Source organism: Python bivittatus, unplaced genomic scaffold, assembly GCF_059951505.1.
Source record: "Python bivittatus isolate LINGU-HERP-01145 unplaced genomic scaffold, Pbiv_v1 ctg000120_np1212, whole genome shotgun sequence".
Taxonomy (NCBI): domain Eukaryota; kingdom Metazoa; phylum Chordata; class Lepidosauria; order Squamata; family Pythonidae; genus Python; species Python bivittatus.
Genome location: NW_028277037.1, coordinates 3,566,200 through 3,811,283, shown reverse-complemented (window position 1 = coordinate 3,811,283; position 245,084 = coordinate 3,566,200). Strand labels below are relative to the sequence as shown.

The following is a 245,084-nucleotide window of genomic DNA, read 5'->3' as shown; positions in this document are numbered from 1 at the left end:
AGTGCACCTATTGTGGCTGTAATCAAGTCCATCCACCTTCCTGCTGGCTGTCCTCCTCTTCCTTTTCCTTCTACCTTTCCTACTATTATAGACTTCTCAAGAGAGCTAGGTCTTCACATTAATATGTCCAAAATATGATAATTTGAGCCCAGTCATTCGTGTCTTAGGATTCTGAATGGATTTGCTCTATGACCCATTTGTTTTGTTTTCTTGGCTGTCGATGGTATTCTCTGGAATCTTCTCCAATACCTACATTCAAATGCTTCAATAGTCTTTCTATCCTACTTCTTCAAAGTTCAACTTTCGCTTCCATAGATTATCATAGGGAAAACCATTGGCTGCATGATTTGATCTTTGTAGGTATAGATACATCGTGGCACTGAGTATCTTTTCTATTACTATCCTACCAAGTGCAAGTCTGTGGTGTATTTATTGGCTGCTGGCTCCTTTATTGTTGATAGTGAAAGGCAGAAGCTATCCAGCATTTCAGTATCTTCATTGGCAGTTCTAAGGCTGGTTGTTACCTGTCATGCATTACTTTGGCCTTCCTTGTATTTAATCTTAGTCTCATTTTTACACTGTGATCCTTGACTTTCATTACTACAACTTAAGATCATTACACTATTTATATTAACTATATTGGATTTCCTTTTGGATGGAAAACAGTGTTCAGCAGGGATGATTGTGAGATAGTTATAAACTATCAGTACATAGTTATGGACCTGCTTTGTTTGTTTCTTTTGGACTATCAAGACTGAGGCTATTGTCCTCATGGCAACCTTACTGAGCAAGCAAACAATTTCTTGAGTCAAGCTCATGATTTTTACTACATTCTTTGTGCAGTTTTCTCCTAAAGTAACACCATTTGAAATTCTTCCCCAGAAATAGCACCATTTAAAAGAGACCCTCCCAGTCATCTAATGCCAAGAACTTCATAATAGAATCCTGATGAATGAGAAAAATCTATATACGGAAGCAAAGGCTTCTATATATACAGTATGCATGGAACCAGAAAAGGGTATGATATGGTCTGCCAAGAATACCCATACCCCAGGCATTAGTCCATGGAAAAAAAAAAAAGACAAAATGGAAATTTTAATGCAATGACAAAAATTAGTTATTTATAACCTTCCCTTCCTTCAAGGCCTCAAAGCATTATACATAGCACCTCCTCCTCCTATTTCTCCCCACAACAACCACCCTAGGAGGTAGGTGTAGCTGAGAAAGAGTGATTGGGCCCAATGGCCTTTCATGGCTAAGGGGGATGAATCTGGGTCTCCCCTGCTTCTAGTCCAGCACCTTCACCACTACATCACACTGGCCCTTCATTAGAAAGATTTGCTGCAGGAGCCTCATCGCAACGAAGAGGCACTCTAAGTTGGATCTGTTGTACTTGCAATAAGTTTTGTGCCTCTCCATGGATTGTTCATGTATTTCTAACTGGTTAAGACACACTTGCACAATTTGTGACTTGCTGTTTTGTTTGCTGGAGAAGAACCCATAGAAGATACATTCATCTAAAACCTACCAGAAAATACAGCGAATACTATTTATTGGGTATAGCGCCAATATCAGTAAGATAAAATCAAAGCCCACCTAATGCATGATCCAATGGAGAATGCAATTTCATTAAATCTGGCTTGTAAGACCAATTATAATTGCAAGTACGTGTGATATCTTTAGGGGAAGCATGAAGTTGTCTGTTATCTAGCTACTTAAGTAGCTATTTAAAAATATTAATGCTGCCCCTCAAACCCATGTCCCCCTAGGGCAGTTTACACTCAGTAGCTAATGCAGAACTGATTGTTTCTGCATTTTTAATGCTTCTCTGGCCTCTAGATACTGGTGCTGAGATCAGAAGAGCATTTGCAATATAGCTTGAATTTAGTCCAAAAGAAAAATTAGGATGACTATCAGTGAATGTTGAGACAAGGCCAACATGTTAAAAAGGAGTCCCTGCAACACTCTTGAATTTTTGAAAGCAGTTTTTGTTTACTTTCTCCTAGAGAATCTTTGGGATAAGCCATATCTGGCCAGAAAGCTAATATTCTTTTGATAAATTCAGTAGACGGGATCTATTTACTCTTTCATACAAATGGAAATCTCCTGTGAGAGATTCTGGGGAGGCTGGCAGAGGAAAGGAAGAAGACACAGGCATAAAGAGTCAAGAGACAGAGCGGACTACTTGGTTGCTCATCTTATCTCATATGTGGCAACTCAGTCCAGGTGGAGAGAAATCTGGGAAGAAGCATTTCAAAATATTCAAAGAGATTCCATTTTAATTAATGTGCTATAAAAGAAGTAGGAAAACTCCAATCCTAGTTTCCAAGATTTGGTATTTACCCCAGACCCAGTATTAAAAATATCTTACTTGAAATCTTAAGGTTCTTACTTCCTTGATCTTACCCAAAAAGGGGGAAGTGGACGCCTCTCTCTGATATTAAATAGCAGCTTTTGGAGCTGGTATATCATGACTTCAGCAGGGAAGGAAAGAGCTAAATCTTCTTTGTGGAACTCCCAGCTGTATTTAATGTCATGTATAGTTTTGATTTGAGGCAGAAAGGAGTTTACGGTGAGAAAGAATGGTGAGTAAATTCAAAGCATGCATGTTTGTACATAGACAAAATCAGTAACAATGGGTCATATTAGTGGATGGAAGTACTATCATATACTATTAAACACTACAATTAAGATGCTAAAAATATGCCTATACGTGGGATTGCAATGTATGTAAACCCTTTTCTTAACTATGGTGCAACCATTCGACTAATGCATTTAAAAAAAGAAAATTCATATTTCAGAGGCATGGCCTATGACAAAGTAGAATCCTTTGCATTATTCCTAGTGGCTCATTTAGACTTAATTTCCAATGTTTATTTCCTGTGTTTGTGTATGTGTGAGTTCTGTTGAAAGGTACACGCTGTACAAATTATTATAATGATTGCACTGGAAGTTCAGGGTTATTTTTTGTTGTTGTTGTTTAGGAAAGACCGCAGAACCAGCATTGCTATTCATAATATCGGATCTGAGATCCCAGGACTTTCAATCTGAGTAATATTGAACCAAAAGCTAAATGGAACAAACCATTCATTGAGAGCCAAAGTCCTGAATGTGCAGAGCAGCTAATTTTATATACTTCCTTCCTTCTCTTAAAAACTTAACAAGAAAAGAGAAAGAGAAAATGTTCCTGGAAAAATGCTTCATGTTATGATCAACAAAGTTAGGGAAAGCCTCCAGAACATGGCTTCTGGAATTCTTTCCAGATCTTTTATCAGTTAGTGGCCAGAGGATACATCTATATCTTTTTTCTGTATAATGAGATGAAGTATTGCATTTCTGCTTTCCCTTGCATTGTGTCTGCCTGTCTTCGCATGTAAACATGCATTAGGAAGTATGAGATAGGCTGCACATGCTTTGCTCTGGATTATGTGCCTGGGAGTTACCATTCTGGAGTCACCAGCGTTCCAAGTCACCCCTGTCCCCTGGGGGTGCATTGGAGACATTCTTCATGGTATTTTTTTCTGCATTTGCAGCTGAATCTGGCCCATTTTTTACTTCAGTCTTTCTTTTGCCAGCTTTTCTCCCCTCCCCACATCAAATTTGGTCCTGTTCTATTCAGTTTCTGGAGAATGATTGTGCTGATAGATAACCAGAGAGATGGACCAAGTCCCAACTCCCTTTCTATCATTTTTTCCCAACATTTCACTTGGTTGAAAAGACTGCAGAGTAGAACCTGGAGGGCTGAAACAAAATATATAATATACATCAGTAGTAATAGACTGGTACTTGATTCCTCAGTGCATGATTAACTCTAACTGAATAATAACGAATATGGCACTGAGATGAAGCTCCATTAATTTAGATTCATGGAGATGAACCAAACACACCATCCTGTTAGTTGTAGTCCAACACAGCCAGGGAACAAGACCTGACTATTATGGCTGAAGATAGAGAGGTCATTTATGGCTCTTACCTCCAGGATTCTGATGGAGAACATGCATTGGACAACCTTATTTGAGGCCACACAACAATTCTGGAGAGTCAAAGACCAAGGGTATGGGATCTGTATCACATATGCGAACAGAATCAGGACCTTGTGCTTTTTCTATGGTCTGAGAATTGTCTTGGTTTGGGTTTTTTTTAAAGCCTACAAGATTTTGCATACTTCCCATTACAAAATGGCAGAAAAGTGCATCATTCTTTTTGGCCAGAAACTCCAGAGACATATGGGAATAAACCAACTGAAGAAACTCATAAGTGACTAGATCAAGGGTGTCCACGCATGGGAGTAAAAAAAAAAAAAATTCAAGTTATCAGCCGCAACCACATGATCAAGTCCTGCCCCTTTTTTACATGCATTTTGCGCCGTTAAGGATTATGGAGGTATAAACATAATGAAAAATCAGCATGGCTACTGCCTGAACATGCATTTGTAATGGCAGTATCTTTGGGGACGTAAAGAGAATTGGGGGGGCCTGTACAGCAGCAAAGTTGATTATAATACAGAGACTTTTGAACAGGAACGTGTGGGTTTTTTTATTGTTGTCTGCAAAGCTCAGAACACAAAAGGCTATTAGGTTTCCTCCCACATCCACTCTGAAGTGTGACAATGAAAGAAATCACAGTGTGTTGCTTCGCATAGCGTTCATAAGCTTGGCTAAGCATTGACAGAGTCGATTCTAACTGAAATTTCCAGCACACAACTGAAAAATTAACACTCCAGTCCATCTCAAATGCATTTTTTACCCTGTCAGTTCTTGGTGCTGTTACTCTGTACGTTCAGTTCTTTGGACGTGCTTGATTTATGCCCGATAAATATTGCCTATCCCAACTTGGTGACTTCCAGATGGCTGGGGATTCTGTGAATTGTCATCTCCAGGCACCAGGTTGGGGAAACATTGCCTATATGCACCACCTCCCTAATCCTAACCGAAAGGCAGTTTATGCATTTGCATGGACCAAACCCTTAATTTACGTGGATTTTTAAATCAATCTCATTTGAAAATGGAAGGGTGAAAAATGTCTTGGCCCCCTCATTTTGTGTGTGTGTGTGTGTGTGTGTGTGTGTGTGTGTGGGTTTAAAAAAAAAACTTATATTTTTGGACTTACTTTGCTTGTGAGACAAAATTCTTGCTCCCCCTTTTTTTTAGTTTTTGGAAGGAGGATAAAGTTCAAACGTTTTGTTAAATGTATGCATTTATGCAATTTTATTTGGTTAATTAGTTTGATGCAATAACTCTCTGTCTTGGTCTCTCTCCCTCTAAAAGAAACACTGCAGTATTTTCATAGTATTGTAGAATTGGAGATATCCACAAGGATCATGCAGTCCAACCCTTTGCAATGTGCTACAAAACCATTTAAAGTATCCTTGAGAATCTCAAATCAAAGTTATGTTCCACTGCTCTGTGCATCTTACCACCGTGATGTTTTTTTTTTCCTGGTATTAAATGAAACCTAGGCAACTGCAATTTATGCCCATTATTTCTGACCTAATTATCGTAGCCATGGAAAATAGTTACTGATCATCTTCCTGATGGAACTCTTGCATGTACCTGAACATGGTTATTATGTCTCCCTTCACTCTTTTCTCCTGACTGAACATCCTAAATTCCTTCAAGCTGTCATAATGCATGTCCTCATGTCCCTCTATCATCTTTGCCACCTTCCTCTGAACTGGTTCTAACCTGTCGATATCCTTTTGGAAATCTTGTGCCCAGAATCACACACAGGACTCAGGACACAGCACAGAGTACTGGGGAACAAGGACTTCATGCATTGTTGATACAAGGTATCTTTTAATGCAGCCCAGAACTGTTTTGGCCCTTGTGACAACTGTCTCACATTGCTGGCTCATGTTCAGCTTGAAACCAATGACCACACCCAGTCTTGTTCCTTTCAACCCAGGCTTCCAGCCTGTGCAGGTTTGAGTATATTAATGATACACAAGGATTAGATTGTTAGATAATACTGAGATGAGCTCAGTTCCTGGTGATATGTTTGGATAATTATCATTTTGATCTGACTTTAATAATAGTTAAGAGCTTTTCCAAGGACAGTCCCATTCTTTTGATCTTAGCCATCCACCTAGTAGAAGACACAATTATATTATGTGGTGTGTCATGAGTTCAACATGGCAGTGATGATACAAATTACTAATTGAGAAGATCTGCATGGAGACCTCATGATACAGGACATCACTGTCTATGGGGTGTACACCCACCCCCAATTTCCCATCCATCCATCTTTTCTATTGTCTTCCCTTTCTTCTATTTCTTTCAGCCTTGTCAAACTTCCAACAATATTTTAGTCTAATTCATAGAGATTGTGGGTACTATTATAAAGCACTTTTGAACCCCACTTTCTTCCAAACCAAACTAAACTAAACTCTAGGTGCAAAGCTCACCACAAATGAAACCAATTTATGGAGGCAGTATTAATTATTAAGTCACTAAGCATCAAAACACCATGGCCTGCACCCCACAAGGATCCAGCCTACTTGGAAGAGAAGTGTTAATTGGTAATTAATCATCAGTTGTACTTTCTTCATTTCCTTTCCTTCTGAGCTTGTGGGTTACAGTTCATCCCCACCTTGCTCTCGCAGCATGTATGATCCCCATCAGTCCTGCATCTGTTACCAGTTTTAGTTTTTGAGTTTCCATAATTTTGATAGCACTATATTTGCTGCCAAAGGCCAAAGTTTCCATATTATGAGGGATAACATTTTTTTGCGGGGGGAGGAATCAGGGCCACCTTTAACATTTCGGAAGGTGGCTGAGAGGTACAAAGTGGGCAGTCCACATCACATTTATGAAAGCTTGAGGAAAAGATTTTGGCACTGTGAAATGCCTATTTTATTGCTGGTGCTACCATTTTTATCTGTTTTCCAGCTCCAACTGTTAGGGAACTGCTGATGGTTTTCAGCAATAATTGTCAGAAAAAGCCCTGAGAAGTGAAAAGGAGACTCAGGAGCCACATGAAGGATCCTCCTTCCTGGGCTAAACCATGGTTTATTTAACCATGGTTTGCTGAGCAAGCCACTGGGATCTAGTTTACATGTTATCCTGTTATAAATCACAGTTAACATATAGAGACTGGGTTTACACTAAATCAGAATTAAGCCAATCACATTATGGCTTAATGTGATGCATGAACTTAGCTTAGAAGGTGAAGTAATTCTTGCTCTGGACTTTTTTACTTCAGTTTGGAGAGCCACAAAGTTCACAAATCATGATTATTTTTAAACACTGTTGAAGCGACACTTGGCTGTGTTCACACCTCACACTGTCATCATTGGCATAGCTCGGTTTATGGCTTTAATTTTTGCAATTTTGCATGACTGTAACTTTCAAATGCTACATTTTATTGATCTGTTTTATCTGACTCCGCTTTGGGATTACTTTTAACGAAAAGCACGTTAAAATGGTTATAGAGAAATATAACTAAAAGGCCACATTGTTACTTCTCTGACTTTAGTTTAATAGCTGTGCAAATCCAGCCCCTGCAGATTTCAAACCTTGGCTTATGGGCTTATTAAGTGAACCCAATCAATGGTTAAGAGCTAAGCATTTGGTAACATGGGCATAAAACACGTGTCATCATATACTGATAAGCAGAAAGGGTCTTCAGCAGTGCAAAAAGAACACTCCCTTGTGGATATTTCATTTTGCTAAAATGAATGTTATTGTGGCTCATATCTCCCCAATGATCCCTGATGTTCCCTTGTGTATGAAGGAAACATGGTAATGCATATATTTATTGACAGTGCTCTCTGACAGTAGGATAATGTGGATGAATGATGTTAAGAAAGAAAATCTCGTGTTCTGAATAAGCCACCATATAATTATGGCCAGGCATAGTTTACTTATCCACCTGTTGTTCCTTTGATAACTCAGCTTCCTTAGAGTAAAGGTTCACAAGGTAACTGTTGTAAAAGACAGTAAACTTCAATGGAGGGAAATAAACTTTTTTGATTTGCTGGCTTGGTATAGTTTACAACTTGTTTTTCTCTGAACACATGGTGGTTTAATCACAAGAGTGAAAACAAAAAAGGACTGTGATTTAAGAGACATATATTGTATATATTCTACGATCATATGCATGGTATAGTATGCGCAGTTATTTCGATATGAGTCCCAATGAATTCAGTGGGGCTAATTAATATAGAACAAATCAATGGATCATCAAACAAATCAACCCAGTGCTCTCACTCGAGGCACAAATGACCAGGCTCAAATTATCCTACTTCGGACACATGATGCGAAGACCCAGCTCTCTGGAGAAGGCTCTAATGCTGGGGAAGGTGGAAGGAAAGAGAAGAGGAAGGCGACCACCAGCAAGGTGGAGGGACAGTTACAGTGGCAATGGGTGCACCATTGGAAGACCTGAAAGATCAGGTTAGGGACAGATCATCATGGAAAAATATCTACCTATGTAGTCATTAAGAACTGACACTGATGTGATGATACATAATCAGTCAATCAGTTAATATAGAGACATAAATATGATTGCACCATTATAGTGCCTTCAACTGAAAACCTTTTCCTTGTTTTCTGGGAAGCTTGTTATAAAACAAGGAACATTAAATTGATATAAAAGAGTATAAGAATTTCAGGATGAAGGTGTGCTGAGTTCCTCAGAAATAACGTGGAGCTGAATGTACATCTAGATACTATTTACCACCAGGTGCCAAATCTCACCAGGCAAACCTCTAGCCAGCTGCCATATTTTTAGGCAAGGCTTTAAAATGTCCTCTCTCACACGTCCTTTAGGCAGGAACAACTTTAACAAATAAATAATTATGTACACCCCTTCTTTTGAATAGGAGTTCAAAGCAACGTATCCAGTGCTTTCAGCTCCTATGTTCCCCCACCAGAAGAACCTTATGTGATAGGTTGGGCTGAGTGAAAGTTACTGGCCTAAAGTCCCCCAGGTATAATAAAAAAATTCTGGATGGGGCAAAGCATTAGGAGAGATAGGATATCCTCAGGCATACTTATGGATATCTAAATTGTAGCAAAACTAAGGATGAATCTTGTGACAACTTAAGAACTTCACCCATTTATTGCAATGCATAGGATTTTACCTCAAGACTGGAATTCAGCTTCTCTCTCAAAAACACAAAATCATGCCATCCATTGGCAGGTGAGTATTTACTCACCTTGTAGAAACCGAAAAAATTAAATATTGAGTTTCTACACATGCCAAGAATGGAAACAATTCTGTTACATTTTTTTAGAATTCAAGATAACCCTGTTCGTTGTTTTTTTCTTATTTCTAAGAAGCAGACATTATGCTCTGCCCTTGGAATTATATTCAAACTGTGACTTGAATCAAAATTCACTCCTTCCAAGTTTGCCGATTCTGATTTGGCACCTTCACACTGGAGCTTTCCTTAACATTTTACAAAGCGTACTTTAAGATGGTGGCTTTAAGGTCAGGAACCAAGGAACATGGGTGGCTCAGGTTTGAAAGAAAGCAAACCTTTTTAAAAATTGTCCTCTTGTGTTTCAATTGGAGTCTTTAAAAGTCAAGTACCACAGCTTTGGAGGCTGAAGCTGTGATTAATTAAAAAAAAAAATTGATGCTGGCCGCAGCCAAAATCTTTGTCAAGTTAATTATCCAACTGCTTCTGTAGTCCAGAAAAGAACTATTCTCCTTCCTCACAAGCTCCTTGATTCATTTCCTAGTTACGCTGTCAGCAGAAACACACATTCTGCCATGTAATTGGTTCCAAAGAGGTCTTGAACACCGAATGTTGCCATCTTCACTGCAAGTCTGCCTGGGTGCCAGTTCAGGGCCTCACCTGTCCCAGTCCCACGTTCTCCAGCTTGACTGAAGATGTGTTGCACCCCGCAACTAGGACTGCCCTACAGAACAGGGCAACATTTCAGCAAAAGGTGAGGGTAAGTTGTAGGGCTGTGCAACACTGGAGATTCAAAGGAAAAATAGGACACTCGTGCACGACCCACCAGTTAGCAGCTTCGTATTTTCCCAGGATCGCATGGCTGCCTTCAGAGCTGCAGCACAATCCTGGGGACAAAATGGTTGGGTTTAAGGAGTTGATGAAAAGTGTCCACGTGCATTCCAAACCACCTTTCCCCTTCGAATCGAAAGTGCTGCCCAGCCTAGTAAGTTGGCTGATGTAAAATGTCTATATTTTGTACTATGCCTAGCAACTAAGGGACCAAAGACTTAAGCAGTGATGCTGAATCTTGCAACACTTACCCACAAAGATTATCCCCAAAGATATTCAGGCCCGAATTGTTGCACATACTTTGCTGGACAATCCACTTCTTGGATTATCCGCTGACATAAAGAAAATGCAAAACAATGAGTTAATATACAGCACATGCTCATCCTTGGTCGGGTTTTCTTTTTCCCCCTAACCTTACAAAGCTTGCCAATTTTGCTGTCCTAACTTAATAATCCTATAGTCTTTCCTTGGACTGCAAGGTTTATGATGCTTAATTAAAACGCCTGCTCTCCTCTTTGCTGTTGAACAACATTATGGCTCTTGTGAGATAATAAAAGCCCAAGCCAAGTTAATTTCAGCTCGGATAGAAGGGGGAAAAAACCACCATCAACTGCTTGCCAAGCACGGAGGGGAAGCAAATGAGGAGATAACGGAAATTAGAATTTTAAATTTGGTTGGGAGGGTTATTAATCACAATACAGAGAAGCTACAGTTGTGCTTCAACAAGGAGAGTGATCACTTCACAAACAAGTGAATTGCTTTCCTGGTGTAGCCTTCCCTTGATAATGCCTCTTAGTTTCGTATCACGCCGGTGATTTATTATGGCTTTCCACCGCGGAACATCGGTGATGGTGTGTCCAATTGGAAGCAGGTGGAGCAGAACTATACTGGCCTTATCAGCCATTAGACTGAAAAATGGGTGGCATGCCATGCTCTGTCTCCAAGCCACTGTTACCACTGTTTCTTTGTAGGACAAGCATTAGGTCTAGAACAGTATTTCTCAACCCTGGCATGGCTGGCTGGGGAATTCTGGGATTTGAAGTCCACCCGTCTTAAAGTTGCCAAGGCTGAAAAACACTGATCTAGAAATATCACCACGTACCAGTGGCAACTATAAATCTATCAAATTGAAATACCTGTTTTGAAGAAGTGCTATTTCTTTGGTGTGTGTTTGACCTCTCCTTGTGTTGCCATGTAATTTTGCCTCTTGCTAAACAGGGGGATATGGTAAAAGATAGTCAAGATGGCAACCGTAACAGTGCGATGGAAGCTCCACCCATTTTTATGAGCTAAGAAGGCTGTGGCAAGCAATCTCTGCATTGTTGCCTAGAAGCCAATATAGAAATATGGATGCATCAATGAAGCTACCGGGAACTGAGTTTCTTTTTGAAAAACATCCTACTAATGATAGCAGAAAACTCCTGGAACTTGCTTAAGGCAAAACAAAGAAGTCCCTAAGCCAGCTATTTATATGGCTGCAGAAAATCTTGCAGCACCATTGTCCATCCCTGGCTGTAAAGCTACATAGTGACAAATTCAGGAGCTAACACTTTGCTCCTCACTCCCAGTAGCCAAATTTCTTGCCCATCTTTGGATCAGTCATTCTCATTCAGACCTAGAGGAACTACCTACTTTCTACCAACCTGTGTTGGACCAGTGTGATGGAGTGGATCCATAACATCATGATGGATATTTGGACATAAGGTCATGATGGAAGCCCCACTTCTTTTGCCAGCATAAAAAGAGGTAGGCTTCCATCATGACATCACACCCAGCACCTTGCAAATGTTGACCCCCAACCTCACCCCAGAAATCCCTGGATGTAAATTTGTATGAGTGGCCAATCAAACAATCAGTTCAGCTGCAGTCATCTAATACAGGGAGCAAGGAGGGTTTTATCTGTATCATAAAGTCTTAGATTAGGGTTTATACCAGTTGGGTTGGAATAGCTTAGATGTCTGATAAAGACCAGGCTGCTTTCAATGACCATTTGTTGCTATCTCCCAGCTGTCCGATGGATTTGCATATCATGGGCTGCCCATCTGCTTACAACTTGTGATGCTCCTAAAAAGTGGGCAGAGCTTTGATCACACCATTGTCCAGCCCTGGCAGTAAAACTGCATAGTGACAAATTCAAGAGCTAACACTTTGCTCCTCAGTCCCAGTACCCAAATTTCTTGCCCAACTTTGGCTCCGTCATTCTCTTTCAGGCCTAGAAGAAAAATGTCTTTCTACCAACCTGCGTTGGACCAGTGTGACAGAGTGGGTCCGTAACCTTCAATGAAGAGGTTTTCATCCTGCAGTGAACTGATTTATTTATTTATGGGCTATGCTCCATTCAGCCTACAAAGCTTATGGGAAAATAAACATTTGGCCATCTTTATGATCTTACAAGACTTCTTGGGTTAGCTGCCAAAGACTGACACAGCTATCTCTTCTGGAAGCTTCCAATGAGCCTTACCATAGCACAACCTGTTGAATTTGCAAGCTGTTGCAAGCCACCACAATCTTCCACACTGGTCTCACCAAGTGGAGCTGGGAGGTTAGGGGTCCTAAGGGAGTCAGACCCCTAAGCCAAAAGAGAACAATAAGAGATGTGAGCTTGTGCATGCATTCTTCTCAATGCAGAGGCAATCAAGAGAAAAAGAACCTGATTTCAGACAGCGGAGAAACTGACATTTTGGCTGTCAGTAGTATAGCAATGCTAGGTTGCCTGAGGTGGGAGTCCTCAAAAGCAGTCTGTAGTTCATGTGAGGTCTTCTCTGGGTCTAGCAGGACTCAGTGTGTATGCTGGGGATAGGAGCAACTAAGAACAAGGCTGGAGTTGAAGCTGCTAACACCACAGTGCTCTTAGGTAGATCTGTGAGATGTAAGCACTTAGCAGAACTTGTAAGGACAGGTTATAATTTTGTGAAGCTGAAGAGGCACAGAGAAAAACAATCAAGGTGATTGAAGGAGTGAAGCAATGAGCAATGAAACCATGAGAAAATATTTGGCCATTTAGGACTTGGAACAACAGAAAGAACATGTAGAGATATATAAAATTAAGCTCAGTGCAGAGGAAGATAGATAGCAAAACAGTTCTAATATAGGGAAATAGAAGACAGGGAAAAATGACTTCAGGCAAGAGAGAAGAGGGAAAGAAAACATGTCATTAAGGATATCTATTGATTTATAACTCAATCATATCTGCATTATTTTTCTTTTCCCCTCATAAGCAAGGAATTAAGGTATATAAATCTCACCCTTGATCTGTCCAGAAGGTCTGAATTTATAGCAAAGCTGGTCTAGGAGATCTGGGCCTGCAAGACTCTGTTTGACCTTTAGATGGCAGCAAGGGGTCAGTTTTATATATCTCCTTGCTCCCCCTAGATGTTTACAGCTGTATAAGAAATTATGGTGTTTTTTTTTAACTGAAAGACTTTACGCCACTCTTTTTCCACCCAAAGCCCCCAGAATGACTTACTTATAAACAGTAGAAGATGGGCCATTCTTGCCAGCCAGCTAACAGTCCAAAGAAAATGACACAAAGAAGAAGAGATGGAGAGGAAAAATGAAAAAAAAAAAGCAGTAATGGAAATGATTTTTAAAAAATAAATAGTAATTCTTAGGGAGATGAGCTGTAAGGAGTTCAGGACAGCCTAATCAAGCTGCTTCCACCACATTCTGCTGTGGCATTTGGCAAAGTCCTGGAAATCCTGTATTTTTTTTCCCTGTAAGTTATATTCACAATTTCCACAGCATGCATGATAAATAAAACATAGTAATATACAGGCAGCCTGATGGGCAGGTCAGAGGCTGTGTATTTAAGCAAAAGGACTTGCTTTTTGGGGCTGTTTCATTCTCTACAATAGCTCAGCTGGATTTGCCAATCAACCCGGATTAAGCTCCGGGGCCCAGTTCACAATGACTGTAGTGACTCAGAAGGAACAGTCAGCCTCCATTGTGTCACTGATACACTGCACACAAGAGTGTTCTAGGGACTTTTTGTCCAAGTGTTAATGGATCCCAAAAGTTCTTAATGTTCATTGTTCTTTCAAACACAGTTTATGTTAGCATCAAATTGCCATTGGTGCAATGCCTGTAGTCCTTCCACTCAAGGCTAAGTGGAGGTACAAAACTGCCCTTTTGTCACCCTCTGTAGCAGGGATTTTGGGGGCTGTTCAGATGCCCTTGCAATATTCCCACCACCCTTCTCTCTGGCAAGTTTGTGTTACCTTCATATAGCTAGCTGTAGCCATTGCACAGCACATTAGAGATCTAAATTCCAAATGTGAAACAGAATATTTCCCAGTGATTACTGGTTATAAGGCCCTGGGGTAATACTGTGTTCCAAACATGGCAAATTCTTGACCAGAGCAGAAGAGGTGGAATAATCACAGGGGATGGCTATTCTTTTCTGCCACTAATCACCACTGTAACTGAGTCCCTCCACCTTGCTGCTGGTTGTCTCTTTCCTTCCACCTTCCCCAGCATTAGAGCCTTCTCCAGAGAGCTGGGTCTTCGCATCATGTGTCTGAAGTAGGATAATTTGAGCCTGGTCATTTGTGCCTCGAGTGAGAACTCTGGGTTGATTCGTTCAATGATCCATTTGTTTGTTTTCTTGGCTGTCCATGGTATTCTTAGGAAACTTCTCCAACACCAAAGTACAAAGGTGTCAATACTCTTCCTATCCTGCTTCTTCAAAGTCCAACTTTCGCTTCCATAGAGTGTCACAGGGATCACTATGGCTTCATGATTCTGGTCTTGATAGGTATAGACACCTCAGGGCATTTGAATATCTTTTCAAAGGCCTTCATGGCTGCTTTATCAAGTGTTAGTCTGCAGCATATTTCTTGACTGCTTGTTCCTTTACTGTTGATGGTTGATCCCAAAAGACAGAAGCTAAATCCCCTCAATTAGAGTTGGAGAACATCTATAGGAAAGATCTACTTTTCACCTGCTGAGGCTAAGCGAGCTTAAGAAATCCACTTATCACCATTTAGAGGAGAAAGTGGGACCTTGATTGATTGATTATGTGTCAGGTTCAGCCCAAAGAACTCCAAGAGGCAATGCAAATACAGTTCTTTTGTGTTTATTAGCTACAACCTCCAGACAGAAAATCTTCCCAGACTGAACCCCAGTTCCCAAGCCAGCCAGCCACACCGTGAATTCCTTAGGGAGGTGCCAGCCTCATCTTCTTGAACTTCCCATGCTCCTGCTGGTGGCTAAGAGCACGCTTATCTCCCTGAGCCTGGCCTTCATAAGTCCATTCCATCACATTATGTACCATCAAGTTGTTTTCCACTTCAAGTGACTACATTGATAGATTTTCTCCATGATGATCTATCCCTAATCTGGTCTTTCAGGTTTTACAATGGTGCCCCCATCACCACTGCATCTGAACCCATCCACCTTGCTGCTGGTCATCCCCTTCTTCTCTTTCCTTCCACCTTTCCCAGCATTAGAGCCTTCTCTAAAAAGCTGTGTCTTCACATAATGAGTCCGAAGTAGGATAATTTAAGCCTGATCATTTGTGCCTCAAGTGCAAACTCTGAGTGGATTTGTTCAATGATCCATTGGTTGGTTTTCTTGGCTACCCACGGTATTCTCAGGAGTCTTCTCCAAAACCAAAAAGTTCAAAGGCATGAATAGTCTTCCTATGCTGCTTCTTCAAGTCCAACTTTTCCTTCCATAGTATCACAGGGACCACCATTGCTTGCACTATTCTGATCGTTGTAGGTATGGACACATCACAGCATCTGAATATCTTTTCTAAAACCTTCACAAAACCTGTAGCAAGTGCAAGTCTGTGATGTATTTCTTGATTAAAAAAGATACTGAAAATAAAAGTCTCAGCATGATACACATGTATGGTATGTCTGCATTTGGAGTTCTATGTGCCAGGGGTGTCTGCAAAGTGGGGTCAAAAAAGTCAAGATGGCAGCCATAACCAAGCAATCAAAACCCTGCCCCCCCTTTTTTTTATGGGTGTTGCACTTGTGATGCAGATAAACAAGAGACAAGGCTTCAAACATGCAGAGGGTAAAGCTGTATAAAGCCAGGAGTTGATGCAGGAATTGCACAGAGACACTCTTTTGCTGTAATTACTCTATCTTAGCACCGGTGGGTGAAGGCATCATTTAATTAGTTAACTATTATAACCCATCCTATTTCAATAGTTCTTAGAGCAGGTTGTACTCAATAAAGCCAAATAAAAGACCCTCATTCACTCATACCAGTTACAATTTAATATGGCAGTGTTATTAACCTGGCATTATATTAATAGCCAAATTACTTTTAATAGCAGGCACAACAATATTATTTTTATTATCCGCTTCTGATTAATAACCCAGCGAAAGAATTCACCTTTAAAAAAGATTGGCTGACATCCACCAGAGGGCAGTGTTGCCTAACAACATAGAAGGTCTGTCTGAACTTGCTATAATACCATTCCTGCATAAAAAAGCTTGCAAAATCAGAAGAGCCGAACTTTCTCACACAGAAACTGAGATTACCAACATCAGTCACGCGAATTGCAACCAAAACTATAGGAAATGTGGAACATCTTGAAAATAATGAATCTGGAAGCTTTCAAGCTTTCTTACCTAGGTGTGAATATTTCAAATGTGTGCAATTCAATTCCTGGGAATTAACATTTTCCAGCTGATAAATCTCCGTTACAACTTAGTTCAGCTTTAAGATGTGCTTCTACTGTTTGCTCAGCTTCAGATTTGACCGGTGTTCTGACTGGACAAACCACCTGACTGTTTCTCCGCCTCCTTTAAGTTAATTTACAAGTAAAGTACAAAGATGGATTTTGCTGTTTCATAGCTGTGTGAGAGATGAGAGACTGGAGAATATGAATGACTAACAATGTCCATTAGCATTTGGCCATGCAGCCACCTGGAACCATGCTCAGCTTGATATCTACAACATGTCCACATGTGTCTACGATTATGTTATTCTTTTTGCTATTGTTATAACATGGACTATTCTTGCACTTGAAGGGTCTCTGTGGTGTTGTTAGAGCCACCGCCAGCTTCTTTGGGAATAACAAAGCAGTCCTGGGCATAAATCAAGAATTTCCAGCCAGAGGCTGGACTAGGACAGTCTGCCACAAAAGGCAAGCTTCAAACTGTGCTTCAGTGCATCCGAATGCAGAAAGGCAGAAGCTGCTCTTAGAGAAAGCATGATTATGTGTCTTGCTTAAGGAGGACCAGCCTTGGGCATATGTTTTTCTGAATTTGCATCTCTCTCTACATTTATTGAAGCATATGAGGTCTCTTGGGGTGAGGGGAGAGAGGGGGGAATCAAAATCTGTAAGATTTGGGCATAAGGTCATGATGGAAGCCCCATATTCAAAAGTGGTAGGCTTCCATCATGACATCATGCCCAGCATCTTGCAGATGTTGATCCCCAACCTCACCCCAGAAATCCCTGGATGTAAATTTGTATGAGTGGCCAATCATACAACAGTTCAGCTGCAGTCATCTAATACAGGGAGCAAGGAGGGTTTTATCTGTATCATAAAGTCTTAGATTAGGGTTTATACCAGTTGGGTTGGAATAGCTTAGAGGCCTGATAAAGACCTGGCTGCTTTCAATGACCGTTTGTTGCTATCTCCCAGCTGTCCGATGGATTTGCATATCATGGGCTGCCCATCTGCTTGCAACTTGTGACCCACCTAAAAAGTAGGAAGAGCTTTGACCACACCTTTGTGGCTGCCATCTTGATTTTTTTGACCATACCCTATGGACATCCCAGGAGTGCCATGCAAAACAAGTGGGTCCTGCAACTAAATGTAACAAATGCAAAGAAGAAGGAAGAAGAGGAGACCGTAATCCATCTAGTCTGGTTTTGTCTATCACAAGTAGCTGCAGTTTTCTGAGATTTCAGGTAGCCTGAGCAATTCTTACTGATACCTGGTAATATACCTGAAATCTTTTAAATACAAAGTGTGGGCTGCCCTAGTGAGATACAGCCCACCCTTGCTGAATATTTGAGCTGATTAAACTAAAAAGTGTTTATTTTGAACTTATATGAAAACACAGTGTGTTGGGCTCTGTCCTAATGTATTCACATTATCCCATAGAAAACACATATTTTACATAATCTTAGACTCAAATCTCAAATAATTATCTGTATTGGGAGGCAGAAGTATTATCTTATATTCCCTGAAATGAAGATGTGAAGACATTAGCACGAGTTGCCAATGGCTATAGCCCCCACCCCCTTTCTAGAATGCTTGGATGCCTTTCAGAGTAGCCTGAAGATCAGCTCTTGCTGTTTGCCTGGTGAATTTAACCCTTTTTAAACTGCTGAAAGAGATGTTTTGTTTTCTTTCTTCACTGCAGATCAGCTTCTTCTCTTCCCCTTCCCCTTCTGTTCCTCTCTTTTTCCTTTTTCAGTGGAAAGGAACTACTTCTTCCCCTTAATCCATTTTGATTCTATTTTTCCCCCCCCCAGTTTTTGCTGAGAAAAAGGAGGGAAATGTTTATGTCTACCTATGCATTTCTATGTTTCAGAATAGTTTATCTATGAGACAGTGGTTGACCTATGTTGATCGAGATCAATTAATTTTACAACAAGGGTAACTGGTTCTGTGGACAACTGATAGTAATTAGTGATCACTGCATCTTTTCTCTGTCTTCCCCCCAATTTTTGGAGTGTGTATGGGTGTGTATATAAACACACACCTATGCACACATACACAAGTTCGTCAGATGCAGCACTGGACCGCAGATGTGAATGTCACCCCAGAGAATGTACCCCATCCATGGGGAAGGGAGGACTCAAAAAAGTCAAGATGTCAGTCACACAAGACCTTTTCAGGTCAGTTACACAACCCTTAGTTTAGGTTAATCTAAAACTAGCTTAGACTTAACAGATCAAGAGATCCCTAACCGTAAATAACCACTACTGGAATTCTTAGGCAGGTAAGAGGGTTAGGAATAGGAGATGATGATTGGGCAGCACACGATATTTAAGGAATCTGTGGGCAAAATTTGATAGTAGTTAACTGGCTTTTCAGACCATGGAAGAGTATGTTAATTGCTGGAAAGTTGCTTACTACTCAGGCCAGTGGGGAAAAAAGCTATTTTTCCGGAGTTCACACAGTGTGCTTAATTATGTTCCTTTAACACTGGCTGATTAAATGAATCACTACTGGCCAGGTCTGCACATGCCAAACTTTAAATCATGGCTTGCCAACCACACTCTAAACCAAATCCAAGCAAATGACCTTGTCAGCGTGATGGGTGAGCTGCATTGCAGTTGTTGTTCTTTGGTGATTACAATATCCTGAACCATAACAAAACTGTTGCAATTGACCATAGTTAATCTGAGCCAGGAATTATTAGTACTGAAGCAAGATGAATAATGTGCATTTCAGGAAGGGAGTTCTATTTGCAATTTCAAGTCTGCACATATCTTTCTGACTTATGGCGGCTGTTTCTTGCATGATGCTCGGGAGCCCCAACTAGCCAACTATACCATAGCCTAAGACGTTGTGTAAATCCAGCCCGTGTGGTTATGCTTCTGATACAGAGCATGGTGGGAAACCCAAAAAGCAGGTGGGAGTTAACCGTGGGTAAAACATAATGTGCGAACCCAGCTGCCGTGTACAATCAAGAATCAAGTATAATAGGTTAGCTATTCAATTACTCAGTTCAGAACCACTTGTCTTCAGCTTCGCTATCTTGAATCTCTGAGGTAGGGACCATCCCCGCCTGCCTATCCACCGATTGTGAAAGGGGAAAAAGAGAGAAGAAAAAAAAACTAAGACCAAAACCAAGCGAACCCTTCGAGCCTGAGAACGGCCCAGCTGCTCCTTCGCGCAGTTTGGGGGCAGTTCATCTTCATCCCTGCCGCCTAATCGCGCATTCTTTAAAAGGCGCTTGCGGCGGGGGTCTTGGCCGACCGACCCCGTCCCGGCCGATCAGCCCTGCCTGCGAGGGGCCAGCGAGGGGCCAGCGAGGCGCGAGCGCAGGCCGGGTCTCCCCCGTGCGCACCGCTGCAGGCCGGCGCCGGCTTCTTGGCAAAGTCCCTACTGCGGGCTGGGTTGTCGCATTGTTGCCCCGCGGCTCCGCGCCCGGCTTGCCAAGCTCGCTGCCGCGGCCCAGCTGCTTCTCCCGCGGCCTGCCGCCCTCCCGGCTGCGCCTCGATTTGCAGGAAGGAAGGAAGGAAGGAAGGAAGGAAGGGCGCGCGGGGGGCTGGAGGTTTGCAAAGCGCCCCGACCGACGCTGGTGCAATGCGAATCTGTCGCGGGCCACTCCGAAAGAGCAGTCGAGGGGCGCGACGCTGGGGAAGGCGGCCGGGCGCCCTCGCTTTGTGACGGGATGGGATGGGATGGGATGGATGGGATGGGGGACCGGAAGAAAAAGTCTCCGCCCTCCTATTACCATAACAACTAACCACCACCGAATGCATCCCTGGCATGCCATTTAGTGAACTGGAGCTGCGGCAGCTGGAGAGCAGGGGGAGTCTCCCGCCGCGCCTCTCACTTTCTCTCCTGCACACACGCACACGCACACACAGGCAGCTCGGCGCGCTTTCCCGGGAAAGTTCACTCCTGCTGCAAAGAGGACCCACCTCTTTGAGGGGGAGCGCGCGCCCTTCTTGCGGTCTCCCAGGCGAAGCCGCGTCGGGGCCGGAGGGCGACGCTTCGGCCGCGGCGAATTCTCTCGCTCCGCGCGGGGGCAGGGAGGGGGTCCTCTTTTTTCCCCCTCCTTCTCCCCTCTCCTCTGCGCCTGAAGCCCCGCGGAGGACGGCTCTGCTTCTCCCCCGCCCGCCTTGCGCCCGAGTAAGCGAAGAGGAGAGGGGATGGCGTGAAAAGCAGAAGCGCTACAGGAGGGGAAGGGAAGCCGAAAAGAAGAAGGAGCCCAGAAAGGAAGCGGGGCCGGACGGGCAGGCGGGAGCCCTCCAAGTTTAGCGGGAGAGCAGCTCCGAGCGCGGCGGCGACCAGGAAGTCGGGGCGCCGCCGCCGCCGCCGCCGCCGAGGGCAAAGAGGAAGCAGCGCCCGAAGAGAAAGCAAAAGCCACCCGCCTCCTCGCCGTCGCTGCTCTCCCGGCTGGCGCCCGCCTCGCCGGCGGCTCCCTCCGCTCCGCTCCGCTCCGTTCCGCCGCTGCCATGGCCCAGGAGAACGGCGAGGAGCGCAGCTCGTCCTGGAAGAAGCAAGCCGACGACATCAGCCAGATCTTCGAGTTCAAGGAGACGCTGGGAACGTAAGTCGAGCCGCGTCCCTCCATCGCCCGGGCCGGCCAGCTTGGGTACCAGCGGGCGGGCGGGCCAGGCTGGAGCCGGGCGCTGCGCCTGGGGAGGAAGGCGGCGGCGGCGGCGGCGGCGTCCTGCGCCTGGGGGCTCCCCGCCGGGGCCAAGTTGGCGCGAGCGGCGGGAGTTGGAGGGCGTTTCTGCTCGGACGGAGCGCATGGGCAGGCGGGCGCTGAAAGATCGCCTCCTGCCGTCCCGCCGGGGAAGGAGACCCCCGACCCCTGACAATGGCAGCGGCGGAATCCCCTGCCTTCTCTTCTGGAGAAGGAGGGTGGCCGTCCTTTCCCCAATTCTCGGAGGACCCCTTGCCGACTTGGGAACTGCTCTGCTCTGACTTAGGTCTGGAGCAGAGATCCGCCTTCCAAAGGGAATGTCACCGAGGTCCCTCTTGGGTGAGGCCAATGGAGGAGGCATCTGAGAGGGTTCACCGCTACCAGTGGTGTACTGACCTGCCTCTAGTCCTGGGCTTGCACCTGCTTGAAGTAGCCCTATAGGGCCCAACAGCCTTTGATTCCACCACCCAGGTGTTTAGGTTGAGTTTTTGAGCTTGGAAGCTGTGACTGTTCATCTTCTCTCATCTTTTGTAAAATGTGATGGTGTGTTCTTGGAGTTCCTCTGGGACAATGTGAGCCGGTTTGTGTACACAAATATCTAAATGTTGTTTTCCATTTGGGATGGGGGGTGTGCTTGGAAGATGCCCTGACACATCAGTTTGGTTAACTGTATTCTGGTTTTTTTAGACCTGGAGTGTATGCCTTGGACAGGTGGGCAGAATGTGCTACATTGTGTTGGTGCATGTGGACTTGATACCATGCTGGTTTGTAACCACATTACTCCTGTGTAAGAAGGAGTGTGACATTGGTGACTCAGAGGCACTGAGCAGCGCATTTGGAAATGGTCACATGAAAGTTAATATGGCTATTCAAGAAGGTGCATAGCTGCTATTCCCTCCAGATGGGGACCCCCTTGTGAAACAGTGCTGCTTAACTATGCCGTATTTCTGTCTGGACAAGATTCTTGAACCCACTGCTAGGGGAAAATGCAGACTGGCTAATACAAATCAGGGGTGTCAGATGTCCGTATTTATAGAACTGGAATTTAAAAGGACGGGGTAAATACAGATTGTCTCCTATGCTTTCTCCTAAAGCTGACAGCAGAGTCTATTCATAGAGAGAAGAGCCGAAATAATCAGAGTGGATTGGATCTCTTTTATCCACTGTACTTAACTGTTGTTGCTAGAGTATTTCTCCCTCCCTCTTTATTTATAGTGCTTGGATATAAAGATTAGCAAAATGGATGCTTGTTTGCTGCTTCATTTGAATCATCACCCTCAAGTAGTTTAAAGGGGTAAGGTGTGATAGGAATCTGGAATGAAGTTTAGCAGATAAAAATATTCTATGTACAGAAGGCTGTGCATTGATGAAAAGTCAACTTACAAACTCCTATGTTGGTTTTAAAATGTATGCCCATTGGAGTATGATGTGGCACTTTCCATGCACTGTCTCTTTAGGTGACCTTCCCCAACACAATACTCTCCACAGGCCTTGGATTTCATCTCCCATAATCCCCAGGCCATGCTGGCTAGAGGATCAAGGGATTGAAATTTACCATCTCAGGGGAATATCAGGTTAGGAAAACTTGTTCCTAATAATAAAGGTCATGATGGTGATGCTCCCTTGGAGCTTTTCAGAATCTATTGAGATTTCTATTGTCATAACATTCATCTCTGATTTACTGGCTACTCAGAGATTTAACACCAAGGTGTTTGCTGTCTGAATGGACTGGTAGTTGGAAAGCTGGTGTAGGCAGAATAGCAAAGCCAACATTTCAGCTAATTGAATTAGATGTGGGTATCTTTTTAAATTATTAATATTTCTGGTGCAATTCTGTTTACTCTCTCCTGTACTATTAAGAGCTTGTGAAATAGGAACAAGTTTTTTCTTGTTGTCATGGCTATTCAATACTTCATTGGAAGTTAGGAAGGCTGAAGAGCCTGCGCTGATTATACAGGCATGCCTGTTCTCTGCAGCTTCTGTAATAAAAATGCTGCCTCTGAGTAGGTCCGTAAAGCGATCCATCCCGGATGAATTGGGACGGCGAAGGTAATCCAAAGAGCGCTGGATCTGGGGAAATAGTCCTTGCTTTTGTTATTGATGACAATGACTCTCAGCAAGGCCTCAAAGACCAGTGCCCCCTTGGGTGCCCCCGGGTGGTGACAAGTGCTTTGCAGTAGTTTGTGCCAAAGAAAACAGGTCAACCTAGAAAACCTGCTTTTGTGATTAACTCTTATACATTCATGCTGTACTTTATGATCTGCGGCCAAAAGGCAAGAGTTGCCAATGACAAGGTTTTGCATTCTTAGCAGTATATTTTTATACAACGGTTGGCTTTTGTTGTTATGGGTGAAAGCAAGGACTGAAAAAAAAACCCGCAGTGTAGAATGAGGATGCCCCTATTAAGGCAATTTCTGTTTTAAATCATGTTGAGTCTTCCAACCTTGGCTCATCTCATAATCTGGATTCAGTAGGATTATGAGATAGGACCTAAGTAGTATTTAGATCAGAAATCACCTAGGAATCCTGAGCTAATAGGCTACCCTGGGAGTCAAAAGAAGAAGGCATTGCTTTCATAATGATCCAAAAAAAACCCTACATCAGTGGCTGGGGCCTTTGTTGTTAACATCTCATCTCTCTCTTTCCCTTGAAAACCTGCTTGAGATTTCTGAATGGAATCCCATGAAACCCCATACAGAATGTCAATTAAGCCTAATTATTTTCTTTAGATTTTTAAAAAATTATTGATCTATAGAGAGTAACTTATGTCATACTTAGAATTGCAAATTAAAAAGTTCCACATATTCATTCAGGGTCTCCCTTTGTTATTTCCATGAAGGCTGTCAAATTACTTTTTGGGTCAAATCAGTGCGTTTTCATTCATGTGGCACAAACTACTGACTTTGGACTCCAGTGCCTTTCAATCAGGTGAGCATCCGTGCTGGAAGAAATCAGCCTTTCATTTTATTCATCCCTGTCCTCAGGAGCATAGGTGATGCTTAAATACATTGAAATGGTTGGGTTACAGTAGAAACGTTGACCCTTTCTGGATGGCTCAGTAAAAGATCAGGTGATGATCTGAGCTGGTGCTTTCAACTGAGAGTGTTGGTACCAGTAGACCTCCTTTAAGCTAGGCACGCTACATTTCACAAGGCAGGCTCTTACCTGATTGACTGGAACTGCTGTGATGGGTGGGTGTGGGTGGAAGGAATGATCCACAAGGGAACAAGCAGGAATGAAAGTCACGTTTCTGCATGCACCACGGGTTGAAAATTGGTTCTAATTCCGTTTAGTAGGAAACCTGAGTGACGTATACTGACAAAGAGGCATACATAGGTTTGTAACTTTAGTTTCCTCACTTACTTATTTGAGAGCGAGTGTTTTTGAACTTTTGGGCTACCCTTACAACCAGGACTGGTCCTGAAATCTGGTGACATAAAGATTCTGAATGCAGAATTCCAGGGATATTTTGCTCTTTTTTTTATTGTCTTTATCTTTTAAACTTTTAAAAAAGGATTGAAGAATGTACTTTTTTTTTTTTTTAATTAACTACAGTTAAGGTTTCTAAGAATAGCTGACAGCTTCGTTTGGGTTTTGGTAATCCTTAGCATGACGTAACTAGGAGTTTTTGGATTGCCATGGTAATTCTGTAAAACTTTAGGAAAAAGTTGCCACAATACTGTGAGCAACAGGGAGTTGTGTTCTCCACTGTTGTGCGTTAGTGGATACTGCTAATTCAGAGATTTTTGTGGTTGAAAATGTGCTTCCATTTGTGATTTGTTTCATACATGCTAGAATGTAGAAGGGCTGAAGGGCTGAATCCATATTTTGCCTAATTTACAACATTTTATTTTTAGAAGATAGGTCCTTGAGAGAAACAAGATAATATTTATATTTTTGGATGCAAATATTTACATTTCTAGGTGTTTAAGATCATTATGGCTGTAAAGGAAATGATAGGGTTGGGGGAAGAAAGGCATCATTTTGATCCCGGGTTTTCCAGTGTAGTAAAATTCATTACACGGAAAAAAAGAAATAGAAAGGGGAAAAAAAGTGTTTTTGAAATAAAATTTAAAAAAAACCTTGGAAATAACTTGCATATCTGAGGCTATGATTGCTCTATTAATTTATTCAAGTCTTAAACAGTAAGAACTAAAATGGTTCCATGAAGTCTAAGAGGATGTCAGAATAGCTGACAGTCGCAGTTAGAGAACTATCATTCCATCAGCAACTGGAAGTCTTGTGTAACTAAGAAAACAAAAAGAGACATACACATAGTCAGGAAATCCCAGGTAGTTAATGAAATATTTTTTTTAAAAAAGAGAAGAACTTTCAGGAGCGTATGGCAAAGAGCTTTAAGACAAATCAGAACAAAAATTGAAACAGGAAACTGACACAGGAGGCAGTTGGACCATTGTATGACAGGGACATTTTAAGAGATACTAGACAGCCCTGTGACTTGTTGGGTCATCCTTTAACAGAAAGGTAGTGCAGTGTGATATGACCAGGATGAACATAAAATTTTAGGCTGACCGTATTTTTTTTACCCCAGTGCTGGATGGTCCCTTGATCATCTAAGTATATATCATAAATAGAAAAAATAATTGTAGTGGCAAACAAACTTCAAGAATAAGTCAATATTTACTTACCTAAACAGATAAACAGAATGACCACAGGTGGGCAAAAAAAGCAGCAGGAGTGGGAGCAACTTCTGTCATCCTGCCAGCTTCCCCATTGACTTTGCTTGTGGGAAGCTGGCAGGGAGTGTCGGAAATCGTGATCACGTGACTGTGGGGACGCTGCAATGGCCACAACTTTGTGAATAAAACCGGTCTGAACATCATGGAAATTTCAGTTCCACAGGAGTAATGGTTCTGGATTTTTTACGTATTCTTTCAGTTAGCGGATTTTAGGTACCTTGAGTCAAAAATTGTTGCTGTATAATGCACCATTTGGGCTAACTTGAGGGTATAAACAGAAACAGATAAACACAATGAGAGTTTTAGTAGTATATAGATTCAAGAAAGGTAAAGAAATGGCACAGGAGCTGAATTCATTCTTTATTTTTATTTTCATGGCTGAGGATACAGAACAGATGCCCATGGATGAGCTGGCTTTTTCAGGAGATGTATCAGATGAACTGAGAGAAATAAATGAAGTTATAAGCCTAACCGACAAAAAAAAAAAAAAAAGTCCAGATGGTATCCATCTGACAGTTCTTAAAGAATTAAGAAGTGAAATTGCTGACAAAAATTTACAACTTCTGTTTGAGGTTTGCATTTGTTCCTGGGGACTGTAAAAATAAACGTTATAGCTCTGATCTTTGAAAGGGGATCATGGAAAGATGCTGGAAATTATAGGCTTGGTGGAATAAAATTCATTTTTACAGTATTAGTAAAAAGAAAACCATCAAACGTAGATGACCACCTACTGAAAAGGAACCAGCAATGCAGTCCATACTATTTTGAGGGTGTCAATAAGATTGGAGTGATCTACCAGACTCTGTCTACTTGGATGTAGCCCCTCACCAGAAACTTTCATGAACTGGAAACTGGCGAAAGAACAGGAAATAGAATAGGAATAGATGGAAAATTTGGAAATATTCAAAGAAGGGTCAAAACCGTGAAAGGATTCGTGGTGTTATGGTGGATTACTCAGCGAAAATGTCAGTCAAATGATGTTTGGTATTGTTAGAACGGGATTGAAAACTGAACTGCTAATATAATATTTGCCTTAACTGAAACTATGGTAAGACCACACTTGTGTACAGTTCTGGTTACCACACTCTCAGAAGGACATGATAGAGTCTGAAGGGGATTGGAGTTTTTACCACTATACACGGTATGATGTATCAATTTAATCTCAACCCCTTCAATATAATCTAGAAAGTCTTTGATTAATAGTAGTAGTATTTTTATTTATGGTCATTGATCCGTTGGATATATTATATGCAAATACAACCAAAGTGACATTAAAAAAAACTTTAAAATAACACTAAAATAAAAAAATAGCCTATTCTCTAGCAGCGAAGAGGAAAATTACATTAACCTATTAATATAGTGTAAAATGATTAATTTGGGATGTACCAGTGGTCACTTCTGGACCTCAAATGTGGACATTGTTTATAGTTATCATTTTGGATCTGTAGTAGCAGCATAATTAGCAATCTGGTACAGAGATTTGGTGTGTACTCTGCTATACTTTGATGGCTAGAAAACAGCATTTGACAACAGAAGTGTAATATTGGCGCAATGAGATATACCCCTCATCTTCTCTCCAGGATTGTTTTTCCAAAAGAAGCGCAATTAAAACAGTTTGGAAATTGCTACAGTATAAGAAGACATGGCCTCTGTCTTCTTTTGCATGAGAGCCACAAGGGCAAAAATATTCAAGAAAGGGATTCCTACAATATCTACCATGAACGTCAGCTGAAAGTAATATGTTGAGTCTGGCTGGGGGGATTCTCTCTGATATCTAGCTGGGGTTTTTCAGACTGGGTTCCACAAGGACCAGGATGAAGGGGGGAAATTCTCTATGTACAAGACTTAATGGAGAGAGTTTTTTTCCCCTTAGTTCCTACAGACAAGTGTTTTTCTCCTTAGTCACTAAGATACAGTGGAAAGCATGGGGCTTGTCAGCTGACAGTCAAAAGCCCCACCTCTCTCTATCAGGGGTTCCAGGAATGAATGAATGAATGAATGTGTGTGTGTGTGTGTGTTGAACACATTGCACACACTGAAAAAAGTTTGAAAGCCCTTGTCTAGACTTTGCCAAGGACTAGCAACAATGGGGCGGATTGGTACTGCACAGATACCACAACAGCTTAAGATGCGTTGGACCTACGTTAATCATTTGCCATCTTTGATTAATATGATGCCCTTTTAAGGGAGTGTAATACCTTCTATGAGTTACCATCATCTGTGAATTATTTTTATGCTCAATTCTTGATGAATCTTCAAAGTAGATTAAGAGGAATTTTGAAGGATTTAAAGAGTTCCAAGCTGACTCATCAGGTTAAGAACCAAGGTTTCCTCAGCTAGTTTTTAAAGACATTCAGAGAGCCTGGTTTATTGATTCCAAGTTTGATTTATGTTATTGAAGAGGTTCCTGCAATTTTAAATGATGTGGTTATGTCATTCTTCAAATACTGTTGTAGGGTTACATCCAGGCCACTTCAAGAAATCTCTCTTGAAAAACTCCAATCCACACTCAAGAGCATTCATGGAGAAGTTAGAAACAAAGATCAGATAGATAAGTAACTTTCATTGCAGATATGAATTAGCCCTAATAATGACAAAGATCACCTTTAAAAATCTACCTCAGTGTGTCTGTCTGTCTTTCTATGTGTATGTATGTATGTATGTATGTATGTGTGAACGAACACATGTAGCCACAGTGTTTGTTTCTCCTGTCCTTTCTCATCATTTTCTCAGGCTTGGCTGTTGATAGTTGTATTTACACGAGATTCTTATCTGGATCCATCATCCTTTCTTCCTGCCTTGACAGCTTCAGCCCTCACAATTTGTAAAATCTCATGAGCTTTCGAAGAAATGCTTGCCCCTGTCTGATTTAGAAGCAGGCTCAAATTTGTGACCAAGTCTTCTGGAGAATTTTTGAAGCTGGAACTAGATTCCCATCAGTAACCAAATCTCTAATTCTCAGAGGTTTTCTGTTGTCCCACGTCCTGGATTGACTGGATTTTTAAGTGTCTTTCAATCTCAGGTGAGCAGGAAATGGAAAAAGTACAAGTTACCACTTAAAAGACTTAATGGCTATCTACACACTCCTGCTAGGGAGTTATAGTGAAAGAGATCTGTGTTTGCAGTATTCAAATCTGAAGTGGGCAAAAGTGTTTCAGATCTGGGGCGAGCCCCCGTGCTGTATCTATCTGGCTGCTTCTTAAAGGAGCTGACGGGCTCCAGAAAATAATTCTTAATTCAGCAGGAACTATGGAGATGATGCCAAGGGGCACATGTATTGCTACTTTATTGCCATCTTCTTGACTCAAACCCTTATTTTCCTGAACCTGTGCAGCCACATGTGAACCCAGAAAAATATGCAGCTCTTTAAAGAGCTGCTGACAGGTACAGCAAGGGGTCACATGCTAGATCTGAAGCACCTTTGTCTGCTTTGGATCCGAATTCTGAATTAGAGGTGGATGCCCTCCTCTAATTACAAGTTGTCTGGGTGCATCTGTTTGGCAAACCTGGAAGACCAAGTGCTGGGCTACCTATCCAGTAAGCTACTTTGGATGCTTTTCAGGGTCCCACCTAAAGAAAGCCACCTCCATGGGCTCTGTGTTCTTGAAATCTGGATTCTGGACTCATTAAATGTGATCAAAACTTACTCTGTCTCTTTTTCCCCCTGCTTGATGCAGTGCTATTACGGCTCAGGGCCTATCGTATGCTAGCAGGGGTGCGTTAAACATTTTACTATCAAAAGATTTGATAGTGAAATGTTTTTACTGTGAGTTCAAATGGCACTGTTCTGAATTTGAAACAGCAGAAGTTTGCTGGAAGTTCTTATAGCATCTATTTCAAATCTAAAGTGCTTTTGCAATGGTGGGAAACCTTGTCCCTTTCACCTTCGCCTGTGCTCAGCCAATAAAAAGGAAACAAGCTTTACTTGGTTGGTAAGGATGTTCTGTTCAAATAAAATCATAATTGCAAAAAAGAAGCCCAGCTGATGGATTTTAAGCATCTTTCTTGCAGCCAATACATTTGTGAAAAGCGTGATGGTTTTTTTTAATGGCTGTAGAATGGATTATTTAGAGACATTACATTGTTATTCCTCAGTCATTCTGTTTATTAATTTATTTACATCCTGCTAGAAATCAGAGCCTCCCAGAAATTTATCACCCAATAGAGATGTTCAACTATGCATATAAGAACGCACACACAAAAACTATATAAAGTCAAATCAGTTATCTCCCTCATTTCAACCCTCAGATAGCACCACCCAGCATAAGGTAACATCAGCTTTCAAATGCCCTATGAAATATCTCTGTCTTGACCACCTTCTGAAATGAAGCCAGAGTTGAGTATGATCTCTGGTGGAGGCTATTACACAAGGTGGGGGACCCAAATGAGAAACTGCATCCTGAGGCCCCCATGGACCTTACCTCTTGCTGAGGGAGAACCTGGAGCATTCACATCCACGATGAGCATCCTAGATGGGCCAGTTCTATCCAGAGAAGGTGGTCCCACAAGTACCTAAGAGCCAAGCCATGTACAGTTTTGAAGGTCAAGATCAACTGTCTGAATTGTATGTAGAAGCTACTGGGAGCCAATGCAACCTGTGCAACGTGATCTTAGCATGGCTGTAACACTCTCAGCACATGGGCCACTGTATTTGGTACAAGTTGCAGCTTCTGAGTCGTCTTCAAAAGTTACCCAGGGGTCCAGGTACTAGAACCGGAGGTTACCCAATGAAATTGAATCCTGGAAGAACCAGGACAGACAAAAGGATTTTTTTTTTCACAATGCTTAATTAAACTTTGGGATTCACTACTACAAGATGCAGTGCTGGCCACCAGTATGGCTGACTTCAAAAAAAAAAAAAAAGATTGGACCAATTCATGGAGGTCATGGGGATCAATGGCTATTAGCCTTGATGGCAGTGTAACTGCCTCTGAAGGCCGTCTGCTGGAAGGTTAGCGGGATTCCTTGTGCAGTTGGCTGGCCACTGTGAGAACATATTGTTGGACTAGATGGGCCAGCAGTGCACTGTTTATGTTCTTAACCCCATGTAGAGCGCATTGTAGTGGCCTCTATGATGCCCCTGCTGGTAATTGGGTGGTGTCAAGCACACAGATCTCCCCATTTTCTTCCAATTCTTAGTTATGTACAAATAGATGGAATAAGTATGACTCATTTCCACAAAAGAAGGATGATAAAGAATACTTTATCAATACTATATTGATATTATATTGTTTGAGATGAAGAATAATATATACAAGATAAAGACTCCTTCAGGTTGAGCTAAAGTCCTTGAACCTACACAGGCACCTCCGTGGTACTTCCTTGGCAACTATATGGAAACATATACTGTAGTTTAACTTTGCCTTCTTCCTGGCTATTTTTTTTTTTACTTTGATCTCCAATTTAAGCATTCTGCAGTGGCCTCCTCCTAGACACCTATAAGCCAAGTCCAACTGTTTTGTTTTTCCCTCCCTCCCTCCCTCCTTCTGTCCTTCCTTTCTCCTTCCTCCTTCCTCTCCTTCCTTCCTTCCTTCCTTCCTTCCTTCCTTCCTTCCTTCCTTCCTTCCTTCCTTCCTTCCTTCCTTCCTTCCTTCCTTCCTTCCTAAAACAAGAAAATGCTTGCAAGTTTCAGCATTTTCTTTACTTATGGATATAATCTGTTCCACCTTCTTCCTTCAGGACGGCGCTGCAGAGCACCATATGTTAAAACATCTAGACATCAGAATAGTTTTTTCCCTTGTGGCATTGCTCTGTTAAATACTATATGACCTGATATGTACTGGACAGTGGCTTCTCCCTTTGGAAAAGTTATTTTACTGGGGCAGTGTTACTGTTACTATTTATTAATTTCCTGTTGCTATCCAAACGCACTGTTGATCTTGCTGTTCGTCACCGAAGACAAATTCCTTGTATATATTTTATACTTGGTCATTAAAGTATTTTGTATTTGTATTGTATTTGTATATCTGCTGTAATAATAGAGGGTCAAGTCATCACTTCACCAAATATTGGGGCTATTTTTCCTGCAAAAAAAAAAGAAAGAAAAGTTACAAATGCACACATATACAGTATACATACATATACACACACGTGCATACCAATAGTGTGGTGATCTTCAAGCGAGTTTAATGCTTATTAAAACATTTGCCTATTTTTCACTGCATATAAAGCCTTTCATTTCAACCATTAAAATATGGAGGGCTGAGACCAATTGACAGTGTATCACAGAAGATTTTCTTCCAAGCGTTATCTGTTTGACCAGGATTACGAATCAGTTCTTTTAATGCCTCCCAGTAATTTGTGATGTTTGTATCAACAAAATCTTGGGGTGGATTATCACTTTGTATACACAGAAATTGGAGTCCTGTCAAGTTCATTCAGACTTTGGTCACCTGCCACCTTTGGGTGCTGCACATATTTGGCTGATGTTTTAGAACACTCCTTTTGTGCTTTCTTTGGCATGTAGTTGCTCTAGAGCACAGATATTGTCTTAGTTAAGCATGGATACTTTGACTGTCATCTTTCCACTTAACAGCTTCTGTCAGGACAAGAAAACTTGAAAACAGGGAATTACCGATGCCAGAAAAGGAGGTAATATGTTAAAAATCAGGTAAAAGTCCAAAATCTTTTAGGTATACTCAACATAATAAAAAGCAATGTTTCTCAAATTAGGTCTTACAGTATATATTAGGATAACCAGAAAGATATAGAGAGATGTGTAGAGTCATCAAGGGGAGACCAAAACTGAAAGGAAAATTTCCTCCCCCAAATAGGTAATATATTTAAAGGGATCAAGTGACAAAAATAAACGGGAAAGGAAGTGTGTGTGTGTGTGTGTGTGTGTGTGCATGTTTATAAATATGATTTGACTGATCGATTGATTACATTCCATGAAGTCATCAACTCTTAGCGACCACATAGATAGATTTTCTCCATGACAATCTGCCCCTAGCCTGGTCCTTCAAGTCTTCCAATGGGTGCCCCCATCATCACTGCAACTATCCACCTTGCTGATGGTCATCCTCCTCTTCTCTTTTCTTCCACCTTTCCCAGCCTTGAACCCTTTTCCAGAGAGCTGGGTCTTTGCATCATGCATCCAAAGTAGGATAATTTGAACCTGGTCATTTGTGCCTCGAGTGAGATTTGTTCAGCAATCCATTTGCTTGTTATACATATGAGAAAGTTTGTAATACAATGTGTTGAATAACACAAGCAGTGGCTGGTGTGGGTCTTCCGGGCTGTGTGGCTGTGTTCTGGAAGTTTTGTTTCCTAACGTTTCGCCAGCACCTGTGACCAGCATCTTCAGAGTGCAGGAGCACAGACAGGAGCAGTTCTCTCTGTGCCCAGGGTGATGTGACCCTTCTGTGGGTATTTATAGAGATCTGGGGGGGGGGGAAGGGGGGGATTGGGTGTGTGTGGGGGGGGATGGGTTACTGAGTGGCTGCTTGTTTTGGTGTCAGAATCTGTGTGTATCTTCCTGGGGATTAGGCAGGGATTTTTCTTCTATTGAATTGTTAATGAGGGGCTGCTGGGGGTGATTAGCAAGTTCATTGTGTGAACTGTTCACACGTCCTGGTGGTTGAGCTGAGTCCGGAAGACCCACACCAGCCATGTGAAAGCCTTCGACAACACAAGCAGTGTTGAAATTGAAGAGAAGATGATGGTAGTAGAAAAAGAGAAGAAAGGCTAAGATTTAACAAAGGAGGGGAGATGCCATGGATTTAAGATAAACAAAAGTTAAATGTTCAGAACAGAAGTATTTTGTTCAGAACATTTTTCTTTTTCATTAATTGTTCTTTAAAAAAAGATACAAAAACACAAGCAAGCAAGAAAAAAAGAAAAAATAATGCAAGGATATAATATCAGTAAGTGGACAGAGAAATTGCAGAAGTTGTATGGTCAGTGCTCAGCATATCATTGATGAAGTATTAACAATAAAAAGCAGAATACATTGAGTTATTTTTAATAAAACGGAGGAATATTTTAAAGGTCTTTTTAAATCTCTGAGCTGAATGCCAGTATCTCCACTATGTATTATTTAGAGTGAAAGCACTTAACAGAAAAAAGAACAAGAGAAAAACATTATTTAATAAATACTTAGTTTCTAACTTCCCCTTTGTTAATGGCTTTCTGTCTTTGTTCAGAATATTGTCAGCATTTGAGGAGCAGGCAAATACCCTCCCCCAAGTTTAGACTAATCTTTGAGGGAACAGAGAACCATTTCAGAATTTTATTGTTGCTTTGTAAAATATCTTGGTTTCCTTCTGTGGATTCCTTTCTGATTTGGAGCAGAATTCTCCATGGGAACAATGTGATGTTGGGACATTTTTGGAAAATAAAAACTAGTTACTATCTTGGCAAAAATCAGTGGCCTGTAAAAATGACCCAGCTCTACTTATTTATAATTCATGTAAACCTTATGATGTTATAAGGAGCTTGCTTTGACCCTTACAGACTTAAAGAGTGAACTTCTTTGTTTATTTATTTAATATAATTTAGAGGCTGCTCAACTCCAGATGACTTACATCAAACAAGTAAGAACAATGGGAAAAAGAAGGAGATCATAAGTGTCCAGAAGGCAAACTCTGTATAATGGTAAAACTTCCCACAGGGGTTCAACCACCACCCTTCCCCACGGCCTGTGAGAACAGCCACACTTTCACTGACTTTCTGAACATCTTCAAGATGGAAGCTGTATGGCTCTCTAGGGGATGTTGTTCCCAAGGGCAAAGGCAGGCTTCATAGGTCCCAACAGAAGACACTGTTTCAACGAAGGAACCCAAATTGCACCTGCCCTGCCCAATCTCACCTGGTGGGCAGAAAAAAAATCAGAGATAGGTGGTCCCTCAAATAGCCAGGCCCTATGCCATGAAGCTCTTTATAGATGATAACCAGCACTTTGAATTGTTACTAGCAGTGTCACCTACTGAATTCAGTGATTAATGTTTATGATTACTTAATAGGAACATAATTTTGCGCTCAGTTTCTTAGAGTATGAAAACGAGGTTAAACTGAAATGCTGTTCCCAGAGAGCTTAAGCAAGTTAAGGTCAGAATCCCTATCAAGCCCCTAACGACGTTGCATAACCAAGGAAGCAAGGTTCTTATGGAGTTGCATCCATCAGGTATAATGCCAGGAAAAAATGGCTTAGGACATAACCTTTGGAAAGTAAATAAGCAAAACTACAGCCCTGATTTATTAGTGAATTCATTAAGGTGGGGTCTCTGTGAACGATCTGAAATTCTTTCTCCCAAATTGCTTAACTTAAAGGGATAATGGCTCTTTTACGAGCTAAGATTTAAAAGTCCCTCTGTTGTTCATTTCTCATTTTCTTTCATGTTCCTTTTTCTTTCTCAGCTTCTCTTTTAATTTTCCAGAGCAAGGAATTGTCTATACCAGTGTTTCTCAAACTTGGCCACTTTAAGATGTGTGGACTTCAACTCCCAGAATTCCCATGCTGACTGGGGAATTCTGGGAGTTGAAATCCACGCATCTTAAAGTGGCCAAGTTTGAGAAACACTGGTCTATATGATTCCATCATTATTATTACTGTTGCTATTACATGCTTGAGAAATTGATTTGTGCATCAGCAGTACAACAATTTGTAAATATATCTCCATGCTTTGGGTTTGAGTAACCAACATTTGCTTGACAATGTAGAGGGACTGTCATGGGGCATAGGTCTTCAGCCTAACTGAGCTAGCGTAAACTTCAAATATTTGTAATTCCTCCAATTTTCCTGGTTGCTCACTTGGTCACTTTTGAAAGTACAACATTGCATTTTGAGTTTTGTAACTTCTCGACAGAATATAGGAACGAAATAGTCCATATGTGTATGATATATCCTTGGAATTATTTAATTCCCTAAATATAAGCCAAACTTTAACCAGGGTCATTGCTGGGTTATTTTAGCAGTAAGGATATTTGATCTGACCTAGCGTGACAAGATGAAGATGTGGGATTTCTCCTACAATGAAGGCTACATTTGGCAGGTAGATTGCCTAAGCTATTCATCGGAAACCTTTTGCTTGATTAAAATAGTGTCTCCATAGAATGGGACTGTGGAGTTAAAAATTGTCTGATTGTCGTAGAAAAACAGCAGATGCTTTGTACTTTCTCAGGTACTGTCTACTGCAGGAGTTCATACTTCCTCTTAGAAACAAAGAATGGGTATTTTTTTCCTTCTGAATGAACAGCGAATGATTAAATTTGCATGTATTCCATGTGAATGGGTTGCACCATCTTATGCATGCTTATACTCCCAAATGCTGTCTTTGGTATTCAATGACTAAGAAAAAGTGTATGTAGGATTGAAGTATGAGATGCAGGTGAATCAGGTTTGTTATCCTTCTCTTACACCTGGGAATGTAGAAGCCATGTCCACATAGTGAAGGAGAACAGTCATGTTTTTTTTTCCCCAGTAGATCAAGGCAGGCAGTGTGATCTCATGGACCCTTGTACCTTCTTGGCCACATCCTTGGCATTTTCTAGGATCTGCAGCTTCTCGGGATCTGTATCTGCACCTACCATCAACTTAGCTTCTCTCCTCATCCCTCACATTTATCTTCTGAGGTTGCAATCCAGCAAAGATGTTGGCTTGCCTGGAAGAGAACATCACATAAGGGGATTCCTTTGGATTTCTACTGGCATTGTTCATGCTGTTGAAGCGAATGTTTTCCAGTTTCCATTTTGAAATGTAAAGATTACCTCTTTAGCATGAGGTAAAGAGGGGGCACTCAACCCCTTTCCCTCTGCATGAATCCAAATTAAAGTATCCTTGATAGATGTTGTCTCTACCTGGACACATCAGGTGAAAGAGAGCCCACCACCCTTCTGAGTAATAGACTTCACTTTTAACTGCCCTTCTTGTTAGAAATCTTTTTCTAATATCAACTGACTGTACATTCCTGTGAAATCCATTAGTTTGTGCCCTCCGTTCTTGTAAATAAAGTTACCGTAATATCAGAGGTCAGAAGGAGTCTGGTGGCACCTTTCCTGACTAACAAATGTTATTAAAAGGCATCAGCTTCTGTGAGTTGCAGCTGATTTTGGACTACCATAAATTAACACATCTCTCCTCCTGTAATGTCAGTGGTTGCTGGTTTGCTTTGCAACTTGCTGATTCCAATTTTTAATTAAAAGGATGTTTTAAAAGCAAGATGAAGGGAGGTCCACAGGCAATACTGGTACACGTATTCCTAAATCACTTTCCCTGTTCTGTTGTGATTTTTTGATCAATTGATGTTACAATTGGAGATCTGCCCATTTTTATTGCTGCATCTGTTAGGTATTCCTGTTGACGTTTGTTTTTAATTATAGCCCAGGGAAGGCAATGTTCCTGCGATGAATTCAGTGAGGTCGTGGATAGGAACCCATTCTTGTGCATATATTTATCTGTTTGCTTTTATAAACAGTTGTCTGGAATCGGGAAGAGACAGACACCTCTTCTTGGCAGCACAAGAGGATCGATGTTGGCTACTCTGGTAGCGATTTCTGTACATTATAGTTTTCTGCACAACAATCATTGGCCTAAACTGCTTTTGAAGTAATGCTCTAGTAATGAAAAGAAGAATGCCACTAGTATCATGGTATACACATTTTCCACTCATAAACCATGTTGTACCTTACTGTTTGGTCACAGTGTATTTTATATTTTGCTCTGCTATTTTCGCAGCCCTATCATGCCAAGAGAAATAAATGAAGTACCTTAAACATGTTCTTATTATGACTTAAACTTTTATGGACTAGAACCTGCTCGCACTGGGTGGTTGATTCTCCTAAGATCTCATTTTTAAGAATGTCAGGAGTCAGAAGTTTACGGCACCATTAGTTGAATAATTTTATCTGGAGTTTCCTATACAACGTTATCTCTTTTTTGCACACTCTTTTCTCTCTCTCTCTCTCTCTCTCTCTCAAAAGGGAAAGGAGTTTGTTGTTTCCTATGCAGGTTTCTCAGTATAATCTTTGATCTTTAGCTGTGGTTTCACAGGGAAAGAAAAGTTAATAGTGGCAATCATTCCACTTCCATGTGGGTTTTTTAATGAATACACACACATTTGTCAGGTAAGATAAAATTGATACCTTCAGTGAGATCTTACAAGGTCCAACAGAGATATCTGATAGTCTTCACATATCTACATCATGTGTACAAATATTTTAGCTACCCAAGATACTCTCCATGATATCACCCAGGATGTGGAATTCCCTTCCTTAAAAGGCCCGGATGCCTAATTTTTTGACAGCTTTCAAAATAATTATGAATGCATGACTATTCAGGAAGAGAAGAATAAGAATTGGTTATGACCTGCCAGAGGAGTCCATGGTGGGCATTTCTGCTGTTCTTCTTGATCAGGATTGTCTACATAGAGTACATTGGTAGGAAGGTAACAGGAAGATTATATATCTCCAGTTTCATCATCTGCCTTTCATTCCTGGTTATGCTTATTTCAAGGACAATCTTTCAGATTTTCTGTCAGGAGGCTGTATTCTGTTCCTGATCTTCTGCCAGAAATAATAGTTTTGCTAATCCTTTGTGAGCGAAGGTGCTGGATGACTATAAAAGAAGGTCAAAGCAATTGTGCTTCAAGTACTCAGTGACTGTTACATTTATTACTGACATACAACACAAAAACATTTCTTCTTCATGCTTTGACCTCCCCTGCATTGGAAGTATTGATGATGATGATCAAGTCTCTTAATTGGCACCAAGTTGGATTTTTGAAAGAAAATTGGATATCTAAATCACGCAACGCTGAAGGACAAAAGGTTCTCATTTTCTTTCTTGGTATCCAGACCGATTCATAGGGATCCACAGCAAAACAAGATGGAATCCAAAGAATGATATGTGTGCAGTGATGTCAACTCCACCCCTTTCCTACATGCATAGGATATTACAGTGCACATACGTACAAAAGTGACAGGGTTTGCATTACAAGGGCGCAAGCCTGGTTTCACCATGTTGCCTCCCCACCAGGTGCCACTGGGCACATGTTCTCACTTCTTGAGTTCATCTTGTTGCCCAGATGAAGAGACTAATAGTGGACAACTGCTCCTAAATTATAGTTTTCAGAAGCTTTTCAAAACATGATTTGAAACAGTGACTTGCACACCAGGTGGAAGCATCTGCCTGACCTAATCTGGGATTGGAAGTTAAGCAGGGTCAGGTATGGTTAGCATTTGGATGAGAGGCTGCCAGGAAACCCTGGAGCTGTAGACTAAATTGGGAAGTTGAAAAGAATCTCAGAAGAAGGCCAGTAGCGGCAAACCACTTCTGTATTGCTGCCAACCCAACTACATGGATGTGTCCAAAAAGCCACCAGGAGTTGAGCTTGGTTTGAAGGAGATTTTTTCTTTACCTCATTAAGTTACTGATTTTGATGACCATCTCCTCCTCCCCCTCCCCCCCTCCCCCTTCTCCTCATAGATTTATAGTTAGCTTTCCTCTAGGAACTGAAGGCATTGAACTTGACACTCTTCATTCCAGAACAACCCTGCAAGGAAAACCCTGAGCAAGAGTGCCTGGCACAAAGGTAACCAATGACCTTCCTTGGCTGAGGATAGACTTGGATTTAAGTCTTCTGCAGGTTGAATCCATAATTTTTAACTATCTCACTGCACTGGCTCAGAATATGGACAAGGAAATCCTATCTGCAAAAATCAAAAGGAAGAAATATGTAGAAGATTTAGGGAATAAGGGTTGTGATAAGACCTTGCAGCACTGAATCTGAGGTCAAAAAGGTGCTTTGGGGCATGGGGAGTGTTCTTATAGCATCTGTCTGCAATTCCTTAAAGCTCCTGTGTTTTTCTGGGAAAAGTTGGGTTTCGATTAAGGAGTGGCAGGGAGGTGCTCATTGTGCGTCCCGGTGTGCTTCAAAATACCTTTTTACCTTCAAATCTGGAGCATGGCACAGCCCTAGCTTGTAATGGCCAGCAGATGAGTGGATGTTTTTGAACACTGAATAAGAATTACTGTAATTCATATTTAAAACTAAGAGGCGTCAAAGGAGGAGGAAAAAAAGCAAGTGCATGTGTAAACTTGACTTAGCTGCAGAACAAACAGGAAATACAGATGCTGGATAGAAACCAGTATGAAAAGCTATTATTTTTTTAGCATGGAAATTGAGTACAGGTTACACTGGAAAGTAACTAAAACTTTACTGATTGCCTCATCTGATTGTCATTTCTCTCGACAAGATCAGGCCTGAACAGTTTGCCACTCAAGCCAAATGTAACCCATTGAGATGTTTCTCCAATCACTTCTTCATTTTTGCAACCTGAGTAAAGGGTCTATATATAAAAAAAAGCTCAATTACTGAGCCCTAGAAGATTCCTCAACTGCTGATCAGCGTGGCACACGTCGACCATTGTCGCTCAAACAATTATTCACATTGGCTCTTTACGAAACCAATTCAGAGCGCAGATAATACAAACACTCCATTCCTTTTCTATTGGGTGTCACCGTCGTAAAACCTGTCAATGTTAATCATCAGCAATCACCATCCAGTCATTTGCTTTCAGCAAAATTGCTCCTATAAGACTTGAGAGTACAGAATAATTGCATCCTTGCAAGGTGCCTTGTCTTTCCCCGGACTAATGAAGGTGCAGTTTGGTCCTGAATGAAAACTGGCTGGTGTATGGTGCCATTATTCACATGTTTACTTTTTTCAATTAATGCCAGGTTTTCAAGTGTTCTGCCTTCAGGAAATTCCTTCCAAACAGTCTGGTTCATCATGGGGCCTCTGGGTATGGCACCGATTTCTAGAGAACTCTATTGAAAGCACAGGAGTAGCCCAAAGACTTCCCTCAACTATTTCCCTGTGGTACCTCGTGCTGCAGGGAAGATCATTTTTAGCATTCTGCAAATAAAATTCAGTAATTCCTAGAACCTTCCTGTAGGGTGGATGAGTACCTGAGGTGTCCTCAAGAGGGTTAAAAAAGTCAAGATGGTGGCTACAATCATGCAGTTAACACATGTAAAACAGGGCAGGGCTTCAGTCCCATGGTTGTGGCTGCCATTTTGACCCTTTTGACCCCCCTCCCTCCAGACACCCCTCATGTGTACTGTTGTTCCTTTTCACAAGATGGAGGTAGGCTAACTCTGAGGGATAAAAGTGGCTACCTCAGGCCATTTGGCGAACTCATAGCAGGTACAAGCTTCGTGTTTAGCAATTCCTGTTGTGTTATCTACTCTGAAATATCTTTTTACTGAGTAAGCGTGTGAAATAGGAGACGGGCAACCTTAGCTTTAAGGAAGTTTGTCTGCCATTAAATAGAAACAGCCAGTTTCTGGTTACTATCTGTAAACAGCCCATGCAGTTTTTCTGAGAACGAAACAGAATGATTTGCCACTGCCTTCAGAGATAATTCTTGACTTTCTAGTTTAGTTTACAATAGTTTACAGTCCTGAGATCCCTTTGTGGTCTCCTATCCAATTACTAAACTGGTCTGCTGCTCAGTTTCTGAGCCAGTATTTACCAGTTCCTTCTTATTGAGCAGATTCAGTAAGTTTCGGGGGGAGTACTAGATGATGGTTTTTTGACAGAATAGAAAGTGTTGAATGTCAGTGCTTCAAAGAATGGGAATCTGATTTTAGAGTCAAAGCTGCGTTCAAAAACTGAAAAGTATTGGAAAGACATACATAGTATAATGCTGAAAATCTTGAAATTTAAATTTTAAATGAAACCACATAATTGGTGTTGTTTCAGGTATAATCTCAGAAAAAATCAACAAGAAACCTCATAATGTAATGAGATGCTGCTTACAGCAGTGAAAATAAATTTTGCTCAACACTGGAAGAACAACACAATTCCGACAAATCTGATTGGGAACCTAAACGGGAGAATATGCAGCAATGGTAAAACTAACAGTATATATACACAATAGAGGTTTAATGAAACTTAAGCAAGAATCAAGCACATCAAAAACTACTGGCACTCTTAAGCTGCATTTTCCAACATAGCATCCCCAGATCTGTTGGGTGTCTGCAAAAAAAATCACCACACAAATGATGGAAATGATATAATTCACATTATTTGTGCCATGATATCATACTGCGAGTGGCACCATAACTAGACACATTTGTTACTCAAGGTAGTTGGACTCTTGACTTCTATCTCTTTGAGAGAGAAATTATATACGTGAGTTAAAAATTAAGCTGTATTTGAGTCAGTGCGTGCTTACTGTTCCCTTCCTCTGTGCAACACAGGTCACTTTATGCAGAGACAATTTCAGATTTTTTTTAAAAGTGACATTTAAAATTTTTTTAGTAGTGGGTGATGAAGATAGAAGAAGTGTGAATGCAGCAAGAATGGTTCTGTGGGCCGTTATGAAACAATCCTGCTATAGCAACCGATTTGTTTCAGATCAGACCAACTGCAATTGTCTTCACTGTCTTTACTTGTTCTGCTCTGGGTGTGATATCACAATAGCCATTCCAAATGTTTGTGGCAACAGTGTGGAGTTTAACACTCCCCAATTATTTGCACAAGAAGCAACGTATCAGACAGAGTTTGATTTCTCCAAGAAATAATTCGATTCATCCTCTGCGTGCCGCTACAGGTAACCATTTCACCACTCCTTCAGTCAATCTGCATCACTGCCATGTATTTCTGTAGAACCTGACAAGGGCAATGCCAGCGTCACCCCAAAATGCAAAAAACGTGATGTAATACGTGGTTGAAATATTCTGTTTTAATTTCTTTAGAGTTATTTTAACATGGGTCTCTTGCACTGGGGAGCTGTGTTTTTTTTCCGAAACTCCAAATCTCTTTCTCTTCCTTTCGCCTTTTTTCTGCCTCAGATGTAAAAAATAACCCTTGCAATTTGCAAGAATTTTGCTACTGGAGCACATATTTTCTTGGCTCAGCGTTTCTGTCTTAGGAGCTGTGCACATGGATGCATCCGTTCCTTTCCACCGTTTGTACAGCATAACATTTATAGCTTTTTTCAACTTTTTTCTTTTTTCTAATATGCATAAACAACAATAAGTAACAATACGGTGAGGCCATAGTATTAAGGATTATGCTTAAAACAGAAACCTTTATTATGTAACAAATAATTCAAGTTTGCAGTTGTTTATCACTGCTACGCTCAGCTCTAGATGTAAAATGTAAGCACTTTATGCTTATCAACATTAATATTTTAGAAATCATAGTTAATATTGACATAACCTCTCTTTGTTTCTTTATCTTTAAAAGGTGAAATTATCTAAATCGCCAGAGTGTTAATCTTTAGTCAACATTATATAAATACCACTGTACCCAAATAATAAAATGTACTACTTGTGTTTTATAATAATACCATAAAACAATATATTTAAAAAAAACAATTCATGATATGTTGTATTTGTTCTTGGAAAAGAAAGAAAAGCTCATAGAAACTGGACTTCTGCATTTTATGTGGACAATAGACGGTTCCCTTCTGACTTGTTTCTCTACCATGTAAAGGATTCAAAATGTGAACAAGTTCCTAGCCTTTGTGATCTTTGGAAAATTATTGTTTTTAGTTGCCAGGAACTTTAGCTGTCTCACATCCTTTGCTTCAAAAGGAAATTAGAAGAGTCACTTTTGAACTTACACTGCTGTGCTTCTATATGATTTTTTAAAAATGTACAGTTGTGAGGCTCTGCAAACTGGCTCCAAGTTTTGACATAATAAGTTAGCACAGCTATGTTCACATCTAAGAAGCATTCTCTGATGGTCCCCAGAATTCCATAATGGAATGACCATTGGTGAGTGAACATGTAGATCTCTAGTCAACGTATGAATGTGTTGAACTCCAAATTCCTTCAGGACAGGAGAAGACCTCCATTCTTTTTTCCACCCTTGATGACTGTTGGTTTGAAGTACAAATTGGCTCTCTCAGTGTTGAAAAGCACCAGTTCAGTGATTAGATATCACAAACCATGTCCGTAAGACTTTACAAGGTTTTCCTTTCCATTGTTTGCAGATAGTGTTTGGGGTTTATTTTGCTTTGGCTGTTGAACCAGTGCAGGGTGGCAGCTACGATGCTGGATTAGGACCAGAGAAGTCCATCTTCGGCCATAGAAGGTCACTAGTTGGCTTTGGACCAGTTACTCTGTCTCTCAGCCCTCACAAAAGAGAGGCAAAATATGTATTTTATAGATAAACAAATGTGAAGTTGTTCATGTTTTAGTTTGGACCTCTCATCAGCTTTCAGGGTTACCAATTTCAGCAGCATTGTTGTGATGATAAAAGTGTAACAAACTAAACATACAGTATTAAAATATATATTGATACTATATGTTTTCCCCCTCCCTGACTCTTAAAAAAGGAAGGACTTTCAGATAGAATGCTAGAGGTGAAATAAAATAAAAATCTTACCCAACTTAAATAGGCTTTAACTTCTACCTCCTTGTAATGTGTTAATCACAGTGTGACTGGTATCTAAGATCTCTTGTTGCTCATTTCTTAGCCATGAAGTTGAAGAAACACTGTCTTCCTTCTAGTCCTGCAGATTCATATCTAGATATATTTCCTACCTTCCTTTTTGCTAAAGGCTTATTGCATATTAGCCAACCTTGGTGGATCTCCAAAAATTAAGCACAATTGTATCTGGTTAGTACTTGGATAGAGACCTCCAGCGGATCTCACGCCTATAGGCTAGACTGGTAAATTAAAAATCTAGAAGAAGGCAGTGACAAACTGCTTATGTATTGCTACAAAAATGCTGCCTGAACAAGTCCATGAAGTCAACAGGAGTTGAACTTGATTTGCAAGAATATTTATCTTTACTATGCTAACCATAAGTTGTTGATTTTGATATACTTCCTATTAGGTCATTAGTTTTATAGCCTTGCAGAGTCATGGAAACAAGATGGGTAGCTGGATAAATTGCTTAAATAAATACCTTTCATTATACATAACACTTTTCATTTTTGCTCTCTACAACTTTTCTGTGTGGTAAACTGACCTGAGCCTGAAGCAACTGGCCCGAAGTCAACTAGTGAGTTTTGTGGCTGAGGATAGACCTGAAATTAGGCCTTAAACTTTATTTTTTTTAATCTTATAGATATTTGAAAGTTGAACTCACAATACTGTATTGACATGACTTTCTTCATCTGAATCATGGATGTTACCATGTGGAAAGACCAATAGTGAATGTCTCCATGGAAATACCTGACTCGTTTGCAATATTAATCCTTTCAGTATTTATTTCTAGTTAAGCCTAACTATTAAACCATTTTGGATCTGACTGTTGTGTATAGAGAGGAGGTCTTCCTAAGGTTAATCTTTATGATTAGACATATTATATATTGAGATTTTATAGAACATCCTGAATCTGTTCTTCATCCCTTTGAGTGTGTTTTATTTCATGTCTGTGAATCTCTACTGTATTTAGCTTTCAGGATTAATGATCAAATATATTGGCAATAGAAAGGAAAAAAAGATGACGAAAGAAGATTCTGCTGCAAAATTTTGAAGACATTTGGTGAAGAAATGCTTTTAGATTTCACCCCCAAAGACAGCTAGGGAGCAAAGAAGCATTAACTGATACTCGGTTTGGAAGAGGTGCATGGATAACTTCCCCTAAAAGAGAAACCAATATGGAAAACAATGTTAGGAAAGGCATATGATACCATTCAGTATACATAATAGGTCATATTTTTGTTTTAGCTTGTCTTTGGCAGAGAGAGCACTAAGCAGTTTCCAGAATTTGCCAGTTATATACTTGCCAACAAAAAAGAACAGTTTTGCCTATTTTTGGTTGCAATAGCCCTAAATATCTGGTTTGAGAACACCCACAATTATTGTAGCAGATGAACATGTAACAGGAGGGGCCTAAATTACGAACTTTTGTTGCTTGGATTATTTTTCTGTTCCTTGTTGGAAAGTTCATGCAAAACCATGTTCCGTGTTTCAAGTTCCTTAAATGCAGCAGTTCCCTTTCAAACTGTTTGCAAATTACTCTTTCCACAGCAAAAGTCAGGAAGAACATTAGCATCCGGGCACTTCTTTAATTGCATATCCAACTAAATCCTGCCCTTTGCAGCATCCCATCTAAAACCGAGCAAATAGTCTTTGGATGAATAGCAGTCCAGCGATGCACCAGTGAAAAATGCAAGAGGAGGATGAAGTTCCTAGAAATAAGGTGAAAAATGGCACGAAAGTTAAGTAAAACAATCAGGGTTAAATCTCAAGAACGGAGCCCATGGAGGGCCCAGAGACATAAAAACAGACCCTTACCCCAAGAAGCGTACAAATTAAATGCAGCAATTGAGGGAGATGCCAAAAGGAAAAGGGATTTCTCACAAATAAGTTAAAGAATGCTGTCAACACGGGCATAACCAGCAAAAATTAATAGGTTTTCTAGTTAGTGGCCAAATGATAACTGTTTTTCTTTTGCATTTTTTCATCAGCTTGACAGTTTTGGGCCCTTCTTTCAGAGGCGTTTGAGATAAAACTGCTTTAGAATCTGGATCTGGATAGCTGTCAGAAGGCTGGAGATTAACTATTGATCATTGAATGAGATTTTTATGGGGAACTTGGTTTAAAGGAGCCTTTAAAAACTTGGGGTTGCCTTTTGCTGCTTTTATGCTTGATGATTTCTCTTTTTCTGCCTTTGGAGAACCTTTCACCCAGATCTCCTTTAGTGGACAAACAGCCTTTCCTCAGACCCTGAAGTGTTCCAGAGATGCAAAAAAAAAAGATATACATGGAGGAAAAGCCCTAAATACAATTTTCATTTTTGTTAATATGGGAGGCAAACTGCCTACAGGGATAAGACATGGTTATGTTAGCTGTATGTCCTCAGCTCATAGGTGTCCTCAGCTCAGGGGTGTCCACAGGACGGTCAAAAAAGTCAAGACGTCAGCCACACAGTGATCATGTAAAAAGGGGTAGGACTTTGATCTCATGGTTTTAACTGTCATCTTCACTTTTTTGACCTCTCCCCATGGACACACTTGCCTCAGCTTATTTCTTCCATTTATCCAGATTTTGTTATGTGCAGTCAATATTTTCTCTGCAGTAATCATGTTTATGGCCAGCCCCTGAAAATAGACAGACTATAGTTTTCCATCAGGGTTAATCAGTGTAATTTGACAAGCCCAAATATATGTGTCACTGAGGCTTACAGGATGTCTTCAGAAACACTCTGCATCTGCCTAGCACAGTGTTTCTCAAACTTGGTAAACTTAAGATGTGCGTACTTCAACTCCCAGAATTCCCCAGCCAGCATGAATTGAAGCCCACACGTCTTAAAATGGCTAAGGTTGAGAAACACTGATCTAGAGAGTAAACATTGGCTGGGGAATTCTGGGAGTTGAAGTACGCACATCTTAAGGTTGCCGAGTTTGAGAAACACTGGTCTAGCATGTATGCTACCGCTGTTTCCCCAGACATGATGGTATGGGGAATGCAGAGTTATTCTGAACAATTGCAGTTAAGTGCAGAAGTGCCACCAACTTGGTTGGCTTGCAAAACACACCTCCTAGCTGAGTTACAGTACATGGCAGCTTCAGGGAAGAGAAAACTTGAACAGAAAAAGAAAGATACATGGACTGCTGTCAAGAATGTAGCTGGAAAACAGCCAGCGAGAAATGGAGAAGCATGTCCTCTTCTTCCTGTAGCTGCTTGGCTTTAACTTTTCTTTTTCTGGAACCCCTTCTGCCTTTTAAAATGACCGAAAACTCTCATCCCTGCATAAGGTCTGGCCCCGGTTTGAAAGCATATGATACCACAACCTTGAGGATAAGATGAAGGGTAATGGGGCTACTACCTTGAATTCCAAGATTGAAAAAAAGGTATAATATGAATAGAATAGAATAGAATAGAATAGAATAGAATAGAATAGAATAGAATAGAATAGAATAGAATAGAATAGAATAGAATAGAATAGAATAGAATAGAATAGAATAGAATAGAATATGCCTGTAGGAAAAAAGGACAAAGGTCTCAAAACTCCTCTCTCAGAAGACCTCTGATTCTTCATAGCCTGGACCTGCATCCTCCTCTTTGAGTGGTGGCTTGGTCATTTTTGCTGTCACCGCCAGCATAACTTAGAATGCCACCTTCTACTCCTGTAGCTTCTAGCCCCGTAGGCATGTGGCAGAGGGAATAGCTTTAAGTAATCACATGAAAAACATTCAGTGGCAAAGGAGATCAAAAGGAAGAGCTGTTCAAATCACAGCTTGTGACTTGAAAGGATTTCTTCTTGAAAAATTATTAAAGAAAATGTAAGGTTTGGATCACAAGGTGACGTTGGCCCACTCTTAATTTCGAGACAATTTTGCTGTACAGAAGTTCCAGGTTGTATAACAGTTACTGAGCTCCTGTTGAGAAAATAAATACCAGAGATTAGCAATGCACAGAAAAATAAAGATTAAAATTCTAACATAGCTTTGGGCTAGATTACTTTATATTTATTCCTTAGAGAGAAACAGATCCCAAAAGTTTCCTGCTTGTTTCTCTGGATTCTGCCAGATCCTTGTAAATTTGAACCTTAAGTGAGAAGCTCAGGAGATCCATGTGACTTCCCTCCTAGACCCAAGACTTAGACACTGAGTGATGTCTGTGAGTTTCAGGGGGTTGCAGGCAGCATGCTCACTGTGGACTTCTTGGTGGTCTCTGAGCTTGCTTGCAGATGTTTCATTACCCAGCTAGGTTACATCATCAGTGCAAGGACATCACAGTTAGAGAACTCCACAGTTCAGCCCTGAGTTTCAGGCATTTTCTTTGATTGGAGATGCTCACCATCACACCAGTCTGTATTATAGAATGAGCTCCTTAGTTTGCAGTGGGTTAGAGAAAGAATATGTGGATAACGTGATTGCAGCTCTGGAAATCCAAAAGATATGGCAGTAATGAATGAAGCTCTCGCATATTCTCCCAGGAGACATCAAACTCTGTGGTGTGATATGGGAATATATTGCTTCTATTTGTGTTCTTGTTGGGGGAAAGGCACAGCTTGCCAAAGGAACTGTGAACAGCCCCCTCTCTCAGGAGGTCTATCTGCCTGTGAAGTGACCCTGTCACATTAAGGCGCTCAACATCCGTCAAGAAGAGAAAATCCAAGTCTAAACACATTCATTATGCTGACTTAGATGCTCAGAAGGCAAACGTGCTTTATTGCTTTGAACTACTTCCTCTCTGAATTACTGTACAAGACTGCGCTGCTACATTGTCCTCCTGATTTCTTATAGATCCAGGAAAAAGAGAACAATGTTGAGTCTTCTTGGGCCATGCATAGAGAATGCTCAAAATGCATTTTGTAGAATTGCTAATCAGGCTGAATCATACTGTGTTGCGTGCCTGGGTATTTGCAAATGTACAGGGATGTGTTCCTCTTGCAGACGTGACATTTCTTCAGAGTATGTATTGGTAGGGAAATTGGTAGGGAAAAAAAGGCTTTACGTTTCCAAAGACATAGGTTTTGTGATGTTTCTGCTCCCAACCTGCGCTAGCTTCTAGCTTCCTATATATTCAGGATGATTTCATGGAGAGGTTTATCCATTCCCTGACTGCATTTTTTTTCTTTAGGCTGAAGAGCACAAGAACGGTATCACATGTTTCTGCATACGCTGTGGCCAAATTCTCGTCTCAACTTTAATCCATTTATCTCCTTCTCTTCCTAACCATCCAAATAATACGTTCAAATGTTTATCAAGCCCAAGTGCTACAGTTCTCTAGAGGCCCCATTTCCTTATTTAAATAAACATAGCAGTTTCTGGTTCACGGAATAGAAGTACAGATGTTGTGTAAGCTAATAGCTGTCATGGTGCACTACTCATGGATAAACAGCTTGTGCAAATACTTTTGGGAAAGCACATGGAAATGCAGAGGAATAACTTAATCTTTCTATCTGCCTGATTTTTTTATGCAATAACTTTCCAAGTGCATGAAAACATTTTTCATGGGGGAAATAGCTGTGTTTAATATCATTTCTTAGGAGGGATGTATGTTTAGACCAGCTCTTAACTTTAGGCTTTTCAACATTCCATCAAAACCTAGTAATTATTAGCACAAGAGTAAGGAACATGCAACGCTTTCAGGTAATGCTAAAATGTATACAAAAAGCAAATGTAGTTGGCCTAGCCATAAAATATATTAAAATCCGTTCCTTCATTTGGCCAAATTAGAGAAGGCTACAGTTATAGATGCCTGTGAGGGAGGGAGGGAGGGAGGGAGGGAGTGATTTCACATTCATCACAATGCAAATTACATAATTTGTGTGTGATGACATCATGACATGTGATGTCCTCATGTGTTGTACTGGATGCCTGTGGTGGTAGACAATAAAAATGAGGCTCATCAAATGCCGTGATGAACTTTGACCTAGGCCAGTGATGGTGAACCTTTTGGGCTCAGCGAGTCAACAATTCAGAAAATGCCTAACTTGACTCTGCTGGTGTATCACCCCCCACCAAATAAAAGAGAAACAATTCTTTACATGTTCATTTATTTAAACAAAATGCAGTGCAATCATGCGTGGTGCTATGTATTATATAAAGAAACGTCAGATAATTACAAAAATGAAATATGAGTAAACCAAACTTAGTTTCTTTGTAACTCAAACAGGGAGAATAGTTGTCGGGTATTGGTGAACGTTGGTGCGTCACCCAAAATGTCGTGGTGTGTCACCTTTGACACGCGTGTCATAGGTTCGCCATCCATCACTGACCTAGGCCGTGGTATGAAGAAAGAGACAACAGTTGATTCCCCAAATTTTGAGTACATAAATCCAGCTGTTAGCTGAGCTGTCTATATAAACAGAGCATATTGGTTAGTCAGTTGTATATTGGAATTAAATATACAAAAGATGGAATTAATTTTAATAATGTGTTGATTTTTTTAATAAAAGCCAAGCAGAGTCAGATGTTCTTAGCATTTCCATCGGAAAATCCCATGCCTTTGAGTGAGACAGGGAAGTCAAAACAACGTCTTGGAAGAAAGCCGTCGAAAGGTAGATGTATGTAGCAGTTAGAAACCAGAATAAGGATCCTGCTTTTGGAGATCTGAAATCTCTTTTCTCCAGTGGCTATTTTTATTTTTCTTGAAGCGAAAGAGAAAGCAGAAGTAGCCATATTGGCTTTAAGAAGAAATCCAACATTCATATTAGGTCACAAAGTTGTGCAATTTTTAACTAATAGGTGGATGAATATGATGTTAGATGGATGGTACGGCTGCAATTATTAAGAAGTTGTCCTACGTGAAAGAGCGCAGTAAGAAAAGGTAGGGATACGTCCTGCATCATAGAAGTTTTAAGGATATTAAACTGTTAATTCATTTTAATGTCAGTCATTTTTGAGATTGTTCATTACATGAAAATGTGGGATAAATAACACAAAATAATCATGGGACATTTGGTGGCAAGGACAGGTTGAGGCTGAGGCAAGATTTGCAAACATTTCAGCATTAAAAATAATTCATCTGTATTTCAGACTTGGCTGAAAATCTGTGAGTAAAATCAATATATAGATGAAAACCTAGATTTAGGAGTAGACTCTGATGAAAATATGAGGTGGAGGAATGCCATTCCAGAGAAAATGGTGCCTTTTGGAGAACGTGCCCTTCAGAAATGGAATTTAGAAGGGAGGGAAAAAAGGAATTTTCAATTTATGGGGATGACATACTTTAACTTTACATTTAGCTAGACACAGAACTCATTATAGACTTGCTAATAATACATTCTGTTTATATTTCAGGGATCTCCAATACATATGGTGAACAATAAATCACAACTGATCAATTTTTATATTGTTGGGGTTACATTTTTGGAGAAGGGGAAAGCATTAAGGATTGGTTTCAGTTGAGGTAGGCAGTCCTAGATTGACAAGGAGGGAGTGCTCGTAGATTTCTTTTATCTATTATTACTTTGCGCATGTGCTGGGATGGGGTGGGGGGGAAAATCATCTTAAATTTGGATCATCATCTTTTTGGTAACCACATTCAACTAAGAGATTTTTATTTGTGCAACAGGATATAACCATGCATTCTCACCAACATATAAAAGCAGAAAAATCCTAAAATAAAATTTAAAACATTCCTCATTTTGGATTACTTTTATTTTTCTTACTTTCCTATGTCTCTTGCCAGCTTCCCAATTACCCACGGAAATTTTTAATGACCCTTCGAAGGAGAATGGTAGTAAATTCTATTTTTCCTCTGTGTGTGTTTCAGCTGGCATGAATAAGATATTCTTCTAATGTGATCACTTTCATATATATGAATGACAAGCATTTACATTAACTAGAGCTGTTTTCTTGGAGCTATATTTATGGTAGGGGTTGTTTAAAATCATATAAATGCAATGTAATCCTATGTGCTTTTAATCACAAATAAGTCCCACGGTTTGTTGGAGTTTATTCCCAGTATAGTGGGTTTAGGATTGTGGTGTGTTTTTCCATTGGTGCTCTAAACTTAAACTGCTTAATTAAAGATTAATTAATGAATCTTAATTAAGATTAAACTTAATATGCTTAAACTCAAACATTAGAGTGACCTAAAAAACTCAGTGTAACAAGTTACGTGAATTTTAACCTTGATTGCCTTCCAGGAATTAAATGACACCTTGGGTGAAATAATTCTTCATATTCAGTTTAAAGCTTACATATTCTTCAGTTGTAATGGGATTACAGTTTCTATTTCTGTCCCCACTTAACTTCAGTTAAACATTTATTTGATGTGATTTGGCCTATTTGTTGGCAGTAAGAGCCGAGTAAGACCTTTGGGATGAGGATAACAAGGACAGCATCCGTGATCTTCTTTGAAGTTGCAGTTCAAGTTGCTGTTATTAATCTGTTAGGCAGTTCCAGATATTTGTCCTTAGGGTGGCATGAAGATTGTCTCATTTTCCTACCAACATGCATGTGCTCCCCTTGGGGAAAATGTTGGACTTTTTTGCTCCAGCTAATGTGTGAGTTCTGACTGCAAATGGTACATCATATTTGGGCAAAGGAAAGTGAAGAAATTGCTGTGGACCTTGAATGGCATAGCTATTTTGTGGGTGTGGGCTTGGTAAGCATGTGCACGCATGAGCCTATGTGACCAGCTGTGTGCATTATTTGTACTAATTTTGAAACTTAGTATATCGCTATTGCTACTCCAGGATGGCATTGCTCATATTTTGGTTCACTGCAGCAGAATAATCTTTTCATGCATGTTATGCTGCTTGAATAATTATGTAGATTGAATATAATCTGGCGGTAGAAAGATTTCCATACTTTGTATAGTATTGTTGATTTTTCCATGCAGCAAAATTTTATCTCACTTGGAATGTGAGAACCTGTTGTCGTCATGGGGTGGGTTTTCTCATTTCTGGCCCTGAGGTTTGGGCAACAATAGCATCAAAAATGCTTTCTGTCTCAGTACAGTATTTTCTCTCATCCTCAGTCCAAATTTGGAACTGCCTGCTTCTTTTATTCCTTGTATCATATGAGACTTTCCAGAAACGATTAACCTGTGAGTCAGCCCACTATTTGGCAGAGCAATTTCTCCAAATTCTTGAGCAATGCAAGATTATTGAGTAGTTCCCATTATGTTATAGGAAATAATCCATGTATAAATTAGCCTCATCTTTCCTCGTTGTAGACAATCCAGCCAACCTTCAAACTTTGATTTCTAAACAAATAGATTTTGATCTCATTTTCCCAACAACCTCCTTGTGAGGTAAGATGAACTCTTGAGAAAGAAAAGAGCCAAGAAAGAACATTCAGTGTGGCTGGCAGGATCAGAGGTAGACTGATACAATAATATTGTTAAAAATGTGTTCCATGTTCTGATGTTGAGACATTGAAAAGATGTAGTCATGATGATGGTGATATCAGTTATTACTGCTTGAACTAATATAACATTTGCTCTTCCTTTGAAAGAATGTACACTAATTATATCTGCAAAAGGGGTCACCTGCAAAGACAAGCTCAGTTCAGCAGACCTGAAAGGTAACCATCAATATTGGCTCTGTCACAGTTCCTCTGATGCACCAATGAAAACTGTTTTCTTTTTTGTTTTAATATTTTTTATTAAAAGACAGAGATTTAAAAAATGACAGAAACATAGAAGAAAAAATAGAAAAAGAAAAAGATTACAAAAGGGTAAAAGAAAAAGTGAATAACAAAAAAATCAAGAAAAAGAAAGATATCTAAAGAAACAATTTCAGATCTTTGCAGCAGTTACAGACATAATTACCATCTCCACCCTCCCATATTGCATATCATAGTTCCTTTCCTCCCATAAACCAACCTTTTTAATCAATGAAAACTGTTTTCCACAGTAAGGAAGAGAGACAGAATATTCCACACACAAACACAAACACACACAGACACACACAACTGTGTTGTTAATAGACCATTTCAAAAGTCATTAAAATGTTTAAGCACTGAGATCCCCATATGTCTTCATTGTAGATCAGAAATCTCAGAAGAATTGAATTGGCCTAATGAAGGCTTTTTCCTACAGCACATTTTGAAATGGTTATTTTAACCAAAATGCTCACAGACATTTTTAATGCCATCTCACCATTTCTGGTTGGATAGATTGGCCATTATCTCAAGAGCCAGTTTGGTGCCTTCTAAAAACATGAATCTACCACTACTTCCATCACAAAGTTAATGGAAGATAGTTTCTCGATTCTATCGTATGATGTATATGAAGATCATCCTGACCAATGCAAATATCTTTTTATGAAAATGCTGTCCTTTTTTCCACTCTTACTATTCCGGCAATTATAAGCAACAGCAACAATGAGTTGAAGCCAGATAAGAGGAAGAACCGCCAGGGTTGCCTAGATTCTTTGACAATCTGCAGGAGTTTGACTGGGGCTCCTGGTGTGAGGAATCTCAGGTTACGCTCCATCAAAGGAAGCCCTTAGCACCTCTCCCATCTCACTTTCCTGGCCTGAGAAGGTTTCCCATCATCTGAAAATTCAGATTTTTAATACTTTTGGTGGCCTCAGCTCTTCAAGACTATAAGCAGCAGAAATCATGAGTGGAGCTAAAGAATTCGCTGGTTGAAGATCTAAACTGAACTTAGATAGAAGCTGGACCAGCCTGTAAGTTCTTCCACTCAGCTCTCAAAGGCCTGCCAGAGACAAACCCTACCCTGCTATTCATTTGTGGTATCTCTCCTTAGTGGTTTCTTGGAGATCCTTGGTCAGGGACAGGGAAATCTGCGAAGTGCCACAAATGTCTGCAGTGGGGAAATGGGCAACCCTTTCTCCTGAGTGTATTGCTGTGCATGTACAGGAGACCAGTTTTAATAACTGAGGTATTAAAACAGTTCCATCGTTACAAACTCTAGACCAGGGTTTCTCAACCTTGGCAGTTTGAAGAGGTGTGGACTTTAACTCCCAGAATTCCCTAGCCAGTATGGCTGGCTGGGGAATTCTGGGAATTGAAGTCCACACATCTTCAAGTTGCCAAGGATGAGAAGCACTGCTCTAGACCTTCTTGATAGGTAATCTTGAAAATCCATTATTGCTATAACAAAGGCCAATTGTGCTATTTTGGTCTTCACAACCTCCTGCAAATCACTGTAAGTTGTTTTGTTTAAATATGACAAAAAATGTCATATTTAATGTCATATTAGAAAATTAAAATTAATAGACAATTTCTAAAAAGAATAGTATCTATTAAAATAACAGCAATGATAATGTCCTTTCTAGAGGGCCTTATAAAATTACGGCTTTGGAAACTGCAGTCCTGTACTTATTTTAAAGCGCATATCTCACATTGTAATAGGAGGATTATAATGTAAAAATTTTATCCCTATTTTTTGTATAGGGTAAAGGTACCATATTTTCAGCTTTGTTCCTTCATCTTGTAGAGTCAAGTATACATTTGGTTCAAATCAAATCTTTATTACGGTCATAGAACAGCATATATACATTTGGTTAAAAATAAAAATTCATCTATGGGACTTATTTACATTTATGGTGGGAATGTGAAAAGGTAAAAAAAAAAATGGGAAAAGGTTTTTGTTGAGATTAATGAAATATTATCTATTCACTGGCAAATAAGTCCAAAACTTGCATTACTGTTAAATTTTGGAAACATGAAATTAGAATGGCAAAAGAAAGAGATGATAATAATTTTTGTTACTGCCTTAAGATTAATAATAGTTAAAAAATGGAAAGTGGAGTTTGAGTACGAGCTTGAAGATTGGTTTAAAGAAATATGGAATATTGCTATTAATGATAAATTGACATGTGAACTAAAATATAAAAAGGGTCTGGCAAAAAGGAATGATTTTGATGTTATATGGGGCGAATTTCTGGATTATGTTTTTGTTAAAGGGAAGGGAGTAAAACCAGATCAATGTATATCATCCTTTTGGAGAGGAGGGGTTATTAAAAATTATTAATAATAAAAATCCATGATAACAAAAAGTAAAGAGATAAGGAGGGTTATAAGTTCCATGGGTAATGGGTGCACATAGGTATTAAGTTATATGTGTTTTATTTTGGTTGTTTGAATTATTTTATGTTTTTGTTATTACTGGTTTTGTATTTTGTAATTTGTATTTTGAAATTAAAAAGTTCATCTATGAAATGTTGCATCATCATTATTCTTATTTGATGATCTAAGACCAAAACAACACGCATTAAAACATATACAGTTGTTAAAAAATTCTTAAATTACATAGATGCCAAACCCAATCAAAGCCGTGAGGAAGGCACTAGCCGATTCCCATTAGCTAAAGTCACAGATAAAAATTTCACCGCTGTCCTTGAGACAATTAAAAATTGGTAACTTAAAATGGAAGCAGTGATCTCCTCGTCATAAAGGAAATTAAACTTTCTAATAACTGCAGTTATGAATTCTGATCGTCATTCAACCTCAGAATTTAAACATGTAGAAATATGATTTTCACATGGGGGATTAAAATACTGTATTTTCCAGTTTGCCCTGATGGGTAGTGCACTGATTTGGGCCAAAGAAAAAAACCTCTTATGTGATGCATGTGTGAGCTTTAAAAAAATAACCAGGGAAAGTCCAGGAGGATGGGGTAATTCTACTATAATAAAGATGGGTGTTATTCTGTGTTTGTTAGAACATCCTGTCTGTTCCAGCAGTGTAAATATATTTATAGCGTATAGCTAACTTTTAAATAAAAATATAACTTCCATAACTTAGTCATGATTGCATGGTGTTGTTTTGTAAGCTGTGCAGGATTCAGCTACTTAGGAGTTGAGAACAGAGGAGAATCTCAGGAGGACTTGGTTTATTCTGATTGGCTAAGCCATCATGCAACACAGATATGCTTCAGTGAGAAGGATAATCTTTGAGTCCAGTAAATCCTCAAGAATGTTATTCCTGAGTAAAGGCACTTGAATAGTAATTGTGTGAAAACAACAACATGCACTTTTGTTACCCAGCTTCTTCATCTCTGCTCGTTAAATCCATGGGAAACAAACTGTGGTTTTCGGGGTGTTGTGCAGGCTGGTTTGAGAGATTGTATAGTGGGTGTACAACTCTTTCAATCTGTACTTGCTCTCTGCATCTTGAGCAGACACAAAGGTCCTCTTCATATGTGGATCCTACTTTCAGCACTCCCTTTGCTTCTTCAGAGATTTCTATAGTGGTGTATTGTTACAATACTGTAATTTACTCCAGGGAGTGTTGGCTCTTTCTTTGATCTTCTCCCTTAACTTTCTTTGTCAGGTTTGATCTTTCCAAATGGATTGCTTCTCATCAGGGTTCCATCACACCGAGCCTAGTGGCATGTTTATGCTTTCTTCTGATTGATGGGTGAATACTTGGGAAGTGTGGCGCTCTCCCATTATTACTAATTGTCTGTGGACCGGAGGACTCATCTTTCTGGCAATAATGGTGAAAGGGCTGCTTCATATGCTAAGAGCGAGCTAACACCTTGAATACAGAAGCAGAGGAAAGCAATTTTCAACGGTTTATTTTCTGTGTCCTTAGCAGGCTCTGTTTGTCTTCATGTTGTGAAAGCTTTGCCCGTTGATTTTTACACATCCAAGGACATGAGAGGAGGTCACCTTCTGGTCACTTGGAACATTCACAGTTCTTCAGTGCACGCATAAAACTCTTCATCCTTGAAAACAGTCAGAAGTAGAAATGAGATTGGACGTTAATGCAGCAGTGAAGCATACATGCAGAGTTTAAAATAGTTGCAAAAGATGGATTTTTCAAGTATCTATCAGACAAGCATAGGAAATAGCACATTAACTATTGTCTCCCCGCTGTTAGTCCAGCACCTTCACCACTACACCCCACTGATTCTCAGTTTATGTATATTATCTATAAAAAAAATGTGTCTAGTACACCGTTTGTTCATTCATTCATTCATTCATTCATTCATTCATTCATTCATTCATTCATAATTCATATTTCCAAAGTTGCCTAAATTTCTCAGCAACTCTGGGTGACATACAAATTGAAAACCAGAAAAATGGAACATCAGATCATGGAAAATGAAGGTGGTCAACCTGATGGAATAGACATTAAGAGCCCCTCACAACCTTCTCAGGCCCAAAGCCTGGGAAAAGAGTTAAGCCTTATCCCCCTCTGGGCCATTTGAATCACCGGGGGGGGGGGGTGCTGTTCCACAGGGCAAGTACTGTGACAGAGCAGGCATGTTTCCTAGGTCCCGTCAGATGATATTTTCTAATGGATGGGACTTGGCACATGCTGACTCTAATCTTGTAGAGCAGTGTTTCTCAACCTTGGCAGCTTGAAGATGTGTGGACTTCAAGTGAAGTCTTCAAGTGGAGTTGAAGTCCACACATCTTCAAGTTGCCAAGGTTGAGAAACACTGTTGTGGAGGAAGGCAGAAATAACATTGATGAAGAAACACAAGTACGTTAGCAAATAAAAAAAACAGTCAACAACACCTTAGCCCTGGGAAGGGCGGGAAGGTGAGAAAGAGACTCAAAAGCTGTATGGTATAAGTTGGGGGCAGAGGGAAATTTTGGCAGACTTTCAAGATCCTGTTATTATGCCCTACAATGATAGAGTTTCAGTTGTGGTGTCTGCTTCCTGACCTTGAAAAGCTGACAGATCTTATAGGATGGACAGAAACCACGAGAGAGGTGATCCCTCTGACAACTAGGTTCTATGCCTGTAGGGCTTTGTAGGTGATAACAACACCTTGAATTGTATAGCAACCAGTGCTGTTCACAAAGCAGAGGTGTTACATGGGCATGCCCATAAATGTTTGTGCTGCTGCATATAGACCACTGAAGCTTCTGAGTGGTTTTCAAGGATAGCCACTTGTAGAGTGCACTGCAGTAGTTCAAATGTGAGGACCCCAAGGCATGAGGGACCATGACAAAGGCTTCCTAGTCCAGGAACAAGCACAGTAATCTGTAGGCTTTCCTAGCTATAACTGCGATTTGCTTTTTAATGACAAGTTGAGAATTCAGGAAGAACTTCAAATTATGTATTAGTTCCATCTGGCGGAGTCAGCCCTGTTCAGAACTAGAGATAGAAAGTCCTGGAATCTATAAGATCCATGTACTCACAGACATTTGGTCTTGCTAGGGTTGAACTTAAGTCTATTCCTCCCCATCCAGATGCTCTAGCCTCCAAGCTTTGGAACCTGACCTTGATAACTTCACTCACAATAAAGCAGGGGTAATACATTTAGGAGAGAGCCAACTTGGTGTAGTGGTTAAGGCGTCAGGCTAGAAACTGGAACACTGGGAGTTCTATCCCACCTTAGGCATGAAGCCAGCTGGGTGACCTTGGGCCAGTCCCTCTTTCTCAGCCCTAGGAAGGAGGCAAGGGCAAACCCCTTCCAGAAATCCTTGCCAAGAAAACCGCAGTGAATTGTCCAGGCAGTTGCCAGGAGTCAAAAACTGACTTGAAGGCACAAAAAAAGAAAACATTTAGTGAATGATTCTCCCTTCTGGAGCTAGATCTTTGCCACAGCTTCATGAACCTAGTATAGGTGTTGAAAAGTATTCTTCAATTTTGCACACTGTTGACATAAAAGCATAACACCGAGAATCATCTGCTTGATCAGAAGTGGTTACCAAGGAGATGGAGTTGGCATTTCAGTTCTAGATTACAACTGTCCATATATCAGCTCCATTAACTGTTGTGTTTGAATCATTTAACCCTCATGGAAAGACAGACACAACTTAATTCTGTGTATATTTATTTGGAACTAGGTTTCCTTGAATTCAAGTGAGATTTATTCCTAAATCAGTCTTTGCAGCTTGCAATCCTAACTCTCCTACACTGAGGGAGAATTGGATAATTTTGATAACATGGAAATTGTGAATGAGTTTTGCCTCCTTGTTCACTGAACCAAAAAAGATACTTTTTGGAAAGCACAGTGTGCTTTGTTTAAAGTCTTCTAGATTCATCCTATAATCTTGCACAAGGAGCTCCTGTTCCTGAATTTAAAAAATGGCAAGTTAAACTAAAAATGCAGTTTATCTGTATTCCTAATTGTGTATTGTGGAAAGGCTTAACTGACTGACAATTCAGATGTTTATGATGATAGTATAAGGAAACAAAATGAAGAACAACCAATTGCCTATGTCATGACATCAGTTTTTTCTCATCCATGTTTTGGAATAAAACATGAAAGTGTTTATCTGAGAATTTGACCAATGATCTAGATAACTTTATTTCCAGAACAGAGTGTGTTTTGAAACTAAAGATTGTAGTTTCATAGAATAAAAGTAATGTTTATTTGATCATCATATGTATTAAGATCTTAATACGGAAGATCAGAGATAAAAAAGCATCGTAGTACTAGATTTACATTTATTTCAGAAACTTCCACACTAGGGTTACAAGTCTGGGTAGAAAAATAGTCTTTTTGGACTGATGTTGGATCCAGCTACCTGATTCCACATTGCTTGTAAATTAATACATTTTCATGGAATGTTATAAGATTGTGAGAGATGGAATTTCCACCACATTTGTTTCATGTTTCTTTAGTATTCCTAGAAGGATAATTGAAGACTTTGTAAAGCAGTGGCTCCAAAGCTAGGCCATAGAACTGTCAGCCAAAAAACATCCTATGCAAATATTTGAACCATGAATTCTTGATTTAATTTTATTGGTTCATTGCATTTATATCACGCTTTTTATCTCAGAGCCCAAGGTAGCTATCATGATGATCTGTTTTCATGATGGGCTGTAAGAATTCAGACTACTAACAGATGCAACCAAAATTTGATGTCTTTACTGTCTTCTAGTGGACAACCACTTTTTTGCAGCTCAGATATGATAGCATAATTTAATCTGAATCCTACAACAATAGCCTTGGAGACAAGTTTGCTTAGGAGAGTGTCTGCTTTAAAGTTGCCCACTAAGTACCATGCTTGAGTAGGGATGTCAGGACTGCTTCCAGAAAGTCCTCTGTAAGACTTAGTGTCTCTTGGGATCCAGGAGCATGGGAGACAGGATAATCATAGTCATCTGTCAAGAAAGAGCTTCAGGGAGCTCTTTTGTAGTGGTGGAGACAGCTGGAGTTAAGAAGCTGCTTGAACCTACCTCAGCCTAGGAAGCAGAGATGACTCAAGGTGCAAGAGAGGAGACAAAGTAAGTGGGTGAGGCTAAGAGTTGGTAAGAGCAGGACTGCTCCCAGTGAATAACTAAGCAATACTTGAGAGAAGACATGACAAGACCTAACAGCCACCCCCCCAAAAGACCCCCCAAACCCAACAGGAACAACTGCCCCTCTTTCACAGAAGAGATAAGCTGCTTCTTCCTTATGCTGAAAAAGTAGGATCAAACTTGGATCTTGCTGTCTTAAATTGCCCATACTATATATACTGTAGTTTCCTCATTTGAAAATAGAGTATCTGCTGGAATTCTTTCACTGTAATCTTCTTTCTAATCATCATTACTAATTTGAGCTCTGAGGTACTTGCTTTTTGGATTATGTGCTTCTAGTCTGGGTTTTTAGAACTAGAAGCAGTATTTGTTATGTGGCAGGTTGCAAATTCACAGTCTGTTTCTACTGTCCTTTTCCACTGCAAACATTGCCCAGTGTTTTTCATCATGTGATTCCAGAGCTGTGAACAGTCTTATAACTATCTCTTCTAGCCTTGCCTCTTGGATCTGAGCACTGGTTTAAGAATCTTGATGTGACCAGGCTGTTGCACCATCAATAGTTTTAGTAAACTCCTTTGGTTCTTTAACTCCCTCCCTATTGCTTTCCTGATTCCAGGGGTCTTGAATCTGGGTATCATGGGTCCTAACACCTTGACGTCTATATAGGCATTGTGTGGCCTCACACAAAACGTTGACTCTTAGCTTCGCTACCCTGAAGTGTGAAATTGACCTAGTGGCCTATAGGGTTTCTGTAAGGACAAGTGAAATGTATGTATGTATGTATGTAGAATCTTTTTCAAGTGCTTTATGAATGTTTCTTGTTCACCGCACTAAACCATTACGTGGCTTGTTTGGTTTTGGCTTGACAAGTTTTGTGAACCCACAGAATGGTTTTTAAGGCACAGTTGCTGGCCTAGAAAGCAAACCATGATTTTTTTAATAAGCCACACACGATGGCTTAGCATAAGGGAATCCAACTTTTGTAAAAGAAAGAGTCAGTGTTCATGATGAACATTAATCGAATAAGGAACATTGGTATACTGGTGTTCTGAAGAAGATGGAATTCTGTGATGGTCTAATGATCCCTGAAATTGTAAATTCGTGTCTGTGTTGTATCAGTTCAGACTCTAAAGGGAATCACATAACTGAATGCTTTAATTCAAAAATTTACTCCATGACCTGGATTAACAGATGTTTTTTCTGCAACCACCATATGATATTCCTATTTTGTGAGAGTCCTGGGATTGCAGCTGAGTACACATTTCATAAATGAATAAATAAATAAATAAACGATTCCAGGCAAAGATTGGGTTGACAGATTTCACGGCCACCATGTACTCTGAACCAAAGTTTGGGAATAGAATCCAAAGCACTGCACAGTTGAATCCTGGAATTAGGATAGCTAAAATGAACAATATTTGTTCACACATTACTTATTAAGACACAACTAAACAAACCATGGGCTAGTTTGTTATTTGAATTAATTCAGTTGGATTCTGCTACTCATCTTCCCCTGGAACGTGCATCCACATGAATGATCTGGTTATGGCACACCCAATGTACTAGCATGTCTTCATACATATCACCTACTCAGTCTAGAAAATAAACTCTCAAGAAATTTCATTTCGAAGTTTTTTAATGAATATCAGAGAGGCATTTCGCAAGGTCCAAAACCTTGAATAATTTGGAAGTGTGCACAGTCCATCTACAGATTGTCAGAGTGCAAACCTAAATGATATCTCTTTCAGTAAACCTAAGGTTGTGACCTAAGACTAGCGGTGTGCTGGTAAATGTTTAACAACTGCATCAGTTGAAAGTTAGGCATTGTAACTCAACTCTGCCCTCAGCTGGCTCACAGAATTCCAGAAAATTTAACCATCAGTTCTCTTGAGCTGGTACGAGCCAGCTTCAGCACATCACTGCCTAGGACATAGATCAGAATCCTTAGCAACATTTCCAAATCTGGCACCTTGTGGATATTTGGATATCACCAGCATAATTTACCAGCCACTCTCTGAATCATGGTATCTGGAAGACAACAGTTTGAAAAGGATGCTCAGCAATCTAAAGAGCTGCCTACTGAATGCGCAGACCCATGCGTTATTGGCTTAGTGGCCAATGGGAATCATGGGAAGAGTCCCTACGTTTCAAAATCATTGCAGAAAAGGGATTCTGTCTTGTCAGCCCAGCAGTCTTCTAGTCTGGCTTTACTTTACCTTTTTGACCTTAATGTTTCCTCCTTCTCCTCTCTGTCAGAGACTGTAACTGAGAACCGTCTCCATCTCATAGCTATTGGTTAATTGGAACATTATGTTGACAAACAGGATAAGTACAATCAAATCAAGTGACAAGATGTTCCATGTCTAAGCAGATCTGTACTTCGTTGAAGCCTTACAGGTGGCTGGGTTGAGCCCAGATGCAATTCTAGTGAGTTGAGAGTTTGGTCATAAATGATGTCCATCACTTCATGTAGCATTTCATAATGTTCAGAATTGCAGCTGTTGCCAAGTTACAGACTTGGTTCTATTCAAACAGAGTTACAGCTGTCAGTGGCAAGCAAGACCTGTGGCCTATTTCATGGTGTGCTATGATGCTATGCAATGCTACATCATCTGAGCTGGCAGTCCACATGGTCCTGTCAGGTGCTATATGACAAGACACATGCATATTCCATTCAGCATGATAAAAACTGGAGTGAAAGGTAATGGAAACAGATGTCATTTGTGCGCAGACACATAAACTGAGACCGTCACAGTCTCATTCTTTTTTCAAGGGAGTAGGAGCATTATCTAGGCAACTGAAAACAACAGAGAAAAGGAAAGATAAGGAAAGGAAAGATGTGCCTTCTCTTCCTAGAGTTGCTGAAACAGCTGCAGAAGATCTGAAATGATCAGATTTTGGAAGGGCAACTGGTATGTGTTCAGGGCCTCTTGGCAATGTTCAACATTTCTCCTCCCAGCTACTTTAAAAAAAAAAAAAAATCTGTTTCCTAGATTAGCTGAAGATCACTTCTCAGGGTTTTGATGTGTTGAGTTTGTAACCTGCTGTTGTTCAGCGATGCTCTAGGCATCACACATGGAACATGATTCAATTTAATCTCCTAATTGTCGCTTTGAGAAAGAAATTGTCTCGATTTATAGTACAGGGGAAGGCAACCTGTTCAACTCCAGATGTTGCTAAACTAGAACTCCTGATGTTCTTTGCCATCATTCTGTCATGCTTTCTAAGCATGCTGGGAGCTGTAGTTCAGAAAGGTCAAATTACTCAAGCAGAAATGCAGTGTGCATTATTTTTTAATAATATATAATCAGTTCCAGATGTTTTGACTCCAGGCATCTTCTGGAGGGAATAGTGCATTTATTTGTATATATAGCAAATACACATGGGCATAAAACAATCTACAATGTAGACAAATAGAAAAATAGAACTATTAATTATAAGTATGGAGTGTTTATAGAAAAAGAATCAGTTGGGTGTAGTGGTTAAGGCAGTGTTTTTCAAACTTGGCAACTTGGAGATGTGTGGACTTCAACTCCCAGAATTCCCCAGCCAGCATGGCTGGCTGGGGAATTCTGGGAGTTGAAGTCCACACATCTTCAAGGTGCCAAGTTTGAAAAACACTGGGTTAAGGCATGTGACTAGAAACCAGTGTGGTGTAGTGATGAAGGTGTTGGGCTGGCACTGGGGATGTCCAGTTTCTAGTTCACCCTCAGCCATGGAATCTCATTGGGTGACTTTGAGCCAGTCATTCTCTCTCAGCCCAACCTACATCACAAGGTTGTTGTGTGGAGAATGGGAGGAGGGAATGTTATATGAGAAAGATGTAGGAAAGATGAAAGACAAAGCTAAGAAATAAGAGGAAGTGTGGAGTTCATCCAGGTTCTAGTTCATCCTGAGTGACTTTGGGCCAGTCACCGTCTTTCAGCCCAATCTACTTCATACAGTTCTTCTGGAGGCAAATAGGAGATACAAAAGGCGGGATATAAATCAAATAAATAAATAAATAATTGAAAGTTCTTAACCCATAAAAAAAAAAGGGGTAAAATTACTGTGAAAATGAAGTGCTAAAACCGCAAAACTCTTAAAGGCCTGGGTGAAAGGGAAGACTTTAAGCCACTTCCTGTGCTGTAAGAAATAAGGCATGCTCTATTCAAGCTCTAAAGGCGATTTATTTTACAGAGCCTTGGGAAAAGTAGATTTTGCTGTTGGTGTTTGATGTACAGATTTGATACCTCTGTCACGGCACCTACAAATGCATGGGTGTAAGGCAGGTGACATCACATGGGTCATGACATTACATCATTTGTCCAATGAAATCCTGATGCTCCTGATGCCACCATGGCTTCTACTGCCTCCCTGGGGCAGAAGGTACTCCATTAAAGACCTAAGAGCATGGATGAGGCTATGCAGGAGTAGGTAGTCGTACGTGTAATTTGAGTCTAAAGTCTGTATGGTGGAATCATTCCATGATTAGGTGGAAGGAACAGGAAGGACGTATTGTTCCTCCCCACTACCTAACTGTACTCTCTCCTCGATGGATGTTAGCTCTTTGCTCTCCCAGTCAAGCATTGCATATTTATTATGAGAGGTATAAGAATGTAACTCACTTAGGGAGTCGGAATGCTGCCCAAAATCTCCTATAATGGATTGCTTAAGATTTTTAGCACCCTTCTGTATCTCAGGGCTCTTCCTGCATCATTTCTTAGATATATCATTGGGTTTTCTCTTACTCTTTCTTGTCTTAGCTTGGATGTCCTCTTTTCCTTCCCTCCCTCCCTCCCTTCCTTTCCTGTCATGCCCTCTTGGCAATGGCAAATAGGTGGTCGCTACAGAGACAGAGGCTGTAGCTCTGCACAGCAGTTACAAAAATTGACAATTAAAAATAACATCTAGGAGGCCTATTCATCATACTGCTCGAGATATCAGCCCAGGTTCCCCAAGAGGGGAGAAGTAAAATAAACATGAGAAACAAGATAAAAATAAAAGACTGACCAGTTGATAACAGGGCAGGAGTAAAAGTAGAGATAAGAATAAAGTAAAAGTGGGAAGGGGGTAATAAAATTGAATAAGGAACAAAAATAAAAATCAGCTTTTAAAGGGAGCTCTTGACAGTAGATCCTACTGTACCTCATTGCCATGTTAGTCCCTGAACCCAGGACTAGGTGGATAAACCTAGTAGATAACATAAATCTGCCAAGGGTAATCCAGGTTACTTCACAGCTTGGCAAAACTTGGACCCCATGTTCTAAGACTCAAACTACACTGGCAGGGGTATTCTTGAGGCATCAGAGGGTCCAGGGAGACAATACATGTGATGACATCAGACAGATGTCAAAACATAACTCTGGCACCAATGCTCAGATGTTGTCATTTTGAAGACTCAGCAGTGGGTCATATGGATGTCACTGTATACTGGGCCGGTCTCAATGTACTGAAAGAGAAGGACATTTCAGAAACCTAAGAGGAGGGTTGTGAAAACTGTACTAAAAGCAGAGTGAGAAAATGTGAAGTTAAGAGTGCATGGGGTTTATAAGCAGCGCACTGAAAGATTTGCTTTGGATGTTGTATTGCTGTCACAGAATATTCTGAGACAAAGAAAACGTTATTCATCTGCCATGGTTTTGTTTGGATGGATAATACAGAATCTCTCAAAATCCTTACAATTCAGTTTGAAGTGTTTACGCATATCATTTTTAGGTACGTTCATTACTCCAGGAAATACATTTTTAACACTTTTGAAGCGGAACCCAGAAGGCAGACAATTTGTGTTAGCCTTAAGTTATAATTCCAAAGCCTGTTGCCCTAAACAGTATTGTGTAGGTCCGGCAATGCTTGGTTGAGAGGGGCATTTTCATCCTGGTAGTATCAGAACTGGAGTTGTGTAAGCAGACCTTCAAAATATGCCGTGCACTTGCAAATGTTTTATATTCAAATGAATGTCCAAGGATGCATTTGCATCTGGTCTGAGCATACAGTTCCTGATCCAGCCGAAACAGGATAATATGGAAATATTTTGTTGTCAGGATGTGGTAGAAGGTAAGCAAAGAGCAAGATTGAAGGAGTTAACCATCATTTGTATAAGTTCTAAGAGCTGCGCGGGGGCCTTAATATGATATGATGAGAAATATATATATACACTGGTCAGAAGCCACTCAACTAGTTACATTGGGTAACTTGTAGGCTCCATGTCACTAGAATTAAATGTGCAGTACAGCCTCAGTGAAGTGATCCTCAGTGCAGTGGATTTTGGAGGCGGGAGACGAAATTCTCATTTGATATCTCACTGATATCAAAGTAGAGATGTTATGCAAATGAAATCAAATGATGCCATTTATATTGTCTGCAAAGGTGCCACTGTCGGTGACATACCTTCCAATTCACTGGACAATCAGAAATAACACCCGTACCCCAATCGTGTTAAACTGATGTTTCAGCATATTCCAGGTTGTTTTCACATACATGCTTAACCTGGGTAAATGAGTTGCCCCCTTTTTGTATTGTATAAATAATTATTGAAACATACTGCCTACCTTGAAAAATGGAACCAGCTATCTTATCATCGGAACCTAGATGTTGCGTCAGCTTTGAACAACACAGTAAAATACAACCCGCTCTACCTTAAAACTAAGTTCTGCAGGTTATGTGAATGGGTGTGATAGGTTTTCACCTGCCCTGGTTAAACATGTTATTTAAACTCAGGCTTATAGTCCCCTTTGTCAGCTGGAATTACAATAGGAATAATTTTTCAGAAATCAGTAGAGAAATTCAAAGGAAACCCCAATAACACCCAAATAATTTTCCCCTTTGAAGCCTACAATTTCAGCTTACTTAATAACATCTTAAATAAGCATGTTAATAAACACATAAAAATTTGGAGTGAGCAAGATGAGAACATGGTAGAATTAATGTAGCATATTTCTGAATAAAGGCATCCCTCTATCGTATGCCAATTTTATTTTTTATCTTTATAAAACTAACTTCTAGCCTTCTTGATTTTGCTTGTGGCTCCCAACAATTTTTTTGGCAATTGGAAAAGACTAATATGACTTTGGAACTATTTCAGAGGGATGGAGGTGTTAGTTTGCAGCCAAAACATTTTGGAAGTGATATAAGTCTCAGGGAGAGCTTTTGAGAGAAATATATTGCTCTGGAGAAGTACACTCCCTTAGAGTTTTCTCTCACTCTTTTGCCAGAATAATATAATTACATGATTCTTTCTTCCTAGGAACATCCTCCTCCCCAATGAACAGGGTTTATTTTCAAATTATTAAAAAACCAGAAGACAGGTCTCTGAGCTAGTGTGTTTTTTACCTTGTCAAAAATAGAGATACAATTCCCTGTCTGGAAATGGAATTTGGGATTACCTTTTGTTTTAATGTATTGCTTTAATGTATAGAAGGCAAATAGATTTCCAGCATCCTGATAGCATACTGCATAACAGCAAGTGAACATGAAAACGGGGGACATAACTCAGTAATTGCATTAATTCTCCCTTAGAGACTGATCAATAGTGTACATTGGCATTAAATGGAATGGCAATTGAAAATTGACCAAAATCCTGTCTGAGCTTTCTTCTGTGCATGGAGGTTCAAATCATTGCTCTGTTACGTGCTATGCTACTTCTGTAATCAAGGTCTGTCTTTGTGCCTGAATAATGTGCTCAGGAAGAAGGTCTGAAGAAGAGCTAAAACGTTCCAAATATGGCGGGCTGGTTGAAGACCAGCCCATCTCCGAGTTCCGATGATAAGATATCTGGCTCCATTTTGCAAGGTAGGCAGGATTATTTAGGGCCAAGTCTGGAAAAGATGAATGGAGGAGGAGGTGTTTCTAATGGAGGAAGACATGTGAATAAAGTCAGTTTCAGGCAGTGTAGCATCCTTATTTCCCACTGCCCAAGTAACCCACACTGGAGTCTTCCAACTGCCCACTTTGGCAGCAATATTGATGTTTTCCACAGATAACTGGAGACCCAGGAAAGGTTTTTCACCATTGCCAAGTCAAGAGTATTATGATGATTTGTAAATCCCAATGAATGTAGAGCCTGGTTTCATATATTGTGCTAAACCTTGGTTTATGTGCACCATGATTTGTTGAGTGAGTCAGAGTGGCTTAGTTCACACACAGTGCTGCCCTAACCATGATATACAGTCCCACGTGCCTAGGGTTTGCACATTGCTGTAGGAAAATCACAGTTTAGGGCATTGTAGAAACCTAGCAAGAATTTAATAGAAAAACTGATTGCTTTGCTAATTGTTTCACCATCACTTCTAGATCAAAAAGAGAAGTGATGAAGGCATTTTTTCCATCCCCAACTAGGTGTAGGGAGCCATGGAGATGATCAGAAGCTTTTAAGACAGAAACAGTTGCAGAAGCATGCATTAAGCCCAGGGAGATGGGAAAAGTATTAGAAAGACACTCAGACTGGCTCCCCCTTGACTTCCTTGGGTATAGGATGGGAAGGAAAAACCCAGACTTGCAAGATTCTGTTCCTATAGTTTAGGTCTAGTCTTCCTGTGTAGTCAGTTTCCTGATCTGGTCTACCTTGTAAAGCTGACACAAGGACTGGGAATTTGAACTAGCCCTGGAGTAGTCTTTTAACTGCAGTTTGGTTGAGAGCAAATAGAAGATTCACCCAGTAAGGAGATTTGTGCAGCACTCTGGATTTGAAAGCAAAAGATGCTTTGGAGTATGCAGTGACTCCATCATAGCACCCCCTGCAACTCCTTAAACCAAAGCATCATTTCCCAGCATTGGGATGGAGTTGGGAAGGGCAGCTTCAACATCCTAGGAAAAGACTCAGCTGCTTTAAGGAGCTGCAGAGTGGTGCTAGGTGAGCACATCTGTCTACTTTGAATCCAACACCCAGCCCTAATGTTTAGCTCCATGGTGTGGATAACCCGTTCTTAAAGTACAGTTTCCTGATGCTTAACAGTCTTCATGCCCTTTTTTGATTTTAAAAAAAAAATTCTTCTAATTAAAAACAAACAAACAACCAAATAAAGCACAAATCCCTGATCTGTAATACTTCCAAGAATGTTTCTGGGCCCCACATTTACCCCAAGGGGGCATTTAGGACTTGAAGTTGATTGTTTTGTTTGGCGGGGGTGGGGTTATCTACCCAGAAACAAACAATGGATAAGCAAAGGTGCTAGAGAGGGGGATGTAGGTTGATGGGAAGCCATTTTACCACTTTGCCTTCTGGGTATTTTGTGATTGCCCCCCCCCCCCGGCATTTGAGGAGAGTGCCCATAACTAGCTATCAAAATTCCAGATTGGCCCCCAAAGTTTAGGAAGTGACAATTTACCTTTTTTCATACCGGGGGGGGGGGGGACACGAAGCGTATTTAGCATCCCCTTTGGATCTGCAAGTATTGTGTTGTGCAGGATTGGACCAAAAGTTGAGAGTTGTGGGAAATTCTTTTGATAGCCCTACCATTACTTAAATCAGTGTTTCTCAACCTTGGCAACTTTAAGACCTGTGGACTTCAGCTCCCAGAATTCCCCAGCCAGCTTGCCTTAGACTATTTCCCGATCCCTCATTAGCTCCACAGTAATATTATCATCATCATTATTAATATTATTATCTTGTTCATGATGGTTGTTAATTGTGTAACTGAATATCCCTTCTTTTTAAAGTTTGTGTTTGGAAGAATCTTGCTCACAGGTTTCCCAAAAATCAGGCAGCGAATTAATAACCAATGTTTTACCAAAGCATGCAGTTCCTTGTGACATGGGGAAATGTACGAAAAGCAGAGAATGAATAAATTCTCTTTCCAATTGCAAGTAAGTGCTAGGTTTTCTTCCTCCATGTTAAATTAGGGGGATTTCTTACAAGAGGTCACCAACTGCAATTTGTCATGTTTCTCCAACAGATCAAGACGAGTTGGGCTGAATTATGTACTTAGCATACTTTACTTATCTGGTCATCTAGGTCAGAGTTTTATCTTCAGTTGCATAAAGGGTTTAGAGAGGCTTTCTCCATGGCTGTCTCACTATTTTTAGCTAATCTCCATGGCTCCACGGCTGCTTTGTTCACAGCTGATGTTGCTTATATTAATAAGGGGAGACTGCCATTGGGGACCTTGAGAATGTGTCTCAGAGATCTGTCTCTCACTGCCTGGGGATCCTTCTCCTTCCCTCTCCTCCACTTTGATGTGCTGGATTTCCTTTTTGGGCCTCTAATGGAAGTTAGAACTCCAAAGGCCGGGCTGCAGAAATCTCAGTCGCCACTAGATGCCAGCAGTGAGTAAGAGTTTTCCATGTGTCTTTGCACCCATTTACGAGCTATCTGGATTAAGGCAGATCAAGTATGGTAGCCCTACCTAGTGGCATTGTAGGGGAGTGCGTGACCCACAAGCTAGCTAATAACTTTAGGCATTGTCTAGATCAGTGTTTCTCAACCTTAGCTGTTTTAAGATGTGTGGACTTCAACTCCCAGAATTCTGGGAGATGGCTGGCTGGGGAATGGCTGGCTGGGGAATTCTGGGAGTTGGTCCACACATCTTAAAACTGCCAAGGTTGAGAAATGCTGGTCTAGCTAATCTTTTCCAAGGAAATTTGTTCCTCTCCAATCTATGTAGACTGCAGGTCCTGACTGTCCTACTCAATCCTTCCACCCCCAAACTCTGGGAGAACTGGAGTCACTAGGATAACACTGGCAGGGAAACTATAGGCAGAAACATAAGGTTCTTTTTTTTTAAAAAAAATATTTTTAGTGCTGCTTAATTCAGTTTTGCAGTTTCACTTTTGCTCACTGTTCCTGTTTTCTTATCCGCTTGCTGATTAACCATCACTACAGCTTCTAGGCCTCCTCTAACATTGTTTAGCTGTCTTAACTCCCCAAGTCCTTGTTTCATTGCATTTATGAAAATAAAAATCTTTATAACAGACACCTTGCTGCCACAATCAGTTACCAAAATCTCGTTCTATTCCCATGCTTTGCATAAGGCGTTTTTAGAAGAGCTGGAAAATCAGTTTAGCTTGGCTTGTATGCACTTCACAGGAACTAACAGTTATGTATCTCAAGACGGTGTTGGCCGGAGAAAGGGAATACTGGTGATGGATCAGCATATTGAACGAACAAAAGATAGCAATCATTAGTATGGTCTCCAGTGAAATTAAACCCCACTGCATTTAAAGTGCTTTATTCTTGAATAGAGGCATATAGGTTTCCCTAGTAAATTGCAATATTTCCAAGTTTATTCCATGGTCTCTCTTTTCAGGATAAGATTTGATCTGGAGCTGTTTCACTGTTGAAATAAGCACAGGATTAAGAAGCAGATGTTTGCCAATAAAGAAACTGGGGAGAACTGATGGAGGAGTGTGAGTCTAGGAACTGGGGACGTTGGGGTGGGGAAAATATAAAAAAAGTCAAGATGGTTGCCACCACTGTGCAATTGAAGTTTCGCCTGTGTGTGTTTGTGTGTGCACACGCGCATTGTATACGTGATGCACATAAAAAAAGAAGTAGGGCTTGGATTGGGTGGTTGCAGCTCTAAATACTCCTCCCTTGATGTTCTCTGTTTTCTCCTCTGGATATACCATTGACTATTTCTCCCATATCCATGTTTGTCTTGTTTCCGACCCTAGTTGGAAGAAATGAGAAAAAAACATTTGGATGCAGGATAGACCAAGGGGAAATTTTAAACGTGGGAAAAAGCTGCATATCTCTGGCTGGTGTTTTCTTCTGTAAGTTCACCCCCCTCCTCAATTAATATTAAGGTCCTACTTTGTTTGAAGGCCTTCTGTATATCTCATTACCATGTTCTTCTGCATTAGAAAGCCTCCTGTATGCAGTTGTTTTGCCTTTACCACAAGGTATTACAATAAATCATGCATCTTTCAGCATGTTCCCCCATAATGGATGTTCCATGGAAAGAAAACTACAGAAGAAATGTGGGAAAGTACAGGAATGTTGATAAATGGAAGATGCTTGTCCTCTAATTCCCCTTATAAAATTCTGCGAAAGAGGAAGTGTGATTGTGCAATAAAAACAAGGTTTTAATGTACTATGTATGACAGGAAATGCTCCAAGCCTTTAGAAATTTATTTGCAAAGTGTTATTTTTAGGGTTTCTTGGTGTGTATCTTTTGAATGCAAAACTTGCGTTGTTTTACAGTTGATTTCATTTCCTTTTTAATGAAACACCAAAAAATAGAGGCTTTATTCTAGTTTCTGTTTTGAATTAAACTGTCCACGTGTGTTTTGAAATAGTAAAAGAGAAGTTGAAATACAGGTTTTGCTTCATTAGAACAACCAGCATTGATTTTCCAAGGTTGTAACTAGATTGCTCGACGTCTTATTTGCACAGCACTTCAAACTGAACTTTTCTTGGTCTTCCCCTTTTTTAAATGGTAATTTTTATCCAGGCTGACTGTGATGGAGGGGAGTTATAGATACTGCTATACTAGATCAACTATCGTGGGTGAAAATGATCTCCACTGGGGGCAATGGGAGGCATAAAAATTAATTAATTAATTAATTAATTAAATAAATAAATAAATACCTAAATTCTATTAGGACCCCTTGATCCCTTCTATAGTATATGTTCATTCACCTCCAGAAAAATCTAGGTCTTCTCCAAAAATGTCCTTGCAAGTTATTTACATTTCTTCCTGTTTGGATAAGATTGGTAAAACAGGGCTTCTGTGACCGATATGTGATCAAAGTTCAGGGAGTCAAACCTCGCCCATTATATTATTCCATTATTGCTAAAAAGACTTATCCAGGGGCATCTACAGAGAGGCGGGTGGCTGATAGTGTCAAAAAAATGAAGATGGCACAAAAAATTGTGCGATGGAAACTGCTCCTTTTACTGCATCTCATATACAATGGAAGTTGCAGACGCCATCTTGATTTTTTTTAACCTCCCCTGTAGGCGGCCTTGGCTGTATCTGTTCAGCTTCTTCCAACCTAACTAGCGTTGGAAGAAACTGAACAGAAGAACATAGCCAAGGAAAAGGCAACATTTAAATACTTCCTCTCACTTTTATTATTGTTCATAAGCAAAAGGAAACATTCATAACATAGTATTTGGAACTGCAGCTCCTTTCCTCTTTTGAAGTGGGCAGGATTAATTTTGGGTTCATGAGGCTTTTGATGTTTCCAGAAAACAAGGGAGTTGCTTCTAATTGTTTCAGTTTGGGAGAGAGAGCTCTATATTCATAACTTCCTGTTCTAAATGAACTTGCAGAATTTCGAATTCTCTTGAGGCTAACATTATTTTAGGGTCTCTCTCTCTCACACACACACACATTCCCAGGCCATATTAATATTTATTTTTGTCCTTCCATAGGGAAGGCCTTGATGTGACAACTGATGAAAGTTGGTATATGGGAATGGTCTCTCCCATTCTGCATATACTGGTGTGCCTTATTTAAAGCTTTTTCATCTGAGTCCTTTTCAAATCTCCTTTCCCTTCAAATCAAACTTAGATTCCTGGTCCACAGCTGATTTGACAATGGCTTCTCCATGGCTGATTTTTCAAGGGCTTTTCATGCATCTCTGCTCCATCTTATTCGATCTTCAAAAATAGAAGATCGAATAAGAACTCCCATGTGTGGGAGTTTCTTTCCCCACCGGACATCCCAGAATATTTTGCTGACTCAACTTAAGCAATAAACGGTGCCCTTTCCCTGCTCCCAAATGGCACAGCACTCTGAACCCACCAAGATATTTCTGTAGTTCCTTCTCTTCCTGGCAGGAAGAATACGTGGATGATAACTTAAATAATGAACAGTTTGTTACCTTTCCATGACATCAAAATCAGCTGCTGGGATGAATACCTCACCCTGTCTAAGGGTAATGTCTTTGTTTCTCTATCACTTCAACATCAGTCTTTTCTTTCTGAAGAAGATGTTGGACATCCTCCAGATTACACATTTATTTATACTATATTTGCAGTATAGCTCACAGCTGCTATTTATTGTATGACCTTTGTATCCTAGCCTTTCTCTAAGGAGTTCATGGCTGCCCCAAACTCCTGTGGGTTGGTAGTCTGAGTGATGAAGTTGAGTCACTTTAGGGCTGAGTCAGGATCTACATTCAGGTCTGGTCCAGGTCTACAGTTACTCAGTTTTAATAACTTCCTGGGCTAGATTGCCCTCTACATGGGTCTGCCCACAGAGATAGTTCAAAACTTTCATTAAGAAGGGTTCCTTTTGATCATTGCAGGTTGTTTTATCTTTTCAGAACAATTCTACAAGATTGATGGCTGCTTTTTCACTTCCATACCAGTTCAAAGTGCTGGTGCTTAGTTCTTAAAATGCTGGGCAACTTGGGGTCTGAGTGTCATGGACTTACCAATGAACAGAAGCATTCTCTGATCTCCTGTACTCCCTGTACATGTCTATCGCATATTCTGAATCCAAGGGTTTTTTTTTTTTCTTAAAAAGCAATTTTGCAGGCAGGGTGTTCTCACGATACCATTTCAGCACAAGAGCATAGTTTTAAAAAAGAAAAGCATGGTGGATGCTAATCAGGTTTGTTTAAAAGAACAGCTGAAAACAAACTCTGACACTGATTGCTTGTTTTTTTAAGTAAAATATTTCAAAAGCCCTCTGTTAGATTTCAAAAGTGTTAAGTACCCTTTAAGACTTCTAAGCAAGTCTTCAGTGCCATTTCTTATGCAGGAATGGGGTCCAGGATGAAGTATTTCCTCTATTTCAGAGCTTGGAGAGGTTAAGATTTATGGTGAAGACATCTATTGACTTGATTCACTTCAACCTTGATAGGTAGCTGAGTAGGCCAATTCTGTACATTTCTTCCAGCCAAGAGAAAGACCTCTGGGAAAGTGAAGTCTTAAAAGAAAGAAATGCTGAAATCTTAATTTTCAGAAGCTTCTTTTGCGATGACTGTTTCATCACAACATGCAAGAGGAAAAATTAGACATATTATTTTGACATCTTTGGTAAGTGCAGCTAAGTCCAGGATCAGGTATGTAAACATAAAGTTGATTCTGGACCAAGTTTTTTTTCCTGGCAACTCTTGTAGCAAAGTTTATTCTTTTAAAAACAGACTCAGTACGTGGCATCCCTGAATTCTCAATCTGTTAAAGAGATGAATGTATACACATAAAGGCGCAATCAGTGAACTTATGAAATGTACAACAAATTTTGGTGTCATCGATCTCCTCAGATGACAGTAGGATCTTGTCTAGAATTTAATCTCTTGTCTTTCAAACTCCTTTAAGCACATTTAATTTTCTGTCACTAAGAAATGATTTGATGTTAAGGTTCTTTCAGGTTCAAACACAAATCAGCTGGAATGTCAGTGCTGGTGATGAAGATTTATATGTTTCCTATTTTTATATCACTCTTCTTCCTGAAAGAGTCCATAGTCATGAACCAAAAGGAATAATAAAAGCAGCATTCAGTGTAGGAATAACAATAGCAATCCATCCTAAAATCAGTCAGTAACAATGCAATTAAATTAAAGGTTATGAAGCTGGTTTGCAAATTGTCTGTGTCCTCTGAGAATTATTTCTGGATAACTAGATAAAGAAGGTTTTGTAAATCAGGAAAAAGGCCTCTTATCTGGTGAACACTATACAGAAAAAGATGAGCAGGAAGAATATAAGATGCTAGTAATTTTTGGTGAACAAGCTTTTTTTTGTTAACTTAGTTCCAAGACATTTTAATTCATTCTAGTTTCCCCTCTAGGCTTATATTATTCATCATTTGAAGGACCCAAAGAAGACTTTGGTTACTGATTTATTCATATAATATAGTAGAAACAAAAAATGAAATGCTTCACAGAAGATTAATAAAAACAGAACAGAGATAGCTTTTCTCAGTTTGATCAAAGAGAGAGTAAATGTAGTAAGAGCTGTTTAAAAACATTTCTTGAGTTTTATGATGTCAGTTATACATCTGGCTATGAACAAACATAAACACAATTTCAAAATAAACATTTCCTATGTAGATCTCAATCTTGAATGTATATTCCATTTATTTAGTTCCCAACAGGAGAACATTGTCAGAATTGGTACATTCATTAACACTACTCAAATTCAGGTCCCCCCCACCAATACACTCATTCAACAGGTCATGGCCATCTGTAGAAGGATCAAAGGGAGAAATGACTTCATTTGAGAGATGATGTCATGATATGCATGATGTCATTGTGGCTCATAACAAAAGTCCATTCAGCAGGTGATCCTTCAAAATAAGTGAAGGTTTCAGCATTTTCTAGCAATCCATAACATAAATGGTATGCCTAATTTAAGTAAATAATGTATATAAGCTACTACATTACCATATATGGGTCATTCTCTGCATCATAGGTAAATTATACTCTTTGGGGTAATGCTCTTTTCCCCCCAAAATAAAAATAGTGCAAAAACCCAATGTGAAAAAAATCATTGCCAGCTTTGGTATTTTGGGATATGGCGCTACAAAACTGATCTGAGGATATGTTCAGCAATTTTGGACACTCACAACACCCTTTCATAAACTTTTGCTAAGAGAGTAAAATCTTTGTGAAGAATAGCACAGTTTCAAAGAGAATGTGGGTGTTGGGAGGGTGTGATTTACTATCTTTAAAAAGTGTGCTATTAACCTCTAGCACAAGCCAGAGAAATTGCTCAAGCAACTTCTTCAGAATCTGAAGAATCTTAAATTCCAAGAGAAGTTCTTAATTTTGCAACACTCGTATTAGGGAGGCTAATGAGTCCAATTGAAAATTTTCAGAACATACTGTAGGCGCTCTCATAAAATCGTTGCTATGGGGCGGGAGAACTTGCCCACTTACAAAATGACTGCTCCGTTTTAGAGAAATAAACAGGAATCATTTATAGATCTATTTTATATAAGCTCATCTTTATGTAGGTAGTTTTGCATGTGTCACACAAATGCAGTTGGCTCTGAAGGTGTAGGACAGCCATTTAATGGAAAAATTATTACATTCATGTAAAATAGGTTTTGAGCATGCAAACTGAATATGCAGAGTGACCAAATACAGTTGAGGACAGAGTGTCATTACACCCTCTAACCATGAATTCTTGATAGGTATAGCTTGTCCTGCATTGTCAAAGATGGGTGAAAAGGAAGTGTGTTTTCCAAGGACTTAATGATCCTTCACAACAGTGTAGATTATGGATCAAGAGAGATAGAGGGTTTAGTTCCGTACTTCCATTCTTTATAAGGGGTCAACAGCATTTTATTTTGGAGACCAAAGTAATGCCACCATGCGACATTTCCCTTGATTTCCTACATCCCCTCAACTTCACTCAAGCAAAGAGAAGTTTCAGAGAAAGGCTCTTAGATATTGAATACCAGAAGGAGAGAGGCTTCATTCCAAAACCCATCCAAATATAGTTTAACCACCCCAGGTAGAAACCTGATAATTACATCAACTCACTGATCTCCTTTCAACAGAGGTTTTTCTTTAGGACCAGATACAATAGCTTGCCTTCAGCACTTTTCTATGGGAGATTTCGTTCCCACCGCTAGTTGAACCTGCTTTGAAAACTTTGTTGCAGTTGAAGACTGCTGCTGAAGACTACTTTTCAACCCTGGAGTTTTTCTGAGCAGCTTTAATTGTTTGTGCTGTGACTTGTTTTCCTCTGAAATTCCAGTGAAAGAGTAACTAAAGAGATCATAGGGGATCTTCTTGACACTTCTTATGTCTGTATCTTCTTTCATAATAACAATAGAAGACATTTGGTTTAACACAGGGAGTTAGTTAATGAGCCGTGGTGCAGAATGCAGTTAGTTACGTTTTAAAATGCTCTTAAAAAAGCCTTTTTTGTGGTTTCAGATCAGTTTGGGAATTCCTAATTGAAGAAATATTTCTATGCACAGTTATGGAAGATGAAACCCATATGATATTGATGGCCTTTTTTTCTGAGTAAATACTCATAGGGTCAAGTTGTATTATGATTTCTGTTTTTAGTTTCTGAACACCTGGGGGCAGAGAGTTCATCTGAACCACCCTGTCCTGCTTTCACTTCATCCTAGGTTGAGTCTGTCTTTCTGTCTTTCTGTCTGTCTGTCTTTATTTCTTTATTTCTTTCTTCTTTTTCATCCATTTAAGTCAATAGCTTGATAAATGGTGAATTAACTATTAAGGTAACTATTTTAGATTATTTGATTTCCCAGTACAATTTATTTCTCTGTTGTTACACTATAGACTTGGCATCTAGTTTCAGACTTCCCTTATAATTAATGTTATGCTTTATCCCCTTTTATCTAATTTTAACATTGAGTTTTAGTTTTTATTCTTAGTGTTAATAGAGTGCAACACTGCTTCGTTTTATTTATATTTAAATACATTATACCTCCATATTTTATTTAGCATTTATTGATGTGAGAGATTATGGGGAAGCTGGAAAAGAAATGGAAGGAGATATAAACAATCAAGAGATAGAGGGTGAGTCAGTTGACAGCTGATCTCATAAGTGGCTTCTTAGCTCAGGTGACAAGAAACCTGGGAAGAAGCATTTCAGATCTTTCAAGGGATAGGGAGCCAGGGAGATGAGGTTGCAGAAGGAACCTATCTCAATAAAGTGTAGCTCTAGTCCTCCTGTGGAATCTGCTTCCTGAAGGGCTGATACAGACTCCACCTTAATACACTAGCTGTAAATTCCTCTTGCAATTTTCAAGATCCGGTATTTACCCCAGACTAGCATTAAAGGTACCTTCCTGAAATCTCTGTCATTCTTGCTTTCTTGGGCTTATCCAGCTGTGTGTGGCCTGACTGGCTGGGAATTCTGGGAGTTCACATGTCTTAAATTTGCCAAGGTTGAGAAACACTGGTCTAGGCCATAGTTTTCTTGGTGGTAACACATGTTTGTGAAAGCTGGCTCAAGAATTAAAATGCATGTCTTTGAATTGTGGTGCTGGAGAAAATTGTTACGAGTGCCTTGAACAGTAAGAAGCAAAAATCACCCAATAGCAGTTGAAGTAAAACCAGACTGCCTGCCCAAAGCTCTAACAATATAATTATTTTGGACATATAATGAGAAGGCAAGAGACACTGAAGAATACAAGCAGGCTTGGAAAAATGGAAGGCAATAGAAAAAGAGGCTGATAGTATCTAACCAACTCATTTCTATCACTGATGACACGAATATGAGTGGACAAGAACTCGAAGAAGCTGTTCCAGTGAAATAATGTCTATCAGGAGTCAGAAATGGCTGAAGAACTGAATAGCACCACCGCTACATTGAATTAAGTCTATTCTGCTTTGCATGAAAACAGTTAATCCACTGGTTTATTTTAAGTATGAAATCATGCTGTGGATGGGGTCTTGCTCCTCTCCCCCAAATCCTGTTTACGACACGATAGATGGAAAAGGTAGAAGTATTTCTTAGAATATGCTCCTTTTAATCTGGAAAATATAGTGCATTCTGTATCAAGCATATTAAGAGTATCTCTCTTCAGTTCCTCGCTATCTGTAAAGAATAATTAAATATTGTTTCTTTCAGGCTCACAGACTTGCAAATACTGTTGTGCATTCTATCTAATTCTAGACTTGCCATAATAAAAATCTTCATAGCAAATGTTATTTGTCATCTGCTATATTAGAATGCAGATCTGGAATCACTGAGATTTAAGCCTTCTAGAATCTGTCCAAATTTGTTGTGAATTTATAGATATGTCCCCAACTAGGTATGTCTACAATTGGAACCTGGTCTGATTTCATTTGAGTCTCCTTGTGGCTCCGTCCCCTCAATTTCTGGTTCAAGTCTGTCTTCATTGGTAGCTCCTAGTTTCCCTGAACTTACAAGGCAACTTTGTATCAGCATAGAAGAAAGGTAAAATGTGGACTTTCTTCATGGCTTATTTGTCCAGCACTTGGCCTTGAGTGGGCCTTGCTGGAGGTGAAGCAACAGGTCTTTGATAATGATCTCCAGAGACATCTGAGCTTAAGCCAGTCCTTTTATGGGACAAGCTTACCTGGAAGACGTTTTTGCATGCTAGCTATTTGATGTTCTGCACTCTGTGTTCCTGGAAGGAAGATTAGTAACATACCTGTGCTATAGCATCTGCGCTGTTGTCCAAGCCATGGTAGATCAGAAAAGAAAACCCTCCTTTTAGCTGAAGGGTCTGCTACTTTCTCCTGAAAAGTTGTTATTTTTTGTTCAGTCACATTGCTGTTCATCTCAATATTACAATGACTTTGTTATGCCTTAATTGTATCCTAATGATGCTTAATTTCATTTGCTCATTCATATTTTTTCAAACCCTTTGTGGTCTCTGACTAAATTAAGAAATGAGCATTGGGTAGAATGATAATAATATGCAGCCGAGTTGGTTTGAAGTTTTTTTTTTTTTTTTAATTTTAAAAGATCGTGACAGGTGCTTACAAGGCTGAGGAACGTAATCTGAAAGCCCTTGGTAAATTTGCTTGTATTTGGAGAGAATGTTTGCTGTGAGCAAATAGCATCTGGATATTTCTCATACAATTCCACTTCTAAGTTTTAATATTTAACCCTGGGGCTGATTTTTAGGCCCTTTACACGTGAATCATTTTTAAGGCAGGAGTTACACATGTATGTAGCCAGAATGGAGATATGTACTCCAATGGAGGCTATAGAAAATAGGAGAACCAGTGTAGCATAGTGGTTAAAGCAGTGCTTCTCAACCTTGGCAACTTGAAGATGTGTGGACTTCAAGTCTTTCTCAACCCAACCTGTTTCGTTGGATAGTTGTAGGAAAAACTGAGAGCTTCCTACATACTTTACCTTAGGCTTCTGCTCTGTGCAAAAGTTCCCTTTGCTTAAATTAGAATCATGTTTTTGCGAGAATCTAGACACATTACGGAAACCTTGGAAATCATAAATGGAAAAGCCCATTAAGGTTTTTTTTTTCCACTGCTGCTTCTGTTCAGTATGATTCTCTGAAGAAAATTATTCATTTGAGCTATATCATCTGGGAAGATTTAAATCAGAAAGCTGCTTTGTACTTCCACTGGGATTGCTATAAATCTTCCCAGTTCATAAAATTTTCTTCCCTCTCCCCTCCCAGCATGACGTTCTCTCGTCTTGATGTGGTCGTCCACCCTCTGAAGACCCTGTTCGGTACTGTAATTAGTTTAGCAAAACATTTTAAACAGAAATATCCCCTTGGCAGCATTTTTTTTTTACTCAAAACAAATAGCAAACAGATTGGAATGGAAAATATTACGAAATAATCTCTCGCTTTCAGGTCCAGACATCAAACACCAAGTCTCAGCCTGCGGCTAAGATGTACATCTGTTCGGAACTGTATGACACTGAGGTTGTGAATAGAAATCCTGTGATGTTTAATTCTGGCAGCATCTACTCCTGCCGTACACTAGAAGTAAATTGCTCATACTTCATGGTGGAATTCACCACAGAGCAACACAAATGTGGCAGGAAAACCTCTTGTGGGCTTGGAGTTTTTCTACATGTTACTACTGCAGGTATCTTCTGATTATTTTTGCACACTTGGTTTTACAGTGTGGATGCAACAAACATATGTTTCATGTACCGGATAGGCACCTTGTTGGAAGATGAGTGGACTGTTTAATGCAGTGTTCCGCAGCCTTGGCAGCTTGAAGATGTGTGGACTTCAACTCCCAGAATTCCCCCAGCCAGCCATGCTGGCTGGGGAATTCTGGGAGTTGAAGTCCACACATCTTCAAGCTGCCAAGGTTGAGAAACACTGGTTTGGTGTATACTCAATGGCAAAACAAACCTTGTCACTCTATAAAAGCGCTCTGACAATCTGTCCTTCTCTAGAAGGTCTGTTTTCAGATCATATTCCATTTTTTCTCACCGTTGTATGAGAAACATCTATCATTATTGAGAAATTTCTCAGTACAGGAAACATGTCTACCTAATTAATAGCTTCCTGCTCTCTCTCTCTCCTGCATTATGTCCAAGGATTTATTTTCCCCTAATATACAAGTTGCCACTTGCAGTCTCAAAGTGGTGCAACCTAAGACGAGGTTTACCTTCTAAATTGATGCTTATAGTACTGGTAGAAAGTACGCTAAAGGCCTAATTAAATATTGCATGCAATAAGTGCACTGAATGCTGTGCCTGTGTTATCCTATTTCTGTTCTGAAAAACTTTCTGTTTTTTCTTAAATTTCTCCTCTCCTCTTTCTCTACTGTCAAAAACCAGATTGGCAGGGTCCATGGGTTAGAAATTCATATTATGTGGTTATGAAACTGTGTAACATATTCTATACACTAATAATAATTATGATCAGGCAAATATACATATCACAAAAGCTATGCATAAAGGATTCATCTTCCTCATGTGTATATTCTTAAATTCCCAGTGCTGGTTTTAGTTCTAATGGTTGGTTGGTTTGAAAACATTGAAAACCTTCCATGCATCTAGATGGATAAGAACCTTTTCAGCCCAATGTCCCATGCCAGTTGTCCAAAACAGTGTTTCTCAACCTCCGCAACTTTAAGATGTGTGGACTTCAACTCCCAGAGTTAACTTCCACACATCTTAAAGCTGATGAGGTTGAGAAACACTGGTCTAAAACAGTCATGAATAGAATCATGAAAGTATTGTCGAAGGCTTTCACGGCCGGCATACGATGGCTGGTGTGGGTCTTCCGGGCTGTGTGGCCGTGTTCTTGAAGTTCTGTTTCCTAATGTTTCGCCAGCACCTGTGACCGGCATCTTCAGAGTGCAGGAGCACAGACAGGAGCAGTTGTCAGGAGCAAAATGTAGCAGAGTGCAGGAGCACAGGCAGGATCACAGGCAGGAGCAAAATGTTCTACATGGAACATTTTGAAAAACGGGCTTTAGAAACCGCACCCATTACCCCAACAGTCTGGTTCCGATTTGTGGATGACACCTTCGCAATTTGGAGTCAGGATGAAGAAGACCTACAGAAGTTCCTGAACCACCTAAACAGCGTCCACCCTAATATACAATTCACCATGGAAAAAGAAGTGGACGGCCAACTTCCATTTCTAGACACAGTCATATGCAAACCAGACCTCAAATTAGGAGACAAAGTCTACAGAAAACCCACCCACACAGACCGGTACCTACACAAAAACTCCAACCACCACCCACGTCAGAAAAGAGGCATTATCAAAACCCTCATGGATCGTGCCAGTCGGATCTGCGAAACCCAATTCCTAAACTCTGAACTTAACCACCTTAATTGGATCCTACAAGCGAATGGCTACTCCAAGAATGGAATAAAAAGAGCCATCAAACCAAGAAAGCAACATGCGACTGAAGAAGAAAAACAGCCACCCACCAACAAAGTATTTCTGCCCTATATCAAAGGGGTCACAGACCGCATGGGAAAACTGATGGAAAAACACAATTTCCAAACAATCTTCAGACCCACCAGAAAAGTACAAGAAGTGCTAAAATCAGCAAAAGACAAAAGGGATCCCCTCACCGCCGCAGGAGTATACCGCATACCATGCAGTTGCGGGCAAGTATACATCGGGACCACAAAACGCAGCATCCATACCAGGATAAAAGAACACGAAAGACACTGCAGACTACATCAACCAGAAAAATCTGCAGTAGCTGAACGTGCTCTCAAGCACACTGGACACAAAATCCTATTTGAAAACACAGAGATACTGGACAACACCAACAGCCACTATACCAGGCGATACCGGGAAGCCATTGAGATTCACAAACACCAGCACAGTTTCAATAAAAAAGAGGAGAGTCTAAAAATCAACAAAACCTGGCTATCAATCCTGAAAAATACAGCCTGCAAAAGGTCAAGAACTCAGCTCAACCACCAGGACATGTGAACAGTTCACACAATGAACTTGCTAATCACCCCCAGCAGCCCCTCGTTAACAATTCAACAGAAGAAAAAACCCTGCCTAATCCCCAGGAAGATACACACAGATGCTGACACCAAAACAAGCAGCCACTCAGTAACCCAACCCCCCCCACACCCCCAATCCCCCCCTTCCAGATCTCCCCAGATCTCTATAAATACCCACAGAAGGGTCACATCACCCTGGGCACAGAGAGAACTGCTCCTGTCTGTGCTCCTGCACTCTGAAGATGCTGGTCACAGGTGCTGGCGAAACGTTAGGAAACAGAACTTCAAGAACACGGCCACACAGCCCGGAAGGCCCACACCAGCCATCAGAATCATGAAAACCCATTTGATCAAGTTTACCTGAATGACACACTCTGGTAGAAGATGGTCACATGTGTGCACGAACAGGAATCATTCCATTTTGTGTCAAGTGGGTTCAAAATACTTCATCAGTACTGGCCCTTTGCTTTCAAGGTTTCTCACTCAGTGTCTTACACTGATTGAATAATGAAGCATATGATTCAGCTTATCTAAAAATTAATTACAAAGTAGTTATCCATTTATTGGCTTGGACAACTTATTTTCCTGGCCAGAATAAAGTGCACTTAAACACTTAAACTCCTGCTAGCCTGCCTAATCTGCAGGAAACTCAAAACCTGTAAAACCCTTAAAACATTATTTTTTCCTTTTACTAGCACTTTTCCAGAATGTGTTAGGGGAGGATATTATGGCAGCTTGAAATATAATTTCTCTGGACTTTTTATTGCGGTTTTAATGTCAAAGAAGAAACCTATGTGCTCAGGGCCAAGAAAAAATATTTCAGATAAGGTGAAAGCTCGATAGATTAGACCTTGATAAAATGAATTTCATATGCAACAGAACTAATTCTGCTGCAATTTACATCATTTGTGTAATAATGTCATTAAGGAAATGACCTCATTGGCATAATAACACAGTCATGCAAATAATGTAAATTCATAATTTGTATTGATTCGTATCATTTGCATCCTGCGAACAATATCATTTGCGTTGCTGGAATGATGTATTTGATTTAACAGGTTTTCAGGAACAATGGATAATACTGTAAAGCTAATTAATCCATTAAAATGAGGTTTTACTATATGTGCACACCCTGTACATGTAGAGAGAGAAATTCAGGAGAAAAATGACTGGTCTCTTATCTTGGGCTCAGTTTAATTCTTCTGTACTTTGGGAATGGTGAGTTAAAGAGAAATATATAACTGGGCTGTAATTTAAAACATATTGGTTGGTAAGAGGTTTGTTGATGAGTTCTTGATTTACAACTTTATAAAAGAATTAGAAGTATATCTAGAAAGCATAAGCCACCGAGAGAGGGGGACGTTATTATTGTTCATAAATTATTATATAGTTGTAGTGTAATGACTTAAGGACTGAACATGCCAGTTCATTATTTAACAGGGAAAGAGCAGAATAGTACATTTCTGTAACGTTGAAGAAACTTGTTTTATTTCTTGATGGCATGAGTACCCTGCTTTCACTACGTTAATGGCACCAAGGCCACAGAAAGCAGTGTTAAAATGCATAAAGTACCTCTAAATGTTAATATAAAAAGTGTACCTAAAGTAAAATTATGCAGAAAATGCAAGCTCGTTTTCATTTTTTTCAAAACTTGCTAACATTAAAAAAGAATCAAATGACTACTGTAGGCCACAGGTCTTCCTTCACACTCATTTTCTGCACAAGCATCTAAGTGCTGCTTCACATTGTAACTGCTTAAAAAACACAGAACTTAAAGTTGATCAAAAGGTGTGATCATTAACATTGTGAGCTAAGACTTCCTGGGTTTCCTCTGGATCAGTGGGCAGAACTTGGTAGTGCTAAATGCTGATTGGTTCAGAACTGACCAATCCATAGTACTTCTTCCTTCTCTTCATAGGTTGCTTTTCATGCTACCTGAACAAGGTGAGAAGGAGTGCCCCCATAGCTAGCCACTGGCAGAGTTCTTTGGAAAAAGCTAAGGAAGCAAGTAAGAAGTGAGCATATGACCTCAGAGCCACTCCTCCTCTATGAATAATAAAATTTCATAGTGCTCCCCCTGCAATCTGACACATAAGTATTTCCACAATCCATCTATTTTTCTTCTGCAAACACAACCCAAACCCTTTGTGATTGTAAAGATGGGAAAGAAAGAAAATGCACAGAGTTTTTGACTGTCTACAACCAATCTTCGAAAATTGAGTTAGGATTAGAGATGGGTAGATTGTAAGCCCTCTGAAAGATCTCTTAGTCAGAGTTGGGAGAGTGAGTTAACTTCATGGAATGCATAAATACAGGCAAGGGACTTTCAGAGCTGTGGAATCTGAAACAATAACTTCACTAAATCTCATGTCAGAAGGAGCACCAGAAGCTGCAGGTTGCTGATTCCTGGAGCCACCTTGGTTTTGGATCCTCCTTAGATGTTACAACTCCTGCCATATTAACCTAGCAGAAGAGAGACAGAGTGTTAGAATGTTAAACTTGCATTCTATCCAGGTTTATCAAAAGAGGATTGTGGTGGTTAGTAGGATAGGAAAGTACAGTACTTAACACAACCACAGAGTTATGAAAATCCTTCAGTAATGGATACATTCAATCAAATCTGTTCACTATATGTTACCTATCTTAATATTTTTCATAATAGATTATTATCTTGGCAGCACAGATGTTGATTTAGACTGATACATTGTATGTGCATGATTAAAATATCTATATTTATCCTCAAGAACATATTTTTAATTTACATATCTTTGCATTTTTTTTCTTTCTGTTGTCAATTAAGATCTGTATGCTTGTTTAATAAAAATACAACTACATTACAAATTGGATGGGATAATATCTCAGTGCTGTTCCTTGTAATATATAATCCTGTTTCTTGCAGACTAAACAATTTCATTCTCCTGTACTGTACTGATTCTGTAGTTGTAAACAGATAATTACCATATTCTTCGGCCTTTTCACTTGTAGCAAAAGCATTACACTCACTGTCTGGCATATTAAACCAATCATGTCTGAAGACGAAGAGCCGCACCGGTTAAAATATGATCCAATATTTGAATTGCAGCCAAAGATGCATTTGTGTATTACATCAATTCCACTATAACTTTTTGGTATTTAACCTCATATGAATTCCCACTTGAGATTTACTAGGAACCACAGAACATCTGTACTGGAAATGAGATAGTTCAAAGCTTTAAGACATTATACCTCCAAGTATCCCAGTTATTTTCACTGGTAAATTTGTACAACTAAACATTTATTGTATTATAATGCACCATATCATTACATTATTTTGAAGTTTGTAGGATATCCGTGAAGATAAGCATGTAAACAGTCTGTATTTATTTTGTTTGCATTTTAAACGTCCAGAACCAAAAGCAAGGAAAAAAAGCAAACTACCAATAAACTTCTTAAATATAGCCAGACTTCTATTTTTGTGAGATGCATCATTTTAGATTGAGACCAGTTGTTTTGGATTGGTTAAAAATTCCTTTTCATGAGTAACTGTTTTCACCATTAAACTAGCCATTTTAAGTGTGCAAAAGTACAACCCATTCCCTGTTCCAAGTTAGCGCAATTGAGGTTGATATACAAATATTATTTAGATTTGAGAGTTTTATGTCCTTATTGTATTTAACAATTCCACCAACTTAATGCAAAATATGAAAATTTATTAAGGTTATTCCTCATGGTAGATAAAGATTGTCTCAGATATCTCTGTGATTCTGAACGTTGATTCCAAGGAGGTTTCATTATCTCCTGATGCTTTTGCTTTTCTTCAAAAACTGCCTGGATAAAAAAAAATCATTCTGAGACACTAATATATCCTTAGATGTGTTGCTTCATCAATATAAAAATATGATTTGTACTATGAAATAGGTTTTTGGCGTGATCCCCCCTCCCGTTTTTAGCAAAGTAGAAATACTCATGTCCTTTGAAAAGGTAAAGATGCTATTGAGTTAAGTACGATACACCCATGATTTTTTCTTGCAGACAATATGGAAACAATTTGCCACTGCCTTCTTCCATGAGATAGATAGATAGATAGATAGATAGATAGATAGATAGATAGATAGATAGATAGATAGATAGATAGATATTTACTTACTTGCTTGAGCACTCAGGTGAAGTTTTTTTCCCCCCAGATAATAAATGTTGGACTGCAGCTTCATGACACTATTGGTGTTTTAATTAAATCTTCAAATTAAAAGCAACACAACTGTATGCAGTAAACAGAACAGAATGATCAACTAATTTCTTGTAAAAGAATTCATGAAGTATGAACTATTTAGTTTAGGAAAGTCTCCTCCTCCTCCTCCTTTCCAAACATCCAAGAAGCCAGGGCCAAAAAACACTTTTTTCCAATTCTTTTTACAATTGGAACCCTATTAAAAGAATCAGCAAAGGTTCCTTTCGAAAAGCAAGGGTAATTTTATTCTAAGTGGCTGAGTCATCGACTTATCACCCCGCAACAGACACTTCATGAAGCCTGAATTAAATGAATCAATATCTAAATAAAAATATAGATAGTGAGATACCCTTTGTGAGGCAAAACGTTTCCAAACTTGTGGAGGAGAAAAAGCAGGAGTGCTTGGGTTTGACCCTTGTAAACCTAGTTTGAGCCGCACCCTTGAGGTCAGCTTTCATGAGCCTGAACTACAACAGTAGGAAATTGTGACTTTATAGCTGCAGGCAAGACTCTTTGGCTCCACTTGATCGTGTTTTCCTCCCGCTGCTACTTCCTCTGCTTGTGATAGTGTGAGATGGCCTACATTTCTGCTTGCGGATTTGACTTGAGCTCTTCCGAGAAGCCAGAGAGCTTTGCTACATAAACCTAAAATTAGACTGATAGCAATCCACACTTCTGTGTAGCTCCAAAGGCAGTCAGAAGGAGTTGGGTACCACCTTTTCTGATTAACAAATTTTATTAAAATTTGCAGAAGCTTTTGAGCAGTAGCTCCCTTCATCAGATGCATGGAGTGGCTAGACCAGATTTTCTCAACCCAGCAGCTTGAAGATGTGTGGACTTCAACTCCCAGAAGTCCTCAACCAGCATGCTGGCTGGGAAATTCTGCGAGTTGAAGTCCACACACCTTGAAGCTGCTGAGGGTGAGAAATACTGGGCTAGACTGATGTAGGATTTAAATTGGGATTGCGAGGGAGGGACACTCTAGAGCAGTGTTACTCAAACTTGCAACTTTAACATGTGTGGACCTCAACTCCCAGAATTCCCCAGCCAGCCAGGGAGTTGAAGTCCACACATCTTAAAGTTGCCAGGGTTGAGTAACACTGCTCTAGAGGGATACCGCCAGGACACTCTATTATAGATCTCAACATGACCATTTTGGAAAAACAAGACTAACAGCAACATTGAGCAAGAGGTGGCTGAATACATCCAAAGGTTTCAGGCTATCTCAAAAGGTCTCAACAAACACAATGGGTTTTTAACACATTACAAACTCAGAAAATGAATGACAAACTCAGGTATGAGGCTGCAAGGAGAAACAAATTATCTTAGTTAATGGATCTGCGTGTGTGTGTGTGTGTGTGTGTGAGAGAGAGAGAGTATATATATATATTCTAAACATATAATTTTGAGTTTGCAACAGTTATTCTGACTTTATTGGAAGTCCTCTGAAGCTTTCTGACCATTCCAAATTAATTTCAGGATTAAAAGAGAGCTATTTCAAATTAAGAGTTAGTTTGGTGTAGTGGTTAAGGCACCAGGTTAGAAACCAGAAGACCATGAGTTCTAGTCCCACCTTCAGCACAAAGCCAGCTGGATGACCTTGGGCCAGTCCCTCTTTCTCAACCCTAGGAAGGAGACAATTGCAAACCACTCCTGAAAAACCTTGCCAAGAGAAGTGTAGGGTCTAGTCCAGGCAGTCCCCAGAAGTGACTGACCAGAACACTGACTCGAAGGCACCCCCCCCCCCCAAAATTCAAGCTCAGTGGCAGAACAGTTGTTTTCCCTCTCAGAATGTCTGGACTGGTTGAAACAATGTTGAAACATTTCCAAAAAGATTGGAAGTTTTTGATCCTGAGATGTTCAGAATTGTATATGTATCTAACAAAACGTATTAATGGGCTTCTGCATGCTGTAAGTGGACTGGTGAATCTTGTTTGCCTCAAAGTTAGCCAGTAAACTTCCATGGTGGACTTGAACTGGGGTCTCTCCAGTTCCAGTCCAACAACTTAACTAAGGTACCACATTGGAATTAAGGTTTTACTGAATAGTCCTCTAGACATATGCCCTGGAGTTTAAAATAACTTTGTATCAGTACACTGCCTGTTTTCCCTTCCCACTTCTCCTTCATCAGATCTTCTGGGCTTTATTTCAAGTGGCGGCAACTTGATGCTCACCAGATTCGGACTTCAGCTCTCCCAAATACTCACAGTGGTTCAGGATGAAAGGTGCTGAAATTTGTCTGCTTATTAAACCCTCCAGGACTGGGATAGTGACCTAGAATTGGGGGCGAAAGCAGATGGATGTTCATCAGCAATCTTCACAGTATGTCTGTATCAAGGTGCTTAGACTGCACAACTGTCAACCCTTCAAAAGAGGCCAGGTCAAGAAACAGATATTCAGGGGTTCCAGGAAAAACATTTTATGGTTATAGGGTGTAATAACAGAATCTTGATTTTTTTCTCTGCCCCATCTTATACTAGGCAAGGTGGGGTTGTTTTTAGTTTTCTTCTTCCAACTTTCTACTTTCTCAGGACCAAGCTCCTGTAACAATGTATTCCTTCCTTCTCCAGGATCATCTCTACACTCCTTTACAAGAGCCAAGTTGGAATTTGCTGCTTCATAATACTTAACTTGGCCTTTCTGTCACTCAAACCTTGTGGACTCAGAACTAGAGAATCACTAGGGGTAGGGTTTGGATTATGTGGTCTTATAGTGAAGGTAATAAATACAGAATTTTAGGTTTTGACATCTGTTCTAATATCCCTTTACATATCATCAAATATTTGTGGGTACCATCATGTGATTACAGGTTCAGATTTGTGGGATCAGCCAAGGTCAACTAAGTGCTCCCACCTAGCCTTGCAAAGGGAATTTGAGAGAAAGATAAATTAGTATGCTGAAATAGCTTTGAAACGTTTACGCTGTTACTGTAGTTGCATTGTAAACCAGATTTCCTGGACAGAAATACAGTCATTTAAATCAGTAACAGTTCACTTCCTCATAAATACATACTTTACGTTCACTGTCAAAACCCATGATTTACAGCCTCGTTTCAGTATGGTCTGCTCCTTTTCCAACAGGCAGCTTCAGTGACAGATGAATGTAAAACAAGGAAATCATTTCAAATGAGAAAATCAGAAATAATTAGTCATGAATCTGTTTAGTCAGCAGTAAAGAATATTTTATACACAATCAGAAATGTAACATGTTGCATACTTAAGCCAGCCAACCTCAATTCATAATATGTATGAATATAATGTTGGTGTATGTTAAACCAACACACTTTTTTTCCCTCTGGGAGACTGTAATTTTATATAAACATAGCGCTCTATCAAAGATTGCAAAGGTGTCACTCGATGAAGATGCTCCTCTGAACCTTTGAAACAGATGCCAGAGTAAAGTGAAGGAGTGAAATATTTGCAGCAATAAAAGGAATAAAGATAAAAAATAATTAAAAAGTAATAAAAGCCGCCTTGAGTTATTTATAAAAATATGAAAGGCGGGATAAAAAAACCTAAAAAAAAAGTGCAAAGTGATGGAAAGTTTGAATATGTTTTGGGAATTAAACAGTATCTACATATAGAATCAATATATCAGCCAGCCAGTATATCAGGAGTCTGGGATCATATGTTGTCTGAAACCCAGAGATGGAAGTGCCCTCTTTCCTATATAATACAGCTTTCATCTTATTTTTAAGAGTGGTTCAAGATCATCTTGCCCTGACCAAACTCCCTTTGGTTTTAAAAAGTCAATGCCATACGGTCCGCATAAAACGTTTTTTGAACTCCTGGTAGCTGAAATACAGCTATGTTTTGGTGATTATTTAAGGAGGTCTGTCTGCTTCTTGTCAGGAAGACTTTCCTGAAAGCTGTTAATTCTTCTGCTGCTGGAGAGAAAGCAGTTAGCAGAAAACTTTGACTTAATGGTATTGTCTCTGCCTCCTTAGGTGTTTTCCTCCCAAATCTTAACCCTAAACTTAACGTACAGAGGTGTTCTCAACTTCTCTTAGCTTTCCTTCTGTGCCTGCGATATGGGGTTGAATGAAGTTGACTGACCTCTGAGTGTGTAAGCCATGGGTACCAATCCCTGTGCTTTTCTTAAATGCATTTTTGACAAGGGGCAATAAATGCATTGGCAGGAAATCTATAACCCCTTCATGATATTCATCTAGAACCTTTTCTCCTACGATTCCATTTGAATTGTAGAGTGGCCTTTTTCTATTTCCGGAACGGCCCCAATAGGTTTTATTATCACATCTGCTTTTCCTCTTGGGTTGATATCTTGTCTACTAATTATAATATTGCCAGCCATCGTTCACTACTTCTCTTTCATGTTGCCAAACTTTCAAAGCCTGTAACTTCTATGTAGAGCTTTTAGGTACCATAGCTGAACACTAGTATGGAGAGAACCAGGGGAACAGCAATAATTGTCCACTATAATACGTGTCCTTCTCCCAACATATGCATAAGTCAGCATAAAATAAAATAAGTCATTATTGTTAAATACCTTCTTTTCATCGGCTTAAGATTTCACTACAGTTTTTGGTTCCCTACAGACCTGGTAATATTTTTACCCTATTCTTCAGAAAACTCTGAATGCTTGACATGGTGTTTTCTGATCAAAATATTCAACAGATTTGTATCTTCTTAATTTCAAGCTGTGCTGCAGAATTGATGCCTCCTAATCAAGGAAGGAATGAGCTGGGTTATAGCCATAACATCTGGGTCATTCTAGATCACATTGTTTTTTGCTACTATTAAAAAAAATCTAGGTGAACAGGAACTATGCAGATTACATTCCCAAAGCTGCAATTATTACACAACTAAAATGAAATGCTTTAAATTCAACTGATGCCATGGGGATTTTGAATAGGCATGTATAGGGTTGTGGTTGTTGTTGTTACTATTATTATTATTATTATTAGCCTGAATCAATCTACCACAGGTCTCTTCATTGAAGGTCATTCATTCATTCATTCCTCACATTTATTTATGGACTGTAATCTATCACCTTGGTCCAATGTGAGTTGGTAGATAGATGTTTTTCAACTTCTCAAACTAATGCCGATAATGACTTTTTATATTTTTAATCCATACACCCTCCAGCGTTATTCTGAATGGGCGATTACAAATATGATTAATAAATAAATATATTAGTAGGAGTGACTGGCCCAAAGTCACCTCAGAAGCTTCTATACTTAAGTGACATCTGGAACCTGGTTCCCTCTTCACCACCTTCACCTCTTTCCAGGGTTCTGTTTTCCTTGTATAGGAAACATTTCAGACACTTGTTTGTCCAAATTACCATTCTTAGGAATTTGGGGAAAGATACAGCTTTTCAAGACTTAAAATGAATATATGGGTGAAATTAAATCTTGCCTTTTTCCTCTAGGAATGTAAAGTGGTGGGTTTCTTGAAATTATTGAGGAATGATTTTAAAAGCATTCTGTAATAGCATTAAATATGTTTCTGGACCTTTCCTGTTGAACAGTTGACTAGTTTAAAAAAAAAAAACCCTGATATTAAGGACAGAGTTCTTATTTTGATATGAAAATACTAAGCAGGTTTGGAATCATTTCAGAAGTGTTTCGTTCTCCCCCCTCCCCCCATTTCTACCGGAACTTCAGTGAGCATTGATTTTTGTTCATACTTTGTACATTGGAAGTTATTTTAGCATTAATTGCACGAGTGAGTTCATACTCATTCTATGCTTTTTGTATATTCTGTCACTGGATTTTCCCTGTTTTTTTTTCTCCTCTTCATTATTCACAAGTAAATTGTATGTCTAATTTTGCAAAAGTGAAGAGACATGGATTTCCTAATACTTTCGCTCTGATGCAAAATAAAGGCCCCTCCTTTCTATCGGTTGAGGTTATGGTTTGTTGTTGTTCTTTTTTTCAACTTTTAGAAAAAGAGTAAAACATATTTTCAGAAGGGGTAGGTATCCAGTGGCAACACACACTTATTAACCTTGTTTTCACTGAGTTGAGCATACCACTGCTTGAAGTGAAAATACTGAAGATAGAAAGATGACAAGTCTGTATGAGCATCAGAATGTCCTCCCTCTGCATCATATTAATTTCAGATGGATGTACCTTTGGACATGCAGTCCAATCTGATGGGCTGTCAGTTTGGTTTCCTTGGCAACAGTGCTGTCTTCTCTGCCCCACTTGAGCAACAACAGATTGAAAGAATAATTCCCATGAACCGCCATGGAGAAAATATGCAAAAGAGAAAATACACAAAGGAGTGAAACCTCATGAAAATTCAGTATAATTCCCCTCCAAATCCGGCTTTTAGAAAGCAAAATGCTTGCTCTTGTAACAACTGTGATATTCCTCAGAGGTTTATTAAGGGGTTTCAAAAGATGACTCATCATCAACCAAGATGGATTCTTTTCCGGTAACCAGCTGGAGAATGAAGGGTTAAATACCGAGCAAGTGCATTCTGAGCTCTTCCAAGATATCAGCTCATTCCAGAAGACCTCATTTGAACTTCAGGTATGAAACCCTCCCAGATGAAACAATCACAGAGGTGATCAAAAACAATGCATTTAATTATAGGCCGATGTATTTCCTATCACCCAAGAGTGTGCAAAACTATTTCCAGACATGTAACTAAGGCAGAAGTCTGACGTTGCTTTAGGATAACTTCCTTTGGAAGTTATTTTTGCACTGCGCAACCTTCCCCCATTGGATGCCTTCCAGATATGTTGGTCCAGCTGTGTCCTGTTGTTTCGGTACAAAGGGCAGAATTCTAGAAAGGGTGTTTGGAGCAGCTCCATTTGTCAGTAATAACAATAATTCCCAGCATTCTCAGTAAATAGCAACCGAGGGTTTTCTATCATTATAGTCCAAACATCTAAAGAGCAAAGGGCTGGCACAGAATCTCAGTTTCTTTCTTTCTAATATCCACAGCCATCCACTAATTTGGTAGGAACTTCCCCTTTAGAGTTGTATATCTTTGTACATGTACATAAATATACCCCAGTCTAAAATTTAAAACTTTACTCTGGAATATGATTGCCTATGTTTATAGTACATAATATTAATTTGGCTTCTATTGTATTACTGAGCTCTTGAAGGCTACAATACTTCCTCTTTCCACCCCCCAACTCCACTCCAGATTAGCTGTGCAGACTTCATGGCTTAAGTCTGAACGCCTTTGTTTCCTTCCCCGTTCCTCATATTATTTAACAAATTCCATTGTGGGAGATCCAGAATCCTTAAAAAACTGCCCATAATTTTGTGCACATTGGGCTGGTTCTAAGCAAAGATTTCTGATCAGTTTGTTAGTTCCAGCCTGAATTATTTTTATTCAGGATGTAACTGTGGGTGTGGCCTACTTTGAAATCCATTAGGCTTCAATATATCACACTGTTTCCTGAGGTTTCTCTATGCTCTTGCTCCTTGGATTTTGACCTCCCTTTTTCACCTGCCAGAGACCCAAACAAACATTTAGGGATGAAGAACATACCTCAGAAATCAATCTCCAGAACAAAGCTGTCCTCTCACACAATAAATAATGTCATTGGGGCAGACAGATGGTTGCTAAAGGATTGGAGGAAGGAGAAAATCTTGAGAAGACTGCTGTAGAAAACCAAGGAAAAACTGAAATAGAGGCGATGATTTTTTTCTTCAGGGTCAGAATTTTCAACCTTCATTTCAAAAAGGTCATGTATGGAGTCCAGGTCTAAAGTGGGCTAAAAGCAGAACCTTCAGCTCTGTTTAAAAGTAGTACTTGGAACAATGTCTTTTTGATAGCATCTTAGGTGATACAATCTATACAGGGAGTGTGCAGCTCTCATAGCTTTATTGAAAAATTAATTGTGGTGTGATAAATGTTGTGTAATATAAGCACTCAGCTTTGAACTATCAGTGTATTCGTTTCAGTCAGCAGCTGTTGTCACTTTCTCCTATCTCCCATTTCTCACAGGGCTTGCTTAGCAAAGTAGAAATCCACTGATCTTGGTGCTTGTCCTAAGTGTTCCAACAAGGATGCCTGGGAGTTTTGACACCCGTGATGAAGTACAGGCCTTCTGTTGCCATTTCAACAGATTGTTGATTTTATGCACACATGTAACCAACCATCTGTTGATTAGTATGGGGCAGCAGTGTCATAATCTAATCCTGGGTAGCAGTTTGAAGACTTCCTATCTTCATGGTACCCCTTCTACCTTGACCAGCTGGCCAAGAACAAGGGATACCCAGTATGACTAGGGCTCCCCAGACTTTGTAGAACAGAGGGCATACTTGGACCTTGGGAAGTTTGCCATGGGCACCACCACAAAATTGCTACACTGTGGGATCTCCATTTACACAGCCCATAACAAACACCCATTTTATGAAAAGAGAAACTGATGAAGCTACTTGACAACAGCCTGAACACAAAGCAGAGGTGATGTCTCAGCCCCAGAATATAAAGCCATGACTTTGGAATTTCACCCCCCCCCCCCCACTTATCCTCTACCTTCCACAAAATTTCCATCCATTTACTCATTTCTCATGCAGGAATAAGAGGTCGGGAATTTACTGTTTGTTTTTCTTTAATGATTTTTTAAATTAAAAAGTAACAGGCATTTGCATGCATTGGGGAAATATCTGTGGACACCACACTGTTGATCTTGGATAGTGGTTAGAGTGTTAGACTAGGATCCACTGGGCCATGAGAGCCAGTATATATAGTGGTTCAAGTATTGGAATGATACTGGGGAGATCAAAGTTCAAGTCATCCCTCAGCCATGGAAGATCCCTGGGTGACTTTGGACCAGTCACTCTCTTTCAGCCCAACCCACCTCACTGGGTTGTTATTATAGGGAAGAAAATTGGAGGAAGGAGTGTCATGTATTTGTTTTAAACCTATTTGTTTTAATTGTTTATATATAGGAGATGGGTGGCTATATAAATTTGAATTATAAATAAATAAATGTATGCCACCTTGAGCTACTGAAGGAAAGGGGGGATATAAATCTAAGAAAATTAAATAAACCAGTAAAACCAATAAGCTAAATGAACAGTGTAATGGGTGACCTTGAGGAAGGAATTCAACTTGTTTCCTATTTCACAGAGTTCTGTGAGACTAGAACTATATATATATGGCATTGAGCAACATGGAAAGTAGGCAGGGGTATGTGTGTGTGTGTATGACACAGTACTTTACACATCTGGCTGGTTGGTTGGTTGGTTGGTATGAATGATGTCTTGCTTTCCTCTAGGAGCACAAGGTAGCTGACGTGGGGAATCTAGCTACCCTTTATATCCATAACTGCAATACAACAGTGATAGGCTGGGTTGAGTGAGAGTGAATGGCTCATAGTCACCCAGGGATCATGGCAGATGGTGGGCTGAACCTGGCAGTTGGTGGCCTGAACCTGGTTATCTTCACTCCTAGTCCAGCATCCTACTACTATTTCACACTGGCTATCTTCCAACCCTCTTCCAAATAAGACAAGTGTAATTAATCATTTCCTCTTAAGATCTTATCAATCCAGAACATTAAACAATGTTCAAAGAACAGTATCTGTGGATATAATTTAAAATTGAATGTAAAGGTCTTATATCAATATAACAGCCTCTCTGAAAGTCTAACTTCAGGGATGATCCCAAACCTGGATGTGCTATAACTGAGTCTTGGTGATCTAGCTCTGAAATGTTGTCCTCTTAAACAAGAGCCATTCTTGGAAAAATGCATTTGTTTTGAAAAGTACCTTTGAACAATGCATTGGTTTTTATGTTTTATGGACATAAAATCAGGTGAAGCTTCAATTACACCATTATGGCTGCCATCTTGATTTTTTTTAACTGGAGCCTGCAGTCACCCCTATTTGCAGTACAGTTTTGCACACCTGCGCACTTTTGGATTTGGCTTCAAAATCTATAGTTTTGTTGTTTGTATCTTGCTCAAGCTTAGTGGAAAATGTTTGTGGACGTACAGTTGGCAAAGATTTGCTGGAAATATGAAGATTTAATAATCCTGTTTGGATGTGTGTTAGATAATCTGTATATTCCTTTTATGCTGCCACTGTTTCCCTGCTCCCCAGGAAGACAGGAAATGAACTTAAACTATAAATATTTGCCTGCTTCTGTGCTATGAGTGATCGTTTCTGTCCTCCAGATATTTGATAATCAAATTACAAAAGCAAGCAGTATTTATGGTGAGTGAACACTCTTGTCTTAGCATCTTGTTTTGAGCTCTATAGTAGATGGGTTCTATTTGTAGGTTTGCTTTCTTGAAGAATGATAAAAATGTTGCTGATCACTTCAAATTCTCATCATTTGCCCAATAATCTTTTAGTCTGGTAGAATCAATAAGGATAAATTGGTGCTGAATGGACATATCTGGGGCAAAGTTTGACTCCAGTTTTGGTCCGAGTTGAAGAGGGGCGAGCTGAAAAGATTTGCCGAATAACAGATTGTTAATTCTGGAGAAGCTGGAGGTGGTTCAGCAGATAACCACCAGGTTGATGCTAGTACTGGCATTCAGGCCCTATGGGGAATCATTAAAGGAGTTGGGCATCTTTAGCTCGCAGAAGAGAAGACTAACAGGAGATAGGATAGCAATCTACAAATACCTAAAATGCTGCCATGTGCAAGGAGGAACTGAACCATTCTCTGTTGAGAATGAGAGTAGACAAGGACAAACAGGTTGAAATGAAAAGAAACAAGATTGAGGATGAATGTAAGTGGGAATTTCAACAGTGGAACAGTCTCCCACAACACTGGCAGGCTCCATCTTTCTGGAAGTTTTCAAAGAGGGGTCACTGTTTTAGTAGGTTTATGCACTGAAGTTGGACTAGTCCAATGTTTCTCAAACTTGGCAACTTTAAGATGTGTGGACTTCAGCTGAGGAATTCTGGGAGTTGAGGTCCACACATCTTAAAGTTGCCAAGTTTGAGAAACACTCAACTAAATAGTCAATAAGGTCTCTTCCAACTTGTACATTCTGTGTTACCTTCTGTGATTCTAATCAAACATCTGGAGATTTTTTTTAATGAATGAACAAACAAATAATTTATTACAATCCAAGACCATCTCATAATAGTTAAAACAATCAAATGCAATCTCAAAGTGCAATCTAAAAATACCAAAAAATGTCTTGTTAACTGAGTGAATAATCTATTTTTGTTCTCAGGTCTGAATGTAGCAGATTAAGATTTTAATTTTATTTTTTTACTCTGGAAAGCACCAGTGCTGATTCAAATGTGGCAAACTGGCCCAGTGCATTCCAGTGCCTACCCACAGGTAGATAAAAAAAATCACAAAGGTGGTTGTGACCCCATGATTGAGATTCCTTGCCTTTGTTTAATGGAACATCTCCCAGATTAGCACAGCTAGAATTGCAATTTCTAGAAAGGAGGGAGTCAGTTATAAATGAAGACAGAAGTTATTTTCAACATTATTCAAAAGTCTGGGTCTCCTTGCCAGAGTGGGTGAAAGAGCAAAATGTTTTTAACTGCCAACGTTGCTTAGGTCCAGAACAGATGAGAAGGACAAAGTGTCATAATCACTGTCAGGTTCTTCTGAGCTCAGAACTCATGTGCAAAATGAGTCCTGTGGAAAAAAGTGAAAATGCTTCTTCTAAAAGTATATGAATCATGGATCTCTTGGTAGACAATCCAGATGGGCACCTCTGTCTTCTGTGCTGGATACATCATCCCCATCCAGCAAAAGTTTTGTGCCTTTTGAGATAGATAGATAGATAGATAGATAGATAGATAGATAGATAGATAGATAGATAGATAGATAGATATGGATGTAGACATAGATGTGGATATAGATGTAGATTAGATACAGATTGATTATATGCCACCAGGTCAATATCAACTCTTAGCGACCACACAGACAGATTTTCTCCATGACAATCTGTCCCTAACCTGGTCCTTCAGGTCTTGCAACAGTGCCCCCATCACCACTGCAGCTGAGTCTCTCCACCTTGCCACTGGTTATCCTCTTCTTCTCTTTCCTTCCATCTTTCCCAGCTTTAGAGCCTTTTCCAGAGAGCTGGGTCTTCACATAATGTGTCCGAAGTAGGACAATTTGAGCCTGGTCATTTGTGCTCCAATATTGTAGATATATTTAATGTAAATCCTTGCTTGTTGTTATCTCTCGCTCTCCTTGCTATTGCCTACCTTTTATCCTGTTTTTGCCAGTTAAATGTTGCCATATTTGCTGATGTTTAATAAATATCAAGCAATATTTTTGCTAGCTGACCTGAGTGGTTGTGGGTGCTTGCTCTGATCTGGACAGTGGGCTGGATGTAATCTAGACTGGAAATTATCTATCATGATTTTCCAACATTCTGAACATTACCAGAGACTCTGTGTACCAGCGGACTTGAAGTTCTGAAGCTTTTTCTTCTTGTATTCTTTTTTAAAAGATAGCAGAGGAGCAGCTATCAGTGACATTTATCTGTTAGTATTTTTCTAGAAGCAGCATATCACATTCTGAAGCTTTGAAGCCATAATTTGCTACTGAGGAGGGACAAATAGCCTGTTACCGTTTTTCTTAATGGCACCCCATTGTTATTATTTTTTTTCATCAGGCAGCTAGCAAGACTAGCACACTGAAGAGAGGGTTATGGCCAACTCATATGCTGATTTATTATATGAAAGGACATTTTGGCATGAGGAAGCATTCTAAAACACAACTGTCCACATGTAGTCTGGACCAGTTTCCTCCTGTGGAGAAATTCATATAATTTGAATCTGTTCCTTTCTTGCTATAGGATTACTGTGTCATCCTCTCATTTGCACGTTTCTAATATTCCTATCACCCTGGCAAGTACAATGTGAAAACTCGTCCCTAAATTACCGATGAAAGAACCCCCCCCCATTTCTTCCTTGTCTGTTCTTTTTAGACTTTGTTTGACAAAGGAATACTAGCAGAACCTGAAAACGTGGGTAACCCTTTAAAAGTTCAGGAATAGAAAAAAAGAAAAAACCCCACAACTGTTCATTTTCATTCAGTGACTGTACAGCCAATGGAACACACAGGTCACTTTACACCTTGTGGGAGATGACAACTAAACAGACATAACTACTACTTAAGAGCTGGCAACCCTCTTCAATTACTTTCCAACGTATAATTTTTTTTCAAAAATCAGGGCGATACAATACAGATAATTATAAACTGCTCTTACTCTAAATGTATATTTTTCCCTGGTTCACCCATCTAACTTCATTTAATCATTTCATTTAGGAATGCTCCTCACTTCTGAAGATTGTAAGGTAGCTTACCATCTTAATAAGTATTGGTGGCTGAAGATGTTTTTTCAGGTTGCAGGCTAGTAAACATTAAACCCAACATTTTAAATTGGGACCAAAATGGACAGATATAATGCAGTCCCTCCATCCAGTTCTGATTAATAATTGTGCAAGGCTGTTAAGAACCAACTGCAGTTTCTGAACTTAAAGAGAGCCTCCCATACAATAGATTTTAATTGCTGGATTGCAATTTTGCAAAAGTATAGGTAACTAGTTTTTCTAGTATGGTGGAGCCAAAGCTGAGAAAGTTGCTTGAACATACCATGCATGGGCTTGGTATAGAAATACCTTGACCTGCAAACATCATCCTTTAAGGATGACTTTAACTTATCTGTATCACTGCTAGCAAGCTTGTATTAAGACAGCCGGTTTGGTGTAGTGGTTAAGGCACCAGGCTAGAAACCAGGAGTCCGTGAGTTCTAGTCCTGCTTTGGGCACAAAGCCAGCTGGGTGACCTTGGGCCAGTCACTCTCTCTCAGCCCCAGGAAGCAGGCAATGGCAAAGCACTTCTGAAATCTTGCCAAGAAAACTGCAGGGACTTGTCCAGGCAGTTGCCAGGAGTCAACACTGACTCAAAAGCCACCCCCCACCCCAAAAAAACGTATAAAATGAAACAATTCTATAAATGTGAAAAATCCCTATTGTCTTGAATAACAGTGAAAGAAGGCTTGCAAAAATAATCATAGGGGAATATAATGTCGAACAGATAAGATATTTATATGCCAGTGGGAGAGTTTGTGTGATTTGTAATAAATAATGTTAGCAGCTAACTGACTCTGGCTGATCTTGAGAAAAGCTAAGCAGAGGTAAACCTGGTTAATATTTGGATGGGAGATATTAAATGCTAGGAAATCCCAGAACTTTAGGCTAGGCTGGGAAGTTGAAAAAACATCCGAGAAGAAAGTAAGGACAAATTACTTCCATGTTTATGCTAAGTTGATACTTGGATGTGTCCTTGAAGTCATCATGATTCAACTCAACTTGGAGGAGTGTGTGTGCATATGCATATGCATATACATGTATGTGTGCTCTTAAGGAAAAATATCAGTTTTTTAAATGTTCAATATTTCAGCTGTTCAGTATTTCAATACATCTATGTAAACAAAGGTCTATTGGAAGGAATTACAACCTAAGAAACAATGATAAAATCTTTGCTTAATTGTTGGGTTCTTCAAACCTCTTTGCTCTTGTGTTATTTTTTTTCAGGCAAAGCAATTTCCCATACTGTTAAATGGGCAGCAGGACTAATTATCAGAAATTGGTTGAATGGTTTTTCTGATTTCTTTAAGAACTTTTGTCTAAAAAGAAAGACTAATTGGTGTTACCAGCAGAAAAGATAATATGTACCCATCTGATGACAGCTTGTCCAAAACATTCTAGGTAGATGATTTCTTCACTATTCTATCAAATATTGCTTTGAAAGCCTTTAGATAAATCTGGTGGGACAATTTGGGATCTGAATTCAACAAGTCCTGTTAGAACTTGTTTTAAAGCCTTTTCAACCACAATTAAGAATGGTTCAGGACAATCATTCATAGATGGTACTACATTCTATTAAATATTTTTGCTTGCTTGCTAAACGTGGGGTTTGTATTTTTGGCAATCTGAACTCCCAGAGCAGATATAAACTACAAGTAGTCCTCGACTTAGAACCATTCGTTTAGTGACCATTCAAAGTTACGATGGCACTAAAAAAAGTGTCTTATGACCAGTTGTTGCACTTACGAACGTCACAGCATCCCTGCAGTCACGTAATCAAAATTCAGGCACTTGGCAACCGCCATGTATTTACAATAGTTGCAGTGTCCCGGGTTCACATGCTTGCCATTTGCAACCTTCCCAGCTGGCTTCCAACAAGCAAAATCAATGGGGAACCACATGAGTCACTTAATGATTATGTGATTTGCTTAATGACCATGTGATTCACTTAACAACCAGTGCAAAAAATGTTGTAAAATTGGATGCAGTCCCATGATGCCTTGCTTAATGACCTCAGTGCTTAATGACAAATTTTCCGGTGCCTATTGTGGTCATAAATTGAGGACTATGGACATCTATGATCAAATGACCCTTAGGGATCCCTCCTTGATGTTCTTAAACATAGAAATGGTTGGGTTTGATTTGACACATGAGTGGGAAGGGCATCTTTTCTTGACTGAGAGCTGCATTCTTCAGAGGTCATCTGCTAAAGATTGCAAGGGTCTCCTTAAGGGGAGTCAAAAAAGTCAAGATGTTAGCCACAACTGCATGACTAAAGTCCTGACCCTTTTTAACATAAGACACATAAAATAGGAGAGGGGCTTTGATTGTAAGGGTACAGCCACCATTTTAACCTTTTTGATCCCCCTCTGTGGACACCCTAGGATGGCTGGATAATGGATGGAGCTGAAGCAGGCAGTCAGTGGCTGGAGTCCAGCCTGGTTGGGAATCCCCATTTTTTTCTCTAACAACTTTTTTCTATTATTGTTAGAGTTGACTTAAGCAGATTGACAAACTGTCAGCTTGGATGCTTTCAGATGAACAGCTCTGTGTGCTAATCAAGCATGGGTCTTCTATTGTAAGTTTCCCATGGAATTGTAATTAAATTTCCACACTGCTGGGAGATGTTGTGCGTTTTCACTTTGAACATTTAATTGTGCCTGGCTAGATAGCAGCATCTAGCTGATTTCAGCAGGACTAAACTTGGTTAGTTTTTCCTCCCCCCATTTCCCCCCACAACAGCCTTATGAGGTAGGCTGGGCTGAGAGATGGTGACTGGCCTCAAGACACTCCCAGAGGGGGTGTCATGACTGAGGGCAAACTCTCCCCATTCCTAATCCAACACTTGAACCACTGCATCACACTAGCCATCAGGGTTTCTTCTGCATCACTGGAGCTAGGAATTAGCCAGGTGAAAACAGCAGAAGTATAAAAATCACTGCCTGCTTAAGTTTTAAGCATTTAAAAAGCACTTGGGGTTCATTCTTGGAAAGAGTGACATACGCACACACACACACACACACACTGCACAGTTAATCCGGAAAAGAAGCCCCGCTCCTTAATTCTAAGCTTGTGATGACAGACTGCAGGTGTATTTGTCGTCTGCACACACTCAGAGGCCGTTTTCTTCAAATATACAATATGTCACTTTGGTTTGTTTTAAAACAAAAAACGAAGAAAAATAGCATGTCTCAAGGTAGGAGGGGAGGGCGTTTCACTAAGGCAGCTGAAGGAGGAATATGGATCCCATCCAGATGGTGCAGAACTATGGCCAGCCAGCTGCTCCACTTGGGTATGTCTCCTGATGTCCTTTGAACCACGAGACTGGATCAAGCAAAAGAGGCTTGATCTAAACCAAGACTAGATCTGGAAATCCAGAATAACTTTGCACAGGCTATATCATCTCTAAAATAAAACAAGGAAACTGTAACCCCCACACAATACCTGTGCAAGTTATCCTGTTCTCTCTTCAATGCCCTTCCCTCTGCAATCATGGATGGTAGATATCATTAGAGGCCCCTTTCGCCCAGAAGATGCCCCGTGCCTCTGATGAAATCAAAACCTTAGAACATGTCTTCCTGCAGTGCAGATTTTTACAAGGGCTCCCAACTAATTCAACCCTTAATAATTAGATTGCCTGGCCATTCAGACCAAAAGTATTTAGGATTTTTCTTAAGGACAAGGCCCTGAAATCACATATAAATTCGGTGCCCAAGCCATTAGGCCTCACTATGTTCAGACTGGACAGCAGAAGGTGGTGATTTACTTAATTAAGGAGATTTTATTGTATTCTCCATTTGCATTTGGTTGTTTTAATTTTAATTTTTACAGTCTGGTCTTAGACTGTAATAAAATGTTCATTCAGAATATGGAAGTCCAACTGTGACCATCAGCAGGGGAGTCCACGCAGGGTCTTTGTGTGTGTCAAAAAAGTCAAGAGGGCAGCTACAACAGCATGATCAGTGCCCTGCTCCTTTGTAGGTGTGTTGTGATTGGCATATAAAAGAGGCAGGGCTTGAATCATACACCATTGTGGGCACCATCTTGACTCTTTGGACCCTCCCTAGGTGCCCCTGCTAGGTGGATAGGCAGCATTTCTAATGGCTTGATATGTTTATTTGGTGCCATAATGATGCTGACTTTTATTAACATTTGTTAACAGTTTGCTATACTGTAACATTCTTTATCTAAACATTATGAAAAGAACGTGGAAGACGATCAATCTGAAGGGAATTATTTGCAGAGCAGAGTGGAGACAGAGAAACAGTGACTCACATAATAGCTTGCAATCCCATTCACAATCTTGTTACTTAAAACAGCTCTTTTCTCTAGATCGCTTGTGTATAGCAGAGGGATCTTTGAAGCAATCCAGATTCCTGTGTGGGGTATGCACTGACTTGGGTTTGGGTTTTTTCCCCTCAAAGTACCATAGCTAATGACTTTCCAGAAATGCACCATTATGGTCAAGCGTAAGGAGGTGGTAGAAATCTAGGGTACAACCCAGCAAGTTTTGGGAACAGCCTCTTGGGGGCTGCCCTGCAGAAGAGACCACATACTTTGGGGATTGAAGAAGAGCCATGCTTGACTCCTTCGCAAGTGACGTGCATTTCTTTGGACACAGATTATGCTTATATTGCTTAAGCCAGTGTTTCTCAACCTTGGCAGCTTGAAGATATGTGGACTTCATCTCCCAGAATTCCCCAGCCAGCATGGCTGGGGAATTCTGGGAGTTGAAGTCTACATATCTTCAAGCTGCCAAGGTTGAGAAACACTGGCCAAGTTCAGTGTTTCCCAACCACAGTAACTTTAAGACGTCTGGACTTCAAGTCCCAGAATTCTCCATCCAGCATGCTGGTCTAGATACTCTTCCTTTACTGCTCAGTTACCTTTTATAGGGTGACTTGATGCAATGAGACCCGGGGGTGGATATCCATAGGCAGAAAACAGACATTTTAGCAGCGGCTGCTTTTCCCTTTCCTGCCAGCCAAAGCCAAAAAGTTCTTCTGCACATCTCAGTGAAAGAGAGAGATGTAAAGAAGACCCCTCATTTATTGCATCTGAGCACCCTATGGATCATACACAAAAATTACGGAGATTTCCTAAATTCTTCCTTCCCCATTGCTTCTTTTGACCTGTTCCAGATGTCTTGCCCTCATTTTGCTCTTAACTTTTTGCTAACTGCTACAACGGCTCCTTGCTTGTAGGTAGGATCTACCCCAGAGAAAATAAATTCTGTGCAGAAAAAGCGAAGTATTTGGTGGAGCTGAGATCAGCTTCTAGGGAATGCATCTGTGCATTTCCTGGAAGTGTTACAGAATTCCGTTTTGTCTTCCAGGGACATCCCAATCTAGTCAATAGCCTTGGAATTCTTAGTTGATCCCTCATCCAAGTTCTAATCACTATGCATCTATTTTGTGTGTTATATCTAAAGCATTCACTTCTACATCCCTAGTATAAAAGAATTATTTGTAAGAAGAAGCCACTTCTTCTTTGGATCTTTCTATTTCCAGCAGGTCTTTCTACCTACGAAACACAGCATGAAGATACCGTGCTAACCATTTTAAAAGAACGTATCCTCATGATATCACCTTTGTTTCATTCCCAGTTTGGTTTGTAAGCTGGATTTTGGTCATAAGATGTCAGATTCTTTAAAAAAACCCACCCAATCCCCAAATTTAGTAGTCAGAAGTTGAAGTTATAAATCCTGCACTTCAGTTCAGTTCCCTCCAAGTTCCCTGTACTACTTGGGAAGAGGAAAAGAGAGAATTGTCAAGACCCCTTTGATTAAAGTTAAATCTGTGTCTGAAATTCTGTGCTTATTCACCATATTCCCTTCGGAATACTAATGAAGTTAAATTTGGGACTATTTAAGACAGCGTGTTAATTTTTTCTTTGTTTGGTAATTTTTGTTTTTAACAAGAAGCTGTGATTACGAGTGGGTGGAGGATAGAAAAATACACGAACATTCTGAGTACAAATATTTAAAACAAATAATTGTGCCCAGCTGGATGGGTCTTAAACAGAATATGAAATGGCCAATTAGCATTCTCTACCCATGCATTGAAGAATTGTGTCTTAAAAATTAAAAAAGAAAAAAAAGGCACCTTCATCTTCAATTAGTTCAGGAGGCACAGCAGTTTTTTAGCTTTGATTTGGGTTATGTGGTCATGCAATTTTAATTAGGAGAGCTAACAGGGTTGAGACTTGATATTTTAATTTATTTTTTAAATATAAGAAAGCAAAACCAACTACTGTCTGAAAATGGAACATGACTAATTGGACTACCTTTCTTCTTTAAATAAAGAGAATCTTTGGGTTAATCAAGTGTTAGAGTTGTTTGCAATCTTTCTATCTGTAATTATGATTAAAGGAAATCTCCTTCAAGTTGAACTGAACCCTTAGTGACTTGATGTATTGCCTTCTCCTTGAGTGTTGGGGATTTTTTGCTTCTCAGTTTGGCCCTGATATTTCCCAGAGGTCTCCCATAAAAATGCTGACCGGGCCTGAATATAGAACTCCCTGGAAATGGTCGTTTTATGATTGGCTTTTGAGTGGAATGACTGGGAGTCAGGATTATATCAAGCACACACTCGCAAAGCAGCTTTATGGATGCTAAGCTTGACTGAGCCTCATATCTTAATCACTTTTTTGGATTAATTATTTATTGGGTGTTTGGTTCCCCCCCCCCCCCAAAGTACCATAGCTAATGACTATGTATATTGGAGGGATTAAGACCCTTCGGACTGGCAAGGTTTTACTATATTCGTTTGGGTGAGTCTCTGCCTCCTTAAAAGACGATGGTGTAAATTTAATCTTAAACATTTTGAAAGTATATGATTTTTTGGGGGGGGGGACTATGCAGCAAAAGGGTGCTTAGTATATGGATTTGGGAAAGTTAATAATGGATTAAGGGGCCAGAGAAATTTGGAATTATAGTTTTGAGTTTATTATAATATATCTTCTCATGGGGAGATGGTGATTGCTTTTCTTTATGATAAGGAGACCTTGAAGGTTGGACATTACAGGGAGCCAGAGGACGAAGAAAATGGAGCAAAAATCCTTAGTGCAAACTTTTGAATACCTTTCAGCCAAGTTACTGGGTAAAGTGGATCAATTGCTTGAGAAATTGGAGAGAATGTGCTTTAATGAAGTTGTAAAGCAAGAGCAAGTTGTAATGGATGTTTATGAAATTAATTTGAAGCAAGACTTAAATGTAATGCAAACAGATCCAATGGATGATTTATCCTCTAAAGGAGATGAACAGAGATTAAACCAGGAAATTGATCTGGATTTTTTTCTTCTTCTTCTGGATATACAAAAGAGCTCTGCTAAGGTTTGGAAAGACCTTTTTAGAAGTGACAAATAAAAGGGTAAATTTTATCTAATGGACATGCGAAAGACATTCATTGTTAAAGTTCTGAAGGGGTTTTGCTTGGATACACAGGCGATCAGCAAATTACCTCTGGGACTTTTTTTTTTGAAGGGGTTAAAGAATAATTTTAAAAATTCAGAGAAGGTTTACAAGGTTGGCTTGCTTAATCAGGGCTAAAAGAGGAAAATAGTTCTATCTGGCTGCCCTTACTGGATTTTTGCTACAAAGAATGATTGATGAAGCATTTGGATTTTGGTTTTTTGTTACTTAAGAGATGAGTTACAGGGAGAAGAGAAATTATGTTTTATTTAGAGATGGTGACAAGCTAATAAACCTGTTTTTACCTGATGAAGGGGGAAATTACTTTTTCTTTTTTTTCTTTTCTACACTCTCTCCCCCTTTTTTGTGTTTTTTTGTAGTTTGTATTGACTTTTATTCTTTTCATGTATAATTCTTAATAAAATTATTTGAAAAAAAAATGCTGACTAGGCCCAACCCTACTTAGCTTCCCAGCCCAGACCAATTTGGCCAAATGCTTACTCCTGTGCCTTGTTTTTTTTAAGGTGATCAATTTGTACCAGACCTTTTCATCTCAGGGCCAGACTGGATGTGATGGGATCAGCAAAATAGTTTATTGTTCCCAGCAAGGTTGCTGCACCTAATGGTACTAATAAGAGGTGTGTAAGAGAAGAAAGGAGTTGAAACCTCTTCTTCTCAGCAGTACTTTATTCTGTCATTGTTGCAGGGTTATTTTCTCACTGCTGAGTCTGGAGGTTTTCTGGTTAGGAAGGAAAAAAGGTCAGAAGCGTGTGAAGAATATCTGTTCTCCTTCCCCATGTGCTCTGTTAGTTGCAAATGTGGGCATTTCTCCTTGCGTCCCCTTCTATTTGACCCAAGTCAAGCAGCTCCTGTCACATCGATTTTGGGAGATGTCAGATACGGGGTGTCTGCATATTGGAAAGGGGAGTAGAGAGACTAGACTAGAGTAAGACCTCCAGTACTACAGTATTCCAACCTACACAGGCCCAAGTGAGAAACCGCTACAAATCCCACATTTTTAGGAGGGTCGAGGGGCGGAGGCTGAAGCAAGAAGGTCCTGCTTTTCTGTTACTGTATAGCGTTGTTTCTCAATCCTGGCCACTTGAGGCTGTGTGGACGTCAACTCCCAGAATTCCCCAGCCAGCAATGCTGAAGATCAAAGTAAACGTGGAAGCTGAAAACCAATAAATCAAACTCCAGAAGATATAAGGGTTCTATTGGCAGCTCAACGTTTTCATAGGAAGTCATCATGATGATGAAGGCAACAGTGCCCATTTGGTTTAACACCTTTGCACAGGCGTGTACAAATGTCTATATATTCAGGCTGTACAGTATTTGGGTTCCAAAGCAAAAAGTTGCTTCAGAGCCCAAAGAGGTCCTCACATTGCACCTCTTGGCAACTGTGTCTTCTCCTGGGATTGTGCTGTTGTCTTCACAACAGCAGAGTGACAGCGGCATTTGGCTTAAGGAGTTGACAGATGCCATGTGCACATTCCCATGTGCTCCAAAGCCCCATTTTGTTTTTGAATCCAGAGCATTGCCCTGCTCTAATATGTGTAGATCTTTCTGTGTGCAGGGAATCCTTCACTACCTGTGTTCCTAACAAAGTTGTCATAGGGCGTGGTCAAAAAAGCCAAGATGGTGGCTGTGATGATGCAGTTGAAGCTCCACCTGTTTGTTATGTGCCTGACACATTAAATGTGCAGAAAAATGGGTGGAGCTTCAGTTGCATTGTTGCAGTCACCATCTTGACTTTTTTGACTGCACCCTGTGGACACTGCTGACTTCTATTCATTGTACACATGTTAACTCCATTAGCCACTGAATACTATGTATGTCAGGGATCCACTTTGTTCATCCTATATCCTACTGCTATAATTATATTGTGTAAATAGATGTTCCAACAGGTAAAATAAGTAATTTCATTAAGTTTCAGTGAATGGTTTTCATTGCATTTTCAGGCACAGAAAGTAATAGGGTAAAAAATGCCTGCAAGTAAGTAACGGATTGCCTTTTGCAGAAATAACAGTGAATTAAATTCATTTACTTCTGACTTTAGTGTCATAGAAATAAATGTAGGAGGGAAAAAGAAAAGGAAAGTAGAATCTTTTTATATACATATACATATTAAGTATTTACTAGATTAGTATTATTCTATGTCACTGAATACCAGCCTTGAAGGTAAATGTTGATTTGGAAATGACTGCATGACACAAATGCTCAGTTCTTGTATAGTGTCAGCCTTACCAGGTAGAACAGACAGGAAACACAGCCAGATAAGCTAATTCTACTTTATTGTAAAGCTACATTAACAGAATCTTGCAAGTCTGAAAGTACAGTTCTTCTGCCGTCTCCTTTACAGCCCAAGAAACTAGGGAGGGTCCCTTCTGAGCCTCTTGCCCCACCCACTATCCGGCTATGGGCTATGCTGTCTCTTATCTGGCCATTCCCTCCCAAGGTCTTTCCCACATGCCATTACATCTAGGCTGGATTCAGGCATCAGGTTCAGCCCTGATCTCTTTAATTATGGTTTACTAAATAAACCACCATTGCCTAGCTTTGGGCAACACCCTATGCCATAAAGTAGGATTTACAAGCCCCAGCAACTAGGTTCAGGCAAGAGGCTATGTCAGAACCAAACAAACTACTTTTTAGCTTGGGATGATGGCTGAACCAAACCTGAAACAAGAATCAGGGTTTAGTTTTTCCTTTATATGTATCTTTTAAAATGTGAATGATTATTTGACATCGCACTGGTGGTGGTGAACACTTCCCCTCCACCCTAAAATCATGAAGGGATGATTTCAACCGCAATTTTCAGAGAAGGGTTAAACCAGGACAATGACTCACACCTCAGTATATAGTAAACAGCTGCCTGACCAAGTATGTTCATACAATGCACAGCTCGCTCATGCATAAGTCTGAATAATGGATCATGAATCAGAAAATGGACAAAACATACAGGCCAGCCATAGGCAGAGAGGACAATTAACATTACACCCTTTCCTGGAAGTAAATTTTATTAGCAAAGTGGGTCTTTTGGGAAAACATGAAAGTTGCTGCACTGCAAACAACATGAAGATATGTGGTTTTACAAAATAGTTGGCGGTGGGGGGAATCAGAAGTTATAAGAGAATAAAAACATCAGAGAGCAGATGAAACAGACTAGCCAGGTTTTGATTCAAAAGGAATTCATCAAAAGAAAAGGAAGATGTTTATACAGATGGGAGAAACAGAGGGAAATGAAGAAACTTAGTCTCTTGTAGCTGCAGCGAGAGTTTTGAAGGGATTTAAAAGAGGAGAGCTGATCAATAAGCCACCATCTAATCAGGATAGATGATATGATATACAAGACCCAACAAAGAGACTGATATGTATGATGGCTCTGCAGGGCTTTGGATTTGACTCCAAAAGATGCTTTGGAGTATGAAGGAATGGGATGTTGGCAACTCCTGAAAACAGCTGGGGCATTTTGTTTGTACCCCTGGAAGCCCCAAGGCATCTTTTTGGAATCAACTACAAAGCATTGCAAAGTCCTCAGATGCAGATGGGGAAAGGGATGGTCAGGTTTGGGCTTAAAATTCCAGAAGTGTAGAAGAGCCGATATGAACTTGAATTTTGTACTTGATAAAATGATGTTGTAGAGAAGGGCAAATGCGAGGTATGGAACTGCTATTGTGCAGCATCAAATCACGAGATAATCATCTTGAGGCTTTTCTGCAGGTAATAACTGAGGATGTGTGTATGTGTGTGTGTTTGATGGTTGATATTTCTCAGGATGGCTTTTGATGGTTCGTGGTTTGCGGCTGTAAGTGTTTGAATACATCCCATTTGTCTGGGTAGTGAACTGGAGAAAACAGCTGAGAGGCAGCTAGAAGATGAAAAAGAGGTCTTGATGTTTTGCAGTTGGAAAGAAATAGCCTGGGAAAGTAGAATCTTATATTTGCTATAGGAGCAAGCTGCTTTATGGACAGTTAATAAATACAGTAAACCCTTGCTTTAACAAAACTTGGTTTAGCTGAGTTTGGATCCAACAGACAATTTTTTCCATTCAATGTCCATTAAATCAGTGGTCTGTCCATTAAATCAATGGTCTGTCCATTAAATCAAAGACTTGTCCATAAAATATGCAGTAGGGGATTGTCTATTACATTGAGGTTTTACTGCAAATGACAGCATTTACAGCATTTGACACAGACAATGTATTTTGACAAAAGTGACATAAATTCAGATTTAATGGGCTTTTTCTGGTGTGGTCTGTTAAATCATGGTTTTATTTTATCTTTATACTTGGCAGCTATCCTAAGTTCAATTTATATATTAATTTTAACAAATTAATCAATAATTGTTACCATTGGTATCCCATCATCCCCCTGGCTTTATTATGCCAGAATTAGGGAAATCTCATTGAATTGAATGGTGGAGAATTTAGGACAGATAACATACTTCATTGGTAACACATTCAACCTGGATGACTTAAAGGGGATTTGAAGGAAACAGTGAGATGAAACACTAGTTATCATGGCCAGATCCTTGTGTCTTGCTTCTTATTGGTCACCCTGAGAACAAAATGCTGGGCTAGATAAGCCAGGTTCTTCTTATGTTCTTAAAGATGTCTGTCTGTATATCTGTTAACTATCTCTGTCTGTCTGTCTGTCTGTCTGTCTATCGTTACAACTTACCGATTTGATAAGTCACAGAGAAATCAAATTATAGTTCATGCCCTGTTTTACTAACTTCTTGCTTGCATTGTTTGTTTTCTCCCTGGATTCAGCCGCGCCCTTCCTTTGACAAGTCATTCCCTTTCAAGACAGCCCTTGTCAGACTCCTGTTGTGTCACTAGACCTGTGTGAATCTCAAAGGGCAAAGCTTAGTCATGAAGGAAAATCCCTTGGAGGTTGTCACAGATGCAAATCGGCTGAGGAAAGGAATGTCAGAAAGTTGTTTGGGGTTAATGAGATACTGATAAAAATGGAAGTGAAGAATTTAAATATAAAATAGGAGGCAGATTAGGTGTAAAGCATCTTTACCCTTTCACAAGTTACTAAAATAAATTTGGAAAAATACTTTTAAGCTGTTTAGCCCACTGCCGGCAAAAGTGTCTATTTGAGAGTCTCACACTCTGATGGGGAAATAACTCCTCCAGATGACCCAGATAGGGAGCCAAGTGCAAGAAGAGTGGATTTTTTTTTCTTTTTCAGCTATTCAGAATTACAGTAGGTGGCCACTAGAAGCCATAATCACACATGACATCAACACCCAATGACACAATTTGGGTACTTTTGTGTTATTTGCTTGATGATGTCATGGTACATTTAACATCACTTGTCCCTCCCCTTCCCATATGATAGTGACTGCCCCTCCCCTCCCCTCCTGTGTGTAGGTGTTGTGTCTACTGTGAGGGTAGGCAGCCAAGGGAAGGCTTAGGAAGTTGTCTCTTTGTGATGAAGCTGTGGGTCATGTCAGATGAAGTTTTGATGGGCATATTTGTCAAATGTAAAGCCAGTAAATTCAAAAGTGTAACAATGTACCCTTTTGCTCTATATCTACATATACTTCTGGGTGTGCTTCTTGTCTATACCTCACAAGGCTGACATCAGTCTTGCAAGTCTGAAAGTACATATCTCCCCCCTTGCCTTTACAGTCCAAGAAACTAGGGAGGGTCCCTTCTGAGACATTTACCATACCCTCATTCCTTCTGTGGACTCAGCTGCCCCTTGTCTGACCATTGTCTAGTCTGTGGTTCTTCCTCTTGTCTCCCAATGTCATTCCCACATACCATTTACACCATTTGTGTATATCTGCATATGCTTGGATGTTATAACAAGGAAGGATGAATGTATGAGCCCCATGGTTGTCCATAGGGGATGGCAAAAATGTCAGTATGGTGACCGTGACATCACCACTGAACCCCAGTCCCCTTTTTACATGCATCTCTCACTCCTGTCAAAAAGGGGTGGGGCTTTGAATGCAGCTGCCATTTTGATTTTTTGACCTCTTCATGGATGCCCTTGATAAGACTGCAGAATACTGTTCTGCCTGCAACATATTGCATATAAATTTAGCTCAAATTGTGGCTTAACTATCCTTTCATAGTGCAATTCCCATGCGCCCCTATTTTAAGCTATTTTGAAATCCAGTGGAACTAATTTCTAAATAAACATACACAGGAATGTCGAATAAAAGTAAAATTATAGTGGAGTCAAGCAAGGGGTGCGAGGTTTCCCCTCCTTTTTTTTTATTCTAAATAAAGCTTAACTTTGTTGTGCAACATTCCTCATTAATATAAAGAAAAACTTATTTTAGGGTAGGTCAAAAATGTAAGTGGGACTGCTGGTTGTAGCACTAATACTGGTGACGTATTTGCATCTGTGTCCATCCTTGGCAATATCCTCTGTTACGTGTTGGGCAACGTTTTTTGGGGAATGAATATAATGTGTGCGCCAATATTTTAATCATGTGGATAAAATTGCATTTGGTGCTGAAAAATAGTGATCGTGATACAAATGTTCTGCTTTCAGTGCATACAATTTTAAATACGTATTTTGTCTTTTTACTTTTTTTTCCAGTGGTGCATTTTCTGAAGTAGTACTGGCTGAAAACAGGAGTACTGGAAAACTTTTTGCAGTTAAGTGCATCCCAAAGAAAGCCCTGAAAGGGAAGGAAAGCAGCATAGAAAACGAAATTGCCGTTCTCCGAAAGTAAGCATTTACAACATCATTTATTTTATTATGGTTCTTTTAACTATAATATAAGGGCCTCAACAGCAGAACTCAGATTGTTCTCTGAGCCCACTTCAGATGAGCCGTGACATCTCCCTAGAGCATCTAGAGAACTGATGATTCATGTGGTCTATTCAAGCAAGTTATATGACATTACTTTTGTTTTTATATTGCAAGAGATGAAGGTATGCACATATAAAAGCTGTGAGTTATTACTTATTTCATCTAATTTGTGTTTTGGTCTACTTGCCTTAAAAATTAGTTCATCATTTAGTCTTGTGTATTTAAATCAATATAAATAAAATGATGGAACAGAAATAGATAGTAACGTCCAACATATTTGGGAAGACAGACATTGGATATGATCTTCTCTAACGGGATAGGGAATGGTCACCCATGTTGGTAAATGTGATCAAGTCTCTGTTTTTTTTGGACAGATTAGTAGGTGAACAGTTTGATCTATGGACAGTTTCTAACCTATGCATGAATGAATAATATTTTTTATCCATCCCAGGAGACTTACAGACCAGGAAGGTTTTCTGATGTCCTTGGATAATTTTCCAAGTTCTAAAAATGCTGAGGCCCTAGTTGATACCAAGAGTTAGGAATTGTGGGGGAGTTAAGAATAGCCATGTCATAAAGTCATCTAATACTTGGGAGGAAGACTAAGACAGATCTGGACAAAATATTGAGACAACACACTGACAACAAAGACATGTATTGTCAAGGCTATGGTATATATTTTAATATATAACTAGGAAAGCTGGATTATCAGAAAAGTTGAACAAAGCATCATTGATACCTTTAAACTGTGGTGCTGGAGAAAATTGTTGAGAATACCCTGGACTGTAACAAGGACAAATAATTCAATACTAGATGAAGTGAAACCAGACTGCTCACTTCATTAATAATGAAGCTGAAGCTTAAATATTTTGGACCCATAATGCAACTATAACTGTTACTTGCAAAAACTGAAGACACTGGAAAAGGAGTCCTTTAGAAGACAAGAAGTAGCTAGCTAGATATTATCACTAATAACTAATATTATCACTAATAACAGCATGAACTTAAAAGAACGCAAAGAAGCCATTCCTAATAGACAGTCCTGGTGAAATGGTGTCTGTTGAGTCAAAAGTAATACATGGCAAAGTCCAATTTGGATCTTCTGACCTTATGGTGAAAAAAAAGTGTGTATGTGTGTGTGTGTATGCTTTTAAATTTTGGGGACAGAATGGTACAAAAGGGACTTCTTCCATCCCATGAGGCTAAGCTTTGAAATAAATTTGCCAAGAGACATGACTCAGGTTGGACCACAAAGTATGCAGATGACACTGCTCTGTGTTCCATCTGATCTGAAGGGTGTGGTGGGAAGGCTGCATTGATGCCCAGAGGCAGTTTATGGTTGGATGAGGATAGGAAAGCTGAAGCTACATCTTGATAAGGTTAAAGTGTGGATTGGCAAGCCTGTTGATTTGAAGGGAAATATGTAACTTGACCTGCAGACACTGTTCTGAAAAGTCAAGTATGCCCCCTGAGGATGCTTCTAGTTTTACTGGTAGTTGAAGGGCCATCACAGGAGAAAGATAAGGATTTATTCTCCATAGCACCTGAGGGTAGGCAAGAACCAACAAATGGGAACTTTACAGAGGGACTTCCAAATTCAAAATGAGGAAGAATTTCCTAAAAGTGAGAGCTCTTAAGCAGTGGAACACCCTGCCTCCAGGAGACATGGGAGCTCCATCACTGGAGGTTTTCAAGGAAAGGTTGAACATTTGTCTGAGGAATCCTGCCCTGGGCAAATGGTTAGACTGGAGGATCTCCAAGATCCCTTCCAAACTATTATTCTGTGATTCTAACAGTGTTTCTTATCAGCTCTGAAAAGATAATCAACTCCTGGGTGTATATGAACAAGTCAGATCTTGCCTTAGTGATTTTTACTTGGATTCCTTCCAGGCTGTATTACTTCAACATACCTTTGCAAGACAGTTTGGAAACTTCTGTCACCATAGCCTTGTGGCAGCAAGGTTTTTGTGAGAGTTAAGCAATGGAATGTGGTAACACCTGTTTTGCACCAGTTGTTTCTTAGCCCCATGTGAAATGCTGGCATAAGCATTTACAATTCTAACCACTTTGGGACCTGGTTGTGTCCATCTGTACAAGTCCATTCATCCATTGACAAACAGACTTATCAGAAGCAGCATCTTTCCATTGCCCGGCTTATATTTGTGGAATATACAATCACCCTTCATGTTGTGTAATTCCATGTATAGATCTTTCCTTCAGCTGGGATCTTATAAATAGTTTTCTGAGAATTTTTACTAATGTTCATTTTTCAAGAGGCAAACCTGTGTCTATTTTTAAGAATGGTTGTATGTATTCATTCATGTTACTTACAGTATATATGAATATCTGTAGGTATGATAGATAGACAGACCCAGTATATACAAACACAAAATATATAAATAATATGTTATTTATAGTTATTATAGTTATTACTTCTTTATTGCTTGTTTATTGTCCTGAGAGAGCCTTTAGGTTACAGAAATCTATTACAAAATAAAGTATTACACATGTACAGTGACAGATACATGATCCTTATGCAAAGGAGGAGACATTTTTGGTGAAGCTCCAGTGAACTTTGTAGGCTTAACAATGACAATTATGACATTATAGCTGTTCTCCCCAACTCTGGTTTTGTAGACAACCCTCAATCTTCTCAAAACAGCTCTTCTAAAACAGTTCTTGAAACCAGTAACTAGGATTATTAACTCCTTCTTTCCCCCAACTTCCACAGATGTTTTCATATGGCTAAGATACAGGCAGAGAGGTGCCAAATTTGCCTGCATAACCAAAACGTTTCTCAAAAATGCCTTAACGCCTTCAACAGACTGCTTGTGGTGATGCAAACATTCAGTTACGCTGTCAGGCCCTACCCTAAATGTCTGACTTCTAAATAAAAACTCTAAATCTCTGCCTGGACAACTGTACAGTAAAAACAAATACCATCTACTCTTACAAGTCATTAAACGATCTCTGGGGCTGTTCTGACTGGGATCTCATCCACCTTTTTATTTTCTAGCAGCATTATAGGGCAGAATCTTTGCTAGCGTTCATCACATACATCTCCCTGAGCCTAGGAATATCTAGTTTCAGATCAGAATCTGTGCTATTGTAATTTAAGTAGGTCAGTTGTTTCAATGGAAAATGTGAAACATGGAGATGGTGAGAAGAAATGAGAAGCAGCCCACTTGATTTCATGTGATTTTGAGCCAGTTCCCCAATAATTTAAAAAATGGCTTAGGTTGGTTGCACATTGGATATATAACCAACCCTTGGCTTCTGTGCTGGAGAACACTTCAAAGACTATATTTGCAATGGGTCTCTTCCACGATGGACTTTTCTCAGCATGAACATTCAGTCAAGAGATGCATAAAATAGTAGTTAAGCAGCTACTCAGTGGGATGAAGCCTTCTTGAAAATTCATTCAGTATCGTTTTCCTCTACAGGAGCTTATTAAATACAGAGAAATCAGGTTTCCTTTGCCCTTGTCATTGTGGCATGCCAACCCATGCCACACTCAGCTGAATACATGCTACAGAGCTAATGGTGGCTTCTTCGAAAATGTGCACATTTTATTTTCAGGCAAGATTCAAGATGTGAACCTTTCACCTCTGCTAAGTAGATATTCTCCAGCCAGCCTTGAGTTGGTAGGAATCTAAACAAACATGGGATTTTCTGTTCCCACCGATGATCACTAGGGAAGTACATGGAATGGAAAATGTGTTTTTGTTTCATACACAAGACATATTGTGTTTTGGAAGCTCTGCCAAACCATTCTGGGTGGGCTGTAGCTTGGCAGTGCCAAAACCTGGAGCATTTTGGTTGTAACAGGTTCCAGCCAAGACAAAATCTGGAGGGGTCTTATGGGAGGTAAGGCTCCCCCTCTTTCTTCTTCTCCTCCACATGGCAGAGGTATATTAGCAGAGGTGTACTAGTCCAGCACTAGCATCAAAACTTCAAACATACCTTTGACCTCAATTTTCCCTGAGAGCAGCCATTCAGGGACCACCTTGGCTCCTTTCCAAGGTACGTGGACTTCCATAACTTTGGGGTTCTATTAGTTGTTTCATATGGTTATACTAACCTTTATGCTCCCCTACACCCATATAATGCTCTTACCCCCCCTTTTAAGATCCTTTTAGATTCTTTTAGTGTTTTATATCTTTTAGCTTTCAAAACTTTTTTTTTATAAACTACGATGTACCTTTTATGCTTTTTAATTGACTGTACCCCACCCTCCTTATTCTGGTTTATGACCATATAATAAAGATTTGATTTGACATGGTTACCACACTGAATCCTGGGTTAACCCCCCAAATGACCACCTTGTTGCTTCTAAGGCATCTCCAAAGTTATGTCAGGTGGTTTCCTCCTCCTACAAAAAGGTTCCTGCCTTTTGTTCTAGGAACATTTTTGTTCCTAATAAGGATAGCAGGCTCAGGTCTATAATGGACTTTACTATCTCAACTATTTTTTGTGGAGTTATTTGTTTTAGAGGATATCGATTGCCTCTATCCTTTCCTTCTTGCAGAAGAGGATGTGGCTCACATCAATAGATTTTCAAGATGCATACTTTCACATATCAATAGTTCCCTTCCATTGTTTCTTCCTTTCCTTTATAGTGGATATCAATAGTTCCCTTCCATTTATCAGTTTAATATTCTACCATTTGATCTCTCCATGGCTCTGAGAGTTTCTTTTTTCTAAATATACCATATCTATTGTTGTGTTTCTCCAAGTCCAAAGTATCATTCTTCCTCTTATTGAGACAACTCTCCTCTAGGTGTGAATGTAGAAAAGCTGTTCCTCTTGATTTGTCCTGGCCAAAATATAACTCCACAATGTTGGATCTCAGCAGCCCTAGTTCACTTTGTTGCTCCTTCTTGCCTGTTGGGAATACTCCATCTGCTGACCCAACTTCCTTTTCATCCATCAATTTTCCATCTAAATCTTGATTTCTTCTGCCCTACAACTTGGAGCATCTGATTCATACAGAAGAAATTTCGTTGGCTCCTTGGGAGCCTTCCACAAGGGATTCTTTAACCCCATGCAATATCAAACCCATCACATTTTGGCTTTTCTTCTGCATTTGAACCAGTGAGTCTTCTTTCTCTCTTCAACTAAAGCATAACTTGTGACCATCTCCTTTTTTTCCTTCACTGGGCAGCCCTCCTCCTCCTCCTCCTCCTCCTCCTCCTCCTTCCTTATGAAGCATTTCAGGAAGTGCTTAGAACCCCTCTGCCTTTTAGCATCCCTGCCTTCTCACCTGGAGCCCCTCCCTTGTTTTCTGTGTTAATGTCAAAATCCTTCAACCCACGGCTACAATCCCAATTCACATCTTTTCCTGGAAAGTTGTGTTTGTGGTAGCTTACTTAGACCACATATTTTAAGTGTATCATCAGCTTCCCTCTCAAAGATTAATGTGACTCAACCAACTCTGCATAAACCTTATCTTAGTGGGGGCTTTAAAGATGTCCAAACTGGCAAGGCATGGTAACTCAAACATGAACTCTTTGCTCAGTGGAGGTGTAACGGGATGCACACATGCATTGGGTGCAGTGGGGGTGGTTTTTCAAATCCTTCTCCCACAATCCTTCCTGCCCCTTTGAAAAAAAGACAAAAAGCAAAGGCAAAATGGAGTTGTTTCTCCTCCCCTCTTTAAAAAGCCTGCATCAGAGCGGCATTTTCACACTTCTGATTGGTTCTTTCGTATCCAATTGTTGCAGGCTTCCAGTGTCTCATCCATTTACCTGAATTGATCGATCCGGTTTTCCTTGAACCCATTCAGCATCTGACTCTCTCAGAAGTGGGTTTCCTTCTCTACTGCAGGAAGGTAGAAAGTAGAGCGAGGGGCAGAAATACAGCCTCATGGATCTTGCCTGTATTTTCTTCACTTTCTCTAATGATGGAAATTTCCTAATCTGTTAAATAACAGTATATTGTGGCATCCAAATTGCAAACTGTGATTTGTGATTCTAGAATTGAAAGTAGCCATTGAGGCCCCTGAGTCCATCATCCTGCTGTTTACAGGAATTAAAACTGAAACATCAGTTGGCTATCCAGCCTCCACTTGAATACATCCAGCAAATTCCAGCTGGACTCTGCTGTCCAGTCATTTAGATATTTATTCTATGGCCCTCCCTGGAATGATAAAGGACAGATCTTGACTTGTAAATGACCACTTATCCTTGTAAATTATCCTTATAAATGACCACTTGAAATGGAGTCTGAGTAATGCAGGAGGGCTATTACTTCCTGTGATTTGAAAACTATACTTCTGTTGATGCAGCTTAACATTTTATTACATTTTATTCTATTATTTTCAGCCCACTTCTTTCAAGAACATTTTGAATGTTCTCTTTGTCTTCTAAAGTATTAACTACCCCACCTATTCTTCAATCATCTCCTAAGAAACCAAGATTTCAAAGCAAGCTCAGACTGATTAACCATCCTTTTTTCAGGAGCACTTAATCTTCAGTTTCTCATTTCAGCCATTATTGCAAAGTGTAATTTCATGAGATAGGAAATCTCATGTGTACTGGTTAAAGGCACAGGCTAGAAATCATGAGTTCTAGTCCTGCTTTAGGTCTGAAACCAACTGGGTGACCTTGGGCCACTCCCTCCCTCTTAGCCCTAGAAATAAGGGAGCCTGACAAAACACTTCTAAAAATGTTACCAAGAAAACTGCATGGACTTGTCCATGTAGTTACCAGGAGCTAACAGACTTGAAGGCACACACACATAAACATGGAAGGGTTGTTAGACTGAAAATGTGATGTCTGAACCGTATCACTGATCGCTAAGATTCACGTTGGTTTAGGAAAATGTAAGAATCAGAGATGTCCCTCTAGATTTAGGCCATTCTCCCCTCCCCTTATCCATCCTTCCAGAGAGTTCAGATCATTTGCTTCTACTTTAATTAATTCCAGTTCCCCATAATGTCCAAACTGGAAACTATATCGAATATTAACTTTAGTTATATAGCCAAAAACTATCATTTGAAGTTGGCTTTTCTGGACAGTTTAGGTTATCCAGTTGATTGGTCGAGATGATACAAATTAGGGTGATCACAAGGCAACATCTTCAAACTCTTTTCTCAGCCAAGAGCAAAGAGGGGGGTAAGAGGGGAGTGTACAAACTAAGGAACAATAGTCATATTTAATCTAGTTTCTTTTAATGTCTTGACATAGCTATTATCTCACTCTCTACATTGTACTAAGCCATGATTTGTTTTAATCATGATTTTTTGAACAAGCTTTAATAGCCTGATTACAATATTTTTAAAAATGTATGAACTACAACAGTCTGCATTGTACATTGCACTGACCAAAATCAAACAAACCACATTATAGTTTACTGCGACTGAGGAACCCAGCCATTCCTTTAGCAGTAAGTGTGGCCCACCAGACTCTGTTCTGTGTGTCAGTGTAACAAGGTAGACCAGACTAAGAAACCAGTGCCATGTAGGTCAGTACTACTTTTATTGTAACAGCTATAGTAACAAAATCTTGCAAGTCTGTATGTGCTTCCCCCTCCCTCCCTTTATCTTCATGTGAACTAGGGAGGGGCTTGTCTGAGATGTTTTCTCAAGTTACTTTCTTGGCTTGGGCTCAAGCCCTTCTTATCTAACCATTGCTTTCTTAGAAGCTCTTCCTCCTGTCCCTCAAGGCCATTCCCTCTGTACTCTGCGTCGTGGCCTTCAGAGCTCCTCTAAGCTGAGTTTATTTTTTGCCTTTTTTTTTTTTAAAGTTTTAGGGCAGGTTAAGGAGCATTTTGTATGTCTTAACATTCCTACCCCCTCCCAGAAATGGTTTTTGGACTGCAATCCTAGCACAATGTACTCCTATATCAGCTTCCTTTGTTTCCAACTTAAAGAATATTTTTGCATTTCTTAAGCGATTGTAAAATTATTTGGCTGGATATATTTGAGCCACAAATATTTGTTTGTAATAGGTCTTCGTTTATTTTTAGATTCCCTTGTCTTTGTAGCACTTCCTTGAATCTTGTTACACCATAAATAAATGGTTTAACCTATTTCTACAGATAAAATGAAATGAATCACTTGAAATCTTAAAGGACACTTATAACATCCTAATCGAAAACAGCTTCAGGCTGCTTTAATCTAATATGAGACTAGACAGGAGTAATACATAAGATATGCTTTAGACAGCAGAGATATGCTTGATATTTAATATTGGAGACCTACAAAATAATGTATTTGTACAGCAAATACTATAAGCTCCAAAATCCATAAAGTGCATAATGTAATTTATACTGTACATCATTACTTTCTCTTAAGCTGGCTTATTGAATATGTACATCTATACTTATACCTTGTATCCTTGTTTTAATTACTAACATGATCCCATGTTTAAAAATAGCATGGCATTGTAAATACAGAACAGTTTGAAAATATCTTAGGTGAGACAAACCCAGATGGGGGTGTAACTGAAGCGGAGATCAATGGGAATTCCCTAGCTGGGAATGAAAATGGAGAGCAAGTTAAGAAAAGCTGCACTAAAACAAGTGAATTGGGACAATCAAGAAACCATCATGGGCATCAGGAGGAAAGCATGAGAATTACATGTTCACAATTAATTTAGCAAGTACCTATAGTTCTATACCCATAGGGCTTCTGCACAACGTTACAGCGATGGTCACCAATGCTGCCTTTCATTTCTATATGCAAAGGCTCTTTTTGGCAACATGCTATTAGGGATTGCAGTCATACAAAAGAGGGAGGGTCTTATAGGACCTACTTGTGCCATAGGTTGCAAGTTGTTACTACTGCATTAAACAAAATGTACATGGTCGACCCTACAATATGGGAAATGGATGACCTTATGTGTGTTTTGGCCAGTGGTAGAACTAATAATTCTATTTAGTCTGTCTGCTGTTTTACAAGCATAATGATGCTGATATAGACCTTGCTCAATGAGAAACATTGGGCCAGTTGTTTGTTGTCTTAAGTCACTGCTTTCCTTGAAAGCTTGTGGCAGATTTACAGCTTGGCTGGAGCATCGAACATCTTCAGCTGTTATGATCCAAGAAGAGTATTTAATTTGGGGTGAGTGTCTGATGTTTGCATGCGACCCTCTTTCTGCATTAAAAAAAAAAAAAGCAGATGAACTTTGAAAGAGGCATATTCATTTACTTTTCCTTGTGGGATGATAATCTATCATCTTTATATACAGGATTACACCAACAGCTCAGCTCAGTAAGCTTCACAGAATTTCTGACTCGGAAGAGCCTATAAATCATGTGAGTAAATAAATATGTGAATAAAATAGAAGTATCATAAGTTATCCTAGAATACTGAGCTGTGCTGATGACAGTAGTAGAAGCAATGGAGCATAGTCTACAAACCAAGATCAAAGCCCACCAGATACTGTGAGGGCAGAGTAACATCAACAATTAAAGTCCAGCTAAAATAACAGAGACAATATTGTACATTCCGAGGATCAGACCTAGAACATAGGTAAGGGACAAGTCAATGATGGAGAAGGAAAGACTATCACAGCACTCTTTCCAGTACTTTACTGATCTCTGATGGAGGTCAGAAATGTCAAGAACCATTCGAATACCTTGGTCTTCTGGAATCCATGACTGAGCACAAGTCTCCTCAAAGGAGTTACTATTATTCCCAAGGAGTCCAACCACTGAGTCTTTCATGCCTGCTTGTCCTCCATGCTTTCACAGACCTGGAGGTTGGTTCAGGGTCAGAGGCATGAATCACAGGATCTGAAGAAGTATCCAAACCTGAACCAATACAGAGCTGGAAGGGGTTTTAGTTGGGGTGTTTCAGGTGAGAGACCATCCATCCACAGATGTGCCCCCTTCCTCTGGTGAGGATTCCCACAGAGAATCCCAGCAATGCAGTAATGTCATTCATCTACTTTAGCAGTTCCGTGGATAAGAATTAAAAAGAATAATGCCTTAGATTCTGCTAGGAATTAATTTGGGTATTTGGAGGCCAGTGGACACATGTCAGGACAAACAGAAGCTAAACATACATACAAACAAACAAACAAATCCAGCTAATGTTTGTTCTTCTGCTGGCAAGGACATGAGCAGAAGTGGCCTTTGCTTTCTAACTGTAGGACATGCCCAAGAGAATCTCCTATATTTTACTTTTAATTGTTTAAAAGCCAATCTTGCTCATAAAACCCCAGAGGCTTCTTTCCAGGAAATTCCTGAAATGCCTATGTAATTGTATATATGCCCAAGTGGGGAAAATCCCCATTGGCTGGTTGCTTGATGGGCTGCATCAGAAGGGAAGAACATCATTACAGCCCTCCCACATCTTATAGTATGAAAGGATCGGAAGTAGAAGAGGGATTTAAAACTGACTTGGAAGTTTCCAGAAGGGACCCGAAAGCTTAGTAGTGCATGCTGAACCGGAAAACAAAGCAGAGGCTACGATCATTTCAGCAGGTCTGTGTTAGCTTTTGAGTCATCTGGCGGAGAAAAAGAAGAGCTTTGGAGCATGCGACGTGAATGTGGCCCCTGACTTCGAGTCTTTAAGCAGCTGCATCTTCTCCCAAGACTACAGAGTAGCTCCTGGGAGCACACTCCTAATTTTTAAATATGCTCAACAGCCTTATGTTGCCCTTTCTCCTAGTATCTAATCAAGTGTTCTTATGCTGTTTTGTTGCATAACTTTTATTAAGATCATCAGATCTAATTGATGCCAGTCGGTGAATTAACCTCATGCTGAAATGTAAGTTAAATAAGGCTTTGGTGCTTAAAGGCTTCACTGTAGCTGCATCATGACCTTTATGGTTCAAATATATTATATATTTCATGTATGCTTATTGTTTGTTAATGATAGAGGTATGTATCTTTTTTTTCTAAGGACTACTTAGTAAAAGCGTCTGATCAAATGAAACAATGATATAATCACACTTACAATTTAGGGTTTATTTGCTCAATTTTCATTAAAAGGCTGGATGTTGTAGCCTCTGCAATAATCGAACAGACATACAGAGAGGATTTATTTAAATTAGAATAATGGATTCTTAAAAAGCAATTACTGATAGCCAATTCTGGTACTTTCTTCTGATTTCTTGTGAGAATATTATTACCTATGTAACTTAATCAGGACAGCCATGTTTCTGTTTAATGTGATTGTTGATTAACTCAGTGGGCTAATGTGCCCAAAAAACTAAAAGCAAAAAATTTACAAAATTTACAAAAATAAACTTAATTTTAAGTTGATCATTTTGTCAGATAGAGATTGCACACTGCCATTTCTTCAAGGGACCAAAATGAGTTTGAGGGATTTTCCTCCACCAAAGGAGGGGATTAAAATCTCAGTTTAGGTTAGCCCACTGGGATTCAAATATGAGCACTGTAAACCTTTGGGTAAGGCTCATAGAATCCTGCTATCTTATGTGTCACATAAAGCCTTAAATCTAAATTAAAAACATTCTGTAGAACCTGACAGTAGAATAGGCTGAGGGCCATAGAATCTACTGCTTTAACTAGCTACATGATGGTATATTCTCATCTGACAGCTTTCCAGTTGGGTTGCAAGCAAGCCTTTAACCTTGTCAGATTCCAGATCCAAACTGGCAAAGTTGCCCTAACTACGGACTGATGAAAACAAGCTGCAAAGCCTGAACAGTTTGTAGATCTGCAAAGGCTTTGATTTAGCAAGATAAGCTCAGCTTTTGAGCAGTGTCTTTTAATTGACTGTAAAAAGCTGGAATTGATTAGAGAAAAAAGGCAATGATAGGAGATCTATCTTCAAAGCAGAACCAAGTTAAGTTTAAAATATTCCTGATAGCAGCAACAGGATTTCCTGTACTTTTCTTTCTACTTTGTTAGTGTGGCTCTATGAATGAGTCCCATTTCCAGCAAAGTTTAGGAAGTTCTACTTTCTGTAGGTGTTCTTCAAATAAACTTATTTCTTCACAGAAAATCTGGGAAATGTTCCCTCCGTGTCTGTTGCCACCTAGTGACAAAACAGGATAGTTCAGTAAAATAAGGTTGAGGATGTTCCTACAGTTGGCCATCAGACTGAAAAAAAAAGTGTGTGTGAGGGGGAGTGATACTGAAACTGAAACCTTTGTTGGATCTTGAATTGCTGGGACGATCAATACAGTAACATCAGCCTGGATTTCCTGTGGTCCCAGAATTCTTTTCTTTGCTTCTTTCTTTGCAAAAATCTCTATAAATGTCATCGAAAGAGATATACTAGGAATATAATGGCAAATAATGTGGCTTACGTCCAAATTTTCTACACCCCATATGAGTAAGTTTCTGTTTCTCACATGATCATTTGTATGCTTCTGGGCACTGCTCTTTTACTGGCCAAGTTTCTTTATGGTTTATAATGATTTGGGGGACCTGAAGATGCTTCTCTTATTGCTGCTAAAAAAGTCAGATTCCACCTGGGACTTATTTCTCTTGTTCTGGCAAAGTTATTCATGGTTATCTTGTTTTAATGTTTTACTTTGTGAAGTTGCTTTTCGAGGTCAACTGGCAAACACGATGGAAGATAAAATTTTAGAATAAATAATTTTTATGTAGCTGGATTTCTGAGGCTAAATAGAGGGAGAAGAGGTCTGGAGCCCAGCCAAGCTGTTTGATGAAAGCAAAAGAACCGTATGATTCTTTTTCAAATTCTAAGGTAGAGTCTAGTATAGTTGGCATGTTGGCCAGGGACACTCAAAGTCCAGTATATCTGAGAAATCCAGTTTGATAGAGTGGTTAAAGGCACCAAGCTAGAAACCAGGAATCTGTGAGTTCTAGTCCCAACTTAGACACAAAGCCAGCTGGGTGACCTTGGGCCAGTCACTCTGTTAACCCTAGGAAGAAGACAGTGGCGAGCCATTTCTGACTTTTTCAGGCAGTTGGTAGGAGTGACTTGAAGGCACAAGAAAAGTATATTTGAACAGCAATATATAAGAGGCTGAACTCAATAGATAGTTAAAAGAAATAACATCTTGATCTATCCTTTTCTTACAACTGTCTAAAACAGGGGCATCTGCAAGAGGTATCAAAAAAATCAAGATGGTACCCCAAGCATGAGATTGAAGCCCCACCCCTTTTAATGTGTTTTGCATCATATATGTAAAAAGGGGTGGGGCTTCAATCTCACACTTGTGGCTGCCATCTTGCTTTTTTTTATGCCCCTTGCAGAAGTCCCTGATCTGAAGGGCTCTTCAGATCTGACTTCTCACTGCCAAATCCTGAAAGGAATGGTAGAAGCCACAAATGGGTCAGTAAGAGATTTCCTCATTCAGCTAAAACAGCTGCCTTTTTGGGTTGACTTGCTGTTGAACATTTTATAGTGACTTGTAAAACAGAAGTGTAGCAGTTGAGCTTTTCCTCACGTGGAGAAAAAGTGTTGGGTAAAGCATTGTCAACTCAGAGTATGGACACAGATATATACATACATTTCCATCGCTTACATTCTGTCAGGGTAAGAAACTCTACACAGAACACAGAAAGGGAATCAGAAATAGTAACCCAAACAAATAAAAGGAATGAGATGATGAGAAAAGGGAATGTAGCTAAATCTAGTTTATGACAATGCCATTTGTTATGTCTCTCCATACCTTTCTATCTATGCAACCGTTGTTGCTTCCCCCACCTCCATACATCACTTCATACCTTGCCTTGTGTTCTTCAACTTCTCACACTTTCTTCCTGAGCTTCTCATCAACTCCATCCAACCACAACCTCCTCAGACTTCTCCTTTTCTTGACTCATTCATTCACTCTTCCTTTGGAATGGGCTGTGGGAGGCAGGAGGGAATGCCACAGCCAAGGCATCAGTCAGGCAAGAGATATCTCAGCCCGCAACAAGAATGCGGGCGGTGAAAGCGTCTCAGAAGGGACCCTCCCAGGTTCTCTGGGAAGGCAGGGGAGGGCCCACATTCATTCTTCTCTGTGTCTTTTCTTCTTTTACTATGCATACATCTTCAGTCTCCCTTGCTGTTATATTTCTGTTGACATATCCAACTCTCCCCTCTGTGTAACAAAATGGATAGAATCATACTCTTGTTCAAAACCGTTTTGCCTCTTTTGACCAAATTCCATTCCTTTCAATAGACCACACATTAATCACTATCTTTCTATAACCACGTATGCATCTTAAAATTTCTCACTCATTTCCCCCCTCTTTTGTAAACATTACTAACAAGGTACACAGTTCATCTACTTGCTCCCGTTGTTGACCATGTATAATTTGTGCTTGTTCACTTCCTTTTCCCTGTCACACCCAACCATCTTGACCTTTGAGCCCTTAATTTTCAGCTTCTTACTCCTCATTGCTTTACATCATCTATCTCACATTTGCTGCAAATCGTTTGGGTTCTTAGCCAACAACATGGCATCACCTGCATAGAAACATGTACCCTGATGGTTTCAACCATCATGTCTCTACTGTCACCTGGCACATTCTGTATATAATTATCCTTAAGTGTGTCAAGCAACCAAGGAGATATCACATATCTTTGTATTACTCCCTGCTCATCATTGAATCATTCTCTGTATATTCCATTTATTTTCATGCATGGTTTACTTCCATCATTTAGTCAGCAACCTTCAACCCTGTATTGGGGCAAAACATTCTGTAATTCAGGCCTATTCACCTGTGCTTTCTCAAAATCAATAAACATGTAGTAAACTTGCTCACATTTGTGCATTTCTTAATGATCCGCTGAAGAGCAAAAATTGGGTCTGCAGACTCTCTTTTCAGCCTAAACCCTCACTGTACTCCCCAAATTTTGCTTAGCGTTACTTCTTGTTCCCTTTCAGTCAAAATTCAGCCAAATACTCCCCAGACACATTTAATGAACTAATCTTCTTGTCAGCTTTGCATTAACTCTTGCTGTTTTCCCCTTTATGTAAGGGAACAATAAATGCCTTCTTTTAATCGTCAGGCCCAGATGCAGCCTGCAGACAGGTTTTGAACAAATCGCACAGTTACTTCATCAGCAAATCACTTCTATATTTTAACATTTTTTCCCAGTTAACACCTTCTACACCTACAGTGTTAACCTTGTAACATCATTTATGACTTTTCCTCTTTTTTGACATTTATTTACAGTATTTAATTAATTATGAAACTGATAGGCCATTCCAGAGAAAGCTCGTTTTCTTGGCCCCACTAGGTGGCATTATGTAATCAATGGGGCCTGGAGCATGCTGACCATGCGGGACTGATGGAAACCACAGGGGACAGGTGGTCCTCAGATAACCAGCCCTCTCCCATGAAGGGCATTATCTTTTCCTTTCTATAAAACCCCTGTATCATTTTTGTATAATTGTTTGTTTCCCAAGAATCTTATATGAACTTTTATTAAAGGTAGTTCCTTCTGCTTTCTCACTAGCCATTGCTTCAACCTCTTTCTGAACATACCCTCCTTCCAGGTGGGGGGTTCAGATCCCATAGTAAAAAGTAGAGACATTAACATTTGTGTCATTTATTTCAAAACCTCCACATCCCCACAGCCACTTCTTTCCAATGGTTCTTCTTTTCTGAAAGGAAAAGAAAACAGCTTAAGCTGGACCAATAAAATAATCAAGAAATCATTGTTTACTTGGACCAACTTTTAGTTTGACTTTTTCTAGCCTGCTGTTCTATTCAGATCTTATATAATTTTGGGACATAATTTTATTAGGTGGATCCTATTTCAGTCAATATATCTCAGCCTATTCTATTTCATGAATTGTTTGATGGTAACATGAGATACATCCGAATATCTTTGTCCAAGTTGGAGATAACAGTCATTATTATTATCCATCATTGTCCAAATGCCATTATGAGTAAGGCTATTATTCTTTGATGAATGGAAGGCAGGCTACATGTACTCATAGCTCAAGTGAATGTTATCATCTAGACCTATGATTGTATAAAATGACAATCGTTACTTCACATTTAAGATGGTGGCCCTGTTGCATAGAAGAAAAAATTTCTAAGAAAGAAGATCTAGAATCTGCTGCAGCATAACAGATGTAGTTGTCTAGACTAGGTTGGGCAGTTGGAAGACCTGCAGAAAAGTCAAAAAGAGAATAAGAACCAGCTCTTTCTCATATGGATGCCCAGGAATCAGTTGTGACTATTAGTAGGTGCATAAGAATTTAAGGAGTGCCCTGCTGTATTGTACCCCTGGCCCATATAGTCCAGCAGCCTGTTCTCACAGCAGCCAGCCAACTCCACCAGGAGGTCCACTAGTATCCCAGAAGGTGGTCTTCAGAGGCAGTCCCGCTGCCATCAAGGCTAACAGTCATTGATCCCCAGGATCCCCAAATTTAAGATGCAGATGCTTTCTTGCCTGTTCTACTTGCAGGGTTATTGTGAATGTACTCTTTAGGCCAAATCGTATCCTTTTTCTAATGCATGTTGGTGTAATAGGCAGAATGAGAACTAATTGTGGATGGATAGTGGATCTGTTATATATCTTCCTGCATAATTATACTAGCAGGTGGAATTTCTAGGAAGCTCTGGGTCTCATGCAGATTCAGATCAATTCATCAGGGGCCTCTCGGACTGAGATTGAGTGTCTATCTGTAAACATCCCTCCCTAATCCACAGGTTGACTTGAAATACCAAGGGAGACTTCAGAGATGTGGCACAGAATATAAAATTAGGTCCTCCTGTTATTTCCTGGGATTTTGAAGCTAAAGTGGATATTGCAAGCACCTTACACTCTCACTTTAAACCAAAGGGTTTTTCAGAATTGTTATTCATCATATGGGATATGAAGGATTCCTGCTTCAGTTGGTTGCTTGTGCTCTTTCCCAGCTCACAGAAGTTGTTCCATATCCTGAAATTTGTGTCAAGGAACTAATGGAACGAAAATGTTTTTGTCCATTTAAAGATCGCCAGAAAAGGATGGAAAATAATTTCAAGTTAGCTAAAAAAAGTGTCTTAGGAGATTTTGGGTGACAGAAGAAATATGTCCCCAGTACAACCCTAGTTTTACAGCTCTACAGCACCTCCAAGTTGCCCCATTAAAATTCAGTTACAAAGCTGCCAATTCTCACCAAATTTCCAGATTAGAGGACTGGAAAAATGTGCTCAAAAATCCCCTAACTGCCCTCAAAAGCAGACACACATGAAATGAAACTGAAAAGCTTTGGCCTTGACTACTAATAACATTACCATGCCACCCCCAATACCTCCCACCAATTCTGAAGACCCAAAAAATGGAATTATGCCCCGACGTGGTTTGTCGTGAAAGGCTGTCTCCCAAGACTTGGTTAAAACTGGCTGGAAAATCCACATTGAGCACAGTGGGCTTTATGCAAAATTGATGTTAATCCTTCGAGGTAGGCCAAACCAGAAAACAGACTCCAGAATTACTGGAACTGTACTTTCTTGATATAGGCTGCAAGAACAGAATCTTGAAACATCCCTCCCTCCAAAAAGAATTAAGAGCCAGTTTCAGTTTCTTTCTAATGTTCTCTTCCTTTCACTGGCTTAATTTATTTTTGCCAACTGCCTCATTCTTTCTCCAAGGTTATCTCTGAGATTCTCTACAGCACTCGAGGAGAATTCAGGAAAGGGGTAGGGTGTCTACAGCCATTGTCCCAGTAGTGACTAAAAGCCTCTTCACAGCATCACCTACACCAGTGTTTCTCAACCTCAGAAACTTTGAGATGTGTGGGCTTCAACTCCCAGAATTCCCCAGCCAGCATGCCAAATGCCAACACAGTGTCTAGGGAGCCTCCACACCAATGTTGGCTTTCTGAATTCATCTCTCTGTTCTCAGAAAACCGACAGTGACTTAACCGCTAATCCACCATTTGGTGACTAGGAGGAGTTGCTAAAATCCATACCCTCAGGACTGATTAACCAGAACAGTTGGCTGGATGATGGTCTCTCCCCAACATGCTAACCACCCCCATAAGCATGTTGCATAAAGAGGACTTCTGTATGTGAGCGTGTTATGCTTTCCTCTTCTTGGGCCAGCTGGTCCTAGAAAAGTGTTAAGTGAATTTTGTGTTCTGCCAGCCAGCAGAATATGAAGTGTTGCACATAGGGACTATCTTAGGGGAAGTCGAAAGGCATCTGCTTAATTAACACTGGCCTCCCTGCCCTGTGAAGCTCCTGCGATAGCTTAGTTGGTGAAGATTTTGCCTGCCCCTGAAGCAGCTGGAGTCCTGCCTGGCAGATTTATGTCCAATTATTGCTTGGCTCTTCAGAAAGGTCCTTAAGGTAGGCACAGCGGCTTATGTTTGATTCACCCTTAATCCCAGACTTTCCAATTACTTCCAGAGACCTGAGAAGCAGGCCTAATCTTAACCAAATACGCTTGGTTTAATGTAACACTAAGCACTCCGACTGAAAGGGGAAAAATAATGATGTTTCTAGTGGGTGTTTGCCTGCCTGTCTGGTTTTCACAAGGATCTCCGGGTATTAAATATCAAAATGCTTTACACACATTGTTGAAGTATGTTTATAGCTGAATAAAGATAAAGAGGAGTTGGATTTGCTGTTAATACACTTATTTTCTAAAGTTGTACTTATATATTTTCAGAAGGCTCAGTTTATCCAAGCGCTGAGTATTCCTGCCTTAATGTTCATATGGCCTCAGTCTTAGAAGTGGAGAGATACCCTGACAGCTGTAAGAAATTGGTGCAATGATTATATACATAAGTGGTAGGGTGTGCCATGTGTGGGTTGAATTTCAAAGAGGTGTTTTGGAGCAAGGGTGGGGGGGATGAAGGTAGCACCTGTCCACTGTTCTTCATCATTTTCCAGGGCCAGGTGGCAGCTTCAGGGGCATGTCTTCAGCCCTGGGGTAAGCCATGACTGCTATGTTCACCCTCCTGCACACTCTAAAGCACCTTTTCAGAACTGAATTCGAAGGACTGTAAAGCTTTACCAACCTATAAATGGCTTTGTTGTGTTTTGACCTGTAGACCAATAAGACTGTCATTGTATCCTACATACGTTTGTTTAGAAATATAACTTGAATTTCGGGTGCTATTTTTTTTTTAGTGGAACATTCAATAATCCCACACGTAGCATCCAGATCAAAAGAGCTTTTATAAATTGAGCCAGCGTTCTCACCTGGATGGTATACAAAATGCATGACAAAATCAGTGTCTTTGAACTTGGTTGAACTTCAGCGGTGAAGAAGGCAACCTGACTGAATGACCATATGAACGGAACAGTCAGTTTAATTTCTGTAGCTTTGTATCTGTTGTTTGTCATTGATGAAAGGCTGGAGCTGGTTGTTAACTGATCTTAAAAAGCCAAAATGCTAGTATTGAGATTTATAGCTAAACAACAGAAGGCCAGATCTTACCTTTGATTTCCTCTATGTCTTTCTGTCTTTTTCAGTGGAGGATGACTTCTCAGTATGCTGTTCTCTATTTATCTAGGGAACCCACAAGAAAACACCAAGCATGCTGATTTAAAGCCAAATGCACTAAGAAGTCATCCCTTTTCTCCCATGCTTGCTGACAATTTATGTTCATGGGTTTCTTAGCTCTACCACATGTTCTACTGTCAAGCTTAAATCATGGTGAACTCTTCAACATCTGCTTTTCTATTGGCTAAATTACAATGCAGTTGGAATCCAGCAATATCTAAACATGCTAAAAGGAACATATGAACATATGAAACAGCCTTTTTTCCTAAGGGGGTGCAAAGCATTATTTGAGTTCTCTTTTTGTTACATTTTGATTGGAAAGATACTAAGAATATATCAAAGCACAATGATCAATATGCTTATATATAAAGTAAAACTATTAGATTGGTTTTTTTAAAAAAACTTGAATATACAGAATTCAAGAATCCTTTAAGTTTAGTTTATAATTCAGTAGCAACATTATTGAATTCATAAATCATAAATTCTATCCCTCCATCAATAAAGAAATGGCTTGTTAAGCATCTGGAAATTGTAAAGATGGACAAATTAACCACTTTTATATGTAAGAAGGAAGCACTGATCTGAAAAGAATAATAGTTAAGAAATGGTATTGCTTTATCAAGTTTTCTTTTTGGCAGTATGGAAATATATCCAGTTGGATTTGGTGGAATAATATGAATACTTGAAAAGTGCCTTTCACTCTAAAAATAAATATTCAACATTTTTAGTCATTAATTCAATAACACAGCCTTTAGTTCAAACATTCCACTGCACCATTCACTTTAAATTTAAATAGTCATTAATGCATTAGATATATAATTTTACATGTTTGTACATTTGTTGATAATAGCATTTACCATTTTACTGTACATGTTATTAATAAATCTCACATCTTTTTAACTGATATGATTTCTAAGGACAAATAGAAAATTTCTAAAACTTTCCAAAAGTGCCCTAAGCCACAGGCAATAAAAACAATGTCTTAGTTGATATATGAAATATTTAATAAAGAGCATTTATAATTATTTTCCAGTGAAATATTCCCATCCTTTCATATTACTGTGTGTCTGTGTGTATACATAGACAATCTCCCTCATATTTCAAAACAATTTACCCTTCATTTTTATGATAATAATACATGTGATCTTTATTCTAGTATTACTCAGCTTATTGTGTTCTTTAATTGAATTGCATCAGCAGGAAAAAAAAGGTTGTGTGTGATTTGTTATCGGGCAATATGAAACTTCCATCTCTTAATTAATCATATTTAATTGAAAACATGCATTTTGTCATGTTAATTATAAATACTCTTCCATGGCTCTGTACAATCTTAAATAAAGAATAGAAGGTAGCAAACTTTTCAAGCCAATGAATTGATTTGGCATTTTGAGAGCAAGTTGTAGATGCTCTCAATTGTGCACAAAATGACTTCTACGCTATCTACAACCAATCACAGAACACTTATTTGCTATCTTGTGATGGCTGCCAAAAATTACCAAGGGTCTCTCTCACAGCGGGACAACTTGTCTTCCTCAACCAAACTATGGAAGGAATCATGGGTAGATCCACACTGGTACAGTTGCAGAGAAGTTGCATGTTATTGGTCCTTCTAGCCCCTGCAGTGTCTCTATCATTCCACCACCAAGACCGGAGAAACCATGAAGAAATATTGTAGGAAGAAGTAGCAAAAACATTAGGTGAAGTTTAGGAACAGCCCAGCTCATCCTAAAATGAGATAGAATGCCAGTTCTAGGCTTCAACAAAAACCTGCTAACCTCCACAGATGATCATGTCTGACTCAGCAATGCCCAGTTAATACAATACTGTTCCTCCAGTTGGCTGTCTGATTCATTTTATCTTTACCTTCACATGTCTTGTGTGGTTGGTTCTCAACCATTCTTGCATTTTTAAAAAGCTGTTTGCAGGACATTGTGTTACATGGTGAACTACTCTCTGTAAAGCCTGTTCGTTTTCCTTAGATGAGGAAAGTCAGGTGTGATTTAATGCCAATTTAATATTATTGACGTGCAGCCAAGGAACAATACTGTATTCACTGCACACACAAAAAAGCCTCTAATCATTTATTGCATGAGCAAATAATTGACACACCCACAGCAGAATATGACAGAAATGTTTTCTACTCTATCATGTAATTACTTGGTTCTTTTACCTATATAATACAGGTAGTTCCTGGGTTAAGAACACCCAGTTTACAGCAACCCATAGTTAAGAACGGAGCCTATTGTAGCAAAATTCGAGTTAAATACACAATGATTCGAGTTAAATACACAATGATTCGAGTTAAATACACAATGATTCGAGTTAAATACACAATGGTTCAAGTTAAATACACAATGGCTTGAGTTCATTACACCATGCTACTTACAGTATACAGTATTATACAATAATACTGTTCCGGCTTACATACAAATTCGACTTAAGGACAGACCTTGGGAACAGAACTCATTCTTAAACTGGGGACAACCTGTACCGTGGGACTATGTTTCTTAGCACTAATTTTGTGTGTTTGGAATGATTACCTACCAGCTAGGCAGAATTTTCTTGCCTATTGATTCTATAGATGTTTTCTTCTGTTTTTATTTTAGTTTTGGGATTTGTATGTAAATGTAGGAACTTTTGTGTATAACATCTGCAAATGCAAACTCTTGTTCTGGAAGTTTTGAGTTGAGCTTAGAGTTTTGAGCATCTTTTGGGAGGAGATTTAATTCACAAATGCCACATTTTCAAAGATGGCAAAGTGGACCTGCGTCAGGAGATTTCTGGGGCCTTCACACCCAGTACCAAAAGAACTAACAACTTGCAGTCTGACTGTCCAAGGATGTCATGCTTTTACTGTTCGATGCTGCCACTTAGTTCCTATCCTGCTTTTCAGAGTGTAAACCTTCAGAACTATGGAGAGTTTCATGGTATGTCTGTATCAGGGAAGTTCAACCTAATCACAGTTTCCTAATTATCAATACCGACCATATTTCTTTCTCCTTGATCTGTTCTCAAATACTTGCGTTGTAAAAGTTTGTGGAGATACCATCTTTGACCTTCTCAGGCTTTCTCAGGATGTGTAATTTCCCATGTTTGATATCTAAAAATGTAGTGGTTGTTCTGACTAAAATACTAATCCCTTCAAATGATGAGATAAATTGTTTCTGCCTTTGTTTTGAGTCTATTGCTATGGCAACATAAAAACAGAAATGCTTGTGCTTGAGGGAATCCTGTTGAGTAGAAGGCCTCTAATCCTTTTTGCTTTGGCTAACGACTTTTGATTTCCTTCAACTTCTGCAGCTCTTTTATCCAAGAAGGAATCCTCCACGCATTCTACAAACCCCTCTTAAGTCAACAATTCAGTAGCAGTTACCTGCAGTGAAGTCTGAAAATGAAAAGTTGTTACACTGTAGGGTTTGACTGTGATTGACTTCAGTGTAATCTTAGGCACCGTAAGCATCATGTATACTGTACAGTACTCTATTTATCATTTTGATGGGGAGTGCTTGTGTTAAAGAAGAAACAGCAGCCACACAATGTAATGTTAGAGGACTAGGAAGACCCAAAGAGACAGACAAACCAAATCAAAAACACAGAAGAAAGCAAAACTAAAGCATGGAGAGCCAGTTTGGTGTAGTGGTGAAGGCATCAGACTGGAAACCGGGAGACTGTGAGCTCTAGTCCCGCCTGAGGCACGAAAGCAGCCGGGTGACTTGAGCCAGTCAGTCTTTTTCAGCCCTAGGAAGGATGCAAGGGGAAACCACTTCCAAAAACATTGCAGGGACTAGTCCAGACAGTCACCAGGAGTCAGGTCTGACTTGAAGGCACCAAAAAAAAATATATATATAGCAGCGAAGACACTGGATGGTTACAGGAAACTGGGAGCCTTCAAAGTAGAAGATGGTGCAAAACTGGATAGCAGTGGAAATAGAATGAGTATTATGGGGAAAGGCATGGCTGACTGTCAAGCTCAGTAAATCTTTTGGAAGTAGAGTTTCATAACATTGATATATATTACTTTCAGATTTTTCCTCAGCTGATCAATATGGCAAAAATAGAAGAGAGTAGTCTGAATGATCCAAAGAGCTTCTGCAATTCTAATGAAATGACTCTAAATTGTCAATGCCCCCCCCCAAAAAGAAGAAGAAGAACAAAAAAAGGGGAGGCACTGGTCAGCCTCTGCTTGGTTGAATCATGGATTTCTGCCAATGTAGCATCTCAGCAGGAGTGCTTCTGCTTTTCCATTTTGTCCGAGGGTTTAATATTTCAGGTTGCATTGCACAGGTCCTAGAGCTTCCCTAAACAAATCCTCACAAGCAGCAGGAACAGAAATACAAACTTTTCCAAGGCATTTCTTGACAAGGTGCAATTACGGAGCAGGGACAAAATAAGAGCTTCCGTGATTTCCAGCGCGAATCGCTTGGGATTCTGTCAAACACAAAAAAGGAGCTTTGTGCTTCAAAGGATGTAGAGGGTATTTTTTGAAAGAAGCTAGGGGCTGCAGGGAGAAGAACTCTAAAACAAGAATCCCCCCCCCCATAGACGTGTGGAGTCATAATTACATGGATGCAGTATTTTCTTATATATTTTAGCCCCTAGTGTCAAAAGATGAAATGCTGTTAGATTTGAATAGACTCTTTCTACCCCAAGATGTATTCTTTGTTTCAATAAATAAATGAACTTTAAACCAACAATTCACTCTCCCCAAATTGCACATTTAATCGGTGGATCTTAGTTTTGCAAACTCTTTTTTTAAAAAATACAGCTGAATAATACTTGCTTTAACCATCGTCTGCCAAATTCGTCTGATGCTAGTGATGTTCTCTCTGTTTCTCTTTCTCTGCAAATTCAGACTAAAGAGTTCTGATCTGGCTTACCATGAAATTAAAGTTCACATCACAGAGAACGAAGCTATTGTGTGCACCTCAACTTCAATAACCATTTTGTGGCTCCCAAGCAATCCTAGATTGCACTGCAAAATTCATCAGCAAAACTACTTCATTGGGAGTATCATTTTCTAACTTCCTGGCTGCCAAAAGGTTCCAGATTCTCATTTTAAGGGTCAACGCCCCCCCCCCTTCCCCACAAAAGGAAAAAAAAAAAGGAATATCCCATCCTCCACAGCCTTCTGAACTGAAAAAGTTGTGTCTTTAGTTTATGTAAATGTGAAAACTTAACTAATTGCCTTTTCCTATTCCTCTCCCTTCTCCACAAAGGAAATGGCTTCATTTCAAGTTGTCTTAGATTGATTGTGAAAAGTGAATTATTTTTGCGGTAATTATTTCTGTTGATCACCTTGCAGCATTTAATTTTCTCTGCAGACTTCCAATCCTCTCTGTTTTCTGTGTAAGAAAGTGATGAATCAGCCTCCCCCTTTTGGCCCTCTGCATTTTCAAAATAAGACATAAGGTCCAATGGATATATTCAGGATTAAGTATTGAATAGAAAGTAGTCAATACACAGTGGAAGGAGAGTGGATAGTATATGGCATGCTGCAAAGGAATGGAATTTTGTTGCAGGAAGGAAAAATGGACATCAAAGAATGTGCTTCTGTCCAATTTGTTATGGTTGTGAGAGTTGGGGATGTCAGGCGAAACATAAAAGTGGGTTGAATGCAGTGGGAATAGGATGTGTGTGAAAGAACAAGAAGAGAAAGGGCGATGAATGAATTATGTATTGGACACAAAGTAAGGGACAGTAAAAAAAGAAGTATGTTGAGATGGGTTGATCATATAGAAAGAAGGAACGAGGACTAAATTTCAGAAGAAATATAAGAAGAAAGAGACAACGGGTCAAGAGGAAGACTAAGACTAAGACTAAGAAAGTTTAGATCCTCAACAGTGTATGAAATGGCTTATGGATGTTCCTGTCTCATGTCCAATTGTTTCCAGAGAAGAAGCTCAAAAGATTGCTGCACAAAGGATCTTGGATACAGAAGCACAGAAAGATATAACCACCCTTAGTAAGGTTGGCTCACTGAAATGGATGAGCCGTTATAAATGCACCTTCCAAATTGCCCAGTATTTAAACACAGAAATGCCCAAATATCTTAGGACAATATTTACCCGAGGAAGATTTGAGCCGTTGGATACAATGGTTAAATATGGAAGATTTAACCAAGTCCCTTATAATGAATGCACTTGTATTTGCAGAACTCCAGAGACAGAAGACATAACACATGTATTATTTGAACGTCAACTGTATAAAAAAGAGAGGGATTGGTATCTTGGACCGCACATTAGGTGAATGATCTATTGGGATCCTTATATTAAAACAACATATTTAATGTGCGGTCAGAATTCAAAAATTACAGATAATGCAGCCCTTTATTTGAACAAAACAGTACAGTTGAAATCTGCATATGTGGATCTGACTGGAGTAAATTGTAGGGGTGATACATAAATATGATTTGCATCTTTTTTTCTTTCCTTTTAATTTTAGTTTTAATTTGTTTCTCTTATCCTATTTTTAATATATGGTCTTAATAATGTCTTACATTTTACATGTTTTATACTCTCTATCTTGATATGGCCTAATGGCTAATCAATAATAATAAACTAAACTAAACTTATGGATGTATTGTAGAAAAAACAATGATTGAAAGGTCTGAAGAAGTGTTCCAAATGGTGTCGGTGTAAGTTAGATTTAGCATTTCATTCCTTTTCATTTCTCACCTTAAGCCTTTAATTTCTCTGGCTCAGTATTTGTTACCTTTTTTCTGCTGTAGGTATAGCGCTCCTAACCCCAGAAAGGAAGAGGATGATGAGCAAGTATTGCTAGAGAGAGGATCACCTGCCTTTGGTTTGAAAGCAAAAACAGCAAACAATTAAGCTTGAATCTTAGAGCAAGTTATCAAAATAATGTGCTTGCTGCTGTCAAATAAACACTTTCTGGGACTAGCTTTTATATACATTAGGGAAAACTGTATACAAAAAGGAATACATCAGGAAGGATAGCCATAACAAGGGCATCTGTTATGGGAAACTGCTTGGAAGATCTGGAGGGACATGAAGATTCTCATACAAAGATATGTAGAAAAAATTGTACAGGCCCTTTTTTCATAACAAATTATAAAGTGTTCTGGAAACAGCATGGAATGAATTTTTACTTTAAGTAAATGTGGATGTGATTGAAAGCAAAGCATGTTTCTAATAGATGGTCGACGATATTAACTTCAAAACCATGAAATACACAAAACGCTCAATTTTACAACTCCATATCTCTTGAATATTATCCTCTGCCTATAGTATGACATAGTATAGTATAACAGAATGAAATATAGAACCTCTCTGTCCAGGTAGATAGCTAGTACAATATTTCTTGACTATAATTTCTGTATATAACATAATATTTATTTATCACAGACATTTCTGTGCTTCTTCAACTAAGTGCTTTATAATCATCAGATCTGTTTCCAAAATCACAAGCACCAGAATTTGCTTTTACACCATTACACTGGAAAATTTAAATTATTAGATTAATTGAGGACATAGCTCTGCCAATCTTAATTATATTTCAGTCACATTCATTCAGTGGGAAAACATAATGCACATGTTTAATTCTATTATTTCTCTTAGTGGGACGTAAATCATGAAACTTCAGTTGACTCATTCTACAAATAATCATTTCTCCCATTTAATTATGAGAACCAGTGCTTTGAATAAATTTTCAGGCCATGGCTGATTTTGAATCTATGAACCCAATTATCAATGCACCTTCCTGCCTGTTTTATTATTTGGAATTCCAAAATCATCAGCATAGATTATTTTGATTGGTACCCATGTTTCAGAGCAAAGGGCTAAATGCTTGAATAATAGACCATCCTTCCAAGCATGGCAAAGTCTTCCTCAAGTCAAGCCTGGCTCTTGGTGACCTTGGGAACACCTCCATGCAGCTTCCTTCCCAAGAATGCAGAAGTGGTTTGCTGCTAACTTCTCATGTCTTTCACTTCCCAGTTTGTTTTATAGCTCTGAGATTTCTCATCCAAGTGCTAATTCAGACTCGAAGCCTGCTTACCCTTTAAGCCTAACCATGATTAATCAGGTGCTGCCCCCTGCTGCTTAATCTTGGAAAAGAGCCTCTTAATCTTGCAAAAGAGGTTAATGGGACTTTGTATATGATTGATAAATGAACTTATTCTGAGTCAAGCTCTGTTTAGTTTGTCCTGTTTAATTGATAGTGTGTGTGCCTTTGAGTGAGTGTTGACTCCTTGCGACTGCCTGGACAGGTCCCTGCGGTTTTCGTGGCAAGATTTCAGAAGTGGCTTGCCATTGCCTGTTTCCTAGGGCTGAGAGAGAGGGACTGGTCCAAGGTCACCCAGCTGGCTTTGTGCCCAAAGCAAGACAAGAACTCCCAGTCTCCCAGTTTCTAGCCTGGTGCCTTATTCACTACACCAAACTGGCTCTTGCTTCATTCATAGAGGTTCAATGAATTGATATCTGGCATATAAGAGACTCTCTCTCTTTCTCTGCCTCCATCTCAATTTGAGGTATAATATATGAAAAAATATGTGAGTTGGTTATGACTAAACCATATTTAGCATGTGCTGTGCATGCAACACATTTTTTTAAAAAAAGAATTGAGGCTTCAGTTATATGTTTGTGACTTTTTTTTTACACACCTTCCCTATAGAACAGGGTTCCCCAAATTGTGAGGTGTACCTTCCTTGGGGAGGTATAGACAGAGCCCGGGGAGATGTAAAGAACCTTTTAGTCCCATTGTTACAATAAATCCACCTTTCCCCCCTTTTCATTGGATTTGATGCTGGATTTGCTACTTTTGTGGGTTTATTTGGATCTGGGACTTCAGCTCTGAGGTCCAAGTTACAAGTGGATGCACCAGGGGTGTCTATAGCAGGGGTTCCTAAACTTTTAATGTCATCTTAACATACACACCTCCCCTAAAAATCCAAACACCAAAATGAACACAAATGAACCATGAAAACTCATACAAGTTTTTTTTAAGGCACCTTTATAGTTAGGAGTGGGTAACTGAGCAGGTATACTTTTTATTCAGTTTCTCAATGATAATGGTGATGATTCTCAAGTAAATATGTATATCAGTGACTATTTAAAGCCTCTTTCTACTTCTCTTGGGATGAGAAAGGTATAATCTTTTAGCTTTGGGTCTAAAATTGCCTTGAAATGCCACAAATCACAGGGCAAAATTGGAATAAACAATTAATGCAACCTAGATATCATGAGCTAGAAATTGCATGTTTCAGCACCATCTACAGCAGTGTTGTCCAACCTTGGCAACCTTAAGATCTGTGGACTTCAGCTCCCAGAATCCCCCAGCCACTTGGCTGGGGAATTCTGGGAGTTGAAGTCCACACATCTTAAAGTTGCCACGGTTGAGAAACACTGATCTGTAGGATATCTTGAAGGAGTGAAATGTGTGAGTGCGCTGCTTATCTAGAGTTGGAGCCTGCCAGTTTTCATTTTCCTGCATATATTTCCTTAAATAATGTTGTGGGTGAATTGGAATGAGGTGGCCATACTACACAAAAATAAAGACAAGGTTCCTTGAGATAAGCTCAGCCCTCAGTGATTTCACAGACACCTCCATCTTGCTTTCCTGGCAACCTTATGGAACTGCCTTCTTCCAGGATCTGCTCTGCAGCCTTCAGATTCCCTCGTGGCCTCCCCTCCAAGTCCAAATCCAACCCTGCTTAGCTATTTGAAAATTGCCCAAGGTCAGCTTAGTGCCATCATCTTCCTTCCCACACCCAACTTTGGTTTGTATGCTTACTCTGGTTGTAAAATGTGAGTAATTTCTACAAGCTGATGGAGATGTCCTGTTCCAAATGGTTAATTAGTATTCAGTTAATTAGTATTCAACCAAAGTTTAGGAATTGCCTATTAGCTGTTTTTGCCTATATACTGGGGAATTTGCCCAGATTTAATTGTTTATATTTAGTTGTGCAAGGTCTCCTCTTATGTGGCATTTCCTGCTTGTCTTAATTAATATTTTATTCCTTACAGCTAAGTGATTCCTCACTTTGGGGTTAATGCAAATTAATTGTACACACTGGAAATTGTTTAAGCAGTAATACCAGCAAGAGGATTTGCTGTTGAGAAGCTAATTAAATTGTGGTCCAGCGAGCCATGATGCTTCTTTTTAAGAAGTCGTTACTAAAATGAGCCCAGACTCTCAAACCCGGGTGGATTTGTGACAGAGATGACCTACAATTTAAAGCAGAGTTTCTCAACCTTGGCAACTTTAAGATGTGTGGACTTCAACTCTCAGAATTCCCCAGCCAGCTTGCTGGCTGGGGAATTCTGGGCATTGAAGTCCATACATCTTAAAGCTGCCAAGGTTGAGAAACACTGATTTAAAGCATGACTTCTGTGTTAAGATAAGGAGCATTGCCGTTAGTTCATTTGAGTGCTGTCTTTAAATAATTGTTTAATTGTTCTGCACACACAAGAATGTTGCAGGGGGTAATATCCTTGACCAAATGACATATAAGATCCATGCATATATACATAGATACAAGCGTATCCTTCCCCTTGTGGTGTTTTCTTCTGAGTAAGCAACACTGTGCAGAGCACAGAAGAGGATTCAGTCATAGCCAAATAAAGCAAAGGAATGAGATAACAAAAGAAAAGATCAACACCTTTCATTTTACTTCTCCATACCTTTCCTTCCTTACAAGCTAACCTTGCCTCCACTATGCCCATACTTGTTTCATCTACTGTCTTTTGTATAATGTGCAACCTTCCCTCCGTTTCCCTGTCAGATGCAGCTAAGTCTTTGCCTACTCTTGATGTTGATGTAGGTTTCAAATGTTGCCTAACTGTTGGGCTGTTTCTGTAACACCGATGGCTGATATTTCTATTCTTGTTTGTTTGATTAGGGTTTTCTTCTCTTTTTTTCCTTTCTGTGTTGTTTTTGATTTATGTCTGATGTTATGTGTGCTGTCTAGAGCTCCTATGAAAATTGAGGTGGCCTATACGTTGACTAAATAAATCAGATTTTCAGATCTATGCTTTGTATTGCTTCACACTATCTAATGTTGGCTGCAAATCATTTGGGTTCTTAGCAAACAGCATGGCATCATCTGCATACAAAAGTACCTGTATTTTCATCTCCCTAACGACCCCACTTCTAACATCACTAGAAGCATTCCTTAAATATTTATCCATAAATATACAGTATTAAATAAATATGAGGATCTCACACTCCCTTGTTTACTTCCTGTTCAGTATCAATCTGTTCTCCAATCATTCTGTTCATTCTCACGCATGCTTTACTTTCATCATCTAAGTTGGAACCAAGAGTCATTTCAACGAGACAGGCAGTGACAAATTTGATTGATAAATAAATAAAATGTGCCTTAAGAATCAATACGCTGTATAAACATTAGCGTTTCCTATAACTCGTTGTGTTATTATCTCTGATATGGCCAATACCAGCTGCTCCAATGTTTATTTTATATAATTACATTGTTTGCCATACTTTCCCATTCACTGACTAATTAGCATTTCTGCAGAGCTGTAGCTAAATCTGAAGTCTAGATCAGTTGTAAATGGAACTTGCACGCTTTACACTGATTTAGATAAAACAGGTGATTATACAAATGCATTTCCCCTGGGTGCTTAATTTACCTTGTCCTACTCTCTTTTATATAGGATCAAGCATGAAAATATCGTGGCGCTGGAAGACATTTATGAGAGTTCAAGCCACTTGTATTTGGTTATGCAATTGTGAGTACCTGCTATAATGAACCTTTTTATCAAATTGGCAATATGCACATAATAATGTCTATACTGAGATTCTATAAAACTCTGGAAATCATCCTTTCTCCAAGATAATTTCTTTGTGGAGTTCATTTGGTGAAACTTCACTGTAAAACCAACTTTGAATATGTGGATGTGGTTCGACCAAGGCTTTAGTCATCCCTTGGAATGAGAGAGCAACAGTGACCAAGAACAGATCACACCTATGCAGACTCTCCATACATGTGGATCCCTGAGGATGGGGCAATCCTGGCAGGGCCCTCCAGATATTTAATCCTCCGTGAGGGAGGCACTTCCTCAGTCAGAGTTGGTGTGCAACTTGGGGGTCCTTCTAGACTCATGACTCCTGCTCAAAGAGCAGGTGGTAGCCACAGCTAGGGAGATCGTTTCTTAAACTCATCTTGTACACCAACTGCACCTGTGCCTGGACCAGGATGTCATGCTCATAGTGACTCACACCTTAGTCATCTCTCATCTGGATTACTGTACTGTGTTCTACATGGGATTGCCCTTGAAGAGCATTTGAAAGCTGCAGTTGGTCCAGACTGCAGCAACGCAGAGAGTTTTTGGCATTTCATGTTATGCCCGTATATGTCAGCCTTCCCAGGTACATCAGATAGGAAACACAACCAGATGAGCTAATTCTACATTATTGTAAAGCTACATTAACAAAATATTTCAAGTCTGAAAGTACAAATCTCCTGCTGTCCTTTAACAGCCTAAGAAGTTAGGGAGGTTCCTTTCTGAGTTTCTTTCTCTGTCCATTATGCAGCTGTGGGCTATCTCCCCTCTTATCTGATCGTTCCCTAGGCAGCATCTCTTCCTCCTGTTTCCCAAGGTCATTCCCACATACCAATACATATAACATCACTGCTCCATAAGCTGCATGGGCTCCCAATGGACTTCCAAGCACAGTTTAAAGCACTGGTGATCACCTGTAGGGCCTTTTGTGCCATTGGGCCAGGCTATTTGTGGCACTGCCTGCCTCCATCATCTCTGTTTGCCCCACCAGATCCAGCAGGAAGAGTGTGCTCTGGGTGCTTTCCATCAAACAATGTCATCTTGTTGGACCCAGAAATCATACCTTCTCTGTGACATCACTCACCCTATAAAACAGTATCCCTCCAAAGATCCAAATGGCACCCACCCTGACAGCCTTTCATAAGACATTAAAGACCTGGCAGGTCCTTCAGGCATTTGGGCCAGATGGCTAGGTGATCTCTGCTGGTTAAATGTTGGGGGTTTTTAAGTGGAGTTTGTGTTTGTGACTTCAGGCATTATGGTTAGTTTGTTAAACGATTGTTTTATTTTTTTATGCTGTCCAGAGTCACTTTTGTGAGATGGGTGGCCATATAAATTGTTTAAATCAAACAGTTAATTAGTCAATCCATCCATCCTGTGCCATAGCAACTCTTACTTGCTTATTTCTTACACCATTTCTTTTCTCAATGGTTGGATCATTTCTCCCATCAAATGCCTGCTAATAGGAGGTCCACAGGATGGGGTTGTCAAAAAAGTCAAGATGGCAGCTGCATCCACATGATTGAAACCCTGCCCATGTATTAAAGGGGCCTGGCTTCAAGCACACAGACACAGTTGCCATCTTGACTTTTTTTGACACAAACACACACCCATCATCACAGATTGCCCTTCCTGCTCAGCAACTTTCTTTACTTTTTACCGGTGGATGGAATCTGTCATGTTTCATCTGCCTCTCAGAGAAATTTATTTATTTTTACTATCTGCTACATTTTATGAAGTTCCTTGTGTTTTTTGTTTGATTTTTAACTATTGTGCATTTGCATTTCTAACTATTGCATATTGTTGTTTCAAATTCAGCCAATTCCTCCTTGAGTTTATTTGCCAGATAGTTCAATCCATTAAAAAATAATAAAATTATGCCAAAAAGTTGAAACGATGTAGGTATATAATAATAACCTTCATCTGTTGCTAAGAAGTGTTTCAACTATAGTCCTAATCCCTATTTTAAAATGTTGATTTTAGGAAGTGCAGCATAACATAAAAACGATAATCAAGTAACCATGCATAATTTCCTCAGTTCAGTCTAAGACTAAGTGTCCTTGGGTTATTTTTTGTTATCTTGGAAATTTTGATCTGTTGAATCAGAAGTCAGCAGATGAGCCTATTTTTTTGACTCACTTCTTATTGGTTGCAACATTTCCGTTGCTTTGTTGCAGCTCGCAAAGTTTATTTTTCACTTCATGCCCCTGCACAAGAAAAAGCAAACAGAATCTTTCTCTTACAGTTAAAATAACTGCCTGCAATTCATTTTTAAAACCTAGGCCATAATATATTGGCTTCTATTTTTACAGATAGGTATGGTTTGCGTAATTTCTTCTACCAACTAGCAGTGCCTGTTCCAGTATGCAAATCCCATATAAGTCACTCTCGGAAGGTTCCTCTAAACTGCAGAAGAAATAAAAAAATACTGTCATGCTTTCCAGGGTTCACCAAATTGTTCTCTTCTGCTATTGAGCAAGCACACATCCAGAACCTTAGAGAAAACAATAATAACTCAGAATTGGATTGCGCATAGTTCCGGGCAGCAGTTGTCATAACTGTGACCTACAGCATTGGAAACTCAGAAAAGACTGTAGGATATGAGAAATACAAAACAAGAGGCTTCTAGATGTCTTGGCACTGTGACTCCCAGAACTCCTAGCTAGTTGGGTCATGTTGACTGTGAATTCTGAAATTCATAATTCCAAAATACATGAAGAACACGGGATGGGAAAAATTGGTGTATCATGTTTTAGACAGTCTTCTTCTGTATTGGAGCATTAGTTTGTTCAATCAAGAGCTTCTATCTTTGGCTGAACTTGCCCTCCAGGACAACATATAATTTAAAAATACAGCACGAGGCTGACAAAAGGAGCAACAAGTGTTTATTTATAACGTTCCCTTTTTATAACAAAGTTCTTTTTATAACTACAGTACCCCACTGCAGAGGGTTGTTGTCAAATTAACGTTATTGTAGATTTTTTTTTATGTTCAAATAATAGCAAGAGATAATCCCAAGAGAGCAATTGTTCAAAGTCTGTTTTTTTTTTTAAGAAAGTTTGTGGACAGGAACTGTCAACTGTAACTCTTTTCGAGGTTTATGTTGTCAAATTAGTCAGACCACATAATGAAATCATATTTCAACAGAAGCACAGTAAGAATGTTTAGAAGTGAATTTTCCCAGCGTTATTAAAATCCCACGTTTGGGTCCCCTGTGAACACAAATGGTGTGTTTCACACTAAGAACACACTGCTGTGTTTGTAAGGTTGGCACAATGATGACATCAAGAATAAAACATCAAGGCTACCTTCTATGAATAGAGAGAAATTGCCAGAAAACATGAAAGTTTGGTCACAAATTGGTCACAAATCCTGAAATCTTTAACAGGTACAGTATATGAAAAAAAAAGCCCCACTGAATTCAACAGAGCATACACTTAGTAAATATTTATAAAATTGCAACCTTAAACAGTATTAGATTGTAGCAAATGGAGGTAAACAACCTTGGGTTTAGAGAAGGAGAAAGTTCAAAAAGGAATTGATGTTTCTCCACAATCCAGGGATCTAGAAATATGAAGTTGGAATTAGATTTTTTTTTTTTTAAGGAAGATTATGTTGCCTTCCATGTTGGAAGCTCCAGAGTGGCTAAAAACATAGGACGTGTGATTGCTCCCTACAATTACATGATACCCTTTCTCTGGACTGCTTTTTGGAGAGGGGTGTCTTATTTGGGGGGAGTTAATTCTTTATTGTCATTTATATTGTTATATTTTCATCCTGTTTTGTGGGTTGGTTTATTATGTGCAATTATTCTATTGTAAGCCACTTTGATCAATAATTTGTAGCATGGGATACACATTCCGGCAGTAGCTAATTCAAATGCCTAGCAGAATTTCCCCCACTCCGGAAGAACTTGATAGGCCTCATGAGGGTAGGGAACACCCCAGTAGAAAGGGTTGGACCTACATGGTACCAGCCTATTCCCAGAGTGTCTAGGAGCAGAGGGCTGATTCTCAAATGAGCTGAATTGTGGCTGTTAATGTCTTAAAAGGCAACAGTTAACACATTGAATGGAGCCCAGAAAGTAATTGATAAGCAGCAGAATCATGAATATCTGGAGGAATTTGGGAGGTGTTAAATTGATTATAATTTGCAAGCATAACATGAGCTGCTACAATATACGTATCCATTTTTCTTACTTAATATCATATTTCATGATATAACATATTACAGCATACAGGGAGGGAGGGAGGGAGGCGGGTGGGTGGGCAGGTGGGCTACTTTTTTCATTAGATGAATGAAAAATGATTACCTCTTTTTCATAAACTAGAGAGAAAGATATAGGAACACCACCTTTTTTCATAAATTTAACAACCTTCCAAGATTTGTCAGGAAAAGGGGCACATATTCAAGAACAGGAACATGAGAAGCTACCTTATAACAAGTTGTCCTGGTCTATCTAGTTCAAAGCTTTCTACACAGGTTTGCACAACTTTCATAGTGGATTTTTTCCCCAGCCCTAAGGAGAAGCTAAGGATTACGCTTGAGAGCGTCTGTATGCAAAAGAAAGGCTCTACCATTCTTAGCCCTGTGAAATAGTCCAGACAAGAAGCACAACCAGGAGTACCAGCTCTCTCTTTATTGTAAGGTTACATTAACAGAATCTTGCAAGACTGAAAGTATCTCCTCTTCTTTCCTTTTACTGTCTGGAAAACTAGGGAGGGCCCCTTCTGAAACTTCTCCCACGCCCTCCCTCCTTCTGTGGGCTGAGATATCTTTTACATGCCAGTTGTCCAGTCTGCGCCTCTCCCTCCTGTCTCCCAAGGTCATTCCCACAGACCATCACAACCTCTGAACTGTAGTCCTTTCCTTTCTCTTGGAAACATTGGTAAACATTTAGTAGGGAGCTGCAATGAAGTCTGGCAAGTGTTGTTTGCCATGGGAATGGGAAGAAACTGGTATACTTGGTCAGATTTTGGAGTTCTTGTTACTTTTTAAATTATTCTTCCTTAACTTGATGTAACTTTTGCATTAACTGAACACTGTATGGTGGAAATGCTCTCTATAGCCTGGCTGCCCATTTATTTATTTATTTTAAAGAGATTCAGTAACATCAGAGAATGGGGCTACCATTTCCAACAGTTCTAGGGACCTTGAGCAATTAGAAAACCCATTTTACGCTTTCTTTTTCAGGAGGTAAATCTGAGTTTCACACAGGGTATTTCCATCTGTGGCTAAAATCCTTGAAGACTGATATCCAAGGAAGCTGTTCAAACCTAAAATAGGATGCGATATCAATCATGGTTACTTGATGAAGGAAAACAAAGTGATGCTTAATCCAGATAAACAGGCGCTCCTCATCTGTCATAGGAGCAGGTCAAGGAGCTGCTAGTTGCCCTAAACTCCACTTTGCAGAAAAAGAATTTCCTCAGCTTCCATCATCTATGTAATGTTGGTTGGACTAAGCTTGAAGCCCCCCCCCCTTCAAGACTGTACTCTTTTACACCCATGAAACACTTCAGAAACCCAGGCCTTCAGTGTAGCCAGATTTGATGAACAGGAGGGTGAGGGTGCCCAAAAGTGAAGGGTGAAAGAAAATACAGCAGTTGGGTTTCTATAACATTTAGAAAAATATGAAACATATATATGTATGTATGTGTATGTGTGTGTGTGTGTGTGTGTGTGTGTGTATTCTGCCCATGCAGACATGTTATAGATGTGTTGCAAAAAGTGAGAGGCTGTGAGTTTTGGCAGTCTTCCTGGAATTTGTCAGCCAATCTCCTGGAATTTTCTGACTTTAAGTTTTTGGGGTTTTTTTAATATAATAAGATGTGAATAAAGTGGATGGGACTAACAGTGCAATTTATTAGGACTGGAAAGTTTGAAGTAGGGCTGTGAAATATTTTGGAGAGAGTAAGGGTTTGATGTAGCATCTATTTGCAATTCTTTAAAATAGATGATTCTTTTCCAGGGTCATATGGGAGCTGCAGACACAGCCATTCAGTCTCAGGAAAAGATGCTGCTGCTTTAAAGAGTTACAGAAAGGTGCTACATCCTGTGATCCCTAAAGCATCTTTCTGAATTGTTTACAAAGTAGTTTGTACTAACTTCTGCACATGCATATACAAGTGTATCACATGGACAGTGTATTGGGTGGGAAGAATTTCTTGGACTGGTTCAGGTGGAATTAGCAACTCCAAACTGAGCAGGTAGGGAGGCTGGACATTGCACAGGGTGTGTTGCTGCATTTATAACTTTTCCCGTCCACTCTTTCTTTAGTAAGGTTACCATAAATTTAGTCTTCTTTTTGAATATGTATGATCAATCAAAGAACAAAGAGTAAAACTATATAATTTCACATCTTTCTTTTCCCCAAACCAACTTATTTTCTCCAAGTATATTCCATGGGGTGGTACATTCTTCCAGAGCGGGCCCCTCAACTGAAAAACTGCATTTCTTCCCCAAATTATACACGTGTGACACATTTGGAATTCTGCCAAAAATTACTGCCCCCTTTCTAGTTCTCCACTAACCTCTTGTGGCATCTTGTAAATGGTGCCTTGCTGAGAAATTCCCTGTCTCAAGTAGAAGCAACCTTTTACTTTTATATTTCCCGTTGATGATGATGATGATGATGATGATGATGATGATGATGATGATGCCTGGGACCACTGCTGCCAGTTGTTGTTGTTGTTGTTGTTATTATTATTATGGTTGATCTGGCTGACTGTGTGACCAACCATCATCATCATCATCAACCAGCAATGGTGTTCCCAGTGGTTATCAGCACACTGGGTGCCATACCAAAAAGCCTTGGACGGCACTTAGAAAATCTGCACATTGACAATATTTCCATCTGTCAATTACAAGAGGCCACCCTGCTTGGATCCGCACGTATACTACGCCGATACATTATGACATCTAGGTTCTTGGGAAGAACTCGACGCCAATGAAGGCTAACGCCAGCTAAAGTACTCGCTGCTGTGATTTTTACATTGTTGTGAAAATAATAATACTAATAATAATATACCAATAGTTATAGGCGCCTTAGGTGCAATCCCAAAACATCTCGAGCACCACTTGAAGGCCATCGGCATTGACAAAATCACCATCAGTCAGTTGCAAAAGGCAGCTTTACTTGGAACAGCTTATATCCTACAACAATACCTTTAACACATCAAACAACATCTGCCTGTCCCAGGTCCTTGGGAAGGACTTGATAGGTGGATAAAAATGCCAAATCCAGTCTAAACATCTGGCTGACTGTGTGACCAACCATAATAGCCCACATTTTTACTTTTAGCATCTCTACACGGATTAGGAAATGATTAACTAAGTGATGCTGTTCATATGTTGAATTTCACATTACAAGGGGAACAAAACTATCCAGAAAGTGGGTTATCTTGTGAAGTGGCAGCATTGTATGTATTGTAGAAAGTAGACCCACTATCTGAGAGATTGTAGAATGCTACAGGAAGTAGCTGTGTCTTTTTATGTAAGGTAGCAAATGATAGCTTGAGCCAGAAAGAAACACAGTAGAGGGAAAAGAAGAAAGAGATACAATGGGTTACTGGAGATTTGATGGACCAATTAAACCTTCGTGCCATTCCAGCATAGGTTTTTATTTATTTTTGCAAATGAAAGCTATAAAAATACTGTATTAAAAATGAAAAGACAACTTTAATAATGCTCATCATAGAGCTATCATAGCAGTTGTTGGCCAGATGTTGTCATTCCTGATGACAGTGGTAGGCATTCTCCTTCTCCTGCCAAGCTTTACAACTAGGTTAGTGTTTGGTTTTATGTTGGCATTTTATTATCAGATTATCTAAAGGCAAAATATTCTGTCTTTGAACTACTGGGAGGCACTTTAAAAGACACTGAGCAGAGAACACAGAGCAGCCTTTAAAAAGAGATCTGCTAACTTGGGTATAAATACCTTTATTATATATTGTAATTGCACAGAACGTGACATCCCTAAATAACAAAATAAACATTTTAGAAACTGTAGAAATAAATCTCTCCGTCCTTTCAAGCTGCTTTCTAAAAAGCTCGTTTACAATGCATTTGAGTCCTCAAGGGACAGTTTGTACATGGAACTTCATGGAACTTTAACTCTTCATATCAGATCAGTGATTGCAACAGTTCATTTTGTGCACAGTGGAGTTTGTAACCAACTGTGGTGCTGCCAAAATGACCCATGTGCAATGATGTCATCATGTAACTGTTGTAAAAACATGCTTGCATCTGATGTCATGGGATGTGTGTGATGATGTCATCACTTGCATGTCATTTGCTCCCTTGGACAATGTGAAGCCCTGGTCTGCCATGTACCTTCTGGAGCATCTCCTCCTACAAGAATCACCCCATTCTTTGCGTTTGCTTATGGACCCCGTCCTATGTAAGAAGGAAGGGCTGGAGGCAATTCTACTTCATAGCTCCCCAAATACTTTAGAATAGTTTACCCACCCCCCTTCCGGAAATGTTTGGCCACCAACCTGCTGGCATATGAGAAGGCTGTCTAAACCAACTTTTCCACAAACATTTGAACTATAACAGTGGTTCTAGACTGCTACTTTTGTCATGGTTTGTTTTTCACTCATATGTTCTTCCTTTGATGGATTTGATGTTGTGAGTTGTATATTGATTTTATGCTGTTTTATGTTTTTGATGCAAACCTCTTGGAGTCATCCGTACAACTCATTGTAATAAATAAATCCATGATCATGGTTTGGCTGTCATGTGCAGCTGTGCAGATCCATGTCTCAGGTCCCCATTTTTGTTCTGTGGTGGAACCCAAAATAGTCAAATCCCTGATTGTGATAGCTCATTCGTTGCAGATATGTGTGAGCTGTGTTTTGACCATTGTATAGATCCCAGATGAATTCATGATGCTCCATCTCAATATCTCAATACCCTCTCAATTGCTTGCTTAATTATTTCTGCATTACCTCCCTGGGAATTGTTAGTAAATGTATCATAAATATAGTAATCATCAATACATAAAACTGAATTCCATATGATACAGTGGTGGAGAATTTCTGCCTTCTTCCATGTAACTCATTTTGCCTAAGGAGCACTAGAAAATTAATTTACAGGTTTATCCAAACAGGGTTATTGAAATCTGAATTTGTAAGACTTTGTAATATTTTAAGGCCTGTCTTGCAATGAATATATTTATTCTGTGTGCAACTTCCCTTGCTGTGAATCTGGGTACAAAGTGTTCTGTTCTCGTTGCGTCATCCATTCATGGTTGTGTACAGCTGCTGCTTTACAAGTGCTAGGACTGACTAATGTTTTGGAGATGAAATAATAAAAGCAACAATCTGACCATATGGTACAATAAGGGGTAGGGATTGAATACAAGTCTTTTCTCGGTAATAGATGCTTTTACACTGAAGCACAAATAAGTGGATAACAAACTCTCAATAGTCTTGAAGTTGAAGTATTATGGACTGATACCAGATATTAAATCCCTTTGTCTTTACGTCAAATGAGAGAGATTATCAATTTGGTGATAATTGGTGCAAGATGGGAAAAGGAGAATGGTCCATCCTAAAACAGCTTCCGAGAGCAGGTTTGATGAGGGAAGATGGAAGAAAAGGATGGAAGAAGGAAAGGTGAGGCCAGAAGAGAACTGTCACCAGCACACTGGTAGAATGAAAAGCTATGTGCTGTTCCTGTTGGGCAGTGGCTTTCTCTATGCCAGTGCAAAATGGTGGTCCACTATAATGTCACCAATTATGCATTGTGGTACATTCATGCAGGTTAAGTGGACCACAGCATAGTACAGGCAAGTTGATATCCCTGGAGATATCAGTTTTGAACCCCAGGACCCTGATGTAAAAGAGTGGAACTTGGAATCTCCAAGAGAAACCCACAGAGGGGACATCAGTTTTGTTCCATATAAATATTACAGCAAAGTTTTGTTCATATAACAATTCGGGCAAAACTAAAGAACTGCCTTATGTGAACCCATTTTGCTAGATAGCTAGTTAAACTATTAGTTAGAGTTCCCCAACATCCAAGATGACAAACACACTTGAGAGAGGTGAATTGAGTTAAAATTATCTCTTGACTGTACTGGTGAGCGGGAATTAAGCATGCTATTTCAATGAAAATTACTGGCATTATTTCAACAGTCTGTTAGATTAATAAAGCAAAGAAAATTTGAAAAATGCAGTGTCAGGAACACACTGAAGGCTCTTATCTATATTTAGTTAGCTCTTGAAAGCCTGCAGGATTTGTTGTCTTACACTGTGTACCTCTTCGTCGCAGTCCACTCAGCAGTCTTCCAAGGGGAAGACCAATACAGTGTTTGAAATGACATCAGTATGGATGCTTCAGTTGTGAGGTGAGCCCCAATACTTCCATAATTACAATTTGTATGATACAGGTTCAGCAGGATGGGCCTTACCATTAAGCAATGGATGCTGGGAGGTGAAGTAGGGAATAGGAGGAGATTCCTGGGCACCATGCATCTACTCAGTTAATCTGCATAGGAGAACTCTGTCCCCATTCTCAGCACGGCAGATGTCCACTTCTGGTCCAGTTCGCTTTGAAACACAGAATAGGACAGAGAAGCCATCTTGTTCTAGCCTCAGGGAAGAAAATGCCTTAGGCCTGCCCTGTTGCTCAGATTAAATGCTGAATCAGCCATGAGTCTTAGATCTTCTCTGTTCTCTTAAGAGCCTGCTCTGCTGTGAAGAAGGCTATGTGTATCTTTAGCTGTTCTAAGCTTCATTTTCCAACTTACCGTATTTTTTCTTTACATTGCAAATCCTACACGGAATTTAACTTTTCTGAAATTGGTTTTCCCCAAATCATTCAGCCCTGCTACTGGGCAAGGGGACCCCGACTGCAGCTGGTTTGAATCAGGAAATCCTGGAGGGCTGTGAAGAGTGGGGATGGGCCATTTCACTGTTGAAGGGAACTCTTGCTCACTCTTCTTCTTGGCTCCTGAACTTCAGCAGATCTTGCTTTGTGTCTCCTTCTCAGTTGATCAAGCAAAGAATAAGAATGGAACGGTGAAGATGTTACCAGGTTCTTCCTTCTGTTTGGTAGAGAAAGAACTACAGTATCGGCAAAAGATACATGGCTGTGGACATAGGAGTGGAGTCATAATTTGGAGTATTAGGAATTAATCTTCTTTACAGCATACAAGAATTATTAATTTTCTCCCAAACACTTAACTGAAGGGCATCATCCAGACGATGATGCTCTTGGGTTCCTAGGAATTATCGTATTGAAATAGCAGGATTTAACAACATTTATTGTTGTAGTGTGTTTAGTAATGTTTTTAAAAAAGGTTTTCCATTTCCCAAATAGATCCCACTATGCAAGGCACAATTTCATTGGGAAAAGTTCTAAAATGAGTCTCCTACGTGTCTCAGATTTGTCTGGCAAAATCCCAGTGACTTTTCTACAGACAAGAAGACAGAATTGGTTGGTTTCTTTCTGACAAGTCTTCAGATACCCCAATACTTCATTTTGCTCCTTGGTTTATAATCCCTTAGAATTAGCTGCTATTTTGTATTTTGTCTACTTCTTGGTTTTTTAATGGTTATTTTTGCATTTTGATTCTTTTGAAGTGCTGTGAGCTCCCTTGCCTCCATAATGAGCAAAAAAGCGGGAAATACATGTTTAAATCATTAAATGAATCAATGAATTTATTTCAGTCCTTAAATATATAAGGAATAGCACTGACCGATCTTAATGACATGGTCTGGGGATTTTGCTTTTAATAAAATAGATGAAATAGCAAATATAGCTATATCTTTAATGAGAAGTTTCTTTTGTAGAATTTAAGGGTCTGTTAAGTATCACAACATTTCCGTTTGTATGGCTTTCTTCCTGTAATTTTGGCATTGTAGAAAGGATTCTTCCTGAGATAAGAAGCCATCTGCATGTACCGAGTACCAATTTCTTTGCAAGTACAATGAAAAATGTCTCTTACTAGATTTCATAATTGGAATCTAGAGAAGATGGTGAATTTTACTCCACAAAAGAACTCTGGATAAAAAGTCTTTAGGATGCTGCTGATTGTAATAGAATCATTCATATGGGTGACTTCAAGGACATTTATTTTTGTAAAACAAATTGCTGGACTTTCTGTTCATTTCTTTTTTTAATAAGAATTATATTAATGGCATTGAGGGACCATTCAGTGCACTTATGAACAGTGCCCACTTTTGACTGCAGTGATGAGTACATTTAATCATTCGTTGTAACTTGAACTCGGAGTCATCTTTTAGCACAAGGGTGGGCAACCTGAGCCCCTACAGCCTGAGACCCCCCCCCCCAATTTGTGATCCCCAGAATATATGGAAATTGTGCTGATGAAATCAGAAAGGAAAAGAGTCAGTATAGGTGGCGCAGATATACCTTTTTCTCCTGCAAAATAAAAGTTGCAATGGGTGCATCAGTTTTCACCTTTAAGATGCTCCAGTGGCCCCCTCAACTTCAAAAAATGAACTGAATATTTTCAGATTTGTCCACCCAGAGATCACTGCATCACTGGGACATGCCTCTTTAGCCTTCAGAGGCTCACATTGTAAGGGAAAGAGATGTTACCCTAATGCCGAAAAAGTTGGCTTTCCTCTGTTAAGAATGTGCCTGGCTTTCCAATCGATTGCTATTATAATTGTAATTTAGCATCAAGGTATATGAAAGTAGGATGCATGGAAACAGTTCCAATACATGATTGATTGATTGATTTATATGATTTAGAAACTGACACCAAGGCTCTAGGTAGTTTACACTTTAAAAGCAAGAAACAATAAAATGAGAAAACAGGTGAAATGCATCTTGCAAAAAAAAAAATTGCAAAGAAGCACAACGTGCTACAGAGACTCAACCACCACCCTACCCCAAGGCCTGGGAGAACAGCCAATGCTTTCCTAAACACCATCAGAGTGGAAGCCATATGGATCTCCGGGGGGAGAAGTTCCAACAGATGGTATTGTTTGACGTCTAAGGGACCCGGAGTGCACCCACCTTGCTGGCTCCTATTGGACAAGCGGAAACTATTAGAGATAAGTGGTGCCTCCAATAGCCAAGTTCTATGCCACGACTATAGTACATTCATAAACAATAAAACCATAACAGTTCTCTACTTTATATGGCAACTAGGACAACAATCTTAACACCCTGTGTTCCCCACTTGTAAGCAGCAGTTGTGCATCTTAAATAACCATGAATATTATTTTATGTTATTTACTCTTGAGGCATTCACTGTAAGGAACATTAGGCCAACATATCTCTGGCAACATAATACAACACGACATTCCCCAAACTTGTCCATATTTTGCAGAAATCTAGCTCCAAGGAGATGGCTCTTGTTTTCTCTTGCAACCATCTCAGTGGTTCACCCATGTAGAGGGACAGCTGCCAGTCTTCAGAGAGGGAGCCCAATCTTATGCAGGACCCTGAGATTCATCAGTGATAAACCATTATTGATTCTAAAGTTTGTAAAAGAGAATTCAATCTCACTTTCACTCAACCATACCAACAGGCATACTTGACTACAGGTGAGTTGGCCAAGTTGGGGGAGATAGTTAAGTAACCCAGGAGAAGGATCCAGACAATGGAGTCTTCCAACAGATATCTGTATAGCTTGTTTTTTTAATCCTTTGCAAGCAGCGTCCATCACATGTCCCTTTCCACATCACCTCAGCCTTTCATTGACCTGTTACATAACTGGGTCACATGACTTGCTGCAGTTAACTATTAAGTTTCTGGACTCTGGTTGCTCTTCTCCTGTCCCTGAATGATGTTGATGGAGTGCCCATCTGTGACCTGCTTTATGCAATTCTAATATTAGACCCGGTTTGGTGGCTTCCTTAATTGTTCACCCTCCTCTGCATGTCCACATTTTTCCTCAGGCTCAAATTCTGTCCATCTATTTTTCCAAATATTTTATTTCTTGTAACATATGTTGGACTGCAAATCCCATAATTCCCTATGTGTACCAACAGACTCTAATTTGGATTAGTTTCTGCTTTCTTGCTAAATTGGGTCTCTATCTTGGGTTGTGTCTTGTGATCGGTATGTTGCAAACATAGGTAGAGATTTAGCTAGAAAAGCAGATAAGAGACGGGAATCTTACAAGGCAGATGAAAATTCTTGGTTGTAAGGATGCTCTGAAGCAAGGGCATAAAAGATCCAGACTGGTGCCTCAGACTTTGATCCCTGAATCTTAAAATGCTGCCTGCCCATTTCCGTGCATTATTAAGCTGACATGATACCCTTTTGAAGACCTTATTTATTTACTTGTTTGTTTGTTTGTTTTATTTAGAGTCCCCCATCTCATATACATGAGTCTGGGCGACTAACAATTTAAACAATAAAAACAACCAACATTCTAAACAACAGAAATAGCCTAAAATAGCAGCCAAGAAACACTCAAACTAAAATAAGTCCTATAATGAAGTGTGCATCTGAAATATCCACTCTTGAATTGAGAAATGCTCTCAGAAAAGGCTGATTCTCTTGGCCTTGTTCTTCCTTCCCATCTGGACCACATCCACAAAGGGATTTTCAAAGCATGAAGTCTGTTGCTCTCGGTGTCCTTGCCTTTATATGAGCAGAATCACAAGGAAAGTCAGAGCATCTCATGCTTTATGTCTATCATGGACCAGGATTAAGAGAACAAACTGCAGCCTAACATTCATCTCAGTTCTGGGCATTAATTCATTCAGGGCATCACAGTTAGCTTGGCTCACCTGTGCACACCATCCACAATACTGCAATAAATCTTCTCTAGAGTAGAATTCAAGTTGAAAATATGAGTGCATCTGAAACGCTTAGAATACTTAAAATCGGGCAAACATCATCATCATTATCCCGTATACATTCCATCATTCTTTTTTATTTTTTGCAATTGGAATATGGGAAATGCTTCCCACTCGATCTACATGAGAACCACAAGGGTTAGCAATGGCATCAGCCATTGACCTTGCATGCTCGGGCATCAGGATATGAATCATTTAAACTCACTAATGTTCTGCAGGTTAGTTTACTTAGCTCTCCTTCCAGGCAGAAGAAGAGAAGTTTTGGCAAGAGGCGTCTGTGGTTAGCATAAAATTCTACCTGCATTGGTTCTTATTGATTTTAAAAGACTGCAGAGTAAAATTCTTCTCTGGAATGATTCAGCAGGCAAATTTTGGATTGTGCAAGAAAGGAAGAACATTCCAAACAACTCAAGCACAAGAAGTGAGAGCAGAAGGGCCAAACTAATCAAAGTATTTCCTTAACACAGAAGAAAACCCCATATTGCCAATACATGTACTATTATACATACTGTATGGCAGTATGGTCCCTTGAACCTTGGTGTACCTGCAGACACCCCTGTTAGTACCCAAAATGCTCCATGTCAAGGGTTACCAGATGTCTGCCAAAAGGAGGACATGTTCTCCTTTTTGTCCTCATGTCTTCTGTCCATCAGGCATAGTCTTAAATTCAAATATTGTCCAGCTTTTTGAGTATCTTGGGGTTCATGTATTGTGACCTTGTACATTGTCTGCTTCTTTTTTTCCCTCGTCTATCAACAGACTCAACAGTCTACATTTACATTATTTAATTTATTTCCTGATTCCAGCCATTGGGTTCAATCCAGCCCCTTCGAATCTATGCTTGCTGCAGCCTATAGATTGCATAACTCGTCATATATTTCTATGGTGAAATTTGAAGAGTGCGTTGTTGTCGATTTTACATTATTGCTAGCTATGTTCTTGAAAATAAAGATTTGTTGGAAAAATATTACAATTGAAAAACCAGGCTTTTTGATGCTAGAAAAATTGATATCATATATATGTAGTGTAAAGTCCTTTTTTTTTTTGCAGGTTTTTACTGTAATTTTTGTCACAGATGCCAGTAAAGTTAAACAATTAGTGTGTCCTCCTTTCCCCCATCTGTCCTCCTTTCCAACTGTCCATGTCCTCTTTTGCCTGTTCAGATATCTCGTAACCCTATCCATGTCCCACCTAATTTTATGCTTTATTCTTTTAATGAAAACTATTCAATGGGAAGCAAGAGTCAGTGCTGGGTGTTATCTTTACTGTGAGAAATGTTTTGGCCCTATTATATATCATTAATACATTTTTATGTATTAATATCATTAATATCAAAATTAATTTATGTATTAATTTTATGTATATATATATCATTAATACATTTTTAGAAAAGAATGATGGACAGCTGAAGGCCAGATTTCCGTCATATTGATTCTTCTCATGGAAGTATAGCCAGCTTGTTATTTTTGCAGGCAACTAATGCTAAAGGAACGTGGCACAATCTTACACATGATCACTCAGAAGTAGATCCCATTGAATACCAGCGTAGATTCAGTGAGATACTGAATCTTACTCAAGTACCTGCAGGAAGGTCTGGAGCCCTCATTAACATGAGAACTTGGGCTGTATCACTCACTCCTTCTTTTATATTTAGAGCTTGTCTTTGTTTCAAAATGCACATTTGGGCTTACTAAAGGAATGACCGCAGGAAAGGAATGGAAGATGGACAGGTTTTCTTAATTATTATTTTATTTGCTCATCTCAATGGATTTTAAACAAGACAGGGCTGATTTAGTTTTTAGTCTTTAGTAGTACACTCTGGGCCTTTTCTCACATGAACTCAACCATGGTGGGCAGCATCTCAACCTATCCTGGTGATCTCTTTCTTCTTCCATATAACCACGTCATTGCTTTTATATCATTTCCTGCCCATCACGAGGCTGACTTAACTTGCCCTTAGCTGAACAGGTGTTAACTAGAATTTTCCACTTTATTCTGACTGTCCAAAGTTAGCCTTGAGGTGTGTAAAATCTAAAAAGCTTTGTGACCCTGGAGGGAAGATCAGAGACCGCAGTGGCTTGAATCAAAAGCACTAGGCAAATCAGCCATGGGAACAGTAAATTTAATGCTGGTCTTTTATGCCAACTCAAGAATGGGTGAAGAATATTTCAGCTAAGCAGTGGGGAAGAGCCCTATGCCATTTTCAAATCAGTTTCTTCATCATTCTTCATACTTTTTTCTCTGGATAGCCGTTACTGATATCAGTGAAGTCTTCTTTCCCATTCTGTCATGATTTCTACTTATAAGATGTGGAATCTCTTTCTCATACTTTTCCAGAACTGAGATGTCATTGACTTTCTCTTCAACGTTCTGCTAATGGTTCTTGCATGCCATCATCAATGCTATCTTTGCATTCCTGTACACCTGCTAATGAAAGCAATCAACCTTGTGATGGGAAGGATAAGAGCAACCTTGCTTCATCACGAAGACTATTTCCAGATGACCTATCTGCATGGTATGCTCTGCCTGCATTTCACTGTCCACCAGCAGGGGAGGCAGCCTGAAGCCAGTTTTATGTGCTCCATTCTGGAAGTCATGTTATCCCTCTTATTCAACTCAAGATCTTCCATCCAGACAATCCATGATGTACAGAGGTGGAAGAACCTTGGGATGAACCTCGAACCCTATCCCTAACCTAAGGATCTGCTTGGTTCCAGTTGGTCTAGCAGGTCTGCTGTGGGACTGCCCCCTTCTTGTTAGTCCATAGGCTAACTGCCTATTCTGCAGCACTGGTTTGGTTATGAGAGAGATCAGCATAATGGTTTCAACAGCCACTTTTTATTTTATTTTTTATTTTTCTGTGAACACCAAAGTACTTTTTTTTCTTTCCAATCCAAAGTCCTGCACAGCTCTTTTAAATGCTCTTTATTCACTGATTGCCCTGGTTAAGAGGTGATCCATGTAATATCAATGGCATTTTTAGTCATGTGGGGGGGGGGCAATGTCAAATGTTAGTATTTCCTTAATGATAAGAATAAAGAGATGCAACCCTGGCAAGAAGGAGCAGCTGGACCTTCATTTTAATCAATATATCTGGATGAACCTGTCTGACAAGCTAAGGAGGACTGGGTCTGAATCTAGAAGAAGGCAATAGCAAAGCTTTTCCTTCAGCAGAAGAAGGCTGCATGTCCATGAAGTCCCCTGGAGTTGAACTCAGCTCAAAGGAGATTTTATCTTCTGGAAATAAAATGTGTAATGAAAACTAGTAGCAATAAAAGAGAAACAAAATTAAGATGGAAAATAAAATGAATGTTGTTGCCAAAAAGAACATAAAAAATAAGCATGTTTCAAAGCCACATTCTTACTGACGTGTTGTATCTAAATTTCAAGCCTATAGGGCAGTGTTTCTCAACCTTGGCAGGCTGGGGAATTCTGGGAGTTGAAGTCCATACATCTTCAAGTTGCCAAGGTTGAGAAACACTGCTATAGAATAATGGCCAGAATCTGAAGAAACTGATCTGGTGATAGAAGTCAGTTAACCACATATAAAAAGAAGCAAATAGAGAACCAGACAGATAAGAAAACCTCATTCCAGAAACCACAGCACAGTGAATAATAGTCCAAACCCAACTGTAATGGTGCTTTGAACATGTAAGTGGTACAATATTCTGTAGTGGCTCTGAACTCTGCTCTTAAATTGGAACTTTTAAGAGAAGAGAAAGCCTGGTTGGTGTAAGGCACATTTAGCAAGGCAAACTTCCAGAGATCTAGAAAGACATTCAGTTGACATATAATCTTATCCCTTCTTGTAGTAAGGAGACCCAGGAAGGCCAGTTGGCTAAATCCCAAATGCAACTCCCCTTCCTTTGAAGTTAAACAGCAAGGGAGGAGTTTGTTAGATGCTTTTGTGCTTTGCCTCTTACCAGGAACACCAGCTGGCCAGTCTTTAAGTCTTATATAAGCCCAGATCAGGTTGGGGAATGAAATCTTCCAGGATTCATATAGGAATCCATTGCACCCAAATTTCTATATACAGTGAGTGCTTTTATTTCGGATGGGCTCAATCCTTGTCTGATTCTTTCAAATCCATTTTTCTCTGACACTCAGTCTCCAGATTGGATGCTGTTTCAATTCTAATCCTTTTTTTCTAAGCCTAACACCCATCTTTGCTTCTTTCCTGTTTCTGTGTTTCTAATAAACTAAATGCCACCTTAAACAGATACCTTGGCTGCCAGTTTGTGGCTTGGGTGGTGGAGTTGTTATCGAGAACTATGCCTCCAAAAGTCAGATGATTGGGCGCCCTGCTGGGGAAGGCATTTCCCTTCTTCTCGCCTGGCCCATCCAGCTCTGTTTGAGGAAAAGAAAGGATTGATTTGGCCTTCACAGCTCTCAGAAGATTCTAGTAATGTGACCTTGTCAGAAATGTGTTGGGGAACCCTTTCCCTTTGATGGATTTGAGGGTTGCAGGATTGCCTGGACAGCCTGGCTTGATGGCATTATCAAAAGATTTGCTCCCAGAAAAGTTTGGGAGTTGAGGTTGCAGCAGCCTTTGACATGCTGTAATATATATTTTAATAATTATGTCATATTACTTGAAGTATGTTTCTACACTGTGCATGAGAGAAGCGCTTCATAAAACAGGAATTGGTCCAGGTACCCTACTGCGTTTCATTCTCCTGCTTGCAACACTGAGGAGGACCCATTCATCTGGATAAAAGTCCCTCCTATAAGTAGATCCTTACATGAGACAATGGGGTGTAGCCATTGAAGTGGGTAGATATTTTGCCACACAAGCTAAAGCAACTTCTAATAGTGGGTTTTCTAGGCTGACTAAATGTCATTCTGAACTCTCATTTTTCAGTCTTGGACAACTTCTAGCAGCTGATAAGTAGGTGTTTGTGCAAAGGCAACATATAGCACTTCCTGACAAGGAGGGAGGCTGCATCGTAGTAGGAGAGAGGGAAGGAGAAGGCATTGGAAGAAGCAGCTGAGATAACACTGTGGTTGTATGTGCAGTCCTACGGCTATGACTCAGAGCTAGTGGGGTAGCTGTGAAGACCAGAGTTTTTTGGTGGGGTTTAAAGGAAAGCCCATATTCAGTGCCTAAGATATAACCCAGCAACTGCATAAAATACACAGGGTGACAGTTGCTAGTCCTGAAAGTGCTGTCAAAAGAAGCTCACATTGTGAAGTCTTACAGAAACTGTTAAGTTACCTGCCTTAACTATTTTTGGACAATTTAATGGTGTCACCTCTGTACCTGTCAGCCTTGCGAGGTAGTCCAGACAAGAAGCACACCCAGAAGTTCTAGCTCTAACTTTATTGTAAGGTTACATTAACAGAATCTTGCATCTCTCTCCCCTCACCTTTGCAGTCCAAGAAACCTAGGAGGGTCCCTTTTGAGACATTTGCCACACCCCTATTCCTTCTGCAGACTCAGTTGCCTAGTCTGCGACTCTTCCTCCTGCCTTCCAAGGTCATTCCCACAGACCATTACATTGCCACAACTGAGTTTTGCAGAGAACCCTTTGGCTTTGCGTGCATTGTAATTTGGTGATTTCAAAATACTCTACCAGTTAGCTGGTGTACATGATCCATGTCTCCAAAATCCATGTCTCTGGAATGACGCCCCCCTTGAAGATCCCCATGGCTCCCACCCTTGGATATCTATAACTGTTAAAAACCTGGTTGCTCTTCCAAGACTTGGGATAGGGTGGTTTGGGTGGGGCGGCGGGGGGGTGGCTTTCATTACATTTGTTATGTCTGCCAAATGGCTTTCTGGTTGGCCACAGTTCTTTTTTTACTTGCATCTCCATATGTGGTTTTTCTTCTTTCATGTAAGCTGCCCAGAGTCGTTAAGAAGTTGGGCAGCCTCTAAATTTGGAGGAATAGATAAAAATGGAACATTGCTTAGGATACTGACCATATGTCTTACCGTCACAAGCTCGTTTTCCAGTGTGACTGTGGAAAACAGAGAGAGTTTTGCATTCATCAGCTCCCAAGAAATTTTCATATCCAAAGATTTTTCAAAGGGTTTTGTCTTTTGATTTACATATAATAACACCCTTGTTAGAAATTTCTCTGTCCTTGAAGTAGTGACTAACTTCAGGAGTTATTTACAATAAACTTTCAATAATCAGCTAAATCGACAGATTGTAATAGTAGTTTGTGTTTAAATGAACCTGCTGTTTCTTATTTGAACATTTTTAGATTGTTTTTCCATTCTTCTACTGATTCATTTTTCCCTCCCTGGGCCATATTTTTATTTGAATTTATATATAAGCATTGTGGGTTTTGTTGTGACAGTTTTATTTAAGCTTGTTTTTGTTGTTCTCTTATAAACTCTGGGCAATAAAGTAAAATAAAGAAATTAAGTAAGTGAAATAAATATGAATAATGAAATAGCAGAGACCTAGATTTCTTTCTGTTCGTGCCAACTCTTTTCTAGTCAGTCGAAAGTTCCCCAACTAAGTAGTCCAAGAACATGGAGCAGAAATTACAGTTTCACTGTATTACTTGATCCCAACAGTAGGTGTTCTATCTGAGAATGAGGTTATTATTATTGTTATTGTTGCTGCTGCTGCTGTTGTTTATTCACATTTATCATATATTTATAAATATTTATATATTATCCTCAGAAAACTCTATAGGGAAACTATAATAAAGTAGACCACTTTGGAGGGTCTGACTATTTAGAGCTCTGATTCTATTAAATTGTAAATGGCCAAGGAATTTGATAGCTTCAAGAAACACCACTGTAATCTGCATAACTGACAGTAATTTTCGAAAGAAATAAACTGCTGTGGGTACCTCATGTAACTAGGGCTTGGTCCAAGGGACGCGCCTGTTATTTGTTTGGTAATGATACTCCTAACATTGTACAAATAAGCCAACCTTAGTTCCTCTCAAAGAGGTTAAGCAGGGCCAGAACTGGTTACTATTCATTTGGGAGACCACCAGGGACCATGGGCAAATCTTGTAAAATGCATCGTGAGTTGCATTTTAAATGGAACAAGGGAGAAAGTATATGAGGGCAATGTAGAAAACAGCGTGGGATTATCCAGATTCACTTCTACAGTTTTATTAAAGTAGCCCATTTAATTGTAACTTAGAGCTCTTCCATCCAACCAGCATCTCTGTTCCCCAATCCTTAAAAGCAGTTTGAAGCTGACCTCTAGACATTTCCACTGCCCCCAATCTCAAAATGATGAGATCACCACAAGCCATCATTTATGGCAGTTGTCCAATAGGAGAATGAAAAGTCTAGCATTCCATCAATGCTCTATCCCTAATCCATCCCGTGTGCGTTTCCCAGGTTGTTCTGTCCCAATGAGTGGTTGGTGTAAGAGGAGATGTGAAGCCACAAAGGTACTATCCCTATATGGCAATGATAGCAACTGTTTAAACGATAGTACTTGGCACGATGTTATACAAGTTGAGTCTTTATGTGAAGTGCAGTGAGGTTGGATGGAGGCCAGGAGGCAGAATGCAGCAAAGTTCCACCAATGGGAAGGCAGTCCACCCACAAGCTCTTCATAGTGCCAGTACAGAAAAAGGAAAGGTTGCCTCTTCAGCACTTCTAGATACTTGCCAGAAATCAGTCAACTCAGCTGCCAAATATAGATTATGTCATGAGATCATAGAAGTCCATAGCTACCTCTGGAATGGTGCAGAGATCCTGCATGGAAGTGTCCTTACTAGGAAATCACTAGCAGCAGCTTACTGCTTTTTCTACGACTTCAGTCTATTATTGAAAGCTGGCTAATCCTAGAGGACACACGTTGGATGTAGAAGCTTCAGAGGGAGTCACAGGTTGCCTAAAGGCAGTAAAACAAGTAATGTCAATGTAATGCTCTTGACTGTTTAACTCTAATAGTACAGATGATATTACACCAAATGAAATTGTTTTTTGAGGCTTCCTAGTAAAAAGCAGAGATTTGCTCTTCTGTGTTGAGCAATTCATACGTTACATTTCAGTAGATATTAATTCAGGGTATCTCCAGAAAGATTCAGGCCCTAAGAAGAATTTCTGAGATCATGGGAAAATCTGATTAATTATTCCAGTTGTACAGGTAGAAGCTGAAAATACTGTGAACGTCATGCATCTGGAAAGAAATTAAATTGTGTTGGTGGAAAAGGCTGTTGTTTTCTTTATGGGTTGACCTCATCTTCTGTTTCTGTTTTGTTTTCCCCTGATTGGGAGTTTCATGCTTTTATAGGAGGGAGGGACTATTTTCTTCTTTTCCTTTCTCCCACTAGGAGGATATAAGGCTCAGAAATACAAGCTTTCTACCAGAAAACTTCCTTAATAAATCCAATTTCGCTTTTTTGTACCGTAATCATTTGTTCCTAGAAATTCTTAGGGCTTGGTTCTATTCACATACTGCATTAAAGACAGACCCCAGTGAATGAACAGGACAGTTCCAACTGGCATTGTCTCAGTATTTTCATGACTAGTTACAATTTATAGAGCATTTTCTATCAACATTAATGGAAGCCCCAGAAGGATAACAATTTCAAGTTAGTGTTCCCCATGTTTTTTTACTTTAATGTTGGTGCATAGGCAAAGGTCTTTAGGCAACTGAGTCCCACCATCCTGTTCAGTACAGGAAAGCACCCACAACAGATGCTTGTTGTCCTCTGCTTGTATACATCCAGTGGAGGAGGGCCCATTCTCTGGATCAGTGTATCTCAACCTTGGCAACTTTAAGATGTGTAGACTTCAACTCCCAGAATTCTCCAGCCAGCATGCTGGCTGGGGAATTCTAGGAGTTAAAGTCCACACATCTTAAAGCTGCCAAGGCTGAGAAACACTGCTTTGGATAGTAGGTTCCACTGTCAAACAGCTCTTTCTTTTAGGTCATTTTTCCTGACATTTGCTAGGAATCTGTCTTCCTGTAACTAAGTCCACAACACTGTTTCATAGCCTTCCTCTGTATTGCCATACTCTTCCTCCATCATCATATGCTGGTGGGTTATTATGAAGATTCTAAAAAGAATTCGGAAGTCGAAATGTTTTCTTGATTGAAAATCAGTTAAGATGTATATGTAAAAGCATAAATGCAATCAACATACCTATAGGAAAGATAATATACAATATATTTATATATTTATTCTTATATATTTATTGTTTTAATTAATTGTTATGCGCCACCCCCAGAGTCACTTTTGGTGAGATGGGTGGCCATATAAATTTGATAAATAAATAAACAAACAAATAAATATAAATAAATAAATAAATAAATAAAATAAATAATGGAAATGTAACTCAAGAGAACTGGGATATAAAACTTTTGGAATAAAAAATGGCATAAATACCGAATCCTTACTATTCATGCTTGTTCTAGGAATCCAATTTGTATTTTGACATTTTATGTCTAAATTTACACTAGTCTAAATATGCGTATTTTAGTGTCTCATGGTTTATTTAAGTACATGTAAAAAGGTTAGCAACTCCAGCTATCATTTCAGCTATAGTATTGGCCCTGTATTCAAAACTGGAAGAACTGAGATACTAGAACCTTGTAATTGTTTAAGCATTTATGCTTGTCATATTCATGGGTGCTTCCAGGTATTGGAGGATCAGAAGAGTTCCACTAATATTAACATTCCAAACAATTCCAAGCCCCTCCTTTTTTCTTTTTTCTTTTTCTTTTAACATGAGAAGCATTTTTTAAGACTTGAAAATAACTCTTGGTGATCTTTAATAGTAAGCCCAGAAGACAGCAGTGGAACTCTGGCTCCTCCTATGGGAAATTTCAAAGGACTACAAAAGGATGTTTGTTTAAAGAAACAAAGATAAGTTAAAGAAACATTTCAGAGTAGAAAAACTATTGCTTAAAGTCAACCGAAGCGCAAAGCATCACTTTGATTGTGATAGTAACAGGTGTAATAGTAATTAGCTTTATACTTATAAGCATTCTTCTTTGATATTTTCAGTTTCTGTGAGTAGCTTTTATTGTCTTATCCTAGAATGCATTCTCCAAATAGCACCCTCAGTGGAATGGATCCGGTTCCTTCATTAGCATTAATTAGAATTATTTGCATATGCTCCATACACTCCAATCTTAAAACTCATTTGGAAATGAAAATGAATGTGGTGATATGAGTTTCTTTGAGGGCTACAAGTTTATTAAAGAAGCATTATGAGTTTAATGTTCCAAGTGCTTCAAGTCAGGCCCATAATTTTATAATTCTAAGAACGTAATGAGTGTTTGAAGAAGCCTGATTGACATTGTTAATCATATTCCTAAAGGTTAGGCCCAAATTTCTAGGAGCCCAGGCAACCATCTCCTTGGGATCTTTCTCCTTGATATATCCACATGACAGAAAATAGTCAGGAGTTTAGTCCTAAGAATTGATGAACAGAAGCTGAGAACCAGGTGTCAAGGAAAGAACAAGTTGAAAAGAGGGCTACCTTAGTTATCCCATTCAGTTAGAATGAAAGAGTTCAGCTCATGAAATGCTGGTGGGAAAAAAAATTAGATTTATGGTATCACCTGATTTCCATGGCTAAATGAACCTGTGTTGAAATCTTCACATGTTGTCTGAAAGGTTCACCTCTGATCAGCATTCCCATGGTGCTGGAACTAAGCAATCGCTGAAGAACCTTGCTGTTGCTACCATATCTTTTTATGAACTTTTTTTGAAATACAATGTCCCTAGAATAGCCAGGATACCCCAATTTTAACTTTTTGTCCCATGATGCTGGCTTCATTCTGAGGCCATGATTGATGCAGTCTTATCCCATGGTTGTCTGTACTGCAGAATACCTGGCAATTGCAAGCCATACAGGATAGGGAAGAAATGCATGACAGTGCATCATTACTGTCAGGCTTCCCTATGCTGTCAAGACAAACATTTTAAGAAGAGAGTTTCAAGAATGCAAAAACTCAAAGAAGTAAGTTTAATGTAAAAAAATTTTTGAAGCCATATGGAAGAATCCCAGTGACTGCTGTGTATTAGATGCAAGCCCTATTGATAGTGAAAACTAGTTTCAAACTCTTGTATTTTTTTCTCCTACCTGAGTGATGCAATGGACCAGGTACCCTTCTGTTTGGGTCAGGAGGCCCTTGTGTCCATCTCTTTCTTGTTTTGATAATGGACAGATCTGGGCTTCTGGTGAGGATTCATGGTGAACTAGACATCCCTGAAGGAGCGGGGATGGCATTGCAGTGGAGATCGGCAGCCAGAGGGTGAATTCTGGCCAGTGCAGTCTTCCTGGATAAAGGAGAGATTGTGAGATCACCTACTTGCACTCTGGATAGCTGCTCCTTGTAAGTAGACTGCAGAAACAGAAGTTTTTGCAGTCGGCTTGTGAGTTGAGCGGCTGGGAGTCAAGGGATTTCAATCAAGCTTGCAGCCATAATGCAACCTATATGGAAACAAGGTTCAGATAAGTCTAATTTCTTAAACATTTTCAGATGTAACTAATTTACAGCAAAAGAGAGATTTTCTGAGCGGCAGGATAAAAAAATTCCACAAAGGAAAAAAAAGATTTTAAAGATTTTAAAACTTTCTGCAAAAAGCTTAACAAGGAGTGGATGTAATAAAGCTTAAAACAGATAAAGGGGATAGTTATTTTGAAAGATTATTTTTTGGTGAAATTGCTTTTGAACAAATTGGAATTAAAATAGACAAACAAACCAGACCTTTATGGGAATGTTTTTTGTTTACTATTAAAGAGTGCAGACAATTGGTGGATTTTACAAAACAAAAGATAAAGGTAATATGAGCCAGATTAAGATGCTGACTATAACTGTGGAGATGCTGACTGTGATGCTGACTGTAACTAAGGAGTGCCATTTGAGGTGGAAGTATTAAGGGCACAGGAAGACAAAATGGGGGGGAAAGGGAAGCTTGTCTTTTCTCTTTCCCTTGCTTGTGATGCTTTCAAAGCTAAAAAATTTTGGATTCAAATGCACACACTGATTCAGAGGATTTTAAAGATTAATATGCAACAGAGACCAGAGGTTTTTCTTTTGGGATTGATGGACAAACAGTTGGAAAAAGTCATGGAACTTTGTTTATGTATATGATAACCACAGGGAGATTATTGCGTGCACAAAGATGGAAAGATTTGGCATTACCCGCCATGGATGAATGGTTGGTGAAGAGGATGGAACTCTCTGAGATGACCAGATTGACTTCTTTGATCAGTGAAAAGATAATATCTACGTTTATTGCTGACTGGAAACCCCTTATGGATTTTTTGCGTAAAATAGAAAGAAAATGAACTTATGATTTATGATTTTGATGATTGGACAGGATAGAGAGTCATGATGTAACCACAGAGTAAGAGGTAAATTTATAATTCTACTTATAACTGCTGTAAGGATCAGAAACCACTTCTTTTTATCTTTATTCTTTCTTTTCTATTTTTCTTTTACTTTCTTTTACTTTTTTCACTTTCAGCTTTCTCTTTCATTTCTTTCTTTCTTTCTTCCTTTTTCTTTTCTTTTTTCTTACTTTATATTAGTTTGTATTAGTTTTTATCTTCCTTTTTATATATAAAAAGATAATGGGCAGATCCGATATCAAGCTGGGTTTTTTTACCACGTGAGAAGTAGCTCCCAAAATTGTGCACGCAACTCATTGTACCTCCACAGCAAGGACTGGATTCCACTGAGGATTGTGAATGGGGCACATAATACATACAGATTTCAACCCACTTGCCTTCTCACAACATTTTTGGATGGTGGTCTTTCTATCTTTAATTAAGAGCTGACCACAAACTGTTGCTTTAATATAATGCCGTAAGTCACAAGTTCTAACTCTATGATTTTTTTTTCATGCCATGAAACATACATAATTCTTTCCAAGATAGGTTTTGCGGTATTATATCTATGACAGTCATAATGCAGTACTCAGTACTGGAAAAAACAGCCAGATTTTAATTAAAGACAATCAAACCAGCAAATTGCTCTCTGCTATTTTAGATTTGTTGAAGATGTTGGAGCAAATGTTTTAAACAAATGCCACTTTTCTGTATTTGCATGTGTAATATGTAGAAGCATAGGATATTTGTTAATTATTTGTGTAGCATTTATGAAGTTGTCTGCAAAGCCACACTTTTGCAAATGTATCTTGATTTCAACAAGCACAGGAATTCATTTGTATGTACCATTATCGGCATCATTAAATATTCTCATGTTATTTATGGACTTATTTATGCTGTTACTCGGTATTTATATAGTGATTTTAGAACAGATTTTTGTTAATGTGAAATCAATATGTCTGATGCCATGGCCTGAGTTCTTTTTCTCCACAATAATGGACATGTTTATATTTTTTAATTAGGAGAATTTGTATTAGTGCTGAAACAAAGAGGCATATGACTTGATGCTTTGACAAGCAGTTGTAATAACTGACTAACTGAAATATATCTGTTAAATTAATAGGATTTTTACAGCTTGGGATGCAATGCTACATTCGAGAAATAAATCCCACATAAATTGAAGGGGGATTATGATTAGTAGACATGTAAAGATTCTCCTGTAACTTAATTATTCTACAATATACTTGAGTTTAAATCTCTGTATTAGCACTTAAAAAAAAAACATAATGAACCACCAAGGTACATATTAGCAAAAAGAAAAAAAAATAATTAAATGAGGCACTAAAGCATGAAGATAGGCATATAGGAGTTTAAATAGTTAAGGCTGTAATCATGCAGAGATTTCTGGGAGAAACTTCTCAAAAACATGTTTTGAATAGAACTGTGACTTGAATATTGTGGTAAAAAAAAATTATTTTATTTTTTTTGCATATAAGTCAACAGTTGGCATTTTGGTTTTCCTAACATTTTGAAACTAACCTGAAAAGGATTCTTCTCAATTGAGCATTTAAACCACTAATGTAAACTGGGATACTCATTTGCCATATGTTTTCTTTAGTCTTTTTCAGTTGTTGACTAAGCTTTTGCTTGGCCCGTAAAACTGGACTGATGACATTTTTAATGTTCCAAGGGGAATAATAGAAACCAAGCTTCTGTGGCACATCAACACTTAAAACTGATTAATCCATTATTTTGAAGTAATAGCAGAAACTGGTTTAATTCAGTCCTAACAATCAGGACAGGATAAATAATAGGGCAGAAGCAGCAGGCTATTTTAATCATGGTCTTTAAACGCTCGTACATTTTCTCCAATGCCATAGGGGCCTCTACAAACACTTTATTTCAAGAATGTATATGGCCGCCTATCTCACCCAGTGGTTCTAGGCAGCTCACAGCAGCCAATAGAAACAGCATATACCCTTCCTACCAAGGCACCAGAACCACCCATACTGTTGACCCCCAGACTCAAGCCCCTCCTAGCCCAATGCTTGGGGAAAAAGCCAGGTCTTTATGGCCTTCCAGAAGGCTAAAAGGGTAGGGTCTCCCCAAATCTCAGATGGGAGACTATTCCAAAGGGCTGGGGTAGCTACAGAGAAGACACACGTCCAAGGTGCCAGTAGGTGACAACATTTGAGGAAACAGAGCTAGAAATGGGTCACCCTTTGTAACCCCGTGGGGCAGACATGGACCCTCATGTCTGAGGGTGTAACATGGGTGAACTGTGGAGTGCCCAGAACTGCATATGCTGTCACATTCTGGACCAGTTGCAGCTTCTGGATGGCCTTCAAGGGCAGCTCCATGTAGAGTGCGTTGCAGTAATCCAACTGGGTCATAAAACATTGTTCCTTGCCCTCACCAAATTATTTCTCCAACTGAATGGAAGAACTAAGTAACTGAAACCAGTGACTCACGCTACATGCCCACTCAGTCTCAGAAATGATCGGATTACACACCGTAGACAGGCAGATGGATTCACAGAGTTCTGTCACCTGTGTTTCCTTGCAGCTGTTAGATTTCTGCTAAAACAACTGCTTACCACTGCAGAGACTAAATACAACAATTTCCAAAATCATTTTGAAGTTTGAAAGTGATCGTAATCAGAACTGTACTGTAACATAAACTGATCTGTACCTGTGTTGCATTGATGATGCTGTTGATGATGATGAAGGTGATAATATAGGATTGTCTACATATGTCATGCTTTGTGAAGCAAGATATATGTCAAAATCTTCCCAATGAAAGCTGATACAACAGAGAGAGAGAGAGAGAAAATGAAAAGATGGAGAAAAGGCTTAGGAAGTATAGCATATGTAATTATTTCAATCAGACATACTTTGACTTTTCCTTTTCTTTTTCTTACTTTATATTAGTTTGTATTAGTTTTTATCTTCCTTTTTAAAAATCTTTAATAAATACATATATAAAGAAATGATAGGTAGTATATTCAACCATGCTGAAGACTGAACTGAGACAAAAACTACATTTATTTTTGTTTTTAAAAGTTTTTAAAAAGTTAACTTTGTTACAGTGGAAGACATTTGCTATAGCTTAGTTTGGAAATTGTACAGTCAATGTTTACAGCAGGGGCCTCTCTCACACAGAACAAGAACTGTGTGTAACTATAATGATTGTTCCTGAGCATCAATTTGTTCTTACATGCCACAGAAGCAGTTTTAAAAATGCTTTGAAACATGAAGCAAAAGAAGCCTTTTCCATTGGCAGAACATAGAAGCAGCTTTGTTACCCCCCCTTTTTTTTTCTGAGGGGGAAGGAAAGATGTATTAGCCAGCTTTCCGTCATATTACTACAAAAAGATCCCTTGACTCATGATATTTTAAGGACATAAACGAATTGTGCCAAATTGCCATATCAACAAGGGAAAATGGGACTAGTACTTTGTTTTTCTCCTAAGTATTTCCAAGGCAAATTAATGACAGATTTTCTTTTAAAGTGAGTGCAAATATTTATAATTTGAAAATTGAATGTGGTTGCTTTTCATTCTTTTTTAACCTAGTCAGTTCCAGCCATGGAGAAAATTAAACCGCAAGAGCTAAGGTTTAAAGTATCCAGTGTTTTAGAGAAGAAAAGCAGGCTACTGAACTCTATATTCCTCAGGAGGGCCTCTTCTCAATCCAGTCCAGTCAGCGTTGTGGCAGCTGCAAACCAAATCTATTCATTTGAGCAAGAACAACGGGGGGGGGGGGGAGCCAGGTAATGTGCTAATAGGAAGCAAGGAACACAGCAGGTAAACAGAGAACAGATGCTTAATTAGAGACTGCAGCCAAATTCATGATCGAGAAGTATGCAGTCTAAGTCAGGAGAAACTACAAGTGTGTGGACCTGCACATATGTGTGTCCATAGCCTACATTGTAAATGTAAAGAGTGGGGAGAACAGCAAAAAGCCAAAAAAGAGAAGCTGTAGAGGAACACAGGTGGAGCTGAAGAAGATACATAGCAATCGTTAGTAAAACATGAGCTTAGCCCGGGAAAACAGGAAAGCGTGTGAAAGAAACTCAAGATTGCCCCTCCTTGAGTCTCTTGGGTATATAAGTGGGAAAGAAAGAGAAACTCTGTGAGGCTTTCAAGATTCTGCTATTATAGCTATATCAATAAAGTAGAGTTCTAGCACTTTCTGGTGGTATCTGTTTCCTGACCTGGACTTCCTCAGAGGGATGACAGAAGCAAAGATACTAGAGATTGGTAGGTGGTCATTTAAGATTAAGCCAATAATACCACTAAAACTGATGGTTTTAAAGCAGACCTGGAGCCCAAAGAACGGATTATGGGTACACTTGATGTCACTTCAGGTCTTTGGAACATGTGGAAAAGGACAAATAAGCGTGTACGCAATCTTTATACACACCTGTACATGTAAACTTCTCTGTCTCTGTCTCTCTCTCTCTCTCTCACACACACACACAATGAACTTCTTGTTCCTACCTTTGGGAGCAGCTATTGGGGATTTCAAACCTCATTGCTGGAAAAAAAGGGGGGGGGTGAAATATGGCCCCTGTAAGCCCTTTGCTTCTCCAGTTTACATCCTTTTTATTTTGTAGAAGGGGGAGAAAATCATGCTACGTCCCTCTACCAGTGGCAGTCATAGAGGAGAAAATTTCACAAAGGTCATCGGATTTGTGCTCAGAAAATTCTGCTGAACTGTGTCCACTACTGTGTTTCACAAAATCTACTTTGTTTCTTAAGACAGCGCTATCTGTAACAAAGCACGATGATGTTAAAATGGTGATATGTAGATGGTTTCCACACAAAGGCTGCCATTAAGTGCTTGTGTCCCAATGCCTGACCCAGACATGTCAGTTAGGGCATCTGCACAATCTCATCACCCAGATGTCATCTGCTCCCTTTGGCCTTTCCCGACACCTGTGAAAACAAGAAATTATGCCTGTGCAAGTGTGTGGAGGCAGGAAAGGACTGGAGGAGGAGGGCAAAGGAATTGCAGCTTTATTCCAAAAACCATCAGCTTCGTCTAATGTGGAGTTTCAATTGGATCTTACAAGTTTAGCTGTTTGGGAGGAAGCAGCCTTGAACATGGATGATCCGATAGTGCCTACTTCCTTTGCTTCACATAAGGTAGTACGTTAATAGCACCATTTCTGGGGTGGTTGAGATGCACAGCCTTTCTGCACCAACTTTGCATGCACTTTAGTGGGATGGCTCTGTGATCACAAGAACCCAGCTGTGTAAGCTGTATATACAAGTCTACACCTATTTTAGGACTTCTACACCAGATACCAATATTTCTGTTTCAAGAGCAGCTAATTACTTGCATGCTCTTATCAAATCCATGGGTTCTTTTTCTTGAATCCTTCCTTTACTCTTAAGATTTGAAGTAAGATCCATCTTCTTGTTGTAGAGTTAGGTTTGCCTAGTTCTTCTTCTTTGCCTTCAACTGTCAGCAAAAGGTATAATGTGATGTTTTCTTAATCTTGGTATATTAATTAGGTGTCACGCTATTTCTGAGTTTTGCTTCCTCAATGCTTTTTTGTTAATGTTTATTGTTCTTGAAAGTTGTTAGGCATCTTGAGCCCTAGGGAGGTAATAGTTGGGACCAAAATGATTATATATTGAATTTATTAATTACGGGTTGGATTTCATTCCGGGATGGCAGCAGAACCGAAGGAGAATTAAGACAGTGAACAATTAAACAGATGAGCTGAAATGAATAAAATGCAGTCTGAAACAGCACAAGGAAGTACCATGTCCTTAAAATTTGCAGTTATGTCAATAAAAATATTCCTAGAAGGCTAAAAGTGCTTCAGTTCTGCAAGATGAGGCCTCTGTTGAGAAGGAATAGCTTTCAAAATGTTCCGAGGCAGGAACTATAAGTCTTTACAGAAAGAGAAATCTTGTTTTGCTGTATGCTACATTCCAAACCTGGACATGAGAGAGAACCTCACAAATTCTGTAAAAAATGAACATCCACAGAGGCCAAATAAATGTTACTGTCATGTACGCATCGTAAGTTCAAAGCTCCTTCCGATGTAAAGCATTACTTAAGACAATAATATTGCACCAGCGTCACTCCTAGGTTAAACTTCCTTCATATAATTAACATTAAGCCAAGGCTGCTCTGTTTTACCTCACAAAGAGAATGACTCTAAGGTCTGACAAAGAAGGAAACAATTCTACAGCAGCCCCAAATCTGTGCAGATGTTAGTAAGTGTATTCAGATTAGTTAGTAACAGTAGCTGCAGGCAGAGGTAGTCGGTATATTAGTTGATTGCCATAATAATACATTCTCCCACCTATATGTGGCCAGGAAGCCACATTTCCTGTGTTCTGTGAAAGCAGAATGAAGTCTTCGCTTTGAACTTGGTTTGGCTGGTGATAGTACCGCTCAAGTAGATTAAAGACAATACTTTGTTTCAGAAGAGTTCATTCTATGAATAAGGCACCCTACATAATCTTGCATTCCCACAAACAGTTGGTTCTTCCTTGCATTCTATTGATTGTTGTTGTTATTGAAAGCCTATTGGGAATTTTGAGAGAAGTCAGACCCATCCCTGATCCAATTTATCAAGTAAATGTTTCAGATAAGAACCTGCCTTGACTTCAGTGGACCTTTCAGCTTTCTTTGGCAGTATGAGCGACAGTGTATCCATGCTTATTGACACCTTGGGAATCAAAGGTTTTGTATAGGTAGACCTTGTGAATTCGTACCATCACTGCCCTGTCTTTGATACAGCCTATGAGAGATAAGCCACAAGACAGAGTTTCTCAGGACAGAGGTATCAATTATGTCAACAACCGACAACTGCTTAGCATCATGACCATGAGGTGCAGGCTAAGATTCCACTGAAATGTGGGAAGGGCACTGGGGGTAAAGAGGGGAATTTCACCCTCACGCTGACAGAAGGCCTTCAGCTGTTCAGTGTTGCTTCATTCTAGTTTGAACTGAAGATTTGTATCTAGCTGCAACAGGTTGCGTTTCAGATGTGTCTGAAATATTTCTGGTGGGGTGGAGAGCTCCAAGCTTTCAAAGGGGCAACAAATTGGACTCAAAACTCAACTCAGCTGACTTGGCAATCCGTTTGGGATGGGGAAAGCACAACAAGGACTTTTTTTTTAATGTGCATATGATGAAGGCCAGATTCTTTACTTTAATCAGCCACTGCTAAATTTTCCCGGGATCCTGAGCTCCAAGGATTTTGTGAGAGCTTGTACAGACTTATATATAAAACCATGTAAGGAACCCTGACAGATAGATACATTTATTATTTTTTAGGTTTGAGCACAGTAGGAGACCTAAGTAGATTATAGAGCTTTTCCAATTAGTGCCAGGCTGGGTGATCCTACCAGTTATACCTCCTGGACATCATTTGCCCCCCACTTCTCCAGTAAATTTTCCAGGTTAACCAGTGCTGAAAAGAGGAGGCTCAGAAAAGAAGCCATGTTTTTGCACTCCTGTTATTCTCAAATGCATGCACGCATAGTCACAAATGCAGTGACGTCAGTCAGTCCGTCATTCAATAGCTTTCTATGATATTCTCTTTCCTCCAACAGTGATAAATGCATGAGCGTTGGGGGCTGCAAATGGAAAAGCAAAGGCCTTATCAATACCCTCCCAGATAACAATGAAGCAGACATGGTTTTGCTTGCTATTAGTGGGCAGTGAAAAAAGGCCTGCGGCATAGACCCCTCCCATCAAAGTTGATGATGATGCTGCCAGCCAGTGCCCAGTGCAAATAACCTGCCTTTAGACTTAAAGTATACTGAATTCAGGAGTTTATTTAGCTACTCAGAACTCAATGAAGCCCTTGCTCGTTCCGGTTTAAGTCTAAACGTCTCTCATTTCAGTGATATATTATGTGTAAAGCAAATAGAAGCCGATTTTGATCTTGTTACTTTTAAAATATTTGCAAGTTAGACATTATAGATAATCTATTGCAGATCATGAAGAGATTTTTAACTAACACTTACAGTATCTTCCTTCTGACAATCTTCTGCCCTATATTTTTACTAAACTCCATATTGGTTCCAGTAGTTTGGAGTGGTTTCAATAGAATTTCCTCTTGTTTATACGGTGAAAAGCAATCAGTCTTTTAGTGACCATTGGTAATGTATTATTATCCTATAATTATTTTTTTTAATAGCAAGTTTCAGCATGTTATTTTCATAGACCAAGTGGCACAGCTTGCAGAAGATTTATGCCACAAATGATGTCTAATACCCATTTCCTTTTTCAAATAAGGGGAGCATTATGTAATCTGTTTGGGCCATTAAATTTCTTCTCCTGACATTTTTATAGCCTCACAAGATGAGTAAGGCCTCTTTGCCCTTTTAGTCTCTTGGAGACAGTTGTGTAAATCCTTAGTATGTTATTTCTAACAGACCAGTGGGATGTGGTGCATGTTACACTGGGTAAGGTTTATTGACTCCTTCATGTCATGATCCCATCTGCAACATTTGGCAGCTGAGGAGTAACTGCTCAAAATATTCAATTTCTGTACTCTGTGAAGAACGTGGTAAGACCAAATCTAGCATAACATAGATACTGAGTGTGTGGAGTGTCTGATTCATAAAATCCTGTTGCTGATAGATCTCTGGTGAACTGAGTAAAGATATCACTCATTTTTTTCCATTACTCAAATCAGTGCCTTCCTCACGATTACTCCAACTGTGTCTGCCCGTTACAACCATGCATATAATTTTTCCATACACTCATTTTGTTACGGCAGGTTCTTGTGATGGAATACGGATGCTCTCCTGAAATAGTCCAAAAGGATGTGAAAAGAAGGATCAGGAAAAGATCAATAAAACATTCTGTGGGGAAGGTTTTAACTGTTTATGAAAGAAAATACTATTAGAAGTTATAGTTTATAGCTGATAGGCAAACCTGGCTGCTTAGAGAATGAAATAACAAAGAATTGTTTATCATAATAACACAAGGCTAAAGTAATGCTAACCAAAGTAAGTTTGTTGGTTCAGGTTGCTGATTAGGAACTTTAATAAAATATCCGACAAATGCACACACTGCCTACACATTCAGAAGAAACAAGAAATTCAAATCACAGGGTGTTTAATCTACTGTGACCGAAGGATCACAGTTTGTTAAAAGCAAGGTTATGCAAAACTCACTTCCCTACAGAGAATTACAGGATACACAGTTATACATCTCTGCCCCTGGTGAATTAAGTGATGCTGTGAATGTCTTATCCTGGTGCCCGGAGGCTATGCGGGTCTGGATGGGGAACAACAGGCTTCAACTGAACCCCGGCAAGATTGAGCAGCTTTGGGTTTTGGAGCCTTCCAGTGCTAGGACTATACCATCTTTGGTGCTGGATGGGATGGCACTGCCCCCGACAGACCCAGTATGCAATCTGGGTGTCTTTGAGTAGGTGGCAGTCATGGCTAGGAGGACCTTTGCACAGCTTTGTGTTGTGCACCAGTTGCACCTTTTCCTGGATCGGGGGGGGGGCTCTGCTCACTGTCACGCATGCCTCCCGGTTGGACTACTATAATGTGCTCTACACGGGGCTGCCTTTGAAGAGTATCCAGAAGCTTCAACTGGTGCAAAATGCAGCAGCATGGGCAGTTATGTGTGCCCCTAGAAGGGTACACATTACACTTTGGCTCTGTGAGCTGCATTGGTTGCCAGTTTGCTTCTGGGTCCAGTTCAAGGTGCTGGTTTTGACCTTTAAAGCCCTTCATGGCATGGGGCCGGGTTATTTGAGGTATCGCCTCTCCCTGATTACATTTGCCCATCCCATCAGGTCTGACAGAGAAGGCATGCTGCGGGTCTCGTCTGTCAGGGAATTTCATTCCCCAGAGGTGGGCCTTCTCTGCCGTGGTGCCTGCCTTGTGGAATCTTCTCCTCCTGGGAGTTAGGTTAGCTCCATCCCTCTTAAGATTATGCAAGTCCCTCAAGACCTGGCTATGTGATCAGGCCTGGGGGTCTCATGGCACCAGGGAGATTTTGTGATGGCTCCTTTACTATGGTTAACATCATCCTCTCCTGTTTTGTGTGTTTTTTATACTTTTCATAGTTTTAATAGTTTTTTTATATGTATTTATTGGGGGTTTTTTAACTGAGTGTTGTACGCCTCCCAGAGTCACTTTTTTGTGAGATGGGCAGCCACACAAATATGATAGATAGATAGATAGATAGATAGATAGATAGATAGATAGATAGATAGATAGATAGATAGATAGATGTCATTTCACACTTGTTGATTACACATGGCTGCATTTTGTTTTGTCCTGTGTTCTTGGTGGGCAGTGCATACAAAATGAAAAACGTCTTTGCCAATACTACATGAACTATAGGGTATAGTAGCTCTGGAAGGCCTTTCATCCTGGAACAGTACATTTCGGATAAATTTTTCCCTCCTTTTGTTTCATCTAATGATAGAATTTAAGCAGAAAGGGGAGCAGCTTTTTGACTTCCTGAAATGTGTGTTAGATTTGTAACACTTTATCTGTGGTTCTTGGAGTATCAGATGGTTATTGAACATGAAGGTTTTCCAATGATTCAATAGTTGCAAGCGTTATGACAAGGTTCAGAAGAGACATTGCATAAAAAATGCACTTCACATTTTGAAGAAGATTGGAAAATTTTATAAAGATGGTCCTGTTATTTTCTGATCAGCTTTTTTCCAAGAAAGTGCCTTGACATTTCATAATCAAGGATTTCAGGTTCTAATTAACAGAAGCAACAGGCAAATTGGTGTTTTCTAAGAAACATAACTGACCTTGGGGTACAATACATAGGCCCCCAGGAAGAACTTTTCTTACCAATCTGAAATCTATTTAAAGCAAATGTGCAGAAATAAATGTAATCAAGTTTTAATTGAAAGATGAATATCTCCATTATGTTTTGTAATTCTGTTGCGTGCTTTCAAAATTATAAAGATACAGAGATTTGATTCCTTTTAATTTGGCTGCTTTCATTTTAATTGGTCATCTGACAATGTCTATTAATGTTGCTATATCTGATGATGTTTTTTAGAGTGTCTGGAGGTGAACTATTTGACCGCATTGTGGAGAAAGGATTCTATACTGAAAAGGACGCAAGCACTCTGATACGGCAGGTCTTGGATGCTGTTTTCTATCTCCACAGAATGGGCATTGTTCACAGAGATCTCAAGGTAATACAACGTAATAGCACTATAGATATATGTTAGTAACAGTTTGGTCTAGTGGTTAAGGCATCAGGCTAGAAACGGAGACCATGAGTTCTAGTCCCACCTAGGCACAAAGCCAGCTGAGTGACCTTGGGCCAGTCCCTCTCTCTCAGCCCTAGGAAGGATGCAATGGCAAACCACTTCTGAAAAATCTTGCCAAGAAAACTGCAGGGACGTGTCCAGATAGTCACCAGAAGTCAAAAACTGACTTGAAGGCACCCAAAAACAAAAACAAAAAACAAGTTAGATGAGATTTCTCCAACCTAGCACTCAACAGCTAGGTTGGGAATACAACTCTCAAAATTCCCATCCAGCCTAGGTAGGAATCTTGGAATTACAGGCCCAACACCTTTGGAGAAAGTTGAGCTATAGAAAGGTCCAGTAGATTAATTGGTTTTTGATACAGTAAGTTTTAGTTTGTCTGGATATTCTTAATTAAAGGTTACCCATATCTTTGTGGATGGAACTAGATTTTACAAAAGGCATGGCTGTCAGTAAAACCAGGGCCCTTGTTTTATTCCCCCAGTCTTCCTATATTTTCCCCAATAATATGAATAGATTAATTTTCAACCCTCATTTCAATGGTATCTATCTTAGCTTGACAGCTTGGTGCAAAGTCTGTTTTCTTTCTGATGCCTAATGAAGACTTTTTTAAAAAACACTGTATGGGATTTATAGACTAAGAATTCTGATTTGTTTTAATGGTATTTTATTTGTTTTCCTTGACCATATTTCTATTTAATATAATTGTGTAATTCCAATGGTCTAAAGCCATTTATTAAATAAATAAAATTATTGTGTAATTGTAACGTAAATTTAATGCAAACTGTTTCAGGAGCCATAGTGACTGTCACATAGGAACGGTTCTGCGCTGAATAAATGGATGCACAATAACCCTTATAGTGAGGATGATGAAGAAGAATACTTAACAAGTCATTCATCATGTCAGTTCTTGCCCCTTAGATTTCATTTTTGGAAAAAGTTGCAGAATGTGGCATATGTAAATCAAATGAATAAATTACTTAATTAATATTCATAATAGTGCCTCTATGAGTACAGCTGCAAGCTACTCTGAAGAGCCTTACAGTCTTGACTTTGATGCTTTTAGGAAAATGAATGAACTTTCAACCTGTCCATCCTTCATCTTGTCCTCCTATAGTAACTTATGTGCAACTGCACTTGTCAAAGTTTGGGGCCCTGGTATGAAAGCAAAACTTTTATAAACTCCCTTTTATTTCTTTGTGTTGTGAGGATGAAAGATAATAGTGGATAAATTAGTGGATAAATTATTACTTGTGCATCCAGCTTGGGCATTAATTGCTTAGCACTTTTGCTAAGTCAGCCCATAAAGTATAAAGCCTAAAATATAAAGTAGTAGGCTTAAAGGTATCACCTTTTGCTAAGTCAATCTTATGCTGAAACAACATGATTTGCAGGAAATTGCTTATAAGAATTATTCCTTATACAGAAGAACAAGCTCAAATAACTCAGTCAACGGTTGGATAAGCTGTTGATCCTGCTCTACTTCAGCTGAAGGAATTCCTTGACTCTACTTTTTAAACAAATTAATCTTATTAACAATACATACCAGAGAGGAATATGAAATGTGCCTTTAAAAAGAGCTATGGAAAGGGATTAATTTATATGTGACTTGGAATTTAGATTAATGAAAATAGCTCCAATAAATCTCAGAATTCTCTGCCTGCTATGGATGCTCCAGAGACAGGGTGAGCTGGGGAAGGGAAACAAATCTTCTTCTCAGATATATCATTTTTTTCATTGTGCTTACAGGAATTAGAGGAACCACCTTCTCTGTACAGCAGTGCATCCCAAAGGGGCAGGTCCATAGTTTGAGGGTGGCCTAGATCTTGTCACTGTTGTAATATGGTTAGATGACTTCTGTGACCCAAAATACCTATTACTATCTTCAGCATGGTCACCAGCTGCTCCCCAGCTGTTCCTGAATAGTGATATTGGAATTCATATAATTCAGATGACTGGGTTACCATGATCCCCTTGGGATGATTTGGAAGTTGCAAATAATCTGAAATGTAGTGATCAGTCTACTAACCTGGGTGTCTTATTGCACACATACTGCACCTGAGCTAAGAGATTGGCATTGATTGTCATTCTGCTTCTGAGCCAGGATGCAGAGTGTTGTGCAAATTGAGAACAATTTTCTAAAAAGAAAGGGGGGAAAACCTACCTACCTACCTACCTACCTACCTACCTACCTATCAATCATCCATCCATCCATCCATCCATCCATCCATCCATCCATCCATCCATCCATCCATCTCTCTACATTTCCATACTTGTATATTTATATACAAGAAGGTATGTCTGCATGCAGCTTGTAGATAATAATAATGGTCAGGAGGGGTGTCATTTCTAAAGTGGAATTTTCTAGTAGGATTATCTTTCTTCTGTGGTATACCAGATCCTCAAAGCTAGATGTCTCAAGTCCTTTTTAAAAATACATCTTTGTTGTTGTTGTTGTTGACCTTCCACTGCCACTAACTCTTATTAATATTGGCCTTTTAAATCAGCTTTTTAAAAATAATATTGTTGTTGTAAACCTTGTTTTCAACAAGGTTTACTAGTTGAGATTACATAAACAAGCAGGATAGAAGTATGCTGATCTTTAATTCCTGTGGCTTCCTGGTTCTTACCTTTTTCCTGCACTCTTATAATTTGCTTAGTCCAAAATGGAATGTATGCACCAATCAGTAATGTAGAAAGATGGAGATGCTGTTGTTTACTGGAATTTTCTTACTAGCTAGTAAAGCCAACAGATGCTGGCTTTGGTTGTGGACTTTTGGAAAACATTGGTTGTCTACTCTGATTAACCCAGTCTTGGATTGTAAGGAGCTTGGGTCAAATTTCCTCATGTTCATATACCATACCTATTTTAAATACACTCATTTTCAGAAGAATCCCCTCTCTTTCTCACCTTGATTAATCACTATATTTCCAAATGTTGGAGCTGAATGGAGTGTCACCATCATCAGGGTTTATCATTTGCTCAAGGCTGCCATAGACAGGAAATAAAAGGAAAGACAGGCCTGGAGTAACAAAGAAATTCTTTAAATGGTCACAGGAAGAGGTAGGAAGTCAGCCCCACTAGGTAGCCAGGCCAAGAAATCAATTCTGTAGGAAGGCTAAAACTACTTTAATTGAGAACAGCACCTTGCAAGTCTGATTGTGTTGTACTTCCTCCTCCTTCTTACGTTCAGTGGATTAGGGAGGTGTCTGTCTGAGCTCTTTCTGAATGTTACCTGGACGTTCTGGACTTAAAAAATACTTTATGCCTTGTAACCTTGGCATTGGAGCTTGCATAGCTCTGTCAAGATCATCTTCTTTACTCTCTTGGGAGAGGGAAGGAATGAAAATGAGAGGGGTCAGAAGGGGAAAACTTAAAGAGAAAAGAAAGATGCCGCTTGAGAAAAATAGCACAGAGTGACCAAAATACAGGCAATGAGGCACAGCAGAGGGCAAAGGAAAACAAAAAAATATCATAGGTGGGAGTATGTATGAAGCACTGCTTAAAATATCTTTAAAGCAGCTGTGTCTTTTTCACATGGCTGCTTTTGAAGCTGCTCCTAGCTACCTCTATCAAAAGGTTGTGGCTGTATAGGTGCATGCATGTGGAGAGAGCCTGGAATAGCTTCCAAAACAGTGCATGAACCTGGAAGAAGATGTGGCTGCTTTAACAGCCAGCAAATTAAACAAATAAACAATTTCTAATTTAACCATGAAAAAAGAGGTGTTCATAAGCACTCCCACGCATTGCAAAGCACTTTTTCCGAAGGACATGTGCAGACCTAATAAAGATGCAACACATACACATACTCATTGAATAACTGCAATCACACAAATAACAGTTATGTGAATCTTTTTAAATGTTCTTGCCTCACGTAAATATTAAACGAAGTCCCATATTTTCTCATAACATGATGTTGTTGCCTTAAATGACGGTATACTCCTTACACTAACTTGGTTTTGGGACAAGGGAATGCAGTAATATTAAATCATCCAATCCATTTCTTGACATTTCTTGGAATCCCCTGGCTGGAACATACATTGCATTTATAAAAGGAGCATATTAAATTATGATAGGAATTTGTACAACTTTCTTGGCACTTGTTTCCAATGTTACTGAAAATGTTGGCAGTCCCTCTTTCTCTCTCTGTAGTAATTTAAATATGTTTGAGGATTGCTCCCTATAAAGTATTGCAGCTTCTAGAAATATTCTACATTAACCTGAGGATACTCAGTTCCTGGCCAATGTAACAGACCATCTGATTATCTTCTGTTCTTTGATCACAAATAAGAATTGATTGATTGAAGACTGCCATAATAGAAATCAATTCCCAGAAGTTCTTATTATGAATTAATAAGAGCATATTTCAAAAGCTAATTACATCAGTCTGAAGCCAGATTTACATTTATTTTAGTGATATATAGAATTCATCAGTCTGGAAGCAGACCATCCTGGAGAATTCTCTGGACCATAAAATTTCCTCTGGCCCATAACATTCAGGGGAGAGGCAGTTTAGCCAATTTCTGGAAGTGAATCTTCCAAACCACAAAACGTTTGAGGTATTCTAGGCATGGCAAGGCCTTGAAAGAGGTCTGTTTTATCCAGAACAGTATGTCCTGAATCAACGAATTGGCACATTCCTACTTAATATAATTCTTTGGCAATCTCATGGAAACCTTTGACTTATTTCAGTAATATTAGGAAAAGAGGCACCTGCATCTAAATATGCTTGTTTTCATTACCCTGTTTTGGTATTTTAGGTGCTTACAACTTTTGCTAGTCAGCCAAGCATAGGTGGATTTTGAGAGTCAATCTATATGATCCTGTTTACTCCATCATTGTCACACCTGGCTCACTCACAAGGTACATGACCCAACCTGTCCTTCTGATGTTTCTCCTCAATATTCCATTTCCTTCCAAGCCTGATCGTCTGATTTTTTATCAGAGGAAGGGTGATTATGGCTTCCTTTGCTATTTCTTAGAGTGATAGAAGGTGAGAAAAGAAATTGAGCAGATAAGGGGGTACCAGTAAAGGTGAATTCTCCTTCAAGTTGCGCTTGTCCCCTGAGGACTTCATACTCATGTTCATGCAGTTTTCTAGACAACAGGACAGAAGTACTTTGCCATTGCCATTTTCTGGGACTTTTCATCAACTTCCCAGTGTAGCCTACAGCTTTGCATGTCTTTGTCATAGGAATCACAGAGGATTGTAATTGTGGTTTGTTTTGTTTTGTGTTTGACCAAACAAATGTATACCACATAAAATATTGATGTAGATTGGGAGGGATATATATTTGCAAGCAACTTACTTTGTCTGCCTTTTGGTGAAGGGGTTTTTTTGTTTGTTTGTTTGGGTTTTTTTGCTACTCCAGGACCTGCAGCAGCTCAGGGTGGATTGGCAGTGAAATGATGTGCCTTCTTTCTTATCCTCAATATTTGAGGGTGACAGAAGTAAAATTCCAGCTTTTAAAGGATTGGGGAGTAGAAATGATGTTGTGTAAGTGTCATACAATCAGAGAGGCCCAAGTATAAATCCCTGTTGTGCTGAGATGTTTGAAGTCTTCTCCAAGTAGTTTGTATTTGTATTCCATGTTGGTGTACCATGCAAAGGTTTGCTATGAGAAAAATGCATATCTCCCAGTTCAGTGTTTATGAAGTTGTTTATACTAGGAATTTGGCTCCCATTCACTGGTCCAAAGATGCAAGCTTAGATCCTTCTTGAACTAGTGGACCAGGTTCTGAAGGCAAACAGGCAGTAATTTCTGTGATATCTTCACATGAGACAGCATATGGAGGCTGCCTCTTCTTTCTTACAATTATGAATTAAATACTATAATATCAGAGCATGTTTACCTCTTTATAACAGCTGAAAATTATTTTCAGTAGGTGTAGTTTAATCAGTTGTAACTGCTAAGTTTGTGTCTCTTGCACATCTGTTAATGATACGTTACTCCTGGCCCCACTAACTACATCTTGTTTCTTATTAAGGTATGACAGTGACTTCCTATACACTGCTGTAGATCTGGCAAGCAAAGATTTAAAATACTTTTATGTTGAAAAACTGGATGGGATATAAACTAGAAACATGCCTCGTTTGACTCAAAATTTATATTCTTCTATGATTGCTTTGCTTATCGGGTTTCTTTTCTTACTGTCCCTACAGCCTGAAAACCTGTTATACTACAGCCAGGATGAAGAATCTAAAATCATGATAAGTGATTTTGGATTGTCAAAAATGGAGGGCAAAGGTGATGTCATGTCCACAGCCTGTGGCACCCCAGGATATGTTGGTAAGTACCCCAAATGTTCCAATAATGCAATAATCAGAAGCAGTCTAGTAGCACCATTTCAGAAAGACAAATCCATGCATCTGATGAAGTGAGCTGTAGCTCACAAAAGCTTATGCCTTTTAATAAAACATGTTAATTTGCTACCAAACATTTTCTGATTTTGGGGTAACACAGGTCTCTTCTTACAATGTCTGTAATGTAAAAAATTGTTGTGTTTTTTTTCCTTGGTGTTCCTAGTGTGTATGTTTGGGAAGCACTTTTAGCTAGCTGCAGTTTATGAGGACATGAATTACTTCTAGGGAGGTTGAACAAAGGTATGGGTGTACCAAAAACAACATCCCTCTCAGTTTCAGGGAAGACGTTTTCACCTCTGTCATGATCTGGAAAGAAAGGGCAGGGACCCAAAAGCTCCCCACTTGATTTGGGACCTGATCTTGATGCTAATGAGGACCACAACGAAGCACATAACAGCCTCCTTTGCAAGCACTGTAGAAATAGGCTGAACTGGACTTTCTTGAAGTTACCCATTTTATTTTGTTTGGTTTTCTGTAGTTCCTGCCCTCTGTTTGACAGGGACATGTTAGAAACAGAAGTAATGTCATCAGGGGACAGTCTTCATGAGGTGTAATTTGCTGCTGATTAAAATGAATGAATACGCCCTTTTAAGCTATGGCCAATTCTTCATTTGTGCTATTTTACCAAAGCCAGTTAGGTTACACATATACAGTCCCCATATCATATGTCACATTTTAATTAATTATAAAGGGCCAGGTTTCTCTCTTTGTTTTCGCATGTCCAAGGGAAGCACTAGTAGCTATGAAATACAAGATGTGTTTATTGAGGTTTCCAATTAGTCTTTCTTGCAATAAATTGATTATGAAAGGCCTGTTGGCAACCTATCTTTGAGCTCAAAGGTTTTTTCCATGATAGCCTGGTAGTTAGGAAACTTTTCGAAACTGTGTGGAAGATGGTCCCAGTCTTGTGAACAGATGTTTTTCAACCTCATCAAACCTCAAAAACAGATTTTTAAATGTTTCTTCCTCATTTAAAAATGAATCCCCACTTTCTCTATCTTTGTCTTTCTACCTCCCCCACCTTTGCGATGCTTATTAAAATTAAAGCTTTTCTTGTAGGACTCTTTTGTTCTGGAAACAATGCTGTTTTGGCCACCAGACTCTGTCTTTTGGCTACCTAACATGGCAGCACGTGACCAATCCTGTCTGGGCTCAGAGGCTAAGCAGACTTAGACCTTGTTAGGAGTTGGGTGGAGATCACAAAAAACAAAAACAAAACAAAAAATCTAGGCTAAATTAGGAAGATGGGGAAAAGACATTATGGAAAAAGACAATGGCAAACCATTTCTATATTGGTATTATACAGACATGACCGCGCAGTCACCAGAAGACTGAGTCAACTTGAAGGAAACTTTATCTTTTAGGTCTGATCTGTATTTTGATGTTAGAAACATCACTCTTTACTAACATAAGCACCATCTGACCTATCTGCAAAAATTCACAAATGACTTGTTCCTGCTTCTACATTACCCACTGAAGAGTTACACAAAACCAGTATCCCCATCATTGAGGTTTATCTCAGTTATTCAAAGCCAGAGATCGTCTAGAGTAGTCACAGATCTGTCACTTTCGCTTATTTTGAAGAAATGGATGGATAAACACTTTAATACATTTGGTCCAAAAACACATCCTTCTACTTTATAGAAGCTTTGAATTATATAATTCTGGATAATTATTTATGCTTTAGAGAATTAATAAACATTCTGTATAATGGAACCCAATTATAAAATGAGAATAGCTGGATTGAATGGCATTTATTTTGTAACCACTTCAACAAATCCAGCCTTTTCATTCAGTCTTAGTCCACTACTTACTGAAGCTAAAGCTGAGTATGAATAGCTGAACAGAATCATCTCATTTATCCTGTTCACTTTCCTCTTCTTCCCCTTTTGACTCCCTAGCATTTACATTTAGATAAGCTCTTTGGAGGCTGGAAACCATATTTTCATTGTTGTTCTGTATGCTGATGGCTCTGCAAAAGAAAAATGTTCAATAAGCTGTTTTAAGAGAATGAAAAAAAGAGTTTAGAAATTTAAGGTACTGATTTCTTTACCCAGAGTAATACTCTAGCTTTTCTAAGCGACCTTAGAATCAAGATACACACATCATTGTTTACAACTGTATGTTAGGGATCACCTATAAGAATCTAACTCTTCCAAACTTGAAACACCCTGTCCTGAGTGCAAAATGATGAGTCTCCGGGACTCAGAAGTGTTTCCAGCTCAAAACATAGCTGTTTTGAACTTGAAACATTCCCTAAATGCTTGAATCAGCCCATTTCATACTGAAAACAGTTGTTCGGCATTCAAAATGGGATGTTTCAAATTTGAAATGGTTCAGTAGTTTGAAACGTTTTGTACACCACTATTTTATGGACTTGTCTTCTATGGGTTGTCTTCTGTATACAGTTTCTAGAGTATTTGCTAAGTAATCTCACTATCTGATCCTAGAGTATCTCTGTTTAGACAAATCAGTGTTAATTATTCCTGAAAGATCCATCTCTGATAGTTTGGTCCTGGCATTATTGAAAAGGTGATATTTACAGTTTCCAGAAAACAACAACAATTAAGGAAGGCCACACAGAATCTCTGTCTTCCCCCTCCAAATTATCTTTTTCAATGGTTGTATCACCTTAAAAGGCCCTTTGACATTGTTCTTTATCCTTGCAGATGCTGCTAATTTCTAGAGTTGTTCCCAACTTGGTCCAGAAGTAGTAAAGACTTCTTACACACCCTGTTTACATACCCAGCCAGCAACCTTAACCCAGCCAGCAGCACACCAGCCTTGAAGTTTCAGAAGAAATGCTATAAAATTATTTTCACAAGGTTTCTTCTGGAACTGAGGTCACAAGGGGATGCATGCAAGAGTATAAATTTGTAATCTTGAAATAAGGAGCCCACTTACTGTTTAGCACAAAGTTATTGTAGCATTCCTATACATTCCTTATTATTTTGCTGCATAGAAGACTAGATTTGATGTGGAATAGTTGTGTCTACTCAGAGAACTTGTTCTTCAAATTCAGCCTATGAAGTTGAACACTTCATATTGCTTCCATAGTTAAATTGAGCTTGGGGAACTGTTGATCAGAAATCATATGTTTTTCACAAACAGTTCCTTCTCCTCCTCTTCCTCTTCCTCCTTCTTCCATTTCACTTGATTGAAAGGTGACTGAAGATGAAAACTTTTGATTTCTATTTTTCAGAAAATAGTCTCATAATGTATTTTAGTATTGCTGTTGATGTCAAGAAAAAACTGTTTTCTGGAAATAGACCTGAGAGAATTGTCAGGAAACAAGTCATCCCATTAAATTTTCATTGAGTTTAACCATGTCCTTCTGCTTCCTGTAATTTTACTGTTTTTGAGGTTATGGTTATATTGGGCTTAGGGTGTTGCTAAGAGAATTATTTTGAGAATTTGGAAAAGAAGTAATATTCCTGATATTAAGGACTGGATTCAAGAGATGCATGACTTACCATTTTTGAAAAGGCAATTTTATTTACTAAACAAAAAAAGACTCAATAGTTTTCTGCAGCATAGATTTTTATGATATCTTGTAATGTTTAGACACTCATTAATATTTTTCCTAATGTAGATTTAGAAATCTGTTTGATTTATTAATAAGTGATATATCGGTAGTTCCTCCCTTTTAATTTTTTGTTTGTTTGCTTGTTTATTTTGCTTTCGTTTTTGTAATTCTTTTTCGTGTATTTCTTTCCTGTTTTGTTTTGTTTTTTATTTTTTAAAATTTATTTCTGTAAAAACTTATTTAAGAAATAAGTATACACTTTTTAAAAGATGGTGACCATGACCCTATGACTGAAATCTGCGCTTTTTATAGATGTGTCGAACATGTGATATATTTAAAAAGGAGTGGGAGTTCAATTGCACAATTGTGGCTGCCATCTTGACTTTGGTCTCCCCCCTTTCCGGAGATGCTCCAGGATACGAGGCATTAAAGCAGCTGTAATGACTAATGGTCATCCATGTTCAGTAATTATAATGCCAAAAATAGTAGGGATAGAAATCCAGATTAACTACTCACTGATGCGCTACTTACTGCTCTGTGTCTTTTGTCCTACTGAGGTGACTTCACAGATAATGTTTCAGCTTTCCATAAACTGCAGAAGAATTACAGTAACTCTTAAAAAAAGAGGTGGAGAGGTTGTAGGATTTCGTGATGAATTTTTAACATACTGTAGTAGGAACAGACTAGGTGACTGAAGAGGCCCTCGCTTACCTTATGCATCACAAAGAGCTGTTTCTTTTGCCCTCATCTATGCATTTAGGCCCTTGCAATGCATTTAGGATCTACTCGCTGAAATCACACCCCACCCCACAACGTACAAGCCTTCAGTAAATGACTGGGGCACCGAACCTGCCCTTGCTGACCCCTGAACCATATTGCATGGCAAGATCCAGAGGGGAATCCTGAGGTTTCTGGAGGGCAACTGGATCTATTTGTGCAATCTGATGCTCTGCTTGATCAAAGGGGAAAGACCCGAATGGGCAGTTTCATCGCTCCTTGAGCATTTGGGAGATTTCGTGAGAGAGCTATGAATTCTCAGCCCTAAGGTTACAATACGGTGCCCGTTTTCTTTGAGCAAGCCTCTCTGCATTCTCTGAAGGCGTATGCAGAATCCACTGTCAATAACTTGATTCAGCAGTGGAAATGTGGTTTAAGTTTCATTTAATTTCCAGGGCCTGCCAGCTCATCTTCTTCCTTCTTTAGCTTGTTACCCAGGCAACGTGGGACAAAGACGTGAAAATGACTCTGGCGTTCTTGGATTATACACTCCGCTAGGTCCTCCGTTGCTGCTATACATGATGAGATACTTGATGATTTTCCCCACTGTTTCTTCCTTCAGGCAAACCTTCTGAGTCCCAGAGTCATTCCAATTATCAGCAGTTTCCTTATTCCCAGGCATATAATTTTACTTTCCCTTTCGTAGAGAGGATTACCTGAAGCACGTCTCCCTGGTTGTAAACAAACTTAAATTTAAACCATTGCACTGAAAATAAAGACAGCAAAATCCCTAACCTCTCCGAAATCCATCAGTAAAATAAATACCTTTTTTTTTTTTTTGGCAAGAGAGAGAGAGAGAGTAATTTGGCATCTGCCAAGTCAAAAAAAATTTGATTAGTTGACCATTGAAGTAAAAATTGAGAACGAGTATAATCTTTAATAGGTTTTCTACTTGTGCACCTTTGAGAAGCAAATTAAATGTTGGTTATTGTAGAATCATGGTAGTACTTTTTTAAAATTAGGACTAAAATATAGTTAAATGAGGCATATTGACTTATTTAAATTATTTATTTAATCATATGTTACTTTGTCTAACTAAAATTATGTATACATTTAAATGACATATATATGGATTGAATATATGTTCCATTAATTAATTGAATTAATAATATACATTTTATATACTGGGTTGCATTTTTATTTTGCCCTTCATCCGTAGAAGCTCAAAGTGGCATATATACCCCTTACCTTTATTGCAGAGTCAAGATGGACCCAAGAAAATCATATTAAATATTTAGACCTCTGTATTTCTTTGTGATTTGAATCTCAGTTGCTATCCTGAAAGGATAGTAAAATAAAGAGTTTCCCCAATGAGGCAGCATATCTTATGCAGCCTCCCCTAATGATGGTTGATGATGGTTTCTTCCAAATTAACCCCCTCCCCACTCTTATGGGTTATTCTTACAATCCTGACTCCCTGAACCTTCAGGTGGTTTGGGTAGTAGCTGCTGAATAAATGTATGGTTGTGGAGATCAGACATGAAAGTAGATCATTTTCCCTCCTGTGTATAATACCATGCACACTGCCCAATGTGCTGAAAAGGTGTAGGAAAAGGCTTCCTACACCTTTTGTTTTGCTATGTTTATTGTATGCCACAATGGCTGGCTTGGCAGTGCAAACTCCTCTTCAGCCAGCCAACCTGAAGGCATGCATAACCTTTGCAATTTGCAATACTGCAAACACCTTCAGCGATCACTTGTTGAATCTTATTAAAAACAACATGCATTCCATTTCTACATAATTCCCACTATAAATAGAAAGTTTCTTGCAAGTGGCAGCACCAGGCTGACCTTGTTAAGCTTGGAAGCTAACAAAGTTGAACCTATTTTAGTAATGGGATGGGAGGCCACCTGAAATCCCAGGGTTTACTGTAGATCTAAGAAAATATTCCAGAAGAAGACAGTGGCAAACCAGTTCCATATTGCTGTCAAAAAATCTGCATGGATAAGTGTTAGGATATTCTCATGGGAAGAAGAACAACTCACTTATCTCCAAACAATTGTTTTGACTGCAAAAGTCAGGCCATCTGCATTTTTGGCGTAGAATGTGGTCATATCTGCACTCTGCCTAACAATAAGTTACCAGGAGCCAAACTTGGCTTGAAGGAGGCTTTAGCTTTTAATATTTTTTTTAATGCATCTTGATTTCCTCTTCAAATTATCTGTTTCCATTTTTTAAAGAAAGTCATTGTAACTTTTCAAAAGGAAGAGGGAACCATCGTTTCTAAAGCCTACAGAATAGCTTTGCAATGGGCACATAGGCAACTAGTGTTGCCAGAACTAACCAAAGAATGACAGCCAGCGTGGTATAGTGGTTAAGATGTTGGACTAGGAGCAGGGAGACCTAGGTTGGAATCTTATCCTCGTCCATGGAAGCTCACAGGGGGTGACTTCTTTTGACCCCATCCTCCATCCCAAGGTGGTGGTTGTGGGGGGGAAACAGGTCTTGTACTTATGCTTGATATAGGCACATTCCAACTAAAATATCAAGATGTTTTTGAATGGCTAGATGATGTTTATTCAGTTCCACTGATGCCAAACCACTCTTATTCCAAATACGTAAAGGATAGAAGATGGAGATACATTTTGAAGGTGCTACAGTTGGAACCACACTCACACAGACCCACACACCAGCTTGCTAAAAGCTTCCACGCATACACACACACACACACAACCCTTCCCATACTAGTTTTCAGGTGGCTTGCTAAATATTAATGAGAGAGTTTCTATGGGCATGCAGTTTGCTTTGTGGAAGTAAAGCTCTCTGTCTACAAGATTGTCTATCTTGGTACGTATCAACACTCTCATGTTCAGTAAAGAGACTTATAAAAGAGGAAGGAAACAGGAATAGATGTAAAATGCCACTGAGCTTTTCTCACAAATCAATTGCATTTGCCGCAGAATTTTCCAGCCATTTGTGAACTGGGAAGATTCTTGTTTAATATACTGTTCAATCAAATAGCTGCTTCAATTAAACTGGTGTACAGAATCATTTTAAAATTCAGCTTATATTCTCCAATATAAAGACCATTCCAGGAAAAGAAACTAGTTCACAAGATACTCCTCTGTTTTGAGTTACCAGTTATTTTCTTCTCGCAAACCCGTCAGGTAAGAATTCTTGATTGAGCTGACAAAGTCACAACAGTCCCTTTTGCCCAGTCTTACCTTTTTAAAATTTTTATTGTGAATTTCATAGTTTTAGGACATTTTAAAATGTAATACCAAAGCTGATATAAATAGTTTCAGATGGTATTTTCCATATATCTCATCACCTCCAATTTCACATTTGACGGATGCATTCACATTTTTGACATTTGCTGTTGGGGTTTCATTAATTTGACATTTAACCATCCTATTCTAAGATTTGATCCAATTCCCCCTGAAGTGTATGGGAATGCAATGATTTTTTTTATTTCAGTAGGGCATTGCTGGACCTTTGATATCGTTTGATTTTCTTCCTGCAGGATATGTGCCCTTTCATTTTGACAGGCAATTTCACCACATTTCTTCGATGCCAAAATCTAGTTGACAAAGTAGTTCATAATTTTTTTTTAACCCTGCATGCTATAATAGGCAGCGTCTAAAGTAATCTCTACTGCGGTTATAATTTCCTCCCGCTGGCCAGTTAGATTTGCACCCTGGTCACTGAAGACAGAAATTGACCAATTTGTCTTTTACCCCTTTTGTTTGCATCCCTTATCTCAACTTTATTCTGTGATTTACTGCTGAGAATTGCACTGAATAGATTACTGTCTTTCCTATTACGTAAAAACTGTCAGAAGAACGGAGGGGAGAGCCACAGAATGCGTCCAATCACTTTCTGAGTAAGATGGAACAGAGTCTTGGAGCAAAAGTTGCTGTTTTCTGTTGCATGTTCACTTTGTCCAGCAATTTTTTTTAAAAAAAAAGTTAGCATAACAGGTAAGCAAGAGATGTAGATGTACTGAGCAAATCCAAAAACTTCCAGGACTGATTAGTATCTGGTATTCATGCACACAGTGTGAACATCTGTAGAGAAGATTTTTGCAGGTAAACTGGTATGCACTGAGGCTTCTATATAGTATAATCCAGTGTTTCTCAACCTTGGCAACTTTAAGATGTGTGGACTTCAACTCCCAGAATTCGCCAGCCAGCAAGCTGGCTGGGGAATTCTGGAAGTTGAAGTCCACACATCTTAAAGCTGCCAAGGTTGAGAAACACTGGTATAATCCAAAGACTGTGCTAATGGAGTTCCTAGTAAGATTCAGATCTCTGTGTGTGCAGTTCTATCCCTACAGACATCTACATTTTTTGCATAGATGCTACAGGGAATACTCAACATGTGTGATTTCAGGAGTGGAACTACTTGATATGGCAGTTATTTGTGCTGTATTATAGTAGAGATTAAACAAATCCACCCAGAATTTCTCATTCAAGGCACAAATGACCAGGCTCAAATTATCCTACTTCAAGACACATGATGCAAAGATCTAGCTCTCTGGAAAAGGCTCTAATGCTGGGGAAAATGGAAGGAAAGAGAAGAAGAGGACAATTAGTAGCAAGGTGGATAGATTCAATTACAGTGGTGATGAATGCACTGCTGGAAGACCTGAAGGACCAGATTTGGGACAGATCATCATGGAGAAAAACTATGTGGTGGCTAGGAGTCAAAAATGACTTGATGACACATAGTCAATCAATTATAGTAATGATTTTCTAAAATGCCTCCATAGGAGAGACATCCTGGTTTAAAGAAATAAGAACAAACAGTAGGCTTTCCTCCTTATATCTCATGAATGGCTTAATAAACCCTTCTTCCAAACCATGATTTGCTGCTATATACAAACCAAAGAATTATATGTTGTACAACCTTTTCAAACCAAGATTGGAAATCATAGTTTAAAGGTCTTATTTATACATAGTGTGCTGATTCAGATGTAACCCCTGAGTTAAGAGAATTGAAGAATGGGCTATAAACAGTGTTATTTCCTACCTTAGTGGAAGGATTTATCTTACAATGGTCTAATTTTACTGAGTCCTGTTTTGTTGTTTTGTGAAAGTTACTGGAGATTAGAAAATTGAAATTGGTTGAATATATATTTGTGTACATAGGTCCAGAATGCAGCCGCATGGGCTATTTTTGGAGCCCCAAGAAGGACCCATATAACACCGTTGCTCCGTGAGCTGCGTTGGGTACCAGTTTGCTTCCGGGTCCAATTCAAGGTGTTGGTTATCACCTTTAAAGCCCTACATGGCATGGGACCAGGTTACCTGAGGGACCGCTTCTTCCCCATGACTTCAACCTGTCCCACCCGATCACACAGAGAGGGCATGCTCCGGACCCCCTTGGTAAAAGAACTCCGACTAGCGGTGTCCAGAAGGCAGGCCTTCTCTGCGATAGCCCCCGCTCTTTGGAATAATTTGCCCCCAGAGGTGAGATCGGCCCCCTCACTCCTGGCCTTCCAGAGGGATTTGAAGACCTGGCTCTGCCATCTGGCCTGGGGTGGGGAGAGAAGGCATCAGGTGTGGGGTTGGCTAGCCCCTTAGAGCCCTGACATTTGCTGCTCTGAACCATCGGCCTCCTGGACTCTTTCTTTTTTAGTAATTGTTTTATATAGGTTTTATGTAATTGAATTCTTATTTATTGTTTTAATGAGTTGTAAGTTGCCCAGAGTCCCTCATTAGGGGGTGATGGGTGGGGATAAATTTGATAGATAGATGGATGGATGGATGGATGGATGGATGGATGGATGGATGGATGGATATTATATTTGGCTGAGTTTTTATAATGGGTAGATTTTAGTTTAGGGGACTAAGCTTGATGTCATCTTCTTACATTGAGCAATTAGTTGATTATAACTCTGTATTGTGTGCATTTTGTATCATAGCTATCTTATAATGCCCTTATTTGAATTAAAGTTATTGTTAAGTACTGCTGGAAAACTATGCTTTAATTACATCAAGAAATATTTTAATAAGCATTGTGCAATAGTAGTTTTGTGAACTGGCTATTGGTCCCAAACTACTCAATCATCCTTTGGAAGATAAAAAAGGGAATGTGAGAATGCAGCCAATGTCTTGCTGTCGCCTAGCCTTGTTGTCTACAAATTTGTGGTATATCTGATCTCATAGGCATGCAGTAGAAACCACAATGATGTCAATGTATGTCATGACATCATCACACAAGTGATGCATTATGACCAATGACACACATGTTACCCCTTGCTTACATCTGCAGAACCCCATGTCTGATCTTCACTTACTTTTCAAGTTTAAATAACAGTGAGTTGCAAGGTATCAAGTCATACGTGTGTTAGCATCCAGAATTCTAGAATTACTTTAAGACCCATGCCCCTCTGTGAGAGCTGCATATCTAAATGGGTCAGTGTTTGGCCAGGACTTGGTCAAGTATAGAAATAAAAAATAAATTAAGTCAGAAAGATGGTAACTGAAGACACCTTAACTATACCAGCTCCCATCAACTGTTATTTCTTGTGCAAGATTTTATACCATTTGTGGAAAGTATATTTTAAATCATATTTTGATACAGACTTCCCTAACCTTATGCCCTCCCAAGACTGGAACTACAGTGCCCATCAGCTCAAGCAGCGTGGCCAAATGTCAGGAGTAATAGGCATTGTGGTTCAACACATCTGGAAAGTAACCATTTAAGAAAGGCTGTTTTACCATATCTTTCATCATAGACACATGCTGCAGTTGCTTTGGGTAAATTAAAGGACATGATATATCTTAGAGACAGTGGAATATTGTTGTATCAGTTTTTGAAAGCAGATACAAAAGTTTTATTTCAAAGGTGTCATTGATTAGATTTGCATATTAATTAATTCTTCATTTTTTGCTGTTCCCATTCCCATTTGTTTTTCCATTGATCCAGTGTCAAATCCATTGATCTTGTGTCTGTAACTTTGATATTTTCTGTCTAAACTGCCAGAAATGTTCAGGCATTTAATTATATTCTCTCAGGGTAGCAAATGTGCTAAATCTCAATTGGATAGATCAAAGAACAAATTTAAATTTAAATATTAGCTGTCTTTAGTCCCAATCTTGGGGGCTTAGGGGTAGTGTTTTCACATACATTCCTGAGAGAGGTGGGCAAACCAGGACATCCGGGGGTGGGGGAGGTTAAAAAAAAGTCAAGATGACAATGACTATGCAATTGAAGTCCTAACCCATTTTTATATGCATCACGTGTACAAAGAACGTAAAATTGGAGTGGGGTTTCAATTGTGTGGTTGCAGTGTGCTTGACATTTTTTAGCCTCCCCCACCATGGAAGTCCCTGGACTAGAGCCAATCTCAGATCTTAAGATCAAAATCATTGCTGCCCCTACCCCCCCACAAGAGTTTGACTGAGAAAACGTCTTTGACTGAAAGTGAAGGATTTGCAAATCAAAATTACTTTTTCCAAGTTCCTTCATTTTAAGCAACACAGTTACAACAAATCTACGTGTTCCTGTTTAATCAATATCACCAGAAAATGGTTTTGGAAACAGTACAATTTTTACGCTGATGTCCATGCTTTATTCCATTTGACAACCATGTTGCTCCAGTTAGTGTGAAGAGTATGTTTCTGAACAAGCAATGAATTTGTCAATCAAATCTGCAAAAATCAAACCACACGCGCGCACCCCACCATGCAACTAGAGATTCAGACAAACGCATGAGTAACTTTATTGCCGATGATACTGTAATGCACATGTGATATGCAATAATTAGGGAGTGGCTCACTAAAAAAGTTTTCACTTTCACTGTGAAAAGTATTGCACAGTTGTGCTGAAGGTGGCTCAAGATGGATGGATGGATGGATGGATGGATGGATGGATGGATGGATGGATGGATGGATGATAGGCCGCAGTCATTCCAACTTGCATAGCCTTTCTCCTCTATTAGTCCGGTATCTGTTTATGTACCTTTTCACTTTTCCTCTCTTGTGTCTGCTCCTGGATTGAAGGCAGAGATCTGCATTTTCATTATCTCTAAAGGACTGTGAACTTAGCTGGCACTATTAGATGGTTCTAATCCTGCTAATCAGCACTTGCTGCTAAACGTTTTGAGCTTGCAGCACTAATTTATAGGAAAGTGAGATTTTCTGCCCCCCCAAAGGCACATATTTTCACTTGCTTAATACTTCTTGGTTCAACATTAATTGTTCTCTTCCTGCTGTATTTAATCTGGGAATGGCAGGCAGCTAACATGAACTTTGCAAATAATGGTACTTCTAGACAGTTGGTAGCATCTCACATGGATCTCTCTGCAGGAAAAGTGACAATGCATTAGAGCAGTGTTTCTCAACCTTGGCAGCTTGAATGCATGCTGGCTGGGGAATTCTGGGAGTTGAAGTCCACATATCTCCAAGTTGCCAAAGTGCAGAAACACTGCATTAGAAGGTTGTTTCATCCCTGAAGTTTCTATTCAGCAGCATGTTGTTACAAAGCTGCCAAGATTTCTTGGTCCTCAATAGAAATTATCACGGAGATAGAAGAATGACAGGCCAGTAGGATCTACTTTTTTTTCTCCTGAACTCCACCAACTGGAGCCATGCACAACATACCAGCCCAGGCAGATGTGCTTGTGCAAAAAATGAAGGAACCTTGCTAAGCCCAAAAGTTGTGACACAATCCAGAGTCAAATTCACAGTTCCATTCAGGGAAAAACATATCCCCAGTTTTCTGCTAGGTGTTCTTTTTCAACTGACTTAGGAGCAAAAACGTAGCAGCAAAAAATTAGATGATTTCCACCTCTAACTCTTGGTGGGGGGGGGGGGGGATTTCTCTATTTTTACCCAGTGTATATCTTGTGTGGTATTTTTACACTGACCACCAGGAGGCAGGCACTACATGACCAGTTTCATCCTATTAAACATGGGTAGCCAGATGTTAGTCTGTGGGATTCAAACTCTCTACCGGGAATTGAACTCACGGGCCTTTGCACTTTAGAGAACTACGTACAGTGTGTTAGCTTTATGAAATATCCAGGTCCTGATGCTCAGGGACTGCAGGAAGGAATATATGGAATCTATCAGCATGGTATATAGAGTCTATGTTCCCATAAGCTCTTAGAGCAGAGAAATATGGAAGTTGTATTATGTCATGCCTCTCTGTATGGGATTTGACATGGTTCCCACCCCCTCCCCCAGACAGTGGAGAGCCACATATCCTGCCAATCTGTTGAAGGTCATCCAGATTCAAACCACCTCACTAAATTAAAGCTGCTGTAAAAGACTTCTTTTTCAAGTTTCCTAAAGGTTTGTGCTTGGTTTCCATGTTGATAGCTCTTTTTCCCCACCCCGCTTTTTATTGACAGTCCTCTGAATTGTTGGATGCTGATTCTGAGTGTATCAGTATGATTCACCATTTAAAAATAAAACATTTCAAACAGTGAGGGTTGGGGACTAAGCCAAGGAGATGGCAATCAGAATAGCTCATACCCATTAACAGTTGGATGTTTGGCCCCATATCAAATAGTCAACTCTTCGCTCATGTTAGTTTTGGATGGAGAGACTCTGTTGGCTTTCCTCTTCCACATCATCCTTGCCCCTGCTCTGTGGAACTGGGCTGTATTTTATTCCTAACCTATTTCAAAACATGAAAAAAATGTGAAGATGCTTTTCCAAAGGTTTCAGATGTGGATGGCTCCAGACAGTGTCTATGATATGCATTCACATGGAAACACAATAACTGTCAAATTTATATAGCCGCCTATCTCACAAAACAAGTGACTCTGGGTAGCGTACAACAAAAGTAAAACAGTTAATAAATACCTAAAACAATAACATTATTATTATTATTAAAAACATTAAAAACTATTTAAAAAACTACAGGTAGTCCCCAAATTAAGAACAGACAACCCATAGTTAAGAACGGAGCCTATTGTAGCAAAATTTGATTCAATACACAATGATTCAAGTTAAATACACAATGGTTTGAGTTCATTACACAATACTACTTATACAGGATTATACAATAATACTGTTCCAGCTTATATACAAATTTGAAATAAGGACAGACCTTGGGAACAGAACTCGTTCTTAAACTGGAGACTATCTGTATTTATTATTTCAGTATCTCACTATTGAACCATGAGACAGGTTGTACTTCAGTGACTTAGTTCAAGATTCACATGCAAAAGAACCCAGATGTAGCCTTGACATTTGTCCTTAGATCTAAAAAAGACTTCTGTCTTTTTTGGATCTGAAACTAGGGTCACTGCTAATTCAGTGTGGACAATACATAGAAGAATATTCTGGACTTGGTATGAAGTTACAGTTTTGATCACATGTATTAGAAAGTAAGTCCAACTAACTGGGATGATGTCTTAAACCAGTTTCACTTGTTCTTGTATTTCTGCACATTTCTGCTGATTCCAGGCATTCTTCTGGCAAGCAGTTGTGGACAGGATACTGGTGACAAAGGATCCTGGTGACCTTTCTGATAATTGACTATGGACCTTTATTAACACCATTCTCCAACTGTTCATAGGAATTGCACATTTTCTTCAGTAATTATGGTGACATGGGTGATAATGGAAAGTGTTACAGGAGAAGTTTCAGAGTTTGTCTATTCTGTACATTTCTTTCAAGTTGGCATGGATTCCCTTCTGCCATTTAGAAGCAATTGAATAGAGTGGAGGGTATGCTGTAATGAACACGCTTTAAGTTCTTTGTTGGATTTTGGCCAGTTTCATTGGATGTTCTCTCATTTATTGATTTCCCTCCCCTCCTTCCTTATTGCAGCTCCTGAAGTGCTTGCCCAGAAACCCTACAGCAAAGCAGTGGACTGTTGGTCCATTGGAGTTATTGCATATATTCTGTAAGTACTATCAAATGAGTTCGTATTACTGATTTCATAATCAATCTTGAAGATTATTCAGGGCTTTGAATGGTACATTGGGGTTGATGATTGGGAATAGGAAGGCATCTTTCTATCAGTCAGATCAAACAAGGCCGTATCAATCAACAGTCATAATTTCCTGGGACCACCACATTTTTCAAAGCATTAAACCTTGCTATGGAAAACCCAAGTCTCAAACAATATATTTACTTTGAATAGCTATAATATAATTTTGTTCAGAATCTGGACAAGCTCATTGGATGTCACTTTTATCAATGGAGGATTTATCTTCCTCCTGTTGTTGGACATGTGATGTTTTGCATGTAGTTCAGGGCAAAGCCCAGCCAATAATGATAAAACCAGCAAATCTCGTCTTCCATTTGCAATTTAGGGCTAACTGTTCCCTCCATATCCAGGACCATGGCAGTTTACTATTCAGTTAATATGATCATATGTTAGATGTATATCCCATCTTTCCTCCAGGAGCTTAAGCAGTGTCTCCTCCAATTTTTTTTTTGCCTCACAATAAATGTCCTGTGGGGTGTGTTGGACTCAGAGACAAAGACTGGCCCAAAGGTCACCCAGTGAGCTTCCAAGACTAAGAATGGACATGAATTTGGGCCTTCCCAGTCCGAGTCCAACATCTTCACTGTAACACTACTAGCTAGGAGCAAAGCAGAAAATTTCTGATTCTTTGGTCAGCTATCAATGCATGCAAGATGAAGCATGCAATGTTTTCATTTTTTTTTTCCTAATGCTATTTCCTTTTATGTTAGCTTATAGAAGAGAGGCATACGCAGTTGAGGTGCACATCAGTAGGCTGTGCAGTTGATATCGTTCCTTAACTCTTGGAGGTCCCCTATTTATTTTAAATTTGGCCCTTCAAAATTGGAAGGTGGCTTTTGAAAACATTTACAGGAATAGGCTGTGAAAGATTCCTTCTCTTTGTTGTAAACCTGAAGAAACCCTTATAGGAATGCCTTTTCTTGGACATTTTATTGGGTTGGGGTAGGCCACCCAGAGTCACCCTAAATTTGATTAATAAATAAATGTGATTAATAAATAAATAAATAAATAAATAAATAAATAAATAAAGATGATTACTTTAGAGCTTGGGAGATAAAATTTATGCCTGTGCTTGTACAGAAATGTTATACATGTGCTATACAGGGCACATTGAAATAACTATATCCCTATTTCTGATTGAGAAATATTGGCTAGTATACAGTCAAACATGGGCCTAGTAGAGATATGATACCATTTTCCCTTCCTCCTCCTCCTCTCCTTCTCCTTCTCCTTCTCCTTCTCCTTCTCCTTCTCCTTCTCCTTCTCCTTCTCCTTCTCCTTCTCCTTCTCTTCTCCTTCTCCTTAACTTAGCCAGTCAGTAATCATCTGGGGATCTCCCAGATCATGTCAGTGAGTGGCACCAGTGAGCTGGTACTATTTACCAGCTGTAAAGGATCATATATGCTTTTAAAAATTAAAGTGAGAATTTTTTTTAGATTTTTTTTTATCTTGCCTTTCTTATTTTTATAAATACCTCAAGGTGGTGAACATACCTAATACTCCTTCCTCCTCTTTTTCTCCACAACAACAACCCTATGAGGTGAGTTGGGCTGAGGGAGAGTGACTGGCCCAAAGTCACCCAGCCGGCTTTCATGCCGAAGGTGGGACTAGAACTCACCGTCTCCTGCTTTCTTGCCTGGCGCCTTCACCACTAAACCAAACTGGCTCTTATTGATTGACTGGCTGAGTAATGAAGAAATGATACATTGTCTTTAGGCCATCCTTCCTTGCACATCTCAAGCCATCAGGGAAGGTTCTAACTGCCTAGGTTCTACTGTAGCTTTTCAGTTCCTGAAAATAGCCTTGTCCACCCTTATGTCCTCTAGATGAGCCATGGGAATTCTTGAAGGCAGCAAGCTGGGAAGGCTGGTCTAGAACCTTTGATGATACAATGGCCCAGAAACCTGTGTATTTGATTCTTTCCCAGGCATTTGTATAGCTTCTTCAGATGGGCTGCAGTTTCTTTCAGTCTAGTTACCAAAAAAGTCAGGGACCCATGCCCTTTGTTAATGGAGGTAAATAGCAGCTGACGGGGAGCGGTATCTACTGAAAGACAATGGAAGAGAAGGGGGTTCACAGCGTCTCCAACAGTCTGGCCATTCCAGTTCAATTTGGACTACTTAAAATAAGACGTCTGCCCTTGGATCATGCTTGGGTAGTTGCTTCGAAGAGAAAGTTGTTCTTTTCCCAGACACGAATCACACAGAGCCTTCTTGACAAGATTTATTGCAACGATCAGTCTTCCCTTACCATCACCTTTCAGAAAGGGGTACTTTTTTTTGTTTTGACAAACTACCAGCCAGGCTAAGGGGAGAGATACATCTGTAGATCAATCTACAGATCAGGAGCTAGGACGAAAACGCTAGGAATAATTTTTTTTTTCTGAAGGGATGGGTTTAAGTGACTTTTGATCACACAGCCAGCATGAGCGCATATCCTTCGGAAAGTGGCTGGTGGGTGGGTGAAAAGGCCAGCGGGTATTGTCCAGCAGGCGCAGCATGACAGCTGAAGCCCCACCCCTTTTGTACACGCATCTCACCAGTGCAAAAGGGGCAGGGCTTCAGTCATGATGTTGGGAACGTCATCCTGCCTGTTTTGAGCCCGGCAGACCTTGCTAGCTAGCATAGAGGCAATGAGACCAAAAAACGTGGTTTAGCATGCCCAATATAGCCATTGGCATAGTTCCAGAAATATAGGGTAGAAGTACTCTGAATGTTAGAATAGATTAGAAATGGTAAAGCAGCAGGAAATATTTTGTTTTATTTTATTATTTGGTTAAATCATGTATAGATTTCTTGAGCAGCCTCTCTGGAAAGAAAATTTATTTATTTATTTATTTAACTTGTCCCCGCCCATCTCCCCACAATGGGGGACTCTGGGCGGCTGACAACACACTAAAAACATAAATACAATTAAAAGTTATAAAAACCAAGCATTAAAAAATAAAAAAGCTAAAAAATCCAAGAGGCCGATGGGGGCCACACCAGGCCGCTAAGGGGCCAGCCAACCCCATTTCTGATATCCTCCCTCCCCGCCCCAGGCCAGATGGCAGAGCCAGGTCTTCAAATCCCTCCAAAAGGCCTGGAGTGAGGGGGCCTGTCTCACCTCCGGGGGCAAGATGTTCCAGAGGGCAGGGGCCACAGCAGAGAAGGCCCGCCTTCTGGATCCCACTAAACGAAGTTCTTTTACCGCGGGGATCCGAAGCATGCCCTCTCTGTGAGATCGGGTGGGACGCTGAGAACATATAGATACAGTAGAATGCTAGCAGTGCAGCTGTTAGGCGGTTGTGTCCGAAATGGTAAAAACTCTCCACGTTCCTTTTATTATTAACTTCATTTGGGAAGAAATAAGAAAATGCCCACAAAGTGAAACTTCTTGAATGGAACAGGATTTTCCTACTGAAAAATGAAGGTAGTTGCTATCTCTACTCTTATATAAATATACATGGCACAATTCTGAGAATGCCCCCTCCAACAATTATAGCCTGCAATTATAGCTATCCTGTGAAATGTATGATCCAAGAGTGTAGGAATGGTGTAATACTTTATGCTGTTCAATTCACAAGAGGTAGATCAAATACAGATGGCTGTCAACTATGCCTTATTATCTTACTCATTACAGACGTAGCGTAGCTTTGGACATTAGTGGCTAGAGAAGACAAGGAATGGACATTATTTTCACTCCTTGTGGATGAACTTCCGTGACCATTTGGTAGACCTCTTTTAAAGATCAAATGCTAGCCTAGATAATTGTGGTGAAGGGAAGCCTCGGTTGGTATCTATACTGCATTTCTGGATGAAGGCAATGGTAATGAAGTAGCAACCTAGCAAAGAGTTATTTATAAATTTTAGAACTTGATTGGCAGAGATTTCAATAATGTGTTAAGATCTGCTGATTTCCTTTGCATGTTCATTCATTTTTACATGCAGCCTGGGTGCAGCTTTTATGTAGATGCAAACTCACAAAGAGAAAAGTTTATCATCCCGTCCTAGGCCAATCCGAGTGGAATGGGAACTGCCAGAGGCCTCTAGGCCTGGGCATCAGAGAGGGCCTCATATGTAGGCATTAGTCAATTTTTAAAATTGCACTGAATATTTGGGGGAAAGAGTGAAATTGTTTCACTTTGTTTGTGCTGCCTCATTTTTTAAATACTGGTCGGGCAGGTCAGAATTCAGAGACAAGCTGGTTCTCTCTGGATTTCTGGTGGGGCCTGACCATGCTGCACTCCAAAAGTCCCTTCTCCGTAGCTATGAGAAATAGAAGAAACATGTGACTGATACCAGAGTTTTGATGTAGAGAATGGGATATTGCTGAAAATCAGATGCAGGCATCTTTCATCCGATTATTCTTTCCCACTTAGTCTTACACCATACCCTACTGCATTCCGAAGCCTGTCAACTTTAGGAAGAGAATTTTCATGGCTGTGAGATGGAGGAGGGATCAAAAAAGTCATTTTTTTACACAGAGGTACCTGGATCAAAGGTTTTAGGGAATGCTATAGTTCTTCGCAATCCTTTGTCTTACTTTGTGTGAAATCTCAATGATAGCAATGTTTAATTAATCAGTCTGAAATCAAGGATGTGCTTTGGAAGCAGCAAATGTCCAGAGAATTTGGGTTTTTCCCCTGCACTAAAGGAAGTAATTTTATGAACATTTTGGAGCTAAAGTCTCAAGTCCTATATGGACCTATCTTTACAAGGACTGGGAGGCCAATCTTAATCGCTCCAAGCCATTTGTAGGATGCAGGGCTAGGTACCCAACACATTCATCTTTGGGAGGTGGATTCCAGCTCTGATCCAGACTCATTGAATAATTTATTCAAAATCCTTTGAGCTTTTAAACCTTTTGGATGATTTCCAGTCTGCCTAGAAACTTGTAATTGAAAGTGGTTGGCTTAGATGTATGAGCTTTCTATCCCATCCTTGTGAGCTTTGGAATTTGATAGGGCTAAATCTTGTTTTACACAATGGATGTGTGACTTAGAGCAACAAAGAAGGGATCACCGGGGGGGGGGCGCCCTTGCCCTGGAGAACCTAGATATGATTTTGCACCAACTCAGGAACTAATGTCATTTAGATAACCTATAGAAGAACCTTTACCTTATCACACTTCTTCAACTAAATAGCAGTAGAAAAATAGCTAAATAATTTTATACTTATTTAAAGGACATCTTTACAAGCTTTGCAGAACTTTTTAGGGAGAAAAGATGATTGATTTAAAACATGAGTTACTCTTTTCTGGTTTCTACATTTCTAATCTGTTCCAAATCTTCAAGAGAAAACAATCCATCATTAACACATTGGGGAAATATGCCCTATCTGGGCATCTCTTTGGATGCTTGGAGGCAACCTTTGTGGGTTTATCAGAACAAGATAAGCCTGTAATAGATCTCATTGATGCAACCTGAGAAAAGGAATCATACTTATATCAACTCTCAATTCTGACATGATGTAGCATTGGTTCATCCAGTATTTTAGAATACAGTATTTATACCTAATTTTCCTTAGCTACACTTTGTTTGTAGCTTTTGTTTTAAAAAACAGAAAACTATTATCTACCTGGCATTTGGATTGGCACAGTCCAAAGTTGTAAAAGAACCCTAAGTATTTCTTCAGTGATTTGTTTTCCTATGACATAACCCATCCTGTTTCTATATTTTGTGTTTTAGGCTCTGTGGCTACCCTCCTTTCTATGATGAAAATGACTCCAAGCTTTTTGAGCAAATTCTTAAAGCAGAATATGAATTTGACTCTCCCTATTGGGATGATATCTCTGAGTCTGGTAAGAAACAAGTTAGCATCACTACTTATTACCAATAACTTTACCTTGTACTTTTCCTACAGTTTTCCTGCTCAGATATGCTGCAGGGGGGCTGTGATGTTACAGACTGCAGTCGAGGCTTTGTGGGTGTTTAGAACATAGTTTAGAATTCTCCTTGGGGTCTTACTTTTTGTAAATCTCAGAATCCTCCCATCACATGTCTAGACCTCATGGCTAGATCTTAAAGTGGTGGCTAAGTGAGCATCCCAGTGGCTGAGATCAAGACTTCAGGGCCTCATTTTAGCCTTCTTCATGATGACAATCACCACAGAATAAATTTAAAACACAGGGAATCATCCACAGTTGCTTTTTTTTTTTTCCAAAAAATCAGATACAGAGGATGAAAAGTTCAGCTTTTGTGAGTGTTGAATTTGAATAGTTTTGTGACAGAATGTTATTTATTTTTTAAGATAAGCTTAGGGTATGACTCAATTCCTATAGTGGGAGCTGTGGCCTCCTCCTCCTCCTCCTCCTCCTTTTTCTTCTGATACTATTATATGAACCAATTCTCAGTCTCCATTTAAGAAACCCAAATACATCTTCTTCTATGTGAAACCTGATAGTAGTAACTGTGCAAGTAAAATATGGCTTTAGGAATCATAACAGCACTCCAGGTGTTGAACTGAGCTACATTATATAATCAAGTCATTGGATTGATTATTAATGTAATTCCTTTGGTGTACAAGTTTTTGCTGCATAGTGATGCTTTTAATACCATTGTGCCATTTTGTTTCTTCAGATACCAAATATCTTTTGTTTTTGTTGTTTTCATTTCTCCCAGCTAAAGATTTTATTCGGAATTTGATGGAGAAAGATCCCAATAAAAGATATACCTGTGAACAGGCAGCCCGCCATCCGTGGTAAGCCAATCAGTTGTAATGTTCAGAAATTCCCAATCCCATTTGTCTCTGTGGAATATCTTAGTTCAAGGGGAAAATACAGAAGAAGAAAGAGAAGGCGAGAGAGATTACCCTGAAAATTTAATTATAATATCATGACCTGTCATCAATACAGACTTGGATTTAAAGCTCTTGGCAATACAGTCGAATGATTGCAGTCCGACAATACAGATAGATCTGAGACTCAGTCTGGGTAAGCGGAGAGGAGATTTTTAATGGAAATCTGAAGCACAGAAAAATTGAATGCTTTTTCACTCACAATAAAAGAAGATTTGCTCTGTGCTTTCGGTGAAATGGCAACCCGCCACCCTCATCATGACTTACAGTTCCTATTATGGTCACCCTTCCTCTCCTTTTTTAATGGAAAAAGGTTCAGATATTATTTTCTCACTGAGTTAACATTAATGCATTATGAACTCATGTATCTAAGATAGGTCAGTCGTATCTGGAGTGCTAAACTCCAAATGACCACTAGGGGGACGTAGGATACTGAACACTCCCATTTTGCTCCCATCTAGTGGTAGCCTGAAGCTTTACAGCCTGATCTGATAGCCCTAATCTTGGACTGTATGTCTAGGTAAGCTGCTCCAATAGTACACCGTGTTCATGTTAATAAGGCTACCTCTTTTCTTCCTTATAAGCAACTTGGAAGACTTGAAACACTGATGTTCTCCTCCATTCCATCTAGAACCATTTCCAACAAAAAGAGCTTTGGGCAGCATTTGGCTGTTAGCTAAAAACATCCTTGAACTACATCATTTTATTAGGAGACTCAGGAAATTAAATAAGCTATAAAAATGATATTCAAAACACACCAAATAATCAGAAAAATACTGATTGGCAGAAACATCTGTGGTCTTGTTATATTTTTGAAGAGTTTTTCCCCCAAATCCTGCATACACAAATGGGCAGCAGAGACTACAGGACTGGAAGATAATTTCTGTTACTAGAATAAATGGGGGGAAAAACCATAATTTGTGATCAAATTAGTACACTCAGTTTGAAATCTTAATATAATGTAAGTTTGGAAAAGTTTCTCTTTTTTTCCTCCTCATTTAATTCACCTGACCTGTTACTCAGCTTGACCCCAAAAAATTTCTCCCAGTGTTTTGAGACTTTAACTGTAAATAATTGGTTGCAAAGACAGGTTCTCACCATGATGGCTTAAAAAAAATAGTGTTTGTAATCCTTTCTCTTTAAATGCAGTAACTTTGATACCAAAAGGTAAGTCATATATTATCTTGTTTCTACAACATGATAACACAGTTCCCTGAGTTCATGTAACATAGTGAAAAAAATGAAAACTACTTAGCCCTCTTTTTAGTCTGGTGCCTTGTGGAAATCTGGTCATTGGCAAAAGTGTTATTGGTATCAATTCTATGTATTTCCAAATATTTCCATGTAAGTATTCCTAACAGTGCAAATCTAGGCTTGATTACTTGGAAAGTTAACACCTTTAAACTCAATAGTTCTTTGGTGAGCCTTCTGTCTGAATCTCAGAAAGGTTTCCTCATTCCTAATTTATTTCATTTGACTGAGGTCATAAGGTCATTTCTTTCTCCATGAGGTTCACTGAAACTCTTTCTACTGAATTCAGTAGGGACATCTAGCTGAGTTAAAAAAAAGGGGGGGGGGATAGATTTGGTAAAGTATGCACTTGTTGGTCCTAACCAATTATGACCCATATGGTACAACTTGGGTAGTAGTTCTTACAGTCAGCAAGACAGAGGGCCTTTCCCTGCTCTATAACACAACATGCCCAGGCAACCTCTTTTTTCTACCACATTCCCCAGATGTTGCCTTCATCTTATCCCCAGCCCTTGAGTAAGGCCAGGTTTAGTCATATTAGTGGTATTGGCATCACAATAGTGTTTTTCTCCTTAATCCCACACCATCCGAAAGCAGTCTCAAGTGTATAAAAAGGTTTAGACTTTGTTGCCCTGACTTTGGAGAAAAGATGGGGAAGAACAAATTTCATGGCAGCAGGGTTCTTGACAATGTAAGGGTGGATAGAGAGTTCTTCAACTCAGTAGTGAAGAAATAGGAGCAGTAGATGGAGGAAGGAAGGAAATGGCTGGTCTACAGAGGTGAAGGTCCAGAAACCAGTAGACTGGACAGAACAAAAGAAAGCAACACACTTGCCTATGATTGACCATGTTTACATAATTAACCTAACTGAAATGTGAGAAGCACCAGCTCACTAGCCTGTTCTCTACTGTCCCAAAGCACACAGAGGTAAACAAATGATGAATCCCCATCTTCCACTGTCTTCTAAAAATCTTCAGTTGTAATGCCTGATTTGACACACTTTGGCAGCTGAGCCAGTCCACTGTTCAGTGACCCTTTTAATGTATTCTGTCAATATGGAGGTCAGTGCTCCACTGCCCATCTCATTAGGTGGTTTGCCTCCTTCTTTGAAACCCTTTGTCCTTGCAGGGATTGATATAGGCCTATATTGTAACACTGTCCATTCGTATCCAAGATATTCTTGGTTCCCAACTGGTATTGCAAGTCTATCAACACCAGATGCACTGTACTCAGGTCTAAGTGATTGATGGCCAGTAAGACTCAGACTGGAATCACAGAACCTGGACTGAGAGAGACCTTTCCTAATCTGTCTCTAATCTCCTAATTGTGTGGCTGTCATCTGCTGCCATCTGATCTCTGACTCTTTGACAGGCAATTCTCTAGTCAGGCTGGACAGTTCTAGCCACCACTGCAGGGATCTAGCCACCATGTGTGATTCTATCAGGCTCATTCAGCACCTTCAGACCACTGGAATGGTCTGGAATGAAAATGAGCCATGATACCATCTCCCAAAATTATCATCATTAGTAGCCTTGCCAATGTCATAAGTGGTTGTTTTCCTGGAGGCACCTCTCTTATTGCACTCTACTTCAGTGACCATTTGGGAAATTGAAAGTTTTCCCTCTTCCATGTTAATCATACTTCCAAGTGCAGAATCTACCTGGCAGGAGTAAGAGAGCTCTTTTCATTATTTATGGTACACAAAACCCATGATCTCAGAGACACCGGAGGTGACATACCTTAATGTCTTCTCCCTTGAGGGAGCACTGATTAAAAGCTCATCCAAATAGAAGTAAATATGAACCCCCAAATGGAACAGCCTTGAAAATGAAAGTGTTCTTTCCCATATGCAAATTTGCAAAATCTCCAGTGGAGGAGATTGTAAGTAGATATCCAAAATGTCTAGAGGTTACCTAATCACTTGGAGTGATGGCCTCTAATGTACACTTCAGAGTTTCCATTCTGAAGATCTGCTGTCTGATGAGTCTGTTTAGTAGCTTCAAGTTCAAGACAGCTCTCCAAGATCCATTCTTCTTTGGCACTGTGAACAAAACACTGGGAGAGAGACACTGGTTTCTTTTCCAAGTTGGAACTTGCTTGATTGTATGGATTAACAGTAATGGCTTCTCCTGTCCTCCACGGTCTTTCCCTTTTCTTAAAATTGGGGAAGGTAAGAATCTGTTTTTTGATCTGAACTCTAATTTGTACCCTAATCAGACAATCTCCAGCACCCATCTGGGCTTGTAAATATTATCCTGGGTGTGGCAAAACATTTGCAGCCACCCACCCACCTGGGAGCTGATAGTCATTTTATGATTCAGCACAGAGAGAAGTCTATCCCTCCTATAGATATAATTCAGAATCACTAGACGATGTGCAGCAGGTGTCTGATTATTTTAATATGTAATACTGGGGCTAGCTGACTGGGAACACGCCCACTAGTACTTGCTATTTTTGCTATTTCTCCTGGGTGCTTCTTTAGAGTTCCCCCTTGCTCTATTATTCCATTCCATCAGTCAGTAAGGGTTCACTGATTTAAATTATACCATAGAATATTTAATTTGTTGCTCTGAGTACCTTAAATGTTTGCTGTGGTAGCTGAAAACCTGAGCATGGCCTTTCTTGTCCGGTCTGTGCTTTGCTGGTAAGATTCCATGTATCCTTTCTAACTGGCTGCAAATATTCATTACTTCTTTTGATAAAAAACTAAACCACATGTTCCAGTCCTGAGGAACTCCTTCCAACACAAACAGGCTTTGGGAAATGGCTGTGTCTTTGAGGCAGAAGAACGAAGAGTAAGCATGTTGGTTCAGGCATAGAAGATACATCTAAGAGAGAAGAAAACCCCTGAATTTCTAGAAGACTTTGCACTCTTTTTCTTGCCAGATGGCCTATGGCTTTAACAGAAAGATGGCTGGCGGGGGGGAGGGGGGGTCTTCCCCTTCATTTACAAGGCAAGATCAGAAAAGCTTGACCTGGCAAATTTTGGTAGGAAGCTGTTAAAGAGACCTTGGATCCTTTTGTTTATCAGAGGAAAGAAAAACCTCTGATGTTCAGCAAGTGGCTGATTGAAGATGTGCCAAGTGTCTCCACTGGCCCATCCAGAATAAAATCTAAGCCTGCATATCTGCTTTTACCCAGATGTATTCCTTGGCAAGACCTAGCCCACACTGGCTCATCTAGAAAGCTAAGTAGAATCAGGCCTGCATAATATTTGAATGGGAGATTAGCTGCCAGGAAACCATAGGCTGTAAGCTGCTTTGGGAAGTTGAAACCACATCTCTGAAGAAAGCAACTTCCCTGTTGTTGCCAAGAAAAGTACATGGGTGAGTCTATGAAGTCACCAGTAGTTGACTTCAGGTCAAAGGAACTTTTAAGTTTCTCCTTGCTGCCCTTTTTCTCGTGTTGCTTCCATCTTTCCTTTGTGGCCTCCCTCCAAGATGTGTAAAGCACCACCCACTCATACTCAAAATGGCAGGTGAAATAAGAATGCTTTTCTAGGGAGAATATTCTGGAGTCAGGATATATCATTTCATAGAACACATTGGGATTGCATACAAAGGTGATGAATTCACCTAAACATACACTGTTTTTTAATTTTAATATTTACCTTATTATATATCTCTGCAGTCTATTTTATCTTATACTATTTTATCTTACTCTTTTATCTTTATCTTACCTTACTATATTTTATTCCATTTTATCTCACTGTAGCCTATTTTATCTCATTTTTTTGTATCTCGCCTTACCTCATTTTATTGTATCTTATTGTGGCTGATGGTCATGCTTTGATATAGACTAATCAGTAAAGTCTGTCTGTCTGTCTGTCTGTCTATCTATCTATCTATCTATCTATCTATCTATCTATCTATCTTTCATCTGTGGGTATCATTACAGTGAAGCTTCTCTTTTGTGTTACTACTTCAAGTACCTCTCCTCTCAAATGTCCTTAGAGAATTGTGTCAGCAGCAGATAACAAGGTCAACTTAAGAAGAGACATTAAAGAAGTGGTCTATGTCCCAGTTAGATTGTGATCTTAATAGATAGAAAACTGTTGAGCATGTGGCCCTGTCCAGAGCCAGAATTTCTCTTCAAGATTCACCTTCCAAATCAACCATCAACTAGTCTTATCTCTGATAGCAAGGAGAACTTCCAACTGGAGAAATGCCACATCAAGGCAAAAGTTAGTCAGGTTTGAGAGTCAGGTGAGTAAGCTCTATGATCCTGGTTCTTCACCAAAAATAACCCTGCTGATTGAGAGGTCTACAGAGGGCTTTACTGGGCTCATCTTATGGGAAATGTTGGATTTTTAATCCAAGAATAAAATACAATGCTGTGTTTAATTCTGAGTTTCCGTGGTAACTATCAGGGCAGCTGATAAGAATGTAGAGCTGGATTTCATTCTTGTTTTGGTAGAATGATGAGGAAAGTTCATACAATTCTAAACCCTCAAAAGCTATTACTTTACCAAATGTCTTCTTTATTTTATATTTCTTCAGGATTGCCGGTGACACAGCCCTCAGTAAAAATATCCACGAATCCGTCAGTGCTCAGATTCGCAAGAATTTTGCAAAAAGCAAATGGAGAGTAAGTTCTCAGACAGGTTACAGTGTTGGGGAAGACTGATTGTTTTGCTTTGTAAGGGAGCTACATGTGAACATTTTCTCACCCTTTTTCAAGATTATGATTCTTGTTCTCCTCAGGAAAACATAGCTTGGCCTAGCAGTGCTATTCCTTTGTGAATAAGTGCTGTTGAATTTGGCTTTGGGAGAGATCTTCTCAGTATTTCTCAACCTTGGTAACTTGAAGATGTGTGGACTTTAACTCCCAGAATTCCTCAGCCAGCCATGCTGGCTGGAGAATTCTGGGAGTTGAAGTCCACACATCTTCAAGCTGCCAAGGTTGAGAAACACGGTTCTAAGATAATGAAACCATGTTATGTCTTAATTCTCTTTCTGTTTTTTTCTGTACAAGGGACAAACTCATGGATTAAGGGAAAACAGCAGATTCTAGTTTTATTCATCCACCCCAAACACTTCTAGTTCCAAATTCCAAAAGGCACATCTTCCTACTGGGCCTCTTTAATTGCTAAAGAGAAGAACTAAGTTTAAATCCTAATTAAATCAATATCACCAAAGTCAAGTGAACAAACAAAGGGGGGCGGGGAAACAATCCTTTCTCTGAAAAGAATTATGAATTGATGTCTGGCCATCAATTTCTGTCCAACTAGGCCAACTTTTGTGACTGGATTAATATCTGTTATATATAACATTTTCTTTCATTAGATAAACTTCTTGGAGTGGGTGTTACACTTTTCATTGCTGTAGAAAATCATTTGCTCTAACTAGGGGGGGATAAAAAAAATATTGTTTTCCAAGGCTGTGAGATGGTGATGGATATTTCCAGACTAGTAACTGGAGTGAAAAGGAAGCTGAGGGGTAATATTTTTTGTTCTTTTATTGCATGTCCCAAACAAAATCTGCCTTGTGTGAATGCTGGAACGCACAACTGTGTATACATGTCCTTAAATCAGGAGCATTCATGGGGAGATGAAGGCTACAGTCACGCAACCGCAGCCGCTCCCCTTTTTTACAGACATCATATGGGCAACCCCTGTAAAAGGAGGGTGGGGGCTTTGGTGATGTCTGCCATCTTGACTTATTTTACCCCTTCCTCCATGGATCCCCCTGCCTTAAACCCCCAGCATTTTAGCATTTGGATGAGAAATATTTGGCAATGCCAATATACTGTAGTACCTCTTTTTCTCCAAAATGCCTAAACCCCATTTCTTTATCTCTTCTTGTCCAGCAAGCTTTTAACGCCACAGCTGTTGTGAGACATATGCGGCGGTTACATCTTGGCAATAGTTTGGATAGTGGTTCAAACATGAGTGTATCGAACAACCTCAGTCTGGCCAACCCACTACCTGATGGAGGATCTAGAAAAGAGTGTAAGTACATAGTGGGTAGCAGACAGGGGGGTAACTGGGGGTTTCAGGCAAATCTTAGGTAATCCAATGCTGACCGTCTTCTCCTCTGACTGATACTTAAATATTCCTCGGCAGTGGGGATCAACCAGGGTTGCGACTCCTTTCCATCCAGTCTTTTACCTGTCAGTTCTTTGTTGGAAACACTTGGTAGGATAAAATGAAACTTGAGGAAATGCTCATGCTGGTAAAAGTAGAAGTGAGCAGTATTGCCCCATGATGTCTGTTTAGATAAATAAATGAAACTGATTTGGGGTTTTGGAGGTCACTACATCATGATGGAGTTCACTGCTACAAGCTTAAGGTGTTAAACTAGGATGAGAAGACCCAGGTTCAAGTCTGCCTTTAGTCATGGAAGTTCACGGGTAATGTTGGGCCAGTTACTTTGTTTCATCTCAACCTACCCCACAGGGTTGTAGTGGTAGGAAAAATGGAAGAAGCAAGTGCTACGTGCACTACTTTGAGATCTTGGAAGACAGGGAAAGAGAAGTATGAATCAAATTAATGGATCAAATTAATAAACAGGGATCGCACACGTTTGTGAACAATAGCTGTTGAAATTACTAGGCATGATAGGCCAGATAGGAAAATCTAAGAAGAGCTCTATTTATTTAAACCAAAGCTCTGTCTATCTCAATGAATTGTTTCTATGGTAGTCAAGAGATTGTTACCAGAAACTCATAAAAAGGAGCCTCTCAATCATGTCCTTCTGCGACTGGTAATAAATAAAGAAATAAAGTGACATGATTTGCTCATAATCCTTACGAATGCAGGCGAATTCTCACCTTGCAACCTTTATGTGTGATACAGAAACAGAAAAGCTTTTGTTTGATAATACTGGATTAAAGATGCTCTTCTTAGGGTTCTGACATCAAGGAAAAGCCTGGCTGTGCCATGCAGGAGCTCCACGAATCAGAACAAGTCCATGTTCTCCTATGGTTCCCTAGATGGGGTCTTGAGTAGCCTCTGATATGGAGTGATGTAACAGGAAAGGAAAGAGGGAGGAAAAAAAATAGTGTCAAGAGAAAATATTCTTACATGATGCCTAGGGGGGATGTTGGGATGGAAGCTTGATTGGTTGATAACATTAGTGGATAACATTAGTGTTATCCATCGCCCAGCATCCAAGGCCTGAGACAACACCCTTATGTTTTACTTACTTTACCCCTAAAGAAAGGTGTAATCCTGAATCTTCATTGTTTTAACTCCATAGGAGCTGCCTTACATAAGTCATTTACCCATCTAGTCAGAGATCAGCACATGTGGTCTTAATCTGCATGTTCCCCTTAGCCTAGTTTCAAAATCCTGTTGTAAGAGATGTTGTTCAGAGCTTGAATAACAGCCTCCCTGTAACTCCTATGTGGCATACAACTTGATCTTCTCAAGTGCTCCTCAGGGCAGAATGTGGGGAGCATGAAGAAAGAACAAAAGCTTCATCTTTGCAGGAAACACAGGAAAACAATGTGTTGGATTTGAAGTAGGAGGGGAGTAAACTCAATATCAACCCCAAGCCTACTTAGTAACTATTTTTTATCATTCAGTTATAATAAAGCCTGAGTTACCTGTGTTCTTAGTAGTTGCAGGCTACTTCAAGCTTTGGGGAGCCCGAACCAGAAGAGTTCGTAGGGAAGAGCTGTATTCATCTATGGCAGCAAAATAAACATGGAGTTTGGTAGCACCTTCAAGACTAACCCACTTTACAGGGACATAGATGTATATTCACTGTTCACTATTTACAAGACTTTAAATACAAAGAGTTATAGAAGGGGAAGCAGGTGGGGATTCCACAATAGCTGAGATCAAGAGGAAGTTTCATAGAGGAAGTTGGGGGGGTCTTACCTTATCAACTAGCATATATAATGGACTAAGAACCTACTATTGCAAACCTTCTATAAGACATCAGAATTTTCTACTGTATTGTAATTTCTCTGTTCCACCATTGCTACTCAGAAGTCACTGGTGGAGTGTTCTGGCAGGCTGAAACATCTTGTAGCTGACCTAGAGGAGGGTATCAGAAAAAAGTTGCTTGAAAGAGAAAAGATGTTTTTATTACCTTCAGCTGACCATGTGACTGCCTAGCCAACTGCTTCTGAGATAATGCAGCCCTAGAGACAGTTTGTCTTCCTCCCAAAACATTTTTGAAGTATTATATTTGGGGCCTGGCCTGTATTTCCTGGAACACAGGGTTTGATCCCACAGCCAAACCAACTTGCTTACCAAAGTTCAGCATGTCTCCCAGGTGGCTGGCTTGGATCATATAGCTGTCATTTATATCAGCACAATTCAACGTCTCTTATCTTCAAATGTCACTTCCTCTCCAGAGTGAAAACACTGGTATGCTGGAGATGGTCAACAATGCAGTCCCCCAGGGAATTTATGTCATTAAATTATGTCTGAAGATTTATTCCAGTTTGGAATTCAGCATCTAAATGCATCTGCAGAAGAGGGGCTTGGTGTTCATCATCACTGGAAAGAGGGGAGTTACCTTTTCCCCTCGTTCTGATCAGTGGTGCATGGTCAAAGGAGAATAATGTGGACTGGCAAAGGCGACCATTGGGGTGAACATTCTGTCAGTGGTTTGCTGGCGCCCGTGTAAACTAATGCAATTTAACAACAGTAGGCTGTAGATCCAGGCCAGTGTGCTGAGAATCTCTTTGTGCTGCTGGAATTTAAGGCAGAACTTTTCCATTAAGAACTGCAAAGACTGCAAAACATGTCATAATAAAGAGGACCTTCTTAGGAACTGCCAGCTAAATGTATTTGCAAGGAATGTTGGAAACACTTGCCAAGCAAGTTGGTTTTCAGTTTAGTTGAAGCTGCTTCTCCTCTTCCTTCCTCTTTGTGGTTTTCAAACAATGTTCCCATTTACAAAGGTTCCCTAATAAGGTGAATGAGAAAACTTGTTTCTTCTTTACTTTTATATCCCGAAAGCATAAAGCTGCAGAGAGAAATTGGATGATATTTAGAGTATATTCTCAGTTCCTAGGAAACAATAATTACTTCAAAAGACCTTTGCAGTCCTAAACACATTTACTGATTGAATTCAGTGAGGGTTACAGATGAGTTGGTATATAGAGAAATGCAGTATGCAGATTTTCCTAACTACTGTGCATAGTTTCCAGTGAATTCTTTTGTCTTTTTCTAGTGCATTCCAATAAGGCTTCCAAGTACCCTGAAATATCATTGGAAGATGAATTGAATCATGAGCGAGGCACTTGTTAGAATATTCCCAAAATCAAATTTTAGCCAGAGGTCAATTTAATTTTTAAAATATGGAAATGAAGAGAATTCAGTGCATGTAGCTGGCAGAGTTCAGTTATCGTTCCAAAAGAGATTCTTACCAAAATAGGGAATATTCCACTGACTCTTAGAATTGAAAAGGGCCATCTAAGCCACTGAACCCCTAGTGTGTTGCAGATTTGTAGATATTCCATTGCCGCTCCCAATTTCTTTGCTAAGCATATTGTGCAAAATTGGATTTTCATAAATTAAGCATTCACAGTGTGTTGTAAATTCCACACCTCTCAGAATTCTCTGCAGTTGAATAATTCTATAAAGTAGATGAGAAAGCAGGTTGAAGTCCTCTAGAGCCATCTGACCTACAAGGACACAATATGTACATGCCCCCAATTTAATAACACGGAAGAAATCTCTTCAGACATTGTAATTTGAGTCATCCATATTTAATTTAGCTATCAAAAAGGCCATACTTAATTTAGCTATCAAAAATAATGCATTGGAACTGTAGTCTCTGAGCAAAAGATTCCAACCTCACAGGATGAAAACCAGTGACTTACCATTTGAAGTAAAAGACATATTTCTTCCATGAACCCATTTCAAAAGAGGGAATTTAAAAAGGGGGGGGGGATATTTATGATAATGAAATCTTTCTGCCAAGCTATTAGATCCATTCTGTGAAAATGCATTACTTTCCCCTGCTCTCTCCTGGGACCCTTTAGATGGTACAGGTGGGGAGAACAGGCCTCAGTGCCGAATTCACAGAAGGGTGAGTGTGTGAATTGGCATTTCAATTCACATTAGAGTCAACGCTCCAGAAGGAAGAGTAGCTAGAAAACAAACCTTTGTCGGTATTTCTTTCTGGCTGGGTAGGATGATAGGAATGTTGCCATTATGATCATTCCTAATCGTATATTCTTTCTGCATATATAGAATGGTTCCTTTTTAATCTCATAGTGATCTGGTCCAGTAGATTACATAGCTAAAGTGCTGAAACCCAAGGCTAAAGGCAGAACTGAAATCTGTAATTTATATGGAACCGCCCCCAAATGGCACCCCTCTAAAACAACTTACCCTAAATGTAATACAATGGCATTGGATATTTTCCCCATCTACATCATTAGCTAATGGACAGACCAAGTTCCATCTTAGTCCAGCTTTCACAGTAGCCAACCACTGGATCTGTTGTGTTTGTAAGAAGATGGAGACAAGGCCCTCTCCCCCCATTATTCCCCTGCAATTTGGATTTGTAGGCATGTTGCCATCTTGATGTTACCCTGACCCTGGAGGTCCCATTGAGTTTTCAAGACTAATTGTCCACGATAGACCTGTCCTTCATGAATGTATCAAGTTAGTGCCTATCATCAGTTCTTGTAATGAATTTAATACGTTAATTATGCTTGTATCTTCTTTTGTCTGTTCTAAATTTCCTTCCCTGCAGGGAGGGGAAATTAAATGTTAGATCTTCCCTTTCCAATTTGTATCTTCTGACCATTACACCCATTGGCTGTATATATATTAATTGGTGATGTCTCTTTTCCCCCACTCTTTCAGGCATGTCCCCATCTACTCTCTGTAGTTTTGCTTCTTCAGCTTCATCTGGTATTTCTGCTGTAGGAGAGAGGAGGCCAAGACAGACGACGATAACAACAACAATACATACAGGGACCAAGTGATCCAGATCACCCCACTCGTCCCACCCACAAGGAAGAGGTCAGAGATGGGAGAAAGGGCCCTGGTGGGCAAGCAGGCAGGGAAGAAAACCTTCTCCCAGGTGATTTCATCCTGCATTGCAAACACATCGAAGTATTAGAAGAAAAGAAGGATTTTTTTAAAAAAAATAAATGGCCATATTTTATACTGCGATTCTGAAATGTTGCATTCATCGCAAACTGCAATGACTTCAGGAGGATGGGGAGGGAAAGGGTTGGGAAATAGATGAAGTGGCACCTGGTGCTAGGTCCGTGAATCTAGAAATGTTCTAACTAAAGGACATTGTGTTAGTTCCTCAATGATTTACTCTGTTCTTAGTGTTGGTATCAATACATGCTTTGTTTTTCTTTAACTAAATATCTCAACTGGATTATTTAAATAGAGTAATTTCAAACATTTTTTTTTCTTTTCTCCATATTTTCAGCTTTGTTTTTTTTGTTTTTTTGTTTTTTTTTCCAGCAGTAGAAAATACATAGAAGATTGCATTAATCTTTCAAATCAGGAAGGTTTTAATGGCATGTTTTATATATATATATATATATTTCTTAATTCATAACTATGGACTGCAAACTTGCCTGGATCTTGCAATGATGTTGAAAATGAACTCCTGCTGCACCACTTCTTTTTGGGAAAATAGGAACAAGGTCTGGTTTCCTTACAGTCCCATGGAAGGGGAATGTTCCATGGGTCTGATTTCAGAATATGGTGCTGTGATAATCACTGAAAGAATGTTCTATTTTCTGTTTGCATTTGCACCAGACACTTCTTTGTGGGCTCCAAAATGGGGCTTTAAGAATTTCCCTGTTTTGTTTTGTTTTGTTTTTTCCTTTTCAACTGAATTGGGAGGGAAAAAAACCCCAAACCCAAAATCTTTATTACGGCCAAAGATCAGGATATAATAATACAATATAAAAAGGATATAGAAGTATAAAATTGCAATATAAAAAGCAGAGGATGAAGCAGTGTAGAACTGGGGAAGTTCATAAACACTTCGGAATATACACATCAGCAAATAAATGTACTATAAAAGACTTCAATGTGTTTCTATTAAAATATTAAATAGATTATTTTAAATTGAGTCTCCTAAGCAAAGGACAGCCTTAGTGCAGACCATATGCCATTTTTGTCCCCATGAATATAACAATCAGAAGAGTTTTTTTCAGTACTGACCAGTCAGCGATTTACAGTAAGCTGTGGACTGATTACTGAGTCTTTTTCTTCTAGAAATATTTGGCAACCATAATAATATAATCCACCTTGCACTGAAATGTGATCTTCCCAGCAGTTTCCTGCGATGCACAAAAGCACATCTGATTTTTCCATTGTGGTTTACTTAAGACTCAAATATATTGCTCTGTAAATCTGAAAACAGACTGGCAGCATGCAGCATTTGGGGAAATGGTGGATTTTGCTGGAACCCTTCTGTACAGCATTCTGCCAAAGAGCAGGGCTGGGATTTAAAACGAGAGGGAGAAAATCTGCTTTATGATGTCTTGATTTACATAAAATGGATCCATATGAAGAATAAAACTCCCAAGCACCAGTTTGTGTTCTCTCCACCCATCCTTGAGCCAGAAAAAAATAATTCTGACATGAAATTTGCTTTTTCCTGTCCCTCCTTTTGAGATGCTCTTCTTCCAGACCCTGATTTTCTGTACCTTGAGGCTATCACTGCACAGGTTCAAAATAAGGAGGAAAATACTACTTTAGCAAGAGAGACAGTGATACTGGAGTCCATAATACTTCAAAATCACTTGCTGTAGATTTAGAGCTGACACCGAAACGGATGAAAGCATCTGCTGCTGTGCTGTGCATTCTCAGTCATGGGTGAAGGAACTGGCACAGAACTCTCTTCTGAAAATGGATTGCTAGGTTAGCTTCCAGGACATCCTTTTTCCCCTGAATGTTCAGATCAGCATATGTGGCTTTAATGGTAGTGCCACACACATGAAGAAACTCGGGAAATTCCCCCTTCCCTTGCAGATTTGCCTGTCTGATTCAAAAGACTACTTAATAAAATCCTCTACATGATGCAAAAACATGAGCCAATAGCATGGAATAAACCAACCAGTCAGGCCAGTGAGAAAAACGTGGACATGCTTACGTCCTTCCCATTAAAATCAGTAGAACTGAAGAATGTTTAATTTTGGCTAGATCCCACCTCCTACAGCCAGAAATTAACTCCTAACAGTGCTTCTCTCTTCCTTATTCCCTTCCCTGTCTCCTTTTCCCTTTATCCCAAGGCTTTACAATACAAAGCCTGTCCATGTTGTTTTCTTGTAATGTTATAATACATAAAGTCCTTTTAATTTGGTAGGAATGATAAAACCATGCAGCAAATGAGAATTGCTATTCCATTTTCTTTCTATCTGGAAAGAAATTTCACTGATTTTTCCATTGGTCAAAGGGTTTTCAGTTACAGCTAACATTTTTATCTATTTTAATAATCAAAAGTTTGAAAAGTACCCATTCTAAATGTCAAGGTCCAAGCATCTGACCTACATGCCTGGTTTTGCTTTATCTTAGATCGCAGATGTGTTTAGAATCATTATGTCTTTCATCATCTCCTTTCTCAAAATGCAAAATTTTGAAAAAGTTGTCTGGGCGTAGAAGAGGGAAAGATAGACATGCTCTTTAACTCTGGTTTTTATCTCTCTTTTTTTAAATTAACCAGTACCACTACAGCAGTACATTTATCTGTAGAAACTTTTTTTTTTTGAGAGGAGGAATTATTTCTTTTCCCTCGATGGGGCAACAAAAACAATAAAAACAGTACTGGTTTTATGTGAGGTTTTCATTTTTTCCCCCAAATGGAATGGTGGAAAACAGGTTGGTGCAGAATTGGGAATCCCTGCTGGAGGAATTACAATACCAAGATGTCTAATAAATGCATGAAACTGCACTGCATGTTTTGATGACTATGCTTGCTTTCCCAATCTTTGCCTTTGTATTAAAATACATTCCAAATAAGTAGGCCTTCGTCCATCTCTTACATTTGATTTTGTAAAATGTATCTCGTTCTATGACTTATGAGTCATTGCTTACTCATGCTAGGGGAAAAGCAAACCAAGCAAGAATTAAGGATGGGGTTTTTTTCCCTTTTTCTTTTTCTGGTTATAGACACTGTGGTTTCTCTAAGCGCATCGGCTACCCACAGGGGGGTCTCATTTATCTATGCGTCGGTTCATTGTGTCTGTGGAAAGGAAGAAGGGGGAAAAGCTGACAAATAAGACATAATAGCAACAGAACATATGTGCCATTTGCATTCCTTGTGATCAGAGTAACAACTAGTTCAGGAAGCCTCCCATCTCTGATAAAGAGCTCCATCTTAAGTCTTGCAGGATCAGTAGTGATGTGGGAAGGGAAAGGAAGAACAGGACTACACAGTGTCACAAAAACCACCAATGACTCTGGGTTTATAGGTGGAGATGCTTTGCAAAAACAGATAGCTTTGAGATGTCTGCTTCCTTGATAGGAAAATCACGAAGCCTGAACAAGTGCAACAAAGAACAGTTTGCAATTACTATTTTTCCCTTGCAGGTCTCAGAATCAGGACGTTCTCCCCAAGTTATGCAGGATGATATCCTATTCCAATGACAATTACCCAGGAAAGCCTCTTTTCTACTTATGCACTGGTCAGTTTTATTTGTGGAAAGAAAGAAAGGGGAGAAGTGCCATTAAATATTACCTAATCCTCTGTAACATGAGGTTTCCATAGGCATTTTTTGCAGACTAAAATATAAGCAGGAAATTTGAAAGCCACAATGTCAAACCTGGGTGGTACAGATAGAAGCCATGCATATTTTTAATTTTCCCATGGAGCAGTGGCCTTTAACGTTAGTACTTCTCTAGCAGAATTTGCATATAGGAAACAGCTACACCCTGTGAAACCAAAGGCCAGTATGCTTTTCAAACCATTAGAGATCAGAATTTTTTTTTTTTCATTTCATTACATTTTATTATGTTTCACAACATTTTTGGTCAGCAAAGATGCTCTGTCTTTTCCCACACCAATAAGAAAGTGTAACCTTTTGACTTCTTGATTTGATAGCTCTTTGTCTGGTTTTTCTTTTTTTCTGAGATTCAAAAAGGGCTGAAAGCAAATGAGAATTTTGTAGTCTTTGCACAGAGGAGTTGAAAATAGAGTTCATGTTAGTCTTTGATGTATAATGCTAACTAGGGGTAGGGGAAAAATGTGCATTATTTGAAAAAAAAATGGGAATAAATAGCAGCAGCCATCCCAAATAGAGTTTGATGGCACAATAAGCAGCTGCTAAATTTTAAAATGTTAAAATTAGTGATTTAAAACAAGATGACCTGCCTGCATAAATATATAGCTCAGATTTTATTTTGTGAAGAAAAAAATGAAGTCACACTGACAGATCTATCCAAAGCCACTCTGTATTTTAACTTCTCTATGGAGAACCAAAAACCCAAATGCTCAATCTGATTTTGAGCAAGCAAACTATTATTTCCACACACACATGTGCACACTTTGGGAACTGAAGACTATTGAAAGCAGTAAGAATGATGGGTGGCAACCAACATCAGGGCCTTACATTTCCACTTACACATAGGAACATCCCTTTCTCTGCGTCCCTTCAGAGCCCTACATTTTAGACTGGTGTCACCATCAGTTTCAAAGTGGGAGAGAAAGAGGAAGAATGGTGATTTACTTTCTGAATACAACAAATTGCTGTTGTTGAGAAGGACAAGATAGTTCGGGAGCTGCTTGAAAAGGAGCACAGAGTTCCATATATGTTGATTACTAGGGTTTAGAATGGATGATCAATAAGTTCAGGATGCTTATCTGTGATAGCACATATGTAATTCTTGCTTTAGGAGCAAAAATTCAATGCATATGTAGATGACATTCCAGTGAACCCATTGGAATTGTTTTTGCAAGCACCAATTTCAGGCTCACATATGGCCTAAGGGACAGCCTGTTAAGTGTATTTATGAGATCTTTACTTTAATGGCTAATTCCCAAAGATACACAGTATGTGGAACTGCTTTTGAATACAGAACATCACATGGAAGGAAGTCAGATGAGCCATGCATTGAATGGCAGCCAATGTTAGGAATCCCAGCTGAGAGGGTCAATCTGGTCTCTGGATTCATCGGAATTTGAAGCAGCCCTCCCCAACCGGTTTTAAACTTGGGGAACGGCACTAACAGAGAAGCAGCATTTGGTGTTTGCAAGAAATGATTTGGGCTGGAGACTTCATGCTCATAATGCAAACAACCCTAGAATAAATATCTCCCAGCCAAATACAGAACTGGATCATATACAATGAGGTTCTTTAAAGAGATGAAAGAACAGGTTAGGGATAGGTTGTCACGGAGAATATCTATATGGTTGCTAGGAGTCAAAAACAACTTGATGGCCCATAATCAATCAATCACTTTAAAGAGCACAGCTTGAATGCTGGAGAGAAGTTTTATGGAAAGTTTCAAACACTTTTGACAGCTTTTGACCACAGTCTAACATAGAATGAAATACATTTTCATTGAATCTCTGGCAAAATTTTATGTGTATTTACTTGAAAATAAGACCCGTTCAGTTCCATGGGACTTGCTCCTCCATAAGTGGGTATAGGTTTGTAGCCTTAAGCTTGCTGGATGCTTTGGACTGTGAGAAATTTTGCAGCACCCCAGCAGGAGAATCAAAACAGTGAAACTGCTGCATTTATTGTTGATTAACGTGTGTGTTCTCATGCCTACTGTAATGTACCTCCAAGACTCATTCAAATGCCTGGGTATGACTTTGGATGTATATTTCTAACCAGAGCCACCAATTGTAACATGTGACCGATTGCTTGTGACTGAAGATGACTGGGGAATATTGTTTCTAAATGGGATTCAGCATTTTATGTACATTTTTATTCATTTGGGGTTTTTTAAAGCTCAGTTTTACTCAGATCAAAACCTGGAATGATTCTTAAAATCGCATTTACTGCAAAACATCTCATTATTACTTTTATTTTTACAAAAAAAAGCATGTTTTTAAAAATATTTTTTAAAAAGTAAACTTAAAAGAAAAAACTTGCAAATTTAATCCAGGAATGTCAGTGTGCCTGTTATTATAAGTCGTGTAATTAATTCAGTTTCATAACACCATCTTTGAGAAGGGAAATGTGTATTTACTCAGTGCATGTAACAAGACATAACAAAATGTTTAACCTGCCTAAGGAGTTTGCGATGCTACAAATTGTTAATGGGGCTGTGTTGCAAATTATTCTCTGCCTTGACAATCATGTATACAGTACTTATCAAGATTTCTATCATAAAGATTATTTAAGGGATATAGAGAATAATTTTCCTCCAATAAATCAAATTAAACTGCCTTCATCTGAGACATTTTATTGTTTGCTTTGCTATTCTGTGCATGGGTGAAAGAAGGTTGGAGAGACCTAGCAGCATCTATCTTAATCTCACGTTCTCCAGGTACATTGGGGCTTGCAGTTCCCCAGATACCTTTTGTGATTCTCAGTTGTGGGGGTGTCTGCACGGTGTGGTCAATAAGGTGAAGATGGCCATGATATTGCAATTGAAGCTTAACCAGTGGACACCTCTGCTGAGTTGGAATTATGGAGCATACTCTCCAATGCCTTTGGGTAGCTGGTAAATGCAAACACTGACAGACTGACTTCCTGGTTTATTTGTTAATTTTCTGTCCTCCATTCCTGTCAGTCAAAGCCTTCTGGGTCTTTTTTTTTCAAAAAAGTAAGAAAAATATAGCCCCTAAAGCAGAATATAGCATTTCAAGCTAGTATTCGTTCTCAGCAACTACACCCCAAAGATCTGAGGGGAAAAAATCATCGAGGACCTTCTCAAAGTACCAAAGGAGTGGATCTGGAGCATCTCAGAAGAGAGCTTTTGGAAGCTTCCAGAAGCAGACACCAATTTCCAGATTAAATTGGGTTTCCTGAGTTGGCTGGTAGAACTAAAAAGCAGGGTTTTATGATCTTGAAAGGTTTGTGGTATGTAGGACGGCATTCACCATTTTATCTGAATTGTGGGGCTTTGCATAAGGCAGCTATGGCTGCTTTGTGTAGATCAGAATTTGGAAAATGGATTTGTAGAGAGCCAGTGTGTGAAGAGGACAAGCACGAGGACAGGGGAGACCCAGCATCTAACCCACCTTCACTGATGATCCTATAGGGTTGATGTATTGTAAGAAGAACAAATGGAAGCAGGACCCTATCTTCTTTCTATGAGTTCCTGGAAGAAAGGCCACCTTACCTACTTACCAGAGAAGATAGAAATCAAATAACAATTACAGCAGTAATGAGGTGGGATATACAGTAACTCTAAAGAACAAATAAGCAGGCAAGGAAGGCATCATAAAACATAAATGAGAAGGCAAAAGGAACTGACCCCACAGCTCTCCCCCAAGCTTGCTTTTCATCCAGATCTCAGTTTAGAGTACCACACTTCTGAAATCTGGGATTGGGAAAATGCGGAAAGGGGGAGGAAATGCAGGAACCCATTGACAAGGGAAGTGTTGCCCCTTCTTTCTCTTACCCCAAGCTTTACCACAGCAGCTCCTGCCCTCTGTTCCTGAGATAGAAATAAGAAGCTGCAGCTGGTCTACAAAGCAATACATTGGATGAGAGCTGCATAGTTCTGTCCTTGTGACCCAGATCTGAGCCACAACCATCTGGCCAGGGTTGGGTCCAACTATATCTGACATGGCTGTCAACTAAACCTGACTGAAGTCCATCAAAGAGGCTATACAAATGAAATGGCAATCATTCCTGATCCAGCTTCAGCTTTGGTAACAGTCCCAGCCAGCTCTCTCATGTTAATTAGGTCTGAAAAGGCTCAAATGGTTGGGAAACTGTGAAATCACTATCTTGACAGGAGGCAAACATTTCTGGAAGTGTTTATGGTTTCTGAGGATAGAATATTACCTTTTGTAGCCTAAAGCCAAGTGGGAAATGACAGATAATCTCAAAACTAGTGTCCTTCTACCCATGATACCCCCAAAAACAAAAGTCTCACTCTGCCTAAGACAAAAAACAAAAAACAAACACATTGGGTCTGGCTTAGGAGAAGCAAAGGAAGCACTGATTTATTCAGTGTTGAATCAACATATAGATGCAACTTATGTATCACTGAGCTCCTATGGCCCCCTGGTTCAATAGCCTGAGAGCAGTGGGATAGGACATGCTGGAATTCTCCCTTGGAGGTTAAAATATCTGATCTTGGAGTAGGAAATCCAGTGCTGATTCTCTTCCTGCCACTTTCATGGGCTTCTACACCTGGGTCTTTCCAGAGTCAATAACCCCAAATCTTCAAACACTCAAAAACAAAGACTCAGAATCCATGGGCTCGACTTTGCCCCCAAATTCCAAAAAAACTTAGATCATCTTAAGAGCAATGGGAGATGATTTTTTTTTTCTTCAAAGAGAAAATAGGTAAGCCAGCAGGGACATCCAATGGGGGGGGGGGGGTTGTCAAAAAAATCAAGATGGACCATGCAATTGATGCCATATTCCTTTTTTATATGCATCACATATGTGACACACATTAAAAAGGGGTGGAGCTTCAATCACACATTCATGGCCACCATTAGGAGATACATACCCACAGAAACATGCATACACGTGCAGATTCCCCTGTAAGCCAGCAAACACTCATCTTTCCACCCTATCAGTATGTTGCTGTCAGAATTCAGAATTCTTAGGAGCGTTAAAGTGATTTATGGTTTCCTACCCTAAACAAATGCTTAGTAACCAATTCTGCACCCACTAGAAAATCCCAAGTATGCCTCAACCTGCAAGTAAAAAGACAATAAAATGAAATAACAATATGTTGTGCTCTCATAACATCTAAATGCATCAGCTTGATTGTACCTGATACAGGGCCTGGGAGCAATGAACAATGGAGAGCTCTCTTCTGGATATATTTCTAACAAGTCTGCTGAAGATATTTGAGAAAAATATCCTATCAGTATGATCCAGCAAGATAGTGGGTTCTAAAGGTTGTGGCAGGACCTCAGTGACTTTGGCTACTCTTGAGAAAGCTAAGCAGTATGGATGTGGTTACCACTTGGATGGGAGACTACCAGAACATTCCACGTTGGCAGCTAGACTAGGAAGTTGAAAAAAGCAACCACTTTTCAATTGTTACCAAAAAAATTACACGGTCTCCATGAAGTCACTAGGAACTGAGCTTGATTCAAAGGACATTTTATCTTTTAATAGTTTGAGTTGTTCATTATGTGATTGTCTTTTTCCCCCTGTTCTTCTCGGTCCAGTGCAAAATATTGGCTGTGTGAGCCACAAAAAACAAAAGAAAAATTGAAGGGAATAACTAATTGTTCTAGGAGATCTAGAGACTCCAGTAATGGATATACACATGAAGAAAACATTTGGACAGAAGAATTTTGCAGTGTGGCTGCATGGATTGAAATGTGTACTTTTTCACCACATAGTGTGAACTGCAATGCAGATGTAATCTGGGCTGATAATAGCATCTCTCTCTCTCTCTCTCTCTCTCTCTCTCTCTCTCTCTCTCTCGTATATATGTAGAAGGAAACTGCATGCAGAAGTTTCTTCAGATTTTTCAAAGAAGCAATTATTCCCATAAAATTGAAGACATTTCTTTCCAGCTTCAAACTATATTATCAAAAATAGATATATTTATATTCAAGCCTACATATTAGAGCTACCATTACCAAGGTTGCAAAAATGCAGATGGCCAGTAGATGGCAAGGCAGCAAAAAGTTAGATTTTCTGGTATCTCTTTGCTTCCATCTAGTGGCTACCCAAACCTTTGCAGCCACACACTATATTTTATGAATATAAGAACATTCATATATTAAACACATTAATGCATCAGATTCTCAGGCCATGACTGAGGCCGTGCTAAAAGTACATTAATAAAAATAGCAAAACAGGAAAGTTCTTTTAAAAATCATTTTTAAATGCCTGGAATTTTTTAAAAAAATCTAGTCTCACTAGACCCACAAGCCACAAACCTTTGATTCAATTTCCAGCATACATTATGGCAAAACTGTAGGGAAACCTCAACTGATAAGAGCTTTTTGAGCTTGATTAGAAATCTTTATCAAAATACTTCTCTTTAGTGGGCATCTTACAGTTCCTACATTGTGAGGAGTGGAACAGGGATGCATTTTAGCTTCATTGTTTCATTGCTAGAGAGATTAAGGATGGGATTTCTATTGTCCAATTACTGTTGATGACATCTAGCAGTCCTCCCCTGTGCCGGTGATGGTATCATTTGATCTAGGACAAAGATTAGTTTGGGAAGAGCATTAAGTCCTTGTACACAGCAGAACGCATTGAAGATCTGATGGAATTATCAAAAACCCAAAGTACTAGTTTTGCAAGATGTTATCTTATAAACAGTAATTAATGGCCAAAGGCAGAGAGCACATATAAGTTGGACTTCACTGATCACCATCTTGTTCCCACCATTTTGCAAGATGATCTAAAAGTCATCATTAGTCTATACATGGCATAACTCCTGAGCAGGTCTAAAGCCAAGTATTTGGTGACTGCTTTTCATCACTCTGGAGCCCAAAAAGAACATGCTGCGTATGTATCTCCAAGTGCTCAATGGATTACTACTACAATATGGGGCTGCTTGGTACATTCCTGCAGTCTTAAGGCTTTTTGAAGCTAAACCCCTTGGTCACTTACTTGACACTGATCTCCAACCCCTAGAAATGGTCCAAGCCAACTTTCTGAGATTTGTTTTCCATTTTCCCAAATATATTTCAAATGCTGTTTTAAAACCTGAGACTGGACTGTAAACGTGCAGGTGAACATTTTGGCTCCAATTTTGCCCCTAGCTGATTCCTTCCAACCTTCCAACCCTCTCCATATATTTTTTTGTTGAGATCATACACCTTTTAGAGGCTGAACATGTTAAAGTGACATTAAGTAAGAGTAAGAAATATGGAGCAGATGGGACTTTGATTCCAAGCTATTACAATTTGGATAGAATCAATTGCTCACTTAATTCAGAGAAATATCTCTATAATTTAACAACTCCTACATACATAAGAACATACTTATTAGCAAGATGACATGCCTTATTCTCTGCCGTGCTGGGTGGAAAATATAGGAACTTTCCATATCAGAAAAGAGAAATTGTCTTGTCTGTCTGGAAGAGTAGAATCAGTAAACCATATGCTATTAAGCTGGGCCATTTATCACGATATCTACCATTCATTCATTAATTGCAGTACTCTTCTCGTATTATTAGAGTAAGCCTGAACCATCATTCACATCCTCTTTTCTTTCCAGCCAAATACAGAACTGTGCATAAAAGTAGCTAGCAAAGATGTAAAAATGATTTTAAGAATTCAAACAGTTTAATCTGAGATGGGTTTTTCTTTCATTCTTATGGCAAATTTATTTTCATAAATTTCATAAAATAAGGTCTAACCTCCCCACATATTCAGTTTCTACAGATACTAATGTTTAAATAGAGGTTCTGTTATTACTCTAGGTCCATGGATAAGCAAGTACAATATAGTTTACCCCTTGTTAATGTGACTACTTCTGCCTCTTCCTTTTTTCCCCCTCCCCATAATAGATTGTAGACACTGCCTTTATTTATATACATGGTTTACATCACTGACGTTGTGGGTCTGGGAGTGAGAAAAACCACCTGTAATACTATATGAATACAATACAGGAAAACAAATGTTATTTATAAATGTAACATTTATAAATGTAAGTTCCCTTTTGAACTTAGTCACAAAACTGAGATTATTCATAGATACTGAAGATTGTAAGCTTTTGCTAGGGACAAAATTGAAGCATGGCTTAGCTAAAACCAAGGGGAAAAAAAACAGTGGAACTCCTTATAATTAGGTTACTAATTACATATTTCCTTATTAACAAAATTCTGTTCTATCTCTTGATCTCAATATTGATTAATGATACAGGGAATTTTCCAGCGAATGACTTTCATGTCTCAAACCCATCAAGACTCTTAAGAAAAGATCCAGTAATTAATTGAACCATTTATAGAATTTATATATTTTGGTCATAGACCAGAACATAAGAAACCAGAACAACAACAACAACCCCCCAAAAGTATAATAAAATAAAGATGCAAAAGTACATACAATGCAAAAAAGGATAATATCATAAAAAAAAAAAATGGTGACAATTGGAGCATGTTCAGTGGATGGTTACCAAGATGGTGATGATATCAAGCCCTGCCAGAAAAAGACAACTGAGGGGAGATATTATAGCAGCCTTCAAATATCTGAAATGTTGTCACATCGAAGAAGTGATGAATTTAACAGCCAGAAGTGGGATCAGAACCATTGATGTTTAGAGTAGACTTCAGGAGGAACTTCCTGATTCTTTGGGCTGTCAACTAATGGAACAAGCTGCCATATGAAGCGGTGAGTTCTCCATTACTAGAGGTGGTCTAGCAGAGGCTGGATGGACACCTACCGAAGATCCTACACTGAGCAGAGGGTTGCAATGAATGATCTCTATCGTGTCTTCCAGTTATGTGATTCTATGAATGTATGAATGCAGCTCACTCTATCCCTACCTATGAGACATACTCCCTCAAGTGTTTCCCCCTCAAGGAGGAAAATGTGTGTGTGTGTGTGTGTCTGTGTGTGTGTGTTAGTCCTCTTCCAACTGAAACCAATTTCATGTTGGCCAGAAAGCATGGCCAATTACATCATAGATATCAAAAGCTTAAGCTGAAATGTGCCATGGGTAGGACACTGAAGCAAATCCCACCAGTCACAGCCAGTATAGATTATTGGCAAAATATTGTGGACGTTGTAGTTCCAAACTTTCAGAAGACACCAGCTTTCTTACAGTTGAGCTATGCAGACTTTCTGGATCTAAATTAGCACGTCCACTTTCACGGTATTTATTGCATTTAGAAAGTCTGAATTGCAACTGGGGGTGGTGAGGTTAAGGTTTTATTAAAAAGGTTTGTTTTGAGGAGAGATTTGAAGAACTTGAAAGGTAAAGCTACCACGGTTTTCCAGAAAGGATTTGCTAGCTCAGGGAGCAGCAAGGAAGGAATGAATAGATTCATTAAGAGAGCAGAAGGTGGTTACATTAGCGATAACCGTGGAAACCTAATTCCAAAACAGAACCTTATAATGTTAATGAGTAAGGTTTGTTACTAATGCTTTGGATACAATAAAACACAGCTATGTAGAAAGTGACAATGTTTTATCAAAAAAGAAAGTACCATCTACTAAGTAGGTTTAATTGGTCAGGTTAATTTAATCAATTGCTTACCTGGAATCATCCAGATACACTGTATTTCATCTTCCACAGATCCCATGCTGACTAGGAATTAAGGACATTAAAGTGAGGTTCATGGTGCTCTCTGAGCTTGGTTGTTTGCTTGCAGACATTTCATTACTCAGTTAGGTACCATCATCAGAGCGCACCAAGAACCCAAAGTTCAACCCTGAGCTACACATATTTATATATAAAAAATAATCTTTTGTAGGAGCTATGCCACCATGTCTGAGCAGTATAGGGTGATGAAGATGCTTAAGGATAATCTTAGGAAGCTTTCTTCCAAATCTAACCATTGGATCACCAAAATAAGTATTATCTATAGTGACTGTAGTGACTCTCCAGGGTTTAATTCAGAATTTAAGTCTTTCCTAGTCTTATCCCAAGATGGCAAGGCAGATATCTAACTGGGGAAGGGTCATCACTAAGTGGTAGAACTTTGAATGCAGAAGGTCCCTGGTTCTACCACTTGGTGATTACCCTTCCCCAGTTAGATATCTGCCTGTAATTCAGAGAAACTCTTATTAAACAAAAGGAACTACACTTTTGTTCCTAAAGCTGTTCCTTTACCATCAGTTTTACAGATCTGATGGTTAGTTCTATACAACAGTTGGAATAGTCTACTGATGAAGATTAGGGGTTCTCCATCACTGGAGGTTTATAGGAAGAGGCTGTAAAACCACCTCTCATGGATAGTTTAAGTGATTTTCCTGCCCCTTGTGGTCCCTTCTAACTCCATAATTCTATAATTCTATATTTCCTTTACAAATTACTGAATATGAGGTTCAATCTCCAATCAAGTTATACACTCTCAGTACTCCACTGTTCAATCATCACAGAGGTATAATTTCTCCTGAAAGGAAGTATCTGACCTGAACAGATTCTTTAGGTAAATAAGATGAGGTTACAAGAACAAGCGTTTGAAGTTGAAGACCTACAGTTAGTAAAAGACATCAGTATGAAACATATTTACAACAGAGTTGTACTGTATATTTCAACTGCCTTAACTTGCAGTTGTCTGGCATTATTTCATTTGCATGATTCAGTAGCACATTTAAGAAAGCATGAGTGATCTTAATTTGTGGGATGAAGTTTGGTGGTATGACATTTACTTTAGGAATGTGTTCTATGGACGAGCATAGAAAAAACTATGATTCCTTTAAAAACAAAAGCCCAAAATTCAGCAGTAAATCCATCTTTGGAGAAAGCTTGGAATCAACTTCAGCCATAGCTATAAAAAGAATTATATGAGTAATATAACATATTTAACATATACTCCCATAACATATTTAGCCCAGATTGCAAGTTTCTGGGACAGAACAAAAGTAGTAAAATGCTGCTGCTGGAATCAAAACTCCCTGCACTGGATGAACATCTGACATAGTTTCTTTTTCAGAGTCACTGAGTCCCTGCACCGCAAAGCAAAATTGCCTCATGGCTGCCTCTTTTTCAAACTGCAGAACCAATTCTCTGAAAAGAAATGTCAAGGCTTTATTATTTGCCAGGTACCCTGATGCACTGGCACAGAAAAATGGATTGCATTCAGCATAAAAAATGAACAAAAAATTATCATGACCATTAGCTGGGAAGCAGAGACATTAAAAAGGGAAGAACAGGACAGCCGTTTTTCCTAGACTTTTATTAAGAATACCATCTAACCCTTTGCCACGCTCATGTGGTTATCATAATAAGCCCAGATGTGGTACCCTTAATTAAGGTCTAGAAAAAATGGCTGTCCTAGCCCCCCCCCCCCCCAAAAATCTCATTCTACTGGCTTTCTGGAGATTTGCTTTACTTTTATTTTAATGAGTCGACAACTATTTTTTTCATTGGTCTGGCTGCATTGCCTTTAATAGTTGGCTGCTGGCCAGATTTAGCCATTAGAAAAGAGGCACAATTAAACTCCTGAACCTTAGTTACTTTATTTACTGAAAAGTTCTTTGGAGGTTCTAATTATGAGCAGAAGAGCAGAGGGCAGTTATCAAAACAGTCAGAACCATATGGCCAATTATCCTAATTGTTCTGACATGACACATTTTCATTGGGACAAAAGGTTGGACAAAGAAGAAGCTCCTTTGCAATCAACAACAGGATGAAACTGATTCCCTTTTGGACCAAAAGCAGATGGAGCCCCTTCATTTCTGATGCACCTTCTGCTGTCTCAGACTCCATTGGTCACATACCATGCACAGCATACTCAAGGCAAAAGAGAGGCATCATGTACTTGAACCTCTGCATTTATAACAAGACCCCTTTTGGGAGAGAAGGATTTGTAAGAGAAAGAGAGAGAGAGAGATGATTGATAGATAGATAGATAGATAGATAGATAGATAGATAGATAGATAGATAGATGATAGATAGATAAGAGATAGAGAGAGAGAAAGAGAGAGAGAGAGAGAGAGAGAGAGATTCTCCCAAAGCTGAAGATAAAACAGCCTATATATGATAGGAATGTGGTGCCTGCTAGTTAGATGGATTTAGATTGCGTCATTTCTATGCTACACTACTGATCTGTCATCTTGATCCAAAGGGATGAATACTGAAAAGAAAGGAAGCGAACCCTGCCCAAGGCTGTGGCTGGAAAAGTGTGATGGGATACATGTGCAGGGAACATGCAGCCCTACAAATGATGAGCCTCAATTCCCATCAACTCTAGACAGCATGGTCAAGAGGCAGGGATAATGGGAGATGTAGCCCAACCACTTCAGAAGGGTCTCAAAAGTCTCTATTCCTATTCTTGGTCCAGCAATAGCAATTCTTAGCAGGACTGGAGGTAATGGTTAGCAAGTTTGGTTTGGTTGGCCTTGTAGGTAGCACTTGATGATAAATGGATAGATGAGAGACAGACAGACAGACAGACAGACAGATATAGATAATACTGTGGAGTTTTGCATGATTATTTATTTATGTACATACAAAATGAAAAATGGCTGGCTAACCATCCCTCTTCTCCAGGAAAACCACACTTTTCTTGCCTGCAGATGCTTTTTCTACCCCAGAGGAAGAACACTGGTTCTTCCTCTGGGGTAGAAAAAGAAGGTCCATCAGAAATGAAGGTGCTCTGAGCCTTGAAATTATTCCATTGGGAACCTGTGTAGTTGCAAGGAAACAGCAGTCTGAAAAGAATGCCCGAAAAAAGTCTCAAAAACTAGTGTTTGGAGGAGAAATAGCATCAGGAAAACAGACTGGAAATGTTGGAAAAGGACTGTGGATAATTTCCAATTTACTTTGCACCCAGCAGACTCTGTCCAGATCAGAGCAGTGCACATGTCACTCCGTTCAGCTAGCAAAAATATGCATCTTGATATTTATGCATGACTACATATACATAAATAGTAGACAGGAGATTAAATATAAAAGACTTAATAACAATTAGCATTTGATTGATTATGTGCCATCAAGTCGTTTTCAACTCCTAGTGACGACATAGATAGATTTTCTTTTACACAGACAGACAGACAGACAGACATATATATATAAACGAAGGTAAAAACTAATACAAACTAATATAAAGTAAGGAAGAAAAAATAAAAAGGATCAAAGAGAAAACTAAAAGTTCAAGAAAGAAAAAGTAGAAGAAAAATAGAAAAAAAAGAAAAAAGATACAAAGAAGTGGCTTCTGATCTTTACGCCAGTTATAAATACAATTATAAATGTACCTCTTTCTCTAAAGTTACATCATGACTCTCCTCTTTCTATAATCTATCCTGTCTAATCATCAAAACCATAAAACATAAGTTCATTTTTTTCTGTTTTATGCAAAAAGTCCATCTTTGTGCATCCAATAATCTCATTGCAGTTATCATATGCAAAAACAAAGTTCCATGACTTTTTTCCAACTTTTTGTCCATCAGTCCCAAGAGGAAGTCTGGTCTCAATTGTATATTAATCTTTAAAATCCCCTGAATCAGTGTATGTATTTGAATCCAAAATTTTCTAGCTTTTTTACACGTCTACCAAGCATGATAAAATGTCCCTTCTTGTTCACATTTCCAACATACAGTAAATTTATCTGATGACATTCACCAACGGTACATTATTTTATAAAAAATCTCTTTAAGATTATAACACAATGTAAATTTCAATCCTTTCAAGCACATATTTTCCCATTGTTCAATCTGTGTATTATAACCAACATTTTTAGCCTGCTTTATTCTTTTACTTCTTCTTCTTCTGTTTCAAGTTTATACGTTTTAGCAATTACATGTTCATCATTTGTATACAATTCTATTTCAAAATCAGTCTATATCAGAATGCTACTGATATAAAAATTTGAATGAGCTAAATGTGTGCGTAGCCACAGGCACCAGGTTTCTACAAGATTAATCATAAGCTCATCTGGAAAATATGTGATAGTAATATGCAGATTGGCTCTTATGACTGAATTTTGAAATTTGAAAGGAGGAGGGAGGAGGAGGAGAAGAAGGAGGAGAAGGAGAAGGAGAAGGAGAAGGAAGAGAAGAAGGAGGAGGAGGAGGAGGAGGAGGAGGAGGAGGAGGAGGAGGAGGAGGAGGAGGAGATTTTTATTTTTCAGTGACTTAGACCATTTTTCTCCTTTAAGAGGTATCCTTGGAGGGGAAGGATCACAAAAGTTAGGATGGCAGCTGCAAGCACACAATTGAAAACCTCTCTCTATTATATGATATGGGACATGTAAAATCCCCCAGAGGCAGCCACCGCCTTGACTTCTTTGACTTCCCTGCAGATGCCCTGTCTCCTCTGGTGATCAAATGCCCAATTATCAAGATTTTTACACTGCTGCTTTGAAGGTAATGTCACAGTAGCAAGAAGAGGGCTATGTTCCTGTTATCTGAGTGATGTTATTACTCAAATGTGGCTTATTAAGCATCCTGAAGCCAGCTACAAAGGTGTATCTGCTTTCTTGTGTTTTTTTTATTATTTAGGAGAAAGACAGAAGGTTGATTCCAACTCCTGAAAATATGTTTGCCATATGTAAGTCCATATATACTTTTCTACAAGAGCCAGATTTTCTGTAGAATTGGCACCATGTAAATTTGTATAAATTCA

The 245,084-nt window shown here is 39.4% G+C and overlaps 1 protein-coding gene across 1 annotated transcript; it reads left to right on the top strand.

Annotated features, from left to right (window-relative positions):
• Positions 1 to 19,413: 19,413 nt before the first annotated feature.
• On the top strand, positions 19,414 to 233,132 carry CAMK1D (calcium/calmodulin dependent protein kinase ID). The gene is made up of 11 exons (XM_088134853.1): positions 19,414 to 21,177; positions 116,637 to 116,768; positions 147,819 to 147,893; positions 186,044 to 186,182; positions 192,425 to 192,551; positions 207,660 to 207,735; positions 213,491 to 213,603; positions 214,424 to 214,502; positions 220,349 to 220,436; positions 221,658 to 221,799; positions 226,627 to 233,132. The coding sequence occupies exons 1-11, from the start codon at positions 21,083 to 21,085 to the stop codon at positions 226,746 to 226,748; spliced, it is 1,188 nt and encodes a 395-aa protein (XP_087990979.1). The 5' UTR covers positions 19,414 to 21,082; the 3' UTR covers positions 226,749 to 233,132.
• The last annotated feature ends 11,952 nt before the right edge of the window (positions 233,133 to 245,084 follow it).

Bases quoted from the DNA above. Each gene is read 5' to 3' on its own strand.
- CAMK1D (XM_088134853.1), top strand. From the start codon at position 21,083: ATGGCCCAGGAGAACGGCGAGGAGCGCAGCTCGTCCTGGAAGAAGCAA. The intron at 147,894-186,043 runs GTGAGTACCTGC...GATGTTTTTTAG, and splicing joins TTGTATTTGGTTATGCAATT to AGTGTCTGGAGGTGAACTAT. The intron at 214,503-220,348 runs GTAAGCCAATCA...ATATTTCTTCAG, and splicing joins CAGGCAGCCCGCCATCCGTG to GATTGCCGGTGACACAGCCC.